The following is a 287,534-nucleotide window of genomic DNA, read 5'->3' as shown; positions in this document are numbered from 1 at the left end:
AGTATGATGATCGGCGCTGTCTTGGGCATAGGATATTTTAACAACTGCTTTAGCACAATTGTTAGGTAAAATAATTGCCACCTTGAGACGCGAAAGTTAACTACACTCGCTCAGCCGCGCGATGGTCCATGCCACCTCACTCCCCAGCCCTCGCCAGCCGCCGCGCCGCGCCGACCCGAGCCATGCCTCCGGGCTCGACCCTCACCGCTGCGCTGACGTCACAGGCGGCCCACATCACCTTCCAGCCACCGACCCAGACCGGTGTCATACGGTGTGGGTAGGCTGTGCCGCTTGACAAGTAAGTGAAGCGGCACAGTCTACCGGTACCAGGCGGCTGCTGCCAATGCTGAGCCATAGGAACCCGGTGGATAAAGAGTTGTAGAACATCAATCTGCCCCCGAGTGTACTGCTCCAGTTCCAGTGACCACTTCAGTATTCTCCTCCTTTGCACCAGGTCCAACTTCATCACTTGGGTCTTGACTTGCTCCCTCCTCTCTGTCAACATCAAACTGGTCAACCACCCTCAGCTTGGCTTCATTTATGTTCATTTCTGTTTCTATATCCAGTTGTTCTTGCTCCAGCAGCAGCTGTTCTTGTTTTTGCTTCAGATGCAGCCTTCTACTACTCATTGCAGCTCTTGCTTCCAGCTCTGCTCTGTCCTGCTGCATCTTGAGCTTCATGAGCACAACCTGTGTCTTTACTTCGCTGCCGGCACATGACTTGCTTGAACGTGATCCACCAGCGTCAGATCTTGCAGGAGTAGCATCATCTGCGGAGACTGAAGACAGGTGAGCCTCCACCTTGCCTTTCAGCTCATTCACTTCAGTGAGGTTCTTGTCATGATTCAGGTTTTCTCTCTCTTCACCTTCCATCAGGGAGCATATCACTTCATATGTTTGCACAAAATCAACATAATCATGCTTCCAGACATCAAAGTCCTTCCTGATCACTTGTGGCTTTTCTTCCTGCTCAACAGACTCCAACAGTAAGCTGCCACGTGATCTCAGCTTCTTCAATAACTGCTTGTACAGCTTTGACTTCTGAGCAGCCTGGTAGCATCTACCTTTCTCAGTTGTCCGCAGCTCCCTGCCCTTCGCAGACAACATCCTCTGTTCGTCACTCATTGTGGACCAGGCAAGGAATTGCTCAAGAAAAGATGGCACAGGATTTAGTTTCACTACTTAAATAAATGTAAGAGGTGCAAATAATAGTTTAAATACTGCAATAACAAAACAAAAATGAAGCACAAAACATTGTGACCCAAAACCAGTGTTAACACGTCAAGGTCAGACGTCCAGGTGCTGAGGCCAAAACTCAAGGTCAAAGTGACAAATACAGGTGTGTCTAGCTACAAACACCTCTACTAGTCAGCCATCATGCATGATACGACAGGGGGAATCCTACTAACAACCCTGCGTAACCACTGACTGCCCTAGAATCTACAACCAGTTGATATTCATTCAGTGCAACTGAAACTGTTAAAAGAAGAAAATAAAGACAATCTTTCAACTACAAAGTCTCTCAAAATCAGGACTAGATCCAAAAGTTTTACTGTAACGGCCATTCAAATCAATTTCTACAGATAAACCGCCATTCTACTAGGTGCCGCTATATTGTACGTAAAACCTGAAACAAACAATAGTATCAACAAAAAATAATACACATGGACACACGAACAACACAAAGACCAATCATTTCAAAGCATTGCATACATTAATCAATTATCAATGGACAATAATCTTACTTTTGTGGGATCTGACGTCCCAGTATCACAATCGTACGTGTCAATGGCCACGCTTCACCGCGTGCCACGCCCTGTTCAAGGTTCTATTAATTGGAGGCGGCAAATTGGGGAAAAGAAAACATCGCTGCCCAATGACCTCTGGGCGGCGGTTACAACTAGTGATGAAGCTGGAGTTCCAAATTACCATAAAGCTCGTTTTTTATCGCTAAGCTTTCCATGCGGCATCAGCATGCTGTCCGGGCTTCCGTGATTACGGCACGTGAGATGTTTTGTTGCGAGACGGTATCCAGTAACTGCAAGTGCACGTGCTAACTGATTAGTGCACTTAATATGAACTTCTCGCCCTTTTCTCGAAGACGAAAAAAATGTCACCTCACTCCAGTTACAGCTATGACAACATTTGACTGCAAGAGCTTCAACTTTGATCATGAATGGAAGTACTTACAGGTGTGATAAGTTTATGAGAAATATAACAAAACAACGGCTTTACAGCCTACGGAAGGCATACCTTATGTTCATAGATCACTCGGCGTTTTGTCACGGTAGGTATTATGCACCCTTCATTTCCGAATATAACGTCATAGCTCACAGCACCAAGCCAGTCCGTGTGACGCAGACTACAAAGTTACACCAAAGCACACACTACTTCATATCCCTGCCACAGCACCCCACACCACACCAGGCTCGACGCCGACACCGACAGGACTGCCGGTACCGACGGCCAACGATCCCCGCTCCCCGCTCCCCCGCCGGGGCGGCTGGTGCCGCGGCCCGGCCCCTGCTCCCCACCTGCCTGTATCGATTAGGGGGGAGGGCGGGGCGCTCCGTGCGGGAGCCAGGTGACTACACGAACTTCCGGAGTGATTGACGTTTAGCTGCCCGCTCCGAACGGTGCCTGCATGATCCATCGCCCCAGTAGAACCCAATGTCCAGTTTTGGACAGCTTCATTTATAGCGAATGGTGTTCCGGAAGTCGTTGTTAAATGGGCTATCAAAATATGTAAGTGTTTAATTCCTGAGCGAATCGTACCTAGTACCTATAGGTACACGTTACGAATAATATTTCTACAAAGCCATTCTAAGGGGTTCGCTCATGAAAAGCAAGGCGAACTGAAGAACAAAAGGCAGAAACTGAACAAGGATCTGATCTGGAGAGTGGAGAAAGATTCATCGAAAACTTGCATATTAATAACGTTTATTTGTCATAGCCATTACGTCAATAATTCACACACCTTGACACATTCACGATGCCTAGCACCTTTTATAGTTCTTGATCGACATCTTTACAGTTGCACGCACTTCAACATGACTGATACAATAACAAGTATGTAAGTAATTTCAAATTAAATCACATTCATCTAAAAATAACATCCGCGACATATTTTACGGCCAACACTCTAACACCCGATCATTACCATATACACCCTTCCATATTGCTATTGCAAACCAACATCCGAGTGTATATTATATTTGCTAACCCGCCTTTTTATAAATACTATACCAAATATTGCATGCAATCATCAGCTCATTAATCTCCCTCACTCTCCCGATCCTCGACATCCTCCAGTCGATCTAAGATATCTCGCAGCACCCTGAAAATGTCCCGCCTCGTGTCGTCAAGCTGGGCCAAAAGGCGATCCTCGTTATGTTCAAGCTGGTGCTCCAATGATTCAATGCTTTCTTGACATTCTTTGATGGAGTGCCTTACGGACTCAATAGCGTTCAGTATTTCATGCTGCTTGGCAGCCAGATGAGCGACATCAGGCGAGCCGTGATCATGATCTGTATGCTCATGAGCAGCCAGGATGGTATCTTTTGCGTGGTGAATTGTATCCTCTAGCTGACTCTGCCCTTCCTTCAGGTGTTTCAGGTCACTGCTAATACTTTCTTGACGGCTGACAATCATGTCCTTTGTGCTCTGTATCGCATTCAGAAGCTCTGACTGTCCTGATTCTAAGTTGTTGATGTCTCCTTCGACAGCATCGATCTTGGTTTCGAGAGCGTTCCTTCCCGCTGTTATGGTACCGATAATTTCAGGCTGACGACTCATGATGCTCTGAAGACTGCCTACGATGGTGCCCTGAGTGCCCGTTATCATATTCTTAGTGTCCTTGATCGCGTGCAAAATATCATGTTGGCCGTCCTCAAGGCTATCCAGACTATGTGCAATCCCAATCTGGCGCTCGACAATCATATCTTTTGTGTTGTCCACTGCTGCCAAGAGGCCGTTTTGCCTTGTCTGAATATCATCCAAGCTGTTGGTAATTGTCGACTGCCGTTCGACAATGGCACTCTCGGTTTCGGCCAGGTCGGTTGAGAGTTCCCTGATGTTCGACACGATCGTGCTGAGACCACTCTGAAGTCCATTGGCTTCACCTCCAATGGCGGTTTTGATCTCTTCGACACCCGTTTCCAGCCGGTTGACGCCCGTTGCAATATCACCCTGCCCACGGATGACTGCCTTCTCGACTCTGCCTAGCTCGGCGTTTAGCTCAGTGATGTCGTTGATGATGGTCCCCTGGCCGCTCGTGAGCATCGTCTTGGTGTCGGCCACGGCGTCCTTGAGCTCCTCTTGACTGGACTGGAGGCCGGTAACGCCCTGGGCGATGGAGGCCTGGCCGCTGAGCACCACGGACCTGACCTCCGACAGTGCCGCCTTGACGCTCTCCTGGTCGGTCTTGAGCCACTGGATGCTCTTGGCGGCGTCGCCCTGTGCCTTCAGCAGCGGATGCAGGTCACAGACGTCGGCTTTGCCGCCGCCGCAGCGACTGATGATGTCCTTCTGAAGCTGACTGCGCTGCTGGGCCAGCTCTATGCTCACGGCTGACAGCACGTTAGCCGTGCCCACTTGGATGTCCCCTGTCGTGGCACAGCTCAGCTGGCTGCCAAAGAAGTCACGCCCCTCGCGCTGTGTGGCTGACCCGTTGGTGGGGGCCGCCTCGGAGGTCACGTTGGCACTTGCAGCATCATGCGGCTGCTGTGGAGGGGCGGCGATGGCTGCTCCCGCGAGCTGAAAGGAATAACGGCGCGTTAGAGCACTGCTGCTGGCGTGCAAAAGAGCAATAACGATATCACAAAGCCGAGACACAAGCCTACTCTAATACATCACAATAATATACGGCAGAAAACAAACAACTGGGATAGGTTTATATTTATTAGCATTATAATATTGATACATAAATATGTTGATCAATGTAAGATATATTCATACAGGTTATCAATCGCCTATTTTGGTATTTGCGACGTTGAGGATAGTTTTATATGCAAGCGTTATACTAATCTATCCTAAAGAACTTACAATCACGCCAAGCAGGCCAATGAGCTTCATCTTGACTTTTGCCCTGCTGGCAATGTTCTGTCCTCTGCACCGCGTCCGTTCGCCTTTATACCTGCGCGGCTCTCGAGGCAGCCGGTGCCGATACAACTGCCCCAAACTTGTCTGACCACTCTTCCTACCGGTGACAAGAATAAGAGCGGAAGCACCGGTTTTCTAACGAGATTGTCACTGCCCACCGCAGAGATATTGGTGTGTACTTGTGTAGGCTATCATCAACGCCGTCTAATACCTACTGCACAGTGCACATTGCACCATCCAAGGGTATGTGTTATTATAATTAGTTCCAGAACGCGTGTGCTCCAGGAATGTTTACCGTACTTGAGTCAAACGGCTCATGCCGTCGCTGTCTTAACAATTTGCAGTCGCGAAAGTTGCCAAGATACGGATGAGGCGCAGGAAGCAGAATCTGCCCCCTTCCGTGTTTCGCTATTATCTTCCAAACGCGTCTGGCCAGCTACGTGTAACTTTCAGTAGCGGCCGCGGGGAGAATGAGGTAAGTAGAGCCGCCTTTCGTTTCTCGTAAGCTACATGCTAACTTAATGATCATTTTTCTGCGTTTACGGTTTGGACGGACAGAGAGGTCATTTGCGCACGTAATGGGCGGGGCAAGTTGAGACACGTCGTGGGCAATTTTCGCGGGCGTCGCGGGTAGGCCTCGACATGCTCGATAGCCGACATGTTCGATTGGTCGATCCGCAGCGTCACGCGTGAAGGGGGTGCGAGTAATTTAGGGGGAGATGTGTGAGGTTATTTATCTCGCGACTTGTTGTGCATTGAACGCGCCGCTGGGCGCGCCTCTGTGGGCGTGTCGCCCTGGGCCGCGGTCACGGGTCGGACCGGGCGGCGGCCGCCGGCCGTGGTCAGCGGGGACCGGACGGAGGTGTAGGAGAACGGCAATATACCACCTACGGATTTTCAACTTAACCCTATTCCTGGCGGGCTCCGCCGGGACAAGAAACTGGCGGGGGGGGGGCGATTCGGCCCCCCCTGAGATCTCGAGAACGAAGCAAGATAGCGACAAGCGGTAAACGGCATCGGATACGCATGGACAAGGTCTACAATTTTTACAAAGGTCATTTTCAGGTCAGGTCAAAGATGACGTCACAGGGGTCGAAAAAGTCAAAATGGCGGCGCTAGATATGGAGAGAGTTTTTCTCGAATAACTTTCGAATTAGTCAAGATAGGAACAAACTAAGGGCATCATCGTGATCCTCTCGTCAATCCGCATCGAATGATATATATGTTGACCTCGAAAGGTCAAGGTCAAAGGTTGACCTCAGGTCACGTGACCTCGAGGTCATCATGTATATCATTCGATGCGTCTTGACGAGCTGAACACAATGAGACCATCCACGCGTCTGTATCTTGTTCCTGTACGGAGTTATTGGCCAAAAACCTTTGGTGACCTTTGATGACGTCACATGACCTCACAGCTGCCCAACAGCAAAACAGACCTCAAGGTAGTGAAGGTTGATCGTATATGAAGTCATGTATGGTATATGGGGCCATTCCGACCCGTTTTAGTGGTAAAAACAGGGAGTTGATTTTTCCCCCATTGACTTATAATGGGGAGGTCGCGAAACTGACCTGACCTTAGGTCACCGATATCAAAATTCCGAGATATACAAATTGCACATACTGGTACCCTAACTAAAGCCTGAAGAGAAGAAATTGATCGGTCAAAAACTCTAGCTCTGGCGTGATTGCAAACTTTTCTGAGGTAGTGTCACCAAACCGCCTCTGGTGACCTGACCTGAGGTCAGATCAACTCAAAATTTTCAGACATGTTGCGTAGAAGCCTTTTAGGAAAAGTCAGAAAATTTGAGCTTCCTAGCTCAACGCGTTTGGGAGAAATAACCAAAAAACCTCAGGGGGGGGGGGGCTCCTGAGGCCCCCCCCCCGCCAGGAATAGGGTTAACACGGGGGCAGATGCATGCACCCACAATCCTGAATTATGCTCCCACAATGATGAAAATGCACCCACAAGTCTTAAACCCTCGCCGGCACAAGCCATTTTGCGTCCTTCGACGGCACAAGGGGGTGGGGGTACGACCCCCCTCGCGTTTGGCCCCTGATCGAGCTAGAGCTTCGCGGAAAAAAAGAGCGTGTTGCCCGTCACGAGAGGAAGCCGCTGATACCCAATTTTAAGGTCCTAGGTCATCGGGTGACCTTCCAGGTCAGGTCAATGACCCGAAAACCGGCAAAATCGGGACCTGTTAAAAAGTCGTAAAGTGTGGCTGCTATGTGGTATTCCGGGGTGCTGATCACGAATATCGTGTTAGTTTTGATCAGAGATGATGTCTTTAAGCATTTAGACCAGGTCGGGTCAGGTCAGGTCAGGTCAACCGGTAAGGGTTGTGACGGGTATTCGTAATACGTGTCAACCGCCTCTGACAGCTTCGTAACATGTTACGAAGGCACCAAAACTACTTCGTAAATGTTCAAATGGTTGCTAAATTCGAATTCAGCTCCAAAAACTAGCCTAGAAACATGTAAAACTCGAAAAAGTGAACCGAGGTCACCCGAGGTCACCAAAGGTCAATGACCCGACCAGACCTTCAGGTGACCTTGACACCCAGCCTAATGTATGGGAGCAACATCAACTCACATGTTTGAACGTTTGAAACCACGAAAAACTTGCAAACGCGCGGCTAATGCGAGCCGACATACGCCGAATCGCGATTCCGGCCAAACATGGTCTCGGAAAAGAGGTCACAGGTCAAAGGTCATTTGGGTCAGGGTCATGAAATTTTAAGGGTAGGTGTAACATTGATCCCTGTGCCGGCGAGGGTTAACAAGCGTCATTTCGAAAAAAAACGGCGCCCTTCGCATGTTCTAACGGCGTCCTCCTGACCGTCTCGCGTTCCTGGATAATATAGCGCGTTTAATCACTCGGCGCCCTTCTGGGAGAATGGCGCTCTTTTGACAGCACCGCGCCATTCTCATGGGCTAACGGCGCCCTCTTGGCCGTCTTGCGCCCTTAGGTCTCTTTCCACCGTGCATCCCTCGACTGTTCGGCGCCCTTCTGGCCTCTCAGCACCCCTGGACCACATAGCGTTTTCAATCACTCGGCGCCCATCTAGGAGAATGGCGCCCTTTTCATGGTCTCACGGCGCCGTCGTAACCGTCTGGCGCCCCTACATTTGGTGCCCCTCCTAAGAGTAATTTTTGTAATTACTCCTGTAAATGTGAGAGTAATTTTTGACTCTCGATACAACCCTTCTTCGACACCAAACTCGGATAAAATTCATCTGAAACTCTTCTTTGACTCTACTATGATTCCAAAAATATTATCTATACTCTTACATGAACCTTCCAATGTCCTTTAAAAACACCCTATAATTCTGAACACTCTTTCAAAGCTCCTCTGAATTCTTATAGAATTCTCTCAAAAATCTGCACCGATCCATAAGTTTTAAAAACTTTGCGACCGAATCTATCGTAACTACCGTTATACATATGGGCTAAGCACATTTTTCGTGATGACCTTTTATATTGTTAACGGTAGTGACGATTGTGTAAACCGATGTCTCAGAATCCCGATGATACCCACTGTAGTGTCTGGGCCGCCCGCCCGGCGGGGCGCTCGCGGCGGCACAGCATGCCACAGGGGCAGATTGACCAGCTGGGCGGCTGGGCGGTGGCTGGGCGGCGCCCGGGCGGGAGTCGCCGGCCGGGGGCTGACAGGCGCGGAGCGCGCTGTCCTGCATTTCTTATGTTATGTCCTTTTGTCTTTGAGTTTAATACCATCGTCTATGTGAGAAGACTGACTGTGAGTGGCGGACGAGGACGGCAGGACGACACTACACCACCTCGTCAAACCTCAACGTATACAAAATACAGCTGATGATTGTGATGCCAAGGCCATAAAAACAGGTGATGTGATGGATCCGAAAAGATTTACCGCCATCTGCCTAACGTGTATCAAACATTCGACCTGACGTGTATCAAACAACACCGGTGAATCGGCCATGGGTTTATAGTTCTTAGCAGCATTACACATTGAAAATTTATGATCATCCAGCATGTGACGATATTAGTTACCCTTATGAATATGTGCATAAAATGTGTTTCATCAGTCACTAACGTGGTCGACAATCGACCCATGTCTACTCTCATTGACCAGAAGGAACCATTGAAGGTTATTTAACATACATACGTACTGTTAGGTGAGCCCTCAGTATACGTGTTTGATCCAGTGCGGTAACCGGCCATTCGATACAACATGCAGTGATCTAGGAAAATCGGTATAAAATCAAAACTGTTTGGCCTTTTTCTGTTATTTCTTCACAGGTTGATGTGCTGTGGAACAATCGGTCATGCAGACTATTCATTCAACCATTTTGGAAACTATTTTCCCTCTTTTGATGCATTACGGTGTGTTTAATGCAGTGACGAGCCTGTCTCAAATAGCCCCACCAACTTTCAGCCTATATATTTTATGCCGCCAGAGTTAAACACAGCAACTTTATTTGAAAATTTAAACCGCGTCCCGTAGGGGGGCCTAAACGGCCCCCCTGTCCTTTTCCGTCGATATCTCCTACACGGCTGGAGATATCGCCACCAAACTTTCAGGACCACTCCGGCCATCAATTCTACACATTGTGACCAAAAATTTTTCCGGAGGCTATGATAGGTTGGCCAAAAATGACGTCAGAATGACGTCATGTTCCAACATTTTCGACCAAAAAAAAGACCTTCGCGAGAAGAGCTGTCAGGCCTACAGTGTTGAAGACACAGAAAAACCATCAAGACATAAAAGGTGTAAAATTGACAGCGCTACACAACTACTATCTCGGATTTTTGAAACTTTTGAGTTTTGACCCCAAAAATAAAAAAGCAATTTTTTTGGATATATTTGCCAAAAAATCCAAAATGTTTTTTGAGTTTCGAAAAAACCGGAATATATGTGATAGTATCTACCGTCTTCTATCTACATACCAAACTTCAGATCAATATCTTGTTATTTGGCCAAGGTATAGCGAAAAAAAAAACTGTTCAAAAATTGTGACGTCAAATTTTCAATTTTTGGCAATTCTAGACCACGTAGAGCAAAACAAAGACCGCCATTAGACTCCCCGTGACGAGCTGCATCGAATCGATACCAATATTATGCAAAAATATCAACTTTGAAATTTGTCCTAATTTGACCTGACCTTCACCTGACCTTCACCAAAACGTGACCTAAGCTGGCCCCAAAGGCTGCCTGACCCACATAACCCTCGCCGGCACAGGGGGGGGGGGTTGATGCAACCCCCCTAAGGTTTTTCGCGAATAACTCGCGTAAAAAGCGGCCGATCGCGACGAAACTTTCAGTACCCTCGCATTGATCAATTTTACACCTACCCTGAAAATTTCATGACCCTGACCCCAATGACCCCAATGACCTGCGACCTCTTTTCTGTGACCATGTTTGGCCGAAATCGCGGTTCGGCGCATGTCGGCTCGCATTAGCCGCGCGTTTGCAAGCTTTTCGTGGTTTTAAACGTTCAAACATGTGATTTGATGTTGCTCCCATACATTAGGGTGGGTATCAAGGTCACCTGAAGGTCAGGTCAGGTCATTGACCTTTGGTGACCTCGGGTGACCTCGGTTCACTTTTTCGAGTTTTACATGTTTCTAGGCTAGTTTTTGGAGCTGAATTCGAATTTAGCAACCATTTGAACATTTACGAAGTAGTTTTGGTGCCTTCGTAACATGTTACGAAGCTGTCAGAGACGGTTGACACGTATTACGAATACCCGTCAGACCCCTACCGGTTGACCTGACCTGACCTGACCCGACCTGGTCTAAATGCTTAAAGACATTGTAGGGGGGCCTCTCTCCTCATTCGTCCGGGGCTCTGTTGCTGTGTGGTTGAGTGCGGGTCGGCTCTGTGCGGACTCTGATCTCTGTCAGCCGCCATCGGTGAGGAGTGCATTTAGCGAGGCCATTTGAGGCAAGTCAGTCTTTGGCGAACACACAGGCACTGCATCATTGGGTTCCACCGCCACAAAAAAACACAGGGGGGCAGTTAAGCGTTTGTTCTGGATCCCTCGGGCATGGTCCATCCCTGAGGATAATAAAAGGGTGCTAGGTGGTCGAACTGATTAACCTAAGCGCAATTGCTCCCGCAGACACTCATCCAGTCTCACACACTTTCACTCATCTGACTCAAACTTGTCCGTATTGCCAAACTGCGACGTCTCGCTTCCCTCCCCCTTTTCCTATCCCTGCAGTCGATCCCACGTCCTAAATTACCTCGGCTCTGGAGTACCCTTGGAACCTTTGAACTTCCACTCTGCCTATCGGAGTTAATCGAAACACATCAATTAATTCTACACATTCCGCCTAATGGGCCCTTTCCACTCATCGATGGTCTACATTTGGGATCACAAAGCACGTCTTACTACGTATTATCTCGCGTCTTACTGCATCTCCCGACGACTTACGGCGTATAACTCGCGTCTTACAGCGTCCTTGCCCTATAACGACTAAGTGACGACTTACAGCGTATAATTCGCGTCTTACGGTATCGTCCCCCGATAACCGGCGTATACTCGCGACTTACGGTATCTCTATCCGATCACCTGCGGTTATTCGCGTCTTACCGCGTCCTTGCCCTATGATGACGACGTGACGACTTACAGCGTATATTTCGCGCCTTATTACGGCTGGCACCGCTTTATTGCGTATTCGCGACTTACGGCGCGTACCGTCCTGGAACCGGGACTAGCGTCTTACGGCGTAACTTTCCGAGGCACCTCGTATTAAACTGCCGTCGCAGCCTACCTAAATAAACAAATGCACAATGTCCCCCAAATTACCCGACTCACCGCGATGTGGATCCGTTCATCGACTAACTGCGGTCACTGGGTTACCATTGTATCGCATATAACGTTCTCTGCCGCTCTGCCGATGGCATCCACCCTGCCAGTGATGGATACGTCCGAGCTTGACGCAGGCCCTTCCTATATTTAAATTTTACCCGAACTCTACTGGAGTTATTCCCGAACCTATCGAGGTGTAAGTACCAGTGAGGGACCTATGTTCGCGACTTACGGTGTCTCCCCGATCACCTGCGTATCGCGTCTTACGGTGTCTCCCCGACCACCAGCGTATCGCGTCTTACGGCGTCTCCCCGACCGCCAGCGTATATCGCGCCTTACGGTGTCTCCCCGACCACCAGCGTATCGCGTCTTACGGTGTCTCCCCGACAACCAGCGTATATCGCGTCTTACGGTGTCTCCCCGACTACCAGCGTATATCGCGTCTTACAGTGCCGCCCTCCGGTCACAAGCGTATGTTCGCGCTTTACTGCGTGCTCCTAGGTGTCTTAGTGTCCCGTTTCCGTTTGCTCCCATGTAACTAGACTTGGACGTTTTTCAGGTCCCTTCTCCCCAATGATGCGTCCTTACCGGCAGAACTTAACGCGCAGGGGCGTGGTCGCATGCTCCTTCCTCTCTTCCGCCCGGGCTAAACACGTCCTATTATGTCGTACGTTCCATTTCTGTCAGGGGTCTCGTTTCTAATCTTAGGTTCCTGGTTATATGTGCGAGAATATCATGCCTACGCGGTGGGCGAATCGTGAATCCTCCAGCCTCCGAAACTTGTCTCCCGTTCCCGCCTGAGTGACTGTACGTACGTGTAGCTGCGTGTTCATCGTAAGGGTAAGAGAAAGAGAGAGAGAGAGAGAGAGAGAGAGAGAGAGAGAGAGAGAGAGAGAGAGAGAGAGAGAGAGAGAGAGAGACACAGATAGAGAAAAGAGAGAGAAAAGGGAGAAAGAGAGAGGAAGCGAGAGATAACGAAGGAGGAAGAGAGAGAGAGAGAGATAACGAAGGGGAGAGAGAGAGAGAGAGAGAGAGAGAGCGCGAGAGAGAAAGAGAAAGAGAGAGAGAGAGAGAGAGAGAGAGAGAGAGAGAGAGAGAGAGAGAGAGAGAGAGAGAGAGAGGGAGAGTGTAGAGGATCAAATCAGAACACTATTGGCAGCGGAGGAATAATCAGCGTCAGCGGTGCTTTACCGTGCACGGCCCCTCCTGGTGAACGTCACGAGTAAAGGCCCTTTGTTACGAATGGAACGGCCTCCAGCCCGATAGATATCTATTATGTTGTTCACTACGAAACCATTTCCGTCACACTACGAAACCATAATTATCATGCCGATACCGAATGAAATGCCTAATCACGAAATTACCGAAGCCACACAAAACAAGGATCACCAACCTTATGCCGAAATTGCTGCTAATTGACTTTAATGAGTTGCAATTACATCCCCAATATTCATCGAAGCAAAATCCTAACGATCGAGGGAACGCTGATTCAAAAGATAGAACCGTAGCGGGGCTTATAAAGTCCCTCCGCTAAAGGCTTTGGCCTGGAAAATAGTGATAATCGCAAGCATTTGCACTTAACAATTGATAAGCACCTTTGCCTACTACGTTGATTTCAATTTCACTGGACTTCACTTTTACGGCAACTCCGGTACGCAAAGTTTAACAATAAACCTGAATACAAGAAAAACTGGTTTTATTCAATCAATAGCACATTATCGAGTTTGCATATTTTTCCCAATTTACGTCTCGTTTTCATATCGACGATTTCCCAAAAAAAAAACTTAATTAATGACGCTCTAGCAATGTTACATAGCTGGTAGGTCTCGCCAGGAGATTAGCCCGCAAAACGATTCACGGCCGAGAACTGTCGAATGCCTTAGGGTGCCGGGTGATAAATCATGAAAAACTATCCTTGTTTACTGTGAAACTCAAATTTATGCACGGAGGTTTCGCGAAACCCAAATATAAGTTGATGGCCAGTCTTTCCCTTAGACTCGAGCTAATTCTCGTAATTGCAAACTCTAAGTGTTAGCGAAACCGGCTTCTGTTTCAATGACTTTCCATCATCACGTTACCCTGAGGCCATCGGTCATCTACACAAGCCGGGTTGACGGTGATCAGTTCTAAACAAGTGTTCTATTACTGAGATCCTTGTGGCCAAGAGCGGTCTAATTAGTTGTTGATCGGGTCGTGCTCAATTGAAGATATCACCAATTATTAGCTATGCAAAACCTGTCCGTATCTTTAATGTCCTAGATGGGAATTTATTGCCGGCTGCGAAATCAAGACATTCAGCATCCCCTTGTCTAAATGATTCTCTAAATGATACCTTCTGCCTATCATGGAGCGAAACCGGGAATAGAAGACTCTGTAAGTTATGTTACTTGACTATTAACCCCGTCGGCTTGTCTTAACGTCGATCAGGCATCTCACATACATATTCTCTACCTGTCAGTGTCTGAGCGTAATCGTGGTCGGCTCGGCCCCCTTGAAAGTGTCGTGTCTGTCCTGCAGACGGCACTACGGTCGCATGTCACGCCGGTAACCGAGGAGGGCTCGGCTTATCGTTTCTGATTCACTCCCTAGATGGCATAAGCGTTCACTCGCATGACAGGGCGGCGGACCGCCCAAGCGTCCCTCCCCCGGGTTAATTGCGCCGCTCGGCCCCACCGGCCGGGCTACCGGGCGGAGTCCCCGCCCCCTATTTGAGTCATCGACCCGTACGGACCAGGCGGAGCGGCAAGCATTCCTTGTGCTGAGATTATTATGGGCTGGAAAATGTGGACGGATGATAACCCGGTCAGTGCTGACCAGGCGACAATCGAACAGCTCCCGTGCGAGCGCTGCGTTGTCTAAGGCAGGATAATAACCCGGTCCGTTCTGACCAGACGACAATCAAACAGCTCCCGTTCGAGCGCTGCATTGTCTTAAGGCAGGATAATATCCCGGTCCGTTCTGACCGGGCGACAATCAAACAGCTCCCGTTCGAGCGCTGCAGTGTCTTAAGGCAGGATAATAACCCGGTCCGTTCTGACCGGGCGACAATCGAACAGCTCCCGTTCGAGCGCTGCAGTGTCTTAAGGCAGGATAATAACCCGGTCCGTTCTGACCGGGCGACAATCAAACAGCTCCCGTTCGAGCGCTGCATTGTCTTAAGGCAGGATCATAACCCGGTCCGTTCTGACCGAACGACAACAAACAGCTCCCGTTCGAGCGCTGCAGTGTCTTAAGGCAGGATAATAACCCGGTCCGTTCTGACCGGGCGACAATCGAACAGCTCCCGTTCGAGCGCTGCAGTGTCTTAAGGCAGGATAATAACCCGGTCCGTTCTGACCGGGCGACAATCAAACAGCTCCCGTTCGAGCGCTGCATTGTCTTAAGGCAGGATCATAACCCGGTCCGTTCTGACCGGACGACAATCAAACAGCTCCCGTTCGAGCGCTGCAGTGTCTTAAGGCAGGATCATAACCCGGTCCGTTCTGACCGGACGACAACAAACAGCTCCCGTTCGAGCGCTGCAGTGTCTTAAGGCAGGATAATAACCCGGTCCGTTCTGACCGGACGACAATCAAACAGCTCCCGTTCGAGCGCTGCAAGGTCTTAAGGCAGGATAATAACTCGGCCGCGAATTGGCCAGACGACGAGGATGTGGAATCAGTTCAGGTGCTTCGGGGTCAGCCTGGTCACTCCCGCGCTCTCCGAGATTAGTGTAGCTGGGCCCGTCCCTTACGCGGTACCTCTCCTCCCGAAAAAAAAACTGCGCCAATCACCGACGGCCGTGCCGGCTGACTCCGCCCATGTTAAGCGAGAGTGGACCCTACCTATCCTTGTACATTTGGAAGAGAACGCGAACAGACATAGATTTTAATGTACTTACGATAACTTCCAAAAAAAAAAAAAAACACGCTAAATCGAGGTAACTGTGACTCATCATTATCAAGTTTAAAAGTAACACCGAGGCAAATATCTATTTCACTCTCATTATTACGAGTTAGAGCTTTAACGACGGTCACTAGTACAACAACGACTCGGCGTGATACCTACTGCGTGCGTTTTCCCAGTGTTTGTGTTCCGCGAAGAAACGGCATGCTCACGGGTGAGAGCAGTGTGAAGGGTGATGTTTCGCTTGGTTTTTCAAGTATCGACGGCCAAAACGCTCTCGCTGGGTCTGCTCGTTCACCATTCCGTCCCTAATATCCCCAACAGATATGAGTACTTTTCCAAGATATATTCAATCAAACAAGAAGATATGAAACTCGCAATACAAAAGCAAATGATTAAAAAAAAGAACGGAAAAAACTAAATCGACCGGTAACCTAACAAGTTATTCACACAGTTTTGGGGCGGAGCGAGCCCCCAAGTGGCTACAAAATCTTTCCTGCACTCAAAATCATTGACCCCTTGTATCGGATGAAACCGCTTAGGCTTAAAATCTACCCCTCCCCACTAACTGAAAAACCGGAGTAGGCACACTTTAGATGCCTGATGCATAATTGATGCCCCCCCAAAAAAGGATAATCCTGAAGCGCAATTCAATGCCCACATATCCTGCCGGGCCTGAGAAGCCGGGCGGGCTCACCTCGCCCGCAAAAAAAAACAAAACATTTGACCCAACGTATTTACAATCTCGGATCGACGTATAGTTCGTCGAACATCGCCATTATCGCGCCACGGTATGATCTAGACCGGGTGGGCGATGTTGACTAAATAAACGTACTCCCTCCCCCGACCGGTAAATGTCTACTAAGGGTTGGACCATACCCGGGGTGGCACCCGCACAAACGGAACGACCAGTATAGATCATAATTGCAACTGGCGGCTAGGGGTGGATATGAGGCGTGGTTACATGGTGAAGGGAGATGCGTTCTGATGTGTCCGCTTCAGACTCACTTGCAACCGATGGTCGCCGAAGATACTGCTGCGAGGCGTAGCGTTGACTGGATCTCGGCTTCCGCGCGGTGCCGCCCGGAGGAGCACTGTTTGCGAGTGACGTCCGGAGGAGCAGTGTGAGGAGGGACGTCCGGAGTAACAGTGAGGGGGAGCGCCGTCTCTCCTCCCCTTTTTATGCTTTCCGTCCTTTCTCTCGATCTTTCGCCTTTCACCGACGCCATTTTGCTGGTTTCTCGCGATTTCGAGGGGCCTTGTGCTCAGATATTCTGTTCTTTGTGAATTTCCTTCGCTTGATTCTGGCCTTAGTTATACAAATTTCTTGTTCCATTTCACGAAAGTTGCAATTGCAAATCCTTTTCTGGAGGCGTTTGCTTGGTTTTGTAGGCGGATGACCTGACAGTATTGCTGTATCTGTGGTCTTCCCATTCTTTATCGGGTTTTTCTTGTGCTGTAATCCGTTAATTTTACTTCAGCTCGGATTGATTTTAAATTTGTCTTCACTTCTCATCTTTGCTTGTTTTGGCCTTCTCTTCAGAAACCGCTCCAGATTCCCTGATGAGAAAATTGCTGTTCTTTCGTGTCTCGGCATGGCGAAATCCAATATTTGCCTCATCTTCAATTTGACGCATAGTCAAGCTCCCTGGATGTTCATCTCTCACAGATGTTTTATCTTTGCTGGTTTAAACGGAAAACTGTTAGCGTGGCTATTCGTTCCGGCTTCTGAAGTGGATGATTTCGAGAAGTCCGGAATGCGGCCACTCGCTGGGTTTTACGTTCATCTTCTGGTAACTTGATCCATTCGGTAAACAGCAGGTCCTTGCAATTTACAAGTGACATGTTGCAGCACTGGGGTTGGGTGATTTTCTGCCGCGCAACGATTTCATCTCCAGTTCTCGATCCATTCCGTGAAAAGCCGGCCCTTCTGAATTTGTTTCAGCTGTGTAAAAAGATATGTTCCACGTTTATCTTCTGGTGACCTGACCCACTCTTTATATTCGGCGGATCCTTCCAATGTGCAATTAACCGGTTCCCTTTTTGCAGGTTGAGTGAATTTCTGCAGCGTCTTGGTTTCATTTCCGGTTAACTTTTCTTCAGATTTGGTGAGCTTTTGTGAGGACTCAACTTTTTGCGAATTCCTTCTCTGTTGATTTAGCTGTTTTGAGCTACACGGGCGATTTCTCTTCTTTTAGTAGTTCTTGATTGTGATTTCGCTATTTTGCATGTAATTTACTAAGCCGCTCATCAACTCAGACAATTTGGTTCCGTTCATACTACCACTCTTCCGCCGATGTTTTGCGTATTTTCTGTGTACTGCCGAGCCGGTATCATGAAACATCTTTTTTTCAGCCTGTTTGCCGGCGGTCGTGCAACCGGGTCAACTGTACATTGGGTCAACTGTACATTCATCTGTTCTTCCTTGCCGGTTGTCTTTCTTCCGTTGAGTTTATAAACATCCTGAACCAGAGAATAGTATACCGTTCTCATTTAGCTTCGGAGCTTTGGTTTGCAGCGCCGACAATTTCCCCGCATAGCTTTATGTCTTGCAATGATCCCTGTCTCCTCCTGATGGTTTTTCTATGCAAGGGTTGGATTTGATTGTGGGTTGTCGGGTATCTACGGATTCGCCTTCGAATGGTGGTTTCAGTCGTGCAATTGTCGTTGTTGATTTGGCCCGCTGATTGCTGTTGCAATGTGTTTGCTGCTCACTCTTCCCTTGTTTTCCCGTTTGGCATGCCACTTGCCTCCTTAATTACTGAAGCCGGAGGTGGGCCGCGCCATTTGTTGGCGTCCTCTTTCTAGTACGTGACTTCGGGAAGGTTTGGCCGATCCGCCTCTGCTACCGGGAGCATCCTGAATGGCTGTTAGTCCGGTTATGGATACTCGTTTCAGTCGTTACTGACGCCTCGGTCGCCTCTAATCTCCCGGCTGCGTTGTTGCGCGGCTCCATTTGCTGCGCCATTTTGGGGCGAAATGCCTCGCTGTTTCGCGCATAGCGTGGGAGAGGGAAAGGACGGTCGGGACAGGAACACCTGCTGCTGAGGAATGTGCGCCAGTGAACTCAGCCTGCGTTCAAAATTGTATGCATACTATGGTGAAAAAATGTAATCTCATTACATTTTCAGGCTGACTTTTCTAAGATCGCGACCCCGCGATCAAGACCGGTTACTTTGGTTGAGTGAGTGCCACCCCGCGGGCCCCCCTTTGGTAGTCATTTTACATGTTGGTCAACGCGCGAGCGTGCACAATCCTATTCTAAACATGGCAACACCTACCTTCATACACCCTTGCCCAACACCCTTACCCAGTGGCTGTCAGTTTCTCCTGCTGCCTGGTCCATCGTTCCGGCTCCCTGTCGTCGGAGGGCGTCCGCGAAGATCTGCTGCCTTCTCCGGCGTGGGCGTCGCCGAACGTCTGCTTTCTCGTCTGGCCCCTGGCCTTGTCCTCTGGGTGGTGGTTGGATGGGTCGGTCACCGAGGTTGGTGCTTCTTCGTTGGCGTTGGTCTGGTTCTCCTCGTCTTTCCTCCGTTCTATTGTTTCTGTTTCTCGGTGTCTGTCTGGATTGCCCTTCGGTGGTGTTTGGGCGGTGTTTGTTTGTTTCATGCTGGGTCCGGTGCGGTTTGTGTTCCTCCAGTCCTGGCAGTCATTGTCTGACGCGACGACGGTTGGAGGCTGGTCTCCAATCGTCCGTCTCCGCTCTTCTGTCTGAGTCGGGCAGTGTAGCTTGTCTTCGCCCGCTTGCCTTCACGTTTCGACTGGGTGTAGTTTGGGTTCTTTGATCGCCGTCTGTTCCTTCCTTTCCTCCTTTCTGTCGAGCTGTTCCTTTCTCTTGCTACTTCTTCCAGTCGCCCGCGGGCATTCCTCTCTCTCTCTCCTCGCTCGATCTTGGGTAGCGTCCCGGGTGTCCTTTCAAGCGGGCTTGTGCTCACACACCAGCCGGAGAGACATTCGTCGACCACTTGATCTGCATTTTCCAAGGATATTTCTCGGATCCTGACAGCTGGACGGATTGTCTCACCGCGTTGATCGTCATCCCGTGTCGTTGAATGTAGTCAAAGCCAATGGTACCAATGTGAAGCTGAGAGTGTCTTCGTACTCGACCGGTATTTTGTGTCCTGAAGGAGATTTTAGGATGACGTTGGTCGCTCCTCTCACCGCGAATCCACTGGCCGGCTGGTATCGCTCTGCGGGTTGCACGGGGCAGTGGTAGTTGGTTGTCGTAAGTAGTTGGTTGCGCCCGTGTTGTTTGCGTTGATAGCCTTCCGCCGCCCTATCTTGTCCGCTCCGGCGAGATTCTGTACCTTCTTGTTGCTCTCCCCTCCGGCATAGTCGTCTCTCGTATTCCTCGTCCTCCTCCTCCTCTTCGTCCTCCTCTTCTTCTTTGTCCTCTTCTTCATCCTCGTCCTCCTCTTCATCCTCGTCCTCCTCTTTCTAGTCCCTCTCGATCTGTCGGCGCTGGTTGCTAGGTAGTGGTTTCTATAGTCTGTTTTTATGCTGCTTCTGTCTGTAGTCTTCTTCATGCGGTTTTGACGGTTTATTCGTTGGTGTCCTCCTTTCCCATGGCGTCGTGAATTTCCAGGTAGACACTAGCTGTTCCATTAGCCCTTGGGTCGCGAAGCTTGGGTTACAGCATTTGTAGCAGCTTGGGATTCCTTCCTCTCGATGCCTCCTGCTCATCTGGGTTTTTACCGTCACTTGTTTTGCAATCATTCTTCTCTGGGTCCGTGAACATGCGCCTTTCTGCCGGGTTTATGTGATGCCATCGACTTGACTTGGCCCCACGTTGGGCGCGCCAGTCTGTAGGGGGGCCTCTCTCCTCATTCGTCCGGGGCTCTGTTGCTGTGTGGTTGAGTGCGGGTCGGCTCTGTGCGGACTCTGATCTCTGTCAGCCGCCATCGGTGAGGAGTGCATTTAGCGAGGCCATTTGAGGCAAGTCAGTCTTTGGCGAACACACAGGCACTGCATCATTGGGTTCCACCGCCACAAAAAAACACAGGGGGGCAGTTAAGCGTTTGTTCTGGATCCCTCGGGCATGGTCCATCCCTGAGGATAATAAAAGGGTGCTAGGTGGTCGAACTGATTAACCTAAGCGCAATTGCTCCCGCAGACACTCATCCAGTCTCACACACTTTCACTCATCTGACTCAAACTTGTCCGTATTGCCAAACTGCGACGTCTCGCTTCCCTCCCCCTTTTCCTATCCCTGCAGTCGATCCCACGTCCTAAATTACCTCGGCTCTGGAGTACCCTTGGAACCTTTGAACTTCCACTCTGCCTATCGGAGTTAATCGAAACACATCAATTAATTCTACACATTCCGCCTAATGGGCCCTTTCCACTCATCGATGGTCTACATTTGGGATCACAAAGCACGTCTTACTACGTATTATCTCGCGTCTTACTGCATCTCCCGACGACTTACGGCGTATAACTCGCGTCTTACAGCGTCCTTGCCCTATAACGACTAAGTGACGACTTACAGCGTATAATTCGCGTCTTACGGTATCGTCCCCCGATAACCGGCGTATACTCGCGACTTACGGTATCTCTATCCGATCACCTGCGGTTATTCGCGTCTTACCGCGTCCTTGCCCTATGATGACGACGTGACGACTTACAGCGTATATTTCGCGCCTTATTACGGCTGGCACCGCTTTATTGCGTATTCGCGACTTACGGCGCGTACCGTCCTGGAACCGGGACTAGCGTCTTACGGCGTAACTTTCCGAGGCACCTCGTATTAAACTGCCGTCGCAGCCTACCTAAATAAACAAATGCACAATGTCCCCCAAATTACCCGACTCACCGCGATGTGGATCCGTTCATCGACTAACTGCGGTCACTGGGTTACCATTGTATCGCATATAACGTTCTCTGCCGCTCTGCCGATGGCATCCACCCTGCCAGTGATGGATACGTCCGAGCTTGACGCAGGCCCTTCCTATATTTAAATTTTACCCGAACTCTACTGGAGTTATTCCCGAACCTATCGAGGTGTAAGTACCAGTGAGGGACCTATGTTCGCGACTTACGGTGTCTCCCCGATCACCTGCGTATCGCGTCTTACGGTGTCTCCCCGACCACCAGCGTATCGCGTCTTACGGCGTCTCCCCGACCGCCAGCGTATATCGCGCCTTACGGTGTCTCCCCGACTACCAGCGTATATCGCGTCTTACAGTGCCGCCCTCCGGTCACAAGCGTATGTTCGCGCTTTACTGCGTGCTCCTAGGTGTCTTAGTGTCCCGTTTCCGTTTGCTCCCATGTAACTAGACTTGGACGTTTTTCAGGTCCCTTCTCCCCAATGATGCGTCCTTACCGGCAGAACTTAACGCGCAGGGGCGTGGTCGCATGCTCCTTCCTCTCTTCCGCCCGGGCTAAACACGTCCTATTATGTCGTACGTTCCATTTCTGTCAGGGGTCTCGTTTCTAATCTTAGGTTCCTGGTTATATGTGCGAGAATATCATGCCTACGCGGTGGGCGAATCGTGAATCCTCCAGCCTCCGAAACTTGTCTCCCGTTCCCGCCTGAGTGACTGTACGTACGTGTAGCTGCGTGTTCATCGTAAGGGTAAGAGAAAGAGAGAGAGAGAGAGAGAGAGAGAGAGAGAGAGAGAGAGAGAGAGAGAGAGAGAGAGACACAGATAGAGAAAAGAGAGAGAAAAGGGAGAAAGAGAGAGGAAGCGAGAGATAACGAAGGAGGAAGAGAGAGAGAGAGAGAGATAACGAAGGGGAGAGAGAGAGAGAGAGAGAGAGAGAGAGAGAGAGCGCGAGAGAGAAAGAGAAAGAGAGAGAGAGAGAGAGAGAGAGAGAGAGAGAGAGAGAGAGAGAGAGAGAGAGAGAGAGAGAGAGGGAGAGTGTAGAGGATCAAATCAGAACACTATTGGCAGCGGAGGAATAATCAGCGTCAGCGGTGCTTTACCGTGCACGGCCCCTCCTGGTGAACGTCACGAGTAAAGGCCCTTTGTTACGAATGGAACGGCCTCCAGCCCGATAGATATCTATTATGTTGTTCACTACGAAACCATTTCCGTCACACTACGAAACCATAATTATCATGCCGATACCGAATGAAATGCCTAATCACGAAATTACCGAAGCCACACAAAACAAGGATCACCAACCTTATGCCGAAATTGCTGCTAATTGACTTTAATGAGTTGCAATTACATCCCCAATATTCATCGAAGCAAAATCCTAACGATCGAGGGAACGCTGATTCAAAAGATAGAACCGTAGCGGGGCTTATAAAGTCCCTCCGCTAAAGGCTTTGGCCTGGAAAATAGTGATAATCGCAAGCATTTGCACTTAACAATTGATAAGCACCTTTGCCTACTACGTTGATTTCAATTTCACTGGACTTCACTTTTACGGCAACTCCGGTACGCAAAGTTTAACAATAAACCTGAATACAAGAAAAACTGGTTTTATTCAATCAATAGCACATTATCGAGTTTGCATATTTTTCCCAATTTACGTCTCGTTTTCATATCGACGATTTCCCAAAAAAAAAACTTAATTAATGACGCTCTAGCAATGTTACATAGCTGGTAGGTCTCGCCAGGAGATTAGCCCGCAAAACGATTCACGGCCGAGAACTGTCGAATGCCTTAGGGTGCCGGGTGATAAATCATGAAAAACTATCCTTGTTTACTGTGAAACTCAAATTTATGCACGGAGGTTTCGCGAAACCCAAATATAAGTTGATGGCCAGTCTTTCCCTTAGACTCGAGCTAATTCTCGTAATTGCAAACTCTAAGTGTTAGCGAAACCGGCTTCTGTTTCAATGACTTTCCATCATCACGTTACCCTGAGGCCATCGGTCATCTACACAAGCCGGGTTGACGGTGATCAGTTCTAAACAAGTGTTCTATTACTGAGATCCTTGTGGCCAAGAGCGGTCTAATTAGTTGTTGATCGGGTCGTGCTCAATTGAAGATATCACCAATTATTAGCTATGCAAAACCTGTCCGTATCTTTAATGTCCTAGATGGGAATTTATTGCCGGCTGCGAAATCAAGACATTCAGCATCCCCTTGTCTAAATGATTCTCTAAATGATACCTTCTGCCTATCATGGAGCGAAACCGGGAATAGAAGACTCTGTAAGTTATGTTACTTGACTATTAACCCCGTCGGCTTGTCTTAACGTCGATCAGGCATCTCACATACATATTCTCTACCTGTCAGTGTCTGAGCGTAATCGTGGTCGGCTCGGCCCCCTTGAAAGTGTCGTGTCTGTCCTGCAGACGGCACTACGGTCGCATGTCACGCCGGTAACCGAGGAGGGCTCGGCTTATCGTTTCTGATTCACTCCCTAGATGGCATAAGCGTTCACTCGCATGACAGGGCGGCGGACCGCCCAAGCGTCCCTCCCCCGGGTTAATTGCGCCGCTCGGCCCCACCGGCCGGGCTACCGGGCGGAGTCCCCGCCCCCTATTTGAGTCATCGACCCGTACGGACCAGGCGGAGCGGCAAGCATTCCTTGTGCTGAGATTATTATGGGCTGGAAAATGTGGACGGATGATAACCCGGTCAGTGCTGACCAGGCGACAATCGAACAGCTCCCGTGCGAGCGCTGCGTTGTCTAAGGCAGGATAATAACCCGGTCCGTTCTGACCAGACGACAATCAAACAGCTCCCGTTCGAGCGCTGCATTGTCTTAAGGCAGGATAATATCCCGGTCCGTTCTGACCGGGCGACAATCAAACAGCTCCCGTTCGAGCGCTGCAGTGTCTTAAGGCAGGATAATAACCCGGTCCGTTCTGACCGGGCGACAATCGAACAGCTCCCGTTCGAGCGCTGCAGTGTCTTAAGGCAGGATAATAACCCGGTCCGTTCTGACCGGGCGACAATCAAACAGCTCCCGTTCGAGCGCTGCATTGTCTTAAGGCAGGATCATAACCCGGTCCGTTCTGACCGAACGACAACAAACAGCTCCCGTTCGAGCGCTGCAGTGTCTTAAGGCAGGATAATAACCCGGTCCGTTCTGACCGGGCGACAATCGAACAGCTCCCGTTCGAGCGCTGCAGTGTCTTAAGGCAGGATAATAACCCGGTCCGTTCTGACCGGGCGACAATCAAACAGCTCCCGTTCGAGCGCTGCATTGTCTTAAGGCAGGATCATAACCCGGTCCGTTCTGACCGGACGACAATCAAACAGCTCCCGTTCGAGCGCTGCAGTGTCTTAAGGCAGGATCATAACCCGGTCCGTTCTGACCGGACGACAACAAACAGCTCCCGTTCGAGCGCTGCAGTGTCTTAAGGCAGGATAATAACCCGGTCCGTTCTGACCGGACGACAATCAAACAGCTCCCGTTCGAGCGCTGCAAGGTCTTAAGGCAGGATAATAACTCGGCCGCGAATTGGCCAGACGACGAGGATGTGGAATCAGTTCAGGTGCTTCGGGGTCAGCCTGGTCACTCCCGCGCTCTCCGAGATTAGTGTAGCTGGGCCCGTCCCTTACGCGGTACCTCTCCTCCCGAAAAAAAAACTGCGCCAATCACCGACGGCCGTGCCGGCTGACTCCGCCCATGTTAAGCGAGAGTGGACCCTACCTATCCTTGTACATTTGGAAGAGAACGCGAACAGACATAGATTTTAATGTACTTACGATAACTTCCAAAAAAAAAAAAAACACGCTAAATCGAGGTAACTGTGACTCATCATTATCAAGTTTAAAAGTAACACCGAGGCAAATATCTATTTCACTCTCATTATTACGAGTTAGAGCTTTAACGACGGTCACTAGTACAACAACGACTCGGCGTGATACCTACTGCGTGCGTTTTCCCAGTGTTTGTGTTCCGCGAAGAAACGGCATGCTCACGGGTGAGAGCAGTGTGAAGGGTGATGTTTCGCTTGGTTTTTCAAGTATCGACGGCCAAAACGCTCTCGCTGGGTCTGCTCGTTCACCATTCCGTCCCTAATATCCCCAACAGATATGAGTACTTTTCCAAGATATATTCAATCAAACAAGAAGATATGAAACTCGCAATACAAAAGCAAATGATTAAAAAAAAGAACGGAAAAAACTAAATCGACCGGTAACCTAACAAGTTATTCACACAGTTTTGGGGCGGAGCGAGCCCCCAAGTGGCTACAAAATCTTTCCTGCACTCAAAATCATTGACCCCTTGTATCGGATGAAACCGCTTAGGCTTAAAATCTACCCCTCCCCACTAACTGAAAAACCGGAGTAGGCACACTTTAGATGCCTGATGCATAATTGATGCCCCCCCAAAAAAGGATAATCCTGAAGCGCAATTCAATGCCCACATATCCTGCCGGGCCTGAGAAGCCGGGCGGGCTCACCTCGCCCGCAAAAAAAAAACAAAACATTTGACCCAACGTATTTACAATCTCGGATCGACGTATAGTTCGTCGAACATCGCCATTATCGCGCCACGGTATGATCTAGACCGGGTGGGCGATGTTGACTAAATAAACGTACTCCCTCCCCCGACCGGTAAATGTCTACTAAGGGTTGGACCATACCCGGGGTGGCACCCGCACAAACGGAACGACCAGTATAGATCATAATTGCAACTGGCGGCTAGGGGTGGATATGAGGCGTGGTTACATGGTGAAGGGAGATGCGTTCTGATGTGTCCGCTTCAGACTCACTTGCAACCGATGGTCGCCGAAGATACTGCTGCGAGGCGTAGCGTTGACTGGATCTCGGCTTCCGCGCGGTGCCGCCCGGAGGAGCACTGTTTGCGAGTGACGTCCGGAGGAGCAGTGTGAGGAGGGACGTCCGGAGTAACAGTGAGGGGGAGCGCCGTCTCTCCTCCCCTTTTTATGCTTTCCGTCCTTTCTCTCGATCTTTCGCCTTTCACCGACGCCATTTTGCTGGTTTCTCGCGATTTCGAGGGGCCTTGTGCTCAGATATTCTGTTCTTTGTGAATTTCCTTCGCTTGATTCTGGCCTTAGTTATACAAATTTCTTGTTCCATTTCACGAAAGTTGCAATTGCAAATCCTTTTCTGGAGGCGTTTGCTTGGTTTTGTAGGCGGATGACCTGACAGTATTGCTGTATCTGTGGTCTTCCCATTCTTTATCGGGTTTTTCTTGTGCTGTAATCCGTTAATTTTACTTCAGCTCGGATTGATTTTAAATTTGTCTTCACTTCTCATCTTTGCTTGTTTTGGCCTTCTCTTCAGAAACCGCTCCAGATTCCCTGATGAGAAAATTGCTGTTCTTTCGTGTCTCGGCATGGCGAAATCCAATATTTGCCTCATCTTCAATTTGACGCATAGTCAAGCTCCCTGGATGTTCATCTCTCACAGATGTTTTATCTTTGCTGGTTTAAACGGAAAACTGTTAGCGTGGCTATTCGTTCCGGCTTCTGAAGTGGATGATTTCGAGAAGTCCGGAATGCGGCCACTCGCTGGGTTTTACGTTCATCTTCTGGTAACTTGATCCATTCGGTAAACAGCAGGTCCTTGCAATTTACAAGTGACATGTTGCAGCACTGGGGTTGGGTGATTTTCTGCCGCGCAACGATTTCATCTCCAGTTCTCGATCCATTCCGTGAAAAGCCGGCCCTTCTGAATTTGTTTCAGCTGTGTAAAAAGATATGTTCCACGTTTATCTTCTGGTGACCTGACCCACTCTTTATATTCGGCGGATCCTTCCAATGTGCAATTAACCGGTTCCCTTTTTGCAGGTTGAGTGAATTTCTGCAGCGTCTTGGTTTCATTTCCGGTTAACTTTTCTTCAGATTTGGTGAGCTTTTGTGAGGACTCAACTTTTTGCGAATTCCTTCTCTGTTGATTTAGCTGTTTTGAGCTACACGGGCGATTTCTCTTCTTTTAGTAGTTCTTGATTGTGATTTCGCTATTTTGCATGTAATTTACTAAGCCGCTCATCAACTCAGACAATTTGGTTCCGTTCATACTACCACTCTTCCGCCGATGTTTTGCGTATTTTCTGTGTACTGCCGAGCCGGTATCATGAAACATCTTTTTTTCAGCCTGTTTGCCGGCGGTCGTGCAACCGGGTCAACTGTACATTGGGTCAACTGTACATTCATCTGTTCTTCCTTGCCGGTTGTCTTTCTTCCGTTGAGTTTATAAACATCCTGAACCAGAGAATAGTATACCGTTCTCATTTAGCTTCGGAGCTTTGGTTTGCAGCGCCGACAATTTCCCCGCATAGCTTTATGTCTTGCAATGATCCCTGTCTCCTCCTGATGGTTTTTCTATGCAAGGGTTGGATTTGATTGTGGGTTGTCGGGTATCTACGGATTCGCCTTCGAATGGTGGTTTCAGTCGTGCAATTGTCGTTGTTGATTTGGCCCGCTGATTGCTGTTGCAATGTGTTTGCTGCTCACTCTTCCCTTGTTTTCCCGTTTGGCATGCCACTTGCCTCCTTAATTACTGAAGCCGGAGGTGGGCCGCGCCATTTGTTGGCGTCCTCTTTCTAGTACGTGACTTCGGGAAGGTTTGGCCGATCCGCCTCTGCTACCGGGAGCATCCTGAATGGCTGTTAGTCCGGTTATGGATACTCGTTTCAGTCGTTACTGACGCCTCGGTCGCCTCTAATCTCCCGGCTGCGTTGTTGCGCGGCTCCATTTGCTGCGCCATTTTGGGGCGAAATGCCTCGCTGTTTCGCGCATAGCGTGGGAGAGGGAAAGGACGGTCGGGACAGGAACACCTGCTGCTGAGGAATGTGCGCCAGTGAACTCAGCCTGCGTTCAAAATTGTATGCATACTATGGTGAAAAAATGTAATCTCATTACAACATCATCTCTGATCAAAACTAACACGATATTCGTGATCAGCACCCCGAAAAACCACATAGCAGCCACACTTTACGACTTTCTAACAGGTCCCGATTTTCCCGGTTTTCGGGTCATTGACCTGACCTGGAAGGTCACCCGATGACCTAGGACCTTCAAATTGGGTATCATCGGCTTCCTCTCGTGACGGGCAACACGCTCGTTTTTTCCGCGAAGCCCTAGCTCGATCAGGGGCCAAACGCGAGGGGGGGGTCGTACCCCCCCCCCCCTTGTGCCGTCGAAGGACTCAAAATGGCCTGTGCCGGCGAGGGATAATCGCATTTGTCATGTAAAATGAACCATAAAACATGTATCACACGACACTTTCAAATTGTGACCCTCAGGTGACCCCCAGTGACCTCTGTGACCTGACCTGGTATCAGTGACCTCAGATAGCGAAGTATGTGTTTGACGAACAATGTATGTACAGCCCACCGCAAAAGTAATGTGTGGTTTTACCAATCTCAACGGATGGCTTTGACTGGCGATTTTTTCATGCGGAGTGATAGAAAATAAGACGTCAATTGGTAAGGTTGCAGCTGCATGGTTAACGATACATGTAAGCTACATTCAAAGTTTCATTGTAGTCTGGCTAATCGTTCCTAAGCTTCAGAAGCAGAACATACCCATAACTGAAACCGCTCATTACTTCTGCTGAGGACTGTACACTCGAGGGCAGATTGATGTTCCACCACTCCCCACCCATCGGGCTCCCATGGCTCAGCACTGGCTGCTGCCAGTGGCAGCACTGGCAGCACTGGCACTGGCAGGCAGTGCTGAGCAGTGCTGAGGGCAGGCAACACTGGCAGCAGCCAGTGCTGAGCCATGGGGGCCCGATGGGTCGGGAGTGGTGGAACATCAATCTGCCCCCGAGTGTACCATCGATGGTTTTCAATAACTTACCAATTTACTCGATTTCACAACACATTTCTTGAAATGCCTGTGAACGGTGAAAATCCGACCTTTGACCTGACCTGTGACGTCATCGGTTTGACCTAGGTCAATGAAATTTGGTCACAAGGTAGTTCCCCGGTGGGGCTATCGAACGCCGTTTGAATTTTTAAAATCGGCCGGCAAATATCCGAGATCTAGGGGAGGGGGGCCGAAACGCCCCCCCCCCCACCTACGGGTGGTAGGGTCCGCCGATAGCCCTACGGGGCGCGGGATAACCCTCGCCGGCCGAGGGGGGACGGGTGCCGCCCCCCCCATAGGTTTTTTTCGCGATAGCTCCGAGCACCCTGGCGATAGAGAGCTGAAACTTGACATACCTGATCTTTTGACACCAACCGCATTTTTGGGTCAGGTCAGGTCACTGACCTATGACGTCATAAGTGAACCTCTGCACGGTCTTCAGATGTCGCATCGCAACTTCGCAACGCCCTCACTGCCACAGGAGCTTTCACAGGGAAATGAAACTTGCAGGATCTAGTATCCATTACGAGTCTCACAACTTGTATATCTTGGATTTTTCCTAAAGGTCATATGAGGTCAGGTCATCTTCGTGACCTCACCATAGGGTCAAGGGGGAAAAATAAGAACTGCTATTCTGGCGGCGGGAAAGATCTCCAAATATCTCAAGCACACAGCATCGTGATTTGATGCACTCCTTGCAAGGTTAGATGCGTCACTTTTGCAATGTCGACCTTGCGTGACGTCATTTATGACGTCATCAAGGTCATATTAGTTTTTCGTCAATAACTCCCGATCAAATTGAGTTAGCGAGTCGGGAAAGCCGCCAATGGACTCAGGAAGACCTGCCAAATCAAATGATATGCAACATGACATCTTTCGATCAACTTTGTGACCTGGGGGCGCTGACCTGACCTTGACCTGAGGTCAGCACCCTAAGTTGACCTGACCCAAACAAAAAGTATATCAGTCGACGCGCCTGGGCCAGGCGAACACGATGCTGCCAAAATCGCGGTTCTGCGGCCGTTTTTTTGTGAAGTTATTCAACAAAAACTGAAACGTACCATGAGGCACTTGACTTGACCTCAGAGGTCACCGGTTGACCTAGGACCTTAAAAATCGGGTACCAATCTCTGCGTCTCGTAACGACGCACACGCTCGTTTTTTTTTTTCGCGATGCGCCTGCTCCACGGCGAGGGGGGTCGTACCCGCCCCACCCCCTCGGCCGGCGCGTAGGTATGTAGAAAACCAATAGGTCCGGCGAAGGTTAACTACCGTTGACTTAGAAAGTCCTATAAAATCACATCATATTATAACAGCTCTAGCATATACCTATAGTAGTAGGTAATGCAATTTTTCAACAGACCGAAATGCTGTCCGACGAAAAAATGAAAAGTTTCATTATGAGGGTTATATAACTGTAGTTGAAAGAAATACTTTTTGCCAGAAGCATGGAAATTTAATTTCAAATCGCACGGCATTAAAAGAATTCTCCCTAGCTTGACCGATTTTCTTCAATTTCCTTGCAACTAAATCTGTCTCAAATAGCCCCACAATATGGGGCTATTTGAGACAGGCTAAAACTAAAAAAAAAGTTATTAATTGTTACTAGCTGAACCAAAATGAGCCTATATGAAAGCGGTTAGAGATGAAAGAACTACTTTTTTTGCAATTTACATGCTTTAAAGGAAGGGTGCCACCTTCCGAAATTTTTGTTCTATGAATCTATTTTACTTATTTGAATTTTAGACGTGGTTAGCGCGTCCACAATATACAAAAAACCGAAACATTGCATTTAATACATTGGCCAAAAAAAAAAGATCGTTGTTTATATCACCACTACAACTCAAGGTCGTTTGATGTGGCAGCTAGGACGGCTGGTATATCCTGTTGTCATGGCAACATATCATTCTGCCATTTGCATTGATGGCGCAACTGAGACAAAAAGATGAACAAATAAAAAGGAAGAAGATAACATGATTTGAACTAAGTTGTAGGTAACCAAGTAGGTAACTGTTGGCCATATTTGCCAACAGTTAAAGAACATCAAATAAGTCGAGTAAAGGTTTTTCCTTTACAATGCTTAAGAGATCTATGGAACCCTTCACCCTTCATGCAACTTACTAGAAAAACTTCCCAATTAAAATTTTAAAACTTAAGTGTATACCATAAAGAAAAAATATACCCTTTCAAAATGACAAAACATGCTTCAAAAGTATAACTTTTATACATACCTTTGCTGATTTCATGTTTTATAAAATACCCTTAACACGACGAGGAAATAGTGCTGAAGATTTTTGCCTGCCCGAATGCTGGCAGCAAAACTCGCAAATGATAACTTCACGTGCGGATTCAATGCTGACCGTCTCGAGCATAGGTAAGTGAAGCCGGTTTTTAGGTTCATGTGAGGCTAATCTTGTAAAAACTGCGTTGTGTCCAAAAGGTGGCACCCTTCCTTTAAGAAATATCAACCGTTTTGAAGGATAGGGGCCAAAAACTGTAAAATCCGTTTCAAATAGCCCGTCTTTACGTTACATCCGAATCGAAACCAGGGACGTTCCCCCCTCCGCGAATGTCCATGGCAGAGAAAGGCGTCCTCCTCCCCCTTCCACAAATCTCCTCAGGGTGGAAGAACGCCCTTCACCCGCAGGAAACGCCATCGCATTACATGCTTTTCATTTATTACAGGTTTGTAAATTACAATACAACATTATACAATACAATAAAGGAACGCTTTGAGCAGACACAACATACATAAAAGCGAACTTACCCAGGATTTCATCACCCCCTCCTTCCCCACAACAGCTCACCGCACTCTCTCGCCTACAACTGAATAAACAAATATGGCGGACGAATGTATAGTTACAAAATGGCTACCATATGCTGTCAGAGCTCCTTCAAGACTCGTCATGTGAATACCCGAAGGACTTGTGAAGAGTTGGCCGGATAGAAAGAGTTTAGCCAGAGTTACATCAGCACATTGAAAAAAATATTTCATAATCATCCAGCTGGAGTATAAGAAGAACACGGAAACAGGCACGGACGCCTCTCACAAAATTCTCACAAAAACCTTGGGAAGAATAATAAAAGATTACAACAAGTTTTTGCTGTGGACACGGTGAATAAGTAAGGAGTTGTCGACGCATCAACACACATCAAAGCTGGTAGAGAGTCAACTTTTCTCCCAGTGTAGGCAGACCTTGAATGGTTTCGAAGTTGATGGAATTTCGGTGGCTCCGACTCCGCGGTTCCGGCCTTAGGATCCATAATCGCCTTCCTCTGTAAGTTAAGTATAAGGTAAGGTAATAATTATGGTAAGTAAGGAAAGAACAAGTAAGTGTATAAGGTAAGTATAAGGTAAGAACTCCTCTCCAGAGCGTCTTACCCACCTCGTGAGGTAAGACACTCTTTTCCAACGAAGACACGTCTGTGTCGCTCACTACGTCGGTGATAATGCACAATTTCTACTGCACAAAGAAGGAGAAATAGTTTGTCTATTCTATTGCACACACATTTCATTGGTGGATGCAATTATGCAGAGAGTGTTTGCAATTTCTCTTAATGGGGGCGTTCTACCCCACTCTACCCTACTTATAAACATGATGATGATGGTAATGATAAATCATTGCGCGCAGATGCTCAACAGGCCTGCAGGTCGGACCCAGGATCCAATGCCGCTGAAGGTACCGCAACTTTCGTGTTGATCCGTCAAACGCGTTAGAGGATATTGCCGAAAAACGGGAGGGGGCCCGTAAAGCACCCCCAGTCATGCGCCGGTTAACCCCCGCCCGATTGCGCCTCACCGTCATTGTTCTCCAGTCGGTCCTCGATCCGACGCAACACTCGGAAAATGTCTCGTCTTGTGTCCTGCAGCCGGGAAGCAATGATTTCCTGATTACGCTCAAGATCATGAATCCTTGACTCGATGCTGTCCTGCTTTTCTGTGATGGACTGCCTTACAGATTCGATAGCTTGCAGTATTTCTGGTTTCGCGCCATCAGAAGAGCCATGGTCTTTATGTTCATGAGCAGCCAGAATGGCTTCTTTTGCGTGGTGAATAGTATGCTCTAGCTGACTCTGCCCATCCTTGAGGTGTTTCAGATCACTGCTTATGCTTCCTTGACGGCTGACAATGGTGTCTTTTGTGTCTTGTACCGCATTCAGAAGATCTGCCTGTCCTGATTCCAACTGGTTGATGTCGTTGCCTAGAGCATCGATCTTGGTATCGAGAGCGTTCCCTGTCGATGTCACCGTGCTGATGATTTCGGGCTGACGGCTCATGATGCTCTGGAGACTGCCGACGATGGTGCCCTGAGTGCCCGTTATCATATTCTTAGTGTCCTTGATCGCGTGCAAAATATCATGTTGACCATCGTCTACACCCTCAAAACTGTGCGCTATTTCAATCTGGCGCTCGACAATCATATCTTTTGTGTTGTCCACTGAAGCCAGGAGATTGTTCTGCTTGGTCTGAATATCATCCAGGCTGTTGGTGATTGTCGACTGCCGTTCAACGATGGCACTCTCGGTTTCGGCAAGGTCGGATGAGAGTTTCCTAATGCTCGACACGATTGTGCTGAGACCACTCTGAAGTCCATTGGCTTCACCTCCAATGGCGGTTTTGATCTCTTCGACACCCGTTTCCAGCCGGTTGACGCCCGTTGCAATATCACCCTGCCCACGGATGACTGCCTTCTCGACTCTGCCTAGCTCGGCGTTTAGCCCAGTGATGTCGTTGATGATGGTCCCCTGGCCGCTCGTGAGCATCGTCTTGGTGTCGGCCACGGCGTCCTTGAGCTCCTCTTGACTGGACTGGAGGCCGGTAACGCCCTGGGCGATGGAGGCCTGGCCGCTGAGCACCACGGACCTGACCTCCGACAGTGCCGCCTTGACGCTCTCCTGGTCGGTCTTGAGCCACTGGATGCTCTTAGCGGCGTCGCCCTGTGCCTTCAGCAGCGGATGCAGGTCACAGACGTCGGCTTTGCCGCCACCGCAGCGACTGATGACGTCCTTCTGAAGCTGACTGCGCTGCTGGGCCAGCTCTATGCTCACGGCCGACAGCACGTTAGCCGTGCCCACTTGGATGTCCCCTTTCGTGGCACAGCTCAGTTGGCTGCCAAAGAAGTCACGCCGACGCCCCTCGCGCTGTGTGGCTGACCCGTTGGTGGGGGCCGCCTCGGAGGTCACGTTGGCACTTGCAGCATCATGCGGCTGCTGTGGAGGGGCGGCGATGGCTGCTCCCGCGAGCTGAAAGGAATAACGGCGCGTTAGAGCACTGCTGCTGGCGAACAGAAGAGCAATAACGATATCACAAAGCCGAGCCATAAGCCAACTCTATATACTATAATAATAAATCTATATAACTCTATAATATAATACGATAACTCGTACATCACAATAATAAACGGCAGAAAACAAACAACTGGGATAGGTTTATATTTATCAGCATAATAATAGCCGTTTTCACGACGGGCTATCCGCCAATTAGTGCAACCCTACCTGATAGCTACTAAGAGACGCTCTGAACCTAATTTGACCAAATCTGCACCTAATCTGCACCAGACGTGCACCAAATGTGCACCAGATGGCCGTCGTGAAAACGGCTAATATTGATATATAATTATGTTGATCAATGTAAGATATATTTATACAGGTTAACAATCGCCTATTTTGGTAGATGCGACGTTGAGGATAGTTTTATATGCAAGCGTTATTCTAATCTATCCCAAAGATCTTACGATCACGCCAAGCAGGCCAGTGAGCTTCATCTTGACTTTTGCCCTGCTGGCAATGTTCTGTCCTCTGCAACGCGTCCGTTCGCCTTTATACCTGCGCGGCTCTCGAGGCAGCCGGTACCGATACAACTGCCCCAGACTCGTCTGACCACTCTTCCTACCGGTGACAAGAATAAGAGCGGAAGCACCGGTTTTCTAACGAGATTGCCACTGCCCACCGCAGAGACATTGGTGTGTAGGCTATCATCAACGCCGTCTAATAGGGACTGCACAGTGCACATTGCACCATCGAAGGGTATGTGATATTATAATTAGTTCAAGAACGCGTGTGCTCCAGGAATGTTTACCGTACTTGAGTCAAACGGCTCATGACGTCGCTGTCTTAAAGGGACCCTCCCACCTACAAAAAAGTAAATGAATTGGCATGAAAGTGATGTCGCTCGGTTCAGAAAGAGCAAAAATGAATATCTACCAAATTTCATCGAAAAATATTCACCGGTTTTCAAGATATTAGACTTTTACTTTTGTTTACTTTTTGGGATCTCCGCTGTTCCTAGCGACTTTATTTGAAAGTGCGGCATTTGTTGCGCGCAAAGCAGCATATACCACCGCGTGCTGCCAAACGTTTTAGTAAAAGATTTAAAAATCGTTAGATCTCCGCTGACGTCACAAATTCTAAGGGGGCATACCAATGCATTAGCCCCTTAGAATCCGGAAACTGCAAGTTTGAAATTCCATATCTCCGAATTAAAGCATTTTTCGATGTTGTGAATGCCCAAACCGGTATTTTCAGGCCATGGCCACCAATTTGGCTATCTCAACTCAAAACTAATGTTAAGGTGGGAGGGTCCCTTTAACAATTTGCAGTCGCGGAAGTTGCCAAGATACGGATGAGGCGCCGGAAGCAGAATCTGCCCCCTTTGTTTCGCTATTATCTTCCAAACGCGTCTGGCCAGCTACGTGTAACTTTCAGTACCTCATGGTGCATTAACCCGCGCCCCATTGGGGTCTGCCGAGCAACGCGCCCTGCTGGGGGGGGGGAAATTTGCCCCCCCCCCTCCCTAAGATCTCGAGAACCACGCAACCTAGCGACAAGCGGCAAACGGTGTTGGATAGCCCCATCAGGGAACTACCTTGTGACCAATTTTATTGACCTAGGTCAAACCAATGACGTCACAGGGCAGGTCAAAGGTCGAATTTTCACCAGACCTTTCACCAGACAGTTTACAGATATTTCAAGAAATGCGTTGTAAAATCGAGTAAAATGCATTTCAATGAAAATTATCGATGGGGAAATGTTCTTTAAACACATATTTTGCTATTTGAGGTCACTGATACCAGGTCAGATCACAGAGGTCAGGTCACTGAGGGTCACAATATGAAAATAGGTAAGTGATGCATTTTTATGGTCCATTTTATATGCCAAATACGATTATCAGGGTCAGGCAGCCTTTGGGGTCAGTTTAGCTTATGTTCTGATGAAGGTCAGGTCAAGGTCAGGTCAAGGTCAGGTCAAATTAGGTCAAATTTCAAAGTTGATATTTTGCATAAAATGGGTATCGATTCGATGCAGCTCGTCACGGGAAGTTCAATGGTGGTCTTTGTTTTGCGCTACGTGGTCTAGAATTGCTAAAGTTCAAAAATTTGACGTCATCAATTTTAAGCAGTTTTTTCGCTATAACTTGGGCAAAAAAGGATATATCGATCCAAAATTTAGTATGTATATAGAAGAGCGCAGGGACTATCACATATATTCCGGTTTTTTCGAAATTCGTAAAAATTTTTGAATTTTTTTTTTGAGTTTTTCTAAAAAAAAATCATTTTTTTGAATTTTTGAGGGCTAAAAACCCAAAATTTTGAAAATCCGAGAGTGCTAAAAATTTTGTGTGCTAAAAATTGAGTTCAAAAATTTGACGTCATCAATTTTAAGCAGTTTTTCGCTATAACTTGGGCAAAAAAGGATATATCGATCCAAAATTTGGTATGTATATAGAAGAGCGCAGGGACTATCACATATATTCCGGTTTTTCGAAATTCGTAAAAATTTTTGATTTTTTTTAGTTTTTCTAAAAAAAATCATTTTTTTTTTAATTTTTGAGGGCCCAAAATTTTGAAAATCCGAGATAGCAGTTTTGTAGTGCCACTTTTTGTCTACATGACCATATAAGGAAGTAGGAACTTTGAAATAGCTTGGTAACTCTAGATTTGGTGAGCGTTTAAAGATTGCATGTTTTTTGCTCATTTTTGCTCGAACATGACCTCAGTTTGACCTTAATAACTCCTGACCTAAGGTGACCTAAGACTTGAAATGTTGTGTGAAGGTGTCAAATTGATGCCCAGGAAGGTACTGAAAATTTCTCAGGAACAAGAGCTCAGGAACACGATGGTGCTATTTATATCGGTGTAACTATACGATGTCAAATACGTACTGACAAATTGATTTGAAAAAAAAATTATAATTGTGAATTTTTTGCAATAATGCGTATAACTTTGCAATTTTTGAAGATTATTAGCTAAAACTTGCTAGAGTAAGTCATAAGCATGTGTTCTATCATATATATTTCGCTTTTTTCGAAAAGTCAAAAAGTTTTTGAAAGAATATTAAAATATAGATTTTGAATTTTATTATATATAATTGTCAAAATTTTCAAAATTTTGAAAATCCGAGAAATCAGTTTGATAGCACCGTCTATTCTGAGTCCTTTCATGCAAAGAAATTGGATCTAGCTTTAAAACTGAGCTCTTGGGAGCGATTGCCGTGGTTCAATGTTTTGCGTCGAAATCGCCCGAACGTGACGTCACTCTGACGTCATTTCCGGCCGACCTATGGTAGCTACGAATTTCATATTTTGACACAAGGTGTCAAACTGATGCAGCCGAAGGTACTGAAAGATTGGCGTCGATACGTCAAGCGGTTTGGAAGTTATTGCAGAAAAACGGGAGGGGGGCTATGAATAGCCCCCCCCCCCAGTGGGGCGCGGGTTAAACCGCGAGTAAGTAGAACAAATCTTTTAACCCACGAATTGCTGAGGGGGAGGGCGTTAAACGCCCACACTTTTTTCGCCGCGCTATAGCATAAAAACGACGCGCCGCAGGCGCGCGAAAATTTGGGTACCTGCAGTAGCGGCGGAACACCTTCAAGTGAGGGGGGGGGGGCACTGCCGACTTTTGGTCCCATTCTTTCCATGCAACTAGCCCCTTAGTTAGCCCCTTCTTTCCATAGGGCTAATGTTAAAATGCCAAAATCAAAGGGGGCACGGTGCCCCGGTGCCCTCCCCGTTCCGCCGCCTATGGGTACCTGTAAGGTTTTGATTGAAGTTTATTGTGACAAAGTTTCAAAAAAAAAAAAATCGGTCGGAAAACTTTTGAGATATCGAGAGTTTAGTGACTTCATGATTTCTGAGTTTTCAACCAAAAACGGCATATGTTCAAAAAATCATATAAAATCACAGAATAAAGATACATACATGCCGTAAGGCCATCATACTGCCAATACCATGTACAATCAAATGGCTGTCTTCGATTTTATACCTATTATCGTTCCGCATTTTCCAAAATCTTGAACTGAATCTTGGCAATTTCTCTTGACTACTCCACAACCATGATACCTACATGCATTTCTTAAGTTGAACTTTTTTAACCAAAACCGTACACATATGATAAAATGAGTGTCACCTTCGTGTTTTACGCCCAAAGTTGCCCATAAAACATGTGTCACGGGCTGCGAATATCAGTTTTGATTTTCGGGGATATGTGTCTACCTGGTTGACCTGACCTTGACCCTGACCTATGCTTGACTGACCCCTACATGGAGCTGATGCTCTTGTAGGCCTTATATGAAGGCTTGTGCACCGTTTTGACAGAGTTTATGACGAGAGACACCCATTGCGAGGTTCTGAAGTCCATGCTACTGAAAGCCCGATTTGAGGTGTTTGACCTGACCTTGACCCGACCTGTGGCCTCAAAATTCAACTTTAAAGTACTCATCTGAAGCGTCTCGTCGCGTTCTTCCGTTTGCCGTCTCGTGCGGGTGCGTTTCGCTGCGCCCATATTGGCTCTCGAGTTATCGGCTGGGGGCGTTTAACGCCACCCCCCCCCCCATCAGCAAACGGGAGGTGGCAAAAGACCCCAGCAACTGCCGGGTTTAAAATATTTTTCTACCTATGGGCGGTTTAATAATTTTATCCCGTACCGCCGATATGGTTCGGGCGCTTAATCCAATTCCGGGCGGGCTCTGAAAGGTTCGATTCTGGGCGGGGGGGGGGGCTTTTCGGCCCCCCTTCAGATCTCAAAAACTACACATCGCAGCGACAAACGGCAAACGGCGTTTGATAGGTCGTTTAAAGAGCTACAACTTTTACATAAAACATTTTCAGTTCAGGTCAATATTGAGGTCACCAGAGGTCATCAACGATAAAATGTTTTGCAGTTAGTTACGTATATAACTTTTAAAACTAATAAACATAGAGAAATAAAATTAATACATTTTTTTGTTGCTCTCGTCGAGGCGATGCGAAATAAGCATGCGATGACCTTTACAGGTCAATTTGAAATTTGACCCGAGGTCAAGGTCAGGTCATTCATCAATGAGGCTGTGGGGTATGGTCATGCTGCATACCAAACGACGCGCCTAGACCAGGCGAGCAGTTTGGTACCACTTACAAGTCTTTAGCACCATCATGTCGTGATTTATTGACAGAAAAACGATTTATGACGTCACATGACCTCAGGTGACCTTTCCCGTTGCCCCTGTCAATTAGCGGCACTAGGATCATCACCGATGAGATAATCTTCCATAATACTGAAAGAATTGGGTGGTTTTGACTCGTTTACACGAAGCAGGAGGCGTTTCAATATTTTCTCATAGGCTTGCAATGTAAAGGTCACGAGTCTGGCATGACCTCAGGTCACAGATATAAAAATTCAGAGATACACAAATTGCACACACTGGTACCCTAACTAAAACCTGAAGAGAAGAAATTGGTTGGTCAAAAACTCTAGCTCTGGCGTGATTGCAAACTTTTCTGAGGTGGGTCACCAAACCGCCTCTGGTGACCTGACCTGAACTGACCCGGCAACTTTTTTTGTCAAAATGTGCGCAAGGAATGTTTAGAAAAAGTCACCGAGTATGAGCTTTCAGTCTTGCGGCGTTTGGCAATGGCACAAGAAAAGCCTGAAGGGGGGGGGGCCTTAAAGGCCCCCCGCCCGGAATAGGGTTAAAGGTAAAAAATACATATTATATAAAAAACGGCAAAACTCAGACTACACGAAATGTCTATTAGACGTTTAACAGCTTGTTAATCGTCTAGACGTTTAACAAATCAGTGAAACGACATCTGATGATTTACTCTCTTATCACGTGAAGCAATTGTTAACACTGTCTTCGGTGCGGGATGACACCTTATAGTTATATGAGTATGACACTACATGTATGTAATATAATTTCAAATTCCACCTTGCTTGGAAATAGTACTTTTTTCATATCATCTAATGCTTCTGTTGCAGGAACCCAGGACCACCAGCGGTGATCACACCACACGTTGCACTCTGTTACCCGTCCTCGTTTTGGGAGAAACTGCCACTCGACTGTTAACAGGCCTAATCCATCATATCCGTATTAGCAGAAGGAGCGTGTTACCGGCTGCGCACCGGCTTCCCGCTGCAAACCGGACTGGCGGGGACATTGAGACGTGACGGAGGTCGAGGAGAAGAAACATCACTCAATTGCGTCAGTGTCACGCGGCAGATCAGCCGCCATTGTTCGATTGAAGCCAGGGAGCCGTGGACACGTGTGCCACTTCTGAGCTCTGAGAAATAAATTCACTAGCGGACAGTTTCACCAATGTTCCACCCTACTTCTAAAATAGAATTTCCCGCTAGCCAGGAAGAGGAAATTGTGTTCAAGCTTTTTGTGTCTTGTATGCATAGATTGATGAAAGAGAATTACTCACCCTTCTCGCGATGGTAAGAGTTAGTTAGGTACTAAGAATATGATGACAGGCACCCGCGGCACCATTGCACCGTAGGCAGTCGTCAAACCACCGTATATCGTCAGCCGGAAGTTATCGGTACCGCGGAACATCGGCAAGGGACGCGCCTTGAAGGCAAGGTTGAGATGTTTTGGGCTCGAAGATGGGGAGGGTGGTGGATCCTAGTGATAGGGTGATTCTGTGCAATACTTGTGTTTATACATAACTAATATCGGCGACAAATACATCATTAACTCGAATGTTTCCCTGCAATGTGTAATATATAATACTGAACAGTGAACGAGGCCGGTGTAAATAAATTTTCAAGACCGAGGTTCTTACTGAATTTTTGAACGAGGCCGAAGGCCGAGTTCAAAAATCAGTAAGGACTGAGGTCTTGAAAATTCATCACCGGCCGAGTTTGGTATGTATTTTACTGTATGCCAACGATAAAATAATTGTCTGGACCGAAGCTCTTATGCGTGGTTCACACCGGATCCGTAATGACCGTTACGTGCCGTAATGAATACGTCGGCGATTAAATAATATCTTGAAAGTGGAGGGCACAATGCAACGCGCATGCGTAGTTCCATTTTTTGGCGACGTAACGCCGTATTCGTTACGGATTCGGTGTGCACCGGGAATTGCCATGTTGAGCGCCGTCCTTCGAATCAAGTGCGCCAAAACTATTTTGCTTATAAACAATCGAAAAATGGGCTAAAGCTAAGAGCTGTTTCTTAATATCGGCGCGTCAGAATTTTAATTGGTTTTGCTCTCTTCTTTTTAAATTTATTCCTATCACTTTTGCATAGTGGTTTATAATTGTATGGAGGCATATCATTGTTAATTAACTACAATTGTGGGCATGATACTATACAGAGAATCTTTTATCCTTTTTTTGCATAAACAAGAAAACATGCCCATGCTGGTCAACGCTGAAGTTCATTTTCTACACTCGTGAATTGCTGCTATCCATGGGCAAGATCAACGTACGCATCGTACAGTTTGCTCAATTGGCTTGCGAAGAGGCGGTGCAGTGTCCGTCCAAGCATCAAGTCTAGCAGGGGCAATATGGGCAGCGAAGTTGACTCAGAACTGCATAAAAGACGTGGCACGAGAATCTATGTATTGGAATTTATTTTGTGGACTTTGAACTTGACCTGTAACATACCTACATGATTAGGGCTAGGCTAGGCCTACGAAGGAAATGTTATCTTTAAATAAACGAGTGAAATGTAATTACGGAACATGAATTTTATGTACGTCACTCAAGAGATACAAAGTAGGTTGTGACATACTGAAGGCATACCTACATGAAATAATGCCTAAAAATCAGTCGGCGAGTTGATACGATTTTTTTTTCTCAAGTAGAAAGGTCCGCACTTGCACACGAGCAGACCGCTACCCGCTACCCAGACCAGCCCAATCAATCGCAACATGTGAGAAGGGGTGGGCACGTGCGCATGTGCCGACCAATACTCTTGCTGACTTTTGCAATCTGCATACTTTATATGCGTGGTGTCATTCAGCATACCAAAGTCCAAATGTGAGCGCTATCGGCCCAGCCAATCCCGAGATATGAAAAAGGGGTGCGCACGTGCGCACGTGCCGATCAATACCTTTGCCGACTGGTGAATTCTACATATTTAAGCATGTTATCATTCAGCTTACTTGATATAAGCACTTTCCGCCCAGCCGATCCCCAGATATGAAAAAGGGGTGCGCACGTGCGCACGTGCAGATCAATGCTTTTGCTGACCTGTGCAATCTGCAAATAAACTTGGTGTCATTCAGCATACTTAATATGAGCGCTATCGGCCCAGCCGATCCCAAGATGCCAAAAAGGGGTACGCACGCGCGCACGTGCAGATCAATGCCTTTGCCGATCTGTTCAATCTTCATATGTACATGGTGTCATTCAGCACACCAAATATGAACGCGATCGGCCCAGCCGATCCCCAGATATGAAAAAGGGGCACGCACGTGCGCACGTGCAGATCAATGCTTTTGTCAACCTGTGCAATTTACATATAAACATGATGTCATTCAGCATACCAAATATGGGCGCGATTGGCACTGCCAATCCCGAGATGTGAAAAAAGGGTGCGCACGTGCGCACGCGCTGAGGCAATTCGAAATCGTCCTAAAGTCACGGGATGTGTAGTGTGCACCCAGCCAAAACAACAAACAAATATTGAACCGTTTCTACTCAGCCGTTCCCGAGTTATGCTATGACGAGCTCTTTTGGAACCTCTCTCGTCGCACGTGACACGTGCTGTAACAGGCACTCATGAGTGATATCAATAGCACAGTTCAGGGTAGAAAGGATGCAGCCCCTCCCCAAAGAAGACCGCTCATCAAACAGTCAAACCGTTTTGGAGATACATGTCGATAAAAGTCATTACGGCGGCCGGTCGAGCCGAAAAGTTCAATTTTCCCAACTTCTGTTACGTTCCGTAACGAGTACGGTGGACGCTGCCAGTTTACGGCGACTGGTTGCCACATTTCAACTACGTCTACAAAAGTCACAATGCTTGGGGAATCTTGAGAAATCTCTAGCTCATTACGTCCGTAACGGTTACGGCGTCATTACGGATCCGGTGTGAACCACGCATTAGCCGTTTTTTGAACGAGGACATCCCAAAATGTTGACTTGGTAATTCGTTTTTGACCGTGGTCACCTTGCTTACACCCTGGCTTACACCAGTTATTACCACACCCCTAAGGCTAATGTATTTGAATAGGCCAGGCATACAGTAATGAAATGAAATGAGAAATGAAATGAGATGCAAAAAAAATGTGTTAAAAATGTGAAAAATGAAATGCAATTGACAATAATATCTTCTTCCTGGTTCTCTTCAAACGCATCTCTCATTGCAAAATAGTACCGAAGCAGAAAACACAAGCCGTGCCGACCCAAATATATTAGTGCAGAATACAATAAGGATACGTTTTACATAATATGAACGACGCGATAGGCCAGCGTTTGAGCTGAGTGGTTGCACCGAATACCGTCTCAGATGTACCCAAATTACATTGCATTTTTTCATTGCCTTTTTCATTGTCAGATGCCTTTTTATATTGGCCGCTGTGAACACACCTGAGCCGATAATCTGGGAAATACACATACACCTCACCGCAATAGGGCATCTCTTTCCAAGCGCTAATACTTGTGCCGCATATACAAGCTTTAATCACCGTCACAATAGGACACAGATGGGAAAAGACGGAGACGATAGACGTAAACGAAACAGGGAATGATACAGAGACGGCAGACGGATATAGAGCCTCCAAAGGCCGGGCACGACGGCTCCACTAGACACACAACGCCTGTACTAAGATCGACAGGGCTGGTGCTACGCGGTGGTCGAAAAGACGACTCTGGTGGCAGCGACGTGATGTCCTGTCTAATCGCGCTGCCGATAGATGTCAGCGCTTCACGACCAGTGTTACGCAAATTTGGAATAAAAGAATCGAGAGTGTTACTTCTTCCCAACGCCAGACCATTTTCCCCAAAAGCGCGAGGCTATGGCACGATGAGCAGATGCCATACCATTTCCACACAAGGCTTTAATTGCACAAGGAACAGCCTGACATCAGCCGACGTTTTCTGAATGAAGAAGTAGAACAATCAAAGAAACGTATGCCGTTCTTTCACCAAATCTTAAACGATAGTTGAAGATGAACGTTCTGAACCAAGAAGCGCCTACATTAAATAAAGATACTGATATTCCATATAATTCCAACCATACATCTACTCTACGAATCCTATAGTAAGAACCACTTCCATACGAGTAGTCTGATAATTAAGCAAGGAGGGCAGCTAGCTTCCACTTCGATGAGCCCGTTTTCTAGGCACCTACCGCAAGAATACGAACACAGCATGGGCAGGAGACTGCGCACAGTGCAGCCATATCATTCTCAGACCGAGGCGGCGGGCGGTGTTGGACGCTCAGTCGAACGAAATCAGCGCCGGGGCATCCGGGGCCGGCGCCGGTGGGCCCTGCTGAGGGCCCATCTGGCCCTGCTGGGGGCCCATCTGACCCTGCTGACCGTGCTGAGGGCCCATCTGACCGTGTTGACCCTGTTGGGGGCCCATCTGGCCCTGCTGAGGGCCCATATTCTGACCGTGCTGAGGAGGGCCCGCGGGTCCCGGGTGACCCCCCTGGCCCGGGATCTGGTTCAGCTGTCCCTGTGAGCCCATCTGGGACTGACCGGGCGCCTCCTGTCCCATCCCGCCGCTGGGCTCGCTGCTCGGACCGTATCCCTGCGGCGGCATACCTGGAAACGGGCACAGCACCGTCAGAAATGTCATCGGGCGGTTCAGTGTCGATGTCACCACAGAGTCCAGTAGCGAACGAACGAAAATGACCGGGCAAAAGTTCAAACGTAGAAATAAAAAAAAAAACTAAAACCTGCTGTCACGCTTGAATGCAAGGAATGCAAAACGTAAAAAAAAGACAGCGCATGCTTCCAAATAATCAATCAGTCATTATCATAAACCCAAATTAGTGACATGAGCTATCCGAATGTGGTCACTTTTCTCGCCATTCTCTCCACACCTCGCTCTTACTCACCATACTCGCCAGGCGGTCCGCCGGGCAGCGCTGCTCCCACTGCCTGCATGTTATAAGGCGAATAGCCGTGCGGCGGGCCCCCAGGCGGTCCGCCCATCGGCGGCCCGTAGCCGCGGCCACCGCCCGACGGCGGTCCGTAAGAGTCGCCAGGAGGGCCGTAAGAGTCGCCGGGAGGGCCGTAAGAGTCGGTAGGGGGTCCGTATGAGTCGGTGGGAGGTCCGTAGGAGTCCGGAGCGCCGTATCCTTCCGGGGGCGGGGCGCCGTAGCCTGCGCGACGGGGGAGGAAGTGCGTCAGAGATAAACGAGGGGTGACAGGTTAGACTACGAGCCCATAGCAGGACGAGTCTAAATGGTAAAAGGTGAGCACTTAATTTAGCAGCCTGATGCCAAATTTAGCTCAATAACAAAGATCATGCGTAAAATGCAAGCTGGTGGGATGAAAATCAGCTGATCTAATAGCAGAATCACAATGCACTTCAAATACTGAGGATTTTGTGAGCAATTATCGCCCTGTTCATTTCCTTCTACTGGCTTTGTCGTTACATACAAGGGCAAAAGACTAGCTCTGCAGCTTATTGAGCCACTTTCTGGATGCGAAACCCTCTCACCCCTCCCCACTGACCCTGCTGCTGGGGCGGCGGCGGCGGCTGCTGCGGCCCGGGCCCCCCGGGGTGCTGCCCAGCCCAGGGAGCCGACGGCGCCTGGTACTGCGGGTACGACCACATGTACTGCTGCTCCTGACGGCGGGCCATCTCTCGCTCCTGCTCCTGCATTCGCTGCAGCGCCAGCTGACGCTGATACTGGAGAGCGGAGACACGGCGGGTCAGGAACTGGGGTCACACAGCAGGACACAAGCAATGGAATATAAGAACATATTAACGATTGAGAGGAACCTCCAGGGACAAAGATTTTGGTCGGGTGGGGACTCTCAGGAAACTGACACACAGCGGCATCAAAGAACGATAGAACGGGCTGGGAAGCTGAGACAGAGGAGACAATGAAGATAGCGGATGGATTGGAGAGAAGAAGGAGGGATCAGAACACAGAGGACAGTGTACTGTAAAGAGATCAAGAATAGAATGAATGTTGGACGCACTATGACGGTGTAAGAAGATTCCCTTCCCATTCATCATCCTCACCTGCAGGTACTCCTGCTTCTTCTTCCTCATGATCTCCAGCTTCTGCATCATCTGCATCTGTCTGTGGCGCTGCGCCTCCTCGGCCTCTCGTCTGAGTCGCTCGCGGTGCTCCTCGCGGAGGGCGTCCAGCGCGGCGCGCGCGTCTCGCACCTGGGCCAGGTGGTCCTGCAGACCCTCGTAGTGCACTGTGAGTGGACAGGGGATGAGATAAAAAAGGTCAGCATTCAGCACGGACAATCATTTTGAACATCATTATGGAGACGACAAGAGTATCAACACACTGGGTGTATTGCATAATTTAATGAATATTGAACTGGTCATCAGAAGAACCAGAATGCCACTGTTCCATTGAATACAGTAGTGATGAAATAGAAACAGTCATAAGCACGTATGTTCGTCCTACATGAGTGAACGGAGGCATAAGCGTCATGTTTCCACACTGGCCGCGACACACCCAGCTCTCTTTCCACCGAACGCTCTAACCGACCCATCGCTCACCGGCCGCCTCCCATCGCTGAAATCCACCCATCGCTCTATTGTCCTCTTCCCTCCAACCACTCTCACCACCCTTCTCACCAACCGTCGCCCGTTTCTCACATCCCTCTCCCCGCTCTCACCCCGCTGGTCGTCCTGTAGCTGAATATTATGCAGCAGCTGCGAGTGCATAGCCGTGATGTTCATAAACAGTGTCTGCACCGATGAATCGTTGGCGATCGGTCGGCCGCGGGACGAGTTGGATTTCATCCGGTTGACGAAAATCTCCAGCTGGGAGCAGATGGTGGCGACGAACTGGTCCAACTGCTGGTCCGAGGCGCCGTTCTGGTACGTCTGAAGGAGTAGAGGAGCCAACAGGTCAGTGACAGGTTAAGAGAAGATATAAGGTGTGGGGCACGAAGTGTTGGGCGCATGGATGTTGCAGACCACACAGAAGAAACAACATCAAAGGAAATGATACACGGCTGTAGCGCAGATCACGCAGTAGACAGTTAGCATCGTGTTACAGCTAGTGTCAAAATACGGGTCAGTGATAACCAAATTATTCAAAGTCACGTTTCCTTCCCAATCAGTCAGCGTCCATGACCCGATGGTCTTCACATTCGATACATATGTACAGTATGAACACAACCGCTTAGGACCCATCTTCTCATCCCGTTCTCCATTTCCTCTCCCCAGCCCGTCCTCCCTCACCTCGTTGACCATTTTCGGCTCCGTCCCGCCGCTCTCCGCTGTGACGGTAGCCGGCGACTGGCTGCTCGTGCTGGCCGGTGCCGAGCTGGACACCGCGGCGGCGGCTGTGGACGGGGGCGGGGAGCGGGGCTCCTCCTGGCGTGCCTCCCAGTAGGAGCGGTTCAGGTAGCGCGCCAGCTCCGGGTCCGACTCGGGGTCGCGGTCCGAGCCGGCATCAGCGCGCTGGGGACAGATGGGCTGTCAGAGAATGGGATCAATAAAGAGGTCAGCGCGAGGAAAGAGAAGGACGTGCTAGCAGCAGCTGTTGGCTTGGACTGAGCTATCGGAAATGGAGTGAAGTATCAATAACAATAGATCAACAGTTGAGGCTCAATGTGCACCGAAATGACACAACACACATTGGCAAAAATGAGACCAACTTCCGACAAATAATATCTTCATCAAACATCACTAATTAAATTATTACATCAAAGTAATAGTTACCGCATGCAAAACAATAGAGCAAAAATACAGCTTCTATGAGCGAAATAACTCCCAACGCCGACTCACGGTCTCAAGTCCATAGCCTAAAACCGATAACCCACAAAGTCTAAAGCCCTTCCATCCCTTATTTTCCACACTCACCGTCACTACCCAGTCTGAAGACCTGAGCCCCCACCCGCCCACCTACCTTCATCGCCGACTTCAGCGAGCCACCACCACCACCGGACCCGGATCCAGTCCCAGAGCTGGTGGGGGCCGGGCTGCCGCCGTACGACCGCGAGCCGCGCGCCTTCTGCCGGGACAGAGACGGGAAGAGCGGTCACTGTAGTGTCGTACTGTGGGACTGGGTTGTTGTGTTACCACCGAGGCGTCGTACAATGTCGTGTCGGTGTCACTACGACCCGATGGGATGGGTCGCAGTATTACTGGAGGAATACTCTTATACGTCACCATAAGCGCATGAAGGCCAGTTACACACAGCATGGTCGTTACCGCCATTCTTTTTCGAGATCAAACGTCGTAGTCAATAGCAACTGAATAAAAACAAACCTGCTCGTGGCATTGTTAGAAAGCCATTAATAATGTGCTTGGGCAGTGACGAAGCCATTAACAATGTGCTCGGGCAGTGACGAATGACGACGATAAGCACACAATCACGACAGATTACCACAGGACAGTAATGGAACCGCGACCACAGGATGAGACAGCGGGCACGGCATAGTTGGACAGCGGTCACCGCACAATCACAGAAAAGGGACAACAGACTAGAGCACCTTCAAAAGGACAGGTCGGCGGTCACCACACATTATCACAAAATTTAGGTACACGTAAATAAAGTACACGTGGACATATTCAGACCATGGCATCCGAGATAAATTTAGCGGAGTTGCACGAAAGTTGAAATGAAATAGCCGTCTACCAGTACCAGTATGCCACAGCACCATTTTCGTCTCACCCCCTCACGCTGCCGGTCACAGATTCCCAACATCGCACTCCAGACACGCAGTTCACACCACACCAGCCCCGGCTCAGCGGCGGCCGGCCCGGAGCAGCGAGTTGGGACAGGTCTGATACCATGACTCAGCACTATGACTCATACACGCCCGGACGGGCAGAGCGTGGAGAAAATGACGCCGAACGGTGACGTCATCTGTGACGCAGTAAGTGGGACGCAGTTGAGACGGCGTGACATCGCGTATTGGAGCTTTGGCCGTACAGGTTTCGACGCTCACACAAAGTTACGGTCTTGACGTATTGCAGTTTGACCTGCTCAGCTGGGCTAGGTTTGATAAGTCGACTATCCAGCATTGTATTGCCACCTTTCTATGGTGTTTGTGTGCGTAGGGGGAGAGAGAGCGAGAGAGAGAGAGAGAGAGGGGGGGGAGGGGATGTCGTACCTCTCTGTCCTTGGCCTCTGCCTCCGACTGGGAAATGGCCAGCGCCAGAGCCAGCTCCTCCTCTTCTTTCAGCTCCTCCTCAGACTTCCGCGCCGGAGGGGCCTGTCGCAACGAACACACGTGAACAGGGGGAGCATAGTCACAGCGCTCACGGCTAAGAACTGACGGTCTTCCGACGCCCATGTGACGTAGAGAGACGCACGATGACAAGGATTATTGTTGCATCTAGTAATGCTAACGATACAAGGAACAAATAGTAAGAAAATTAACCTCACTCTCATTCTATCTAAAAGTAAATTCCGGATTCGAAATAAAACAAACTTTTTGAGTAAAACAAACTCTCAAAAAGTTTGTTTTATTTCGAATCCGGAATTTACTTTTAGATAGAATGAGAGTGAGGTTAATCTATATTACTATTTGTGGTGACGTAGTTTCTGTCTATTACGAAGGTCGCGACATGGTGCTACGTAGCGCGGGTTACAGGTCACACCGTTGCACCTACCGCGCTGAAGTTTGCGCAACTCATAGAACAAGGATGGACAACGTGCCTTTGATGGGTCTCAGCTCGATCGGATCGATAGCGAGCGCGTGGCGCGTGCCCAAAAAGTGCAAATTCGCGTCATAGACTTTACATGTATTAATCGGCTGGCAAAAACGGGCGAAAACAGCCAAATTTGCCCGACACGGATCCGGTCCCGGTGCAATATCTCGGTAACCGTGGGCCCGACCGGTACGGGGAAAACAGCATCGTGTAGAGAATCAAACGGGCTATCGAATGGTGTGCGGTGCAGGGGTTGGCACGCGCCACGTGCACCGGGAGGACACTTTCTTTTGAAAAATGGACGTTTTGGACGGATTTTGGAATTTATATTAATTTCAGGTGATCGTCAGACGGAATGAGTTGAAACAGCGCCTATTAGCAATAAAAATGTACCGTCTCTCATGGAAAAATTGTGAAAAGCTAATTGATCAAAAACAATGTGGAAAAAATCGCTGAATTAAATGGTATTTGTCCAAAATGTGCCACTAAATAATTACACGGATTTTGCTGCTTAACCCGCGCCCGGCTGGGGGTCCTGGATTTCCACGCCCTGCTGGGGGGGGGGGTGTCTGAACACCCCCCCTTCTAACTCGGCTCCTGGGCCACGTAGCGACACGCGGAAGGCGGCGTTCGAAAGAGCGTCAAAAATAATGAGGAAATCACTTCGGTCAATTTTTTGGTCAGGTCAAAGGTCAGGTCACCAGAGGTCATTGAAGGCAAAATTTCGCCGATTTCAAGGTCGAATGTCGACAATTTCCAAGAAGCCAACGCATAACTCGGGAACCAATAGAGCTACAGCGCTGCGGAAAAGCGCATTCGATAGCCCTATTAACGCCCTTTCTGAGTAATTTCCTCAGATTTGACCTAACGTCAACGGTTTTGCCTGCAGGGGGCAAAAACTGCAAAAATAGCCGATTTTTTCGGAAACAGTTTTTCTGCAATAACTTTTGACTCAAGCCTTGTACGAGCTTACTTTTACCGGCATCGTGTTCCTCTCGTCAAGACGCATCGAATGAACTATAACTTGACCTTGAAAGGTCAACTTGAAAATTTGACCTCAGGTCAAGGTCATGACCTGACCGGAAAGGGTCATGTTGCATATCAGTCGATCCGTATCGTCGAGCTGAACACATCTAAGGCGTTTTCATCGCTCTAGCATGCCTCTATCAAAAGTTATTTGCGAAAAACTGTTAGATACTATTCGTGACCTAAGATGACCTCAGGGCATAAACAGGGGTCACGGACACCATTTTCATGTTCAGTGTGTCTAAACCACTTGTAATTCAGTGTTTGGGAGTGTTTATAATGTCTTTCGTCCAAAAGAGGCGCATTTCAATTTTCTCCCATTGACTTATAATGGGGAGGTCGCAAAATTGACCTGACCTTAGGTCATCGATATCAAAATTCTGAGATATACATTTTGTACATGCTATTGCTCTTAGCAATCGCTGAAAGTTTCAAAGCGATCGGTCACTCGGTGTAGCTATGACAGACATTGAAACTTTTTATGAGGTGAGGTCACTTCAAGTGACCTGGTGACCTGACCTTGAATGACCTTGGTCTGAAATTTTCACAACATGTGTAGAATTGATGTATGATAAGGTATACCAAAAACGGCGGCGCTCCGCGCCGCCGTTTTTGAGATATTCGCGAAAAACCACAGGGGGGGGGGGTGTTCAAACACCCCCCCCCCCAGCAGGGCGCGGGTTAACCTGATACGTTTGACAATTGAAAATGCTATCATTGGAAAGAGCATTCAATTCTCTCCAAGATCCAATCATCACGTTTGCATGACAAGCAACAGTATTCTTAAAAATATAAATGTTTCAAACCTCTGCAAAACGATTTTTAGTGAAAATTATCTACGCCTTTAATTTGTCATAAAACTACGCGCCTAAATTATAAAGCACATTTGACAGATTCTGAAGTGGAAAGCATGCTTATCAGACACGGGCACCTCGATGCGGTGGATATTTTTTCCACAAACCAAAACGTTTAGCCGTCAAAAAGCAATCGACCGAAATGGATAGATAACCCAACCGACACAAGAACAACCGAACACCCGCCGATCGAAAATATCCCTTTTCGCGTTGCGGAGCACGCGGGTCACCCTAGTTTTCTTACTATTTGTTATAATGTCTCTCAAGTTAGCATTGAAACATATTCAAGATACAAGGAACCAATAAACAGTATCTTTATTCTTTATCTATACCCTCAAAAGCCGTATCATCTGTCAAACGTTCACCAATTGGAATCAAACATCTTCGCGTCATACAGCTGGTAAGAACAAACCGTAACTATTCCTGTATTTGTTAAAAAAAAAAAAATAGCCCGTACCGCATACGCTCGACCATAAAAATTGTCAGTCATATTTATACCACTCATCCATGATAACCATAATAAGACAGGACTCGCGTACCCACTATACACACCAGAGCAACCTTTAGGTACCGCGGTCTGCGTCTCCGTACCTGACTCTGTTTAGACAGCGGGCTGGCCAGGTACTCAGGAGGAAGGTCCGACTCAGTCGTGGACGAGGCGGCCGGCTTGTTCTTGGGCGATGGGCCGCCGCCACTGCCACCGCCCGGTCTGTGAAGGTATGCACAGGTCAGATTTAAGCGCAGGCATGGATAAAACACACATTCCTTCGTCCATGGCGCAGGGCTTAACTAGAGCGGCGGGTTACTCAGACACGTCTCCAGAGGCATTGCGTCACGTTACCCCTCTCAATTATTTTGTCGGCTTTCCCCGGGCACGGTGTCACACAATCTAGACTGACATGGTGGTACAACACAATCCCCGGGTACTATGTCGTATATGTAGACTCACAAATTCCAGTCAGTGGGAAGCCGAGGGAACAATACCAATCCTCGAAATTAACCGCAAAATAAGCCATCCACTCAGCATGACAAGTTTTCGCCAGCAAAGTAAGCAACACTAGCCATTCAAGCAAAGCGACTGAATTTATGATGACGCTAAGCGTGGATCATTCCTCTAAGCATTAGTTCCTGTCAACAATCAACACCCACCTGTTGATTTGCTCGAAACAAGAGTCGCAGACGCGAACCTCTCGCTCGATGCCGAACTTGGGAATGTTGGACGTCTTGGAGGAGCACTTGCTGCAGAACACTTGACCGCAGGCGCGGCAGTGATGCTGTCAGAGGAGAACACGAGAAAAGGGAAGGGTCAGAACGACAGAACAAGCTTCGGAGTAACGCTACGTAATGGGCCGACTACGAAACACGATTATGAAAAATACGATTTAATAACTCCAGCGATACAGTTCATCCACGTATGAAGCGCATCGTTACTTTGTAGCGTTATGACAGGATTGTTATGATGCAGATTTATCAGCCGATTTCCCGCTAACTCCGCACAGAATCGTCAGCCATTCCAGGACCACGGCCCTGGTGGCAGCAGCAGCAGATGTTTACCACTGGAGCGATCTACCAGCGACCCAACCTTCCAGTAAGTGTAAACCTACCCTGCTGGTGAACGTGGAGCTACCCTCTAGGTAAAATTAGACACCTACCTTCCTAGCGAGGGTTAACCTACCCTCCTGGTGAGGGTGGAGCTAACCTCTTGGTGAAGTTAGACACCTACCTTCCTGGTAAATGTGCTGAAGGGGTCGCGGCACCGGTGGCACACCTCCCCATCCGCCCACTCCGGTGCCGTTTCCGACGAAAACATGGCGTCCGACTCTCGCAGCGTGGGGAACTTGTACCCCTCGGCACGCATCACACGTACCGTGTCCTGAGGAGGGGGGGGGGGGGAGCACGGGTACCGTGAGAGTTAGAAATAATACGGTGCGGAGTTAGGTACGGTACGTATACAGTTCATAAAGTACGATAGGGAGTTGAGTACCGTACGTTGGAGCGTTGGATACAGTGCGATAGCGATTCAGATGAAGAATGGTGCGATACGGAACGTTTGGGAATGGTATATGGCACGGTGGGGAGACAGGGATATCGACCGCCACGATTCGCGGGTGCACTTATACAGGGTGTCCAGAAAAAAAGATACTACGGAAATTAAGTCGCATTCATTAACGCACGTGCCGATTTTGTTCCAAATTCATGTGCTTATAGTGCAAGATTTGGCAAAACTCATGAGCACTGTAATGCGTCGTTGGAAATTTGTCTGCTTGCCCTCCGAGATGGTCAACATGACCATCAGTCACCTGCAGACTGTGCTAGTGCTGGAGCTGATCCGCCGTAAGGCCGCTCACATTGAGTATCTGCTTTGAGGAGCTGCCGCAACTAACCAAAGAGTTTACATGCCATGTGGCACCTGCTGTCTGTTTTGCCATATTTTGGCGAATACAAGCATGTGTCATTTTAAAATGTAAGGTGCTTATTTTCGAAATTACAGCAAAAAATAATAGTATCCGTTTTTTCTGGACACCCTGTACATATCAATGTGACAGGCAGTCAAGTAAAAACATGAAACATGTGCTAGCATAGCCCTCAGATGAAACAATAACTAATCCCACATATACTGCAACTGTCAGACTGACTGAAAGATCCACTATATGTATTTGGCAACGGCCCCTTCCCCCAGTCACTGTCGCCGCCTCCCCCACGTCACCCACCAAGTTACGCGGCACTATCGGACGGGCCCCACCGCTCACGGGCAGACGGCCGCTCTGGTGACAGGCGGCCGCCTACACTGAAGCCCCGGCCGCGGTACTGTCGGCACTCGTCGGTCGGTGGGTCTCGGTCGGTCGGCCGCCCCACAATGCTCCCGCCTACCCCGCCTAAATCGATCGAGGACCGGCCCGGCACATGGGTGGTATCGCACGACCTCCCAACACGCCGCGCCGACGATCAAACCAAGTGCTGATAAATCAGTGCCCGGGCATTGCCTAATAGTATACCTAATGTGCTTTAGTTTGAAATGTTTTGCAACGAGTCTCCGAGCTAGTCTCAAGTGGACCGTGTTCGTCCTCTGTTTCGATAACACTAAAAAAAGAAGGCCTCCGTTCAGCTCGCCTGGTGGTACGCGTCGGCAGTCAGCTGGCTAGATCGGCAGACCGCCCGGGCGGTATCACCCCCCCCCCCCTCCTCCTCCCCCACTCAGCTGCTCTGAGGCTTCTCATATCGAGTGACAACAGTCTCTCATACCATCCCCAGTCGTAAACGATAGTTACGTTATCAAACGGCCATCGAATGGATAGGATCTTATTCTGGTACTACTACGATCCCATATTCGGGGTATGACTCATGAACAGTACTGAGTGCTGCCTCCGGAATGCACATACCCCGGCAAAGGTTTTATGCATACCGCAACGGAGCCTCAATGTGCTGTACCTGTACGTCACCCTCAACACTTCAACAGTCAACATTCTAGTTTGCCACCGCCATTGATAATAAAATGTCACCGCCATAAGATACATGATTGATCAGTAAAGTATATGCCACCGTCATTGATCGCTAACGGTCGATGGCCGTCTGCGACGGTCATCATCATCGGATGTCCGCTGAAGTAGGGAACAGACAAATACCAAAAACTAGCAGTTATTTACTGAGATGGTGGCTATGACTCGTGGGAGTACTGTCAGATTCTAACTGAGTAGCAGTAAAATATAGTTATGAGTCTATTCCGGTAAATACCGGCTCACAAAAAGCATTGGCTGGAGAACATTTGGCAAAGCTGAGGCTATCGTGTTGGGTTAGACGGTCTCATAGTCTCATAGTCAGTAGACGCGCATACGACGCCCGTCGCCCGACATTGGGGCCCGTCATATCCGCGGTAAATCCAGCATCAAATGAATAGCGAATCTGCACCGGTAGATCCCTGGCACGGCCTGTGCAAAAATGACAGACGAAGCTTGTAGAGGACGACCGGCCGCGTCTGAACGGCCCTGACTGGCAGACCCACCTGCACGGCGCGGTACTTTGGCGTCTGCCGGAAGGCGAACGCCCACGTCTGCAGCAGCTCGAGCAGCTTCTCCTTGACGATGTCTGGCGCCTTCACCACCAGCTCCCGCATCTCCTGCATGAAGCCCAGCTGGCCGATCTGCCGACAAGGAAGCACAAGGGTGCGTCAGAGTACGGCTCGGCACAATAATGCTGGTGTAAACTAACCACTGACGTGTTGAAAATCTGTCGTAATAGGGCACGATATAACGGAACAAACAAATGCACAAGCCTCTTATCATATTGATAAATCATCTTAAAGAATGGCTCTTCGACAAATTCAGCGATATTTATGGCGACAGCCGACAAGATCGCTTATTTCACTCAGAACTACTGTCAACAAGAGCCTATGCCGCCAGCACCGTCGCATGGCTCACCTCATCATGAACCGATGATCCACAGTTTTTCACCATAGCCTCGAGCACACACAGGGCGAGCACGGCCACGTGCGGATTCTCATGGTAGAGCCTCTTCTTGGTGGCGAGCACGGCGTACTTGGCCCTGGTGGGGTCGAACAGGTTAGATAATGAAGTGAAGGGGCCCAGGTCCCGTGACAGGCCAGCCTTCATAAAACATAAACCATCTGGTGTGTGCCAGTGGGCTTAGGTAACCAACTGCACCTTGAACTCGTCTGCTAGCTTAGGTGTGCACAATCATTTTTTCCATTCTCTCATTCATTCCTGGCATCGGGGAACAGATTGGTCATTAAAAACAAGTTGAACGGACCAGCTCCTCTCCATTATATTATCACTTCACTACTTTGTTCCTCCCTTTCCAAAAGTCTTTTATTCAGCTACCTACTGTTTCCGTAGGTTTTATTCAGTTTCCGTTATTCAAACTGGGGTGCCAAACTGCCGATGAGTTGGAAAAGCAATTAATTCAGAGCAATGGCTGTGGCAATGACATAACAGAGAAGTATCTTTTCAAATAATTGAACTAAAGTCACCTATCCGCACCAATAATGCTGACTTGCTATTGAGCAGCCCCACTCTGTGACTGTGGGATTCAGTGGCTATATCTAATAGAACTGCTGTCTCTGTGGGTTCAGTAGACAAATCGCTATCCAGTAGCTTCAGCTGGCTATTAACTGTCATGGTGTTCAGTTGGCTGCTGAGCTTAGTGGGTTTGATTGGTCATGGTAAGTGGACTCTGTAAACGTATCTGTGTATTCTCCAGATGTTCTCTGCAAGTTGCACTCCAGCCATGGCAACATGCTAGCCAGCATGTTCAGTCTACTTACTGGACATCACCCTGTCTGATGTGGTCACAGATGGCTAGGTTGGCTGACCAGTCAGGCTCCAGAAGCAGATGACTAGTGGCCTTCTCTGAAACAGATGACACACAGCTTGAATTATTTTGCCCTTGTTGCACCTAATTGAGTGGATAACTAATTTCAATTCCTTTTCTAATGAGCAGCCTTTTTAAATAGGTACCTACCTATATAAAAGCACCAATGAGCCAGATATTCAGGGCTCAGGAGTGGACTAAGGACCCATTTAATATATATCTAATAGGTTAAATTGTCTGTAGCTTATCTACTAGGACAGTTCCTTGTGGCTCAGCTAAGTGGAAATGGAGGCTGGCGCCCAATGTGCTTATGACTCAGTGGCAGTACAAGGTCTGGACAGCCACACTCTTGAGCTGGCAAGGAAGGCCAAAGGGTCATGGTCACCACACATAAATCTTTATTTGGCAAACTATGTACATATTTGGCCTTGTGGCCAAGACAGTACAGTGGCCAACTGGTAAGCCAGTGGCAAATAGGTTCAGGATCAGGATGCTGGATCGGGAAGCACAGGCCAGTTGGCCAGGTTGTTATCCTGTTAAATGGTGAGGAGTCCGATGACCCTCTGGCACAGTCCCAAGAGAAGTGTGCCACCATCTACCTGCAATACATCAAATTCATACAAAAAAAATCACACAGAGAACTTGTATGGGGTGCCAGATATGCCATCAACCAGCAAACCAATGACGCTCCTCAACAAATTAAGCCCGATTAAGCCCTCAGGCCGTCAATATTGTTGTTACATATCATTATGCAGGAATGAGCATGGGAGTTTCATTTAAATCACTTATTTCAAATGTTATATACTTAACCATGGCCTACTTAACCTACCGAGGAGTTTGTCGAATATCGAAGATGATGACCTAAGCATGGTTGATTCTTGAATGCCTTAAGTTGTAAAAATGCAATACAATGCAAAAGCTTTGATACTCGCGACTCAGGCAGCCAAATGGTTTCTTAGCGTAGCCTCACTGTCTCGGCGGCCTTGGTCTCGGCCACGTCGATGAAACTCAAAGCGGTAGCCGCTATTTCAATTCACGAATAATATCAATATAGACATGTAGGTAAACATTTGCGAATAAAAAACGCACACAGAGAAGATGTCAATATGGCAGCATTTGCATTGTCAATTTTGTAGACATATGAGACGGTTTTGTGACATATTCATCAAGTCCAGGAATTACTTTACTTGTATCGAATTAAATAGTTAGTTAGAGCTTCAGTTGATATTTTGTAAAAATATGTTACCTTTATTATGGTAAAGATTGATATTAGGACATATCACACGCTTCAAATAGTGCTTTGATTTGAAAAAAAAATGTAAAAGAACATATAAAAAATGACCAATGAAGGAATTATTGAAGAAAAACTTCAAAAGCATTCTCGTTTAACAGCTACCAAATGTAAACAAAAGAAAGTCAGTCAGCTGAATTACGCAATGGAAGGTGTTGTTCTGTGAGAAGATATGTGATAAACAATAGAATTTAGCACTTTGTAGTTGTCTCAGGCCGTGTGAGGTGCGCCTGCTCTTTCGTCATTTGCTGAATAATTTGCACGTCATCCAAACTTGACGCGAAAGGCAAACCATTTGATGTCTATTTTGATCTGCGTAGTGCGTCGTCATTTCAATCTGGCTGTGGTTTTTACTTTTAGTGATCCATTGCTGCAATTGAATAGCTCTCAATAAGTAAATACGAACATTTTGTTTCTTGAAAGTAAGAATAAGGCGGCAGAAATGAATCCTGGAAATGTTGGTGATGATCAGCCAACAGTCAGTGCCGGGGTGGCATCTGTTCGCTTCGTCAACTTCAATCAGGATTACAGGTAAGGTTTTACAGACTTTTCAACTGTCATTCATTTTTCAGTGTATTTTTGCCTCGTCTTCCCCCCCCCCCCCAGTGTGCCTTTGTTGGTAATTGACACCCTTGCTTAGATGATGACTGATAATTGGCATGATATCGAATCCTTTTCTGATTTCAGCTCATTGGCCGTTGGAACACATATGGGATATCGCCTGTTCACCATCAACAGCATAGACAAAATTGAGCAAATCTATGAAGTCGGTGAGTACTATGAGTTTGAGTGCATCCCCTCCTTTGCAGCAGTGAGCTTGTGAATCAGAATGGGTGCATCCGTGCATGAAACAATGATAAGTCATATGCTAGCAAATAGCAATATGTCAGTTGTGTTCTACAGACAGACTGCAGACAGCATACTTGTGCACCGAAGGGAGGCTGCAGTCTGCAGGCAACAGTGTTCTGCATACAGGCAACAGACAAAAGAGAACAGTGAACCACAGACAGACTACAGACAACAGTGTTACATGCAAACTAGAGTCAATATAGAACATACTTCCACTTCAGACAGGTCACAGCTGACACTCAAGCCAGTGTACTAGATCCAGATAAAGAGAGAGAGAACTATTGACAGACTGTAGAGTAATTGTAGACAACAGACAGTTGTGTGTATTGTGCTGAACAGACACCTATATGAAGAGGAAACCCTGGGCAACATCTGCTTGTCCTGTCTTAGCCCTTATTGCCAGAAATGGTCAATCTCTTTCCAGTGTTATGCTTTTATCATTGATTTTGTGTTAGCAAACCACACAAACACCACTTCCCTTTGTCCAAAGAGAAACCATACACTGCAGTGCTCTGCACTTTAATCTTATGCTACAGCCCTTATCAAGGCAGGTACCAAGTAAGCACTCAAGATTCTGAACTTTAAATTTCACCAAAGCTAAAGGTGTGATCTATTTGGCTGTTCAATGTTCCTGTGTTCAATTTTCAATCAGAAGCTGTAGGTACCACAAGAACAGTGCCACAGCTGCTGTGCAATATTGGTGTTTCAATGTCCCAAAGTAATCCATACGAAGTTTGTGTGCCATGCCATGCAGTCCATGCATCCATACATCACTGAGAGTTTGTGAATGGCTGAGTGTTCTGGCTGAGTGCTAAGGATTTATTTGACCAATTTTCAACTGAAACCAGTGTTAATGAAGTCCAACCGCCCAGAATCGGCGTTACAATCCATGGTGAAGTATTTAGGACGTCATATTGGCATTGCATAGCATAGGACAGTCAGCGATACTTTGTCTTACAGTGCGCCATCACGGCCACAGTGCCTGCCCTGCTCAGTCAGTTGGTATGCGAGCCATCATACGGTCACGTTTGTTCCGTTCGGCCAGTGAGGGTGCGATCCACCCGTTCCGAGCGGCGCTGCACGCTAGCACGTCGGGGCTACCGGATGTGTCTCTCTCACGCGGGGCGGGGTTGATGCGTGTCTATCTCGGTGGCCGCCGCTCCCTGCAACAAACTCGCAGCCGTACGTACACATACGGGCAGAATGACCTTGGTGTCGGCACGCCCTAAAACACTAATAACAGACGCGTATAAATACTTGTTATAGGTGGCAGGTATAACCACTCGCCAGTTACCTACCGTAAAAACAAATGCTGACAAACAAAGTCAGAGGTGGGCAACTGACAGACGCACAAACATTCATTTGGCTGGGGTGGTGTAACATCACCTCCGACGCTGGCTCATATCGATTGTGTGTAACTGTTCCCCCTCCCTGACAGGACGTCGCTCCCCCCTGTCAACGGGACTTGTGGGGTGGACTTGTGGGCACGGTCAAATGTCAATGGCCCTACCCTACCAACAGGTGCAGCTTGTATGTAAACAAATGATGACCTTACCAACAGTTCAACAGACGTTCCATGGTGAATGGTCGGACCAGCAGTCGGATGAACTGGTATGAACCGATCGACAAATGTAAATTTAGAGACGGACCTAGGTTCGGCATATGATCAGATGGGTAGTTCATGTTCCGAACAGGGTCATGTGGGCCTTGGATCATGAAGAACGTAAATAGTGCAGTGTCCGGCCGGCATTGATATGAACGAGCTACGGTCCGATGTATATTCATATGAACCCATCGGGAGTTCGCTGTAGTCTGCTGTCATGTCTGAGACCTCAGTCTGTCTGTTGATACCGTTTCCATACAAGCCAGGCGAGCGACAGATGAAGCTTGTTTAAAACAGCTTCTAGGCTCTTTCGCAGCTTTGTCGCCACTCTGTGATGAGTCATGGTGCGTCAGCGTAGAAAGACGACGTTCCGGAGGAGTTGTGATGAGAAGTGCGGCGAGGTAGGCGTGAATTAGTGAAGCGAAAGGTGCGAGGGACATGTCTAGGTTGGATTGTCAGTGGTTCATTTACTGCCTGAGTAGCCCATTTAACCGCACTTATTTACTTTAAACATTTGGGTGATTTGAGGTGATTAAGGTTCATCAGCCGCCTTTCTTTGTCTCCGTATCGTAACTGAGGTTGCCATGGTCTCAAAGGATGCCTAGCAGAAAAACTGTGCCTGAGCCCCGAGCTTGAACCCGATGATGATTAAATCTAACGCGTCCGGCTGTTGGGCGCGGCAGCTGCTTCTCCTCCCTACAAGGCCAGGAATTTACTGTCAGTTCTACGACCTTGGGCTTTCCGGTGATGTCCGGTAATCTACTGCGTTATTCGGTGGCTTCTTCTGTACCGCTTTGTGCGTAGTTTATGATGCGCACTAGCCCATAGTCATCGCCATTCGCCAAAAACAAAATTGATGTAGAATTCTGAGGCAGGTGCTAACTGCTAAGCCGATTCTGCATTGATTCGCTAATGAATTAAATCCATTACTCTCTTGATAAATTCCTGAACCCTTTGAACTGTCGTCGCACAATGTGCTGCGTGACAAGTTTGGAAGTCCACTTTTCCCTCAACGAACCCATTATCCCTCCACCGTCTTCCAATAATCGGAGCGCACTACGCCCCCGAGACAACGGTACAAGGTCGCTCTTGTCACTGGCCCGTTTCCTGAAACGGTCGCGGTCTAGTTTTGACCGGTCTTGGGAGGAGGGGAGGGTTTAGGGGAGGGGAGGCGTGTGCGTGGGGGAGTGACATCTCTGGTTGTCATACCGGTTATAACTGAACAAAAATTGAGCAGGTCGACAACGTATATGGCTGACAGTAGCCAGTTTTGCGTATTTTACCTGTTAAGTCGTAGGTGTGGAATACCTACTTGAATGAGTCAACTGGTTAGGCTAGCAGCTGTAGCCGAGGTTGGAAGGACTGTCATCCCTATTTATTTTCGAAAGGGCACGCGGTGGCGATCGCTATGCCTGAACTTAATTTGTCGAACGTGGATTGCCTGGCTGGTTTTGGTGGAGGACTAGCGTAGTGTGTCGTCGACGTCACTTCAGGCCATCTGAGGACATGACAATAGTATTACGTTTACGACTTGACGGCATACCAGAACTACTTCTCTGGAAAGCATTTGTCTTAGCCATACGATGTGACGAGCAATCGTCTTGATCCGCCTTTGCCTAGCAATCGCCAGTGAGGAACCGGCACCGACCCTGAGCCCAAGGATGGCTGAAATTGGCCCGTGTCCCGTGGCGGTCCTTTTTTGCACGAAGGTCTGCCTTCCTTGGTGATAAATCAAAGTTTCTCCCAGTGTGTGGGTGGGTTGTGTTTTTCTGGTGGTTTTTGCCTATCCCAATGCCGTTGGCACCGTTCGTGCCGCTGCTGCTGCGTTCCTTGTTGCCACCTGGTGTGGCGTTCGCCTCACGCTGTGATCTAGCTACCTTACGCCTTGGCCGACAAAGAAGCTCCTCTTGGGCGCTATCGCAGGCCGAATGCAATGATCGTGATTCGTGCAGATCAGCTGTGCTTCATGGTCATTTCTGAATTCTGGGCGACTCTGGGAGCTGATTGAGCGGTTACGCCGTTTCGGCCGCGTCTCGAACCGATGTTGTTACGCCAGCTGCAGAACGGGTTTGCCAGCTTTCTGACATTGATATTTGTATTGAGCAACTTTGGGTCAGATTTCAGACCGAAATGTCCATGATGCGCAATTCATTGCATTCATTGGAACATCGCTTCATTCATTTACGGTTGTTGCAGCGTTTCGGGAAGTTATTTTTTCGAATTTCATGACCATTTTGTCTTATTTTCGGGAGTACCGGAGTACCTGTATACATTGCAGCGTATCAAGACGGCAAAGCAATTGTGCTAATTACATAACCATGTGTTTCTGGCTAATGCTCTGAACTCTAGATGAATTGCGGCTGTATTTTCAGGTGTGTCGCGGTCTGCCACGCCGCTGCGCCGGCTAGTTTGGTTAATCGATCGGCCGGTCTCGCCACCACTCTGTTGCCGCATCGATCTTAGACGTTTCGAAGCCGGTGTCGACTGGATTTGGCGACCGCATAAGTCAGCCTTTGTTGCGTGGTAGCTGAGCAGATTATTGTGCGGACTTCAAGTTGGGAGCCGGGAGTTTCACTGCAGACCCCACGGCGCCAGTGGAGTTGGTGGTGGGGGGGGGGGGAGAAATCCCCCCTCCACAGGCTGGGGGATGAAAGTTAAGACAGATCTTATACTCTGCACTGGATATGGTGAACAAGTGGGACGAGTCTGGTAGACTCATTCCACTTCTCAACACTCTCAGCATCTTTTCTGAACACTGCACATGCCTGCCACACATTACATATTTGTGTAATTATATACACACATATGTATATTACATTTTGTTGCATCAGCCCCTGCACCGCTGCGACCAGTTCCCTACCCCTTACCCCTCTCCTCCACACCTGATTGGTGTCACTGTCGGTCAGCCTTATCACCTCCAATCACCCAACTCTATCAGTCCTGCTCTCCGGCCGGTACACAACCAGCTCTTGAGACTTGGGTGTGTTTGATAGAGCAGTAGCTGTCATCGATAGGCCAACACAGTCGGGCTCTATGGCAGTCTTTTTATCCCCCCTCCCACACACACACACATACACACCCTGAGGGATGCGGCAGTGAGTCTGACCTATCGTTCGCCCCCACCCTCTAACCGCCCGTCTCTCTCCCTCCCTCAGAGATCGGCGACGTGCTGATCGTAGAGCGTCTCTTCTCCAGCAGTCTGGTCACCCTGGTCACTCAGGCGCTGCCGCGCAGGCTCCAGGTTTGCCACTTCAAGAAGGGCACCAAAGTGTGCGAGTATGACTACACCAACACCATCGTGGCGGTACGACTCAATCGGGCGGTGAGTATCGGACGGGTGGGGTGCCGTGTGTGGAGACGTGAGGTGATGATCGCCGATAGCTGAGGTATCGTTCATCGGAGGGTATTACGGGATGATACAAAGCGGGGTATGACTAGCTTATGTGGGAAGGGTATAGAGCGCGAATATAAAGCAGTGGTGTGGTATAATGATGTGCACATTGATTTTGGTATTGAAACGAATAAGTCAATTCATCTCGTTGTATTTGCGTCGGCATTTGTATTTGCGCCTTTGTATCCATTACTTTCTTTATATATCGGAGCTATTTAAGTCTGGTTGACGAAAGGCGTCCACGCGATGTATAGAGTTGTCCGTTTAAATATATGTTAGTTTAAAATGCTCTGAAGAACTCTGCGTGATCAGCTCAGCAGAACTTTGCATGATGACGTTAAATGCAGTAGACCTGTCATCTGCTCTGTTCGTCTTGTCGCTGTCGTACTGTGAACTTCACCCACATAGGATAGGTCACGAATGGTGCATCTCTTTGTAGGATTGGTCACGAATGGCGCGTCTTTTTGTCACTACCATTCCTTCGAAGTGTTTTTAGCTTGATGCTCTGCGATGGACAATGCCGAGTTTTTGCCGCATTCTTTATGATGTGCCTGTAACACCTGTTTGTAATCATGACGCTGTTTCGGTTGGTGCTCACGTTGTCTGTTTTAGTTTTTCCTTACTTATCCACGATATTCTGTTCTTTGTATTGTTCGTTATTCGGAATATTATATGACACGGTACGTGTTTTGTAGGGCCATTTGCAAATGACTGACAGTTGCAACCCTGTGACGGACATCCTGTTCTCTACAGCGTCTGATGACGATCCTATCTCCCTCACAGTGCTAATTGACGGTGTCCTATCCCGTATTGAGCGTCGTCTACTGACTATGAGCTGTCCCGTATGCGACTTCTAATGGCGTCCTATCCGTTACAGCGTCTGGTGGTCTGCCTGGAGGAATCTCTCTACATCCACAACATCCGAGACATGAAGCTGATTCACACCATTCGCGATACGCCCGCCAACCCGCGCGGCGTGTGCGCGCTCAGTGTGAACAGCGACCTTAGCTACCTGGCCTACCCGGGCAGTGCCACCATCGGCGAACTGCAGGTGTTCGACGCGCTCAACCTGGTCAGTATGTTTGTGGGTGGGGAGGGGAGTGAAGGGACGGCATTCACCTGGCCAGGGATCTGGAGGGGCGCCTCTCCCCTGGACGAGAATTCGGAGGATGTTGACTTCAGACGGATGATGTCATGTCGGACAGGCAATGATGGACGACGGCTCTCGGGGAATTAGTATTATGGCTGAATAGCTACGTCCTACCTTAGTCAGTGATCACTTTCAGCATCGCCGAAAGTTCACTGCACAAAGATTACTACATAGAGTGTCATATCCCTAATCTAGCATCCCCCATGGATGATGACCCTGCATAACGTGAGCTCTTATAAGCCCTAATAGCCTCTTAGTTGCACTTCTGTAATCCCTATTGACCTCTCTACTCACTATGCCGTTTCAGCAAGCGAAGACGATGCTGCCGGCTCACGACTCGCCGGTAGCAGCCGTGGCGTTCAGCGTGGCGGGAACTCAGGTGGCGACTGCCTCGGAGAAGGGCACCGTCATCAGGGTGTTCAACATCAAGGACGGCTCCAAGGTGGGTCTGGAGGAGGGTCGGTGGGCTGGCTGGTTGATCGGTTGGTTGGGCAATGTGTTGGTCAGGGTTGGCAAGGGGTGGCAAAAACTGGTTTTTGCCAGTGGTTTTAACCGGTTTAAACCGGCTGGCAGAAACCCTGGTGGCAAAAACTGGCAAAAACTGGCAAAAACTCAGGTAGTCAAGACTTGCAACCTTTCTGGTTAGCAATTGATTTGAAATGTACAAATGCCTTTCTGGATGTTTAAGAGACGCGCTAACCATTCTGAAGTTTGCCCCATTAGCTACCCGGGCTGCAATGTCTATGCATGTCGGTAGACATCCGTCAGACAATGCATTTCCGAAGAATCTTGGCATTTCCATGCATCACGGTTAGGGTGCTGCCTACTGCAGGTGCACACGTGCACTGTGCAGGGGTCGCTTTCGACCAGATCTCGAGAATGGCTCTGCCGATTGCGCTCAAATTTGGAACACCGTTACAGACAGATTAGTATGGGTGTCGCAGATAAGTCAGTCGGGGTCAACTTTCTACGAGCGCACGTGTGGGACGACACTTCCAGTTATCAAGAACGGCTGCGTCGATTGAGCTCAAATTTGGTACTAATACCGTTAGGAACCAGTGAGTATGGGTGCCGTCACGTGCACAAATCAGTGGCAGGCATCCCTTCGCGCTTCTGCATGTGCAGTGCCAGTGCACTCTTGCACTGGCTCATTTGTCGCCCCAAAAAGACGTACTGGTTACTAATGGAAAGCGGGAAGCCCATGAAAATGTTTTTATTGTATGAAGAAACACTGGTCGAGTGGTCAATATGTCACTTCTTTTTGAAAGCATATAACTTTCACTGAATCCCCCTTAGAATGTTTCCAATTCATATGCATGTCTAGGCAAATCATTGTAATAGTTTTGAGTTTTTGCCAGTTTTTGCCACTTTTTGCCGGTTTAAACCGGTTTAAACCGGCAAATGGCATAAACTAGTTTTTGCCGGCAAAAATGCCAACCCTGGTGTTGGTCTGTCTGTGGGTGTGTGCAGGTTACTAACTGCTGCGAATATGTGATATGAAGTGTTTGATAAGGGTTTGATTATATTCGCATGTTGTAGCACCGCACTAGAAAATAAATTATGAGCTATTCTATTGCTTCTATGACTAATGTCTCACATTACTCAGGTGTGTTCCTAGATGTCACATAACATGTTCTTAGATCTCTGAGGTCTATCGAACGTTTCATTAAATATATTGGTGATATATTTTGAGTTGTGACCTGACCCTACCACCGATCTGACCCGACCTTTGCCCTGCCCCCTCTCTGCCCACAGGCGTACGAGCTGCGTCGCGGTCTTAAGCGGTGTGCCCAGATTTCCAGCATGTGTTTCTCGCCAGACGCCCAGTTCCTGGCACTGAGCAGTAACACGGAGACGATACACGTGTTCAGACTGACCGAGACCGTGGCGCAGCCGGCGTGAGTAGCTATGGGGGAATGCGCGGCTTCATCTGACATGACCCGACCCTGTCCAACCCGACACGTCAAACACTTCAGCATTTCTCTTTAATTATGTTCACTCATTTAATCCGCGCCGGGCCGGGGGTTTGAACACCCCCCTGCGGTTTTTCGCAAATATCTAAAAAAAACGGCGGCCGTTTTTGGCACACCTGTTCGTGCATCTTTTCCGCACATGTTGTGAAAATTTCAGACCCAGGTCGCCTTAGGTCAGGTCACCAGGTCACGCCAAGTGACCTCACCTTAGAAAAAGTAAGAATGCTCGTCATAGCTACACCGACTAAGCGATTGTTTTGAAACTTTCAGCGATTGATAAGAGCAGCATTATCTATAAAATGTATATCTCGGAATTTTGATATCGATGATCCAAGGTCAGGTCAATTTTGCGGCCTCTCCATATTATAAGTCAATGGGAGAAAATTGAAAAGCGTCCGTTTTGCACGAACGCTATTCTAGACACTCAAACATCGAGATGTAGGTAAAATTGACACACTGAAACGGAAAATGGCAACTGCGACCCCTCGTTATGCCCCCGAGGTCATCTCAAGTCATGAACAGAATCTAACAGTTTTTCGCTAATAACTTCTGATAGAGGTGTGCTAGAGCGATGAAAACACCTTAGATGTGTTCGGCTCGACGTTGCGGATCGACTGATATGCAACATGACCTTTTACGGTCAGGTCATGACCTTGACCTGGGGTCAAATTTTCAAGTTGACCTTCAAAGGTCAAATTATAGTTAATTCGACGCGTCTCGACGAGAGGAATACGATGCTGGCAAAAGTAATGTCATGGCTCTTTTGAGACAAAAGTTATTGCCGAAAAAACACTTCGTAAAAACTGCTATTTTTGGAGTTTTTGCCCTTTGGAGGCTAAACTGTGACCTGAGGTCAAATCTGAGAGCATGACTCAGAAAGGTCTGTAAAAGGGCTATCGAATGCGCTTTTCCGCGGCGCTGTAGCTCTATCGGTTCCCGAGATAGCCGTCGGCAGTATCCAAAATGTTGAAATAGTCAACATTTTACCTTTGGTGACCTCTGGTGACCTGACCTTTAACCTGACCCAAAAAATGACAAGTGTTTTCGTCCTTATTTTGGACGTTCTTTCGATTGCCGCTTACCGCGTGTCGCTACGTGGCCCAGGAGCCGACTGCCGAGTTAGAAGGGGGGTATGTTCAGACACCCCCACCCCCTCCGGCCCGGCGCGGAATCTCAGAGCACCGGCCCGGCGCGGGTTAATGAGTGAACCTCCACCTTTTGGTACGCATCCTTTGTGCTCTTTTGAGTATTCGCCCATTTTGCTCTCACCAGCTAGCCTTCCTCCGTTTCCATAAAGCACTTGTCTCTCCGACCGGCAGGGGCTTTCTCGGTCGTGTGGGCATTTGAGTGGGTCCCAGACTATTGTATTGCCTGCTCCAATAATAGCTGGCAGTGTGGGTTGGTAGGTTGGTGGAAGCTTTGTTTTCCTAGAGAAGTCCGGTAACTCGACAACAGAGCTCGACGCGTGGGTGGCTGGGTGATGGGTAGAAGGTGCGGGGGACGACCTGGTCAATACATAACCGTTTTGACAGCCCCTTCCGTGTGGGTGTAAGGGAAGAACTATTTGATGATGAACTATTTGTCAGTCCTACCTGTGTGTGTTCGATGGATTGTAGGTTACTGACTGCTCAATGTGGTACCTTGCCCGTCATCCGTAACAGCCTGTTCGTTTGTTCCTTGCGGACAGGCCACCCAAGACTGATGACGGCGGTGGCTGGATGGGCTATCTGAGCAAGGCGGTCACCGCGTCAGCCAGCTACCTGCCCTCGCAGGTCACAGAGGTCAGTCAGACGTCACACAGGGTCACTGAGGTCAGTTAGAGGTCACATAGGGTCACTGGGGTCAGTCAGAGGTCACACAGGGTCACTGGAGTCAGGCAGGTGACAGTGATAAATAGGCTATTGATGTCAGCCAGAGGGTATAGCAGACGACTGGACGTGATCACTTTATCCCTCAGATGCTGTTATAACTAAGCCACACGAGGTGATCAGAGACCATTCATATCATTCACTTAGTGATCATTCAACACTGGCTGAGAGGGTCTAATTAGTGCTCTTAGAAATTGGTCATTTGTCATGACAGCCTCATTAAAATGTCGGTAGTTAAGTTTGTTAATATGCTGTTAGCTGGACAGTGCTCTTCACGTTTATTGGTGTGTGGCGGAATTCCAGTTCCATGATTGTTTCGTACTGAGCCCCTCCGGCCGACTGTTGCAGGTGTTGAACCAGGGCCGGGCGTTCGCTACCGTTCACTTGCCGGTGCCCGGACTGAGGGGCGTCTGCGGACTGGTCACGTGAGTACTGTGCAAGGGAGGTGGACTGATCATTTGAGTATCGCCTGGGGTAGGAATGGTTATGTGAGTAACGCCCGAGAAGCGGTGATTGGTTTGCGTGAGTAACGTATGTGGGATGACATTTTGGTGACATGAGTGGTGACTTACGTCTTTAGGTTTATGGGAAACGCATGTGATTGGCATAACCGTGGCCATTGCCATTCTGACCAATCATCGCTCCATACGAGATAGTGGACACTCATATCGTACAACCATATCAGGAAAGTAATCTTTACGCCGCCCGCTCGCAGTATCAAGAAGCAGCTTCGCCTGCTGGTAGCGGCCGCTGACGGATACCTCTATGTCTACAACGTGGATACCAACGAGGGTGGCGACTGCAACCTCATCAAGCAGCACAGGTAGGTCGGCACTAGTTAGGGGCACCGACTCAGACGCAGGCTGTGCTTTGGACGCCCTGCAGGGAACCACGAAGGACGTATGAATTCATGAAAGATATTTCCGGAACACATGTTTGTACGACTTCGGTACTTCTCTGTAAGAACAGTTCTAATGCTCTAGCTATTGAATTTGATAACATTTTTTACTTTTTAAATTAATAATATGTTTCCTGTCCGTTATCCACTGTCCTCTGAGCTGTCTGTGTCACTGTCTTCTGTCCGCTGATCTGTCTATGACCGTGTTCCGCAGGCTGGACGGGCGTCTGGACAGCGATCTCGGGGAGCCGACAGGACCGGACGCCCGCCACAGCCCGTCGCCGGCCGAGCCGCCGCCCGGTGCGTACCCCGAAACACTGACGGGACTTGTGGGACGGGGTGGGACGGACCGGCTGCCCAGTAACTGGCGCAGGGTGGGACGGGACGCGGCCTCTGCCGTGTCCCGGCCCACCACCGGCGCCCACACGGGAGGGGTTGGGCGATACTGTCGACCTGTGACCCACCCCTATCCGGGGTCGGGGCCAGGACCGGCAACTCTGCTCGGTAGGGCAGAGATGGGATGTTAGCTAAGGGGTTAGTGATACTAATGTTGGGTTTGAGGTGTTTGATGAATATTGAAGTCGTCCTTTGTTTTTCTTGGTTTTGTTTTGTTCTTTATGCTTTGTCAGATTCTTTTCTGACATGTATTAATTAAGTTTGCCACGGCAGCTAACCCCAGAGGCCAGAGCCGTAGCTATATGTATTTTAGTTTTTACCGCACATTATACATATCATACATTTAGTATAACAGCATACATAGACAGCATGCATGCCCCGAGTCGTCCATGTCCTGTGTGTTGTAGAGCAGCTGCCGTAACGCCACTCAGTGCGCATGCGCCAACTGAAGCTGACTGCTTTGGCACCGCCATGCACCCCACACTTTATGCCTGCTTGTTTGCCAGTCTGATCTGATTGGGACTGTCGGATCCATTCTATCCGTATTCCAAGCTCTGAACGGATTCTGAAATTCTGAAAGTCAAAAATTATTGAAATGCTCAAGTCTCAATTAATGAAATAACCTAGACTTGGGTTATCGTATGATATAAAAACATTCAGCAGCTTCCCGCTTAATGTCTTAACTTCGTTCATTTTCTTTTCGCAAATTTGAGGTTGCGCTTTCTTGTCTTTTTGGTACAGTTGTTGCATTATTTTCATTTATCATCGTGCTATCATTTTTTTTCAACTGCATATATTGCCCTCATTGTTAGAGCAATAACAATGATGAGGTTTTAGCGGAAATTTAATGATCAGCAGTAAAACAGTCGAGTATTAGTCAACAGTTAGTCCCGTATTGAAGTAGAGCCGTACCACTGACTTTTTCAGCTCTTTCACTCCATCTGTAAACCTTTATCTATTTTGGTCCATATGACTTGACTGCTTTTCTCTATATCTGTCTATCTGAGACCGCTCAACTTCTGACCCTTTGCCCTAATTCTAAATCCTCAATCGGATGGGAAAGAACATAACACATCGCGTATTGGGCGACGAAGAAAAAACACTTCATACGAAGCGCTGCGATTTTATATATAAAAATTATTAAAGCAAAGTCCATCAAAAACAAGTTTCGAAACGATCACACATCTTTTAGGAAGTGATGAACCGGTTTTATGGTCCAGCCTTCATGGAACATCAGATGCAGAACGGTCTGGTCCATCCGTTCCTTTTTCAGAGTAGGGGTCTAGCAGGCGGCGGCTTTGTAAACGGGTCTTTCCAACGATTGTTTCGGAACCGTTCCTTTTCTAATGTAGGATCTGGTACAGCATGTGGGAAGTAGGATGCTGCGTAAAGTTTGCGTTTTTATCTCGAATTATCAGAGTCAGACGACTGGAAATACAGCTTGCTTTACTCCTAATGGAGAAGTTGACTGATCGGCTCGTCATGCAGCATTCTAAGATTTTTTTTTGTCAAGAATCAAGAGCATAGGTTTCGGAGTCAGACTCGTGAATCAGTCCGGAGCTGTATCAGAATTTGGGAGCTGCTTAGCCCACCAGATCCAAATTCATTGCGGCCCTCTTCCCCCTCTCTCAGCCTCTCTCCCTCTCTCCTTTCTCTCCCCTTCTCTGCTCTGTCTGGCCGGCGCCGCTGGCCGCCGCTCCGCGCTGACCTCGCCCTCTCCTGCAGGCTTGACCAATAGCTACGCGGGCGTGCTGCGCGGCCGCGCCTCTGACGACTCCATGACAGGTACTCCTGCCACCGGTAACTACCCGCTCTCGGCCGACCGCGGTTAGCAGGCCAGCCGGGCAGCCCGACGCCCCGGCCGCGCCCCGAACTAAGGGCGTGGCTGGGTGGCTGGAGAGGGAGGGTGGGTCGGTTAGAGCGCAGCCGGGGGAGGGTTTGGTTGTGTTTGATTTTATTTGTTTTTGTCATGAACTGTCACGTTTGCAGGTGCACGCACTTGGTTGTGGTTTGTATTCTTTTATCTTTATTCTTGCGCTCGTGTCTTCAGGTGTCTCGTGTGCGCACGATGTTACTGTTTGTCATTGTGTTGAGTCGTCCCTAGTAATCCCATGTGCAGCACCTGACGCATACCTCTGTCTGAGAGCTCACGCTAGTTTACTGGGCAGCCGTGTCCTGAGGCAGTACCGTTGCAGTGGCCCTAAGTCCGCTGGCAGCCCCCGCGTAACGCAGTTTCATCACAAAATAAAACCCTTTCTGGCCATTCATTGTTTCACTATCGTTACACCTTTCACATTGTCTTTCAATAAAATTGCAATCATGCGACGCACGCCAAAAAGCAATGACAAGCATTGAAAACTGTCGAAAATAGCAAGCATTGTGTTGCATTGGCTATCAATGTCTTCTGAGGCACAGCATTGGTGTGTCCCTGATAACCGAGCTCCTCAGTCAATCGCGTTCCCGCCTTGTCGCAAGTGCCTGTCACACACGCATACGGACGAGAGGTCTCCCTGTCTGTCTGCCTGCCTTTATGCCATCATCCTGTCGTCCGTCCTGTGTCCCACAATTACTGCAACCATTCCTTAATATTTGTGCGCGTACACCTGTCTCTTCTTCGTCTCTGTCTTGTTTGTCTGTCCTTCTGTGTGTCCGCCCATGCCGCCAATACCGTCTCTCCCACGTCTCTGTCTTGTCCGTCTGTGTCCGCCCACCCAACCATGCCGTCTCTCCCTCGTATCTGTATTGTCCGTCTGTGTCCGCCCACCTCACCATACCGTCTCTCCTCCGTCTCTGTCTTGTCCGTCTGTGTCCGCCCACCCCACCATACCGTCTCTCCCACGCCCCTGACCGCGCCCCGCCGGCCGCCGCAGAGTCGGAGAAGCGGACCGAGATGCGTACTGCCACAGAGACTCCGCCCACCGATGGACCGTACCAGCTTCACGACGAGGATGAGTTTCCGCCCATGGCGTAACGCATCGTGACGCCTCGTGATACGGCGTGACGCTCCGTGGAGCTCCGTGACGCTCCGTGGAGCTCCGTGACGCTCCGGGATTCGTCGTGACGAGACGGGCACGGCTTCTGAGAGTCACAGACGGCAGCTGCCGATGGGATGTCTGGAGTTTGGAGTCAAGAGATCCTGGCAGGTGACTCGGGAGTTTCCGAGGCAACGCTGTTGGTCTTCAGGGTCCACGTCTACTGGATTCTGAACTGTGTGATCTGGCCGTTCCCATCACGGGGGAAATAAGCTGCAGCGTATGAGAAGCACTGCTTGGCCAGACTGACGGACCATACCAAATTCACCCAAACTCTCAGACTCACGGGTCGCCCAACTTCAGATCTCCTCGGAGCAGAGACACCAACATGACAGCACTTTAGGGTGAACACTGAACAGTGGTGATTTAGCGACTGAAACTGATGGTGGGCTTATCTCTTGACTGCTGTCAAGTGGGACTGGTGTGGACTCGTGTAAACTGATGTGGATTGATGCAAATTACTGACATGCGTGTATGTAGAGTAGGGGATTGGGCCGATGTTTGACGTAACGTGTTCACTGTTCAGTGATGAGCTCGTTAAACGCTTTGACGTCCATTTTAGCGGCAGTCATGGCGGACGAAATGGAGCGTGTTATATAATACTGAACGAGGCCGGTGTAAATAAATTTTCAAGACCGAGGTCCTTACTGAATTTTTGAACGAGGCCGAAGGCCGAGTTCAAAAATCAGTAAGGACTGAGGTCTTGAAAATTTATCACCGGCCGAGTTTGGTATGTATTTTACTGTATGCCAACGATAAAATGATTGTCTAGACCGAAGCTCTTAGCCCTTTTTTGAACGAGGCCATCCCAAAATGTTGACTTGGTAATTCGTTTTTGACCGTGGTCACTTTGCTTACACCAGTTATTACCACACCCCTCAGGCTAATGTATTTGAATAGGCCAGGCATACAGTAATAATAAGTTTTCGAACGAGAGTATCGCATAAAAAGTGAATCTGAAAGCAGAAGGAATGATGAATGATAGTCATAGAGGACTTGAGTGGGAGCATCGACACATTTGCGGCTAGTATGTCAGCAGTGGTGCGTTTGCGGCAGGCACGCAATTCTTACCTCTTAGGCGGTGCGTAGTGTGTGGACGTACGTGTGTGGGGCTTGGTGCGGTGCGGTATGGGATGAATGACTGGGCTGGTTGGTACGCCCATCGCGACACGTCTGGGTATGGGGATGATGCAGTCAGCTACCGAAAAAGGGCGCAAGTCGTGACCTCGGGTGGCGTTGCATTCGGCGACATTGCCGTTAGCTGCAACAATGCTGTAGGTTAACTATTGCTGTGTTGCAGAGACCAGTGTCAATACTTGAGTCAGGTCTCCCTCATACAGGCTTTGCCTAAGCTCCCCGCTGCCTGCCCTCTCATGGACCGCAAAATAAGGCGACTATGGAAGCGCACATAGTCAATGAATGATCGTTTGTAGAGGAACTTGGGTTGGAGAGATGCGAGTCGGGTGGTATCAGTAGGTCATGTGTAGGGTCGGGTCTTGTGCTGCGGTGGAATTAGGTTGACGATGGGCGATATGCTAGAGCGAGACTGTGTCCAAGACTCAGTTGCTAGTCACTGGGTCCGTGGTTGGTTTCAAAGCGTTCTTAGGACGAAACTAGTGATTGTGATGGATGTAACAAGCAGCGCACCACTGCCCCTAAGAGAGATGACTGTCTAACGGATACATAGATATCCGCCTTCATGAAATGTGACGAAAGAAACCAGCAATCGAGACGACACCGCCAGCATGATAATCGAGATCGCGTTGAACGCTTTTACGTCTAGATGGAAGTAGCTAGCGAGTATAAATGCCTGTCTAAGTGTCGTGTGTGTGAAACTCTGTGCTTTCTGCGCCTCGAGCGCTGTGCGATGTGCGTTCATGTGATGTGTGCTACTGTGTCGTTTCATGCACGCTGCGTGCGGTCAGTTCGGCCAGGATCAAGCGCTGCCGATGCTGCGTGAACAGTGCCGGTTGCGGCCCCAGCTGAGGGTTCATGTGCACGCTGGTTGGTCAATACATGCCACACGATTGGTGAACCGCGGGGAGGAATGAAAGGGCTGAACACTGCCTTATATGACGGAAGGGGTGACATCGGACAAGCTGTTGTCCACCCGAATAGTTAGTTCCCTCCTAAGCATTATCTTCCACGAGTGTCATTGATGAGTGGGGGATTCGTAAATCCATACAGTCAATACGTGAGCCACGCGGGATTTTGATTGGTCGTCTTGTCTTTTACCGAAGAAAGGATTTCACTCGGGATGAGTTTCTCCAGGCAAGGCCTGGAATAATGTTGGCTTCACAACCGCGCGTGGGAAGTGAGCCCTAAGCGTCACAGATCAGTGACGAGCTCCACATAATTCATGACACATCCGTTCTTTAGATGACACGCACACATTTATTACGGCATGCATAGAACAGCACATACACCGCGACGACTTGTCGGCGCTGATGATTTTCTCCCGATAGCTAAACGGTCCACTATCACACGGGGAACGGGTCGGCGCCGGCCGCTCCTGCGCCGCGGTCCCGTGGCGTGAGATTTATGAAAGGGCAGTGCCTCGTACCGGCACAGCGATGATTTAGACATGCGTAACTGCATACGAAACTCTCAAAGCCTTGTGTACTTCACCGCCCAATGTATGGGTCAGCGTGAACCCTTACTCGATTCGCCTGAAGCCCCCGTTGTGGTCCGCCCAGTCACCCAGCCCATATTGCCTCGACTTCAGTCACCGGGGCCGCATCAAAACCAGCCTATAAAACGAAGCCAGCTGCTCAACGCCACTGCCGGCTGAGACTTTGTACCGCGGCCGCTCCGACACCCGAGATCTCTCACACACACTCGCCAGAAAACAGGGACAGAGAGGGAAGAGATGCCGCCGGGCTGGCGCGAGACAGGATGTTCGCTCACAGCCGCTTCAGCGTGCGCTTTGACTTGTCCTTGGGTCGGCGCTTGTCGGCGCCAGCAGCCGCGCCCGCCGGCCGCTCGGTGGCGTGCTTCTTGGCCATGGGCTCGCCTTCGTCGGCAGACTTGCTGCTGCGCGCCACCTGTGGAGAGAAGCGATAACTTCAGGTTCAGAAGAAGGCCACATTCCTCGAGAAAGCGCCCTCACGTCGTAACGGAGAAGGTTAGTTCATCAGTCATTAGAGCCCGACAAAGGGGAAAACCATCTCCCCAACATGGAAAACTCGAAAAGAGACCGAAGACGATCGTTTCCCTGATTCAACACAAATAACTAGCAGCAGCGAAACTTAGCGCCCGTTTGCCTACAAAACCACGAAACAAATCACAAAACCTCTTCCACCCCATCAGAGGGACACCCCACCAGCACTCTCTCTTCCACCTAGACCATCCACCTAAACTCACCTGGGCGTGGATCTCGGTCATCATTTTGGCCCGCTGACAGTAATCGTCGTACCGCTCCAGCAGCATCTTGCCGGCCTCCTCATTTAGCGCCGACTCCGGGTTGGGTACGATCAGCAGACACTTGATCGTCTGAGGTAGATAGAGAGCGTATGGGTGATGGTGAGAGGCGTAGGGTAGTGGGCGGACAAACTGACAGAAAGGTAAGACATTGCATGATGCTTGGCATAATGGCTGGTGGCAAATAATGCTGACTTAGGACAGTCATGACACTCAAACAGCGATAAACTATTGTTTGCACAAACTAGTTTTCAGTGCTTGGTTTGATCATGTTTAAAACAGCCAACGGATTACGTAAAAATTGTGCGATTACAATTATCAGTCTTTGTTTGTTGTTTGTTTGTTTGTTTGTTTGTTTGTTTGTTTGTTTGTTTGTTTGTCTGTTGGTTGGGGTTAGAGGCGCGCCGACTGCGAGGTCATTTTGCGCCCAAGCAGTCTTTATTTTGGAACTATAAACTCGCCGCAATTAGCTCCGGCGAGTTCATTGTCCTTATGCGGCACCCACACTAACTGAGCAGACGAACGATCAACCGACTAACGACTAACCAGCAGGAGGTGCTTGATGCCGAGATCGGCCTTCCAGTCCTTCTTCAGCGTGTTCACGCAGATCTCGCCGTTGGCCGCCACGTTCGGGTGGAAGATCCTCGTCATGAAGAAGCCCTTGGGCGGCGAGCGAGGAAAGTCCTTGCTGAGGGAGAGCTTCACACGGAACACACCTCCGGCGTATGGCGTGCCGGCTGTGGACGGGTGAAACGGGTCGTCATCATGGCGGAAAGACACAGAGTTCACCTTGGTTGGGTGAAATGGACTGATGTCATGAAAGCACATAGCTTCAGCAAACCATTACTGATTTTTTTTTTTTTGTAGCGAACACTCAACACAGGCTATACATAAATAGCAGTGCTCTACACTCTACAGACCAAATTAAACAATAAATTCAGAGCTCTGGATGAGCACAAGTGTCCTGTAGCTCAGTTGGTACAGCATTGGGCTCCCGATAGTGAGAGCCCGGATTCGAATTGCTCTGACACTCAATATCTCAGATTGCTGACGGGGATGATCTGCGGTTGGTGGGAGCAACCGCAGCTAGTTGAAGTCAATTAAGTCGGACAGGACGTGTGCGGCTTTGATGGGCATACTAAGCCTGCGTTCGGACGAGCCATTCTTCGCGTGTACTTTCCACACTATGAATTTCTCACGAAAACAGCCGATCGGGCATCGCGAAACACGAGGAATCCCGCGGAATCCCGCGAAACGGGCCTGCCAGAACGGCCGTTTTCGTGAGGAATTTCTCGGTGTGGAAATTCCTCGCGAAAAACGGTCCATCCAAACGCACGGTAAACGTTGTCATCGACTAAATTCTCCAGTTACCCGGAAATGCACGATCGGGAAGCAGGCCGGGTCAGTATCAGGGGGAGGCACTCGCCTTGGCCGTATATGGGCCAGAATGTCTAACGATTTCCGCCATGTTGTGTACCTATACCAAAGTCTTGAAAAGTTGATCACTGCAATCAAACTGCAAGCATGAAGCAGCAGCACTTTTGAGTAGTGTACCTCTCACTAAACTGCACCTCTGCTACCGTACATGCAATTTATATTTCTGGTATACACAACATGGCGGAAATCGATAGACAAAAACAAGTCACCAATGCTCCTTCCAGTATATATTAGAGTTCAGTGGTCAGTATCTACACAAGCTCTGCTTAGCGTGGGCTCCGGCCCCTGGCACCTTAGCCACTACACTGCCACTCTCTCCCACGGATTATGCTATAATATCACCCTCCCCTGCGGCCTGCAGTCTGCCACATCGCCCCTCTCCCCCCTGGCAATCTCACCGGGTCCATCAATGAGTGCTTCCACCTGTGTGACGTCCTGCTCACTGAACGTCACCCTGATCCCCTCCAGGGGGGCTGTCTGCAGACTGGCCAGCTCGCGGGCCACCAGACGGATCGTCTGGGGTGGCAGGTTCTCCACATTTGATGTCTGGTTGGGGAAGAGCGATAGGTCAATGAAGGCCATTGGTAATTGGGGTTGTAGTGAAGATAGGTAAGTGTTTATGAATACAGTGTTAAGTGTTATGTGCAGTATTACCAATGCAGTGTTAAGTGTTACCAATGCGGCCAATAAAGAACCTTCCATAAATACCTATGTTAATGTGCATGGCTACACAACAATTTGAATTCCTAATGTAAGCAGCTGCTAATGACACAAATGACTAATTAAAGCAGTTGCTAACGATGCAGTCAAGTCAGGGGGGTTGCTGCACGCCCTAACTCTTCAACAACAACAGCCAAGTCAGGCAAATTCAGTCGGGGAAACTATGGTAAAATCTGCTATTTTTAGCAGTCTGCTATTTTTAGCAGAAATCTGCTAAAAATGGGTACGCATGTGACGTCATCGTACCCAAATATAGCAGATTTGGGTACGGCCCCATACAAAAGCAGATCTGCACCCTAATTGAAGCAAATGCGCATCAAATGCCTGGCAGATTCATGATTAGAATAGTGCTGAGAATGTCCTCTGATATTTTTGTTCAGATCCGACTATTTTCAAATAATGAATTTGAAAATAGTCGGATCTGAACAAAAATAGCAGAGATCACTCTCAGCACTATTCTCATCATGAATCTGCCAGGCATTTGATGCACATTTGCTTCAATTAGGGTGCAGATCTGCTTTTGTATGGGGCCGTACCCAAATCTGCTATATTTGGGTACGATGACGTCACCTGCGTACCCATTTTTAGCAGATTTCTGCTAAAAATAGCAGACTGCTAAAAATAGCAGATTTTACCATAGTTTCCCCGACTGAATTCAAGTTTGTCTCTGAACTGCACGAGCTTCATCTGAATCTTGAGTATTAGTAAGTTGAGTAATCTTAACTTTGATGACTAGGTTCAAGTCTGCTGTGACTTGTGAGCAATTCGTCATGGAGGTTGGTGTCTGATATGTGATGAGTAGGTAATCCATTACCTATTTTACTTACAGTAGCCATTCTCCAAAACTCTGAATTTGTGTGGGTAGTCACAGTTCAAAATCCTGAAAAGCAGGGGTAAGCATCAAATATTATCTCATAGCAGCAAGCAAGTTTAACAAGCAGATATCCAAAAATTTGAATGATTTACAGTATGAACTGATATGCTACAATCCAGAGGGGTGTTCACGGGCACCGCACACTGCTGCGTGCGCTGTGTGCGGTGCGTCCAGCAGGCGTGGGGGTAGGGGATGGGTAGGCGGTTCTGACGTCACGGCTGCGTGCGGTGGACGGTCCGCTGTGGCCAGTCCCGACCGGCCACAGCGATCGCTGTGTGCGGTGACGGAAGGCTGACGTAGGGACGCAGTGGGCGGAGCTTGGAGGCTGTGTGCGGTCCGACCGCACACAGGGCCCGTGAACAGCCCTCCGGGTCAAGGTGTTGATGCTGCCTAGAACAAGAATTCAAGATCGACACAAATTCCAATCAAGCGATGAAAAACCTACGTATTTCAATATTCCATGCAATGGTCTGATCCCATCGAAATTCGATCGTATCGGTTCCTCTCACTTCTCAGTTCTCTTTTTTTACAAACACAACGGTTTGAAATTGAAATTTCGTTTTCGTCCGTTGTTGGGCCTTGCGTTGTTGTGTCCTTTTACGACGACCGTTTGCTTAGCACAAGGATGCGAAAATGGAGCCATGTTACAGAGACAAGAAATCATGCAAAATCGCTAGTAAAATGACGTAATTCATAGTATTTTACTCTATTGCCTTAAGCTTTTACATTTATTTTGTGAAAATAAATTCTCAAAAGTTGGAACTAATTCTAATTGTCATAATCTTTTGAAATAAACTAAAACTTACTCGTAAATTGCTAGGTAAGTCATAGCTGTGACATCGTACTTTTTGTCCATGCTTTTCATTCAAACTGGCCTTGATTCAAACGGTTTTTATTTTGAATTATGGTTTTTATCGGTTTATTTGACATTTATTTGATACAATTGGATACAACACAATTTTACCACATAGACCTGAACGATGAAAACACATGAATACGCAACCGAAACATAATTTTGAAGACAACCGACTTTTTGTAGTCATTAGTCAATAATGCGACGTTGAAATCACCGAAATCACAGCCTATCGAGTACAGTTGTTTTGTTCAAACCAATGTGTTCAAACAATCTGTAGGAATCTTGGTTTTAACAGGAATATTGAGTCAAACCAGTGCAAACAACACATAAAAATCTCGAATGAAATCTCATGACGTCATTTTTCTCCGCTGGCGTCAGAATAACTGATTATAGCTTCAACCAAGGCTTCAACTGCGTCCTTGATGGTTGCGTGATGAGTTGTTTTGATTGTTGCAGGATGGGAAGGAGGGAGCGGGACGCGTGAGAGTGTAATGCGCATTGGATGGTTGATTGCATTTTATTATATTTGAGTGGCAAACGTTTATTCGCTGTTACAACTCATCTGACCTCGAGAGTGTGGTGAGTAGAAACATCTTTCCGTCTGCGCGACAAATGTCGCAGCTGCTTCATAATAGGCATACGAGCTCCACCAAAAAATATGACAACAATTAACCTGTAGTTACTTATTCCTGTGATTATCCCAACCGAACACCGATCCAGAATCACACAGCTCAAAAACCTAACACCGAGGGGCTTACAGTTCTTAATTGCTGCCACATAGGGAGGGCTCAGGAGGGACGACGGTGAAAACAGGGCGCCTGGGGCGATTTGAACAAGGTTCGTGAAATTTACACGTGACGTTTACCATGTAGAAGGCCCCCGGAGGGGAGAAGTTCCAAATATCACGTGACTAAAATGCCCTCCGGCGCCCTGTTTTCACCGGCGTCCCTGACTCCCTCAGGGGACCAGGCTGCAAGTATGGCAATTTTGACGGATCTCATTGGTGCGGGCTTGCTCGACTGGTACGGATTTGGTGCGGTGTGGTGCGGATCTGGCTTGATGCGATGCTGATTTAGTGTAATGCGGTACGGAATTGGCTTAGTGACGGACATGACAGATCAGACCAGATTAATGAGGAAAATCGAAAAGAAAACATTGTTGGGGCGTCAACACATAATTCTGTATCCCCTTGGGTCTTAATGAGTGTGCAGTAGTCGGAATGGACTATGCCAGTGCTGGTGCTCCCATCAATCATGTGGGACGCTTGGAAGTTTGCATTGTTACAACATGAAACGCAGCGCTCGGCTCTGTAAGCCGCGAGGTGCTGGCGGTACCTAGACTGAGAGGGATGAGCATGGCTGATGTGAGGGATTCGAGGAGTGCAGGGCCGATGTGAGGGCTAAAAGATTACCGCTCCGCTGCTTCAAACCAGACTGGAAAAACACGTTATGCCGAATATGTCTGGCGTAGTGGCGGGATTGCACCGAAAATTTCAGCGCACGTCCGGTGTAGCTTCGCATGCGCCGAATTCAGCGCGTGGCGGCAGCTGAATTTTACGGCGCAGGGCGGCCGCATAATTTTTGGCGAAAACCCTAAACCCTGTGGCCGAACTTGGTCGGCACCGGGCACGCTGGTCAATCTAGCAGCAGATTCCCCCTGCGGGCGGCTCTGGACTTCGGGAGAGGTTTCGGGACGATAGGTACGTCCCCGCCCCGGTCATCGCGTGCTCGTACTGACGAACCGCCCCGAGTTTACTCAGCGGAGGAGCGGACGCCCAGGTGAGGCCTCAACCCTCGGCGTGGAAATAGGTATGGAAGACCTTGTTGAACATCACCAAGCGTCGTTAAGTAGTACTGCAGTGGGTTCCTGGCTCCTGCCCACTGCGGTATTGAGGGGAATGTGGAGCGCGTCCGCCCTGCCTTCAAACGCTGACCAAGGCGGTTCATTGTGCGGCCTCGCATCAATGGCGCGGCAACTGGTCCGAGTCACTATTAAAGCCACTTCTCGGGAGCACGCCGCCGCTCCCTATCCCCGGAGAGGACCGAGAGGATGCCGCTTCGGTGCACCAGATAAGGGTGGGCCACTGGGGCCGCTCGCTCCAGTACGTGCACCGAATCGGCTGCCTCCATTCCGTGGCGTTCCAGCAGTGCCCAGACAAGCGGTGCCCCGCAGCGCTCTGCGCCGTGTGCCGAGAAGAGGCTGATGTGCCGTAAGACGTGCTGCTCCGCTGCCCAGCCCTCGCTGGCTCCCGCCAGCCTCGAAAACGCCGCTCCACCGATTTTTGTGGCCCCGGAATTTCCAGCTCCGGCCTTGTTTCACGGCACGATGCTACAGTGCACTAAGCATATTGAGGTGTTGGGTTTCCATGGAAATAAAGAACTTATTCAGACGCTCAAACATGGGAGAGCGTCCAAGGCCCCGGAACGCTCTGTCTGGTTGTATTGACGGAGGCAGACAAGACAACTCCATAGCACACCGTGGCTATTCCGTGTCTTAACCCTCGCCCGTATAGGGGGGGGGGGGGGGTCGGACGGACCCCCCCCCCTCGGTTTTTCGCGAATAACTCGCGTAAAAAGCGGCTGATCGCGGAGAAACTTGCAGCGCCCTCGCGTTAATCAATTTTACACCTCTCTTTAAATTTCACAACCCTGATCCTAATGACCTTTGACATATGACCTACTTTTCGAGACTGTTTGGCCGGAATCGCGATTCGGCGTATGTCGGCTCGCATTAGCCGCGCGTTTGCAACCTTTTCGTGGATTCAAGCGTTCTAACATGGGATATGATGTCGCTCCCATGCATTAGGGTGGGTGTCAAGGTCACCTGAAGGTCAGGTCAGGTCATTGACCTTTGATGACGTCGGTTCACTTTCTCGAATTTTACATGTTTTTAAGCCGGTTTTTGGAGCTGAATTCGAATTTAGTAACCATTTGAACATTAAAGGGACCCTCCCACCTTCAAAAAAGTTAATGAATTGGCACGAAAGTGATGTCGCTCGGTTCAGAAAGAGCGAAAACGAATATCTACCAAATTTCATCGAAAAATATTCACCGGTTTTCAAGATATTAGACTTTTACTTTTGTTTACTTTTTGGGATCTCCGCTGTTCCTAGCGACTTTATTTGAAAGTGCGGCATTTGTTGCGCGCAAAGCAGCATATACCACCGCGTGCTACCAAACGTTTTAGTAAAAGATTTAAAAATCGTTAGATCTCCGCTGACGTCACAAATTCTAAGGGGGCATACCAATGCACTAGCCCCTTAGAATCCGAAAACTGCAAGTTTGAAATTCCATATCTCCGAATTAAAGCATTTGTCGATGTTGTGAGTGCCCAAACCGGTATTTGCAGGCCATGGCCACCAATTTGGCTATCTCAACTCAAAACTAATGTTAAGGTGGGAGTGTCCCTTTAACAAAGTAGTTTTGGTGCCTTCGTAATATGTTACGAAGCTGTCAGAGGAGGTTGACACCTACTACGAAAACCCGACAAAACCCCTACTGGTTGACCTAACCTGACCTGACCCGACCTGGCCTAAAAGCATGAAGACATCATCGGTGATCAAAACTAAAATGATATTCGTGATCAGCACCCTGAGAAACCCGGTAGCAGCCACACTTTACGACGTTTCGACAGGTCCCGATTTTCTCGACCTTTGGGTCATTGACCTGACCTGGAAAGTCAACCAATGACCTAGGACCATTAAATTGGTTATCATCGGCTTCCCCTCGTCGCGGGCAACACGCTCGTTTTTTCCGCGAAGCTCTAGCTTGATCCGTGGCGAAACGGTAAGGGGGTCCAACGCCCCATATACGTTTCGAGGCTGTTATTGATGACAAGCTCACACTGTTACAACACAAATCGCTCTGCCCGGGCGAGTGACCACAGTGTCGTCACCAGCGTCCGGCGCATCTGTGTGCTGGGCGCCCCGGCTGAGACCAGATTATTGGGTGAGAGGGATGGGCACGGCTGATGGGAGGAACTCGAGATGCGCACTGCTGATGGGAGGGCTTGAGGACAACTGCTCCGCCGCTTCAAGCAGTCAAATGAGGCATTGAGAACGATTTATCGGGTATGTTTGATGCAGCTAATAAGTTGCATCGAAAGAAGCTGAGGTTGTTGCATTATGCAGCATTAGTAAACGAGATGCGCTCCGGCCTCCGCTCATATGATGGTTTGGCGTTGTCGCTCGGTGGTAGGGCGAGATGTGCATCAAGCTGATCAAGTAGTCAATTCTGCTGCCAATGATTTCCCTATCAGATTTGTACGACACAGTTAATGAGCAAACGAGTGACGCCGAAAATGCATGCATGAGATAATTGATCCATATTTTGCCGTTCATTTTTTATAAGGGGCTATGTGCTTCGCAGGTGGAATTAGATGCTGAGCAGCCATGGAGAGACCCAAGTCAGCCAAGAAGCCCATGCCTGGAGATGAGTCCAAGATGAATGCCCAGCAGCTCAAAGAAATGGGCAATGCACTGTTTGCTTCAAGGATGTTCAATGATGCTGTGGCATGCTACAGTAAAGCAATTGTAAGTATTTAATTGTATAAATAAACCCATATTGTAATAATAAGAATAGCATCACTATTAAATGATCACGCAACTGCCAACTGATAGAAAAGTAAATAATAGCGTAGTATAAACATTAAGCAACATTCTATGAACAAATGACGAATCTGCCAGCTGTAACTGGTACCTATTACATTTCAGCACAATCTTACCACTGTCTCGTGCCCTCTGTCTCGTATTCCCAGATCAAGAACCCCAATGTGCCGCACTACTTCACGAACCGTGCGCTGTGCTACCTGAAGCTACAGAAGTGGGAGCTCGCGTGCGCCGACTGCCGACGCGCTCTTGACCCTTCGATGGACCCCAGCAATGTCAAGGGCCACTTCTTCCTGGGACAGGCACTGTTCGAGCTGAACTTGTACGACGAGTCCATCAAACATTTGCAGAGAGGTTGGTTGGCGTGTGGCACGGGTGGCTGGTGCTCTGGGGAGAATGACTGGGGAGAGGGGTCGCTGGAGGGGCGGAGCTGCCACGAGACAACAGTGTTGGCGGAGACAGTGCCTGCCGGCTAGTGACAGTGCCTGTGCTGGCTTAAATAAGTAACGGGAGTTTTGTGTTACTGGCTTATAAATCGTGTATCACAAGTTTTACGATATTTGTTCCATAGTGGCTATTCATGATTATCCTATCATCTGGTAGGTCCTGTGCCGGGGACCAATTACAATGTCTATGTCAGCCAAAATCCATCGTTCGTGCTGTGACCCACCCTGACCCGCTGTCATCAGCCCACGACCTGGCGCGGGAGCAGATGCAGTATTTCGGGGACGACATCGCTGGCCAGCTGCGACTGGTACGGAAGAAGCGCTGGAGCACGCAGGAGGAGCGACGGATAACGGAGGAGATCGAACTGCAGGTGGGTACAGCGGATACAGTCGGAAACGAGTGCATTAATGGCTGGTGCTGCCCTCCTAATACCGATTGTGGCTTACGCTGACGAATTATCGTAAACCTATTTTGAACGTGTGGCACGATGGGATTGTTAATTGGACGAAGCCTAAGATGAAATGCATGCTTGTATTTTTGTTCCAATAGACCTTTATATGAGGCTACCATTAATAACGTCTTTCTGAGAAAAATGATTTAATAACAGCCAGGGTTGTGCTTGACTCATTAGTCGAGTCAGAAATTTGACTCAACTCTGACTCAAATGAGTCAGATTTGAGTCGAGTCGGATAAAATGTTGAGCTGTTGAGTTGAGTCAGAGTTGAATCGGACAAAAATATTTAAGTGTTGAGTTGAGTCAGAGTTGAGTCAGTAAAATAATTTTTGACATTGAGTTGAGTCAAACATTTAGGGACATGAGTCAGCTGTCTCAACTTTCCAGAAACAATATATAGGGTAGGGTGGGGTAATTTGAACATGTGGGGCGATTTGAACATAGTGTGAATAACAGAAAATAACAGAAAATCCATAAGTGGCATGAAAATAAGACCAATGAGAGAAATTATCGCAATTAAAAGGGCTATCATATGAACGGGGTTTACAGTTTCAGGGAATGAAGATGTTGACGCACAGTGTAAAAAATCAATTTCGCAAGGAAAAACGCCTATCAACACGTCATTGCAACTTCATTGCAGCGCAAAATCTTGCATTGCTTGCGCCTAATACGCAACGGCTTTTGTTGTATAATGACCTAATCAGTGCCTTCAATCCAAGAAATTTGCTTTTTAACCCTGTTTTTTAAAATGGCAAAATAACTTTTAGCGTGGGGTAATTTGAACATAGTGTGAGAATTTCAATGAAGACAGGAATAGCTCCGAAAAAAACAACGCTCCCAGTTTTTTTTTTTTTGCCAATATTTTCGACCCAAGGCAGTAGCAGATAAGTGATGCCAGTTTTAGAAAATTTACTTCTAATATCCGTCTAATGTCCGGCATTTTTGTTGATTTTCCGTCCAAAAATGTTAAAGTCAACTATTTGTCCAAATATGTCCGAAAATTATGCGTCTGTTTTTTTAGCAGCTGCCGGTCGTTTTAAGTGCCTAAATTGCAACTGCGCGTGCTTTTGAGACTGCGAAAACAGAAATACGAGACACTTTCTATCGGCTCCTTTTATGGCGGCTCGAATGGAGCGTATCAATCCAGTATCGATCCGTGTCGATCCAGCTGTCGTACTGAACTTGCCATGTTCTGCACACTCAGGCTCCAGCATTCAGAATTGTGCTGACTTTCACTTAGGCTGGTGGAATAAGCTGCGGATTTGTCTTTTACGCGTCACAACCCTTCTTGAGAATTGTCATCACCGTTCTTGCGCTATCAGTTTGTACACTATAATAAAAAGAGGAGAGAGGGGTTGAGAGGAGGGCAACGTTCCCTGGCCAGGTGGCCTCTTTGTGTCAGCGAAGATGGTACAAAAGTCGTGCCATGGTGCCAGCGATAGCAGGAGGCAGGAGATTGAGAAAGTGAATAATTTAGGAATGAAACCAGCTTGTGTATACCGCCTTATCACTGTTCTTTATATGTAGATTGCATCATACCTATATGAAATGCAAAAGTGCTCAAATGTCCGGGCGTCGTTTGTATTTTAAACAGCGCCGGGCCGGTACTCGGCGACTTCCGCGCCGGGCCGGGGGTGTCTGAACCCACCCCCGTCTAAATCAGCTCCTGGGCCAAGTAGCGACTCGCAGTAAGCGTTATTCGAAAGAGCAAAAGAAATAATGAAGAAAACACATCAGTCATTTTTAGGTCAGGTCAAAGGTCAGGTCACCAGAGGTCATCAAAGGTCAAATTTTGTCAAATCAAAGGTCAAACGAAAGAGCAAAAAGTAAACCATATATTCTGAAGGTCATCCCAGTGCAGTCTGCATCCAGCTGTTCACGCCTGCCTCGTGCATAATCGCAAATCATAATCATGCGATCATCATCAGTCATCACCGTATAGCGAGTCAGCCCAGCACAGCTCCTCTCGTCTTCTACTCGTCTTCTGTGTCTTCGTCTTCACTATCACTGCTTCCCAGGGTAACGACGACGCGCTCCACCTCTTCGGCCACGTTCTCGTGCTGCCAGTAGCGCTCTTCGAGCACTTCCACGTGATCGCAGCACTTAGCCCATGCCGAGGGTGGGATGTGGGCCACCGCCTCTTCCACAAGCAGCTTGATGGCTCCCATGCTTCCGCTTCTGTTGCGTTGTCTCACATACGTTTTCAGTTGAGCCCATATCATTTCGATCGGGTTCAGGTCGCAACTGTAGGGTGCCAGCCTGACCACTGTGTGTCCTTTTTCTTTTGCCAGTTCATCCACATAGTACGTTTTTGGGGGAGCGTGCTTGTGAACCAGCTCCAGAAGCTCCACTTTGAGCATGTCGTCGGCATATGAAATGCCATTTTCTTCCAGCCATGCCTGGATCTCCCCTTTCTTGTTACTGGTCGTCGGGGTCTTGTTTTTAACCCGCGCGGGGCTGGGGGGGGGTAAATTTTACCCCCCCTCGCGAATTTTTGCGATATCTCAAAAACGGCGGCGCGCAGCGCCGCCAAACTTTCAGTACCTTTTCTTACATCAATTTGACACGTTCCCTGAAAATTTGAGCGAAATCCGTCGGAAAATTTTTGAGAAATTGACGTTTTAGTGACGTCATGTTCGCCATTTTCGCCTCAAAAACGGCAAAAGTTCAAACGCCGCTAACATCTTCATTTTTAAAGGAATCAAGACGTAACAAAAAAGGTTATACGTAATTTTACTTTGTCTATCAAATGGCTATCTCGGTTTTTTGAAAATTTTGGATTTTGGGCTAATTTTTTTCAAAAAACTGATTTTTTCGGGAAAATCATTATAAAATCCAACATTTTGAGTCTATCGAAAAAAACCGGAATATATGTCAGAGAAGTGGTCTATGTGCACCTACATACCAAATTTTAGAAGAATCGGTTCAAAAATGTGGGAGTTATTCAAAATTTTATGACGTCACGACACACAAAAATTTGGAAAAATGACTTTTTTGGAAGTTCTAGACCTCGTACGGAAACAAAAATAGCACCATTCGATTCGCCGTGAAAAACTGCATCAGATAGACACCTTTTTAGGCCTTAACAACCAACTTCAAAATTTGACCTCACTTGACCTGACCTTGACCTGACCTCGACCTGAAATTCATCCAGAGGTGGTCCATATCACTTATTGAGTGTGCCTATTGAATTCTATGAGTAAAATGACCCATAAAACATGTGTCGCACATGCCCTTTTCTATATTTTGTTTTTTGGTGACCTGACCTGACCTGACCTGACCTTGACCTTGACCTCTGAATGATATTGTATGCAACGAATATTGTCTTGGTAGCCTAAGAACACGTTTTGGGCGATCAGTCTCAGTCCATGACTCCATTCTTCGGCAACTACGGTGCAAGGCCGATACTGTAGAAACTTGCAATTTGTACCCTTGACCTGACCTTGACCTTGACCTCAAACTTTAAATTAAGTACATGTTTTTAGTAGTTCGTGATGAGAGCTTTCGATTGGCGTTTGAATTTTCCAAATCGGACCATTAGTTCGGGAGATAACAGGGGGGGGTAAAATTTACCCCCCCCCCCCCAGCCCCGCGCGTTCGGCTGGAGACCCCAGCCCCGCGCGGGTTAATCCGGCTGTGGTAGCTGGCGTTGTCCATGACGATAACGCTGTTAGCCGGGATGTTCTGGAGTAGGCTGGAGAACCATTCCTCGAAATGTTGCGCATTCATCGAGTCGTGGTAGTCGGTGCTCTTGCCGTCGGTCCAGGTGGTAAGCAAGGCATCACCGACAAATCCATCTCTGGATCCAGCATGGACAATGATCAGACGCTTGCCTTTGCCAACAACACTTCTTCTGCCACAAAACTCGCGATCATCCAGCCAGCCTTTTTGATCAAAATCAAACTGACTGAACCACGTTTCATCGAGATAGATGACTGCTCGGTCGGGCTCAGTATTGCGGATCCTGCGCATTTCTCTGAGGTAGCGGGCTCTTGCAGCCCGCACGTACGGGCGCTCCATCAGCAGCTTCCTGTAGTTTACCTTCCTGTAGCGGAAGCCGTTCTGGAGGAGGATCTTGCGCAGGGAGCTGCGACTGAAGGTTAAGTCCAGCTCACTTGTCACCTTCATCAGGATCGAGTTTAGGGTAACTCGCTCACCCTTTTCGTACATGCTGTGTATGGCTCGTTTTATGGCACACACGTCGAAATCGTCGATTTTCTGAACGACTCCCGTCCGTGGGGCTGACTTCATAGGAGACTTGAACTCGCCGACTTCCTTTTCTTTCATGATGTTGCGAACTGTCCGCTCGGAAACACCAGTCATCAGATTCACTCTCTCATACACTTTATTTGGGTGAACCAAACAATATGAACCGCATGGTTCTCCTGTTAAGGCCATGTTACTTTTCTCTTTTGAACAAAATTCAAAAACATTGAAAATCACCTCCTTGGTCTGGCGATCGATTGGGGAACATTTTAGCTTCGAAAAAGACATCTTTTCCTTCTTTTTAGTTCATGTCGAAGAAAAGTTACGGATGTGCAAAGTTTCAGGATTTGCAGGATTTCCATAGCATTTTTGCTTTCGCTCCTCGCGCACTTATCAGACAGGCGCTTTAAACGACCGGCAGCTGCTAAAAAAACAGACTATATATATCAACACTCAAAACCGTCATTTATATTGCCATCATGTAATTTTACCAGCCGAAAAGTGTTCATTATATTGAGAGCTTAACAAGCTTTCCATTCGCCAATCAATGCTATGCACGATTACTTTATAAAAAGCGCTGAAGTGTAGCAAGCCATCGTCCAATGTTGTCCAGGCTGCTACCTTTGTCCAACCAATTCCGAATTGGACATTGGACAAAATCAGAACTCCAAATGTCCAGGTTTCGATTGGCACCACTTTAACAGATGTAGTACGGTTGGGAGAGTTTTTATCGAACAAAAATGATAGACGTTCTGTTAATTGAAGAGGGGCGAATTCTGTCAACTGACCGGTGTGCAGCGTGCAGATATTGATACTCTGCAACTGTTATTTTTGCTGTTGTGTTGATTTTTCAAGTGAAGGTATGTTTAGAATTGTTCTGCCTATTTGTTTATGGGTCAAACAACATCGGTGCTGGCGAGACTATCGTTTTTATGACAGGTAAAGGCAGTATGTTCAAATTACCCCACGGTGGGGCAATTTGAACACACCGTGACTTGGTGGATAAGTGAGGCTATGCTATTCAAGGTATGCTCGGCTCGTCCAAAAATGAGGCTTGCATGGTGAAAGCAAGTGACACTTGCGCTACTGAAGCAGTTTTTCTTCATCCAGGGTTGAACTGGAATTTGGTAGAACGGAGAAGACGTAAAAATATGTTCAAATTACCCCACACTACCCTATACCACCCGCTTAACAACTTAGCCCTGACCCTGCTGCCGGATTTTTTTTTCACCTGCCCCCCCCCCCCCCGCTCAACAACTTTTTTATCTGAGTCAATTTTGAGTCAACTCACTTGACTCAACAAAAAATTTGAGTCAAGTTTGAGTCAACTCATATTTTCATTGAGCCGCTTGAGTCATGAGTCGAGTCAATGGAAAAAATCAGCTCCTTGTTTGAGTCAGAGTTGAGTCAGGGCTCTCTGAACTTGAATGATGAGTCGAGTCAGCAAATTTTGTTGAGTCGAGCACAACCCTGATAACAGCACAATTTATTACGTCCGTGTTCGGTAGCTTGTTCACATTTCGCATCTGTTGGGTCGAACCATAATCGCTTCCCGTGTAGGGAGGATTGGAGAAAGTTCAGAAGAAATGTATTTTAGGAGAACATAATACCACTAGGAGAATCTCGTATAAGGCTACAATCAAGATGCGATATCATATCGGTAAATTATTGCGCAGACAACCTCGTTCTCGTATGCTTCTCGTCGAACCTGCTGTGGTTTGAAGCTTGCAGCTCTCTGGCCGTACCAATCGATAGACGCCTGAAAACAGGGCAGTACAGTTAATGGGCAGACCGTGCCGGGCAGTAGGTCACGTTCTGCCGAGACTGGAGACTTGCCATCACCCGAGCTTGGACAGTTGGGGAGGGGAGGAATCGATTGGGCGGCGATCTACCGGGCTCACTGAAAATACACGTATCTAGTCCATCCTTTGCGCGATTGCATTGTTGTAGAGAGTAGTGTCCCGCATTCTCCCCTGATACCGCTGCCATTGTGAATTTGCAAGTGCGTCAATTCGTTATCTATCAATATGCAAAGCTATCAATGCCAGCGGTGTTATTTACGGATGCCGTAGGGTGTTATCTAATCTTTTGCATGTTCTAGGCCGATGACGAATGTTTGGTGGTCTTGCTTATCAAATGTCTCTTGTCATGCGCTTCAAGCCCGTCTAACTACTCTAGCGTTATCGCTATGGCATTGTAGCGTTATCGTCCAAGCATATCAGCGCCGTAACCCGGTGTACGTGCTGACACCGTAACCAGCTTCTCTAGGTTCTAACCCACATCAACAGCTTGGCCCGCATCTTGACTGCCCACTGGCTCTATATAAACCCGACTCTAACTGCCTCTTTGACTCTGCACTGTTTCTGTGTTAACCCAGCCCTAATTGCCTCTTTGGATGCCCAATGGATCTGCCCTAACCCAGTCCTAACTAGCCCTTCTCTATTTCAGAGTCACCTGAACCGGCTGTTGATCGAGGACAAGGATCGTCAGGTGGACACCCTCCTCTCTCAGCACGCGGCGGCCGGAGACAGTGCTGACAGTGAGGTGGAGTCCCGCGTCAGGCAGATCGAGGAGCGCTGTGACGAACGCATCGCCCAGCTCAACCAGCTCTTCGCTAAAGTGGACGATAACCGACGGGTGAGTAGAGAGGGGGGGGGTGGATGGAGGTCACAGGACGGTGGGAGAGGGAGGGAGGGAGGACAGTTATGGAATGGTGGCAGGGAATTCCGAGGAAGAGAGATGATAGTTGTACTATTGGACACTGCATAGGTATGAATAAGTCAGCACGAGATAAAACGAACGAAGATGATAAACTGACAAATGTTTATGTCGTCAAACATGTGTTACGATAAGTACAAAAATACTTTTATGGTGTGATGAACCGAATCGAAACCAGCCAACATCCTTGTCTCCTGTCATGTATAACGGAAAAACGTAACCCTACCGATATATCGCAGTGCGTGTGTGCTGTGCGACTCACAGTCGTTCTGTACATTTAATAGTGGACTGTCTTTGTGTTCGGACAGAAGCGAGACGTACCCGACTATCTGTGCGGTAAGATCAGTTTCGAGATTCTGCGGGACCCGGTCATCACACCGTCAGGCATCACCTACGACAGGAAGGACATCCAGGAGCACCTCTCGGTAGGTGGGCCGCTTCGGCTGGCTGCAGCTGATTGGGGAAGGACTTGGTAGCTGGGAGGGCAACGTGAAGCCCGGGTTCTTGAGAGATTGTGTTTAATTTCAGTCGTCTTGTACAAAATATGTTTTATTATGAATGCCGTAAGAAGACAAAGCACGGGCGCTTCGACTATTGAGCTAGAGTTTTCACGGAAGTTTGAGTCCGAAAAATTAATGGTCATGGTTCTATTTGTTTCCGCGTAATAGATTTCCGTAATGCTTATTCCTGGCTTCCTATTATTCACCAGATCGCAACCATTTCCGTCTCCAATTGTCCCTACTGATCATACGTGTTGCACCAAACCCTCTGACCGATTCACCTCTCCACAGCGGGTCGGCCACTTCGACCCCGTCACGCGGGCTGAGCTTACCGTCGACCAGCTGATCCCCAACCTGGCCATGAAGGAAGTGGTGGACACTTTCGTTCAAGAGAACGAGTGGGTGCACGATTTCTGAAGCGCTGCGCCCACCGGACTTACCTACTGAAACGATGTCGCGTCCGAACCACAGTAAGTCACTGGCTGACGAAATGTCCCGCTGTGCGCTGTTTTGACGTTAAAACGCCATGGGCGAGTGCATTAGTGCGGCGGTGGTGGCTTGGTACCTGCAGGAACTTGTATCTGCCATCGTGACTTTGATGGTGCCGCGTGTCGCCGTGGACGGAGAGATTCGCGTCGTTTGGCTCATGGACACAGTGATGTGTTCGGGTTGTCAGCGAGACACTGGACATGCCTCCCAACTGACAAGTCGCAAGGCGAACCTTTCTTGAAGACAGAATCAGATGTGCAGAGTGGTATGCAATACGACCGGGGCATTGGTTGATTCCGTCGCTAGCTGCCTGACGCCAGTGCTGGTCACTGCGGTATTGTCACCAGCGTGACTTCTTACCCGGTTGGTGGCGGCCTCTGGAAGACCGTGATCACAGGGCGAAGCTTGTGTACAGAGCCGATTCATCAGACTGCCTCAGGTGTGCGGACAATGGGAAATATGTTCGCCGTGGAGCTTGATAAGCAATACGTTTCCAGCCGGTTCTCTCGAAGGGTCGTCTCGAGAGAGTCGTTTTGAAATAGGCATAACCTCCGCCAGTGGTTTGATACTCGGCGGTTTCCAGTATCGTGGCGGGCGCTGATCGCTAGCGCGCTGCTAATGTTCATCACGCCAGAGCTCCTTGTGTTGAGTCGTTCCAAGGGAGGTGGCTATCGAGGCGCTACCCGATGTTGTGTTCTGTTCAAGTGCTGGAGACTCGAATGTCAGTGTATAAACAAGGACATGACAACGATGACAGGCCATAGAAAGGATGGTGGCCGTTGGCCGTTTACTTCGTTCCTTTGATTTTGAGGAGTCACTGCTAGGAGTCAGACGCAATATCAATCATTTGATTGTGGCCTGGAAATGTTTCACTCGATTCTGCCTGGGGCTTGCAACGTAATGGTCGCCTGCTGCATGTTTAGGTTATTGGCGTTTTTCTGGAAGGCGGACGAATCCGTGCTTTGTGTTCCAGTCCAATCACGTCTTGCGTTACGCACACAGTTGATTTACACACGTTTAGGTTTGGCTGTTTATGCTGCGCTGGATAAAACCGAGATTCCATTGGCTGGTGCTGATCTTGTCCGTTCGGTACGCTAAGACTCTGAGCAGGGGACCTTGCGTTGCTCTGTATTCTGTAGCAGGTGCAGTGCATGGTCGTCCGTATGTCGCTGAGAACTCGTTTAGTCTCATTGAGTTCACCTCATGTATATTCTCATTCAAACCGTTGTAATTTTGTGTTTGTACAGCAATGGAGAAAACGCTGGTGTCGCTGGAACTGCTTACCGCTGGGTAGGATCATGAACCGATTGATTACTTTGCGCTGATCCCAATGATTGAGTCTCGTCTGCCATGGACCGCTGGTTGAACCGTGTCGCAGTGCGATGACTACTTTGTATGTTCTGATTAAACGGTTGTGAATGTTGGGCGCCTGCGAGCGCCTGTAATGGCTGTTTGATGCGTTGGAGCGAGTGTAGCGCGGTGCTCGCCCAAGTCCGACCGGCAGAGGTCGGTGATTTGGTATCGGCCGTGAGGTGGCGCTATTAGCGGTCCGTCTAGTCAGCTGTGTGATTTGGGAACTGCCTATGGCCACGTTAGTGCTGGTGTCCCATAAACCCAAATTTTGGGGCAATCTGGGATCAGCCGTGATGAGAAACGTCCGCCTTTGTGACTTTGGGGCGCTGCGCTGCTTACATCACAGCGAGCCTTTGAAGCAGTCTGGATGGGCAAACAGCTTTGGCTGTATGTATGGCAAGGCAGTGTATGACGCGCTACGGATAGGTAAGATGCAAGGCGAGATTGTGTATGATGTGTCAGTGAATATGTTGGAAAGGTGCTTATTGCGATTGGGTCTTGTCTTACTGCCAGGTGCAGTTGGGTTTACCGAACGGATGCTCATTGTCGAATATGGCTGAAATAAACTATATCATCATCATACGAAGATCTGTGTGTGGTGAACACATAATGGCAATTTATACCAGCTGAATCGTATGCGCAAGTTATATTTATACGATATGACGGTGTTCGAGACGAAACCACCATGACATTTTTTCGCTGTTCTGTGACCATTTCGCCGAAGCTATCTATCAAAAACGACTCCGGTGCTCGGGTGGTAGGCATGATTTTAGCCCTCGCCCGTTTTGCAAGCCGCTAACGTATGGGGAGGGGGTCCGTTCGTTGGACTCCACCCCCCCCCCCCTTCTTGCCGTTCGGCTTTGATCCAGATAGAGCTTTGCAGGGAAAAACGAGCGTGCTGCCCGTGACGAGAGGAAGCCGATGGTGCCCAACTTTGAGTTCCTAGGTCATTGGTTGACCTTCCAGGTCAGGTCAATGTTCCAAAACTCGGGAAAAATTGGGACCAGCTAGAACTTCGTAAAGTGAGGTTGTTTTGAAGGTTTTCGGGGGTCCTGATTACGAATTTCACGTTATTTCTGATCAAAGCTGACTGTTCATGCATTTGGGGCTGGTGGGGTCAGGTCAGGTCAGGTCAACCAGTGGGTGTCCTGGCGGCTATCCATGATAGGTGTCAACCACCACTGACAGCTTCGTGACATACTACATAGGCATCAAAACTATTTCTCATTGTTTGTCTATTAGTGGTTTAGGGTGCGACGTGCCTATGAATGTTCAAATGGGTGCTGAATTCGAAATCAGTTCCAAGAACTACCCTAGTTACATGTAAAGCTAAAAAGCGCACGGGGGTCATCTAAGTTCAGTGACCTTGCCCTGACCCTCACTTGACCTCGGCAGCCACCAAAATGCATGAGGCAAACATGATTTTACATCATGAACGTTTACAACCACAAAAAGACTGGGAGCGCACGGATAATGTCGCTAACTAACGCCGTATCGCGAACTAGATTAACTCGACGGTACTGAAAGTTTCGGTGCGATCGGTTGCTTTTTGCGCGAGTTATTCGTGAAAAACCGAGGAGGGGGTCACAATTCGACATCCCCCCGCTATGAGTGCGAGAGTTAAGTTGGGTCTCTTCCAGTTTCAGATCCATTTCTGGTGACCATCGCAGTCTAAGTAGCCAACTCTATTCGCAGCTGTCAACGATAGACAACTCTCAACACGGCTCCAGTCCCAACCGCGGGTCTCGTTATGCACTAGCTCTCGCCCCAGCCCTCCCTGTCGCCAAAGCCCCGTCTCCAGTCCCAATTCCTCCTTCAACTGATACTGATAGCCTCCGTCCCGTCTCCAAATCCCGAGTCAGCCGCAGTCATAGGACTGGGGCTGGAGGCTGGATCTCTAGCCGTACCAATCTCAAATCCAGCTGCCCAGCTTCATCTCCAGCAGCTCCAACTCCAGCTCCAGCTCCGGCCTCAGTAGCCGGTAGCAGCCGCCAAAAGCCAGCTCCTATCCTAGCCTACATTGCTTAGAGTAGCCAGCTGCAACCCAATACACAGTCAGAAATCAGCTCCATACCAGCCGCCACCAGAAGCCAGCTTCATGCTAGCCGCCGTCAGAAGCCAGCTCCCTTCCCAGCTACCGTCAGAAGCCAGCTTCCTTCCCAGCTACCGTCAGAAGCCAGCTCCCTTCCCAGCTACCGTCAGAAGCCAGCTCCCTTCCCAGCTACCGTCAGAAGCCAGCTCCCTTACCAGCTACCGTCAGAAGTCAGCTCCCTTACCAGCTACCGTCAGAAGTCAGCTCCCTTCCCAGCTACCGTCAGAAGTCAGCTCCCTTCCCAGCTACCGCCAGAAGCCAGCTCCCACCCGCCGCCGGTGCGCCGAAGTCGGCAGCAGTAACGGACCCCGGTCGGCCGGCCGGTCGGTACGGCGCCCGTGCCGGTGCCGCACAGTCAGTCCGTCGACCCCCGCCGGCGGCGTTCCCAGCGCACGGCGTCAATTACGGCGCGCGGTGTGTCCAGCGCTCCGCACGACCGGCCACCGCTGGGGTCATTGGCCATCGTAGCCCGAGGGCAGTCGGTTCCGCGGCCTGGGAGGAGCAGAGACAGAGACGGAGGTAGTCGGTACACTGCGCAGTGCGCACAGCGCACCATGAAGTGCAATACGGGGAGAGATACGGGTCAAACTCACTACTTTTGTACATTCGAGCATTACGTACATTCGGCAGCCTTTCAGACGCAGCGTCCAGTGTCCACAATGCGAGCAGGGACAATTACGTCCTATTAGCGTTCCTGCGAAATCCACAATGCCCATGCGAAGTGCGATTCTTTCTAAAAAAAAAATCCAGTTAGAGCCAGTCTGCATTCCTAACTCGGCCGGTCTGTCGTGGATTCATGTCCAGCCTAGGGCCTAATTTGAGTTTGATATCCTTTCCGAGGCCTTTCGGAGTTCATCTTTAGCCTGGGGCCGCGCTGCTCTGAGGACCCTTCCTCCGCCATTAGAAAATCCAAGAACCATCTCCGCCCCGGGGACGGTCTTCCATTCACGCCATGCACATTGCACGCTACGCCATGCTCTGTGCAGAGTCGGCTTGTGCACCCTCCTGTGCACGCAGTGGTGACCGACGGCCGGCTACGCACTCGGCCCGTCTGTGCCCTGCGGCGGTGCCGTGAGTGGTGTCCGCGGCCCCGCGGCGCTACGGGGTGGTAATGGCGGGTGAGTGGCCGCTAGACGACCACGGAGATCGCACCATGGCACGTCCTTACCGGTCCGGTCCTACGGATCGTACGCATAACCCGACCATCCGCTGCCCACGACCTTTCTGTCTCTTTTCTGTTCCTTTTTACTTACCTACTTTATCCCCTGTCCTCCTCCTCCATTTCTCATTTTATCATCTTCTCTTCTCTTCCGTCTTACTTCTTTCAGGCCTAGATAAGAAACACCTCTTTATTGTGCGAAGTCATCGTCTCAGAAGATTACTTGCTGGTCCCGTTATAACAATTTCCCACAAACATTTAACCGTGACGAATGGTCTTCCTGCTCGCTCGTGTCTCTGTCGTTCTCTTTTGCTGTAAGGCACCATTCATACAGATTACCTACAGAACGCAGAACTCTGTCAGACAGCGTGCGAAAGCGATGGAGCGGGAACTACAGGAACACAGCTGCAGGTAGCGGAACGTGTGGTTACGGACGGTTTCTCTGACTTGGGATCCACCATTAGCTGGATGGCTCCCCAAAAGGATGCGTAGCACAGTGACAAAGCTTTTTTACAACTGTATTCCGTTAATGATCGTATATTGAAAAATGGTGTGTTTGTTCAATAAATATTGGTACCAATGTCACCTCAGTGTCAGCACACTAATGTAATGACGTCACAGATCTGAGCTCACGTCAACTAGAATTATATTTAGGTAAGGTAGCCCTTGCTTTCATTATTGCAGAAAGTGCTTTCGACAAGATGCGTGATACGGAATTAGTTACCTATGTTAGGCATGACACGACATTCATGTATTAAATTCAGACCGGTTTCGAATCACAAGATTCATCTTCAGTTTCTCACTTACCTTAATCTTCAGCACCCAAATATGAGGTTCACAAAAGAAACGGAAGCTAATAACAGTTTATCGTTCTTAGACGTTCAAGTGAAACGCGTAGGGTCCAGATTTGAGACATCAGTGTACAGAAAGCAGTCTTTCACTGGCCTCGCGACCAGTTTCTTTAGCTTCATCCCCATGATTGTGAAGAGAGCCATAGTGAATTCAGCGATTTACCGTGCCTTCAAAATAAGTTCAAACTACCTACTCTTCGACAGTGAAGTAAAGTTTTTAACGTCCTTTTTCTGCAACAATGGTTTTCCAAAACAATTTGTAGAACGAACTGTCGGCGACTTCCTGAAGAAGCGCTTTGAGGAAATAAAAAGCTCTGTCACTGTCAACAAACTCGAGAAATACTTAGTGCTCCCATACTTTGGGGAACAGTCCATTAAAATGCAAAAAGAAGTTCTAGAAGTTCTCAGCAAGTTTTACCCATATTTGAACCCAAAAATAGTATTGCGTAACAGATTAACCATAGGATCTATGTTTCGCTACAAGGATAGACTGCCCAAGTCGAGCATCTCTGGTGTGGTTTACAAATATAGTTGCGCCTCATGCCAGGCGTCATACGTTGGCTCCACTTACCAACGCTTGTACACCAGAGTAGCTCAGCACTTAGGCAAGTCACATCGTACAGGTCAACTACTGTCATCTCCCTCAGCATCATCCATCAGAGACCATGCCTTGTCATGTCAATCATCACTAGGGATAGACGACTTTCAAATTTTGAGTAGAAGCAGTACATTCCCTGATTTAAGAATTCTGAAATCGTTGTATATTCATCGTCTGAGGCCGCAAATCAACGACATGTCCTCGGCGTATCCACTACGTATCACTGCTTAACTGTGTACTTTTATGTAGCTGTTTCGTTGTGTACGTCATTGTACTTTTAAATGCATTAGGCAGTTTTCTAATTCGAAGCTGAACTCGAACTATTGCATGTGCGTGTGCGATATATTTTATGATCAAAAGTGTGTTTGAATATGTGTCCTGTATCAATTTGAAAAGAGTTTTGTCACTGAAGATGAATCTTGTGATTCGAAACCGGTCTGAATTTAATACATGAATGTCGTGTCATGCCTAACATTAAACTTTATATTACTTTTGATTCCATCAAAAGAAAGACTTTATGATATCATAGTTACCTATGTCTCTGGAACGGTACGTTGCACTTTACCACCTCAGGGCGTGGTCCCCCCCCCCCCCCCCTGCTCCGTTACTTTGCGCCTCTGCCACGCTCATGGGCGCGTCACGTACCTCACAGAACCACTCGGAGTGTGCACGCCGGAAGTGCGTCACGCCGCGTCACGTGCGGTGGTCACGGCACACGTCACGTCACGGCGCGGTCGCGGGCGGTGAACCTAACCGCGCTCACCAGTCTAGTGTCAGGCATAAGGCTTGGGATCGCATTCGCAAACACCTGTCTGGCAATGCACACTGCACAGTGACAATAAGGAAAATAGCGGTAGTCATTGGAGCCGGTCTGATGTTGAATTATGCTAATTTATGACCTGTGTGATTAGCCTGGTCGATAACCGTTTGCAAACCATGCTCACCATCCCGAGTCACCAAACTTGAGTCTTTTTCAACGGTAGGGTCACTGTGGGGAAAACGCACCCCGGCCCTGGGTTAAACGCCTCCCCTAAAAAAATCGTATTTCTTATCGACGGATACATATATGTAGGTGTTTTATCCTGTCTTTCAGAACAGTCAGCTGCTTGTTTACGTAGGTCTCTATTCCGGTTCTGCGTCTTGAGGAGCAGCGTGGGTAGGTGCTGATGTTGGTTTTGGGTGTTGTTTTTGTTGTTTTTACAGAAGATTCCTAATATTTTGATGCCCTCTTTATATCACAAAACTTGCTATTGTGCACATCACTAAAAACTGCGTTTTATTGTCATTCGGTTGAATTTATTATGCTGCGGCGTTAGTGGCGCGTTTTTTGTCAATATTCTGTTGACCGGAAATGGAGCGGATGGGGAAAGACGCCTACTCGATGCATGGGGCAAGACGCCCCCAGTTTTCTGAAAGGGGGGCGTTTTGCACGGTGGTGAGAGTGCAGGGTAGCGCCTTGTAGGTGGGTGCCGAAAAGACCTCTCCCTGTCCTTTTTTGCTGATATATCCTAAACGACTGCAGATATCGTCACCAAACTTTCAGGACTTCTCCGGGCATCCATTTTACACATTGCAACAAAATTTTATTCCAAAGGCTATGATAGGTTGACCACAAATGACGTCAGAATGACGTCAAGTTCTGCCATGTTCATCATGTTCTGTTGCTGGATGGGGTGGGGGCGATTTGCACATGGGTGTGGGCGTATTACCCAGGGTGTGGGGCAAAACGCCCTTTTGTAAGGGTATGCGAAAACCTTTTTGGGGGGGTTAAATACCACACGCAGGTGTCTTTTCTTGGTCTCAAAGCGTAGTAAAAAGAATGAGCTACATGATGGTGCCCAAAGGTTTGAGTAATCTGTGTTGGGTTGAGTGTCAGCAGGTTTCGCGCTTAATGGGGGCGTTTTTGACCTATTCACCCTATCTTTATTTTTTCGTGTTCAATGTTCATTCTCTTCACCTGTCGGACGTTGAGCGATTGTGCATCACACCAAGTAGCTATATGCTAATTAGCTGACTGATGTAACCAATAATTAACTGCTACTTTGATAGATAATTGTGATATATAATAATGAAGACACATGGACATTCGTCACGCACAAGCAGCTCTAACATCCCCTGCCAGATGTATTTCAAGCCCAATCGATCGGCATTGGGTCAGCCAGATTGTACTCTCTCGTCCGTACTCCGTGCGCTGTCTGGAGACTGCAAGGCTGCACACAAAACTAACGCCGAGAGACTGCATCGCAATGGCTTGACTTGGAGACTTTAACGCTGCACAGAAGAGTAGCACTACAGTGCTACCTTCCTGTGCGACGCTGCAGTTTTGATGTCGCCCGTGGTCAGGCAGGTACCTATACCTACCTATAGCTACGCGCAATTAGCCGTTTGAGGGTTTTGACATAAAGTGCACGGCATGTTGTTCAATTCGTAGCCAGCGACACTTGTCCATCGCTGAATAGCTTTATTGCGCGCAAACGCTACACAGTTGTGATTCAAAAGTGTCAGTAAGTAAAAAGAACCCGGGGCCATCCGGTGTACCAGTAAACTTTTTAATTTACCCTATTGTTATGCATCATTGTGTACATACATCAACAGTCATTTCTTATTGAAAATATAAATAACAGGAAATTATTTCGGCTAGATTTACGATTCAGCTTGAAATAGATAATCTTTTTACTTGGTTTCTTATTCGATAATCTGGTCCACTATCAACGCAGCTAACCCGCGCCCCACTGGGGTCTGTGTATAACACGCCCTACTGGGGGGGGGGCTATTCATAGCCCCCCCTCCTAACTCCGAAACTACTGGGCCGATCGTCAAAATTCAAACGGCGTCTGATAGCCCCGGAAAAACTGTCGAGCGAAACCTAATTTCATTGACCTCGAGGTCACCGATGACGTCACAGGTCAGGTCAAAGTAAAAATTATTAGCATTTTGGATTGTTCACATTTTGGGCTCTGGCCGCCGTCTTACAAGTCAGATCAGGCTCATTTTTGGTTTCCACACTCGTGAAGAGGTGCTCTAGATACTTTGAGGGTACCAAACTTGTACTTTGATTTTCAGGTCAGGGTCAGGTCATCACAGGTCACGAAAATATTATATCATGCGTCGGTCACGTGACACATGTTTTATGGTCCATTTAGGCCATAGATTTCGAATTTGATGTCGTCTGTGTCATTCGAGGTCATTTGGAGTCGAATTTCGCTTAGGTCAGGTCACTTTCAGGTCAAAAAAGGTCAAATTTTGAAGTTGACATTTTTCAACAAAAAAGGTGCCTAATGGATGCAGTTTGAGCTCAGGAACACGATGGTGCCATTTATATTGGTGTACGATGTCAAATACGTACTGAAAAATTGATTTGAAAAATTAATAATTGTGAATTTTTTGCAATAATGCGTATAACTTGGCCATTTTTGAAGATATTTAGCTAAGACTTGCTAGAGTTAGTCAACATCATGCGTTCTGTCACATATATTCCGGTTTTTTCGAAAAGTCAAAAACTTTTTGAAAAAATATAAAAATATAAATTTTGAATATTATTATATAAAATTTTCGAAATTTTCAAAATTTTGGAAATCCGAGATAGCAGTTTGATAGCGCAGTCAATTCTGAGTCCTTTCATACAAAGAAATTGGATCTAGCTTAAAAACTGAGCTCTTGGGAGCGATTGCCGTGGTTCAATGTTTTGCGTCGAAATCGGACGAACATGACGTCACTCTGACGTCATTTCCAGCCGACCTATGGTAGCTACGAAATTCAAATTTTGACACAAGGTGTCAAATAGATGCAGCCGAAGGTCCTGAAAGTTTGGCATCGATCCGTCAAGCGGTTTGGAAGTTATTGCAGAAAAACGGGAGGGGGGGCTATAAATAGCCCCCCCCAGTGGGGCGCGGGCTAAGTGGAATCGGACATAAATACCTGTTCTCACGACCTGACCACCGTGGCAGTCGGAGCATGACGCTCGGTTTTTCGCCTACCGTTTATGTTATTCACAGCCGCATTTACGATCCAGCCACCTGTTTGTTGTTGGTGTTATTGCTAGCGGAGGCACTTACTGACTTTTACAGCTTGATTGGTCGTAAACTGACCATCTTTCTTCTGACGCGTGTGCTTACATTGGTTAGACGTCTGAAGCTCCAGGACAATGCCCCTGTGTCGGTTACGTGACCCGTGACCTGCCGTCGCCCTTAGCCCACCCCATGTCACCGAGCAGTGGTGCTCGAGGCGAGTCACTCGGCATTTAACCGCCGTCCTTCGTAAACTGCTGGACCGCTGCACCGCCCGAGGCCTAGCCGGCGGCGGACTACACCCAGTGACGTCACTGACGCTATATAAAGGCGGCGCAGGTTGAACGAACGCCACAAGTGCTGGGTGCAGGAAGATCGCTGGGTGTTGATCGTTCACAGGTCGCGCATCACATATAGCAAGGTGGGTCACTAAACGTTTTTATCGTTTCGCGTGTCGGTTTTTTTTTTGCAGGAGAATAATTTTTTTACATTTTCATTCACCCGTCGTACGTCATTTATGACGTCTCTAACGGGCTAAATGCTGTAGGTGTAATTGTATAGTTGCATTGCCGTTCTACTTTTTAATTTTGTTTGTAGTTATTTACTTTACATGATGCATGGCTCTGTTTGCTTATCATGTTGCTATTTTTACATTATTAACTTTGTTCAAAATTCGCGCTGAATAACATCTAAACGAATCACACGATGCAAACCCATATCTGTTTAAATCTGTTTTGCTGTTTAAAAATGAATAAATAATATGAGTAAAAACCTAGTAATTAAAAGATAGTTATGTTATCATTCAATCTGCGCCACTATACCTACGTCAAGGCGGCGGTCCGATTGTAACACATCGTGTCGAGGGGGCGTTTTTGCATCCTCAATTCATATTGGCATCTGGGCCACATAGCGGCACATGGTAAGAGGCACTCGAAAAAGCGTAAAGAACATGAGGAATATACTTCGATCATTTAAGACAATTTTTTTAGGTCAGAACACCAGAGGTCATCAAACGTAAAATTTCCCGACTTCGACATTTAAACAAATGGACGCGTGGCTCGAGAACTACGCAATAAAGATGCAGAACCACAATGCTCATTTGAAAGCTACGTTCAAGTTATTTCGCTAAGGTGCCATCAGATTTAACCAGGAATATATGGTGAACTTCTTTGACTCCAGAGAGCATAAATTATGCAATATTATTACTATTTTTTCTCCAATATCTAACTTACGACTGAAAACAAAACACGGCCATTCGTACTTTCAACTGATTCGATCGGTAATCGGGATGTTGTTTCTCTTATCGAAATGGCCCAGATGAACTGTAGTTTTGACCCAAAATGTCACCTTTTAGCCTTCGCCGGCACAGGGAAGGGGGGAGGGGTTGATACAACCCCTCTAAGGTTGTTTCGCGAATAACTCGCGTAAAAAGCGGCAGATCACAACGAAACTTTCAGTACCCTCGCATTGATCAATTTTACACCAACCCTGAAAATTTCATGACCCTGACCTAAATGACCTTTGACCTGTGATCTCTTTTCCGAGACCATGTTTGGCCGGAATCGCGATTCGGCGTATGTCGGCTCGCATTAGCCGCGCGTTTGCAAGCTTTTCGTGGTTTCAAACGTTCAAACATGTGAGCTAATGTTGCTCCCATACATTAGGGTGAGTTTCAAGGTCACCTGAAGGTCAGGTCAGGTCATTGACCTTTGGTGACCTCGGGTGACCTCGGTTCACTTTTCCGAGTTTTACATGTTTCTAGGCTAGTTTTTGGAGCTGAATTCGAATTTAGCAACCATTTGAACATTTACGAAGTAGTTTTGGTGCCTTCGTAACATGTTCCGAAGCTGTCAGAGGCGGTTGACACGTATTACGAATACCCGTCACAGCCCCTACCGGTTGACCTGACCTGACCTGACCCGACCTGGTCTAAATGCCTAAAGACATCATCTCTGATCAAAACTAACACGATAATCGTGATCAGCACCCCGGAAAACCACATAACAGCCACACGTAACGACTTTCTAACAGGTCCCGATTTTCCCGCAAAATAGCCTGTGCCGGCGAGGGTTAGTTGACCTAAACTCATGACCTAACCGGAGAAGGGCATGCTGCATAACGGCCGACCTTTATCTTTGATTGGGGAAGCATCCAAGGCGCTTTATTCTGTCTCTTTCGCAAGTCATAAAAAATGTTATTGACTTCTTATGACCTTAGATGACCTCAAAGGTACAACGTGAGGTCACGCGTGCAAACTTACGCTTGCTCATTCAATATTCACTTGTTACAAAAAGTTTGTGTTGGGTATAACATTCCCCCAAGAGGCGCATTTCAATCTTCTCCCTTCGACGGTTCGCTGTGTCGTGAAAATAAGCGTCACAGTCGCGTGTCAATGTACCGCAAGCGTGAATGCACCCTTTATCTTAGCAAAGTTGCTGATGCGACCAGGTGGTGCAGTTAGTCAGGGTCCGATGGACGTGGGCTGATCCCTTCCCACGCCTCTGGGCAATCTGCAAGCATGCATATCTAACAGCTTCTCTGAGAGAGCAAGGAAGCTGTGCTGCGGTCATTGTCCTCTCATCTGCCGAGCGGCGGCGCCTCTGGGCAGATGCCGTGCAAATACGGCGTGATGTGGCGCTCTGCAGCATCATTCTCCAACAATAGAACGGTATTTGCTTATTCATTCTGTTTACTATGCGGTCGGCACCTGAAAGCCGGTTGCAAGAGTGGCAGCAGAGCAGTAAAGCAAGCATTGAGCCCTCGGTGAGCTATAAGCTGTCGAGCGATAATTTGTGCCAGCCTTTGATCATGCCCTACATATTTGCCCTCGGGAGCATCGAGTGAAATATTGGCCACGCTCCATGGTGCCCTGCAATGTTGCATGAAATAGGCATTACATTCTACCGAGGGTGGTATGTGAATGACGTCTTCCATATTGGCCAATTGACCGACTGCTGCAGGACAAATACCTGCCGCGGTGATTTAGCCTCATTAGAAACGGTTCGCCGTAGGAATTTGGTGAAAATAACCAGATAACCTGTGGTGCCAAATGTGATAATGAGAATCGAGCCGGAGAGTTTGGGGTGGTAGTCCATTTAACCGGGCGTCTCTACTTTTTGTCTGGTCAGAATAACGAAAGCCAATGGCACAACGTGTCCAATTAGCACTGATTACATGGATGCAGTTAAGAATTTCCTTCAACAGCCATTCTGTAAAATAACAATCAATAAGTCGATCAAGTGACGCTGCATTTGTCCCGAGAATATTGGAGCGCTCCACTTCTTATTGCCGTTTTTCTGGCGTTTTTAGTTGTGAATGCTCCTTATGCTCACGGTCCCGTGTTCCTGCCGCAGATGGTGACGAAGCTGATGCTGTTCGCCTGTCTGGTGGCTGCCGCACACAGCATGGCCCCGAGGAAACGCCAGAGGGCAGAGGTCATCGACGGACGGGTCGAGCTCGAGTACCAGGCGCGCATCACAGCCGTCAGGAAGGTCATCCGCGAGACCGTGAGTTCGAGACCCGCCGGCGACAGCTTTCGGTAGTCGGTAACGGTCGAAAATACATACTTAGGTAACGTTCGAAGAATGTGTACTTGCGGGCCCAGCTCTTAGGATGAGTATTGGGTCATAGTTATATCTAATTTGTTTGAGTTTGACTGATCATTTTTCGTAAAGGAAGCCGCAGATATCGTCTCTTATTGAGAGCAGCGTCGAACAATGCTGCACACAATGGAACCGTAAATATGTACATAAATACGATTCATTAAATTTAACTAGGAGTCGGTCACGTCTGTAAAAACATCACCAATTTTATCACCGTATCGTCACAAGCCTGTTTCCAAGACTATACAGTGCACAATCACCGCCCTAACCTGCCTTGAGTGCATGAGTGGAGCTTTTCCAGCGAAGTTGGTGGGCAAAGTCGTCAAACCTACAATACCCGATTGATAAGTCAAATAAGTTGCCACACTGAATCAATTTTTTACATCATAGAGACAAGCTTTTGCATTACACAAACATTTCAAACCTCCTGAGTACGAAAAAGGTTGATTTACAAAGCAACAAAGTCCTACAGATCAGCTAAACTTGGTGGAGCAAAACGCTTATTGGTGGGGCAAAATGGCATGTTGGTGGGATGAAGCTTCGCCCCTGATTGAGTGTGACGCCTTTCCGATCGCCCCGTCCCCCAGGAGTTTATCACCAAGACTCAGACCATCATCGACTCGCCGTACTGCGTCAGCTACTCCAAGGACCTGCCGGCCTGCACGCCCAGCGATCCGGAGCCCGTGCAGCCGACCAAGACTGTTAGGTGAGGGGCGCGGCTCGACCGGCGACGGGACAGATTGGAGTGACATGTCTTACTCATTTATCGTTTCATGTATACGTTTATGTATTTGATTTTTATTTTTATGCTTATTTGCCGTTCTAAATCCTCAACAAAGTTTCTTTTGTTATAAAGTTTTAAAAGTTTTGTTTTCAGGTGTGTAAGCAACTGTTAAACAAGCTAGTATTCAAACTGAGCATCATTCATATAGATCTGATAGTATTTGCGATTTTGTCCTCCAATTTATAGCGTTATCAGGCAATGCCAAGTCAATGAGGATGGTCACATGCTCACCCCGTGATAATGCTGCACTGACTACCGTTACGATACCGCCCTAACCGAAGTTGTCTCTGTCTCAGGCGGATGGCCAAGTCTCTGGCGCCGGAGCCGGCAGCCGTGGGCAGCGCGGCTCCCGAGCTGGTGTCCTCCCTCTCCGAAGCCGGCCAGCCTCAGATCATTGAGCTCTCCGGGGTCAACGAGGAGTGCATCAACCAGAATAGCGGCGTCACCTTCCTCACCACCATGCTGACGACGCAGACGGTGACGGTGACGCGCACCCGGCCAGGGGCGCAGACCGTCACTATCAGCATCGACGGCTGCCTGCCGTCACCGATGCCGTTCAACGCACCCACCTGCTAGCCTGCCACCTGGCGGCGATAGTATGAAGCAGTGCTTATATAGATGACGCGGCAGTCGCCTGAGTGGTGAAACGGTATGCGGTATCGTCATGGCGTTTCACTGAGGGTGACCTGCCAATCGCGTTTTCTAGCGAAAGCGATCAAGGGTTTGTTGGGTAATTAAATGTTTGCTGTTCGTTCAAACGGTCAGTATTGTAGATGGCATTACTGATGGCCAGCAACTCAGCTTCGCTCTTATATGGAGTGATAAATCGCTAATGACCATCACATTGATTCAAAGGCATTGTTTTCAGGTGTGAAACTCGTGTTTTACGTTTCATGGACGCATATTGTGACGCACTGGTCGGAAAATGATGTTTAAATGTGTGATTCACTGCAGACACATCCGCAATAAAACTTCATATGATAACGTATCTAAGACTTTGTGCTCGTTTCTCTTCGAGGCGTTTTTTTTTTAAAATAAATTACATGATATAATTTGTGCTCACGGGTATGTATTTAGATATTGCAGCTTTCAATAAGACATACTTATAGATTTAGTCTAAATGCAAACAATTTAACACTAACACAAGACGCTGCCCACATAGTATAGGTACGTTTTGCAACTCACGATACAACAGCATCGGATTTAACCGCAACACGCGAGCTTATTTGCGAGAAAGCAGTCAGTCTCTTGCGGTACCTATAGCGAGATTTCATGGCCCGAAGTGTGGTTTGATATCGTCTTGCGTTTTTAGAACGCCACTTCAGTTTGACATGCGATCTATGCCAGCACACACCCAGCACACATCCAGCACATACTTATTCAGCAAACATCAGCACTCAGCAGCACAAAAATCCACTACTCTGCAGCAGCGTACGGTAGATATCTCTGACTTCAACACACAACTAAGCTGCGAGTGGCCAATCGTGTGTGGCAGTCGCACAATTCATAACGTCACGTCATAATTTACGCCGCGATCAAGTAGCTCACAGTTACAGCTCGTTCATTAGGGTAAGTTACAAGCTGTGCTCGCTGCTGGTCATGATATAGTTATTTGTCATCGCCCAGCAAATTCCACTCATGATTCTGTCACAATGACAAATGACACGTCAAGTCACTCATACCTGTGCCACACTCACAGGCTCCTAGCTCCCACCCCGTGACTACTAACAGGCATTCACACTTCCACGACGCCTGAAACCCAATATTTAGACTTCAGCAATAAACTGGTCATTAGTAGCGAACATGATGCTCCCTGTTCAAAGTAATGTAACTTTCTTCCCCAACCGAGCGCTCGTCACAGCAGACGCGCCAAGCAATATGAACATATGAATTAGTCACACTTGCTTCTCCTCATAGTAGCAAAACGCCACTTTTACCAGCGCATCACCAAGTGTAACTCCACGCCATTCCGTTTGATGGCAATTGCTCGCTCAATGTCAGCGATCTTCCATTCCAGTTCAGTCTTCTGCAGACTTGTGAAGTAGCGTATGCACCGAGTTGGGTTCAGCGAGCGGTTAAAAAGTCACTACTACCGGCATTCAATACAGCTGCTGGTAAACATAGACACAACTGATGCAGCCACGATAACATAAGGGCATATTGTATCGCCGCTAATGGATTCTCCTTTGGTCTTGTGCAACCTACAGACAGACATTAGACCATCGTAGGTTTGTTTTATAAATATGGTCCTTCAAATAATAAATAATGCATACGATCCCAACAAATAAAGTAAAACACTTCAATAAAATAGCCACGACATAAGGCCATTACAGCCCATCAATTATGACATCAGACTATGTAGATTAATGCAATGACAACATAAAACAATATTGTTGAAAAATACATGTTCTAGTACACCCTTTACTACATCTATTCACTGCATGTATTCTGCACGCCTTGTTGATAATCAGCAGACAAACGCACCACCTCTCACTGCCCCTTCTCTATGCGGAAGCTCCTGCTGGCGTATTGTCGTGGGTCTATTGTCTCGAAGCGGTGTGCTCTCGGCCCCCTTTTGTTCTTTGAGCCACACCGCATCACGCTGGGCCGTCCCCGGACCTGGGGCATTTCCGCAGTCGTGTTTGGATCCGGATCCCTGTCTAACTTCGTATCTGGATCCGGATTCGGGTCCAGAATCTCGCCTGGATCCGTGTCTGAGGTCTACTCGGGTCCACGTATCCATTTTCGTGGTCCGCTAAGGACCCAACTCCAGATCCGTACCCGGATATGTCGGACTCATGTAATTACAGGTCCGGACTCGTGTCCTGAGCCCACTCTGGGGTTCGAGGGTTCACTCCGAGGTCCGTGGATCCACACTGGATCCGCGGATCCACATTCAGAGTCCAGGGTCTCCTCTGGGGCCCGAGGATCCACCCTGGCGCCTGTGGATCCACTCCGGGGTCCGGGGTCCACGCTGGGGTCTAGCTCTCCGGGTATTACGTTGCACAGGCACAGGCCGGCGAGTGCTCCGAGCGAGCCTCGACAAACTGTTTGACGTTGAAGGTGCCGCCGTTTGGATACAGTCGCCGGTGAAGCAGGTCCCTGACGAGAGAGGGACGCGGTCAGAGGTTAGAAGAGGGTGGATTTAGTCAACTTAGTCGACATTCAGTCACAATCAGTCGTGACTCATGAATGGAATCCAGTAAACAATTAGAGACGAGAAGGATTTTGACGCAAGTGTGAGCACTTGCGAATTACTCATTACATAGCAATGAAACGCGTTGTGAACGACCGTATACGGCGTTACGGTAAAATAAAGTCGAACATCCCGCATGAGTTATATTTTGACTTGCGCTGTTCTCACAATGCCTGTCACTAACCCATGGTTGTCGATTTGTATACCTTTGGGGGTGCTGCAGCACCCCCAATGCTCAAATGAGCACCCCCAATGGTTTTCCGGGCACCCCCAATGATTTTGTCCCTCAATAACTCCCACTAACTCTGCTTGAATTGTTCTGCAGTCCTTCACTACTAAAAATAAAACAATTACGCAATTTACAATGCATGAAATAAAGATGTAAAGAAAAGAAAAGTTAGATTTAAGAAGAAGGGCGAAAAAAGACGTTAAGTTGCAAAGACACTGGTGTGAGTCCGTCGTACACGGGTGTCGGACCCTTAGAGCTGCCGGCGCGTACCCTTTACAAGCCGGCAGGGGGCTCCAGAGACCGGCGACGGGCCCTCAGAGACCGGCAAAGGGCCATCAGAGGCCGGTGGTACCTTCAGAAACCCTGTGAGGTCGTTTTTAGAGACCGGAACGGACTCAGACCCCGATGGGGCCCTCAGAGTCGCCGGTGTGGGGCCTTCAAATGTCACCGGTGGCAGGGTAGCCGTCACATGCGCACTTGTGGAGCCTTCAGAAGCTACGATGTTGGGCCCTCAGAGCCGCCGATATAGGGCCTTAAGAGGCATTAGTGTGGGACCCTCAGATATGGCAATGTGGGCCCCTCGGACTGGAGGCGCCGGTGTGGGGGCTTCACAGTCGCCGGTGACGGCCCTCACAGGCGCCGTTGTGGGGGCTCTCAGAGACACTGGTTTAGGGCCATCACAGGCGCGCGTGGGGCGCTCAGAACTGCTGTTACGGAACGGACCCTTCATAGGCCGACAAGAAGATATCAAGAGGTCACCGGTGCCTTCAGGAGCCTTGTGGGTTTCTCAGAGACTGGCATGGTGCGCTCAGACGCCGCTGGGAGCCTCCGAGTCACCTGTGTGGGGCCGTCAGGGTCGCTGGTAACTGACAAAGGCCCTCAGAACCGCCCATGTAGGGTTTTTAAAGGCATTGTTGTAGGGCCTCAGAGTTAGGGGTGTGGGGCCCTCAGAGACGCCGGTGTGGCGCTCAGGGGCGCCGGTGAGGGCCCTCACAGTCGCCGTTATAGAGGCCCTCAGAGAAATGGGTGTCTGGGGCCATTACAGGAGGGTGTGCACTGTGCAACTCCTAGAGCTGGCCCCCTATAGGCCGGTTAAGACCCCCAGAGGCCGACAAGTGGCCCTCAGAGGCTGGCTTGGGGCCCTTTCTTAATGTTAGTTCTTGTGGGCCCATGAGGTGTTCTTACGAGCCCTGTGGGGCCCTTCTGAGTCCAAATATAGCCAACGTGGACCCTCAGCGGCCAATTGGCGCCGCAGGGCCCCTCATGCCCGAATAACCCGATGGGCCCCTGAATCTGATGGGGGGGGAGGGGGGAGCATGTGCCTAACGGGCCCACCTGGCTACGCCACTGAGGAAAATCGTAAACCCGTAAATATCGAAATGCGATCACCTGTCATTTTTTTCAGCGATTATTGTGATCGTCTGATTAACGCCAGAGCCTCGTAGCTATACCGTTGCCTCCCGCGCAATGTCCGCCCCTGCGGACCGCAGGGGCTGCTGCACCGGTGCTAATCGCGGTCATCGGTTTCTGTCACCTTATTACAGAGGTGCCGGGGCTGCTGCCGAGCTGCTGGCAAATGTACGAGTTTTTTCGGAAAGATGTTTATGTAATGAGGAAGCCAAGTACTAGGACGACCAGAATGATTTTGAAGAACGTTCAACCTTTGGGAAATATTAGTGGAAATCCCGGGATTATCAGTACCTTATGGGGATACCCATTACCCAACCGTGCCTTGTACGGTTGTGCCCCATGGCAAAGCTGCAACCTTTCACCCGGTGCAGGGGTTGAGCAGTGGCCAGTGAGCACCCCCAACCATTTTGAAAAATCGACGCCCCTGCTGACTAACCATTACCATTGATAATAAGTATTCAGTAAATAATGATAATCATTTGTGTTTACGGAGCAGAATCCCCGGCCTGACCTGGCTATGGCGCTGAAGGCGAGCTCCACGTTCATCCCCGTTTTGGCCGACGTCTCCATGAAGACGACGTTGAACTCTCGCGCCAGGCGCTCGCCGTCATCGGACTGAACGACTCGGTCCTCTGAGCGGTCACACTTGTTACCTGTGGGAGGGACACTGGTCACAATTGTTACCTGTGGGAGGGACAGTGGTCACAGTTGTTAACTATATGGAGACAAAGTGATCTCGTTTGCTAAAAATTGAGCATGAGCGTTCACATTTGTGGCCTACTGAGAAGGGCTCTGGTCACGTTTGTTATTTATATAAACAGAGCCATCACAATCGTTACCTGCAGAAAGAAACGTTAACGCATTTTACCCATTCTGGAATATCAAGTTCACTTTTACACGGCCTTTGGTAAAACTAATTTTAAATTCCATATTCATCCTCGCGGCTGAAATCAGTTACATGCTATTAGCATCGATTAAACATAATGAGTCATTCCAGGCGACATTTTTAGCACGACATAAATTAGGATCGTCCTAAATTGGTGTGTACTTACCCAGCAACATTATGACGACATTATCTTGGGCGTATTCTCTAATCTCAGCTAACCAGGCGCGCGTATTCTCGAAGCTTGTCTTGTTTGTGACGTCATAAAGAAGCAAAAGTGCTGTAAACAAAAACTAGTGTGAGCGAAACACTAAAGCAGTGCCCACTTTAGTCTTTAGTCACCAATGAACTGCAGCTTTTCCTTAACAAAAATAGTTAACCACTAGGGTTACCCGCGTGCTCCGCAACGCGAAGGGGGATTTTTTGACCCGTGGGTATTGGGTTGGTCTGTGTCGATTTGCTTGGTAGATATCCATTTCGTTCGATTGCTTTTTGACGGCCAAGCATTTTGTAAGAAAACAAAAAGATACATCGCATCGAGGTGCCCGTGTCGTATTATCATGCGTTCTACTTTAGAATGATTCGAAAACTGGCGTGAAGTCTTTTGAGGGCCATCAATGAATTTCGCTAAAAATGACAATGTAATGGTTTGGAACATTTACATTTTTATGGATACTGTTACTAATCATGCAAAAATGAAGAGTGAATATTGGACAGAATTGAATGCTCTATCCAATGGTACCATATTCAATTGCCAAAGGTATCAGGTTATGCAGCAAACCCCGTGTGATTAATAAAGTGGCACAAAATTGACAAACACCATTTTCTCCTGTGATTTGCACCACCTTGATTTGGATCAATCAGCTTTTCACAATTTTTATATGAGAGGCGGTACCTTTCTCTTGCAAATAGGCGTTGATTCAACTCGCTCCATTTAACGGTCACCTAAAAATAAATTTAATTCCAAAATCCCTCATAAACCGCAATTTTTCAAATAAAAGTGCCCTCTCCGGTGCACGTGGCGCGTGCTATCCTCTGCATTGCACACCATTCAATAGCCCGTTCAATTCTGTACACGATGCTGTTTTCCCCGTGCCGGTCGGACCCCTGGTCACCAAGATATTGCACGGGAACTGGACCCGTGTCGGCCAAAATTAGCCGTTTTCTCCCGATTTCGCACGCCGATTTATACATGTAAAGTCTATGACGCGAATTTGCACTTTTTGAGCACGCGCCACGCGCTCCCTATCAATCCGATCGAGCTGAGACCCCTCAAAGGCACGTCGCGCATCCTTGATCTATAAGTTGTGCAAATTTCACCGGGCTAGGTGCAACGGTCTGGCCTGTAGTCCACGCAAAGCACGACCAAGTCGGGACCTCGGTAACGGACAGACGCACCCTCCTCAAATAGTAATATAGAAAATAGAAGAATAGATTGCACATGCGTGGGCTCGAAACACCAACAACAAAAAGTCAATCACGTTGGATTAGTAGACAATCCACCGATCGATTAGAAGTTTATAATAATCGGGTAGGTGAATTAGCAGCTGTTGATTTCAGGATATCAAAACACAGGCTAAAGAACCAGTATAACGCCTTATGGGGCGACTAACGGAGCGAGCGAGAGGGTGGGCCTTGCACGTGCGAAATTTCGAGAGGGTACCTCCAACTGACTTGTGCACGGCACCCTACTAACCGGTCTCTAGCGATGTGCCAAATTTGAGCACAATCGGCCCAGCCGTTCTCGAGATCTGGAAGCGGCACCCTGCACGTGCGCACGTGCAAAATGGGTCCCAACTGACTTGTGCACGGCACCCTACTAACTGGTCCCTAACCGTGTACCAAATTTGAGCGCCATCGGTCCAGCCGTTCTCGAGATCTGGAAACGACCCCTGCACGTGCGCACGTGCAGCAGCACCCCAACCTTAACACATGCAGATGGATGATCTGATGGAGACCTAACTGTGTACCGAGTTTCAATTCAATCGGCCCAGCCGTTGTGCCGTTATTGAGGTTGCAATTTTGGGGGTTCTTAAAAAATGTCCAACTTTACCACGCGCCACGTGCGGTGGTTGGCAAGAACGCATGGTGGCCATCACACCACAGAACTTTTACGTCCAAGTGACATTCAGTAAAGAAGACCGCTTGTCAATCGGATGTCCCGTTCCTAAGATATTAGCTTTTGAAGAGCGTCCCCACGGCCGGCCGGCCGGCCGCTCATACTCAGGATTTTCCCTTAATTCAGTATGAGACTCCGCTCGCTTCGCTCGCTCCGTAACCAGAGTTCGATTTATGAAACGCTAGAACCTTTGTCTCAATCAGTGGCTCCGGGTGGATTGTATTGCGGGACAGTCTAGCTACCCGGCGATATCACGTACTGCGGCACAGCCTAACTCCCGGGCGGCAGCGTGTTTTCCACTGCGCGCCGCAACCGTCGGTAGTCTGTCTCATCTCTCTCAGTCTTTAGGACGATAGCTATGTTTGTGTGTACAGATCAAGTGTGGCGAGTCTGTAGACAAGTCTAATTCTCGCCGTGTCTGCCTAACTCTCACCGTGAGCGTCCCGGTAGTAGGCGTGTGTCACCGACCGGAACCTCTCCTGTCCAGCCGTGTCCCAGACCTGCAGCTTCACCTTGGCACCGTCCACCTCCACCACCTTGTTCTGTAACACATTCAACAGCAGGTCCTCCATTACACAGCTGTAGTGCACTGTGGGCTGTATCAGACAGTTACATTTACACTCCGACATGTAAGCACCAACCGACTCGGAATTGTACCGTCGCAGTGGCCTGAAACCGACAGGTAGTGAATTGTACACAACACTTGTGAATTTAGGTAACAAATTTATTTAGGGCGGTGGATGGCTTCTGGATAAAGTGTTAATTTGCACGTTAAAAGTCAAGTGTAAGACTCGATGCGATCAGGAATTAGGATAGCACACGTCATAAACCTCAGCACGAAGCGCAGTTATCTTTTATTGATTAAAAAAGCACAGTTAAAGAAGGCTTTATCTCCAAAAGCACAGCACAGTTTGTATCACCAGTATAACGCCTTATGGGGCGACTAACGGAGCGAGCGAGAGGGTGGGCCTTGCACGTGCGAAATTTCGAGGGGGTACCTCCAACTGACTTGTGCACGGCACCCTACTAACCGGTCTCTAGCGATGTGCCAAATTTGAGCACAATCGGCCCAGCCGTTCTCGAGATCTGGAAGCGGCACCCTGCACGTGCGCACGTGCAAAATGGGTCCCAACTGACTTGTGCACGGCACCCTACTAACTGGTCCTTAACCGTGTACCAAATTTGAGCGCCATCGGTCCAGCCGTTCTCGAGATCTGGAAACGACCCCTGCACGTGCGCACGTGCAGCAGCACCCCAACCTTAACACATGCAGATGAATTATCTGATGGAGACCTAACTGTGTACCGAGTTTCAATTCAATCGGCCCAGCCGTTGTGCCGTTATTGAGGTTGCAATTTTGGGGGTTCTTAAAAAATGTCCAACTTTACCACGCGCCACGTGCGGTAATTGGCAAGAACGCATGGTGGCCATCACACCACAGAACTTTTACGTCCAAGTGACATTCAGTAAAGAAGACCGCTTGTCAATCGGATGTCCCGTTCCTAAGATATTAGCTTTTGAAGAGCGTCCCCACGGCCGGCCGCTCATACTCAGAAATTTCCGTTAATCTAAGGAAAGACTCCGCTCGCTTCGCTCGCTCCGTAATAACAGCTGTTTATTATGCATAGTAATTGCCACTTGACAGAATAACCGAACTTAGAAAATACACTTTAGTAAAGACAGATACTTATAGGCGAGCCAATGAGAAACTTTTCCGCCATATATTATCTAGCTGTATCAGTCTGTATCAGAAGCTGGAGCCCATTCTCTCACAGACATCGTCCATGCACATACGGCAGCGTCTGTCTGTGTATTTTTAGCCCTACCGTGAGCGGCAAGACGCCGTATCAATCATCGCCTGAGGATTACGTCACTGGACCAAACACTTCTGTTGATGAGCGTTGTCATGGTAACGCCAGTATTTCGGTAATCTCGTGGGGCAGGCGCAGCAGCCGCGCCAGCCGCGTTTGGCGTCGCCGCCAGTCGTGACCACGGTGCTGTTCATGTCCAATAATTGGGCCCACGCCCCACCCCCACCCATACACGGCACGGCACATGGCCAGGGTACTTACATGGAGAGGGACGGACGGCAGACTGGCTCTCGATCAAGAGACGAGAGACGAGAGACGAGAGGAAGGGAGGAGGGGAGCACTTGTAAAAAGAGAATGATGTTGGCCAGTGCGCTGCGGCAAAGAGGCTGACTCAGGCCCGTTTGGCGCAGGAAGGATGAATGAGGGTTGAGGATAGCAAGCGGCCGTAACGTGTAACATGAGGGAGTTCACCTCTTGAAGTTGGATGGGGTTGTGCCGATTCAATATTTGACAGTTTTGATCGCGTAAACGTCGTTCATTGAAATCATTTAGCCGATAGATTGAACTGAAGCCTATCGGATCGGTATTCATTAAATACAGAATTGAGATGAGGTCAATGTCGGTACAATGAGTCATCTCAATAATTACTCAGGTCGAGGGCAGCGTTTGCATTAGATATCAGTAGCTTTCAGTCTTCTTAGTGCTTGTGCAAGGAGCATTTGTACATTAAAATACTTTGTGAATGACCTCTCCTTGAAATTGTATGTAGGATATATTTTACAAAAAGTCAAATACAGAAATGATAAATTTTCGAAATTTTTATTTGAATTTTGAATGTGATTTGACAAAGATCCGTGATCGAAAATTTATCATTTCTGTATTTGACTTTTTGTAAAATATATCCTACATACAATTTCAAGGAGAGGTCATTCACAAAGTATTTTAGATATCAGTAGCATGAAACATGTCAATGAATTGCCCTGACACATGAGGTATTGCACTACTAGATCAAATCGCTATCCGGGATGGCGTTGGACGTGTATTCCAGGAGTCGGGTGTCACATTTATCGCTCCACGAGCTCCTCACACTGAATTGAACGTCCTCCCACGGGGCAGCTCCGCCGACTCACGTCCCATCAGTTGAGAAATGAGACCCTCTCATCTCCAGCTGAGGCAGTTTGCCGTAACTGAACAGCCCATGAACGGACGCTACTTGGGAGCTATGAACTGGAGCGGAGGTCAGGTGGCGGACAGTCTCTTAGCAGCAAGTCGTTTCAACTTTCTGATGACTAATTTCTTTCTATCGTCTGTCATTCATGGGTGCAAAGGCAATGTCTCTCTATGCCGTGTTTGGCTAGTTTATTCCTTAATTTTTCTTAACCCTAGAACGCCTAGGGGGGGGTTGTATCAACCCCCCCCCCCCTGAGGTTTTTTCGAAGTGCACGCTAAACGGCTTGTCGTAGCGGGCTGAAATTTTCAATACCCTCTGGAGCAACCTTTGCGCATCTTTTGCCGAAAAAAAATTGATCGGGTCATGTCAGGTCACGGAGTTATGACGTCATAAGAGGTACAGCCTCCGGCCGACAGTTACCAAACGTGTGCGCCGAATCCCTAGGTTTTCTGCCGGTGATACCCACATTGTTTGATGGATCATGATGAAACTTCCCATGCATGTTGGGGCAAGCATTGGCTATCGTGTGGTGCAAGAAAATTGACCGGGTCAGGTCAGGTCACGGAGCTATGACGTCACAAGAGGAACAGCGTCCGGTACTATTTTTGAAAAGCGCCCGAACCACTATTTTGCTAATTCTTGTCACCTCAATGGGAATATGCAGCAATATTAGCTTCTATAGGGAGCAAATGGACCTCCCAAATCCAAAAATACAATCAGATTTCAAAAATTTAAATTTTGATTTTTCGAATTTCTGCCGCCGACTGTGACCTTGCCGACTTCCGGCGCTCCCAACGCGCCATTTTTAGAGCTAGGGAAACGAAATACATACCAAACGATAGAGAATTAATCAAGGAACACGATAGTGAAGGTTTCAAGTCGATATCTCCCACCGTTTTGCCGCAATCGCCGCGGAAAGTTGAAAAAAGTTTGATTTTTTCGGAAAATTTGACCTTTGACCGGTCATAAGTAGGTCAAATGTTGACCTAGGACCAAAAAATATACCACCAATCGCGAGATCTCGTTGAGAGCAATCCGTTGGTTTTTCCGCTAAGCTCTACGACCTTCCGTTTCGAAACGCCAGGGGGGGGGTCGTAACAACCCCCCCCCTGGTCGTTCGTGTTATGAGAAATGGCCTGGTCGTGCGAGGGTTAATGATTCTCTGCCGTCGGTTAATTTTTTTTGCGTGCATTCGGTGATAAATGGGCGATTCCTAACAGCTAAAACGGTTTGAGCAATATCGATGTTATGGTCAATAATTTAATAACAATGAGTTTTTAGATAAGAGGACTTGTAGTCTATTGATATCTTGTGGACATTGACTATATTTATACCTCGGACATTGACTATCTATTGCTCCAAAACGGTCACTCAATTCACTTCAGAGAAGTCCCGACATCCGACCAGACCAGCCTATAAAGCGACACACCCACGGAGACCAGAGAGCCCACTGCAGCCGGCAGCGTTCGCCGGGACTGGAAATGACAGAGTGCCCGACTTTCTCGTACGCCGTCCACGGAGAGTGCTCACATAAAGAATACTTGTCAGCCCAGCCGTTCACCGGCAGCCGCCTACTCCGAAGACTGAACAGTGTCGCTTTATTTGGACGGGGTACTGGAATAGCTGACCTTTAAGGCCTGGCTACACTATGCGTTTTCTGCGTGCGTTTTTGCAGGTTTGCGTGTTTTGCGTAATATCGTTTTAGGAAAAAAGTTATAAACAATATAATTTTTACTTTGGTTATATACAAAAGCTAATATAACTCTTATGTAACTAAAATTTAAGGTGAAAAACATCACAAAAACGTAATATCGTTCTTTTTTCTAGAACGACATCACGCAAAACACGCAAACACGCAAAAAACGCACGAAGAAAACGCATAGTGTAGCCAGGCCTTTAGTGCTGCGCTTCAAGATATTTGTTTTGCAGGTAATATAGGCCGTGCACTATGGCGCAGTAGGTACACACTACACTGCCTATCGGTAAAGCCTTACGATCATGGATGTGCGTTCTAGGAACAACCGATCCATTCTTAGCCGTGATTGATGCTGAATCGAGCACGATCATTCCCGGGCCAGGCTAAGCTCCTCCAGCGTTGATAGGGGCATGTATCATCGGGACGGTGTTATGTAACAAGGTGCTCATTATACTCGTGCTGTTGAAATGTTAGGTGTGTGCATTGTATGGCGCCATTCATCTATACAAATACATCGGTTGCTTGGTAGGCATATAACTGCAGAGCAGCCTATAGCTTCTGGTCTTCTGGCCGGCCTTCTGTTTGCTGAGCCATTTGGTCGTCGGCAGCGGTCGTCTGGGGGATATGTAAATACGCTTTTCCCATTCCTGGTCAAACTGTATCATCCGATATGTCCCTATTTCTTTGTTGTTGAGTTTCTCTGTTTCCAAAGGCATTTTTTCTAATCTGTTCATGATACGAAACTGCATTTGGCAACTAGCTACTGCATTTGTACTACTGCAAACTACTGCAAGCTGCATTAGCACATATACTGCAAACTGCACTGCACTGGTACATCCGGCTAACGTGAGCAACCAGCCAATAGTTGCATGAATAGAATGCCACGATTTTTGCGATTGCGTTGCAATCCAAAGTTAATTCATGCTTAACCCTCGCCGGACCTATTGGTTTTCTACATACGCGCCGGCCGAGGGGGGGGGGGGCGGGTACGACCCCCCCCTCGCCGTTTCGCCCCTGGTGGAGCTAGCGCGTCGCGGAAAAAACGAGCGTGTGCGCCGTTACGAGACGCAGAGATTGGTACCCGATTTTAAGGTCCTAGGTCAACCGGTGACCTCTGAGGTCAGGTCAAGTGCCCCAGGGTACGGTTCAGTTTTTGGTGAATAACTTCGCAAAAAACGGCCGCAGAGCGCCGATTTTGGCAGCATCGTGTTCGCCTCGCTCAGGCGCGTCGAATGATATACTTTTTGTCCGGGTCAGGTCAACTTGGGGTGTTGACCTCAGGTCAAGGTCAGGTCAGCACCCCCAGGTCACGAAGTTGGTTGAAAGAGGTCATGTCGCATATCATTCGATTCGGCAGGCCTTCCTGAGTCCATTGGTGCCTTTCCCGACTCGCTAGCTCAATTTGATCAAGAGTTATTGACGAAAAACTAATTTGACCTTGATGACGTCATAAATGACGTCACGCAAAGTCAACATTGCAAAAGTAACGCATCTAACCTTGCAAGGAGTGCATCAAATCACGATTCTGTGTGCTTGAGATAGTTGGAGATCGTTCCCGGCGCCAGAATAGCAGTTTGAATTTTTCCCCATTGACTTATAATGGTGAGGTCACGAAAATGACCTGACCTCATATGACCTTTAGGAAAAATCCGAGATATACAAGTTGTGGGACTCATAATGGATACTAGATCCTGCAAGTTTCATTTCCCTGTGACATCTCCTCTGGCAGTGAGGGCGTTGCGAAGTTGCGACATCTGAAGACCGTGCAGAGGTTCACTTATGACGTCATAGGTCAGTGACCTGACCTGACCCAAAAATGCGGTTGGTGTCAAAAGATCCGGCTTGGATCAAAGGTCAGGTATGCCAAGTTTCAGCTCTCTATCGCCAGCGTGTTCGGAGCTATCGCGAAAAAACCCTATGGGGGGGGCGGCACCCGCCCCCCCCCTCGGCCGGCGAGGGTTAACCCATGCCCGGCTGGGGGTCCTGGATTTCCACGCCCTGCTGGGGGGGGGGGGGGTGTTTGAACACCCCCCCCTTGTAACTCGGCTCCTGGGCCACGTAGCGATACGCGGAAGGCGGCGTTCGAAAGAGCGTCAAAAATAATGACGAAATCACTTCGGTCAATTTTTTGGTCAGGTCAAAGGTCAGGTCACCAGAGGTCATTGAAGGCAAAATTTCGCCGATTTCCAGGTCGAATGTCGAAAATTTCTAAGAAGCCAACGCATAACTCGAGAACCAATAGAGCTACAGCGCCGCGGTAAAGCGCATTCGATAGCCCTATTAAAGCCCTTTCTGAGTAATTCTCTCAGATTTGACCTAACGTCAACGGTTTTGCCTGCAGGGGGAAAAACTGCAAAAATAACCGATTTTTTTCGGAAACAGTTTTTCTGCAATAACTTTTGACCCAAGCCTTGTACGAGCTTACTTTTACCGGCATTGTGTTCCTCTCGTCAAGACGCATCGAATGAACTATAAGTTGACCTTGAAAGGTCAACTTGAAAATTTGACCTCAGGTCATTAGTTAATTGACGGAAAGGGTCATGTTGCATATCAGTCGATCCGTATCGTCGAGCTGAACACATCTAAGGCGTTTTCATCGCTCTAGCATGCCTCTATCAAAAGTCATTTGCGAAAAACTGTTAAATACCATTCGTGACCTAAGATGACCTCAGGGCATAAACAAGGGTCACGGACACCATTTTCATGTTCAGTGTGTCTAAACCACTTGTAATTCGGTGTTTGGGAGTGTTTATAATGTCTTTTGTCCAAAAGAGGCGCATTTCAATTTTCTCCCATTGACTTATAATGGCGAGGTCGCAAAATTGACCTGACCTTAGGTCATCGATATCAAAATTCTGAGATATTATATATATATAAATTCTGAGACGAGCTGGCTTTTATTGAGCTTTTGTCCGTCCGAAGGGTTGCGTGTATTTATATAGATTTATCTTATATTTATCCATGACTTCACCTGTAACCGGGTTTTATCTGTACCTGTTGGTGATGAGCAAATAAACATAAACATAAACATAAACATATACATTTTGTACATGCTATTGCTCTTAGCAATCGCTGAAAGTTTCAAAGCGATCGGTCACTCGGTGTAGCTATGACAGACATTGAAACTTTTTATGAGGTGAGGTCACTTCAAGTGACCTGGTGACCTGACCTTGAATGACCTTGGTCTGAAATTTTCACAAAATGTGTAGAATTGATGTATGATAAGGTGTACCAATAACGGCGGCGCTCCGCGACGCCGTTTTTGAGATATTCGCGAAAAACCACAAGGGGGGTGTTCAAACACCCCCCAGCAGGGCGCGGGTTAATCTAATACGCTAGGTGGAATAAGAATTGGTCGGGAAGCGCGGGCAAAGATGTGTGATGTGTGCTGTGTAACAGTAATGTGTTATGTGACAAGGATGTGTAATTGGGTAATGTGCTGTGTGTCATAAAATGGGCGAGCTATGTGCCTTCATGACGGCATTCGTCTAGTATTAGGTATACTTATCTGAACAATTGCGCTGGCTGCCGTTTACCTCTAGCCAGGTCCGCAAACAAAGCAATCAGCAGAGTGGTTTGCTAGTTGAGGTGAACACACAGGAGCACAACTTTACATCGGCACGAGCACGGCCACCGGCTTTGATGACGCCCTTTATAAAAAATGGAATAGTTTTAAGCATTGCTATGATTAAAAACGGCATCCTACAGTCAAGCAGCAGTTGGGTATCATTTCAAACCATCATGTAACCAATGATCTAAGAATTATAAAAAAGGTGTTAGTGAATCATCTCATTGAAAATAACATTGCGCTTTATGTTACTGCCCGTGATTTGTGCCTTCGACACAATAAGGTCTTCAACTGAATATCTGGACATGTAACAACTTCTAGCCTAGCGTGACTTACCCGATAATCTATGCCCACAGTGGAAATGTAGGTGCCACTGAGGAAGTGGCCGTCCTTAAATTTGATCATCATGCACGTTTTCCCGACGCCGGTGTCACCGAGGAGCATGACCTGTGCAGGGATGCAGCGGTGCAGCTCAGGTCAGTGACCGAGGGCGGGCTAAACATACACACAGATAGCAAAGCTAACAAACAAGGCGATCGATACACAACGAGGGCTGGCTCTGAGAAACGTGCGCCCAAATAGGCTTCATTTACGAGCACAGTGTGGGATGACATGCCGAGCTAAAAGCCGGAAATATATCCGTCTGTTTAAATATAGAAGCTTCAAAAATCTATGCATGCAGTGGCATTCAACGTAGCTAAAGACCGGATATATGCTTAAGCTTTTCTAATATACATATACTGCTAGGATTAGCCGATCGTGAAGCATTGGACTGAATCTAAGGGAAGATAATATTATTCATAAATGAGCGAGCGCACTGCGCAGCGAGCGACCGAGATTATTTATCTTTCTAGTTGAGGTTTATTTGCCATTGGGTCTACAGTGCAGGGATATTTCTATCTCGCACTTCTCTGAGATGCAAAGATAAGGTCTCGAGGGTTCATAGCCGAAAATCAAGAGTTCAAGTGATGATGGGTCAATAACTGAACCATTTTTAATGGTTGTTTGTGTATGAAACTTATGAAATAAAAACAAACTAATTTTAATCTGTTTTTACATAGATAAATACATTAGCTTGATTTGGGGCTCGAATGAGTGAGCGGAGGATGGCCAGCACGAGGAGGGAGGGAGGGGCAGATGGGTGGGAGGAGACCCGAGTCGTGGCGCGCGGTTGACGGCCCGGGTCCAGGGACGGGGAGGGGACCGGGCCGCGGCCGAGGCGAGATAAGGCACACACAGTACACACGGGGAGGGAGGGATCTGCCGCAAAATAGGTCAGGCAGTCCAAGACGCGAGCTCAGAGGCGGCGGACAGTGCAGAAGGGTGGAAACCAAGCGACAGGCTGTGGAAAATGGTCGTGATCTCGGAGGCAACGGACAGTCGAGAGAGTGGAAATCGAGCGAATGACTGTGTGATATGAGCGAGCAGTGGGCGAGGACGGGAGACAGGTTTGTGGCACGACAAGGTAGCTGGTGCTCAGCAGAGGGAGCACAAGGGAAACATACATGGCCGGTAAGTCAGGCTAGCGTGCTAGCGAGACTAGTGATAAGGGACCTGCATAGTTGACCCGCTCAAGAGTCAAACGAATGGAATATGCCGTGAACGAACCCATACCAGAGGGGTGGACCATTGTGCAGAGACGCACTTGGCAAGTGAGTGTACTTATATATGTATATGTTAACAGGAAAGCCGCAAGGCACATACGAGACTCTAGGCATCAGGAACATAACGAATCGGCTCGGCTGACATGACATGTGCAGCGATGATACGCACTCTGGCTGGCAGAGTGCGCCGGGGTAGAGCGAGCTCAGCTGGCTATGTGTGCCGAGTTGATCGTATTTTAAGTGTCGAGAGAGAGAGAGAGAGAGAGAGAGAGAGAGAGAGAGAGAGAGAGAGAGAGAGAGAGAGAGAGAGAGAGAGAGAGAGAGAGAGAGAGAGAGAGAGAGAGAGAGAGAGGGAGGGAGAGAAAACATAGTGGCCCTCGGCTGGTTGTGTTCGCCGGGGTAGGATCGCGATCGGCTGGCTAGGTGAGCCGAGTAGATCGACATGGTAAGTGTCATAGTGGCCCTCGGCTGGATGTGTGCGCTGGGGTAGATCCACCTGGGCTGGCAACGTGCGCCGAATAGATCAATCTAGTGTCACTCTGTCGTGCGGCAACGGCATCCCGGCTGGCTGTGGGCGCCGGGTGGTCCCACTCGGCTGGATGTGTGCGCCGAGTAGATCAATCTGGTAAGTGCCGCACTGTCGTGCGGCGATGGTATCCCGGCTAGCTGTGTGCGACGGGTGGTTCCGCTCGGCTGGATGTGTTCGCTGAGTGGTAAGTACTTCGTGGGTTTCCCGGCTAGCTGTGTGAGCCGGGTGGTCCCGCTCGGCTGGATGTGTTCGCTGAGTGGTTAGTTCTCGTGGGTATACCCCGGCTAGCTGCGTTCGCCGGGTGGTCCCGCTCGGCTGGATGTGTTCGCCGAGTAGTTAGATCTCGTGGGTATACCCCGGCTAGCTGTGTGCGCCGGGTGGTCCCGCTCGGCTGGATGTGTTCGCCGAGTGGTTAGATTTCGTGGGTTTCCCGGCTAGCTGTGTGCGCCGGGTGGTCCCGCTCGGCTGGATGTGTTCGCTGAGTGGTTAGTTCTCGTGGGTCTCCCGGCTGGATGTGTTCGCCGGGTGGTCCCGCTCGGCTGGATGTGTTCGCCGAGTGGGTTCATATCACGATCGATAACAAGACGTGGGCCGACGACGAGTGTGTCTATAGGACGGCATATATATGTACAGATTGGAAGTTCCTATTGGGGAGGGTGGGAGGGGACCATTTTCCACAGCCTGTCGCTTGGTTTCCACCCTTCTGCACTGTCCGCCGCCTCTGAGCTCGCGTCTTGGACTGCCTGACCTATTTTGCGGCAGATCCCTCCCTCCCCGTGTGTACTGTGTGTGCCTTATCTCGCCTCAATATAATATTTAATTAATTGGGAATAAACCTCAACATAGAAAGATATAGGATTCTTCATGGCTCACTCGTGGAAGATCGGATATCTTTTCCTCGCGTGTTACAGAAAAACCTCGCTCCTTCGTCGCTCGGTTTTTCAGCAACTCGCTTGGAAAAGATATCCTTATCTTCCACTTGGAACCATGAAGAATCCTCTATATTAATTATGGGAAGGGAAAAACTCAGTAAGAGCGGACCGACGACTGGTCTGTACATACATTAGCCCACACGAAACTGTTTTTGTCGGATGCCTTTGGACTGTTTGGTCAAATTAACCAAACTGAGCCTTTTTGATCTTTTTACTTCACCAATAATCGTGAAGGCCATCAAAATGTTTGAAAACTCATATAACACCTTTTTCGCAAAAGAGAGATTCGTGCAATTTGGTCTATACTCCTATCATCTAGGTCTGCAGTATTCTCATAGTCTGTAGCCTGCCGTCTTTTAGACTTAAGTCTATGTATGACCGGCCAAGCACCGGCCAATGTAGCATGTCATTATCCAGTCACGGCTGTTCTAGCGTGGAGAAGGAGAACCACCCCCGCTATCCCGTATACCTTGACTGTTACGTCGCGCTGCGCTCCGTTCAGTGTTGGCGGCAGCGACTGCGGCTGAGCGGTCACCGCGGGCACCTCTGGTCGGGAGGTAAACCCGGCGTAACTGGCTCGACCGTGCCGTCTTCCCTCGGGGACCCATCGGCTGCGCGCCGGAGGCTCTTCGGAGAGAGTGCGGAGGAAGCGCCGCTGCATGCCGCTCTCTTCCTCTCTCCAGGGCAGGTGGCAGTCAGGTGGCAGTCAGGTGGCAGTTAGTTGGCAGTCAGGTGCCAGTTAGTTGACAGTTGAAGGCAGGCAGTTGGTTTGGATTTAGTGGGCCAGTCATCCAAAAATTGCAGTTTGTTAGCAAGATGCTGGAAGATGTTACACGGAGTCATGCAGAGATCATGCAAACCAGGGGCGCCGCCACGGATTTTTGACTGGGGGGGACGGACTGACCGACTGAAAACCCAAAAGTAGACATTCTTTCCGTGGCTTTTTCGGTCGTATGCATTCAACGTTTAAAGCAAATATGCCACTTTCAACATAGGGTTTTGAACTGAAGTAACAGTTTTGTAGCTTGAGCTGAGACGAGAACAAATCAGGAGCTTTTATGGCCCAACGATCACCCTAGCCAAATATATCGGTATCGATTTTAGGTTTGAAGACTGAAGTCATTCCCATAGATTACACTTTATCATTCTCTTACCGAGGAATCCATTCCCTTACGGAAAAATGCTAGCCAATCTGAATCAGCATTCAGCTGGTTTGAACTACGTACCTACTATGCTTGGTCAACGCGTAATCAGCTTCCGCTGCAATATAGGTAAGTAGCCTCTACGAAAGATGGAAAATAGTGATGTAAAGATAAATATAAAATCCTTTTGCAAATATTCATTATTTCCTGACCAATTTAAGTTTAAAAACTCATAAAACTGTGGCAAAACAACTGGTTTAAGGAAAGTGTTTAGGTACATAGATGTCGATTTCTACCGAGTTGGGGGTGCCCGGGCGCAGCAAATCCGCTGCCGCCCTAGCGGTGACCTTGACCCGCGCGGTCTGTTGAGGCTCCAAAGCCAAGCCGGCCGAGCCGGCGGGAAATTCGGAGAGCTCGGGCACCCCCGACTTGGCGGAAATGGACACCCATGTTTAGGTATTTCCTTGAAGTAATGACTATAGACCGCATTCCCACCGAGGTACCTACCTATATACACATTTGATGTCCGATTCAGTTTGACACGGCAAAGTCTCGTGTTCTATCACGGTATAATTGCTGATGTATGCCACTAATATGATCGATAATGCATATTGCATAGGTAATGCATATTGCATACCCGCGTGGGGGAGGGGGCGTTGTATAGTCACAAATCTCTGTTTTTCGTTTGTGCACGAATCGGCGCGAAGCGCCGCGAAAATTGGCAAAAAAACATTAGGCAAAACTGCTTTAAAATACGAATTTTGCAGCCCGTGTAACAAGCTTGAAACCAGAAAACCTTAGGTCAGGAAAACCAAGTCAAGTAGTCAAGTCGCCTCAAAGTTTTGTGGTCCTGTCAACCGTATAGCTTATTTCTTAGAAGCTGGAAATTTAGTGTACCTAGCGTGACTGCAGAAGTGTGGGGTCGGAGCCGGAATCAGTCGGAGTTGACTGTTTTGGCCAGTTTTGGCCAGAGTCGGAGTTGAAGTCTTCGAAAATGTTCGGATTTTGACTTTGAGGTCGGATTGGTGTAAAGTCATGCGCTTGGCTGGTTAGACGAAATAGGTATATTAGGCCCGTGTTCGGCCAGTCGTGTTAAACGACACACGTTGATCACGATATCGAAAATCGGCAGTTCCGTGATGACAGGTCGGATAAGAGCTGGAGATTTTGTTGGCCGAGGTGGCAGGGGTCAGATCAATGCATGTTGGCCCACACCCCATATACTGAGTATCTAAACCTCCTGGACCCTCTCAGATTCGGCACCGGCCGTTCCATCTCTTCCATCCCCAGGACAGTCAAATCCTTCTCCATGCCTGAACCCCCTGCTCCGGGCTGGACGGGCAACTCTATCCCATGCGGGAATGGCTCCACTGGAGCTATAGTCCTCTGCCGGGTGCAGTGAGTGCCAGTGGCTGGGCTGCCTGTTCAATTGGTCGGGTTCATCCCAAGTGGCTCACTGGGGTGGCTGCCCCGACCAATGTCTCCCACTAATTCTTTCATACTTGCGGCTCTGAAATGGTCTCATTGGACCGAAGGACCTAATCAAATTTCGAGTAGGATAACAACCAGTAAAACGCCTTTTGGGGCGACCAACGGAGCGAGCGAGAGGGTGGGGTGGGCCTTGCACGTGCGAAATTGCGAGGGGATACCTCCAACTAACTTGTGCACTGCACCCTTCTAACCGGTCCCTAACGATGTGCCAAATTTGAGCGCAATCGGCCTAGCCGTTCTCGAGATCTGGAATCGACCCCTGCATGTGCGCACGTGCAGCAGCACCCCAACTGTGGCACATGGATATGCATTGCCTAGTGGGTATACCTACCTACATGCCAGCTTCCAGCGCAATCGGCCCAGTAGTTGCCGAGATATTGAAATTGTTACAAAACTGACACCTCTTCGTTTTTCACGTGGCACGTGCATATGGGGTCACTCACATGCATCGGGAATAGTCCGATGCTCGTCAGAAGGAATGAATCTAGTGCTACCCTACAAAAATCACCGCATGTAAATCGGTCAAGTGGTTGCTGAGATATAAGCCTAGCAAAAGCGTGACCACGGCATACTCAGAAATTTCCGTTAACCTACGAAAGACTACGCTCGCTTCGCTCGCTCCGTAATGAGTTTGGGGGGGACGTCCCCCTTCCATTCTGAGAGTGGGGGGGACGCGTCCCCCCCGTCCCCCCCGGTGGCGGCGCCCATGATGCAAACAACGACAAACGGTCAGAGGCATTCACGAGCTGAACAGAATGTTATGTTACATGCAAACAGACGTCAGCGAAACAGCTTTGATGAATTTTCAACGATAGATAAAGTAGCTATTGATCTAGTTTCCATCAGCATGTGATTGCTTTCATTTGTTTATAGGGTTAGATATGCAGCAGTGCTTCTGCATTTTGCCAAAGTCGAAACAGAGCCTGAACCAGAGGTTCTGTGCCTAAGGAAAACTGCATGACTGAATAGAATAAAACGACGATATCTCACACGTACCAAAACACGTTGACCTATATGGCCTTGCGTTGGCCATGTGCGACGTGCGTCTCCATCTCTAGACCTCCGCAATACTGTCTCCTACACGGCGACAGCCCGTCTCAGAGTTTTGACACCAAACACCTGGGCGTCGGTGAAACGTGCTGACGTGTTGACGTGATCAGAGCTGACGTGCCGACGTGCTGACGTTACGTCGGCCGTGCCGTGCAGGGAGTGTCAAACCCGGGGCGATAATAGACGTGTTATTCGGATACTGGGCGGGGACGAGGTAGGGGAGGCGTGGCGAGGGAGTCGTGATTGAAGCAATAGAGCCAAAATCCGGAGCTCGAAGTGATTTACAGAGACGCAAGGATAGTGACACCCTACCCTACTTCATTTCAGTTTATTCAGGCTTAGTAACTAAGTTATACCTTAGTAGGGAGGGTGGAGATAAATTTTCAGTCGGTACTCATTTTACCTGTAGATAAACCTGTACCTACCTGTAGACCTGTAGACCTTTAGACCTGTCGACGGTATATTTGCCTGTACGTACGTGCATAGGTATACGTCTTATGCGGTATGTCCTTAAGCTGAATGACACATTTCGACTGAATAAACAGATTTCCTGGGAAATTCTACGTAGCTCGACAAAAGGAGATCGCGAAGTAACGAGTGATTCTGACATGGCAACTATTTATGCAGGCGCAACATCGGCATGACATCAATCCTGCGCGACATGTCTGCACTCTCATGAAAACCTGTTCACCAACACTCAGGGTCAAGGTTTGCAGAAAACTTTGTCAGAAATTTTCTTGGCAGGCCTACCACAGTGTCCACTATACATCCAATGTAACCACGCTTTTTGAATGGCGTGAAACGTTTTTTTTTTTTAGCATGATTATGATTGCAATGATTGCAATCATACCACGCATGATTGCAATGCGCACCATATCCCCTGTGTGTAATCTGTACTTTGCAGGACGCTGACGTTCCACCGACGCTGATGACACAGACGTCGGCGCTGATGTTTCGACATCGTCCGGAGACGCTGATGTCCGCTGACGCTGTCGCAGGGCTGATGTTCATAGTCTCAGACCCCCTCAGGGTTCCCTAGGGACGACACAAGTGTTTGTGTGTTTTGCGGACGCCGCTCAGCACATATCGATCGAGATCTGCCGCCGGACCATCAGGGGAAGGCAGCCGGGCGTTCTGAGCCGGCTGAGACGGTCCCGTTCACAAGACCCGTCCGGAGTGGAGAAAAGTTCCCGTCACCAGGCTTGTCCAGAGTAGACAGTGGGACCTGTCCACTAGACTCGCTCAGTGGACATAAAGTTCCGTTTACCCCGAATACAGAGTAGACTCCTCTCGTGGAGGCCCTATCTACTAGACTTGTCCAGACTGCGGCAATAAGGCTCCGTTCACTCGACTCGTTAAAGACAAGGGTCCCGTTCACCGCAACTTGTCCACAGGCCCGATCTTCCCGAGTCGTCAGGAGTGGACATGAGGCTCCGTCCACTGCATCGTCAGTGTCCACAGTCAGAAACCGTCCACCAGAGTGGACAGACTGCCCGAGCCCGTCCACCATAGTATTTACTGCCAGTTTTCGTCCACTGAACTGTGAGGCATATTGATTCTTGTGTGTATGATAACTATGTATGTAATACGGTGAACCTGATGTCTAAAGATATTCGTTTGCATCACTGCCATGATGAGGCAGTGATAAGGATGAGAACAACAAACAGCTACGCCATAACTGTTTGAGGTAGAGGTGAGCGCATGATACGATCCCTGAGCTAGCAAGGTTGTTCAATAGCTGTGATGCCTACAGAGCTGTTCCATATTAAGCGAGTTCGTTTGCCTACTCACTCCTGAGAATGCAAACATCGACGGAAATTACTTAGAAATGCTGATGACGCTACACCATCATCAAACTAAATAAGCCTGATGTAAAAAAGTAATATAACGTCAGTGTACACACTGCACAGCCACACATACATCACAAAGGTCAGCTTTGTCGCACACGAGTTCGCCCTGCCGTTAATTGCGCGGCAGAGCCGTCCATAAATAGGGAGTCTGCAGGTATCACGGCTTCCTCTCGACCACTCAGCTTAATGAGCTGTCTTCCCGTGGTTCCGGCAGACAGGAATTTACCGACCCGGAGGCGTAACGCTCAGCGTGCTGTAGCTACCGATCGAGTGGTAGAACTGGGTCACACGGAACCCATCGGAGAAATAGGTATAAGAGTTATAGGAGTGGGCACTGGCCTAGAGATGAAAACGAACCCAGGGCCAGAGGACTGAAGTGAGAGCGAATTAGAAGAGAACAGAACAGAAAAGCCTTGCATGACTATAGATACATACGAGTACTTCCTGCCGGGATTGGCAGTAAGGAATGGTATGTGAAGGCGGGGCTCAGCCTCACACCACTCCTTCCACCCACTGACTGTGACAGGATGTGGTGGCTCGAGCTGCTATCGCCCCTTCCCATCCGGAGTGGAGGTGGGACCGGACCGGAGTGGGGGGGGGGGGGTAGCAGACGGTGGCGATATCAGTGGTTTTGACCAGTACACCAGGAGGATTCGACCAGTATGAGCTTCACTTCCAGACGACCCGCGGCGGTGTAACAGCGGTGGTCCTGGAGACCTTGTTCAGGCCCCGTCATAATATCTGCGTAGAAAACTGTAGGCATGGTCAGTGCTAGACGGTCTCAGCAGCAGAGATCAATATCTGAGGCTAGAGTAGATATCGACTACTGGAATGAAGTGTATGGTATGAAGTGCCGCAAAATGGCCGAAGTATCGAAATCTGACTAGTGCTGGACAGTGGTGACAGAGGCAGTGAACATTGGCGCCGGCCGCCGGGCGATAGCAACAGAAGCTGGAAGGGGGCGCGGACAAGGAAACCGATCAAGGCTGGTGTTGTGCAATGGCGGCATAACTGCTAGGAGGGTGGGAACTAAGTGTCAGACAGTGGTAGCTGAGGTTTTAAACTCACTGCCGACATGTCGCTGAGCAAACCGGCGCTGCTTGCTGAAAGTTGCGGTTCATCCCACCATCTAATACCCGATACCCTGCTAGTTACAGAAGAACTCATTGAACATAGTAGCGCCGTCTGGCAAGGGTATCTAGCTATAAGTGAAGTTGCTGACGCCCTCCGATGGTTGCCATGGCAACCTGTGCTATCAGCACTACAGGATGTCAGAAAGACCGCCGCTGCCTCCCGGTGTCAACATTGTCAGCCTCGCCGCCCTCTGAGGATGACTTATTTCAACAGATCGGGAAGTGGCGCAGAAGGTCTCTCAGACTGTAACATGAAAGAAAAAGGTACGTCCGATTTCGATATCATGTACGAATTCGACGGCCCCTTCCGTTGGGCGGCGCAAGGAACTGCTAAGCAGCCAGCCAACATCAGCCCGCAGTCTGCGCCCCAGCTGTGGGCACGGCCGACCAGCAACGCCGGCTTCGTGACGCTGCACTGGGTGCCAACATCAGCATGCGAACACGAAGAGCCGGTCGAGGCGCTACCCGCTGACTCTGTACGACGTCTGATGAGAGACCATTGCCGAGTGATGTTCACCTGCCGACCCGAGACCCCTGGCCCAGCAGTCAACGTCCATCGTCCAGCAGACAACACGGAGGGCGGTGTGGATCATGTTCCCTGCATCCGTGCCTCTGGATGGTGGCCCGATAAACAAGAGTTCATCCAACAACTTCGCAAGGCCGACTTCCCTCCAGCGACGGCGCAAGACGACATGTGTCGGTTCGGAGTACACCTGGTTCCGACCGGTCTACCGGGTAGCGACACTGAGCTGGTTGAGTGGAGGATATCTTTCTCCAGAGCGGAGGTAGTCGCCGTCCGTCTTCTCAGTCCAGTGCAACGGGCCACCATCAAGGCGCTGAAGAAAATGAAAAAGATGGCAAAGAAGATAGGCATCATGAATGCTGACAAGCTGAAATCTTATTTCATCAAGACAACGGTGCTTTGGCTGGCACAAGACACACCCAAAGAATCGTGGACGGGTGTGACTGACGGCATCCAACGAGCTTTGGACCGTCTAGAAGAACACTTCAAAGCCGGCCATCTGCCATGTTTCTTTTGGCGCAACCTCAACGTTATGGGAAGTCTTAGCCTGCAACAACGGCAGGATGTCAGCAACGCTATTTGCCAGATGAGGACCCACGCCAACTACCTTCTCATGGCCTGCTGCCAAGAGGATGATATCGCTGTGCTCCTTGGCGAAGACACAGAAGAGCATATCCCAGAGCGTGAAGTCCGACTCCGTCTGGGTCGTCTGCTGGTGACGAAAGCGGTGTTGAAAGGCATGCTGCATGGCGCCGACAGCGAGTTCTGGAACGTTTGGGGGAGGTTGTACATACCTGGCATGCTATACACTAGGCAGCAACAGCTACTTTGGTGGAACTACCACCATTTCTCGGCCTGGAACCAACGACAGTGTCGCCTGCTCATGGCCTGGTCAGTGATCGACCCTGCCGATCTGACTGAGGCAGAACAACAGACTCTGCCGAATGGAGATGAGGGTCTTACAACTCTGGACGTGACGCCACTGGTGGCGATCCTCACGACAAAAGACGTGAGAACCATTCTGGGCGACCCGGTCGCAGTGGCTACGTGGTGTCACCAGCAGCTACAACGGCCGCCGGCGGAGCGGCCGGCCGGCCTGACCGCGGAACTGGACACGCTGCAGGGCCGGGCTGAGCTGCTGCTGCGGCCACAACTGCTGCGACAGGCTGTCAGTGAAACCGTACCGATGCTGTTCGCTGTGTGGGACACTTTGGAGCAAGCTCAAAAAGCACAAGCGTATCGCAACTACAACGGTCCTCTCCCCAGCTATACTGAGCGAAGAGACGTGCTCGAACGGCTGGCGATCCCCAGTATGATTGAAATTCAGTTCGGCGTCTTCCTACCTGAGCTGGATTCTGCGACGGTCACCGCTACAGCTCAGCTCTGCCGTAAACGGGTAGAACGCCTTTTGTCGGGTGACCGGTTTCGAACGGCGTACGACGCGGCCCGCACGAGATGGCCAGACCGCTGGGAGCTGGTACAATACCTCTCGGTCAAGGAATCGGCCTACATCGGCCTTTACATGGCCTAAAGTGGCCTGCTGATATAAGAAGGGTGAACTGAGCCTCGCAAGTAGAGAACAGCATCTCAATTAGATTAGCACCTCAGCATATACATATAAGGGCAACGGTGCAACGGTAAAGAAACAAGTTCCGCTTCTCATCGAGAAGTAAGGACAAGTTGGCATTGGTTGTGGACGTCACCGCGGGTCGACGCGAGCGCTGTGAGTGCCTACGTTGCGTAGACGCAATGAAGGGTGTAAATAGATTGATAAATAGCCGAGAGGTGCTGCGCGGGCGCCAAAAAGCAAAATTTGCTCTTCTTGACGCATGACTTATTTGATGTAAATACGTATGTGAGCTGAACAGTTATAAAGGAAATACCTAGCCAGGCCTAGAATCTTTTGCACGGAAAACACAATTTGAAAAAGAAAATTGAGCTGTGAACTACTGGTATAACACAAAATCTACCGGAAGGAGACTTGATTTTAATTTGTTTTATTAATCCTAACTTAGTAACATTAATGTTCTGCTTCCTTCGTTGAAAAAAATTTGGTAGGAAATTTACTTTTTAGTCTCTAAGGCCTCTGGTTCTAAAATCGTCGGCAGAAAGCCTAGGCTGCAGTGCATCATGTTGTTCGGTGCCACGGACGGTAACTGACAAGGGAGGACCGCTCAGAGTATATACTCGTAGAACAACGGGTACACCAACGACGCGAAAAGTGCCCATTTTACCTGGATAAGTTACATGGTAGGTGATATATTTTTGGAATATGGAAAAAAAGAGCATTCCATTCTGACGAGTAAAGCCAATTTCATAAAGCAGTTATTTTTAAAATATATGTACCAGAAATAACATACTAACCATAGTTTAAAACTTAGTCTAAAGAAAGATTCTTACAGATAGGGTAAGGTGCCTAATTAGCGACCCTTTCCTATTTGCGACCTACTTCTCTACAGAAAAGCTGGCATGAGAAATCGGGGTAAAAACAATGTCAGAAGGTCTACCATACTTTGGTTATCAAACTAAATTCTTTTCCGGTTGTCGGTGCATCTGGTGGAACATTTTAGGGGAGTTTAAGTAAAAATGGCCAGTTTCTTATCCAAAACGTGTGTATTTGGACCCTGTCTGATGAAAAGCGATGCACATTAAGATGATGCACCTTTTTTATTCTGAATCGATAATCCTTTTTCAATTGATTGCCGTTTTACCGTAGTGAATAGCGTAACTGTGCACTGCATGGTGGTCAACTGTGTTTCCTATATTTCCTATAGGAATATTTCCTATAGTTCTGTGTTACCCATATTTCCTATTTGCGCCCGACATGGTCGCAAATAGCTCAAGAAGGGAAAAGAAAGGGAAAAGACAGAAATGAAAATGAGGTGTTGCTGAAGCTTGCGATGTATGGCGGGTGATGCCAATTGTCGTCACCGACTGCAGGGGTGCCGAATCCAGGGCGGGCCTCGAGTATCATGCGAGATAGCCCACAACATTTGGGTTTTCGCCTTATTTTCGCCTTTGGTGCATCACCTAATCAGTTTTCACCTTCATAAAGGTGTTTGATAAACGGTCGTGTTCCAATGGTTGAGTGCCTTGTGTATAGGTTGCCTTTTTGGAATCATATTTCAACTTTTCGGGCGTCGCATTTTTTGCCATTTTTATTATGGAAAACCCATAGACCTATTAGCGACCCTCCCCGGTCGCTAATCGGGACGAGTTCCCTATTAGCGTTTTTTGCAATGGTTTGCCTGAATGCTCACTACAAATAAATTAGTGGATATTGGGGCAGAAAATGATGAAATGAAAATGAAAAATAGGCTTTAATAGAAAAATGAACGATCTCTGCGAAAATCAAACCAGTAATACAGTGGCACCCATAGAGCGTGAGCAATGACGCCTCAAATTAAGGGGGTCGCTAATTAGGCGCCTTACCCTAAGGTTGGGACACCAGTCACGTGACCCTTTTTCCTGCTTTTCCCAACCATTCTCACGATTTTCATAAGCCTTGATTTATCCTTTTAAACATTTTGCGCAGAGGCGTTTGCAGTTAATTTATTTACAAAAAATAATTCAATGATATTTGAAATCAACAAACACATTTACTCGCAATCTCAAACAAAAGTTGAATTTATTCGCGTTTCATTAGATTAATCAGCTGGCAACCATCATCCATCGTCCTCGATGTAGTCGAACTTGGCGCACTCGGATAGTGTTCGAAGTTTGTGACGCTTACTAGTTGCTATGGCGACCGGACAGTACCTACGCTTTTCATTCGTCAACAAGTGCTCGCGGTCACGTTTTTGAACACAGTCTTTATGCGTCAGTTTGTGTGACGCGTCATATCTGAAACATATTTCGTGAGGCTCCAAAACCATTAAATTCATCTCCTTCAAAAGAGGTGTTTTGTATTATTTTCGATATCTTTTTTGGGCTTAATTGCTAGCTCCATTCATCATATCTTGCGTGAGGATAGTCATCACTCGGGGACCAGTCGTTGAAAGCAAGCAACAACGACGAGGAGAAGGTCTTATAAAAAGTCGCAGCGATTGCATTGAGCATTAACCCGCGAGTTGCTGGGGGGGGGGGGCGTTAAACGCCCCCACTTTTTTCGCCGGGCCATAGCATAAAAATGGCGCGCCGCAGGCGCGCCAAATTTTGGGTACCTGTAGGGAATTGATTGAAGTTTATTGTGACAAAGTTTCAAAAAAAATCGGTCGGAAAATTTTTGAGATATCGAGGTTTTAGTGACGTCATGATTTCTGATTTTTCGACCAAAAACGGCATATGTTCAAAAAATCATATAAAATCACAGAATAGACATACAGACATGCCATAAACGCCATTAGAATGCCAATACCATGAACAATCAAATGGCTATCTTCGATTATTGATTATCGTTCCGCATTTTCCAAAATCTTGAACTGAATCTTGACAATTTCTCGTGACTACTTCACGACCATGATACATGAATTTCTTAAATTGAACTTTTTGAGCCAAACACGTACACATATGATAAAATGAATGTCACCATCGTGTTCTGCGGCCCAAATTACCCATGAAACATGTGTCATAAGCTGCGAATATCAGTTTTGATCTTCGGGGATATGTGCCTAGCCGGTTGACCTGACCTTGACCCTGACCTATGCTTTACTGACCCCTATATGGAACTGACACTCTTGTAGGCCTTATATGATGGATTGTGCACCGTTTTGACAGAGTTTCTGACGAGAAGCGCCCATTGCGAAGTCCTGAAGTCCATGCTACTGAAAGCCCGATTTCAGGTGTTTGACCTGACCTTGACCCGACCTGTGACCTCAAAATTCAACTTTAAGGTACTCATCTGAAGCGTCTCGTCGCGTTCTTTTGTTTGCCGCCTCGTGCGTTTCGCTGCGCCTATTGGTTCTCGAGTTATCGGCTGGAGGCGTTTAACGCCCCCCCCCCCCCAGCAAACGGTGGGTGGCGAAATACCCCAGCAACTGCCGGGGACGAAAATATTTCTACCCCCCACCGCCTCAGGCGATCACGTGCTGTCACCCACCTGGTCTAAAGTTAGTTGAAAAGCGTATAGTTGATACTAAGATAGAAGGAATCAATGGAAGGCAGAAATGGCGCAGCTGTTTCATTTTTAAAATGTGTTCGCAAGCAGGATTTACGTGATGCTAGCGACATCTATCAATGTAATCGGGGACGCTGATTGGCTGATGGAGTCCGTGAGCAGTATCGCTAATTTACGCTAGTACAGGGTTGAGGCAATGTGCGCATGCGCAGGAACTTGTGCTCTCATGGAGGGGCTTTTGGTACGTCGGGCAGCGCCCAATGCTTTTTGGACCTGTTATGGCCTCCGCATCGAAAAACGCACGCTAAATAAAAAGGTTGTAGAGGAAGCTTGTGGCTACCTTTCCCCACAATAACATTGGCACTTTATCCTTTAGCTTACGTGTGGGGCTCGCTTGAAAAAGGTCGATTTAACATGGAAACCCTATGGAGTAGTAGTTTTTGAGCGCCCATTTGGCCTAATGCTACCAACTGTTACTGTCTACCCCTGGGACGTCACTACTTAGGGACCCGGGAAAATCGCGTGCCATTCAAAATTTGAGGTTCGTCCAGCTTTTTCTAATCAGCTCTGATCGCGGGAACTTTTGAGAGGTGAATCCGTGGTGTCATTGGCAACCAGTCTTGAGCTTGGCGAAACACTATCGCACACAGAAACCTGCCCAAAGCACTTGCACGCCACCTACTTCTTTATATACATATACATAAACTTCTGTACAGAGGTCTATGACATATATAAAATCAAATGAAAATGGTGTGTGGTCTAATGGCGCCAGGAATTCAGAGATCACTGGCGCATTGCAAACGAAAAATAAATAGGCTCACAGTGACGGGGGTGCCTTAGGGGGTGCGATTGTTAGCTGACTGATTTACGTAGGTACCCTCCCTTCTCCCTTCCTCGTCCATTGCCTTCCCAAGACCCGACCTCCCTTCCCCGCTTCCTATCCCCCCTTCCGTCTCTTTCGTCCACTTTTCCTCCTTCCAGTACTGATATCGCGAACTGCACTCAACTATTTTTGGCGTGCATATTGTAGGTATACGAGGGGGTATCGAAAAGTTCTGATCATCACCATGAATTAGATGTGATAGAAATTTGAACTTTTTACATGATGCTCATTACTCCTTTACAAGTCACCACACACGACTGCAAACTTATTGCGTCGTTTCTTGAGCTGCCTCAGGCGGTCATTGTAGGACCTTCGCACTGTCCCGTAAATCACTGCTGCACCTCATCAATGACGTCATTTCTGTCCTTAAATCACCGGCCATACTGTGGATTCTTCATCTCCCGTAACAATCAAGAGTCAGTTAATACCCAGTCAGGTGAATTTCTTAGATGCGTTAGGATCAGGGGGAGGCACTCGCCTTGGCCGTATATGGGCCAGAATTGGGCCAGAATGTCTAACGATTTCCGCCATGTTGTGTATACCAAAGTCTTGAAAAGTTGATCACTGCAATCAAACTGCAAGCATGAAGCAGCAGCACTTTTGAGTAGTGTACCTCTCACTAAACTGCACCTCTGCTACCGTACATGCAATTTATATTTCTGGTATACACAACATGGCGGAAATCGATAGACAAAAACAAGTCACCAATGCTCCTTCCAGTATATATTAGAGTTCAGTGGTTAGGATTTAATGTCCACATCATGTTGTTTCTTCAATCGCAGCTCAGGACGAATGGGCGGGGGCGCTGTCGGTGCGGATAACACATCTTTCTTGTTTTTTTTTGCGGCGATTCTGCTTGAGGCCATCTCGCAACTTCTTCAAAAGTGTGCAGTAGTGCTTGCTTATTATTATCCGACCATCATCAAGACAGTCGGTAATGACTATTCTACGCCAGATCCAGAACACTGATAGCATTGACCTTCCATATCGGCCTCTGCATCTTCGCCTTTTAAGAAGGACAGATGTGCCGTGCTTAAACTTCTTGATCATCTTTTTGTCTCTGGATCATACACATAGACCCAGCATTCGTCACAAGTCACCAAATGATCGAAGATGTCTTCAATTTCCTAAAAAAGGCCTAGTTTCCGTTTCGAAAGGCCAAGACGCATTTTTCTCTTGAACAAAGTAGACACATGAACTTCTAAGCGGGCTGACTCCTTTATCGTCTGTAGTTCTTCGCTGATAATATTTTCAGGCACTGCCAGCATAGAGACCTTTCTGTTGCACAATCATCTGAAAGGCCACACGACGATCTGTAAGGATGAGGTCCTCCACTTCCTTCACAGTCACCACCTTGTCAGTCACTGGTAGTCACTCACTTTTTGACTCCCCTGCAAGGGCCATGCAACCAAGTTGAAAATTATTTCCTCATTTTCGGTAAGTGCATGAGATGGGCTTTCCTCGCCATAAACTAATTTCACGTTCTTGATGTATTTTCTCAGTGTGATACCGTTTCAAATGCATTAATTGAATGACGGTTCGGTCCTCAATGGGCCCAGTACTCATCTTTTTTACTTCTAAGTCTCCCCTACATAAGATAAAACCACTTCTCATGATTCTCTTGGCGGGAGCATTGTTCTTAAGAACCAAATAAAATACCCACCAAAAATCATCAAAATCGGTCTATATTTTCTATGTGATGATCAGAACTTTTCGATACCCCCTCGTATTGCCAGCTCCCAGTGCGCCTATCTACCTCAATATCCGGGCAGAATCTACCTCAGTATCCGGGCAGAATGACCTCAATATACGGACAGAACCCACCGCAGTATCCGGGCAGACTTACCTCAGTATCCGAACGGGACTGCTGTCTGCTGATATACCTACCTACACTGTGACATGACAATGTCTATCTGTTTTGTGAACAAGGGAGCAGGCGTCAGCCGTTGCTGTTAAAATTTTATGCTTAACCCGCGCCCTGATGGGGTCGGCCGAGCAACGCGGTCTGATGGGGGGGGGGGGGGCCATTTTGGCCCCCCCCCCTAAGATCTCGAGAACCACGCAACATAGCGACAAGCGGTAAACGGCGTTGGATAGCCCCAACGGGGAACTACCTTGTGACCCAATTTCATTGATCTTGGTCAAACCGATGACGTCACAGGTCAGGTCAAAGGTCGAATTTTCACCGTTTACAGGCATTTCAAGAAATGCGTTGTAAAATCGAGTAAAATGCATTTCATTGAAAATCATCGATGGGGAAATGTTCTTCAAACACATATTTTGCTATTTAAGGTCACTGATACCAGGTCAGGCCACAGAGGTCAGGTCACTGGGGGGTCACAATATGAAAGTGTCGTGTGATACATGTTTTATGGTCCATTTTACATGACAAATGCGATAATGTGGGTCAGGCAGACTTTTGGGCCAGCCTAAGTCACGTTTTTGTCAAGGTCAGGTCAAGGTCAGGTCAAGGTCAGGTCAAATTAGGTCAACTTTCAAAATTCATATTTTTGCATACAATGGGTATCGATTCGATGCAGCTCGTCACGGGGAGTTCAATGGTGGTCTCCGTTTTGCGCTACGAGGTCTAGAATTGCTAAAAATTGAGTTCAAAAATTTGACGTCATCAATTTTTAACAGTTTTTTCGCTATAACTTGGCCAAAAAAAGAGGTATCGATCTAAAATTTAATATGTATATCGAAGAGCGCAGGGACTATCACATATATTCCGTTTTTTTTTCGAAATTCGGAAAATTTTTGGATTTTTTTTGAGTTTTTCTAAAAAAATCATTTTTTTTATTTTTGGGGGTCAAAATCCGAAAAATTCGAAAATCCGAGATAGCAGTTTTGTAGCGCCGTCTTTTCTCTACACAACCACATAAAGAACTTTAAAATTGCTTGTTAACCCTATTAGTGGCATGGGGGGTTGTTTTTATCCACCCCTCAGGTTTTTCGGGAATATCTCCGAAACCGCTGAAGCTACGATGCTGAAATTTTCTGACTTTTCCTAAAACTAAATTGGGCACATTCCCTGAAAATTTCAAGTTCATAACTTTACCAGGGGCGGCTCCAGAGCACTGGGAATTGGGGGGTCCTATTCGTGAAGCGAGTCATTTGGGCGAAGATCACGATGCTGCACCAGTTTTACGAACAGTGAATGAAAGGTATCATGTGATAACATATACAAAGTTATTGTGCATCCTCTTTTGACACGTTTTTGCTATAATAGGCGGATCCAGGCGTCCAAAAAGGGGGGTTATTTTTTACCTCCCAACATAGGTGCCCTGACACCGCCTATGCATGACCAATACAATTTTAGTCGTTCTCTCATAAGAAAATTGTAACATAACAAGACCATTGCCACCCTTTTTAGAAACAGTACCAACAAAAACCTTATTTACTATACTTTTTGTGTACCCCCAATCTCAATGATCTGTATCCGCCTATGATTTTTGAAAATGCATATTTTTAGGATCCATGTGAATTCCCGGTTCATTCTCTATCGATCGGCAAAAGTTGCGTTAAGATTGGTTCAGAAACCTGGCCGTGATAAACAGTCTAAAATGTATCTGCAATTTGCCCTTTTTTACCCCCCTCTACCCCCCTATTGACATTTTTTAATTTTAATTTTTTTAGAAATGTAGATCTCGTTGAGCCAAATCGAATGCCGTTTGAATTTTGAAAATCGGCCCGTTAGATCTCGAGATATCAAGGGGGGGGGTCGTAAACAGCCCCCCCCCCTGCCACTAATATGGGGTAGCCAGGAGCCTGCCACTAATAGGGTTAACTGTAGAATTGGTGAGCGTTTCAAGATGTCATGTTTTTTGCTCATTTTTACTCGAACATGACCTCAGTTTGACCTCAATAACTCCTGACTTGAGGTGACCTGTGACTTGAAATTTTGTGTGAAGGTGTCAAATTGATGCCCGGTAAGGTACCCAAAATTTAGCGGCGCTGCGCGCCGCCGTTTTTTTCGCTATTTAAGAAAAACCACAGGGGGGGGGGCCAAAATGGCCCCCCCATCAGGGCGCGGGTTAAAAAATGTTTGTATAACCATATGTTTACAAGTTAAACCAAGGACCGTCATGCAAACGGCTGATATTTTCCTTATTTATCTTATTTACTGTAAATCAGCCTGATGCCACCCCGGCTAAGAGAGGAGTAATAAATAAATATCCGCAATATTTTCGGGCATCAAACTTGCGCGCAGGAGGCAATTTTAATCAATAGCATGAAGAAAGGTTTGAGAACGAATGCTCTTATAAAGCACTAAAATTTGGCGGAAACATACCCAAAAACTAAAATGGGGTAGGTATAGGTAAGTACCTAGTTGTAACTGTATGTTAGACAATCATTGCACTACCAGCTTATGCCTTGTTCACTCACACAAATCAGACCGCCTCATTTCTTATTTCAGCCTCATTCTCCAACAGCCCGTTGATCTCTGCAGCCAGTCGCGCTGTTGTGACCGCCGCCTACCTGTTTTTCCGCCGGCCTGTCGGTCGGGGGCGTGGACGCACCGACGCGCCGCGCGCGTCTCGCGATCGATGTCAGTCGACGCTCCAAACCGGCGCCTTACATCGGGACCGACGTTGCTTGGCGCGTCAGGTCACGCGCTGTGGACTGCGGTGACCGGGCGCTACGGACAGGGGTGGGACAGCGAACGGGATGGGACAGTTCACTAGGCTGCTTACCGAGGGTTGTGAAATTCCAGACAAGATACCTTGCGGGATAAGACAGATCAGATGTTCCGGACTTGATGCAGTGTGTTCGTTTCAGCCGGGACAGGGCACGAAATACTGCCAACAAGGCGCTCTCTACACAACGGCTGCCACGAAACGCAAGCCGAGTACTTCATGAAGGAAGGCAAAGATGATGCCCGGAAAAAAACTCTGTGTTGTTTTTCTTCAGGCTGATCGCGCACTAGTTGCCGTGTGCTAGAAGTTTCTTCGATATCCCGGTTCATCCGGTATCGGATATCGGTTAGCCGATATTCCGGTTTTCACTCGATGAGATACGTTCGCCGTCGATTTATGGCCGCAATGTATGCTAGCCGTTGACACGATACGCGGTCTCCGATTATCCACAGATTGTTGGCTTCAGATAGGAATGTGGCAGTACCGTAAACAGCTGAGATTGGTTCTTCCCGTCGACTGTGCCACGCTCAACTGAGCTCTTGTCAAAGTCCCGTAAAGCCGTCTACTCTTACAAATAGGCTTCAGGCTCTTCAGACAGCAATCTTACCCAAATCTGGGACTACTCACGCCACTGTCATTTACTACTCACTATTCAGTACTCACGCTGCAGTTGATAGGGTCGAGCTCAATAAGCCGCAATTTTTATCGCAACTCTTTGTTGTAAGCAATCTTCATAACAGAATATTAAAGTGCTGAGTCTCAAAGCATCATCTACAGTGCACCGTTTCGTCACTGGCCCTTATCCTCACTTCTCCATTATCACTTACTCTTCATCACATCTTCATCTCATTCACCAATTACTCATGGCACTCTCACGAAACGCTCACTCACGACTCTCTGGGGAGACTGTCACCGTCGCCTCTTGCGCACCTCACGGCCCGCGGCCCGCACACTGCCCGGCCCGGCCCCGGCCCGGCAGGTGACACCGGCACCGCCCAAAGGTGCGGGCGCTCTGGCAGAGGCGGCGACAGGCACCGGAACAGGGGGGGGGGGGGGTCCGACGGCAGGCAGACACCGCTTCTGAGATGTCATATTTGTCTGACGCTTATTCTATTCAGTGACAAGTTTATGTCTAAGCCATGGTTATATGTGCAAAATTGAAGATACCATTTGTTATCCCTTGTTCCATCAGAGCACGCCTATAAATCCACTTCATGTCCTTTCTCTCACCCTCGCCTCCCTATGTTCCCAGCCTGGCCACGCCTCTGATTATGGCCCACATGTTTGCAGTTGGCTCCGCTCGCTTCCCGTCGGCGCCGTTACGAGAACAGGCGATTGGCCGCGGAGGGAAATATCAGTTGATCTGTGTGTCGTTCGCGGCATCGTTCCGTCAATGCACACTGATAATGGGATAATGCACGGATAATAATGGCAGGTCGGCGTGGTGTGATTTCAGTCGAACGTTATCACATGCAAGATTGTAAAAATAGTCGGCTGTTACAATCAAAATGTTTACGTAATTTAAACGACATATAACCGATATGGTATTACAAAGCGATTATATGAAAGCTGATGGATTGGAAAACATAACATACGCTTACCTGTAGATAATTGGCAAAAATAAAAAGGAAGAATATGTACTTACAGTACTTGTATGGGGAGCCCCATGTTAAAAGCGTGAGTCGAATTCTACTTGTTTATTTTACGCAATGGCTAACATATTTAATTATATTTCCACTCTATTGTTTTTGGAAAAATAGGAACGCTTTATGAAACCAACCGACAAGTTACATACATGGCTTCATCGGAGCAATCACCAAGATTCGTGCAATCGGCGAAATGGCTGACAGGACCATATCGGTTTGGCATAAAATATTTCCTGCGTAGGCAGTTCGTTTTCAGCTCCCTTTTACTGCCACGCCCATTGGCATGTCGTTTTCCCGTGGGGACGCTACTCGGCAGGTCAGCCGGTCCCCAATTGGTAGTAAAGTCCTGCTGAAAAGTCGGACAAAGTTCGCCAACTCCACCGGGATACATGTAACGTCTCCTTTATGGAGCTGGCGTAAGTTTGGATCAGGGCCCTTGATATGTGATGTCATAGTTCACTTAATTATTCTGGCTTTCCGATAGATCAATTATTAATCCCCCACCCTTTATTTTTGCATACCTACCAGTGATGTAAATATCAGTCCTTCATCAAATTACATACAACTCCGGGCCCTGCCATCTGATCATAGCCTATTGCGTTCTAATTTCTATTTATAGCTGCAGCATCGGTACCAAACTGAGACAATATGTCCGTTTTAGCTGAATTAATTATTCATTCCTCGATCTGGATGTTACATTGATTGTCAATTACGTTACAGCTTGTAATGTCTCTCGGAAAGCCGGTTCTAGGTATTATCACAGGAAAGTGAGGAGAGTTTAATATCAAACTCGGCCACTTTATGTGCAGATTAACTGCTTAGAATGCAGAAGACGATGTGGTCCTTTCTGCCCCTCCCCTTCCGCATCAGGGCGTGGGTTTGATCGTTTGTAACAAATGCAGAACAGGGTGTGACGAAACATCATCAGGTATCCAGCCAGACTCAAAGAATAATGGACAAGTCGGCAATCGGTCCATAGAATGAGTGTTGCGGTCAATAATTGGCGGGTGGTGGTGGCTCTGCATCTTGTATTACGACACTCTGACACGGAATCCATTTAGCGGGTCTGTTTGCTGTCGACATTGAATGAAGCATGATACATCGGAAGGGGATGCCTAGGCAAATGAAATTGGGGTTGTTTCACAAACAATAATTGTTTCACTTAATTAGTCAGAATTGCTGACGAATATGCGGTGCATGTTTGCTCAAACGGTTCATCTACTTCCCAAGCAATGGATATGTCGCTGAGCTAGTGGTCGGTGGATGTCAAGGAAAACTTCTCAACCAGGTGCGTAGGATGCGGCAAAAAAAGTTTCCTTATCAAATGTGATACACGGGAATAGCTTCGTCGCTTACACGTAGAGTGAAATAACGTGTAGCTGTCGTGTAAAGTGATGATAATCCAGACTAAGCTGATATATTGAAATAACAAATGAAAAAAATAAATAACTGAGATGAAATAGGGCTTCGGTTCCTGGAGAATGTCTGCGTCCCCGCTACCGTATTGAGGTTTTATCACTTCAATACGAAAGTTCTTCCATTGACGGGATGTGAAAGAGTTTCGGTTTCCGGAAAATGCGTAAGCAAATTGTACGTTTCGACTTACCATAAAACCAATCCCGACGGTGGCGGCGAAACCTTCCTGGGTGAACTTGCCGGTGTCGAACTGGACCAGCAGTGAGGTCTTGCCGACTCCACTGTCCCCCACCAGAATCGTCTGTCGAACGCAAGAACGGGTGGAGGGAATGAGTGGTCATAAGTCAAATACCACCAGGTTCATGCAATCATCACTATGATAGGCACTCGATACCTATGGGTCCTGATTCATAGATTCGGAAGTCGCAAACTGATTCATATTCGAAGTGAAAGTTACAACTTTTTGTACTATGTAAACCTATGGGTATATAACTTGTGAGTATATAACATCAATATTTAGTTGATATCATTTCATAGGCTTATTTTCAGTTAATAACAATACTGGCGGGAGCAGAGTAAATGCGCATGACAAACTTCTTACAATGCTGGCTGCTGCAGAGCGAATAAGAAAATCCGTTTGCCATGCCTAGCCAATGTAGTCTAAAACCATCAATTCTCAAAGACGTTGGAATTTTATTCATTGCCATGAAATGTTCACAATGAATGCACGATCATTTCTGATCTGGAATTCCGACAAACGAGCGCTGCTGACGTCACCAGCGTCACTCTAATGACGCTGCCGCCCTATTGACTTCATCAGCCGCACCGAGCAGGGCCGTCTCCGTGTGATCAGAATCTCACCTGGGACCGTGCATAACTAGGGGCAAAGGTCATCTGCTCCGACCTCCCCGGAGGATGCCAATACGTGACCAACTGAAAGGTCATCTAATGTGAGATCCGGTGGTGTTGCGCGTGCTTCTTGCACTACGACTGGAAGCACGTGCAGGCAGGCGCAGACGTAAGAGGCTGATCTTGGTTGTGATGTCACGAAAGTCTTTTTAAAGTCTGGCAAGGATGTTTGGCCTGCTCTTGCTTTCTGTTCCTTTGGCGCCGAAAAGGGCATCATGAATTGGGCCCGTTGCCTCAAATAATTGTCCCCTGTTTACTAATGACTCACAATTGTGGAACTGATTGACAGGAACTTAGGAAGATATCATATATGTGGATAAACAAGTATATCTGTTGATTGACAACAACATTCCATGACGAGTTCAGGATACTTTTATATGGTCTCACCGCCAGCCCGTGGGGTAGAGTTAGACGGATGCCGTGACCGAGAGCATGCTTTTCACTGTTCAGGGTACCTATATTGAGTCTAAATTCAGCTATAGCATGAGCCGACGAGAATAGGTGGGAGCTGTGTCAATATCGACAGCCCAGCAATATCACCGCCAGCCCGTGGGGTAGAGTTAGACGGATGCCGTGACCGAGAGCATGCTATTCACTGTTCAGGGTACCTATATTGAGTCTAAATTCAGCTATAGCATGAGCCGACGAGAATAGGTGGGAGCTGTGTCAATATCGACAGCGTCAAGACGGTGTCATCTCACTCAGCGACGCAGCGCGGAAAACTGAGGCCTGAAGTCAGATCACGCAGCGGCCAGCAGATGAACACCGAACTGCAACTAGCTTGTTCTTCGTTATTCAGAGAAAAGAGAAGGGTCGCTAATAGGAACATTTACCCTACTGCTGGTTCCCTTTTAAGTGCCCCTTCTAAGCATCGGTGTGACTTGCAGCTACTTTTACTTTAGTGCCTTCTTGTGTTGTCCGTGTGACCTTTGCCTGACCTCCTTTTAGGCATCAGTATGGGTCACGCTGACCTCTGTAAGGGCGTGGGCATGACCTCCGCTGACCTATTTACGGAGTGGACATCAGTATGACCCTCGCAGCGTCCGAGCCCAAGCTCATTGGACGTACCGCCGGATTTGACCGCGCTTAGGGGCTTAGCCTGTCTGTGGCGGCCATATTTCGCAGCCGATCCTGCCTGTCCGCTTTGGAAGGCAATGAGGCCGCAGCGTAGCGCCCCGTGACGGGGCGTAATCACTCCTCAAAAAATGGGCTGGAAATAACTTTCTCCGGGGGCGGCATTAAATGCCAAGGGAAGGGCGGCACTTATGTTTCGGGAGCCAGAGGTGAGTACTTGAGGGCATTTACAGTGTCGCTGTTGTGTGTCAAATTCTTACGGTTTGTGAAATACGAACAATAATCAGCAGTCAACTGACTACACGTTATAAGGGGCAGCCGCAGAGAACACGCCACAGCTCTGGTGTTCGAGATATTGGTAGGTACTTTATGCGGTAGATATGCATGCGTAAGATGGGTGGTCAGCCCGCTGCTAGCAGTTTGACTTTGCTACTACGCACCGGATTGATAAATGATAGGCGCACTCTTCAATAGTTCACTTCATTCAGGTGAGTTCAATTGCAATGGGATCTGACCATGGGCGTCGAAAGCGGGGGGGGGGGGGCTCAGCGGTCTCTAAGGGCCCTTACCGGCCTCAGGGCCCTTACCGGCCAGAGCGTCCTAACCAGCTTGAGGGGCCTTACCGGTCCATTAGGGGCCAGCCCTAGGGGCCCCAGGCCACACCCGTCTGTGACGGTCCCACACCAATTTCTTTGAGGGCCCCGTAATGGCGACTGATAGCCCTCACCGGCGCCTCTGAGGGTCTAAACAGGTCCCGAAGATCCCCCACACGGGCACGAGGGGCCCTGTGGCGCCAATTGGCCGTTGAGGGTTTACTGACCATATTTCTGGTCATATTTCGACTCAGAAGTGCCCCACAGGGCTCGTAAGGACATCCCATGGGCCCCTGAGTAGCCACACTAAGTTCTCCATAAAGGCCCTACGCCAGCTTCTGAGTGTCCCTTGCTGGCTTCTGAGGGCCCTTACCGGCCTATTACGGGCCACCTCTAGTGGCCTCGAACCCGCCTGTGATACCCCACACACAAATTTCTGAGGGCCCCATAACGGCGACTCTGAGAGCCCTCACCGGCGCCTATGAGGTCCCAAACCGGCGTATCTGAGGGTCCCCCCCCAACTCTGACGGCCTACACCAGTATCTCTAAAGGCCCTGTATCGGCGGTCCTGAGGGCCCCACACCAGTGGCTCTGACGGCCTCACACTGGTGACTCGGAGGGTACCAGCAGCGTCTGAGAAAACCATGCCGGTGTTTAAGGACCCCACAGGGCTCCTCAAGGCACCACCGACTTCTGAAATCCCCTTGTCGGCTTATGAAGGGTCCACAACAGCAGCTCGCGCCTCTGATGACCCTGTGTCTCTGAGGGACTCCACATTGGCGCCTGTGAAGGGCTTCACCGGCGACTGTGCTGGTCCTACACCGGCGCTTCTGAGTGCTCCCACACTGCCACCTCTGAGGGCCCATACCAGTGCTTCTGAGGTCCCCACGCTGGCACTCCTGAGGGCCCCACACCGTGCCTCTTTAGGACCTTTATCAGCGGCTCTGAGGACCCAACAAACATCGGCGCCTCTGAGGGCCCCACACCAGCGCATCTGACGGCCACCCACCGGTGACTTTTGAGTGCCCTACATCGGCGACTCTGAGGGCCCCACCGGCGTCTGAAAGTATTGTGCCGGTCTCTAAGGACCCCACAGAGCTTCTGAAGGTATCGCCGCCCGCCGGCCTATGAGAGCCCTTTGCTGGCCTGAGGGCCCCTTGCTGGTCTCTGAGAGCCCCCTGCCGGCTTGTAAGGGGTTCAGACCAGCAGCTCTAGCCTCTATGGGCCCCACATTCGTCTGTGACGGCCCCACACCAGTGTCTCTGAGGGCCCACAACGGCGCCTGTCAGGAACCTCACTGGCGTCTCTCAGGGCCTCACACTAGCACTTCTGAGGGTCCACACCGGCACCTCTTTGGCCTCAGTCAGCAATAATACCTCTGAGGACCCCACAATAATGCTACCGAACCGGTCCTACCGAAGGCACCACTTAACCCGTATTGGGGGAGGGGGTCGAACGGACCCCCCCCCCATGGTTTTTCGCGAATAAATCACGTAAAAAGCGGCGGATCGCGACGAAACTGTCAGTACTCTCGCGTTAATCAATTTTACACCTACCCTGAAAATTTCATGACCCTGACCCTAATGATCTTTGACCTGTGACCTACTTTTCGAGACCATGTTTGGCCGGAATCGCGATTCGGCTGATGTCGGCTCGCATTAGCCGCGCGTTTGCAGTCTTTTCGTGGTTTCAAGCTTTCAAACATGGGATATGATGTTGCTCCCATGCATTACGGTGGGTGTCAAGGTCACCGGAAGGTTAGGTCAGGTCATTGACCTTTGATGACCTCGGTTCACTTTTTCGAGTTTTACATGTTTCTAGGCTAGTTTTTTTAGCTGAATTCGAATTTAGCAACCATTTGAACATTTACGAAGTAGTTGTGGTGCCTTCGTAACATGCTACGAAGCTGTCAGAGGCGGTTGCCACCTACTACGAATACCCGGCAAAACCCTTACTGGTTGACCTGACCTGACCTGACTCGACCTGGCCTAAATGCATTAAGAGATCATCTATGATCATAACTAACATGATATTCGTAATCAGCACCCTAAAAACCCCATAGTAACCACGTTTTACGACGTTCTAACTGGTCCCGATTTTCCCGACTTTTGGGTCATTGACCTGACCTGGAAGGTCAACCGATGATCTAGGACCTTAAAATTGGGTATCATCGGCTTCCTCTCGTCACGGGCAACACGCTCGTTTTTTCCGCGAAGCTCTAGGTCGATCAGGGGCGAAACGGCAAGGGGGGCCAACGAACCCCCCCCCCTTATACGTTCGTGGCTGGAAAAACACCAATACGGGCGAGGGTTAAGTCCTTTATCACCTCGCTAGACGCTAAGCTTCAATCCCATACCGGCCTTCGGAAGGCACCACGCCAGTGCACTCACTGCCCCACACGGGCAACTGTAAAGGCTTCACACTGACCTCTCTTGAGTCTCACACCGGTGCCTTCCTCTGAGGGTCCCATATCGGCTCATTGCCCACGGCCCGGCCACTCACCGGTGATGCTGAGAGTCCTCACCGGTGACTCTGAGGGTCCTACACTGAAGACTCTGGAAGCCCCCACCAGCTTCTAAGAGCACCACGCGACGCCGGCCTCTGAGGGTATCACGCCAAAACCTCAACGGATCACACACCCGCCTGTGAGAGCACCACGCCGACGCCTCTGAGAACCTCAAAGGGCTTGACCAGTGCATCTCTGAGGGCGTAACACTGGCATTTTAACCCTAGAACGCCTAGGGGGGGGGGGGGTTGTATCAACCCCCCCCCCCCCTGAGGTTTTTTTCGAAGTGCACGCTAAACGGCTTGTCGTAGCGGGCTGAAATTTTCAATACCCTCTGGGGCAACCTTTGCGCATCTTTTGCCGAAAAAAATTGATCGGGTCATGTCAGGTCACGGAGTTATGACGTCATAAGAGGTACAGCCTCCGGCCGACAGTTACCAAACGTGTGCGCCGAATCCCTAGGTTTTCTGCCGGTGATACCCACATTGTTTGATGGATCATGATGAAACTTCCCATACATGTTGGGGCAAGCATTGGCTATCGTGTGATGCAAGAAAATTGACCGGGTCAGGTCAGGTCACGGAGTTATGACGTCATAAGAGGTACAGCCTCCGGCCGGATTTTCACGAAGTGTGTACCGAGTCCCGAGGTTTTCTGCTGATGCTATCCACATTGTTTGATGGATCGTCATGAAACTTCCCATGCATGTTGGGGCAAGTATTGGCCATCGTGTGGTGCAAGAAACTTGACCGGGTCAGGTCAGGTCACGGAGTTATGACGTCATATGTGGTACAGCGTACGCCGCCATTTCTGAGAAGTGAGTGTCTGATAAATGCGCCCCCAGCTTTTTTACGATTGCATGTGGAGTAGTGCATGTATGCTAATAGAACTTTCCAGACATGTTGGGACATCTATTGACTAACTTTTGAAATAAACAAAATGGCCGGGTCATGTCAGATTAGAGAGGTATGACGTCATGAGTGGTCCAACATCCCGTACGGTTATGTGCAGCCGTAAATTATTTGTTTTACAACGATTATATGAGCAATTATCGTTTGCTGTGAATTGATTGTTGGAAGTTGGAAATACACTTTTCTGAGTCGTTACCTACAGTATTTATAGCGGAGCAGTGGTCAACAGCCGACGAATCGGGACAAACACCGGAGGGTGATGTGACACCATATCACTCATCAGCAATAGGCCTCTTACTTTTATAGGGTAAATACACCAAAAACACCATATATGATGCAGAATTGAGTGGGGAATACGTTGTTGAAGGTTTGAAGTTAATATCTCTCACCGTTTTGCCGCAATCGTTGCGCAAAGTTGAAAAAGTTTGATTTTTTCGGAAAATTTGACCTTTGACCGGTCATAAGTAGGTCAAATGTTGACCTAGGACAAAAAAATATACCACCAATCGCGAGATCTCGTTGAGAGCAATCCGTTGGTTTTTTCCGCTAAGCTCTACGACCTTCCGTTTCGAAACGCCAGGGGGGGGGGTCGTAACAACCCCCCCCCCCCCTAGTCGTTCGTGTTATGAGAAATGGCCTGGTCGTGCGAGGGTTAAGGCACCACGCTGGTCTTTGGGTGCCCAACGCACAGGCCTTCTGAAAGCAGTACGCAACTTTTAAGCAGCCACGCTTAACTCTCAGAGCCCCACACCGGCCTCTGATGGCCCCTAAGCTTTCGAGCCTGCCTAAAGAGGACCCATTCCAGGCGTGAGCCTGCAGGACGGGATCCAGCCAAAGACCTCACCCACTCAAGGGCCCCACAGTAGACCGAGGACTCTTTCAAGTGCTCAGCTTTACTCTTGAGTCTTGCTGCGCGCTCAGGGCACTACTCGTTGGCTCGGAATGTTTACATCAAGCAATCACACAGGGCCATTTCGCGACTTCGATGGTTGTTTGCGATCAGAGCGTCTCACCAAATATGGGCTGAATTCGCATAGGCGAATCCCTTAGACTTATCGAGCCCAAAATGTAACACTTTGTGTTGGGCAGCATACAGAGCCCGCCAAAACGTGCGCACGTCCTTCATTTGCGCACGTTAAGAGTAGCAACCAAACTGTGATACCTTGCCATGGAATTATGAATCCCCCGGTCCGCACGATGTTCATTGTTCACCTATCGGAGACGTTTCAGCACAATTCGCCAAGTCAATGCGTAGTTATTATATGTAAACAGCAGCAATTTAAGCACCCCTGACTGAGCTATCGCAAATATTCGCCAGGGTTAGGGGCGAAAAACGTCCCCCCCGGGCCAGCGAGGGCTAGCATTCCGGGGAGAGGTGGCACAGCGCCTGACGAGAGCAGCACAGACGGCGATGGAGCGTTATAGGGAGGGGCGAATCATTAAACGTTTTGACGCATTCTGGGAAGGGGAGGCGCGTAAGGGCAGAAAGGCGTCTGGGGAGGGGCGGCACGTAGCGGCGGCAAGGTGCCTTGGGAGGGTGGCGCCGACTGCGATAGAGCATTGTGGGGAGTGGCGGCTTGTTGAGGGCGGTGGGGTGTTGTGGCGAGGGGCGGCACATAGTGGGCGCCAAGATACTCTGGGGAGGGCGGCAAGGCGTTTATGGAGGGCGGCACAGACGGTGGTAAAGCGTTGTGGGGAGGGGCGGCACATTGGGGGCGGCGGGGTTTGTGGTGAGGGGCGGCACATAGAGGGCGCCAAGGCACTTCGGGGGGTGGGGGCACATATGACGATAGAGCATTGGGGGGGGGGGGGCTTATTGAGGGCGGCGGGATGTTGTGGCGAGGGCAGCACATAGAGAGCGCCGAGGTACTCTGGGGAGGGCGGCACAGACGGCGATGAGCTATATGCGGAGGGGCGGCACATTGAGTGCGGCGGTGTTCTGTGAGGGGCGGCACATAGAGAGCTCCGAGGAACTTGAGGGGAAGTCGGTGTGGAGGGGCGGAAGGACATCTGGGAGGGGCGGCATGCAGAGGGCACCTAGTTATTTTAGTGAGGAGCGGCACGTTGAGGTCAGGCGTATGGTGGACCGAGCAGTGCCGTTTTTTGTTCTTGGTTTGTCCGCGAGTCCCGCAATTGCAGACTTCCTCTACCGGGGGCGGCATTTCAGCATCCCAAAAATGGGCTGGAATTTCCAGCGTTCCAGCGCGGTGGTTACGCCCATGGCCCCGTCTCAGCTATCGCGGCCAGCTCATTCGTGAGGTTTGTGAGAAACGGAAACTGCCAATCTGGCCCACATTGTATCCTGGAGGGATCCTAAATGTCAGCCGCACCGCCCAATGACGGCTCCCGCGGATCCAAATTTCATCTCATCAGTCATCTGATATTTTCCCTGAGGCGCTATGTCTGGTCAGATTTCTAGTGCTATCACAATGATTTGGGGATATAATTACCTACAGATGGTACATTTTCATGATTTGCAGTGCTACTTGCAGTCTTCTTGGAATTGTGCAGCTAAAAGTGGTGCGAATTACAGCTCTGTACCGTATTTGATGGTTTTCCAGCACTCTAGGTTCTGGGAATGGAATGGCTCAGGTGACGAAAATAACGCAATTAATTTTCGCCTGCCTTGACGGGTGAAAGACATCTGTTGTACCTCTGGAATTCAGCCTCTTAGGGTGCAATGCAATTTCACAAACTTCGTTTTCTGGAGACGTTAATTGAATTACAAAAAGAACGGTCCATGGTTTCTTCGATTGGCGTCAACTGACATTGAAAAGATTACGGAGCATCATTTTCGAATGACTTACAAGAGTATCTAATCTTGGAAAATGCAATTCTCGGTCATGGATAGCCCTAGTACCAACCTATGAATTCGGATGAGTTATAGATAGTAATGCATCTTATATTTGCCAATCATTTTAAGCAAAGATAGGGATTGGATAAACGTGCAAGCTGGCTTCAATAGCCACTCATGTCATGATAAATAGACCTCAGTGTTCATTTTTTTTTAAACAAATATTCCTGTATGCACATAAAAAGTCTACATGCTAATTAGATGGATTATTATTATTTTTCGTGCTGTATCTTTCCGTGCTTCAATTCCGAGCGTCCTCTCATTCATCACTCAAAGCCTGGTTGCTGGTAAGCATTGGAGAACTGGATTAGAACTCAGAGTTGCATTGAGATTCGATCAGTTGAGCCCCCTGACCCCGTCTCCTGGCGCGGTCCCCCCCCCCCCCCCACCGTCTCGTCACTCCCAGTTGAACCGCCTCAGGCGCCAACCGGTCGGGGTCAAGGTCAAGGTCAAAAGGTCAGCGGCGCGGTGACGCCAGGAGCTACTCGACAGGGGGCACTTACGGGTGATGAACGTCAGCCTCGCGGCAGTCCATCGATTCAGCTGGTCGGCCCTCCATATTGCCACTTGCCGACTCAATCTTTCCCTAATCCCTCTCTGTCTCTGTCTCTGTCTCTGTCTCTGTCTCTCTCTCTCTCTCTCTCTCTCTCTCTCTCTCTCTCTCTCTCTCTCTCTCTCTCTCTCTCTCTCTCTCTCTCTTTTCCTCTATTTCTCTCTTTCCCAATGCCTCATATTGTTTCTGCAACAACACGCTGTCAGTTGTCACGTTTCGTAAAATGTTTGGGTGTTTGGAATGTTCGGGAATGGTCTGGCGAGGCGCGAGCAGCAAAATCAAATTTTTCTGCTGTTTGGCGAAATCACGCGTGTCTGGCCTCAAATTTGTTTCGACCACAGATGCCTGTTTGGTACTTTTTCACATAATTTTCACCACTTATTCGGCATTCCTGTCGCAAGCATGATTAACTAACTAGACTGTCGCCACTGTCATATATTCCCATATTGCTCAGCGCCTGGCATACCTGTCATGCCTCTCCATATTCTCTAACGCCTGACAGCTTGGCCATATTGTCTGCTGAACCCCCCAGGGTGTTGGGGGAGGGGAGGGGCGGCACCAAGACAGGCGACATACCGCGCCCTCATCTGCGGCGAGGCTGGCACAGCACATCGATCGCCTCAGGACACAGTCGCGGCGTCTGTCCCCAGACCCTCGGGAGGGGGGGGGGGGGGCTCTGATGCAACAGATGGCCTGGGTGGGAAGAGGGAGGAGGAGGGGGAGGGGGAGGGCTGCCGGCGGCGATGCCTATTTTGGGCGCATGCAATGAACCGTGAGCAATGATGAAGGGCCGAAAAAGACTGAGCTGTGATTTCTGTCATTCATATCAATGTCATGTTTTGATTTGAGCCGTCAGTCATCACTCACTATTCGTGTTTGCATGAAAGTTCTAACGAGGTGGATGCTGTTCGTTCATGTTGAAATATTTTGTTAGATTTTGAAGTAAGTTCTAATCTCCCAAGGTGCCTATATCTAATTCTATTTCAGTAAGTAGTGTCACCGATTGTACAACAGCCAATCACATGCCATGGGTGATTTTACAAGTACGACTGATGGTTCAAGGCTGATCATAGGTACTTTCAGCTGCAGCCTACAATGTGTGTTATTAGGTATATCGCGTTTCTATACAAAACTAAGGTTAATAGTCACCATCTACTGCCTCTGTAGATGGGATTCACGATCGAAGCAGTGCCCCGCCCGAACTAGTTTCGTATGCATTATGCAACACGTGCAGACTACCGCCCCCTCAACCATTCAGTCAATGGGATCAAAGCCGGGCTCTGTCGCTAATGAGGGCGATATTGTCGGTCCAATAACGTCCGATAACCCACGTCCAATGACATATCTCAGATGAAGGGAAAGAGCATGCGTTAGCCATGAATGGGTGAGAAACTTCGGCTTAATTCAGTCGTAATATTGCGAGCAGGAGATGACTGCAAATTGCGGCAATCAACGAGTTGGACGTAATTTCCGTGTAGCGTAATGATACCGCGGAAGGCGAGACTGCCTCATCCATATCAATGATAAGGTGCCGAGAGTTCCGAGCAGCTAATTATTAAACCCAAGAGAAGGAATCATAAAAGCTTACAATCATAATAACCTGGCAGATGGCTCCAAGAATACGATTTACCCTCCTGTAACGGGCTGTACGGACCGCAATTAGACTGTACCGCCGAGCTCTCATGCCGTGCGGCACAGACGGCGGTACAATTCCGCGGGCGATACCCCATATAGTTATCTACCAATATGAAGTCTACAGCCTCTCATCAGGCAGAAAATCCTTGATCCATCCACCAGCGTTAGCAATTTTATGATTCGAGGTCCCTCTCCCTGACAGGATGGCCCCACTGGCCATCCCTAGCACGAGTCGTCGCCACATAGTAACACCGTTGAACGTCGTTATTAGCAGGTAGGTTCACGGGAAGAACAAACTATACCTATAGATCGCCCCGACAAGTCCCAGCCTGTGAGTGGACCAGCCATACTGTATCCTGTATCCAGTTGCAAGAATGCAGCGTTCAAAGTCCCTCTTGTGTGTGGTCCCCTGCAAGTAAGGCCGGAAATGTTGACTACAAGCATGAGTCAAAGGTGGAGCTTTGTGCCGAGTTGGGAGGGCCCGAGCTCTCCAAATTCGACGCCGGCTTGGCTTTGGAGCCGCAACAGACCGCGGAGGTCAAGGTCACCGCTAGGGCGGCGGCGGATTTGCTGCACCCGGGGCCTCCCAGCTCCGCACAAAGTTCCACCCGTGGCATGGGTATTGGTTTGAGTTTCGCCGCCCGCTCGCCCAGGTCACTGACCTTGTGGATGACATCCTCGACCTCCGAGCCGACGCTGATCCTCACGCCGGTAGGGCGCGTCTTGCCGTCGTGGCCGCCGCTGCTAGTGCCGCTGCTAGTCCTCTCCGATCGGCTCTGCGCGCTGCTAGCGCCGCCCGGCGGTGACCCGACGCACTGCTCCGGCTCGAACACGTCATCGTCCAACAGCGAATCTTCGGTCTCTATGCGCCGCGTCATCGCAGCGCTCTGTGCTGATTGGTCGGCCGGGATCGCGGCTGCGATGTGATTGGTTGCTGACTGTTTTACCCTTATTTTGATTGGTTCAAAACTGATTGGTAGTGATTTGATTAGAAGGCTCACACAGCGCAAAGAATAGGAAAAAGAAACTGCCGAGGTCAAGAGCGCTCGACCACACCCTAGATTGCAAATCTACCGATGCATGATCTTTTCAGAGTTCGCGTAGTTTTGCGACGATTGAATAAGCCGGTTACGTACCCAAACTCACGGTTCAATCTTACCACATGTCCGTCAATAACACACTCGCCAGTTCCCTGATTTGCACCGTCAGAGTTTGACAGCCAGTGACGACGGTCTATGATGGACAACTGACGCCACACTGACGTTGAGTGATGGCAGTGACGCGACGTCACAGGTCCGGTCACCGAACGCAACTGGTACCGTCGTCGTCGGCGGCGGCGGCCGGCGCGTGCGCGCAGTGGACGGGCGGCCCGTCCGTCGGACAGAGTTTCAATCGATGGCACGGCCTTTGGCAAACTTTGTACGAGACGCAGAGATAGCCTGTTGGGGGTGGACCGAGCTGCAGCCAGCCGTATTGAGGGAGGAAGAAATTATCTAACGTACGACTTTATGGTCTCTTGGAGACGGGACGTCTCAGCGGCCCTATTAATGGCTAGCCAACCAGCTCATAGTCTATGGAAGACCGTAGCCCGCATGAGAAGGCTCATAGGTATTATGATATTTTCTGTTCAGGATAGGAGTAAAAGTAACTTTTAGGCGTGGGGCGTCTATTACTGACATGCCTTCCCTTAGTCCTAATGCTAAGTACGTGCGTATTGGGCTCTACTGTTAACGCCAGACCCCTTGAGACCCTAATTTTTCGCGATTACTTTTAAATGCGTGAAGGAATTTCAACCAAGCTCAGGACATGGCCGTTTCAAGACAGGCCGAAACTTTTACAATTTAGATATTTTATCGCCATTTCAATATTTCAGGCACTTGTCATTGACTCGTAATGTTAACTGTTTTTCCATCCTGGATAGAGGCTTTCTACGTCATATGACAATAGGCTCCGCCCACGACTGCGGCATTGACCCGTGCCCATCAGCGACCTCTGTACAAGCGACACCCCTGCCATCTGTGAAGGACTATGAATTTCGCTGACGCTTCACGTGCTATGAGTCAATTGCAGCAGACGGTCAAGTAAATGTTAGGCTCTTGTTGACTCTTGTATATAGGACCAAGAGGACCATCACTCCTCAACCTACTACTCAGTCGTGCTTCGAACAAACGTTAACGATTCCTAACAAATACGATTTTCGATGTAGGGTATCTGTTTGAAATACGAGCGAGCCGTATGATGTGAAGCTCAGGCAATTAACTTATTATTGCGTTGTTCGATGGTTGCATAGCGATGTACAAATCGGCAGCTACTTGGTGACATCCGACATCCCATTATCGCATTATCTGCAACGCCATAGGCTTTAAATACAGGTGAATATTTCCTAACCTTATGTCAGTTATATGCCATCTGCCCGTCATATGCAGCTTATATAAAAAAAAATATCAGCGAACATATCAACATTGTAGAAGCAATGCGCATTGAGCATTTATGACTCCTTAGTCATCATGTCGCTCTCTGGGCACTGTCAGCCAAGACGCTACGCACAACTCCGCCGGCTTTCGGCACCGCTCGACCGTCGCCCGTCCCCGCTCCCCGCCACAGCGAGAGTGACCGCGCGCCGGCCCGAAACCGCCGCAGGCCAAGACCACAGAGGCTTAGCTGTGACGTCATAACGTATCACAGACTGACTGGTGGTAGCCTCTACACACCGGATGAAAATCTTGCTCGAAATTTAACATTACGAGTCAATGACAAGTGCCTGAAATATTGAAATGGCGATAAAATATCTAAATTGTATAAGTTTCGGCCTGTCTTGAAACGGCCATGTCCTGAGCTTGTTTGAAATTCCTTCACGCATTTAAAAGTAATCGCGAAAAATTAGGGTCTCAAGGGGTCTGGCGTTAACAGTAGGGTATGTTATAAGTAGTGGTGTCAATAACGGAAAAACGGAATACCGATACCAAACCAAATATCAACCAAAACCGTGGGGAAATACCGAAACCAAACCAACTTGGGAAAATGAGGAAAATACCAACTTTTTACCGATTTCTTAGCCTCTTATACATTAGTGAGGGTTCATGATACCAACAAAATACCAAACACATTACGATTGAAATACCAAATACCAAGTTGGTATCGGTTTGGTATCGGTATACCAAAAAGTTGGTATCCGATTGACATCTCTAGTTATAAGTGATGACGGAAAAAGCAAACTGGCACTAACGTGCGGCATGCAATTGTAACGGATTGCAAGGGCCAATTGGATTCGAAATCCGTTCTATCCGCGGGACAGGGTTTCCGGTTTGCATGATGGAAGTCGTAGGATTGGTATGATGCCACTAGCCGTTTTAACGACTGCCATCTGGTACACATTTGGTGCACATTTGGTGCAGACTAGGTGCAGATTTGGTCAAATTAGGTTCAGTGTATCTCTTAGAAGCTATCGGCTAGGGTTGCACTAATTGCTTATATGCCTCCTTTGTCATATTATCAGAGAGTATCATCGATTAAAACACTTGAAATAAGTTCATAAAAGCCGTTTTCACGACGGAACTTTCGCAGAGGAACTTATTTGATACCTAAAAAGTACCTACTCTTTGAGGCCTTAACATCCCTCAAACTGAAATATTTTATGTTCAAAATAATTTTAGAAGTTTAAATCCGGGCATTCTTTGCCCTCAAATCACTTATTTATTTACAAACACAGCAATTTTCGGTTCTAATAGCCCACCTTTCGACTATGAGGTATCAAATCAGCGTGGCAACTTGCTCCCTCGGGTATCTAATTCCGGAATTCTTAAAAACAGGAAAGTATATATCGAGTTCTCTTTCATACCTATTCAGTTATGTTTTAATGGTGATTAAAATATGGCAAATTTTTTAATTACATTTCATATAAGAAAACACGCAAAACAATGAAACAAAAATAACTACGGCAGATAATTACCTTCAGGTATCTAATTCCGACCAATCAGCACCTCAGTAGGATATGACGTCATACAAGAATGGTGGTGAAGGCCGTTTGCAGTCCCGGCCGGTAGGTCACGTGACCGCCGGGCGCCTCGGGTCACGCGGCGGTCGGGAGTCGGACGCGGGGCGTGGTCGCGGTCGGACGCGCGGGGCATCATGCTTTGCTTTGCTTGCTTTGTCAACTTCATATAACTTACTATCGCATTCGTGTGAAAGCCAAACACTGCTTAGTGCCCTTAGAAATTGAGTTTTGGAAAGCTCAAGTCCCTATAGCTCCTCAGGTCGACAACAGTTGAAGCCTCATCTGAACCCATGTGAAAAAAAAACGAGGGTAAGGAACCTTGTGTTGCTTTTTCTTTTACCGTCATAATTATCTCAAACCATCACAATTTTGAGTTGCCACATTGTCTGCTTCACTACATTCGTGTAAAACTTGGGTGAAGGCTGGTGGCTCAAAGAAAGGTGAAGATATTTCTTTAAGTGCCTAATCCGTGAAATATCCCGGCTTTACAAATCTACACTTTTCATTTTCTCCACGATACATTTTTTTAAAATTGTTTAAATTTAATCTACATTTGTTAAAATCGGGGCTTTGGTTTTGTGTAAACTAGATCATAAAGTTTACTATAGTTTTGTGTAACCTGATGGCTGAAGAAAATATTAATTTTGCTAAAAGATGTGCGGAAATTTGTTGCTTTCCAAATCAAATTACTCATACCTATATTTCATTCAAAATTAGGAGGCATTATTACTGTTTTTTCTTGTAACATGAACTGAGTTTGGGTACGGTGCTCCGGAAACGTTGTGGAACTTTAAGCTAGCTAGAGCAGTTTCCATAAAAATTGTTTAGATAGTTGACATGGCTTGTTGACAACTCTTTTGCTGTTTCTAAAAAAGTGGAAAAAAATATTTTCCTGCATTAAGCACACAAGGCATGTTATTCTCATAAGCTATCGAATGTGCGTGTGTTTTTTTAAGCTGTTTTTTTAAGCTTTTAAGCTGTAACTTCAGTTACTTCACTTTAGAACATATTGCCCAGAATGCGTCACTGATCATGAGCTGGTAGGTATATCATATCATATGTAGCAAATACATAAATGAGAATAGTGTGTCATGAATTTTTGTGCATGCTTCTGGATCATCTGTAATTACATCAAAGGCTCGGCTCAAGAGTGTCCTGCCGACCAGCTTATGCCCAACCCTTTCTGTCCGCAGAACGTCGCCTGCGACTCCCGCACGCCGTTTGCCCCGGCCGTCCGTACTGGTCTTCGCGCTGCGAGCCGCGCTGGAGTTCGCGGCGGCGTCGTGGAGCTCCCATCGGGACGGCGTGTGATGCCCGCGTCGAGCTTATAAGCCGTGAGCTTCGATTGGCGGCTCACGCGGTCACCAGCTGTATGTACAGCCTCGGCCCCGACGACCCCGCTAATGGCCGAGACCGGCATACCCCCGGCATGGGTCCGCTGTCCGGCGCAGCGCTGGCCGCCCGCATGCTACTTTTGGCTGTATCGCTGCCCAGCGGGAGCGCGCTCCACGCTGCGGAAGAGGTACACGTTGCGACCCGACTGAGGACCGCAACCAGATGGTGACACGTCGGCCTCTGCGCCCTGGCCGGGGCAGGCGTGACCGACGTCACAGTGGAGGAACGCCCAAACAAGACCAGCCCACCGTCGGAGCAGCATGGAAATATCATGTTCTGCCTGGACGTCGGACCCGGCGGCCGCAGTGCACCTGCACACGTGCGGAGAGGGGCGCTGGAGGCTACTCTGGAGCTTCTGCCATTCCGCGGCGCGACTGCTGGCAAAACGGCGGCGATTGAGGCGGTTGGGAACAGCTGCAGCAATGGTGATGGCGGTGATGGCGACATGGCGGTTTGGGACTTCATCTCAGCGCGGCCGCCGCCCAGGCGCCGCTGCGCCCGGCTGCTCAGCCACCTACCGGATGGCGGGTGGCCCTTACGGCCCTCACGCCCGTTCGGTCTGCGGCCACGTTGTGGGGTGGCGGTCGCGGGGTTAGCGGCGTTGGACTTCGTCCTTTATCCAGACTGCACCGTACCATCTGAACGGATGGATCTGCCAAGAAAGATGACATCCAAGGCGGCTATGAGGCGATCACAAAGCTTCACCAAGAGCTTCTCCTTCATGGAGCCGGCCGGCCGTTAAGTCGCAACACCGGCTGCCGAGTGCCAACAGCTGCGTGCGCTGGCGCCGACGCGTTGTGGGCCGCGCTGCTGACGCCCAAGCTGCGATATCAACCATCTATGAATAAGTGGCAGCGGTGGCGGCTTGTCAGTTGTTAACGTGCCTTAACAGACGTTGCGAATAGCCCGCGTTGGAATCGCATGGTTGGCAACACAACGCAAGTAAAAATGGGCTTCCTTGATGAACCTACTTTTTAAGCATTGTAGCCTTTGTAATTTTGGATGTTTTGCTGTAGATATTATTTTCTACATATATACTATATAGGCACTCACGTGCTTTAAATCGCGCAATGCAATTGAACCATGGTAAAGACAATGATAAATGAACTGAGAGCTGACATGCCCCATGCTTTGTGTGTGTATGTGTGTGTGTTTTTTATGTTGTTTTTTTTGGCGAGTCGATAAAAGTGGTTTTGGACACTGGATGAGTTTTTAGGGGTGTGGTGAGGGGGGATGTAATTCCACAGACCTTCTGTCAGATTCACTAATGCAGTAGGTCTGTGCGGTGTTTAGTTATCGGAGCATTCTTTGAAAGTCGTGAATAGGGCCACCGAGTACCTAAAGCCGTGATATTCCCCCACAAAAACTTCTTTTAAATAACCGGGATAGGTACATGAGCAGAGTAAATGCTATTACGAACGCCTATCACAATGCTGAGCGAAGGAAAATCCATAGATGGAGAATTGTGCCGCGTTACGGGTGCTCGGGCGCAGCCAATCCAGCGTTACCCCAGCGGTGACCTTGACCCGCATCGTCTGTCTCGGCTCCAAAGCCAAACCGGCGTGGAATTGGGAGCGCTCGAGCACTCATGGTCCAGCGCAATTCTCCACCTGAATCCATTCCTGATACACATTTGCTTGCTCATAGTCATGTAACCCCGGTAAATTCATCTAACTTTCATATTGGTCGCTCCATAGACAGATGGCCACAGATATCAACTTAAAAGGCCATTGTTGCATTCATTTAGTGGAGATCATTAAAGAGCCGTGATAGGCCACCAGTCGCGTGACATCATACGTGTAACAACCAATAACGTCGGCCTGCAAAACCCAATGGAAGCGGCTAGCAGCGTGCAATAAAACAGGGCGCTGCTTTCTAAATGTCTGTCGTGAGCCATAAATGAATATATCTTTTGTAGTGTGGCAACTCAGTATCTTTTTTTAACTATTGTACTAGTATTTACTAATTTCATAATTTTGTAATTGTGCTTACGCTTTATGTTGATGTTAGTGATAAATCCTTAGATAAAGTAAATCGATGTGATATTTAATAGAAAAATAGCAAACTAACGCGCCATTCATTCGAAAGCTGGTAAACCTACTAAAAAGAACTACTAAAATTCCTGAGGAACCAAAGGATTATATTGGTATCAAATAGATGCCTGCTATTCCGTCGTGAAAACGGCCAAAATGAATATATTTGCTGTAAAAGAGATTAAGTGCAGATTTGGTCAAATTAGGTGCATTCGCCGGATAGCCCGTCGTGAAAACAGCTAATATAAATTATATTATACCTATTGTACAATTTCATACAAGACTTGTAGCAAATACCAGCGTCCAGTCTTTGCAATTTGCTTGCGAAGCTTTTCTCATGAAAATCTCATCGGGCCTATGCCTACGAACCATGGTCCAGGAGGAACCCTTTGTCAAATGTCAGAGTCGTCCCTGTTTTGGACTTATCATCCACGGTGACGGTACAAATCATAAAGACAACCGGTGGAACCTTTGAGAGTCAAATCCCCTAACGTGCTAGATCTCTTTTTTGTCTCCGGGAACCCGCGCGGGGCTGGGGGGGGTAAATTTTACCCCCCGCCTCGCGAATTTTTGTAATATCTCAAAAACGGCGGCGCGCAGCGCCGCCAAACTTTCAGTACCTTTTCTTACATAAATTTGACACGTTCCCTGAAAATTTGAGCGAAATCCTTCGGATTTTTTTTTGGAGAAAATGACGTTTTAGTGACGTCATGTTCGCCATTTTCGCCTCAAAAACGGCAAAATTTCAAACGCTGCTAACATCTTCATTTTTAAGGGAATCAAAACGTAACAAAAAAGGTTAAACATGATTCTACTTTGTCTATCAAATTGCTATCTCGGTTTTTGAAAATCTTTGATTTTGGCCCGAATTTAAAAAACTGGCTTTTTTTGGAAAATAATTATAGAATCCAAAATTTTGCGTGTATCGAAAAAACCGGAGTATATGTCAGAGAAGTGGTCCATGTGCACCTACATACCAATTTTTAGAAGAATCGGTTCAAAAATGTGGGAGTTATTCAAAATTTTATGACGTCACGACAAACAATTTTTTTGAAAAATGATTTTTTTTGGAAGTTCTAGACCTACCTCGTACGGAAACAAAAATAGCACCATTCGATTCGCCGTGAAAAACCGCATCAGACACCTTTTTAGGCCTTAACAACCAATTTCAAAATTTGACCTCACTTGACCTGACCTTGACCTGACCTCGACCTGAAATTCATCCAGATGTGGTCCATATCACCTATTGAGTGTGCCTATTGAATTCTATGAATAAAATGACCCATAAAACATGTGTCGCACATGCCCTTTTCTATATTTTGTTTTTGGTGACCTGACCTGACCTGACCTGACCTTGACCTTGACCTCTGAATGATATTGTATGCAACGAATATTGTCCTGGTAGCCTAAGAACACGTTTTGGGCAATCAGTCTCAGTCCATGACTCCATTCTTCGGCAACTACGGTGCAAGGCCGATACTGTAGAAACTTGCAATTTGTACCCTTGACCTGACCTTGAACTTGACCTCAAACTTTAAATTAAGTACATGTTTTTAGTTGTTCGTGATGAGATCTTTCGATTGGCGTTTGAATTTTCCAAATCGGACCATTAGCTCGGGAGATAACAGGGGGGTAAAATTTACCCCCCCCCCCCCCCAGCCCCGTACGTACGGCTGGAGACCCCAGCCCCCGCGTGGGTTAACGTGTCAGCACGGGGGGGGGGGGATTTGGTCAAATGACTCCCGCAGTGGCCGAAATCGACGAAGATTTGCGTTTTTCCAAGATGAAATGCATAGGCGGCGGAACGGGGAGGGCACCGGGGCACCGTACCCCCCTTTAATTTTGGCATTTTAACATAAGCCCTATGGGCGTTGCATGGAAAGAATGGGATCAAAAGTCGGCAGTGCCCCCCCCCCCGTAATTGAAGGTGTTCCGCCGCTACTGATGAAATGAAAACTAAGCAGCCTTCATAAGAAAAAGTTTATTTTAAACGGTACAGCAATGAGTTAGGAATCGAAATCCGATGATTTTTTTGAATTAGGAGGATTTTTTAGGGGTAGGAATTTTTTTTAGCGATGCAACTCATTTTTAATGAGTTGCATCGAATCGATAACCATTTTATTCAAAAATATCAACTTTGAAATTTGACCTTATTTGACCTGACCTTGACCTGACCTTGACCTGACCTTCACCGGAACATAATCTAAACTGACCCCAAAGGCTGCCTGACCCACATAGTCGTATTTGGCATATAAAATGGACCATAAAACATGCATCACATGATATTTTCATATTGTGACCCTCAGTGACCTGACCTCTGTGACCTGACCTGGTATCAGTGACCTCAACTAGCAAAATATGTGTTAGACGAAAATTTCCCCATCGATGATTTTCAATGAAATGCAGTTAACCCGGCCGGGCCCGGGGGGTAATCCCAACCACCGCAGCCCGGGGGGCGTTTTTCGCCCCCCCCCCCCCCCCTGTCTAACTCCGTAAATAAGGGAGCTAAGGAAACAAAAGCGATACCAAACGAAAGGTCCTTACGAGACGATTCTAAAGCACCTAAAATTTTTGACCTCAGGTCAATTTTCAAGGTCAGAGGCTAAGGTCAAAGGCAAAAACCTGCACATGTGTAGTGATCTCAAAGTAAGCCTTCTAGAGGACGGCAGGCTGCATCAAACCGGCAAAATTGGGTGTCAAACGAAAGAAGAGAATCTGAGGATTCCGAAAATGTGCTCAAAATTAAAGGTCAAGGTCAAGGTCACGCTCAAAATTGACCTCAAACTTGGCATTTTTTCGCACATCTTGCGTGCTAACTTCCAAGATGTTTTGAAATGTTTTGAGGCTTATCAGTTCCCTATTTGTGGTTCATCTTACGATACAAGGCTGCTCAAAAGTCAAGGTCACAGAAGAGTATCCCTGCTAGAGGCTATTTCACTAATTCAAGTTAGTAATAATAAACAAGACAATTTTGCCATCCAGAAGCTCTAAATGAAGGCTTAGAGGAAAATAGATGCCAGATTCGTGATCAGCGGGTACACATCCATCATAAACGATCTTTCATGTGTCAAGGTCAACCAGAGGTCATTCGAGGTCACATGAGGTCAACATAAAACTTGACCTTTTCCGAACAAAATATATATCATTCGACGCGGCTTGATAAGGCGAATGCGATGGTCCCAGCTAACAATTTGCCGTTGTTACAACGTCGTTTAAACGTTGTCAACTGGTTACCACAACGTCCCGATTTATCGTTGTGACAACGTAATTTTGTAGACTCCAGACAACGGCGTGACAACGTCATCCGACCATGCATTTGAATGTCATCACAACGTTTCTGTAACGTGACCGTGACGTCCCAAAATTGTTCTTACAACGTCCCGCCAACGTTATGAAATGTTTTCTGTAACGTACCAACAGTGTTTCTGGAACGTTGTCACCACGTTTCCGCAACGTGACTACAAGGAGTATAGAACGCTTTGGCAACGTCTCTGCGACGTTTTTATCACGTGCGCACCACGTTGTCGCTACTTCGTATTGCCGTCCCTGCGACCCTGAGTAAACGTCCTAAACATTTTCGCAACGCCCTCTCAACGTGTTCGCAACATACTCAGAATGTGTTTCCGACGCTCTCTTCCCGTTCTCTAGACTTGTAAAAAAGGCATGTAAGAAGTGTATATTTCAATACATCATACAGGTCAATTTACAAAAAAAAAAAAAACGACGGCGGCGGCATCGGTGATGGGGCATGGGGCCCAGGGGCGACCCCATGGGGGCGTGGGACGGAATTGGGTTCTACCGGGTCTGACGCTAGCCGCTAGCACGCCAGAACTGGTGGAAGTTCACATCTTCACTAACCCTCGCTGGGAGGATCACTCGGCGGACCGTTAGGCACCGGCTCATTTGCGGCCTCGATGTCCCTAGGCAGCTGGCAGTGCCCGACTAGACGGTCGATGCGCACCCCCCGTTCCGGTCGCAGCTTCCGGACAGCCACTTCGCTACCGCATTGCCGACAGTAGGCCTGCCACAAGGCGCGCTGACGAGTTGCAGGACGTCTGCGGGAAGACATGAGGGAAAATCAGACATTCAATTCATGAAAAAATCACAAAAATACCTGCACCACTTTCCGTAACAGTGAGACAGGCTAGATCAAACATGTCAACACCTTAGAGGCTAGAGCTACAATGAACTATAGCCTAGACCGCACGATATTACAAGGCGCAATCTTGCAAATGCTAATTATGTCAATGTCAAATGTCAAATTAATCGTAAATGGTACTTTAACTTACCAGTCAAAGCAACAATCGCATCAAACGCAGACAACTGGCGCTATCTTTCATCTTCCAGCTATCTCAGCCGCGCCCGCCGCCGGCCCTCACCGCTCGCTCGCGCCGCGTAGACTGCGGCTCGGCCGGCTGGCTCTGAACGCCGGCCGGTGACACTGACGTCACGGCCCCTCAGGCGAGGTCAGGGCGCGAGCCACCGTTCGCCTGAGTGGCGGCCCGCGTGGCTTGCTGGCAGCCGCGGATAACAGCCGCGTTTACATAGGGATAGTTGCAAGCCTCTAGCTCCGCCTGTGATGTTGCAAAACATGCCAATGACGCTTTGCAATTTACACATGTTATATATATATATATATATATATATATATATATATATATATATATACAGGGTGTTTCACAATAAATGTTACTTTTGAATAGCTTAAATGAAGATCTTACTTGTTCGTAAGCGCGTAAATTTTATATGCATTTTGCTGCAAATTTGTAGCGGTTTCTAGTCCTTACATTTTTTTCTACAAACCGTCAACGGCTCCATCAGTATGGACGTGCAATGCCAACACCGTCAAAACGGGTCAATTCGCCGTGTACAGATGATGAGGCGGTATGGGTGGTCATGCATTACGGCGCTTTGCGGAGTCTGACCGCAGTGCGACGGAGTTTCGGTAGCCATTTAAAAGGAGGAAGGATATTCCGTCAAAAATGTCTTTCAAACGGGTAGTAGAAAGGTTCCAGAAGACTGGAAACACGAGACCAGCCCCGACTCCTGGCCGGACGGCGATCCCAGAGAATCTGGTTGAAAAAGTCAGACGGAAGGGTGGCATAGTGGAGAACCCGTGAAGGGTGCTGAACTGAAAGTTATATGTTCATCAGTCCTACTGTTCTGCTGTCTCATGTGGTAATACTCATGAGCCATATTGTAATACATGTCACTGAAACATCGTCGTTTGAAAAGCAACATTCATTGTGAAGGACCCTGAAGCTTAACAGCGAATTGACCTGTTTTGATGGTGTGGACATTGCACGTACATAAAGAATGCAGTTGATGATTCGTCATAGTTTTTGTAAGGATAAAAAACCCGAAAGAAATTGCAACAAAATGAATATGGAATTTATGGGCATACGAATAGCTGAGGTCATTTTAAAAGCTTATCAAAAGTAACGTTTATTGTGAAACACCCTGTATGTATATATGTATATATATATATATATATATATATATATATATATATATATATATATGTATGTATATATGTATAATGTATATATGTATATATATATATATATATATATATATATATATATATATATATATATATATATATATATATATATATATATATTAGAGAGAGATAGAGAGAGAAAGGTATCAGAATTTACTGGTAAAAACACCGCTAATTATTCAGTACCTATAATGTCAAGGTTGTGAAAAACCGTTTTAACAACGTGTTGGCGACCACCAGCTGACAACGTGAACAGTCCAAGTGTTAAAATATGTGAAATTTAACGATGAAAACTGAATATGCGCATTGAAAGTCAAAGGAAATGCATTATATGGCCATATATGTCACCATGCATTATCAAAATATAATGCTGCAAGTGCGCGGTTGCTGCAACGTACCAATAAAACGTTGTCACGACGTTTTACCACGACTTTCGGACCAAACCATGGCTTCACAACGTTCAGAACGTTGCTACAACGTAATTAAAACGTAATTTCGCAACTTACCGAAACACGACGTTGTGACAACGTTGTAGTAACGTTTCCTGTTAGCTGGGGTACCACTGCCATAGCTCTAGGACCATTTTTGTCGAAGTTATTTGCGAAAAACTAAAACCACATTTCGGGGTCGTTGACCTGACCTCTGACCTCAGGTCACCAAAACTATTTTTCTATTTTTCTCTAGGTCAAACGCTACACAACCGTGCTCATTATTTGTCTTTATCTCTAAAACTCTATTTTTAGCAGCTATTTGAAGTTTGCGTCTGTGACGCCGAAGTTTGCCGTGCAGGGGTCTAGAAAAATGGACCTTGTGACTTCATCAAGGGGGCTAGGTCCAACTTTTTTACTTCAGAAGATGTCAAATTGATAGGAGAAAATGTACTGAAAGTTTCGCTTTCCTATCCCTAAGCGTTCGGGAGCTATCGCAAATATTCGCCAGGGGGGGGGGGCGAAAAACGCCCCCCCCGGGCCCGCGAGGGTTAAATCAATTTTACAACGCATTTCTTGAAATGCCTGTAAACGGTGAAAAATCGACATTTGACCTGACCTGTGACGTCATCGGTTTGACCTAGGTCAACCAAATTGGGTCACAAGGTAGTTAGTTCTATGATGGAGCTATCCAACACCGTTTGCCGCTTGTCGCTATGTTGCGTGGTTTTCGAGATGTTAGGGGAGGGGGGAATTCCCCCCCCCCCCCCAGCAGGGCGCGTTGCTCCGCAGACCCCAGCGGGGCGCGGGTTAATATGGTGGGTTCTTTCGTAATGTTAATAAATGCTATTAAGGTAAACAATATTGTAAGTTGACCATAGCACGACATTTCCATTCTATTTTATCCCGTTCGCTCTAGCCCCTCTCGCCTGCCGCCCCCCCCCCCCCCAACACCACTACCACTACCACCAAACCGGCTGAGTTGGCTGAGGCGAGCGCCTCCCCTCCCTTCATGCCAAACAGAGCCTGGCTGTCGTGACCTCTGGCCTCACCGCCCTAAGGCTCGCCCGCTGTCCAAGGACGCCCTGCGCGGGCCGCAGTGATAGCCTCTGCCGAGTCCCGCCTCTATCCACCGTTCACCACGCGCTGGATTCATTCATGCCTCTGTGATTCATCGTCCTACTCGTCGGGTGGCGCCACTGTAGTCATAGGCGACTGCAGGGAAGCCGCGGTCAGAATGCCCCAAACGGCGAATTTTGAGGTTTTCTTTTAATTTCTCCGAAACTAGCCGGCATACGATCAAACCTTTTTCCATGATCATGAAAGGGAGGTATACGAATAAATTGGTTACATCTTCAAGCCTACAAAGCTGAAGACGAAAAAGATATAGCCGGAAAGGCAAAACCTACGCTTAAAACCCGCGAGACCTGTACCTATGCCCCCATCCGCGGCGTCCAACTGACATCCTTTTTGGATCAGACAGTGCGTTTCAGTGGCCGCCGGGTGACCCGGAGGGGGGGGACCCCTTCCCCCATCGCGCCGGGATGTTCAGTTCCGCTTCGTCCCAGAGGGACAGCCGAGCTAAGCTCTCCACCGCTCATAGGCGGCAGAACGGGAAGGGCACCGGACTGGGGCACCGGGCCCCCCTTTGATTTTGGCATTTTAACATTAGCCCTATGGGCGCTGCATGGAAAGATTAGAATGGGATCAAAAGTCGGCAGTGCCCCCCCCCCCCCTTAATTGAAGGTGTTCCGCCGCTACTGCCACCGCTTCGGTGCATATCAACGGCAGCCCCCTATTTTTTCCTTTCCTCCTTAGTCATCACATATGGTCATGACGTAGTCTCATCTCAGGGATCGCCAGGGCAGCAACCGGAGCGCAGACGGTGTTTCACTGGACGCTGCTACACCGCTGCTATCGCATTTCAAGAGCTGATGTCACAGATTGTGGCAGTGATAGGAGTTTGCTGACGTCTCCATGGAAGCCCAATTTGACACGTGTGATAGCAGCGTGCTGCTATCGGCCGTGAAACAGGTGGAACAGGGCCCCAATATAATATAACCGTATCGTAGTAAAACTGTATTGTAGTAAAAATATTTGGCGCAGAATACTTCATGTGATATCTGGCAGCATTTGGCAGTGAAACGAATTTGATACAAAATAAAGCGAAGCTTGCGCACAGTTTGTCTCAAACTAAGGGTATCTATATAACTGAGAAAACTGTAGACCTACTGTTAACGCCAGACCCCTTGAGACCCTAATTTTTCGCGATTACTTTTAAATGCGTGAAGGAATTTCAAACAAGCTCAGGACATGGCCGTTTCAAGACAGGCCGAAACTTATACAATTTAGATATTTTATCGCCATTTCAATATTTCAGGCACTTGTCATTGACTCGTAATGTTAAATTTCGAGCAAGATTTTCATCCGGTGTGTAGAGGCTATCACCAGTCAGTCTGTGATACGTTATGACGTCACAGCAGCTAAGCCCCGCCTCTGTGGTCTTGGCCTGCGGCGGTTTCGGGCCGGCGCGCGGTCACTCTCGCTGTGGCGGGGAGCGGGGACGGGCGACGGTCGAGCGGTGCCGAAAGCCGGCGGAGTTGTGCGTAGCGTCTTGGCTGACAGTGCCCAGAGAGCGACATGATGACTAAGGAGTCATAAATGCTCAATGCGCATTGCTTCTACAATGCTGATATGTTCGCTGATATTTTTTTTTATATAAGCTGCATATGACGGGCAGATGGCATATAACTGACATAAGGTTAGGAAATATTCACCTGTATTTAAAGCCTATGGCGTTGCAGATAATGCGATAATGGGATGTCGGATGTCACCAAGTAGCTGCCGATTTGTACATCGCTATGCAACCATCGAACAACGCAATAATAAGTTAATTGCCTGAGCTTCACATCATACGGCTCGCTCGTATTTCAAACAGATACCCTACATCGAAAATCGTATTTGTTAGGAATCGTTAACGTTTGTTCGAAGCACGACTGAGTAGTAGGTTGAGGAGTGATGGTCCTCTTGGTCCTATATACAAGAGTCAACAAGAGCCTAACATTTACTTGACCGTCTGCTGCAATTGACTCATAGCACGTGAAGCGTCAGCGAAATTCATAGTCCTTCACAGATGGCAGGGGTGTCGCTTGTACAGAGGTCGCTGATGGGCACGGGTCAATGCCGCAGTCGTGGGCGGAGCCTAATGTCATATGACGTGGAAAGCCTCTATCCAGGATGGAAAAACAGTTAACATTACGAGTCAATGACAAGTGCCTGAAATATTGAAATGGCGATAAAATATCTAAATTGTAAAAGTTTCGGCCTGTCTTGAAACGGCCATGTCCTGAGCTTGGTTGAAATTCCTTCACGCATTTAAAAGTAATCGCGAAAAATTAGGGTCTCAAGGGGTCTGGCGTTAACAGTAATTACGTCAACAGTCTTATAATAAGAAAATGAACTCCACCTCATTTACTATTTTTTTGCAAGTATTGCCATCTTGTTACAAAAAATATCATCAGAAAGATCATTTAGAAGTAAAATTATTGAAATTCGCGTCATTTAAGTTCATTAGCTTTGAGCTTTCGCTGTTACTTTGGTGACGTCACAAAACTCAATTATCTACGTAATCACTACTCCTTGAACGATACGTTATATGGCCTTGGATACGTTTCTGTAGATTTGAGACTGCGGTGGGGGGCAAAGGCTCATTTCCGTTCAATTTTAATTCATAGGTGAGACCTGTCTATAGCAAGGCCCTATATACCAGGTAGGGTCGTCCGGCGATTCTACCTGATCGTGACGTCAACTCGTGACGTCATCTGGGGGCAAGTCTTGAAGTCCCGTTTAAGTCCTATGCAAATGGGCGATTTTTGATGCGCTGTAGAACAAACTCTGCTAAAGCTAGCACAAAACAAAGTGCGTCATCGGAAAGCTAAGACATTTTTCTTCGAATTATCTAAGAAGCATTTTTCACTAAACCCATTAGTTTTTCCAAAAATGCGTAAAAAAGCCCCCATGCCTCCGCAGCCTCCCTTCCGCCGGCCGTCACGCCGCCGCGGTAGTGTAGTGGTTAGGATGCTTGCGCCGTAATCCAAAGATCGTGCGTTCGAAACTGGGCGCGGGTCGTACTTAAATCGAAATTGCAAGCAAAATATGTGTTTTTTCTTGATACATCACTTATATTTCAGCTAACCGTTCATAAAACTATCGATAACAATTGACTGAAACCCAAAATATAGAATTCATTCTAATAAAACAAATTCAAATATGGCGGCCGTTGCGCCAGGCTCCGCCCCCGACTCCGCCCCTTCGTGTGACGTCATCTGTGCACTTGGACACACAGGGAGATAGGGGACGACATGGGCCTGGTCTATAGATTGAGATGGCTTTGGGTGAGACGAGAGCTGTGCATTTATTTTGCAAGGAAGAGCTGATTTAGCTCACAGGGAATACGACTAAAAGTCTGCAGGAGTGCAAGCTCAGCAACTGGTTTTCTTGATCTGAGTGCGTTGTTGATGCGTGCCACGATGAATGATCCACTATCCCAATCCAGGGCTTCAGCTGGTGACCCAGTGCGCTACACTATGCTACGGTATTGGGTTAAAAAAATCAACAAAGGCAGACACTCTCAATGCTGGAGAGTCTGAGTTTGTTCATGCTTCTGTGGGGAGCCTAAACCGTCACAAGTGATAAGTGATGCATATTGCACATAGCGCGCTGAAGTGTTGTGCCGTGAAAAATGGCCTAGATTGTTGTTGTTTTTAGTACAATTTAGGGTGTGTTGATAGTCAACCCAGATCATCATACTAATTCAGGGCCCTGTTTCACCGGTGATAGCAGCACGCTACTATCAAATTGCGCGAGCTGACGTAATGTGGTGACGCCACAGTAATGACGTTTCGTGTAATCCGTGAGCTTTTTCATACCTACGTTTGGAACAGAGTTGCTGTGTCGTTGAATGCGTTTGATTTGTTCGTACGGCCGTGAAGATGTTAGCAGCAATATTTGATGACATCACACAGTTTGACGACGCCATGGTTTTATTGATGTTTCCATGGAAACCCAATTTGACACGTGTGATAGCAGCGTGCTGCTATCACCGCTGAAACAGGGCCCAGGAGCCAATGGAGTTAATGAGCAGCACCAGCTAGGATGAGAAATGACTAATGAGCTATGGTCTTCATTTAGTGGACCGCAAATCTGCCTGCTGTCACAAACAAGACCTGCACTGTACTGACAGCACTAAATAAGACCTATGATCTTTGGCACAAAAGACTGAGTAGGTATTTCAGTCGGGGAAACTATGGTAAAATCTGCTATTTTTAGCAGTCTGCTATTTTTAGCAGAAATCTGCTAAAAATGGGTACGCATGTGACGTCATCGTACCCAAATATAGCAGATTTGGGTACGGCCCCATACAAAAGCAGATCTGCACCCTAATTGAAGCAAATGCGCATCAAATGCCTGGCAGATTCATGATGAGAATAGTGCTGAGAGTGTTCTCTGCTATTTTTGTTCAGATCCGACTTTTTTCAAATTCATTATTTAAAAATAGTCGGATCTGAACAAAAATATCAGAGGACATTCTCAGCACTATTCTAATCATGAATCTGCCAGGCATTTGATGCGCATTTGCTTCAATTAGGGTGCAGATCTGCTTTTGTCGGGGGCCGTACCCAAATCTGCTATATTTGGGTACGATGACGTCACATGCGTACCCATTTTTAGCAGATTTCTGCTAAAAATAGCAGACTGCTAAAAATAGCAGATTTTACCATAGTTTCCCCGACTGATTTGCACTTTTGGTGAGAAAAACTTCGATAAATGTTGATTATTCCCTGCCAATTAACAAGTGGCCATGCCCACTTAGTCTCCCTTGCCTGTGATCTTTGATAGGTACCGATATGCCGATCACCTGCCTAGCAGTTCATCATATTGTCATGTTGACTTCACACAAAATCTGCACATCATTTTGAACCAGCTGGCTGCCTCCTCACTGACAAGATTTCATTGAGTCTGCCTGCTGCCATATGCTTTGCAAACTGGCCAGATCACAATAAAAAAGTTGCTGCTGTGTCATGTGTGCCTCAGTGGTCAGTCTTGTACAGTCAAGCTTGTTGGTTGTTGTACTGTGGTCTGTGGGATACTTAGGTTTTTATTTTGTAGATCGTTGTTTGTTCTTCCAGGCCAACTTCTCTGGATTTTTTAGTTTTTTTTTGCTTTGAAATCTGAAATGTAGTGCACTAAAGCTTTGTTTGTTTACAGTTCTGGATTTAATATTCAGAATTATTGAATGAGCTATCACCTTTATATTTTTTTCTTTGAGCTCTAAACCTACTAAATAGTCAAATTTTGTGTTGGTGGTTGCCTTGTTAGCCTTGTTATAGTTCGTTTTTTTTTTCAAAAGGACGCTGGCCCCAAGTATGTTTTTCGAACAAGCACGTGTTTTAGCGAGCAAAACGAGCAAAAACTGAACCTGAGAAAATCGAACGTCGACTAATTTTAACATGTGATTTCTTCCCGATAATTTCCATATGGGCGTTTTGGAAGCAGAAATGAGAACAGCGGTGACGTCATGCTGTCGAACATGTATTTCAATGTAACTTATGACTATCATGGACGGAACCGCTCACTCGATTATAAGCTCGGCAACAGTGAAAAACTAAGTTTCACCCAAATTCGTTGACACTTGTCTCACTGCACGGGCATTTGGGTGCCTGCTGCCACCAGTGACGTCATCATAGTATGTTCATTTTTAAGAAACAATTTCCAGCTACTTACCGTGCAAAATTTGAAATCGATTATTTTTTCGGTAAGAAATTCTTGGCCAGACACTGAAGCTGCCAAAACTCACGTGAGAGCTTCGATATTGAACTTTGAGCCAGCGTCCTTTTGAAAAAAAACGAACTATAGGTAATCTTTGACTAATAAAAGCACCTGTCACCATCCTCTAAATGTCATAATTGCACCATATTTGAATTTTGAAGTGCGAGGGCATTTTAAAACTTTTTGTGCAACCTTGCTTCCATCTCCTCTATTTTGCCCACTCATGCTTCAACTGTCTATTTTTCTCACAATTCACTCTTATTCCTAGTTCCCACATCTTTGATTTGCTCTTATCCTCACCTTTTTCTCCTCTTTCCCTATTTATCTTCTAGTATCTCTTCTTTTCATCTTCCTCCATTGCTCTATATCTGTAGGTATATATCTTCCTTTTGTCATGCCTTTTGTCACTCATAGTCATGACCTATGTGCATATGGTTCCAGAAATACTGTTAGGGTAACTTGATGTTACACTCATTAATGCTGCCACTGAAATTGATGTTCTACAAGGTCAATGTGCTTTGATTAGGTATTTTGTGTTTTGGTTTTAGCACTGCTAGTAGTGCTGCTGACTTCATGGGGCTGTGCTTTCATTGTGGCCTTTCAGGCAAGCTTTTGTTCAGCAGGATATGTGTGTGATGGGAGGGGTAGCATAATGTTTTCTGTTCTCCATGTTACCATGTACCATTGTTGTTTTGTTGTGTAGAGCTCTGTCTTAACTTTTTTGTAGGGCAGGTTGATGCATCTCCATCACTCCTATTTTTGTATTTCCCTCATTGCATTATTTTGCCTTGGTTTTTGTTTTGTCTTACACATTGCATATGCTCAACTGTAACCTATGGCCCAGCTCCTAATTTACAGAAGCTGATGTGTATTTTTACCCTTTTCCAGGTATGCACTAAAACAAGATGTGGGTAAAGCCACAAGAAGTGCTGATTGCCAATGCCCTATGGTAAGTAATGCAAGAAGATATATTTTATACACTGCAGTGTTGAGAGTCAGGCTGCCCTTTGGTGACTTGGTCAAGGGGTTTTCACATTATACCTATCAGATAGATGCATAATAATGGCCTCTATCAGCCAGTCACCATTTTCTGATTTCTTTTTCTGGAAAACTTGGGGAAGTTGGGTCCTCAAACACTGATTTGTTAGACCTCTATAGTAATTTTGACTCAGTAGAGCCTCTGACTGATAAACCTCCTCTCTGTGCGCAGGGTGGTGGAGCGCTCCAACCAGTACTTTGTACTGCAGAAGAGGAAGGGCCACGGCACGCGCGGCCTCTCGTCACTGCTCGTGGGCACGCTGGATTCAGTGTTTGACACCCGGCCGCCGCCGTACAGGATCCTGCATCAGACGCCGAGCTCCGAGATCAGCTACCGTGAGTACGAGGGGGTATCGAAAAGTTCTGATCATCACATAGAAGATATAGACCGATTTTGATGATTTTTGGTTGGAATTTTATTTGGTTCTCAAGAACAATGTTCCCGCAAAGAAAATCCTGAAAAGTGGTTTTATCTTATGTAGGAGAGACTAAGAAGTAAAAAAGATGAGTATTGGGCCTATTGAGGACCGAACCGTCATCCAACTGATGCATTTGAAACGGTATCACACTGAGAAAATACATCAAGAACGTGAAATTAGTTTATGGCTAGGAAAGCCCATCTCATGCACTTACCGAAAATGAAGAAATAATTTTCAACTTGGTTGCATGGCTCTTGCAGGGGAGTCAAGAAGTGAGTGACTACCAGTAACTGACAAGGTGATGACTGTGAAGAAAGTGGAGGACCTCATCCTTACAGATCGTTGTGTTACCTTTCAGATGATTGTGCAACAGAAAGGTCATGATGCTGGCAGTGCCTGAAAATATTATCAGCGTAGAACTACAGACGATAAAGGAATCAGCCCGCTTAGAAGTTCGTGTGTCTTCTTTGTTCAAGAGAAAAATGCGTCTTGGCCTTTCGAAACGAAAACTAGACTTTTTTTAGGAAATTGAAGACATCTTCGATCGTTTGATGACTTGTGACGAATGCTGGGTCTATGTGTATGATCCAGAGACAAAAAGATGATCAAAGAAGTTGAAGCACGGCACATCTGTCCTTCTTAAAGGCGAAGATGCAGAAGCCGATATGGAAGGTCAATGCTATCAGTGTTCTGGATCTGGCGTAGGATAGTCATTACCGACTGTCTTGATGATGGTCGGATAATGATTAGCAAGCACTACTGCACACTTTTGAAGAAGTTGCGATATGGCCTCGAGCAGAATCGCCGCAAAAAAAGCCCAAGAAAGGTGTTTTATCCTCACCGACAGCACCCCCGCCCATTCGTCCTGAGCTGCGATTGAAGAAACTATATGATATGGACATTAAATCCTACCGCATCTAGCAAAATCACCTGACCGGGTATTAACTGACTCTTGATTGTTACGGGAGATGAAGAATCCACAGTATGGCCGGTGATTTAAGGACAGAAATGACGTCATCGATGAGGTGGAGCAGTGATTTACGGGACAGTGCGAAGGTCCTACAATGACCGCCTGAGGCAGCTCAAAAAACGATGCAATAAGTTTGCGGTCGTGTGTGGTGACTTGTGAACGAGTAACGAACATCATGTAAAAAAATCAAATTTCTATCGCATCTAATTCATGGTGATGATCAGAACTTTTCGATACCCCCTCGTACATTGACGGCACTCAGCCCGCCCCACAGCTGACGCCGAGTTCGGAAATCAGCTACCGTGAGCACATACATGGGCGGTGGGCGGATCTCACACCAGACAGAACTGGGATACTGTAACTATATATACAGATGGCTCTCATCCTGGCTCATGACATCGCTGGCACCTGCTAAGTAGTAACACAGCCAACGTTACAGAGACGCCGGACTGCGCGGCGTGCCGCTGCAGTCCGCGAATCAAGCCGTCCCATGCACGGCTGGTCCACTCGAGATCGCCAGGCCTCTGTTAGGCACGTGCCTTACTGCCGAACCGTGTCCCACACTGGTAATGGGAGGGGGCGGGGTTCGGCGGACTGGTGTAAAATCCGGGAGGGCCGGCTGGAAGGACGTACAGGCTGCAGCTCTACTGCTGTTCCAAAGTTAAAAAAACTAAAAACAAGAAAAAATTGGGAAGCAATTTGAAAGACCCACTTTGGGAGTCCCATGCATAATAAAGTGCAGTTTGTATTGCATTGTTTGGCACGACCGGTAATCTATATGCTAATGGTCTCAGGTTGTTTGCATTAGCGATGTCGCCTATGCATAGTCTGTGGTCTCTGGGGATTATTTCGTCGATTCGTGCCGCCTCATCTGCACACACGACTGCACCGTGTCGACGTTTCTGCAGCGGTGACGGCTGACTCAGGCTCAGCTGACGCGTGTCTGGCGGTGACGTCACGGCTCGTGTACGCGCACTGCGCAGACCCCCCCCCCCCCCCCCTGGGAGTCTCACAGCGCCGGCGGAAACCTATGTGCACTGAGTCGCATGGTCGGTCCGTAATATGCACGGTGAATGACTGCAGCTGATGTACCTACTACGGTTTTGTATGGTGTGAGTATGGTCTGCTCGGCCTGCCTCACAACCATGCCCAATGCCTGCAGCGCATTGGAATGTTTTAGTGCCCGGAATACGTCAATTTCAGTACTTGAGAGCGTCTCTCTTTACTGTGTTTATAGTAAAATCGTACATTGTTCGACCTTCCCCGTCACTCACTGCCAACTGTCCCGAACGCAGTCCGCGCGTACCTCAGTGACCTGACCATGACATGTTGTGACGATTTGTGACCCCTTGTGATCTAATATTGCCTTCCCACCCCTCAATGACCTGCACTAATCGTCACCTTTCCTTCCCTTGCCCTGACCCCGCCTCCCCCGCTCGTTCCGGCAGTGGTGGCCATCTCAGTGACGTCATCGGAGATATTCTCCGACTGGGCCTGGCTGGAGTCGCACCTGCTGCCGATTGTGGCAGCGTTTGACTCGGATGATGACGTCATGGAGTTCGTCAAGTGTAAAATGGAGAGCCTGGTGGCGCAGCGCAGTCAACCCACGGACGGTGAGTTGTCTGAGGGGGAGGGGGAGGTGGGGGTGAGGGGGGGAGGCGAGGGGGAGGGGGGACGGAGGGATATTATGCCGTGAATTCATGCACAAAGTTCGTTGTTTTTTGTTTTGTTACCAGAAACTGGTTTGTGGTGGGTCTGTGGTGTGTTTATTTCAAATTCACGTCCGCCAGTTCTCAATGTTCTTGCTTGTGTTTGTTTATGAGCTGACTTGTAGCATCCTTTATACACTGGCACATACAGGCAGCGCCATAGGACGTGGGCTCCGCCGTCAGTCTACTGCCGAATGGTATGCTGCTTAGCGCACTTCATATGATATCGGATGCCGGTCTTGTCTTTTGCTTTGCTCTTAGTCGATAGCAGATTCGTCCTATTTCCATTCATACGTATCTCCATTTTATTTTCAAATTATTCCGTATTATTTCGTTTCTTAGTTTAGTTTTACCGCGGGCTTTGGCTGCCTTTTTTGACAATGATTAACCCTTATGTGGAGTCCCCCAAGGCTCTATAATCGGTCCCATCCTCTTCCTCATCCTTATCAACGACCTACCATCTTTCCTGCCCCATGGTAGACTAGTATCCTACGCAGATGATACCCAAATCCTAGACTCAGCACCTAACAATCCTGACGAACTCCAAGCGCTGAGGTATCGAGCCGAAAATAACGTTGAATGTCTTCAGCAATGGTTTAGTAGAAACAGTCTGAAAATGAACGCAAGCAAAACTTCTTTCATTATCATTGGCACAGTAAATGCAGTTGAAAAAGCATCATCCTTCACGATTCGGATAAATAACGAAGAAATCCGGCCACAAAAACATCTAAAAATCCTGGGCGTTGAATTCGATCAGACCCTCACCTGGGAGCGCCACATATCCTCAGTCGCCCGGCGTACCAACGCAATAATCATATCTCTTTTCAAAATCCGATCTCACCTCTCAAATGACATCCTCAAAATTCTTGTACAGACCCACGTCCTCCCTCACCTTCAGTATTGCTTGTCAGTATGGGGTGGGGCGACACGCACCCGCCTGAACCGACTGCAGTAGGTCATAAATTTTGCCGCCCGACTGGTATCTGGTTTACGCCGAGGCGACCATATATCCCCGCCCTCGCGACGCTTGGGTGGCCCGATATCGACACGCTAGTGATGCGTCGCGACGCGATAAATATCTACCGCGCTCTACATGACCCCGCAGCCCCCCAGCCGCTCAAAGCCATGGCGCGCCCTCGCCAAACAGTGTGTTCGCGTCGAACGCGAGCCACCGCCGCCGGCGCTGCGGTACTCGCGCCCCCTCGCCTCCAGCTAACGACCGCGCGGCGACTTTTTCCTTACCGAGCCGCCGTGTCATGGAATAAACTTTCGCGTGTGACTACACTTTCCACGTCACGTCGCCAGCTCATGACCAGGCTGGAACAGTGACAAATACCCTCCTTATCTGCTTGTTTTCAACTCTGTTACTTTCATTACATGTACGTGTGTTTGCAAATGTATGTTGTGCTGTCAATGCATCGCCATGTTAACTGGGCTCGTAATAGCCACCTGTGGAGAGTTTCCAGTATAAATACAAATACAAATACATTATGTCGGAACGATCCACTGGATGATCACGCACTAATAGATCCTCTGCCTGTCCATTGACTCCCAGTATTTGTATGGACCGTTTCCGGTATTCTTGCCGTAATTCGTTATTTAACAACGGCGTAGTTTTGTTTTTCTTTCTGTTACGCTTCGGGTGACCGATAAGAGCTCTCGGACTCTGTCCATCCACATACCATCCTGGAATGGCACAATCTCTTCTCGGATATCGAAGTCTTGGCTAGTTGCTGATAGTCACTTATTTTGTTGTCAGTTTTCTGACGGAAAGCCACCTGCCTGGCGGTGCCTTAGCTCACGGTGCGCGCTGACGCGTCTCCTGTCGTCGGTGTAACGCTTTTGTGCGTGCATCGATGGTGCATCCCTTCCAGTGGTCGCCTTATCAGCCAACCTGGGCTGATTTTCATCTCTTGATACGGAGCATTGGTCTGGGATGATGGACCTGTTGAAGGTCACGACGGATCAGCTGTTGAAATAGTCTGCAGGGTCGGTAGACTCAAGTCTGAACGCCACCGAAGAGCTTGTTCTGCTTGTAAGCGGCGGGAAGTCACTTGTGAGTTTGAGAGCAGATATCTCCAACAGTCAACTTTCTGGAACATCGGGAACGTGTCGTGTGCCCCATCCGAGCTCGAACATTGGTGCTGGACTGGGACAGAATATCTGCACTGAGACTACGACTGCGTGAGCCGGCACTGCGCAGCTACGGGACTGTACCAGCTGCACTGCCGCCTGTAGCTGAGCCAGCGTTACGAATTACGACCTCCCTCTCCAACCATTCCACCATGCACCGCGCCGTGTGGGGCTCGGTGTGCCACAACCCTGTCAGAGCTGTGACCAGTGTCACTCACCTCGCCACGGCCCTGTTCACAGACAACGAGACGGGCGCGTTCAAATCGACCACGGAGAAATTCCGGCGGCTGTTCAACGCACCCGCGGAGGAGAAACTGGTCAACCACTATTCGTGCAGGTGAGCACTGAGCATGCCCTGGTTGGGGCTGATGGGGACAGTGGTTACTGACTATGGGTGAGCATATGATATCTACTACATGGCTGGTTGCTGTCCTGTTGGGATCAGAAACATTGTTCCACATGACTTGGTAGTGTCGCCCTCACACCCGCTGTTTCGCAGTGTTCCGTGACCCCCCCCCCCCCCCCCTCCTCTCCCCCTGTTGTGTGTAACTTTCAGCCTCTATTATCGACCCCGCCCCATGATTGCCCTTTAGTAATCGTCACCATCACTTACAGCTACTGGAAGGGTGTCCCCACGAGTCCCCACCAGTTTGGCTCAGTAACAGTCGCTGTATCATAGGGCTTGGTAGTTGCGCAACATGTGTTTAGCGTTCAGCGTCCATTGTCGACTCTATCCTACCTACCACCACCTTTAGTTTGGTTCTATACTTTATCAACTTGTAGTAATGCTGACCTTATAACCGTCAGCTACTGGAAGGGCGTGCCGCGCCAGGGCTGGCTGTACCTCAGCATCTCCCACCTGAGCTTCTACTCGTTCATCCTGGGCCGAGAGGTCAAGGTGCGACTGCGATGGACCGACATCGTCAGCATCGACAAGTCCAACTCGCTCATATTCCCAGACAGCATCAAAATATCCACACGGCAAAAGAGCGTGAGTAACACTGATGACCTTCGCAGGGTGGTGAGTTAGGCTGGTGCGTGCCGGCTTATGTTAATATTTATTGCCTTTATGAGCATTTATTATCATCCTTATTACATAGAATATGGTTGATATTGCAACGCAAGGCTTATTGCCGCAAGATCAGCTGTGCCATAGCGGAAGTAATTGTTGCGTAGCCGTTGATCTATAACTAAGTCCAGTTAAATTTCGCTGGTTTGTTGTTCATATCGTTTGAGATGTTTTCCTTCGTCGACATCGCTACCATTCTTGTTTGTTCACCCCTGTCGGCTGTCTTCCACAGTATTACTTCTCCATGTTCCTGCACAAGAAGGAGACGTACGAGCTGATCGAGCAGCTGGCCAACATCGCCATGCGCCAGCTGATGCGGGAAGAGGGCTTCAGTGAGGACCCCGAGCTCATCAACAAGATCAGGTCAGACACAGCGTTTATTGATACCACCATCAACGTTACAATCAACCAGTCCGGCTTGAATGAATTGTCACAGTGACATATATGGGTTTTCGAGTAACCCAGCCGCACACGCCTGCGCTTCTCTCACTTCCTATCATGCTTTTTATTTTTACTCTTTTTTTGCCGGATGTTAAAGAACCGCTGACTGGCCTACTTCTAGTATTTCTTACCCCTTTCGCTGCGTGTGTACGCATCCCTCTTTTTTCTTCTTCATCCATTATTTTCCGACTGTTTGTCAGGCATGTCGTGTTTTGCATCAGTCCCTCTTTGCTTAGTTTTTACTTATCCACCCTATTTTCCCTCTCCCTCAGCCGGAACGTGTCACGGAAGACGCCCGGTCTGAAGCGGGACCTGGACGCCCGCGCGCAGAGCGAGGCGTACCGCAGTAACTTCCGACTGCCGGGCGGCGAGAAACTGGATGGGCGCGCCGACTGTACCCTATGGACACCCTACAACAAACAGCACGTCTGGGGGACGCTGTACATCAGCGCCAACTTTGTCTGCTTCGAGAGCAGGGTAAGAGAGGAGAGAATTATGGAGAGAAGACAGTGGAGAGACCTGATGTGGGAATTGAGTTGGCCATGGGAATGAGAACGGGTATATCTGTAGAATGGGAAGGAATGATAAAGATGGGAGGAGGGAGGTAGTGCTATTGTGGTCAGTCTGTGGTCAGTCTGATCACAAACTAGCTCAAAAGAATGCGTACTGGTCATGAAGCTCAGCTTGCACCTGATGGCTCCAACGTAAACAGCGAAGATGTTACTCGGGTGGCATCAAGATAAAAATAAGAGATCCTAGGGACATGGAGATTATGCGGGGGTCGTGTGTGTGGAGGTTCTCTTGATGGCCGTAGTAGTCAGGGGTGGAGAGTTTGCACGAAAATGGGCTCTGAGGCAACTTTGGTAGATGAAGGCAGTATCTCGCGTCATTTCAACGGAAATAAATGGGTGCGCGATTCTGAAAGACATTTGCTGCTGCAGTAGCGATTATGATGGATCGGGGAATCGCATGACATTGACATTGATGGAAGTTGTATTAGAATGCTTTCTAACGGTTGCAATGTCGTCTGGCGGCGGTGGTCGCTGGTGTAGAGCGCGCTTCCGGCGCCGGTGCCCTCTCGCCGGTCGGTGCGACACAAACCGCGACAGTCGCGCTACGGCCAGTGTCCACACTGGTATGAGCCAGAGTGGGGCGGCGGGACCGGCGGTCTGGGCCGGCCTCAGCCGCCGGCCGGCCGCGCCACCGCCGCGGTACGTGCTGCATGACGGGACCGACTGCTGTGAGCGGGGACTGGACGCTGTTTGAACGAATGGGACTGATCAACGCTGGGCTGATGGCTGCGCCTTGTCCTAGCTCATATATAACCGAGGCATCAAAGCGACAACACAAGTAACACTCATACACCTTACCAGACTTCTCTAAATAAATAGAGAAGTCTGTGACCTTACCCATCGGGAAATTACTGAGCTTTTGGGGATACCGGCTTGCATTCAGCGCTTTGTAAAGTGACGTCAATGTCATTTAGAATATGGTACTCGCCTTCTGTCGGATCAAAACCGATAATGGCTGGTGTTTGCATGGGAGTCATGAACAGCGTCCAGCCTGGTCGACGAATCAGAACGCGAGAGAGACGGGTGCATGCTAGGGTAGACGAATGCGGACCGCCTGTTCCCTCTGGGTAGGTTTTCTTCCTGGGCATGACCTACTTAGATGCTTGTTGTTTGATGGAGGTGTTGAATATGTATACCTTGGGATATCTTGGGACAAAGCATGATTTCGTGCGAAACATTTACATGGGAATTTGGAATGGAATCAGACTGAGGGTGACATTTGGCTGCGTGAATAAACTGCGAGAAGCCAGGTGCAGCTGCATTGAGGGAACCAACAGATGCAGCAAGCGGCAGTAACTTTTGTAATGGCCCATACACCAATGGCTGAATTATTTATGATGCTAAGAGCGCGGGGATTGATCCTCAGATTGCTTTGTGGGCGGTTACGAGACAGTCATTCGTGTGGATTGCCAGTGTGATGGTTTATCATCTTGAATTAGTCTACATGGATGTTACGTTCTGGCGTTTTGGGGAGTGACTCAGAATGGTTGTGTTGCAGTTGCTTTCATAGACGTTTATAGTTGGCAAGTTGATATGTAGTTTTTTCGTCTTTGAAGCAGGAACCGCAGTGTGGTATTGCGTTCCCGTTACCACTTTGTACTACTGCAGACTGTGGTTCATGCTATGTAGTGTTAGGGGTCCAGGGTCCTAGTGGTAACCATTTCTGGGTGATCGTGCGCCTCATGCACTTCTTGTTGGCGGGAACTTGGAGATGTATGGTTTTCCATTCATGTGTGGATATCAGTGTCTGTCACTGATGTTAACCCGCGCCCCGCTGGGGGGGGGGGGGGGCAGAATCTGCCCCCCCCCTCCCGTTTTTCGCCAATAACTTCTAAACGCGCTACGCCAGCGACGTCAAACTTTCAGTACCTTATCATGCATCAATTTGACACGTTCTCTGAAAATTTGAGCGAAATCCCTCGGAAAATTGACGTTTTAGTGACGTCATGTTCGCCATTTTCGCCTAAAAAACGGCAAAATTTCAAACGCCGCTAACATCTTCATTTTTAAAGGAATCAAGACGTAACAAAAAAGGTTATACGTGATTCTACTTTGTCTATCAAATGGCTATCTCGGTTTTTTGACATTTTTGGATTTTGGGCCACATTTTTTCAAAAAACTGACTTTTTTGGGAAAATATTTATAAAATCCAAAATTTTGAGTATATCGAAAAAACCGGAATATATGTCAAAGAAGTGGTCTATGTGCACCTACATACCAATTTTTAGAAGAATCGGTTCAAAAATGTGGGAGTTATTCAAAATTTTATGACGTCACGACACACAAAAATTTTGAAAAAATGATTTTTTTTTGGAAGTTGTAGACCTCGTACGGACACAAAAATAGCACCATTCGATTCGTCGTGAAAAACTGCATCAGATAGACACATTTTTAGGCCTTAACAACCAACTTCAAAATTTGACCTCACTTGACCTGACCTTGACCTGACCTCGACCTGAAATTCATCCAGAGGTGGTCCATATCACTTATTGAGTGTGCCTATTGAATTCTATGAGTAAAATGACCCATACAACATGTGTCGCACATGCCCTTTTCTATATGTTGTTTTTGGTGACCTGACCTGACCTGACCTGACCTTGACCTTGACCTTTGAATGACATTGTATGCAACGAATATTGTCTTGGTAGTCTAAGAACACGTTTTGGGCAATCAGTCTCAGTCCATTCTTCGGCAACTACGGTGCAAGGCCGATACTGTAGAAACTTGCATTTTGTACCCTTGACATGACCTTGACCTGACCTCTGACCTACTTAAAGGGACAGTATCACCATTTTGATGAAATTTGACATTGCATAGGCCCCACCTTTCTGGTCCGGGAACTGAAGACCGATCCTCGAAGCTCCACACCGTTATCCCGCTATCGCCGCTGAAAGTACGAAAGGTGTACTACACTTTGAATCGTGCTTCACTATCTTCACTGTTTAAATGTCTGCGCCGTTTTGAATTGACCGCCAGTAATAAAACTTTTACCCTGGTCATTTCATCAAATTTTATAAAGCCAAAACGTTTTTCGCACTTATTCATCACCGTTAAATTCATTAAATAGTCGTAGGCAATTTCCGCTGTTTCCTTCGGATTCTAGCGGCCCAACAAAGGAATTCCTCCAGCTTGAATCACAATCACCCTCCAATGTATGACGTATATGTATGACGTCATCTGATCAGTCTCGATCTCAACGACAACTCAATTGGAAGAGCGGCCGCGTAAGCGTAGCGTCAATAATGTATTATCTGCGCCAGTTCTGTAGTAATTTCGCAGGCTTCCAAAGTGGCGGCCATGCTTGTAGTGGTGGTTCGCTCATGAAAATGACTCGCTCATGAAAAAATATTTTTTCACCGAGTTCGGTCCTCAAACTATGTTTTTCTGATTCAGAAAAATAAGAAATGCTAGTAAAAAAAAAATCAGCTCCATACATTGATTTTTTTTCGATGATACTGTAAAAAAATTTGGGCTCTTAAGATCCGCCTTGTTGAGTGCTTTCGATTGCCGTTTTCCCCGTCTTTCTACGACCATCGGTTCGGAAGTTAGACAGGGGGGGGCAGAATCTGCCCCCCCCCCCCCAGCAGGGCGCGTATGGCTGAATAGCCCAGCGGGTCGCGGGTTAAAGCGCTCCTTTGTAGTCAATAGGTTAGGGCATCTCGCTGATGATGTACGCGTGTGTGCCTCATGCGGCATATCTCCGTTCCAGGTGCGGGGTCTGGTGTCTCTCATCATCCCCCTGCGGGAGGTATCGATGGCAGAGCGGGCAGACTCTCCCGGCTGCACTCAGGACCTCTCGCAGGCGCTCTGCATCTCCATGAAGAGGCGGCAGAGCTTCCTATTCGCTCGCGTGGCCGACCGTGATTTTGTGCTGGAGCGCATTGCAGAGTTCCTGGCTAAGCTGACCTGCAGCACAGCGTGAGTCCGGGCTAGGTGGAGACGAGAGAGGATATTCGGCAGAAATTGACAGACTTTTTGCGTCTAAGATCATTCATTGAGTTTGAGATGTACAAGACTTTCATCATGTTACCTAGCCTTGCTGAAGACATTTAACCCGCGCCCCGTTGGGCTCTGCCGAGCAACGCGCCCCGTTGGGGGGGGGGGGGGGCCATTTTGGCCCCCCCTAAGATCTCGAGAACCACGCAACCTAGCGACAAGCGGCAAACGGTGTTGGATAGCCCTATCAGGGAACTACCTTGTGACCCAATTTTATTGACCTAGGTCAAACCGATGACGTCACAGGTCAGGTCAAAGGTCCAATTTTCACCGTTTACAGGCATTTCAAGAAATGCGTTGTAAAATCGAGTAAAATGCATTTCATTGAAAATCATCGATGGGGAAATGTTCTTCAAACACATATTTTGCTATTTGAGGTCACTGATACCAGGTCAGGTTACAGAGGTCAGGTCACTGGGGGGTCACAATATGAAAATGTCGTGTGATACATGTTTTATGGCCCATTTTACATGACAAATGCGATTATGTGGGTCAGGCAGCCTTTGGGGCCAGCTTAGGTCACGTTTTGGTCAATGTCAGGTCAAGGTCAGGTCAAGGTCAGGTCAAATTAGGTCAAATTTCAAAGTTAATATTTTTGCATAAAATGGGTATCGAATCGATGCAGCTCGTCACGGGGAGTTCAATGGTGGTCTTTGTTTTGCCGTACGTGGTCTAGAATCGCTCAAAATTGAGTTCAAAAATTTGCCGTCATCATTTTTGAACAGTTTTTTTCGCTATAACTTGGCCAAAAAACGAGATATCGATCTGAAATTTGGTATGTATATAGAAAAGCGCAGGGACTATCACATATATTCCGGTTTTTTCGAAATTCGGAAAAATTTTGGATTTTTTTAAAGTTTTTCTTAAAAAATCAATTTTTAGAATTTTTTGGGGTCAAAAACCCAAAATTTTGAAAATCCGAGATAGCAGTTTTGTAGCGCCGCTTTTTGTCTACTAGACCATATAAAGAACTTTGAAATTGCTTGATTACTGTAGATTTGGTGAGCGTTTCAAGGTTGCATGTTTTTTGCTCATTTTTGCTCGAACATGACCTCAGTTTGACCTCAATAACTCCTGACCTAAGGTGACCTAAGACTTGAAATTTGGTGTGAAGGTGTCAAATTGATGCCCGGGAAGGTACTGAAAATTTGGCGGCGCTGCGCGCCGCCGTTTTCTTGCTATTTAGGAAAAACCACAGGGGGGGGGGGGGCAAAATGGCCCCCCCCAACGGGGCGAGGGTTAACAGATTAACAGTATCTTCAACGGGCGTCGACATTTAGTCCAGTGCGAACTGGCCGGCTTTGGAGATGTACCGTTGCATGATTTTTCATTTCAAATTGGCATGTAAATTGTAACTCTAGTTTACACATTGATCAGATATTTTAGCTTGTGAGTGTATCATCAGCATCTACCCTGAATTCAATATTACCCTCAGCCATATGTTGTTCAGAAGATGTTAATAGTTTTAGCCAGTGGTGTTTCCTTTTTTCTGTGTGATTCACGCCACGTTTTCTTACGTTCGCAGTGTGTCGTCCTCGGACCGAGTGAGCATACACAGCGTCTCGTCCAACAGCTCCGGCTTCATCCTGGTCGACTCAGACTCCAGCAAGGCCGGCCCAGGTCAGTGGGAGGGCTGGGGAGACGGTGACGGGATCTCAGGGCTCAGGGCCCGTGTGTGGTAGTAATACAGGCGCTTTCGCTGGCTCTGACGGAATGAGAAAGACTAAATATGACAGTGACCAGGGCTGCGGAGTCGGAGTCGGAGTCTGAGTCGGAGTCGGTCGGAGTCGACAGTTGTGACCGGAGTCGGAGTCGGAGTCGGAGTCGATTTTAGAAACCCGAGCCGGAGTCGGAGTCGGAGTCACCGAAAATCTGTCGACTCCGCAGCCCTGCTAGGTCTGCGGAGTCGGAGTCGGGAGTTGGAGTCGGTCGGAGTCGACAATTCTGCCCGGAGTCGGAGTCGGAGTCGGAGCTGGTTTTTGAAAGCCGGAGTCGGAGTCGGAGTCGCCGAAAATCCATCGACTCCGCAGCCCTGACAGTGACTTTTGGTAGCTCTCGGCTGGAAGTCGGTCTGTCCAAGGTGTCTGTGCAGGTTTTACTCCTGCAGTCTGATGTGATCACCTTTTCATCCTTGTGTGCCCTTAGCGGACATTGCTAACTGAGCCTACCACTGTGTGTACATGGTGCCTACACTGTGCCCTCGTCTAGCAGCAGGGACTAACATCTGCCTCTGTGTGCCCTCTCAGGGAGCAGCGCCGATCACTGGGAGCTGCAGCCGCCGCTGATGTACCAGTTCCCGAGCCCCACCACGCCAGAGACCACCGGCCGGCAACTCAAAAAGGAGGTACGGGCGGCGATCAGGTGAACCCTGGCTCTTCCACGATAGGTACTTCTCGATGGGTTGATATCCATGGAGTGTGGAATAGTTTTCACTCGCCACAGCTTGAAGCCCGCCCCAACCACTTAATTCCACATCATCGTGTAGCAATGTCCGCGTAGTATCCATGGCAGTATCCACCTCGGGCGCAGACTGACGCTCCCGCCACACACACTGCACAACTTAACCCGCGCATGACTGGGGGGGGGGGGGGCTCTACAGAGCCCCCCTCCCGTTTTTCAGCAATATTTTCTAAACCGTTTGACGGATCAACACGAAACTTGCGGTACCCTCAGAGGCATCAATTTGACACCTTGTGTTAAAATTTCAACTTTCTAGCTACCATAGTTTGGCCGGAAATGACGTCAGAGTGACGTCATGTCGGCCGATTTTCATGCAAGATACTGAATTACGGCAAACGCTCTCAAGAGCTCAGTTTTAACACGCGCAGTGGAAGGGGGGGGGGGGCGGATTTCGCCCACCCCTCCTGTTTTTCGCCAATAACTCGCGCCGCAAGCATAATATCAATGTGAAATTTTGGCTACCTGTCCAGAATTGAATTGCGGATCTTCTCGTGCAAGAAGTAAGAAAATCGGTTCACAACTTTTCTAGTAATAGCGGTGTAAAGTCAAACATCCTGCCGCCGCGGCGGCGCGGCGGCCGGCGCTAGCCGTTACGCGCCGCCTGAATTGTAGACTGTGCCGGGGCGGGACGGTTCCGTCTTTACATCGCGCTCCTTACCGCTGATTATATTAGATTCGCGTCAAATTCGGTGAGAAGACTGAGAAATGTACAGGCAATCATATCGTCAAAGAATTTTGAAAATCGGCCGGTAACAACTTGAGTTATGAGTGTGTAAACACAAAATTGTGATTGCCGCGTTTCCCGCGTCGGCCGATGCCGCTTCAGCCGGCAACATCTTACCCTTAGCAGGCTTCTAACTGCCATATTTATTGTTGGATTATCTAGAAATTCACCATACATACTCACAAATGTTTGCTCTTTCGTATAGTGAAAGATTTAAAAAAATCGGCCGGTAACTTTTTGAGTTATCGGCGTGTAAACGCATAAAAGTCGCTAATATGGCCGATTTGACCACATTTGACCTCATTTGACCTTGAAGATATTGACCTAGGGTCATGAAATTCACACACAACAGAGTTCCCCATGGCCCCCACCTACCCTCCAAATTTCGTCTTTCTAGCTCCAGTGGGAGCTGAGATCTTAGGGAGGGGGGGGGGCGACATCCGCCCCCCCCTTCCACTGGGCGTAGTACTCGCAACCCTTCCACTGCGCGTGTTAAAGCTAGATCCATTTTCTTTGCATGAGTGGACTACAAATACACGTAGCTATCAAACTGCTATCTCGAATTTTCGAAATTTTGAAAATTTTGAAAAATATGTATTTACAATTACAAAAAATATATTTTTTGATTTTTTCAAAAAGTTTTTGGCTTTTCGCAAAAACCGGAATTAATGTGATAGAACACACACTGATGAACTACCTTTGCAAGTTTTAGCCCAATGTCTTCAAAAATAGCCAAGTTATTCGCATTATTGTCCAAATTTTACAATTTTATGTTTTTCAAATCCATTTTTCAGTACGTTTTTGACGTCGTACAGCAATATAAATGGCACCTTGGTGTTCCTGAGCTCAAACTGCATCTGATAGGTACCTTTTTTGTTGAAAAATTTCATTTTCAAAATTTGACCTTTTCTGACCTGAAAGTGACCTGACCTCCGGTAAATTCAGCTGACAATGACCTCAAATGACACAGACGACACTATTTTCGAAATCTACGAGTAAAATGGACCATAAAACATGCGTCACGTGACCGATACATGATATACAATTTTCGTGACCTAGGATGACCTGGCCTTGACCTTAAAAATTCGAAGTAAAAGTTCGGTACCCTCAGGGTATCTAAGGCATCCGTCAAGGAGTGCGTAAACCAAAAATGAGCCTGATCGGACCGGCGGTCCGGCTGTCAGAGCCTAAATTGTGAACTAGCAAAAATGTCGATAATTTTTACTTTGACCTGACCTGTGACGTCATCGGTGACCTCGAGGTCAATAAAAATAGGTTTCGCTCGACAGTTTTTCCAGGGCTATCAGACGCCGTTTGAATTTTCACGATCGGCCCAGTAGTTTCGGAGATAGGAGGGGGGCTCTGGAGAGCCCCCCCCCCCAGTCACTCGCGTTATGGAAAATACCCCAGTCATGCGCGGGTTAATATGACTCTGTTAGACCTTATAAACTGAATGTGACACTGCAATAATAGGCCTCATGTGTCCGATGTGACTCGGCGTGACCCCTGCAACTCCGCCAACCTTCTCGTGACCGCGCTGCTCCCGTCTACCACTCTTCAGGAGATGTGGGAGCACCATTTTGATGAGTACGGCCGCGGCCAGACCATGTACCGTACCTCTGCCACCGGGCTGCTGGTCCTGAAGGGCATACCGGCCACACTGAGGGCAGAACTGTGGATGGTGTTCTCAGGTGAGAGCGGGAAACACGAGTGACCGCAGTGAGACTCCGAGCGAGCGATCACAGAATCCTGAGTGACCAGCTGATAAGGCCCCGAGATACCGGAAGGAGACAGTGAGCGGAATGGTCACTCAGTGGTCGGAATAGCTAGTTTAGTGACCAGGATTTATGGGCACTAATTGTGACAAGAGTGGGACCCGTGGGCTGATGTCGGCTGAGTTGTTAGATAGAGCGAACCATTTATGCAGTGGGCCTTACGGGCATGGAAGGGGTTCTTATATCGAGATTCTGCATCAGCTGCCGTAATTATAGTCTCATTATTGTACAAGTGTTTATTAAATTATTATTAAATAATTTAATAAACTTATCTCATTAATAAACTTATCTCTCATTATTAAATTTGTACGAATATTAGACATACATATATTGTAGATAATCCTTGGGGATGTTGCATTATTGGGAGTTGGGACCATTTCCCTGCCATTACTGTCCTCTACCGGCCATTGTCTGTACTTCTTTTCCCAGGTGCCGGCCACGAGATGGCCACCCACCCGGGCTACTACGTGCAGCTGGCCCAGCGGGCGAGCTCTGGCCGTGTGCCGGGCGCAGACGAGATCGAGAGGGACCTGCACCGCTCGCTGCCTGAGCATCCCGCCTTCCAGGCGTCGGCCGGTATTGACGCGCTGCGCCGAGTACTGAGCGCCTACGCCCTGAGGAACCCGAACATTGGTGAGCGGAGGGGGAGGGATGAGGGCTGAGGATGGAGTGGGACACGGGGGAGGCTTAGGATCAGGGAGACAGACTGGTGGGTAGGGACATATTCTGGGGGAGGGGATAAGCAATGCTGCTTGTTGAGAGGATGGAACTCCTCTCAAGGATATAGCTGGGTTCGGGTTAAATGGGAGAACAGATTATGGAGAGAGGTAAGAGGCTCAACTGTATCATTGTTGTCATTGCTATGGGTAGGCTTTTGTCCCGGTAACCGGTGTCTGGGAGCCGTTTGTGACACTCCACCTGTGTGTGTGTGTGTGTGTTTTTTTTTTTTTTTTTTGGCAGGGTACTGCCAGGCGATGAATATCGTGGCGTCTGTGATGCTGCTCTACTGCTCCGAGGAGCAGACCTTCTGGCTTCTGGTGGCCATTTGTGAGCGACTGCTGCCCGATTACTACAACACAAAGGTGGGATTTGTGGTAGTTGGTCAATGAAAGGACCTACTCGTGATGGAAGCGACAAACCTGAAACCACTCTACCCTTGCGTAATAGTTATTTTATAATTTAGTCGTCTGTGTATGGGTTACTTGCAGCTGTTCAGTGAGCAGCTTCCCGTGGCGATCAACTAACGTTTGTTTATATTTTTCTCGTGTGTGTCTCATGTCGCTGTAATAGCCACACTGGATAAATGCACGATTTGACGTTTTATTTGTCGTCGTGGGAATGCTGACAGACCTGATCCACCTCCTCCTAAGTGGCGCCTCCTCCGCCAGGTGAAGACAGTACACTAGGCTGTATCAGTTAGTTATATGGGTGCTGATCGAGCCCTTTATCTCTTCCTCCAGGTGGTCGGAGCTCTGGTGGACCAGGGTGTGCTGGAGGACCTGATCTCTGTCGAGCTGCCCGACCTCCACTCCAAACTGGAGAGTCTTGGCGTCATCAGCATGATCTCACTGTCGTGGTTTCTCACCATTTTTCTCAGGTCAGTTCCCACAGTCATATTGTTAGGCATTTTGATACATAAAGGGACTGTCCCACCTTTGCATTAGTTCTGAGTTGAGATAGCCAAGTTGGCGGCCAGGTTCAGAAACCGCTATATATCCTGGTCGCAATATCCTCAGTTTCGTGGTGTTAAAGAAAATTCGTTCCCTTCATTTGAAAAGTGGGCCTTAGCTAAGGCCCTATCTCTTAACTATTAACGGCCATTTGATGACGTCATTACTCATTTGCCTTTTGAACGCCTGTCACACATTCAAGTGAAGTATCACTTGATTTACGAATAAGCCAATCAGAGACACTTGTTATTGTATGAGCCGCGTCATATTTGAGAGCAAATACATTTGCTGCCAAATTTCCCCTGACATTGACATGAAGTAAATCCTTCATTACGTCACAGATTTGATATAAATGACGTCACGATGAAATATGAAAGTCGCAATATCTCAAAAAGTATACGATGAAAACGCGTAAAAACTTGCAGAATTCGTCAAAATATCATGAGTAACATTTCCGAACCCTAAACGGTACTTTTTTGAAGGTGGGATAGTCCCTTTAATTGAATTTAGTTTTAAGCAACTATTGTTCGCTAGGTAATTTTTAGCTCTGCAACACTCATGCTTAAGACGTTTGTTTCACTGCCTTCGATTATGTTTTGCACACTTTCTGTAGCTTGACAGAGTCAGTAGATTAATCGTCTTTGAATATCGCACTCACTATTGTTTTACGGCATGGTCGAATACCACCATTCCAGTATTTGGTTTACATAATATCTGGTAGTCTGACAGTGAGCCAAACTGTTGCAACGGTGCCATACTGTCTCCAGCGTACACAGCACTGCCCTTGTTACCCTCCATAATCGATAAAGATGGTCACTCGATCGGCCCCATGGCCCAAACCTTTCAGTAGTCATTATGCTACCTGAATCAGCGGTGTAATATCATCGTTAAATGTAGTGCAAGGGTGCCGTGTATGCATGTCTATGGATCCCCATCGGCCCATCGTGATAATAAATACGGTGTCTTAGTTTTAAAATATTCAAACCACGAATTTCTACAACATATTGTGTGCTATATAGGGCCTGTGCATTAAATACTAAAGCCATGTTAGGTACTGCATAGTGCATGAGTTCGAGGTGATTACTTGAAGCGGGGAGGGATGGACGTTTGCTGGTTGTGTACAGTTACATAACGTGTATTCTGTTCGCGTATAAGTGCTCTACTTCCCAACTTCAAGCTCCTGCCCGGCTCAACCAGTCCCTCGTCTGGCCTGTGAACTGCAGCTCAGGCTATATAACAGTGTTTCGATATGCTCTTCATCTTCAAATTATCAGTCTGTCTAATTTCGTTCGAATCACTCGATGTGTTCAACCCGTTACCCTGTTCGATCTCATTGTCTGATACCTGTCAGACTGTGTGTTCAAACACGTGAGCTCCGGCCCCGTCCCCCTACCATTGCATTGCTTGGCCGCCTGTTAGGTGATGGGTTCAACTCTTACTCACTTTCCTCTTCTCCCCTTCCACCAGTGTAATGCCTGTTACAGCTCATAAGCTCATAAGTTGTGAGTTTAACTCCGGTCTCCCTTTCCCCCAGTGTAATGCCATTCGAGTCAGCTGTGAACGTGATGGACTGTTTTCTGTATGACGGCGCGCGCACCAACTTCATGGTAGCGCTGGCGGTGCTCGACGCCAACCGCGAGACGCTCGAAGGTCAGTCAGGTCACAGAGATCACGGCAGATAGGCTGGTTACAAACCAACCGAGAGACGCTCGAAGGTCAGTCAGGTCACAGAGGTCATGGTAGATAGGCTGGTTACAAAATACAGGGTCTTATGTGCCGGATGATGATGCCTTGCGGGGTTGTGAGTAGGCCAGCGGAAGCAACGCGATCGGCTTGGTCACTTTTCGCTGAAAACATTTTTCCATGTAGTACCATGTTACTTATGTACATTCCGTGCTCTTTCTCGTAACACTCTAGCATAACACCGTGCTCTGAAGTTGTCTCGTGACAGTCCTCGAATTAACCACTGACATAGCGTCGCCAGCCTGTCATGATGACGTGCTTCCCCTGATGACGTGCTGACGCCCGATGACGCGTTTCCAGACTGCCGCGATGACGGCGAGGCGATGACGGTGCTGTGCCGGTACCTGGAGGCGGTCACCAACTCGGACATTCCGGTGAGGGTCGGACAGTCCGTCTTCTACACGTGCTACAAGCCGGAGGACGTCAAAAACATGGTGAGGCGAGCCGGTGCGCTGCCGCACGCTGTATATACTGGCGCTATAATACAACGATATAGCACGCTGACGCTACTATACACTATAGCGCGGTGTGGGAATAATGTTCGTTGCGTCGGGTATATTGGGTATGATCTGACGCCAGGGTTTATAATATGGGAATGCGGATGATACTGGCGTAAATATCACAAAATGTAGGAATGAGATGCATTGCTAGAGTCGAATGCTTTACTACGAGTGCCTCTTAAATGCTTATAAAAAAGCGTTGTCAGGGCCCGCAAAATGCCTTACTTGAGTGGCATGCATTTTTAGGTTATCTTTAGATGATTAGCGTTAGATGCGAGACATGTATGATATTTGCGGTTAGGGGTGAAGCTGATAAATGGCGAGTCAGTGGATAATTCTTGATAATTTTATTTTGTACGAAAATACACGCGACTTAGCGACGGGAGTGTGCATGGGGGGAAGGGTATGGGTCTGGTACTTTGAGTCTGCCCCTCCTGACTTAAGACTTTTTCAACTACTTGAGTCTGCCCCTCCTGACTTAAGACTTTTTCAACTAAAAGGCTCATACATTCTTGAGGAAATGCAACATTAATCGTTTGGCGCTGCCTGAAAAAGTACTGTAATATATTTTAGCGGTTCTTGCTCAGGAAATAAATGGTGTAACTTACAATTCAGGCATGCATTATTTGGCAGGCTGCATGATTATGAAATGCGTGATGGTTTCGGTGCATGCTTTTCTGCAATGAATTGTTTTGGCCTTGTTTTCTTCAAACGCTGAAATGCTGGACTTTGATAAGGGGTTCGATGGCCATGGCTTTCGTGAAAGTGATTAACCACAAAAGAGATTGATATTGTTGTTAATTTAACCCGCGCACCAACCCGGGGGGGGGGGGGGGGCGGTTGACCGCCCCCACCCTGAGTTTTTTTTCGCGAATAGCGCAAAAACCGGCGAAATTTGGTATGACTTTTCCCTCACCAATTTTACACGTGGTGTGCAAGTTTGAACCTCCTATCTTTCAAGGTCAGGCAGGTCACCAGGTCACTTCGAATGACCCAACCTCAAGTCACGTTTTTGCAACTTTGTCACCGTGTCAGAGCTACAGTAGATGACGGAGGCCTTTGAAAGTCGCAGGATATAACGAGGTCATTAGTAGCTACAATTGTATGTCTCGGAATTTTGATATTGATGACCTAAGGTCAGGTCAATTTCTTGACCTCCCCATTATAAGTCAATGGGGAAAAATCAACTCCCTGTTTTTCCACAAAAAACGCGTCGGAATGGCCCAATATACCATGAATGACCTTATTTACGATCAACCTTGACTACCTTGAGGCTTTTTTGTTCTTGGGCAACTGTAAGGTCATGTGACGTCATCAAGGGTCAATACAGTTTTTTTTTGCGAATAACTCCTCACAGGAACGAGATACAGCCGCGCGGATGGTCTCATCGTGTTCAGCTCGCCAAGGCGCATCGAATGATATACATTTTGACCTTGAGGTCACGTGATCTGAGGTCAACCTTTGACCTTGACCTTTCGAGGTCAGCACCTATATGATTCGATGTGGATTGACGAGAGGATCACGATGGTGCCCTTAGTTTGTTCCTAGCTTGGCTACTTCGAAAGTTATTCGAGAAAAACTCTCCTCATATCTAGCGCCGCCATTTGGACTTTTTTGACCCCTGTCACGTCATCTTTGACCTGATCTGAAAATGATCTCCGTAAAAACTGTAGACCTTGTCCGTGCGTTCGTACCCCATGCCGTTTACCGCTTGTCTCTATCTTGCTTCGTTCTCGAGATCTCAGGGGGTCAACCCCTCCCCCGTCGGTTCTAAGTCGGCGCAGACTCCCGTCGGTGCGCGGGTTAATAGACTTTTTCATCAAGCTTGTATATTTTTGAAATCGAAATTGAAATCGAACTTGTTTATTTTCGACCTCGCGTAACAAATGTGATTTTTACCTGATGTGCATTATATCTGTTTAATATAATGCACATCAGGTAAAAATCTTTTACTCGCTTATGACCTGGCGTGACCCCTTTCCGTTGCAGGACACCAGTATAGACGTGTCCGTACTGATTCACGAGGCCTATTCAAACTTTGGCAAGCTCACCAATAGCGCTATCGAGCGGCTCAGGCTCAAACACCGACTCAAGGTAAGATCAGAGGTGCTTAGTAGCTCCTGGTCACCCACCGACTCGGTGAATTTGTTATGCCGTTGAGCGACTTATACTTAGTTGCCTTGATACCCGCAGTGGTTGGTTTAACATTTAATGGGCTGTCGCTGCACCTTTGCTCATCGATGGGATTGCTGGTAACCGTGGTTACTGCTGTGATCTGTCTTCTGATGGCTCTGCTGATGAATATTTATTTCAGTCCATCAGTTGGCTTTATGACGGGGGAAGTGTGCTTCCCCGTCTTCATTAAGTTGTCAGTCAGTTTATAATTGTACCGTATTTTTTACGTCATCGGTTATGTATATTACATATGCCTCTGATCTCCAGGTGATCCAGACTATCGAGGACACCACGATGAACTCCATGATCCGCTGCGTGGAGGCCGAGCGGTTCTTCACCCAGGACGAACTCAAGGTCAGCGCGGGCGGCGGATACCCGCTCAGTGCGTTAGCGGTTTATCGATTATTTGTAAAATGTTTATTATTGTTTATTGTTTATTGAACACTTAAGAACTCATCCATACAACATGGCTATTCTTGAGTTCGTGTCATAGGATGTGAAAAAGTAAATACAAGGGGATGGTGACGCAATCAAGCACACAGAAAAAACATACATAGCCCACAAGCACGCATACTTTCTAAAATTGGCCCAGACGCCGTTTCACATTCCTTTTAAAAGCGCCCGGTGGTTGCTCCCTGACAGCGAGAGGCAGGGCATTGAAAGCCGACACAGCACGGTACAAAAATCTCCTTCGGCCGGACTCGGATCTTATCCGTGGAAGAGCGAGGCCTGCGTCCTGCCGTGTGTTGCGCTCTCTCCCCTCTCCTACTGTGGAGAGCTGCTCGGCGATATCCTGAGGAGCGCCGGTCACCAACATGCGCTTGAGTAGGCACAGAGTGTGGTAGGTCACCAGTTCACGAGCCGGGAGCCAGGTGAGAGTTCTGAGTGCGTCACTCACGCAGTCATGCTTGCGCCGCCCCGTGATAACTCGTGCACCGAAGTTAATTACCTTTTGAATACGAGACATGTTTTTGGCGACCGCAGTACCATAGACACTGATACAATATCTCACGGTTGACAGAACCAATGCGTTGACAATAGTGATGAGAGTCTCTTTCGGTAGTCTATATCTGGCATGACTTAACAGTGTGGCCAAATTGGCAATGTTGTGGGGAAATCCTCCCCTAATGAAAAGGATAATGACATCCTAAAAATTGGGAAAAAGACATCCTCACGACTTTTTCACTTAAATATATCATACTGTTCTGCAAGCATCAATGTGTTTGGCAAGTTCTTGCTAGGTCATAAAATACCTCTGTCTCAATGAGCGCCAATTTGAATTAGGCATATACAATGTTAAGCAATATTCATATTCTTATGTTCTGGCAATATTGATATAAAATATAGGTTGAGGTATGTATGAAGCAACTGCAAGACGTATGGAAGAAGACAAATGCAAGACCGAGACAGCATGGCATTAGCAGTTGAAATCAGCATGCTGATGCTGCATGGATGTGATTGTGACAAAATAAAAACTGCATTATATTCCAGTGTCTTGACTTTTGGAGCTGAGTTTGTACCTACCAAACAACATGCACAGGTTTGGTAAGGAAATCACAAATTGAATTGTACAAACAACTAGGCTATTTCAATTTCAATTTCAATCGATGCTCACCCAGCGCAGATACAGCATATCGCCTTGGACCAGACTCGGATTAATATACCTACAATAGTTATCAATTGATCGCAAAGAATAAAAGCAAAACTAAGCTCAAACACAACCACTGAAAATCAGGATAAGCACAAACCCCTCGGACACAACACCAATGCATCCACAGCGTCCACAACACAAGCAGTCGTTCGAGATTCAAGGCCATCAAAGACACAATAATCCCCTGTTGACTCTTCATACATCATGCACCACCGCCCTGGCGTGCTTTGTTTAGCCTGTGACGTCACCGGTGGCCAAAAAGGAAGTCGTTATCGGGAAGTCAAAATCCCGAAGGAAGTCGTTATTTTCCCCCTAACAACCCCTAACTTATAATGACGACAGCACCGCTAGTCGACCAAACCAAGACGAGAAAATGAGATAATGCGAAAGAAAATGAAATAATACATTGCATACGCGGTCATTTTCTTGGAAAATTTGCGAAATGCTTGTTTTTGAGCCCAGTAAACTTTCGTCATTTTCATGCGAAAAATCCGCTGATTTTGCGGAAAAAATGGCTTCTGAAGAAATGAAATTGTTAATTCCCAGGCTCATTTTACGAGCTAAATGTTATACAAAGTGAAAGAAAATTGATGAATTATGCCCACCTATGCATCAAAACTGATATTAAGCCCACAATACTCTATTTTGACATGTTCAAATATAATGACATCCTTCGCCTGTTTTGGCGAAATTCTACCCCTAACAACCCCTAACTTCAACTCTTCGCCAAACTGTGAAAAACCATTTTTATGATTTGGTATTCACATATATCATGCTCCATTGATTTCCCTACAATATTATCATCATTTTACCGGCTGTATTGTCTTAATTTTCACGTTTGGCTGGCTTTCGTGAGCCGCTGTTTTAGGGATGTCGGAAGTTTTTCTGCCGAAAATCTCTGAAATCGTGTGACGTAATACGGAGGCCGCGAAGTTCGACAGGTGCGTCGAGGTTGATAATCTTGTACAATATTTTGTAGACGAGGAAAACCGAAACATTTGCTCCATACAAACGATTCGAGAAATTAAGTTGAATAGACAAGCGGTGTTGTGTTGTGTTGTGGCCTTGTTGCCTTATTTCAGTATTTGATAGAAGCGTAATAGAACTGATAGCAATACTTGCAAGCTATTAGTCAATAAGGTTCAGGGACCTAAGACCTTGATCCTGGAAAGATCTCGATTAAAGTTGGGATGATGTTGGTCTATGCATGCACGTTTGTTATTTGTAGGTGGAGAGCGTAGACTGAGATTGCTTTGGAGAAGCATGGAACAGGAACACAGCCTCAGGTAAGAACGTTTCTCAGCATTTCGAGCCTTTAGCTCTTGCCATCATCAGGAATCCGCAACCGAACCTGGATGTTGAGCTCATTCACAAATATATAAGGCATCAGTTAAAATTTCATTTGTGTGCATCTGTTATTTTTCCTGATTTGATACATTCATATACTTCAAAAATACATATTACCTAAAAACACCAACAATCAGAACTCAGAAGAAATTTCCAGTGATGTTGGCTGGTTCCGTTAAGTTAATTATTAATATTTGGGATTAGCACCTCAGCAATGACATTGTCATTGCTAGTAAAAACCCTCTAGTTTCAAAGATTTTTCATTACCAGTTACCACCCATCTACTCTGTGCATTCTGACTGAAAGAAATGTAGGCATCTGGCCAGATTCTTACAGATTGCTATATATATTTATATATATATATATATATATATATATATATATATATATATATATATATATATATATGTGTGTGTGTGTTAGGTATCTGGTATGATAAAATTTGGTTTATGTGTAGATAGGTTGTGGGCCGTAGGTTGTAGGTAATAGGTTTTGAGTTGGGACAGCCAGGTTGAAAGTTTTAGGTTGGTAGGTAGCTAGGTAAGGTTAGATCAGGTTAGGTTATGTTCAAAATATTCACTGGACTTCATATTCACATTTACTAAAGATTTCTTATATTGAGGGGTGATCTGTTAATATTGGACATTTGATGAAATGTTAATGTGAAGGCAGATGTGATGGGTATGCAGATTTCATTACATCAATCATTGCTTTAGTGTGTGAAAAATCTTTATGAAGAAAATGCATTCTGGCATTTGCAAACACCATTTGAACTATGATGATGTATTGAACTGCTTCATTCTGAAGCCTGATCTGATTCAGATGGGAAGTAGGTACCTAATCATTTCAGGGATTTGGAGCTGTGTGTAAATTTAAAGCGATCTACATTTCTAATTCAACATAACTAGGCACTTATTCATTGCAAAACACTACTTATAATTGCAGTGGTACCTAGGTGAGGGGTGTTTTAATTTATGAGGAAAATACTGAGCAATATACATTATGAAATCTTTTCAACTTCACAACAACTGCATAGTACATTATGGCGACATCTATTGAGTAGGTTATGGTGTTTACAGAGCCACCTACTGGCAGACGTCCAAAACGAAACAACCAAGACGCACCGTGCACTATGCGTTCAGACTCATAATCGAACTGGTTGATGAATTGGCCCCAGTCAGTCATACCACCATTCGTGACTCGTGTGACTGATTTGTGAACCGGCTCCTTACCTGCAAAGCATGACTATCTCGATGAGATGTCGGCGTGAATGCACTCAACTAGACGCTGGTGTGTTGTACAGCACAGCTGATCCACTGTCGTGTGGTACGATTTTTTTGTGCCCAACCAACATGGTATCGTGAACTTCGGTGTGAGACTGAGCACATACCCTGTTGTGCTAGGAAAAGGAAATGATAGGGTGAACTATGAGACCCACAACAGGTTGAGCAGGGAATAAATCGCCGTGTTTTTTCCTTCAAACTCCATATCTGTTCTCCCGTAAATTTCCGACAGGTTGAAAAAAGCTTTAGAAAATACAGTGACTCGGTTTTCTGAAGTTTGTCTGTCTCAGCAGATCAAGCAATGTCAGCACAAGCTCACATGCTTGATACTTGATCAGGATCGAATAATTGATTAGACTTTTTAAATGGGATTTTTCGTGCTTCCGGGCAATTCACGGGAAGAAGATCAGGGTTTGGAAAAAACGCGTCGAAATGACCGGCTATGGTGTTTTCCCCTAAAAAAGTGTGATAGGCTGGTAAATATTTTATGACCTATTCAGTAATAGCTCTAGGTCTTGCTAGATGTAGGTGTGTTTTTCCAGCTCTGTTAGCTCTGTTAGAGTCCGTCGGGCTGGTGCGGACTCATCACCTTAGTTGGTGCAGCTCGTCGACATATGTTGTCTCGTCTGGATATGGATTTGCGATCTGGCCAGCGATATAACGGTGACAAAATGTGCTCATCTCATCCGTTCGACCAACTCTTCTAGTTCAGTGTTACCCAGCCCAAAAAAGATCGGCGATATGGACGTTTCGGTACCTTATTGCATTTTATTTTCCCCTCAGTTGCCGTTACTACACACAATAATGAGTAAATTCATCGCACACATTGAACCCAAGATCACAGTTGCGGTTGGATTCTGGGATATGCACTAGGACATTAATGTCGAGGATGACATCGGGAGTTGTACTGGCCACTGGCCATATCGGTCAACATTTTATATTAGAGATAACTTTTCTTAGTTCTCATAATCGATGCAATTCTGATTCTTATACTGATGCAATGTTGATACAATAACTGATTCAGAAATGGTCGTATAGTCGATTAATTCGATTGATTCGAGAGTAACCTATTAAACACAGCACTATGCATTTACATTTTATAAAACGTGAATAGGTATGCAGTATGCGCAGCTGTATCTTCGGGGAGCAGACGTCGGTGTCCGAGGTCATCTGGCAGTAGGGATCTTGATGGATTCGTAGGCTCACGATGATGACAGGAGTGCTTGGAAATTTGAAGGCTCGTGATCTTCTTTCAGGAATGGATGAGGAATATGCCTGGAATAGAGTAAGGAGAATCAGCATCGGGAAGGTGGTGGTTGGCAAATGACCAGTGGCCGTTGAAGTTGTTCCTATTAAACGATTGTCTGAAAAAGGATTGCTATTTCTACATATGTATCACTGAAGTGCTTTCTTCAAAGATACATCAGTGCTGAATGTTAGTAAGGCCATTTCCCATCTTTTCTATGAAAATTAGAACTTAAAAAAAATCAGTAGACCATTTTTCAAAAAAATAGTTACATCCTCTGGCGGCTTTTTTTTCTACATCCTCCCCCAAACGCAAAATGGATTTGGCCACACTGCATGACTAAGACCTATAAGAAGACCAGTGCATCGTCCGACAAGCTGATCTAACTATATGGTACTCGTAAGACAGCGTGCGGTCCATCACCACGCCCAAGTTTTTGACGCGATCACTCTCGTGGATGGTACTGCCGCTCACGGTAAGGGTAACAGGCGGAACACCTCGTAACATTTGGCGCGTACCCAAAACTATAAGCTGCGTCTTGCTGGAGTTCAGTTTCAAGGAATTTTGCATAAACCAGCGATGCAGGGTGTTTAGTGCATACTCCATGCGATGAACCAGTGATGCGATGTCACTTTTTCTGCCCGTAACGAGGAGCTGAGTATCATCAGCGTATTGAACGATGGTCACCTCGCTCTCTACGTACAAACTGATGTCGTTCGAATACACGGTGTACAACAAAGGTCCGAGCGAGGTACCTTGGTACACTCCAATCGGGTTTCTCATCGGTTTGGAGGTCACCTGTTCGTTCTGTGGCGAGCTCATCCGAACGTATTGACAATGATCCGAAAGGTAACTTTGGAACCACTCAGTGTTCACTCCATAAAGTTCAAGTTTTTGAAGCAGTTTGGCGTGATTCACAACATCAAAACATTTACTCAGGTCTTACAAGACAAGAAGACAGATATGACCCTGATCCATGGCCTGATGGATGCGATCGGTAATTTGAATAAGTGCCGTTTCGGTAGAGGGGAGCATTCATTCTGGCCAGGGTTCATAATGTCCAGGGTACGCTATGCCCAGTGTCAAAATGGCCAGTGCCTTGAATGGGCCAGAGTTCATAATGTCCAGGGATTGCATGGTCCAAATGTGGCCAACTGGCTGCAGATAGGGTATATTCAAAGAGGCCAGGGTTCATAATGTCCAGGGCACGATGTGTCCAGTGTTCAAAATGGCCAGGGTTCATAATGTCCAGGACACGATGGGTCCAGTATTCGAAATGGCCAGGGTTCATAATGTCCAGGGCACGATGTGTCGAGTGTTCAAAATGGCCAGTGCCTTGAATGGGCCAGAGTTCATAATGTCCAGGGATTACATAGTCACTGAAAGTGACGTCATTATGTAAAAAACACGGAATCAGCTCAATGCAAAGCAGTGCAGTGCCGAAGGCAATGCCTTAGGAGAGATTACAGGCAATAGTAAATCAAATATTTTTAGGTTAAGTGGTTATGTATATGGCTTCAGGCCGAAGGCCTGAAGCCTGATGCATAGCCACTTAACCTAAAAATATTTGATTTACTATTGCTTGCAATCTATTCATGCGAGAAACTATTTCCTTATCCCTGGTAGGCAAACATCATTACCTTAGGTTAGGTTAGGTTAGGTTAGGTTAGGTTAGGTTAGGTTAGGTTAGGTTAGATTAGGTTAGGTTAGGTTAGGTTAGGTTAGGTTAGGTTAGGTTAGGTTTGGTTGGGTTGGGTTGACTATGTAATCCCTGGACACTATGAACTCTGGCCCATTCAAGGCACTGGCCATTTTGAACACTGGACACATCGTGCCCTGGACATTATGAACCCTGGCCATTTCGAACACTGGACACATCGTGCCCGGGACATTATGAACCCTGGCCATTTTGAACACTGGACGCATCGTGCCCTGGACATTATGAACCCTGGCCTCTTTGAATTTACCCTATCTGCAGCCAGTTGGCCACTTTTGGACCATGTAATCCCTGGACAATGTGAACACTGGCCAATTCAAGGCACTGGCCAATTCGAGCACTGGACACATTGTGCCCTGGACATTATGAACCCTGGCCTAAATAATACGCACCCTTCGGTAGAATAGTTTCGGCGAAAGCCATGTTGGGCGGAAGCAAGAAGGCAGTTGTTGACGAAGAAAGAGTACAACTGTTCGTGAACTAGCCGTTCTATGATCTTTGAGAGACAGGGCACAAGCGATATAGGGGGAAAACAAGATGGGTCGGTGAGAGCACCGACTGACTTGTAAATGGGCTGTATCACGGAGAGCTTCCACGGCGTAGGTACTGTACTGGTGACCAAACTAGTGTTAATTACGCAAAGAATCACATGTGCTATCGCGTCAAAGCAGGATTTCAAAAACTTCATCGTAATCCCGTCTGCATCACACGCCCCGCTGCCGTTCATGCACAGTACCGTAGCACGCAACTCTCCCATAGTGACAGGTCTCACACGGAACTGAGCGGTGGAGACACGGGGGAGTCGAACAGGCAGCTCACGGAAATCGGGGGGACGCGCGACAGTAACAGATTGGGCCGTTTTCACACCGATCTCCGTAAAAAACGCATTCAAGGCGTCAGGGGCCACATCCGGTAGTTTGTGGCCGGCGGCCTTTCCGCTTCTAATGCCCCGCACGCAACGGAACATGGCCGATCGTCCCGCCTCAGAGATCCGGCGTCTGACGTCCTCCCTCGAGTCGCGCTGGATCGCCGCACGCGCCTGGCGGTTCAGTTCGCGGTGCGCCGTCTCGTCTCCCTGGCGTAGCGCAGCCCGCCGGCGGGCCATGATACGGCGGGTTCCGTCTGACACGGGCGGCGCGTCCGGGTTCCTGATTCTGAAGCGGCGAAGGGGCGCGTGGACCTCGAGTGTGCGCAGTAGACAATGTATGAAATAGTCATGCTGACGAGCGACATCGTCAGTGTCAAACACGGGCTACCAATCAACCGCACACAGATCGGTCCTCAGGGCATCGTAGTCAATCTGTCGCCAGCTACGCCTACTCGTAGACATTGGAGTAGGGCGACATCTGCTGTACTGAAACAACGCGCGAGTAAACATGTGCGGACTGAAATCACAGTGCTTGACACCGTGGCGAGTTACAGCGGTTCCTCTGTTAGTAATAACCACGTCGAGGATAGACCCAGATCTGGGAAATGTAGCAGACGAGATGACTTGCTTAAGGTCGTACTTTTCTATCAGCCGGGACAGCTGCGCACCACTGGTGCCAGCTTGCACGTGCCGCATATCACAGTTCATGTCACCAGCCAAAATCACAGATCCGCGATGGCGTGATAGGAAGTGTTCGATCTGGGCGTCAAAATCATCAAGATCGGCGGTCAGCTGGGCTCCGGTGCCGGACGGCGGCCGGTACAGGGAACAGATAAGATTTTTTTTTTGTTTTGTTGGGTTAGGCCCTTTCGGTCTGACAAGACCATTGCAGAGCCGGAAGGATGATAGGAATTAGGGGGAGACATTGGTCTGGGCAGACACCCTAGAGAGTCGCCGGGGCTGAGCCCGTCCAAATGGACAGGCCGACCAGCCCCCCAAGCACTCTCTGCACCCGGCTACGGGGTGCGCTCCCTCGGGAGCAGCGGAGCCGCTCCAAGGGAGCAGCCCGCATGAGATAAAGGTGCCTGTCCAGCCCGGAGTGCGGTTGAGGCGTGGAGGAGAAGTATTTCTGTATCCTGAGGATAGAAGCACGGAACGGTGAACAGATAAGAATGTTTCTATTACGCCCCACCTGCACCTGAACCCAGAGCGACTCGAGTTTGGATGACGCAGAAGGGGCCGCGGGTTTTGGCAGTACGTTCAGTTGATATCCATCCCGTGCTAGCACTGCCACTCCACCGTAGCCGCGTCCGTCCCCTCTGTCCGCTCTCGCCAGCTGGTAGCCGGGAAAAACAATCAGCCGGCTCGGCACGGACGGTCGGAGCCAAGTCTCTGACAGGACGATTATGTTATGTCAGAGCCGGTACTGGACAGCTCGTGGCAGAGTGGCAGAACCTTCGGTAGCAGAGACTGGACATTCACATGTTAACCCAACACATCGCAGTAGAATGTTTACCTCAGAGTCGCTTGTAAAGCAAATGCGTTTTGCAAAAAATTGTGACGGATTATCCCTACATGAAGTGTTTTAATGCGGATTTGTTTATGAATTTCCGATAGTGTTCGGTGATAAACTTCCCTGTATGGCGAATGGTGTTTACGCATGAAGTTTCGTCCCGGCTATCGTTTCAGCCTGTTTTTCTAGACATTAGGCTCGTTATAAAGTCATTACCCGTACTCTACACCGCTCTGCAATCACGTCGGTGCAACGAGTCGTATTTTTGCTACCATTCCAATAAGTGACAGGGTTCGGTCGTGCATACATGATGGTAAACAGAGTAATATTCGACCCGGTTATAGCACTCACAATCGTATTATAGCTCGACCGTGTGTTGGGACGTATTGCCCAGCGCCGAGGAGGTTATGACGGCTGGATTTGTTTTCGACAGGACCTGTTCCTCTACATCAAGGAGGAGTACCTAACGGTACAGTCCTATGGACGCGGCGGGGCTCCGGACCCTAGCGAAAAGCCCGACAGCACGCCCCATCACTACCAACTATACAAGGTAACTGCAAGCAAGCTGCAAGAACGTGTGGGGGGGTGTACTGTTCACTATCCAACATGTTTACAAGGAAACCACGAATGTGCCATAAACTCGATTGACACTTCTACTGTGAAAGGCTAAAATCAATTCACGCATTGATTATATCATAATTTTATTTTCCCGCAGGGCACATAATACAAGTTTTCAAAGATTTTAACGAAATAAATGTTCCCCACACTTTAAGGTCCCAGATGAAACGAAGCCTGATGAGGAAATGCTGTGGATTTTACAATGGACCAAGTGATAGTGTTTGTGGAGACAGCGCTCAAAGCTGTGATCGATCGTAACCAGACTAGACCGATCAGACTCTGACGGCTGACCCCAACCTCCCCCTCATTCTGTATCCAGGTGGACTACCCGCTGTTCCACACGCTCTTCCACAAGCTGTCCAACTGGAGCGGAGGCACGATGGCAGACTACATCGCCTCCCGGGCCTTCAAGGTGGGTAATGTTTTATACGCCCGGACTGTTGTTGTTTTCCCCTCTGGCTCTTGAGCGGCATTGGAGGGACCTCAACGATATCGGGCTGGGCCTGGCTTACAAGGTGACCTGCTCACATAAGTCAGAGTCGGACGATTGAGGCATGGATGCTTCTCTAATGCAAAGGGATGTCAATAGGCGATGTGAATTTCGGAGCTTCAATAGATGTTCAGGGGAGTGGTCTACGCTTAAAAGCAGCGCTGTTGACTGGCTAATGCTAGTGAATGAGGCGGATTGTTGGCGGCGGCTGTATACGCGCAAAACTTTTTATTGCTAACGACGTGCCTTCCCGAACAAGTTCAAATCAAACAGAAGTAATAATAACCATACCCACTTGCAGACAGACTGGGTTATGTTGACTCAACCCAACTATCTGAAAACAAAGTTTGCGAGTACGCTAGGTCCCAGCCCTGTCCACTTTCTTCGCTGAAAGGCGCCTGGTCGTTGTGGCGGGCGGGCTGTATATGGCCCTGTTGCGCCAGTTTCAGGACGATAGTGCGTTCCACTGGTTGTAATCTAAAGTGCTGTTGTGTAAATGTCCATACAATGGCTGGACTTTGATTTACATCGAGGAGCGCTGGGTCCGGGAAAGTCGCTGGTTGAGTGGTCTAGGTAGCATTGATACTTAAGGCGTCGATGGTATATGGATTAACAGAAGCGCTTCGCGTCGTATGACATTTGCTCCTACTGTATAGTGTGACATTTACTCCTACCGTGTAGTCACTGTGACGTCGGTGTTATTAATGCATTAAACTGTCAATTATTTCATCGGCTTACGCGTGGCTTCATTGACTATTTCATTATTTGGCATGATTATGAGTAAATACGGTGTTCAACACTAGCCTCGCGTACCCAAAAAAAAAAAACTGTCCTAGTGGTGCGCGGATTTTATGAAATAGACCTCATTTGGCACGCACTTCATCGATGTGGAATGACCAACAGCTTTCAGTTTAGGTACTTTATGATTGGGTATCTTGATGGAATCAAAGGCACTGAACCACAGACTACAATCGCATATTGCAACTCGAGCCACTTTGTGCAACCAACCAACCAACGCAATTATGTATTGTGCACTGTTACGGTATTTTGTTATTTCCATGCATACATTATGTTCCGTTGGCCGAAATGTAGGGTTAAAGGTTGTGTGCCAGCTTTCCTGGACCGTATGGAGTTAATGGCCCAGATAAGGAGAACAGGATTTTTAGAACTTATCCATACCTTCAAAACTCATGGAAACGTCTTAAATTCTTCAAATTTTGAGTACCCCAGTGCGAAATTCGCCCCGACGGGTTGTCGGTCGTACCCCAACCACATTTCACACCACTATGAACAATAAATGCACACACTGAAATCGCTATTACCGATATGCTCATCCAATCAAGTTTCGATAAACCCGTTCATCATCATCTCCTGCGGTTTCGAACACGCCTGTTAGGTGGTGCGGTAGACCGCGCCCAAAGCCAGGGCCCCGGTAACGTGAGGTAGCCGAGTCGGGGCAGCGTGCGCTGACCCAAGCCGGGGCCGCGCGTCCTCCCGGTGTCATGTGATAGCCCGGGGCTGCCCTCGGGGATGCGGTAGACCGCGCCCAAAGCTGCGGCCCCGGCTTGGGTCAGCGCACGCTGCCCCGACTCGGCTACCTCACGTTACCGGGGCCCTGGCTTTGGGAGCGGCTTCTGCTCATACTTTGTGGTGCGGTGGTGGTGCGTCGGGCCGTGCGCTCTGACTTCGGCCAAGAAAAATGCGTCAGCTGATCATTGTCATTTCTGCCACTTGCGTGTGAAGAAATGGGGTCATAACTTAAGAGACGGCTTTTTCATATCAATTATTTTACATAAAATCATATTTCAAACCATAAATAATGTTCGACAGCCAAATAAAAGAAACAATACCAATACAGGCTTACAGTTTAAGGCTCGACATTGTGTTGTCTACGATTAGACAGCTGATAACTCATTCCCGTACGTCGTAACTCTATAATGACCTTTGCTTATTGTCACATGTGCGCCGCATTCGCGATTGTTGCCGACGCCTGTTTGCGGGTCAGCCCACTACAGTTGTTATACATATCGAAAAACCGATAAACTTTTAGGCGAAAAAGGCACTATTCCAGGCCCATTTTTGATTTTCTTTGCGATATTAAGTAAAAACAGAAGCTTCTTATCCTAGGAAAAATAAAATGGGAAATCTTTCAAAGGTGGCACACTACCTTTAAAACTTTAAAGATCAATATGCTTTGGTGATTGGTCTTTGTATCAGCAACTTTCCTTTTATAGTCATTTGTAGCAGTGTTCTGTTGCCCTAACTTTATCATCAAGTGTTCGTTTGTTGATTTATTCAGTGACGTGTGTTATATTATACCAGTAAAACGCCTTTTGGGCGAAGAACGAGCGAGCGAGATAGTGAGCCCTGCACGTGCAGAAGGGCGAGAGGGTACTTCCAACGGACTTGTGCAAAGCACCCTTCTAACCGGTCGCTAGCGGTGTGCCAAATTTGAACGCAATCGGCCCAGCCGTTCCTGAGATCTGGAAGCGGCATTCTGCACGTGCGCACGTGCAAACGGGGTCCAAAATGACTTTTGCACGGCACCCTACTAACCGGTCCCCAACCGTGTACCAAATTTGAGCGCAATCGGCCCAGCCGTTCTCGAGATCTGGAAGCGCCCCCTGCACGTGCGCACGTGCGGTAGCACCCTAACCGCAACACATGGGAATGCATTGCCTGGTGGGTGCCTACCTGTATGCCAAGTTTCAGCGAAATCGCCCCAGTAATTACCGAGTTACTGAAATGGGAACAAATTTGGCACCTCTTCTTTTTGTATTTTGCACGTGCAGTGGGGGTCACTCACATAGATCAAGAGTATCCGACCTTTGGTAGAAGGGATGCGGCTACCCTATAAAAAGCAAGACAATCGCTCAAGCCGCTGCTGAGATATGGGCCTCTCAAAATCACTATTTTTGCAAAAGTGCTTGAACACCCTTGACTTTTCACGTGGCACGTGCCACGACGGTCACTGAGATGGATCAAAAGTAGTCAATTACGGGGTAGAAGGGATGGAGCTACCCAGCAAAAAAGACCGCAGGCCAATCGGTCCAGCGGTTGCTGAGATATAAGCCTCTCAAAAGCGTTACAGGCCGGACCGGGCCGGGCCGGGCCGCTCATACTGAGATTTTTTCCGTTATATAGAAAAGACTTCGCTTCGCTCGCTGCGCTCGCTCGCTCGTAATTACTGATTCCGAGTCTGACTCTGTCATTGTACTACAGGGTGTCCCATAAGTTCCTTCTCACCTAAATTTTTCTTTTAGAGGCTCTCTTATTTAAAGCCACGCTTAATTTATTTTGTAACTGAGCTTTTGGGGTTGCCATGGCAACTGTGAATGTGCTCCACGGTAACTAATTCGTCTAGATAAAATATTTTTGCCAGAGAGTTCACTTCCTGTGGAGACCGCTTACGCCGCAACATAGAGGTCTCCGATACGGGAACGTCTCGGTATTTAGTCCGCACTGGGCCATTCACGACGGTTGAGGGTGATTGAGGCCATCCAGTATGTAGCCAATGTCTGTCGCTAACTGGACGCACAGTCAACAAGTGACGCCGATGATTTGTCGGGAGTCAATCGCTGCAAGTTTATGCTCTTTTTTGTCAGCTTTCACGAGTGAGCCATGTGGCCAAAACTGTGTGGCGCCAAAATGGCCGTCAAAAAGGTCTTAGCGTTAGAAAGTTGGTAAACAGGCTTTTCAGGATGCATTGCCAGCTGTCTAAGAGTATCATTTCGGGGTACCTAACTCAAGGTGACTTAAGCTCTACTTACCGGAGGGCTCAAAACAGTCAAAAACGTCTTAAAATGGCCAAACATGCGTTTCGTTATGCCTGAGGCTAAAAAAACTGGAGGGCCGATGACATCAATGTGGTCATCTGGGCTACCTAGTCCGTGCTCGAGATAAAACACCGGTCCAAACCCCAAAACGGTCCCATATGGGCGACGGAAAAAGCTTTTATGTCATCCCGCTTTATTCCTATGCAAAAGGCCAGGGTCACGGTAATGTGGGGTAATATGCGTCCAGACACTGATCACGTTGCGATTGATACTCCAGAAACAGTCTTGGACGCAGAATGCTTCTCCAAGAAGATCTAGTAGGAGTTTCAGCTTTCTAGCTTAACTTGAACCGCAAGTATGACCACATTTTTTTAGGAGAAAATGGCATCCGGGAGGTCGTAGGCCCATCTTCAAGCAAGACAGTGCATCAGTGCACAGGTCAAGCAAAGTTTAGAAGCAGTGCCAGGAGACTGTGATAGGCGTGTGTGGTAAGATCACATCCCAGCCAACTCATCGGATCCCAATTTCATAAAAATGTGTTGGGAATATTGAAATCGAGGCTCATCGAAGCGAAGCGGTGTTCCAGCATTGAGGAGCTCACGGCGCATGCCAAGTCAGTCTGGGCTAACTTCAAGCCTGCTATGCTGCCAAGCATGCCGGTTGGCATGTCGCAGCATGTATTCATGTGTTTGCCTATGAAATGGGGAGCACATTGAGGGGTTATAAACATATCAAAACGCAATGTACTCTGTTTTACATGCAAATATAAGGTGAGAACGAACTTATGGGACACCCTGTAAGTCCAGGTACACATTCCTTCATAAGGATCGACACCGACAGGGGCAGGAAAGCCCGCACGTGTCTATGCCAAATTCACCACCATTTTATTGGCAATGTCAGTGCGACACAATCGTCTGTCTGCTTCTATCTGTGTATCTGGGACTTATAATTGTATGTGTCATGCATTATTGCCTTGTGTGTGGGTCTGCTGCTGGGGTCTTTATGTTGTCCTGTATGGGACTGCATACCTATGCGTTCTGTATCAGTATGTGTACGCTCGTGTGCCAACCTCTCCCCCCGCGCCTGCAGCTGATGGACAGCAGCGGCGAGGGTCAGCTGGACCTGCGGCAGCTCTCCTGGCTACTGGGTCTGCTGACCCGCAGCGACCTGCCCACCCGACTGCGGCTCTTCTACTGTCTCCACCTGCCGCCGCTGCTCGACCAGTTCGAGATGGACTCGCCCCTCTCCGGTGAGGCGCTGGCGAGAGGACCAGGGAGCTGCGCAGGGCAGGGTTACTTTACCGTCATTCATTCATTACATCATTATCATTCATTATCACAGAGTTACTTTAGTCAGCTGCACAGTTCTTCCTCGGTTTTCGCTTTAACTGTCATACTTCTACGAGTATGACAGTTTTCGCTCCAACACCGTATTATTGAAATAACGTCCTTCTACATTCATTCCCTGCAGACAACACTGAGGTAGCCTCGGAGGCGTGCGAGTACTTTGACGCTCTGAGCGCACCGGAGCCGGCCTCTCTGAGCCTGTCGGAGCTGCGAGAGCTACTGCTGGCAGACGGACACCGGTCTCGAACCGTCAGTGGCACCAGCTTTACCTCTGGTGAGCAGGGGAAAGGAGAGAGAGAGAGAGAGAGAGAGAGAGAGAGAGAGAGAGAGAGAGAGAGAGAGAGAGAGGGAAAAGGAAGAGGGATGGGATAAGGAAAGGCAAAGGAAGGGAGACTTGAGACAAGAGGCTGGATGGGAAGGGAGACATGGGACGAGGGACGGGATAGGGGAGGCACGAAGGCATGGGACGATGGGAAGCGATGGGACGGAGAATGACTGGTAACGAACGGAGTTGGCTACCCGTCTTGTGGTGGGCACAAGACGGCGGAGGGAGGCAAGAGACGGAGATCAAAGGCCCGATACAGAATGAGAGGGTTAGATTTATAGGCCGAGACGGAACGGAATCGCCGGCATTCAAGGTTCGTGGAGCTGGTATCATGATGCATCATGACTCATGAGACCGGCTTAGTAGAAGCAATGCAAAGACTCATTCAAAGGTAGGCATATGAAACCCTCCCCACACACCCAATATTACTTGGTACGCCCGCTGAGGTGAAAAAGTGCCACCTCTTCGGACTTGGTTGCAGGAAACGTGTGATTTCAGTAAAATACATTTGAATACATACATTTTCCCTCGGACGTAGTTGCAGGAAACCCATTAAATATTCAGTACAAATGGCCTTAAATCATACTGTTACCTAGCGTTTGTTTATACTGTAACGGAGCAGCACACTGTGGTCCATTTTTCGCTGCTATTAGTGGATCGTACGTCGTGCAATGGCCTTTGCCTTTAACCGCACTGCACTGGACTCCAAATTGTGGCATGGCCAAGGCAACAGTCATATCTTTGAATATGTTATTTCCTCTGTTAATTACAGTTCATTACATAGCTTTAGAGTCCAAAGGGATCATTTATTTTGTTGATTTATACGTCTGCTCTTTAGGCTTCAACTGTACGCCGTAAATGCTCCTGTATGTTTAGTCAAACCTTAGCTTTGGTCAAAAACATCGGTGGATTTTGGCGTTTATTGCAGAAGAGCTCTGTGTTTATTTTAGTATATTTATAAATTTATCCACAAACGCATGCCAGGATGGATGGAAATGTAATGCGAAAACTCCTCAAAACACGCTAAAGATGCTCCGCAAAACTGTGTTTCCGTGAAACTGTGAAAACTGTGTTCCGAAAACTGTGAAAAAAGTGTCGAACCCGAATAGATAAGGCCGCACACAAGAAACAAACAAGAAATATGCGATGAAACCATTGACACCATTCAGGCCAGCTTTGGTATCACTGACTCGAACTGCACTGCTTCATTTGGCTGATTTCGTGGTCATCACTGTCTCATATTGCTCCCCATTCCCCAGGAGTCAGCGGTGCCGGTACGGAGGAGGGGCCCCGGGTGCCGCTGATGAACCAGAAGCAATTCATCTACATGTGGCGCACCCTGTACGACATGTTCAGCGAGGAGCAGTCTCAGCCGGAGATATTCCACGCCATAGCGCATGTTGGTGAGTGGATTTACTGGCGTATGTAGTCGTTTTCACACTGTCGGCATCACTGTCATCACCAGTCATTGGGTGCTGTCACGGACGTGTCATTACTGTCCTGGCCATGGGTGTCACTGTTAGGGCGGTCAGCGTGTTGTAATGGCTTCCCTGTCAGTCCAAATAACTAGCATGAGTCCTGTGTGCGAGGAAGCCACCTTGCTTCGCGCTATCATTAACCCTAAATCGCTTCCAGCCCTCCCCATGCCCGCTAGGTCCTTGTGAATACATTACCTCGGCCTTGGGTGCAGGAAGAGTATGATAGCGGCAGGTAGTCTTGAATGTCAACTCTGTATAAGTTATGGCTTGTTTACGATCAGGTATCGCCGTCCCAGTCTCTTCAGTGTTGTCTGACACTTATTTGCAGGCTGAAATAAATGGGAGACCATTTCGACGCCATTTTCAAATGTCATGGCAGTGCTTCATTAATGTACCGAGGAAGTGTTGTGGCGTAGCTGATGTGCATTTATCATGTTGCCTTGAGTATTTTTGAGGGAGTATACATACGAGTGCTCGACTTACTCTTTGGCTTACTATCAAAACCAAAAGCACTATGTTGTAGATTTTAAGGACTGTCGTTTATAAATTTATGTTGATTTTGACGGTAACACAACTGACAAGTGATTTTGGCGTAACCACGTTTGGAAGTTCGCGTATGTACAGTTTCAGCAATATATAAACATGAATATTGAATATTTTTGTACGCATATTTCCGGCGTACCGAAATCTGCTACCGATCAACTTAATTTTCTTTGCAAAACACTGAAACAAAACCCCATTTGAAATGGCCTTTCCTTTTGAAGGTACGCTGCTGCTGCAGATAGGGGAGGTCGGTAAGAAGTTCCAGCGGGAGCGGTCGGCGTCATCAATCGCCGCTGCCGCCGCCTCCGCCGACTCCGCTTCAGGCGTCTCAGCGGCCGACACTGACGCTACCACCGGTGCTGCCACTGCGAGCACTGTTAGTGGCGGTGCGGCGGCCCGACCAGAGTCGACGCCAGAGGTGAGAGTCTAACCCACAAACCTATAGTGGCATCTGCTGCACCCATATACTTGTATTGACTCATGATATCGCTCGTATTCTGTTGTCGCTCACTTTTTCTACCAAGTCAGTACTGCTGTCTTGCTGAAAGGTATTCTAATCTAGTATTGTATCATACAGAAGATGAGAAGTGAGCTGAAACATGTATCGTGTCGAAGTGTGCAGAGCTCTGCACCTAAATTCCAGTAAACAATTAGGTAGCGGTCTATCATCGAACCGATCTATAGGGCCGCCGAGACACTGTTGTGACCGTGTGTTACCGTTCGCCGCCAGGCTGTGCCCGTGGCCGGCGTTACAGACATGTCACTACTCTCGGAGGCGCTGTCGGAGTCGACAGGCGACGAGCGCCGGTCGGAGGACTCCTCCGACCGTCCTCCTCCTCCCAACTCCGTCCTGGAGGACCAGGAGGAGGCCACCGAGCCTCCGGAGGCTCCCACCGACGCCGACTGGGCCGTCTCGCTCGAGCAGTTTGTTGCATCAGTGGTTACAGAGCCAATGCTAGTGGCTTTCTTCGAGAAACGCTCCGACGTGAAGGCTGCGGTGATGAGTCTGCGTAGTGTACGACTGAACCGGCAGACGTCTCTCAGTTTTGGTACGTCGCCAAACGAGGCGAGTGGGCTACTCTGAGGGTTAGATCTGCAGTGAGCGAGCGAAGTCAACGTGCGTCGGAAGTGGCTAATGAATTATACCTGCTCGGTACGGTGTCTTGTGAGGACTACCAGCCGGGATCGGTCGTCTCTTGATAGCCACTACTCGGCCAGTACAGGACTCGACTGATGCTCGAGGCTGGTTTGGACTCGCCTGTTAGCTTTCCTCAAAGCAGCCGGTAAGCCGTGACAAGCACAAACCACGACCTATATACGTAACAACCAGCTCCGTACGGGGAGGGGTCGTGTAGGGCTTTGTGGAGACCCGCATAGCATTGAACGGGGAGTGTATGCCTATCGTGTGTTTTTGTTGTAAATGAGGCACAACGGGGACCTATTTATCGTATCTACCTACGGTCTATCAACGTACACGAGGGGTCGGTCCTGCATTCCAGTGTGTTTGTGCCAATTGGCGGCTGCGCTTCTGGCTGCGTATTGTTTCGATGTGCACACACAACTACATGCTGCGCGTGCAGCGCAGCGTTTGGGGTCGAGCTGGGGGTTCAGTCGCGGCTTTAAGCACTGTTTTACATTGAGCGCAGGCTTGGAAGGTTTATCGGAGCGCGTGGCAAGGTACTACTAAGGCTGTGTGTAGATGCGAATTTTACGTAGCGGGGTTGCGTTGTGCCTTCTCTATCTAAGACGCGTCTGTGTGCTGTCGTGCGACGGACGTGGTGGGAACAGTAAGACCTGCTGCCGAATTTCGGCCGTTATGGTACGGGGCTTTGAACGAAATGCTCGATCGAACGATCGCTCTGCATTGCGGAGAGGCTATGTTTTAAATCACGTCAGTCTGCCGCGGGGGTGTTTGTATTAAATACAGTCTGTCAACTACTGCTGGAAGTCGATGTACCCCGCGCTGGTTTCGGCTCTATCGTCCGCTTTGTGCCTGTAACAACGCTTCGCTCTCGTCCAGACGAACTCCGAACCATGGTTGTGAGCTTTACCAGTGCTGTTTGTTAAATCAGGATTATGTGCGAGAGATCTTATATAACGCCACCGATACACCCGATTCGGGCGACGCTTGAAGCGGTGTCAAATATTACTGTGGTGCTGCTGTTTCTTCCTTGGTCTGCCTGCGGTCGGTCTGGTCTCGTGGTCGGGTCTGGTGGTCTTGTTTGCCAGAGGTCTGGGTCTGTGTAGGACCACTGTGAGCCGCCTGCCTAAGGCGGCTGGGCTGGACCGTCAGTTGGGTTCACATCTTGCAAGGGACTCCGCTGTGCCAACGGGCATACCTTGTTACTGGCTCAACTCTCTATGTATGTGTGTTTGTGGGAGGGTTCAACCGCGACCGTGTCTGCGTGTTTGTATGAACGTGTGTGTGTCTGCGCTCGCGAGTCGCGTGTGTACGTTTCGGCAGCGGTGCCAAAGTTGAATTACTGGCGAGGGTGTTTTATTTGTTTAACGCTGAACAGTGCAGTTTAGTGTCCGTTTGGCGCGCCTGGTCCGGTGCTACGTCTTATGGCCTGTAATAAATATTATGTATACCTACTTGAGAAACATTTGTGATACAGTGGTATCGGAGCAAGGAACAGCTCAGTGGCGTATATTTTGTGAATAGATTCCATTGGCTAGATTCCATATCACTACACATAAAAACGTTACCTTAGGCGAGCTGATTGACAGGTAGTTATTGAACAATTGAATTGAAGGTAGACAGTTGAAACGACGTGACACCCAATCCTACAGAAGTGTATTGATTTTAAATGATAATTCAATTTGGCATAAAGACCTGTTGTAGGTTATTACGCTGTAATGTTTTAGTATGTCTTGTACCCTTTTATTGATGTCTTCACTCAATGAATTAGATGTAGGTACGGTTTACTGAGACGCCATCAAACTTCGCATGTCTCCCACGATTGCTAAGACCGCTCTAGCTGCACTGTCGACCTCCTCGACGCAGCAAGACGGCAGCTGTGCGCTGCAGGACGACCACAGGTTGGTGACCATGTAATATTTTAACAGGATTTATTTGGCGCCGAACAAGATACATTTACACAACAAAGGTGAAACATTAAGCATCCAGGCTTTTACGCGTTGAACGTTAAAACGGAGGCAAAATTACAAGTTTCTTTTCCTTTCGTACGGTCAAAAATGTGCACACGCCGATTTTTGGAATTAAAGCGCAAATGAAATAACACACCAACACTAACACTGATATGTCACCCAACCTTGCCAGAGGCGTGCGTATTTAGTTCAGCGTTTGTAGCGCAACAACCGCAAATAAAATACACAGGTCTTTTGACGCGTGCCCTCTTCTCTCCAGCTCCCGGCTTCAGCGGCATCTCGGGACATCGGAGATGTAGTCGCAGCTATTGATTTGGTCATTCCACACGAGAGGCGACGAGCAAGACATGGACACGGGCTTGCCGTTGGAACATTGGTAGTACTTAGTGCAGTCGGTTTCGTCGATCATAAACTCAACTCCTTCTGAACATACGACTGAAAAAAGGACGGCGTCATCAGAAAACAGTCTCCACAATCGCTCATTCATAGACCGGGGTATAGGTACCTATGTACAGAGGTCTATGCCTCAATATATCGGTTGATGATTTTGCTCAAACCACAACGCACTGCGGGTAGTTGTTTTGCTCACATTTACTCTTATTTTCTATTTTACATCTGTTACCTTTACTGGCACTCACTACCTACCCTCTCTCATATTTCATACTCGAACTATACCTAACACCTAGCCCGGTTATGAAACGTGCGGAGCAAAAGCGCTGACTTACCCGTCTTGCTGGGCTTTGTTGTGGTCTTGGTGGGTGCCTTAGTAGCAGCGGACGTGGTCTTGGATGTTGTCTTAGTGGTAGATGACGTTGTGGTCGAAGATGTCATCTTGGCAGCAGTTGTCGTTGTGGTAGAGGCTGGCGCCCTAGCAGCCGGTGACGTTGTGGTCGACGTTGCTGACTTAGTAGCGGTAGACGTAGTTGTAGATGGAGTCCTGATAGTGGATGATGTCGTGGATGGTGACTTAGTAGCACTAGACGTTGATGGAGTCCTGATAGTGGATGATGTCGTTGCTGGTGACTTAGTCGCAGAAGACGTTGCTGACGTCGATTGTTGCGTTGAAGATGTTTGTCGAGTTGTAAACAGTTGCTTTCGTTCGGTGGTTGTGGACGAACTCACCGAAGATGACGTTTCAGCGGCTGTTGAGAGAGAGAGAGAGAGAGAGAGAGAGAGAGAGAGAGAGAGAGAGAGAGAGAGAGAGAGAGAGAGAGAGAGACAGAGAGACAGAGACAGAGACAGAGACAGAGACAGAGACAGAGAGAGAGACAGAGAGAGAGAGAGAGAGAGAGAGAGAGAGAGACAGAGAGAGAGAGAGAGACAGAGAGAGAGAGAGAGAGAGAGAGAGAGAGAGAGAGAGAGAGAGAGAGAGAGAGAGAGAGACAGACAGACAGACAGACAGACAGACAGACAGACAGACAGACAGACAGACAGACAGACAGACAGACAGACAGACAGACAGACAGACAGACAGACAGACAGACAGACAGACAGACAGACAGACAGAGAGAGAGAGAGAGAGAGAGAGAGAGAGAGAGAGAGAGAGAGAGAGAGAGAAAGAGAGAGGAGAGAGAGAGAGAGGAGAGAGAGAGAGAGACAGACAGAGACAGAGACAGAGACAGAGACAGAGAGACAGAGAGAGAGAGAGAAAGAGAGAGGAGAGAGAGAGAGGAGAGAGAGAGAGAGAGAGAGAGAGAGAGAGAGAGAGAGAGAGAGAGAGAGAGAGAGAGAGAGAGAGAGAGAGAGAGAGAGAGAGAGAGAGAGAGAGAGAAAAGGATCCATGGCGCATTTGTTGGAGGATGGAATTGGAGAGGCATAGTGTCAATAAATTACAGGAAATAGGGAAGTTATCCACAGCACCTAAATTGTGTTCCTAGTCGTTTCAATATCGGTCAATTAGCGATTTTGACCGTTTAAACGGCCCATATATTGATCGAAGGGCATTCGTTCCGCCGACACCGCTTTGCCGATTTACACCCCAGCCTATAATAAGGGCAAACCACAATTTATACCTATATGCCATGGATGAGATAACACATGAGATAATAATATTATCTCATCCACGCCATATGCCTCAGCAGTTCAGGGTAAGTTTGTACCACACTTACTCGTCTGGCTGGACTTCGCCGCGGGGGTGGTCGATGACCTATCAGAAGTGGTCGATGACCTCTCAGCAGTGGTTGATGATGTCGTTTGTTGTGATGACGATTCCGACTTTGTGGTGGATATGGCCGTTTCAGTGGTTGAAGAATTTGTTCCTGAAAGTGTTGTTTTAGAAGTTGATGAAAATAAGTATCATTCTAAACATGTATAGGTACCAAGCACATGTCGTCAGTCGTGCAAACATCTTGGTGTTATTTTCTATAGTGTCTGTTGAGCTATAAAATGGTTGAAAATGGACTTTCTCCACAAAGTTCGTTAGTTCGTTGAAGCTTTTGATGTGCATTTACATTTCTGCATCAGCAACCCTGCGTATCATCTCTTCATTCGATCTTCTGAAATCGTTCATTTAATAAGATTGGTATAACATTCTTTGGAATTAAAAAAGTAGATGCACCCCCTCGCTATCTCTTCTTCTCGTATCGCTTTATCGCTCCTCTTCTCCTCCCCTCCCTCCCTCTCTCCTTACCACACTCTGATTTACTGGTCGGCGCCAGTCCCTCGGGACAGGAGCAGGTGTTTGACTGGCACGTGGCCACCCCCGAGGTCAGAAAGCTGCACTCGCGGTCATCGGCACACCAGTCGCCCAGGTACGCTGAAACGCACAGACACTATTTAGTGTTCAATTTCGAGACAAACGTTCAAGAAATAATAATCGAAACCGGAGTAAACACATCGATTATGTTCATAGCGTGCATCCTATTGATTTGACTAAGTGTCACATTATAAAAAGCACATCTATGGTAAATACGGACAGACAGCGATAAGCAGTATGGAGGAATAGTGTGTCCTGCGTGAGTAATCGAGTGCATGACGAGTGCTAATCTGCTCCACACTTGCCGAGCGTCCAGTGAAAGCTCGCTAGCTTTTTACCGACCATCGTACTGTGTATGATAGTTCTAGCTAGCCCGCGCCCCGTAGGGGGGGGGGCCGAAACGGCCCCCTGTCTTTTTCGGTCGATATCTCCTAAACGGCTGGAGATATCGCCACCAAACTTTCAGGGCCCCTTTGGGCATCAATTTTACACATTGTGACCAAAAAAATTTCCAGAGGCTATGATAGGTTGGCCACAAATGACGTCAGAGTGACGTCATGTTCTGTCATTTTCGACCGAAAAAAGACCTTCGCGAGAAGACCTGTCAGGCCTACAGCTTTGAAGATACAGAAAAATGATCAAGGCATAAAAGGTGTAAAATTGACAGGGCTACAAAACCGCGATCTCGGATTTTTAAAATTTTTGAGTTTTGACCCCCAAAAATCAAAAAAGCATTTTTTTATATATTAGCCAAAAAATCCAAAAAAATTTTTGAGTTTCGAAAAAAACGGAATATATGTGATAGTACCTACCGTCTTCTATCTACATACTAAATTTCAGATCGATACCTCGTTTTTTGGCCAAGTTATAGCGAAAAAACTGTTCAAAAATGATGACGTCAAATTTTCAAACTCAATTTTTGGCAATTCTAGACCTCGTAGAGCAAAACAAAGACCACCATTAGACTCCTCGTGACGAGCTGCATCGAATTGATACCCATTTTATGCAAAAATATCAACTTTGAAATTTGACCTAATTTGACCTGACCTTGACCTGACCTTCACCAAAACGTGACATAGGCTGGCCCCAAAGGCTGCCTAACCCACATAATCGCATTTGTCATGTAAAATGGACCATACAACATGCATCACACGACACTTTCATATTGTGACCCCCGGTGACCTGACCTCGCTGTAACCTGACCTGGTATCAGTGACCTCAGATAGCAAAGTATGTGTTTGACGAACAATGTACCATCGATGGTTTTCAATAAATTACCAATTTACTCGATTTCACAACACATTTCTTGAAATGCCTGTGAACGGTGAAAATCTGACCTTTGACCTGACCTGTGACGTGATCGGTTTGACCTAGGTCAATGAAATTTGGTCACAAGGTAGTTCCCGGGTGGGGCTATCGAACGCCGTTTGAATTTTGAAAATCGGCCGGTAACTTTCCGAGATCTAAGGGGGGGGGGCCGAACGGGGCGCGGGTTAACGTTCTTAAAGCTTTCCACAACAAACGAGGCTAGCATTGCTCAGTGTAACTAATAGATAAAAAAGTAGTGAAGACGGGCATTCATCCACACTCATACAAGAAAGCAAACATTTATCGTATTACAGCCATCACCGGGCAGCCGCGCCACGCCACTCAGTCACCACGCTCCACCTAATCCCCAGCCAGGTCACACCTAAATTTCCGGCAACAAGTCCAACACTCAACAGGCCGCTGCCGTGCAACGGTAAAAACGATTACCTAGGGTCAGCGGTCATTACCTCAGGCCAGAGGTCACCCAAACGTAAACGGTTTTGCCTTTGTAAGTACATATGTACGGCAGGTCGGGCCAGACCAGGGTCCAATCTCACCAAACGCCGTGAATGCGCATTTACGGCATTTGGTAACGTTAATGAGCATTCAACATTTATTCATTCATTCATTAAGGCAACATTCATAATCATCGACACCAATAAAGACATTGGACGAGATTAGATGGATGTAGGTACATACTACATAAAAAGAATACATTTCATATTATTGCCGGTAACTCCGGCCAGTGCTACCGAATCCTATTCACGGCACTGGTAAGATTGGGCCCTGGGCTGAATCTTACCAATGCCGGTCGGCAAGTCACCAAGTCCACTGAAATTCAGGTCATGCGTGAAATGCTGTTGGCCACACACCGTCCTATACAGCGGCGGGGAGCGGCGGGCCCACCCCGCCACAAAGGTCGGTCGCTCACTTCTCGGCACTCACGAAAAAAAAACAGATTCCTTAACATTGGAAAACATATTCTCAATGCTAGGATAATAAACAAAACGAAGCTGGCTAGCTTTTTAGGCCCACCGCGTCGCTATACCTTGTGCTGTACGCCGTACGTCACGTCGAAACTAAGTTGTAGGATCTCAGAACAGGTTACAGAAAGTCTGATCATAGCTACCGAATTCCGTACCGGCATTTGTTCAGACCCTCTCTTACCGATTGCCCTCAATTGTAACGGTAACTGGTCAGTCTTTTTTCCTTACCGATTGTTTATTTGCAGATGCCTAAAGCAATACAATGTAGAGGAACACACAGCCCCAGTCTTAGCTAACGCCTGCGTTTAGCTGTCATAGTCCCTCAACTCTCTCTCTCTTACCACGGTCCACGAATGCCTTCCGGTAGCCACCTTTCCGTGCTTCTATCCTCAGAATACAGAAATCCTCCTCCTCCACGCCGCAACCCCACTCCGGGCTGGACAGGCACCTTTATCTCATGCGGGCTGCTCCCTTGGAGCGGCACCGCAGCTCCCGAGGGAGCGCACCCCGTAGCCGGGTGCAGAGAGTGCTTGGGGGCTGGTCGGCCTGTCCATTTGGACGGGCTCAGCCCCGGCGACTCTCTAGGGTGTCTGCCCAGACCAATGTCTCCCCCTAATTCCTATCATCCTTCCGGCTCTGCAGTGGTTTTGTCAGACCGAAAGGGCCTAACCCAACAAAACAAAACAAACAAACAAAAATCCGGTAGCCGTTCAGCCCCTATCTTATCGAGCGTCTCCCAACAGCTGTCTTATCTCTCTATTCTTTCTTACCGAGTGCCTCCCGGTCTTTGTTCATACCCCTCCCTTACCGAACGTCTGTCGATATATTCACCCAGTTCCGTCCTTACCTAATGCCTCCCGATACCGGACGCGGCTCGCCAGCGCCGCCGGCCTCTGGCTGTTCCTGTTTCCACGCACATTCAGCTGGGTGCAGCTCTGTCCATCAGGATCGTATAGCCAGCTGAGACAGTCGTTCTCGGTGAGACAGGAGATATGGCAGTGACCTGCGTGGAAACAAAACGATAGGTTGTGACTACAATGACAATTGTGATCGTCGGTTGGACGGAAAGCAATTATTCGTACAAATTCCATGCTCAATTTTCACTTACCTATTCACCATGATTATTTTGCACACAAGATTGGACAAGCTCATATTTATCAATTTGGAACGGTGGCCACTTTCAAAACGCTGTCGATAAGGAAGTCCCAGGAGCTCCATGGACTTTCTTATCGACTGCCTACGAAATATGTAGCCCGATCCCCTCAGTTGGTACGGCCCCCTGGTCGCCTGTCACTCACACTCAGTCTCGCTGGTTTGCTGGAGTACCTCCTCCGGCGGCACCTCGCCCTCCGTGAAGCCCCAGCTGGCAGAGTGGACTATGAACGCTGACGGCGGCAGCGTGAGCTCGGCCGCCGCTCCGAGCAGCCAGAGGGCGGCCACCAGCGCCGCCACCCTCTCCATCGCTGTCGACGGGCCGACGACGGAGGCGACAGTGGCCGTCGGCGGAGGCGCGACTCACCACCGACCTAGGCTCCGCCCCCGCCTCAGGAAAGTTTCCGAGAGACAGTATCAACAGAGAAGCAGGGGTACTTTGCCTTAGCGAGGAAAAGGCATTCATATTTCGCGCCGTTGCGGGGGGAATGTTTTGGCGCTACATTTACTGAATATTCTCTTTACTATCAGCCTAAAAAGGCGGCACATGCGACATGCCACACAATACATCGTCGTTTTCGAAAATTCAGTTAAACCAACAAAATGAGTTTTCATATTTCAGCCACGAAGGGCTGAAATATTTTCAGAAAATGCCTAGGTATAGGGACTATTTCGACATTAACCCGCGCCCCGCTGGGCTATTCAGCCATGCGCGCCCTGCTGGGGGGGGGGGGCAGATTCTGCCCCCCCCCTGTCTAACTTCCGAACCGGTGGTCGTAGAAAGACGGGGAAAACGGCAATCGAAAGCTCTCAACAAGGCGGATCTTAAGAGCACAATTTGTTTTGCTTAAGTGGGTCAGAGGTCAGGTCAAGGGTACAAAATGCAAGTTTCTACAGTATCGGCCTTGCACCGTAGTTGCCGAAGAATGGACTGAGACTGATTGCCCAAAACGTGTTCTAAGACTACCAAGACAATATCTGTTGCATACAATGTCATTCAAAGGTCAAGGTCAAGGTCAGGTCAGGTCAGGTCAGGTCAGGTCACCAAAAACAAAATATAGAAAAGGGCATATGTGCGACACATGTTTTATGGGTCATTTTACTCATAGAATTCAATAGGCACACTCAATAAGTGATATGGACCACCTCTGGATGAATTTCAGGTCGAGGTCAGGTCAACGTCAGGTCAAGTGAAGTCAAATTTTGAAGTTGGTTGTTAAGGCCTAAAAAGGTGTCTATCTGATGCAGTTTTTCACGGCAAATCGAATGGTGCTATTTTTGTTTCCGTACGAGGACTAGAACTTCCAAAAAAAAAATCATTTTCATTTTTTTTTGTGTGTCGTGACGTCATACAATTTTGAATAACTCCCACATTTTTGAACCGATTCTTCTAAAAATTGGTATGTAGGTGCACATAGACCACTTCTCTGACATTTATTCCGGTTTTTTCGATACACTCAAAATTTTGGATTTTATAATCATTTTCCCAAAAAAGTCAGTTTTTTTAAAAAAAATGGGCCAAAATCCAAAATTTTCAAAAAACTGAGACAGCCATTTGATAGAAAAAGTAGCATCACGTATAACCTTTTTTTTTTTGTTACGTCTTGATTCCTTTAAAAATGAAGATGTTAGCTGCGTTTGAAATTTTGCCGTTTTTGAGGCGAAAATGGTGAACATGACGTCACTAAAACGTCAATTTCTCAAAAAAATTCCGACGGTTTTCGCTCACATTTTCAAGGAACGTGTCACATTGATGTATGATAAGGTACTGAAAGTTTGACGACGCTGTCGTAACGAGTTTAGAAGTTATTAGCGAAAAACGGGAGGGGAGCAGATTCTGCCCCCCCCCCCCCCCCAGCGGGGCGCGGGTTAATATTTGACGCGAAGACATGGTAGAGAGTTAAAACATACTTTGGAGGTGCAGCTCGCTGCTCAGTTGAACGATACGGAACGGCTTGTATGCATCATGAACTTTTCTTGTCTTTAATGCTTACATGCATTATGACCTTTTTGGTCGGGTACAGGTCATGATGGGCCTTGACATTTAGGGTAAGGTGCCTAATTAGCGACCCCCTTTATTTGAACCGTCACTGCTCACGCTCTTTTGCGACCATGTCGGGTGCAAATAGAAAATGTGGGTTGCGATACATTTTTAACCACCTTGCAGTGCAAAGGCGATTCACTACGGGAAAACGACAATCAATTGAAAAAGGATTGTCGATTCAGAATAAAAAAGGTGCATTATCATCGCTTTTCAGCAGATAGGGTCCAAACACATACGTTTTGGATAAGAAACTGGTCATTTTTATCCAAACTCTACTAGAACGTCCCACCAGGAGCATCGACAACCGGAAAAGAATTTAGTTTGATAACCAAAGTATGGCAGACCTTTTGGCATTGTTTTCACCCCGATTTCTCTTGCCAGGTTTTCTGTAGAGAGGTAGGTCGCAAATAGGAAAGGGTCGCTAATTAGGCACCTTACTCTAGTCATCTTTAAAGCTGAGATCAAATCATAGTTGCTTCGACGCGTCTTGGCGGGGGAAACACGATGTTGGAAAAATTGATGTCACATACGATACGTGTCCAGCTTCAGAAAAACACGCTCAATAAAATCTCAATAAAAACGTCTGTTTGATGGTTTTTGCCTCCTGATTTTGTAGGCTAAACTATTGACCTTAGGCCAAATCTGAAGGCACAAAAAACAAAAGAGCTATCGAATGTTTTTCCGCGATGTTCTAGGGTTCAATATGAAGAATTGACCACCGCACTATAGGTAGGTACGTTCAGGTATTAACCGAATCTAAATCACCACGGAGACTGCAGACTGCTTTTTTCATTTTAGGCACCACACACCCCTCGTTTGTAGGCATCATACAATTGACATTCGTTAGCGCTTGTTACCATGTAACGCGAGTCGGGGCTTTCTGCAGGTCAGCTCAGCAGTGCAATGCAGTGACTGGGTCAGTAGCGTCACCTATGTCCACCCGGCTTGGCCGTAGCGGCCGTAGTCTGTGGCACGCCCGGTAGGCCGTGCTGCAATCCATGTTAGGTACCAGCCGAAACCGCATGAAGGTAGGCATCGTTATTTGCTAATGCTGGTAGGCTTACCAAACAGTAGCAGCGGAACACCTTCAATTAAGGGGGCACTGCCGACTTTTGGTCCCATTCTTTCCATGCAACGCCAATAGGGCTATTAACCCGCGCCCTGCTGGGGGGGGGGGGTGTTTGAACACCCCCCTTGTGGTTTTTCGCGAATATCTCAAAAACGGCGGCGCGGAGCGCCGCCGTTTTTGGTACACCTTATCATACATCAATTCTACACATGTTGTGAAAATTTCAGACCAAGATCATTCAAGGTCAGGTCACCAGGTCACTTGAAGTGACCTCACCTCATAAAAAGTTTCAATGTCTGTCATAGCTACACCGAGTGACCGATCGCTTTGAAACTTTCAGCGATTGCTAAGAGCTATAGCATGTACAAAATGTTTATCTCAGAGTTTTGATATCGATGACCTAAGGTCAGGTCAATTTTGCGACCTCCCCATTATAAGTCAATGGGAGAAAATTGAAATGCGCCTCTTTTGGACAAAAAACATTATAAACACTCCCAAACACCGAATTACAAGTGGTTTAGACAAACTGAACATGAAAATGGTGTCCGTGACCCTTGTTTATGCCCTGAGGTCATCTTAGGTCAGGAATGGTATCTAACAGTTTTTTGCAAATAACTTTTGATAGAGGCATGCTAGAGCGATGAAAACGCCTTAGATGTGTTCAGCTCGACGATACGGATCGACTGATATGCAACATGACCCTTTCCGGTCAGGTCATGACCTTGGCCTGAGGTCAAATTTTCAAGTTGACCTTTCAAGGTCAACTTATAGTTCATTCGATGCGTCTTGACGAGAGGAACACAATGCCGGTAAAAGTAAGCTCGTACAAGGCTTGGGTCAAAAGTTATTGCAGAAAAACTGTTTCCGAAAAAATCAGCTATTTTTGCAGTTTTTGCCCCCTGCAGGCAAAACCGTTGACGTTAGGTCAAATCTGAGAGAATTGCTCAGAAAGGGCTTTAATAGGGCTATCGAATGCGCTTTTCCGCGGCGCTGTAGCTCTATTGGTTCTCGAGTTATGCGTTGGCTTCTTGGAAATTTTTGACATTCGACCTGGAAATCGGCGAAATTTTGCCTTCAATGACCTCTGGTGACCTGACCTTTGACCTGACCAAAAAATTTACCGAAGTGATTTCGTCATTATTTTTGACGCTCTTTCGAACGCCGCCTTCCACGTATCGCTACGTGGCCCAGGAGCCGAGTTACAAGGGGGGGTGTTCAAACACCCCCCCCCCCCAGCAGGGCGTGGAAATCCAGGACCCCCAGCCGGGCGCGGGTTAAAATGCCAAAATCAAAGGGGGGCACGGTGCCCCGGTGCCCTCCCCGTTCCGCCGCCTATGTTACCAAATGTAGGTAGGTACATGTGCTATAAAATTACAGACAAAAGTAGGAGCATTGGATAAACATGGGATAAACGCACGGCCACGAATCTACATATGCATGCGAGCGAATCGAGCGGAGTCTTTCCTTAGAATCTTAGATTAACGGAAATTTCTGAGTATGAGCGGCCGGCCGGCCGGCCGGCCGTTGTCACGATTTTGCGACGCTTATATCTCAGCAACCACTTTACCGATTTACAAGCGATAATTTTTGTAGGGTAGCTTCATTCCTTCTACCAAGTAATGGACTATTACCGATGCATGTGGGTGACCCCTTATGCACGTGCCACGTGCAAAACGAAGAGGTGTCACTTTTGTAATTGTTGCAATATCTCGGTAACTACTTGGCCGATTGCGCTGAAAGTTGGCATGTAGGTACGCACTACGCACCCACTAGACAATGCATATCCATGTGCCAGAGTTGGGGTGCTGCTGCACGTGCGCACGTGCAGGGGTCGATTCCAGATCTCGAGAACGGCTGGACCGATGGCGCTCAAATTTGGTACATAGTTAGGGACCGGTTAGAAGGGTGCCGTGCAAAAGTCAGTTGGACTTGAGACCCATTTTGCACGTGCGCACGTGCAGGGTGCCGCTTCCAGATCTCGAGAACGGCTGGGCCGATTGTGCTCAAATTTGGCACATCGTTAGAGACCGGTTAGTAGGGTGCCGTGCACAAGTCAGCTGGAAGTACCCCGGTTCTGCGACACCTGAGCGAGCGTCATTTTAGCGAACGACATTTGAGCGAAGCCTTTTCAGCGATTATCAATTTAAGCGATTGACTTTTTCAGCGATTGTCTAGTCGGCGAATTCGATCACAGCGATTATCAACTTAAGCGAGGACCAGAATCAGCGAAACCAGATTGAGCGAATATATGGAGGTCAATGGGGGACCAATTGAGCGAACACAGTTACAGCGAAACCGAACGCGATGGAAGTCAATCATTTGCTACTTTTCGGGAATTCTTGCCCTTGGAATACCCGCTTGGTATGTGCTTCAAGCTGCGCGCGGCAAATTAAAAATTTTCTTTTAAGCTTGGAAACCACAAAAATATCTGGCCTCATTCTGCAACTTTGATCTGGAAATGTGGAACGTGAGAGATAGGACGATGGAAGGAATGCCAAGGACCATTAATAAACTCGAGGGATGGCACAGGGGGATCCAGTCTATGTTTCAGGGACCTCACCCAAATATCTGGAAATTCGTACGGTGCTTGGGGCAAGATCAAATTTTACAACATGGGGAACTGATCCAAATTCAAGCGGGGGAATTTCGCGAAAAATAGCACAAGCGATATGAATCTCTGAACAAACGTTTGGTCATCGCTATTGGCAAACAGCAGGGGTGGGGGGTGAAATCGAACCGCTGTAATTTTTGAGAAATGTGGCATTAAATTTGGAGCTTACTGTCTGAACTTTGAACGTGACATCCGCCATCCAGTTCCGGATAACCATGAAAAGTTCCGGAAACATTCGTTGTTCGATTGTTCGAACGCTCGCAAAAGAAAAAAAATACTCCGTTACGGGACGATGAAGTGTTTCGCTGAAATGACAGTCGCTCAAACTGTAGTCGACGAAAAAGATGTCGCTTAAACATAGCTTTCGCTTAAATTGATAGTCGCTATATTTGATAGTCGCTCAATTTGATATTCGCTAAGTTGCCAGTCGCTGAAAATGGTTCGCTCAAATGACGTTCGCTCAAATGACACTCGCTAAAGTCGCTCGCACCGAAGTACCCCCTCGAAATTTCGCACGTGCAAGGCTCACCCTCTCGCTCGCTCCGTTAGTCGCCCCAAAAGGCGTTATACTGGTTGTATAAAGGGATAGCGGACAATAGTATAATAGCTTTCGTATTGCTTACCTATATTTTGCAGGGGACCGGAGGAACGAGTACCGAATGCCGCGTTTTACAGGAACACAGGTATGTACGAGCAACGGAATAACAATTTTGAGAAGCGTTGTCCATCATTGCGTACTCGTATAAACATCGGTGATCGGACACAAAAACATATCACGGACAAAAACATATCACGGACGGACCATGATAAAAAATGCATTCATTGACTGTTATAGCACGTCATAAAAAGTAATGTCAGCACGTCGGGAAGTCACGTAAAAAGTACGTCACGTCACGGACGAAAGTGTACTAAAGAGTGTCGTAAAAGCGTTCACCTAAAGCTGGACTTGTAGCTGCGACCAATTTATCTGAACAGTGCATTTCAGGCGGAGTTACCATAATACCATAGCCTTGCTTCAGACCAAATTTCATATGCACTCGAACCGTTTACTAGTGTAGAACTAGATAGTGCAGACAGGGACGCGAACATAGACGGACGATAGCAGAGACATATGTAGAGAAAAAAGGGAAAAGAGATCGATCGAGTGGTATACGAAGTAGCAGCCACCAGGTCCCAGGACGTCCGTTGCAGTATACCTCTTCTATGACTGCATGCTAAGAGAGAGAAAAAAAAACTTAACTTCCAGTTCACCCTGAGCGTTATGATTAGAGCTAGGCATGTCTCTATTGAGTATAGTCGACTACAGAATGATGCTCCACTCCTCAGAAGCTACGGAGCGCTAAGTTGTGCCGTTGATCACGCAATTAACCCGCGCCCCACTGGGGTCTGCGTATAACACGCCCTACTGGGGGGGGGGGGGCTATTCATAGCCCCCCTCCTAACTCCGAAACTACTGGGCCGATCGTCAAAATTCAAACGGCGTCTGATAGCCCCGGAAAAACTGTCGAACAAAACCTAATTTCATTGACCTCAAGGTCACCGATGACGTCACAGGTCAGGTCAAAGTAAAAATTATTAGCATTTTGGCTTCTTCACGTTTTGGGCTCTGGCCGCCGTCTTACAAGTCAGATCAGGCTCATTTTTTGTTCACACACTCGTGAACAGATGCTCTAGATACTCTGAGGGTACCAAACTTGTACTTTGATTTTCAGGTCAAGGTCAGGTCATCACAGGTCACGAAAATATTATATCATCCGTCGGTCACGTGACACATGTTTTATGGTCCATTTAGGCCAAAAATTTCGAATTTGATGTCGTCTGTGTCATTCGAGGTCATTTTGAGTCAAATTTAGCTTAGGTAAGGTCACTTTCAGGTCAAAAAAGGTCAAATTTTGAAGTTAAAATTTTTTCAACGAAAAAGGTGTCTATTGGATGCAGTTTGAGATCAGGAACACGATGGTGCTATTAATGTTGACGTACGATGTCAAATTCGTGCTGAAAAATTGATTTGAAAAATTAATAATGGTTAGTTTTTCGCAATAATGCGTATGACTTGGCCATTTTTGAAGATATTTAGCTAAAACTTGCTAGAGTTAGTCATAATAATGCGTACTATCACATATATTCCGGTTTTTTCTAAAAGTCAAAAAGATTTTGAAAAAAAAATATAAAAATATAAATTTTGAATTTTATTATATGAAATTTTCGAAATTTTCAAAATTTCGAAAATCCGAGATAGCGGTTTGATAGCGCAGTCTATTCTGAGTCCTCTCATGCAAAGAAATTGGATCTAGCTTAAAAACTGAGCTCTTGGGAGCGATTGCCGTGGTTCAATGTTTTGCGTCGAAATCGGCCGAACATGACGTCACTCTGACGCCATTTCCGGCCGACCTATGGTAGGTACGAAGTTCAAATTTCGACACAAGGTGTCAAATTGATGCAGCCGAAGGTACTGAAAGTTTGGCGTCGATACGTCAAGCGGTTTGGAAGTTATTGCAGAAAAACGGGAGGGGGGGCTATAAATAGCCCCCCCCCCCCAGTGGGGCGCGGGTTAAGCGTGTCGATTGTGAGCATTGGGACAAAGCTATAATTTGTGAACTTAGCCCGTGTGATGCGGCACAGCCTACCACTCCAGGCAAATAATTGCCTGTGAAAAGTGGAACATCATTCTGTAGTCGACTATACATATTATCTAGCGCTTACAGTTGCTGTAAGTAGGTGCTTTTAAGTTTTTATTGCGGGAAGATAAATCCAGTGCATAAGAAGGAGTTTGCTTTTTCGCTAAAAAAAAATAAACGCTGCTTCCCAGTCAACATAGAAAATGTTTTATTTGATTAATTAAAAGAACGGTTAAACCTCGGATGATATAACCATCCACACACTACAATTCTGGTGGCGCTGGACAATGTAGGAATGATTTGCTATGATTTGCTACAGTTGTTTTTGTTATCTTTGTTCTGTTATTCGCTGCGTTCACTTTTGTTTGACCACTAGAATAACGTAACTGCGCGGCAATGCCATTTTAATGCCAACGTTGTGACGCTTTAACCCGGCGGCCGCTGGGCCTCCGCGCCACCCGCTCGCGCTGGCCGCTTGGGGGGGGGGCATATAGTTGCCCCCCTTTACTTCTGCGACGATATCGTCGCAACGCGAAGAGATAGAGAAGCGAAACTTTGCATACATCTTTCTGAACACCTAGCCGAGGTTGTGTCCAAATTTGGTGTCGCTCCCATTTGAAATGACGTCATAGTGACGTCAGAAGTCAAATTATAGATTTGCGACTCTCAGTTTCCTTACGATATATCCGATGCATAAGACCGAATATAAAGGACCGATTATTGATCAGAAACTAGTTGGAAGTCTACTTAAATGTTTTAGGATGACAGCAGGTGCTGTCTAGTTCATTTACAGTTGAGTTTCATGCTCAGCGACATCAGAAACGGTCCATATCGGAAAACGACAAAACTTTATAACGTCACTGTGATGTCACCTTAAGTGCTACAACCACCAAACTTTCCTCAAACATTGCCGAGTTATTCATTTGAAGCTATGCCAAGTTTCACGTTCGCAGCTCATCACGTTTCGGAGATATTCTACAAAAGGTAAAGGGGGGAACTTTATGCCCCCCCCCCCCCAGCGGCTAGTGGGTTAAAAAGCTGACTTCAAAACTGTCAGACCACACAAAGGCCATGGCGCAAGCTGCTTCGCCACATGCAGCATACCCGTAAAACTTAAAATCGAAATCGGATGTCATAATAATTCAACACGTCGTTATTTTGAGGACGGGAGTTTGGGTCCGCCTTTGACCTGGAGTGCAGCAGCGTTGTGCGGGTGTCCGCCGACTCGGTTATGGCTGCACCAAATAAAACTGTCGAGCTCACGGGTGGAGCTTCTATTAGATCAATCAAAGATCAAAATAGATCGTGACAGACCGCCTTTTGAGCTTGCGTCCCACTAGGCCCATCGCTATTCAGGATCGCATATACCCACACAGCTATTCACCCGCTTCCCGTGTAATTGCATGCCATAATATATGAAATATTACTAACGAGCAGCAGTTAAACTTCACAGCTGAAATGTAATGAAAATTAGTTCAGAAATGCTGACGGCCTTTGACACGTGTTTGATGTTATCGGCTTTAAACGGGCGCACTTAGCTTGACCTCTCTAGGATAGCGAATGCCTACATGCTCTTATGAAAATTGAGTTCAACAGAAACACTCAGATTGCATGTTTACTGGCGGTTGCTTTCCAAGGCTGTGGATCTCGCTCGGTATATGCTTCAAACCAGAAGAGAGACATGAATGCTCATAATCTGTATGCTTTGCCGCGATGACGCTATATATTTGTTTCTAAAATGTGTGGTGGTAGAAAATGGCCATCGCTAATGAGACATTGATGCTTTCATTTCGGCGCAGCGAGCCAGCGATGGTTATTTAGCTTTCGAAATGCTCGACTCCACTTCAAGTTCGGTACAACCCGTGGATTGCTTACTGAGCTCGCACTGGTACAAAACAAAGTAAATAAAAGGCACATATTATACATTGAATGGGTTATTAGTTATGACCAATCCTTTGCCCTGTCTTGTCAAAGATATTCAATAAACGGCTACTATTTGAACACGAGTGTCACCAGATGAACGGTACGTTACGTGCAGTCTTTGGACCTAATTACCATACATACCTACTTCACTCCTGAGTCTTTCAAAGCGAAGCAGCAGTCTTGAGTGGTAACAACAATCATAATGAAAGTGCAGGAAATCAAGTAGAGTGGAACAGGGGCAAACGTTAAATGGGACGGTGTTCTATGCAAAATTCATAAATATGACCCTGTGGTGATCTGGCATCTAGTTAGGAGCGATCAGGTCTGACGTGGTATCTAATTACATACTTACATACAGGGTGTTTCACAATAAACGTTACTTTTGATAAGCTTTTAAAATGACCTCAGCTATTCGTATGCCCATAAATTCCATATTCATTTTGTTGCAAATTCTTTCGGGTTTTTTATCCTTACAAAAACTATGACGAATCATCAACTGCATTCTTTATGTACGTGCAATGTCCACACCATTAAAACAGGTCAATTCGCTGTTACGCTTCAGGGTCCTTCACAATGAATGTTGCTTTTCAAACGACGATGTTTCAGTGACATGTATTACAATATGGCTCATGAGTATTACCTCATGAGACAGCAGAACAGTAGGACTGATGAACATATAACTTTCAGTTCAGCACCCTTCACGGGTTCTCCACTATGCCACCCTTCCGTCTGACTTTTTCAACCAGATTCTCTGGGATCGCCGTCCGGCCAGGAGTCGGGCTGGTCTCGTGTTTCCAGTCTTCTGGAACCTTTCTACTACCCGTTTGAAAGACATTTTTGACGGAATATCCTTCCTCCTTTTAAATGGCTACCGAAACTCCGTCGCACTGCGGTCAGACTCCGCAAAGCGCCGTAATGCATGACCACCCATACCGCCTCATCATCTGTACACGGCGAATTGACCCGTTTTGACGGTGTTGGCATTGCACGTCCATACTGATGGAACCGTTGACGGTTTGTAAAAAAAAATGTAAGGACTAAAAACCGCTACAAATTTGCAGCAAAATGCATATAAAATTTACGCGCTTACGAACAAGTAAGATCTTCATTTAAGCTATTCAAAAGTAACATTTATTGTAGGAGGGATCATGTAGGTACTAACTAATAGTCCACTAATTGCAACTAAATCTGCTGTCCGTTTTTCGGTTAATAGCATTAACAGCTGCGGTGCGCCCAACATGTTTGAGGACGTCCCCTGTTACATTTCTGCAGCAGTACCTAGGTAGGTAGGTTTAAAATGTCAATGTCCGGTCACATCAACCCAGCGAGGAGAGAAGGTAAGTTTGGACTGGTTCGGACAGGAAGGATTGTTTTTCATGTTTCTCATTTCATTTACTTATTTATTTGATCAAATTAGTGTTTTAGATTAATTTCCCTGCAAATGAGTAATATAACTAATGTTTGTGGTTGAGTAATGCGATAGGTCAAAACAAGCATTTTTAATCATTTGATCCTTAACCCAAAAACCAATAACTAAAGAAAGACGCAAACGATTTGCGCAAAAGTGACTGGATAATAAAGAAGACACGCTGGATGCAGCGCCTTCAATTAAAAAGCAGGCCGAAGTCATTATTCACAGCACCCTCAAATATTGGCCACCATCCAGTTGCAATACAACCGCGTTCTATAATAAGTTGAAATATATTTTTGTCTTTTATCAGAGATGGTAGGCTGATGTTGCAATGTCATCTGCCGCACGTATATCATATAATATAAATATAACCATGTCGGGATCATGTATCGTCAAACATAGTACCTAAATGTAGACAATTTCTTTTTTATTTATACCATTCGGTCATAATTCAAGCAGTACAACATCTGATGAGTTATTCAGAGCAGAGTACCTACATGTCAGATTAGTGGTAAGCGCTCATGAATGCCTACACTAATTAAACAAAGCCAAGTTTATGCGTCGGGGTCATCCATGATCCAATGTTATCCGAGGTCATCTGTAGTGATCATCGAGGTCATCTGTAACGGAAATTTCTGAGTATGAGCGGCCCACCGGCCGACCGGCCGGCTGCGCGGACGCTTTTGCGAGGCTTATCTTTATTTGGTCAAATCTTTAGGGGAGAGCGGGGCCAGTTGAACCACTTTTTATATACTGACATGCACAGCGAGATCTAGTTGTCATATCGAAAAATGCACAATGCCATGAAAAAATATGCTCTTTTGGCTTTATTTTAAGATATGTAAAATTATGTTTCAAACATATTTTGCTGCCAAACGCATGCTTATAAAACAGCTCTACGCCCGTTTCAAATGACCCCGATGCGAGGGTCAAATGAACCAGCCCATGGGGTCAATTGCACCTATCCTTAACAATGGGATGTTTTCCTCTTTAAGGCCACTTTCTTAAGGAGATATTTTGTCCGGTTTACTTTTCCAAATGCTACATTCAATAGGTCGTTGGAAAGCTAAAAGTGCAAAGTTCCTCATAATAGGTGACATAAAGTACATAGACTATGGTAAAATGGGCGGATGAGAAAAATGAGAAATATCTCAGGCTATAGTGTGCTTTCAAGCAAAAGGCTGGAGAAAAAGGGGTCAAAAATTGAGCTCTATTAAACTACTATTTCAGTTTAAAAGCTCATTTCAAAGGTGGACTATTTCCTTTAATGTTTACAGCCCCTGAACAATAACCATTGCAAAGGTCACCGGGGTCCATTGAAACGGCCTGTGGCCCTGTTTCAACTGACCCTCAGAGAAGCGTTTCAATTGACCCCATCCGCTCAGGCCATCTCGCACGCGCCGTAAAGCACATGTCAAACGAGCTGGAGGGACGGCATCATGCTGAATGAAGGGCCAAATAAGGTGTTATTCCGGAGCCAGGAGTTCTTCTTTCAGCAAACAAAGGTATATGAGATGTCACAAAAATATTCATAAAAACGATTTCTCCCAAACGCCCCTGAAAAACACAAAAACAAGTGTCAAATCAAAATTACCCTCCGTTTGCCGCCCAAACGCCGTTTACAAAGGAAGTGGTCGAGCGGGGATGCGCAGTGGTGTCGGCAACGCCATATGTTGCATACTGTTGAAAATAAAGCCATGTTTCATCTGACCCCGTGTTTCAACTGGCCCCGCTCTCCCCTATTTGGCCTTTTTCCGAACAAAAAGATCGTGCCTTTGTCTCACGAGACTTCACGAGAGCTTTATTTTCGACAGATCAAAGAATGTTTCGACATCCCTCCATAATATTCCGCGACAATATCCGGGACCGAACGCAAATGATGCTTGGGAGGAACAGTCGTCACATACTGTACTGACATCATATCTTTTCTAATCCGTCCCCTACCACGCACGTGTCTCCGGTCGTAATCACAAGGTATGAACTGCTGGCCACCAACCTTGTGTTGAAGTTGCCCCGAGAAACAAGCGTCGTTTTGGAGCCGGAGGCGGGGATCGGTGAGCCGCGCCTCCGTCGTCGGCCACTGTCGCCTCCGTCGTCGGCCCGTCGACAGCGATGGAGAGGGTGGCGGCGCTGGTGGAGAGGGTGGCGGCGCTGGTGGCCGCAATCTGGCTGCTCGGAGCGGCGGCCGAGCTCACGCTGCCGCCGTCAGCGTTCATGGTGCACTCTGCCAGCTGGGGCTTCACGGAGGGCGAGGTGCCGCCGGAGGAGGTGCTCCAGAGCTTCAGCGGAAACACAGAGTGTGAGTGACTAGCGGCAGCGTGATTGCCATCATCTTTTGACCTATTCGCAATGGCGCCAAAACAAGAACCTACCTAAAGTGGTGTTAATATCTTCACTAAATCATGCCGATTTTCTGAAATGGAAAAACTAGACAAAGGATATGCAAATAAATGACTAAACTCATCCAATGAAGATATAACGCATGTTCTTATAATGTATCTTTATGAAAATAATCATTAGTAAGGTGGCATCTGTGAGTGGTAGGTATTGAAAAAACGAAACCACAAAAGAATCATGGGCAAACACTTTTATGATCTTTGACTCCCATTTGAATTTTCGCGAAATATGACCTCGGACGAAGGAGTTTCGGTTAACCGGCGCCGGGCCGGGGGGGGGGGGGGATTGAACACCCCCCCTGCGGTTTTTCGCAGATATCTCAAAAGGCGGTGCAGAGCGCCACCGTTTTGGCACACCTGTTCGTGCATCTTTTCCGCACATGTTGTGAAAATTTCAGACCCAGGTCGCCTTAGGTCAGGTTACCAGGTCACGTCAAGTGACCTCACTTCAGAAAAAAATAAGAATGCTCGTCATAGCTACACCGATTGATCGATTGCCTTGAAACTTTCTGCGATTGATTAGAGCAACATTATCTATAAAATGTTTATCTCGGAATTTTGATATCAGTGACCTAAGGTCAGGTCAAATTTGCGGCCTCTCCATTATACCTAAGTCAATGGGAGAAAATTGAGAAGCATCTGTTTTGCACGAACGCTATTCTAGACACTCTCAAACATCGAAATGTAGGTAAAATTGACACACTGAACCGGAAAATGGCAACTGTGACCCCTCGTTATGTCCCCGAGGTCATCTCAGGTCACGAACAGAATCTAACAGTTTTTCGCTAATAACTTCTGATAGAGGCGTGCTTGAGCGCTGAAAACGCCTTAGATGTGCTTGGCTCGACGCTGCGAATCGACTGATATGCAACATGACCTTTTCCGGTCAGGTCATGACCTTGACCTGAGGTCAAATTTTCAAGTTGACCTTTCAAGGTCAAATTATAGTTCATTCGACGCGTCTCGACGAGAGGAACACGATGCTGGCAAAAGTAATGTCATGGCTCTTTTGAGTCAAAAGTTATTGCCGAAAAAACGCTTTTCGTAAAAACGGCTATTTTTTAGTTTTTGCCCTCTGGAGGCTAAACCGTTGACCTAAGGTCAAATCTGAGAACATTGCTCAGAAAGGTCTGTAAAAGGGCTATCGAATGCGCTTTTCCGCGGCGCTGTAGCTCTATCGGTTCCCGAGATAGCCGTTGGCAGTTTCCAAAATGTTGAAATAGTCAACATTTTACCTTTGGTGACCTCTGGTGACCTGACCTTTGACCTGACCCAAAAAATGACTGAAGTGTTTTCGTCCTTATTTTGGACGTTCTTTCGATTGCCGCTTACCGCGTGTCGCTACGTGGCCCAGGAGCCGAGTTAGAAGGGGGGTGTTCAGACCCCCCGGCTTGGCGCGGAATCTCAGAGCACCGGCCCGGCGCGGGTTAATAAGTTCCACACTATTATATACCTTAGCGTCCAAAACATTCCCACCTATGGCATCCAAAAAATTCGGTCGAATACCTACGCAATCGGCAATATCATTTGTGAGCGAATATCTGCATTATTTTATCGTGTTGGCTGTTGCATTGTATTTCACTTCATCTAAATTCCATCGCATTTATTTAATTGCTGACCTGTAGGTCCATATACGGCTCTCTAGGGCATTATAGTTGTTTACTTTTCATGCACAACAGCTCACAAATGATTGTTTAAATGGTCACTTGGGCCCCCATAATCCATATGCCATAATGCCATTCGCTAAATAAAGCCTTTCTTGACCTCTCGTGACATCATATTTGACATTAGTGAAAAATGCCCTAGCTGAGTAGGCATTTTCAATGGAACTTCTTGCGAGTTACGTTTGTTACTTTCGCTAAATTTGTATTTGTAAGTCATTAAGATATGGGGGCCATTGCCAATCCGGTAGATCTATTCTAATCTTGCTCCAACACTGAAAGTTTTCAAAAGAAGAGTGTCCATAATGATTTTCTGATTGAATAGGAGTTCCTATGGTGTGATCGACCCGACCCGACCTGTTGTGCACGATTGTGATTTGTTGTTTCCCGTAGGTATACGATATATTTTGGTGATTACACCTTTGGAGCAAAACAGCGAATGCTTCGCTTCGTTCAGAGATTTACGGCTAATGGTATGCAGATTATCTACTTTAAGTTTACTTATAAATTGGACAGGACTTTGACATGCACGTGAGCCATTAGGTCTATTTTAATTTTTATTTTACTGGCCTTAATTCTGAAATTAATTGTGATGAAATAAATTGTGAAAGAATGTTTCAAAGTGGATCGCGTGGCGGTACCCCCGTAATAGTGCAGGCAAGCAGGTTTAGTTACCATGCTCGGGTAGATAAAATATAAATAAGTAAACGACTTCATGGGCATAGAGTGGGCCCATTTGTTCATGCCACATCCGTGGCCTATCAAGCACGGTAAATGTATCACAAAAGTCACTGTGAACCTGCACGCTTTCTCCCTACACGGTATTTACTCCTTGTCCGTTGCAGAAACCAATTCCGCCGCGTGTTCCTTTTTCAGGCTGGTGTCAGCACTCCTGTCTTTCGGAGCCGGAGTGTCTCAGCTGGTACTTCGAGGCTGACGTCGGCTCCTGTACCCACCTCAAGGTGCGGGGGAACACCGACAGTCTGCGGCCGGCCACGGCCAGCGCCGTCTTCTACCGACAGGCTCTGGGTGAGACAATTTGAGGGTCCAAGTAAACAAGGCAGACTGTGTGAGGGTATCTGAAAAACAACTGTGTATTCTGCAAGTAGCATAGCTATAGGGCTCATAGCATAAACACGTAAAAGACTATTACCTACTTCCGGCAGTCATTTTTCTTGTTTTTACTTTCTTCGTCATTTTCACTAAGACCTTTCTCTGTGATAAAATTCCAATTACCTAAAAGGTTAAAAATTAAGCCACCGGTTGGCGGTTAGTGTCCCAGCTTTCCATTATATATGCGACTGTGCGACATTTCATTTTCATACAGCTAAGCCTCCAGAGGCAATTCCAACCTGTCATGCGCTTCACTGGAACAGTAGTTAAGCCGGGGCTCGTTCTGTAATTGTGTGCACGTCCCATATTTTCAGCGTACCTGGGCGACTGGTGTGCCGATGACCGCGAGTGCAGCGTTCTGACGTCGGGTGTGGCCACGTGTCAGTCAAACACCTGCTCCTGTCCGGTGGGACTGGCACCGATCAACAAAACAACGTGTGGTGAGACAAGACCTACTGACATGGTGCATTGATTATGTGTCGGTTAGGTGGTGTCGTTCTTGTCTTAAAGTCTGCGTGTAATTTGGGTTTACGTGTTGTCTAAGCTTATTCAGTCGTTGGGTCAGATCAATTTCCACGAGTTGACATGCTGCGCCTGCACCAGCGATGATTTTATGCTCGAAATTTTCCCGCAGGAGCAGCACCAACAACTGTAGCCGCCCCGACCACCACTACTATGGCAGCGATGACGGGCGGAGACGCACCGACATCCTCGACCGCACCTCCTCCGGCAGCGTCATCCACTGCGTCAACAGCACCGACAACGACAACGTCCACAACGACTCCGTCCACAACGACCGGTAGGTCACTATGATCACAGAACCATCGACTGGGTCATCCAGTCTGTGCCAGAAAGCTCTATGAATGGTTCTCATTAATGTACTCTACTGTTCCAACCCAGTTAATTGCCGTAATGCTATAAGGTGCTACTGATGTCACATCAAGCCGTTCTCAATAGCCATTCATTCACTGACTTATCCTCGACGATTTCAGAGTCATGTGTCGAAGGCCAATACTACCCGGATGAGACAGACTGCCATGGCTACTACATGTGCTACAACGGTGCTCTGAACTTTCAAAGCTGCGGTCAGCTGGCATGGGATCAGAGCATCCGCTCGTGCAACTTGGTGGCTGCAGTGGTCGGGTGTGTGTAGCCAGCGTCGCCGCCGAATTTAGCAATAGGACTACCATCAGTCATTCGTCAATATTGCTATAGACGAAGAAAGCCTTAATGGGTTCCGACATTGACCGGCGTATTGTAAGGGGGTGAGCCGGATATAAGACATCGGGTGAAGCATGCCTCCCCATGTCTGTATTTCTGAGATTTGTAAGTTATATATTTTTTTTAGCCTGGAGGGCGATACATTGCAAAGGAAGTTCTGACGAAGCCTGATGAACGCGATCACAAACGTACCATATTCTTAAAAATCGCTCATCGGAAATCCCTTCGCCTCTTTGAATGCACTCCTTGGTGCAAGGCCATATAACCTTGGTGGCACATATACGGCCTTGGGTGGCACTGCGGAAACAGGATTGTCTACTAATGCATACGCAAACATAATACATTACAAGCTGATGCCTCTCCACATGTCCTCAAGTGAAATAACCAATTTGTGAGAATCGGTTTCCATACGACTAAATACTAGTTGTTGTTGGAAGTAATGCAATCTTGATACCATTTATGCTCTATAAAGTCACTGCATGGCACCACCATAAGGATTATAATAGGTTTCACTGAAGTAGGCTGATATTATCATAGGCGGCGGAACGCGGAGGGCACCGGGGCACCGTGCCCCTCTTTGATTTTGGCATTTTAACCCTCGCATGTGTAGGGGGGGGGGGGTCGGATGGACACCCCATGGTTTTTCGCGAATAACTCGCGTAAAAAGCGGCCGATCGCGACGAAAATTTCAGTACCCTCGCATTGATCAATTCTACACCTACCCTGAAAATTTCATGACCCTGACCCAAATGAACTTTGACCTGTGACCTCTTTTCCGAGACCATGTTTGGCCGGAATCGCGATTTCGCGTATGTCGGCTCGCATTAGCCGCGCGTTTGCAAGCTTTTCGTGGTTTCAAACGTTCAAACATGTGATTTGATGTTGCTCCCATGCATTAGGGTGGGTGTCAAGGTCACCTGAAGGTCAGGTCAGGTCATTGACCTTTGGTGACCTCGGTTCACTTTTTCGAGTTTTACATGTTTCTAGGCTAGTTTTTGGAGCTGAATTCGAATTTAGCAACCATTTGAACATTTACGAAGCAGTTTTGGTGACTTCGTAACATGTTACGAAGCTATCAGAGGCGGTTGACACGTACTACGAATACCCGTCACGACGCCTACTGGTTGACCTGACCTGACTCGACCTGGTCTAAATGCTTAAAGACATCAACTGTGATCAAAACTAACACGATATTCGTGATCAGTACCCCGAAAAACCTCTTAGCAGCCACACTTTACGACTTTCTAACAGGTCCCGATTTTCCCGACTTTGGGTCATTGACCTGACCTGGAAGGTCAACCAATCGCCTAGGACCTTAACCCTCGCCGGCCGAGGGGGGGGGGCGGGTGCCGCCCCCCATAGGGTTTTTTCGCGATAGCTCCGAACACGCTGGCGATAGAGAGCTGAAACTTGGCATACCTGACCTTTGATCCAAGCCGGATCTTTTGACACCAACCGCATTTTTGGGTCAGGTCAGGTCACTGACTTATGACGTCATAAGTGAACCTCTGCACGGTCTTCAGATGTCGCAACTTCGCAACGCCCTCACTGCCAGAGTAGATGTCACAGGGAAATGAAACTTGCAGGATCTAGTATCCATTATGAGTCCCACAACTTGTATATCTCGGATTTTTCCTAAAGGTCATATGAGGTCAGGTCATTTTCGTGACCTCACCATTATAAGTCAATGGGGAAAAATGAAAACTGCTATTCTGGCGCCGGGAACGATCTCCAACTATCTCAAGCACACAGAATCGTGATTTGATGCACTCCTTGCAAGGTTAGATACGTCACTTTTGCAATGTTGACCTTGCGTGACGTCATTTATGACGTCATCAAGGTCATATTAGTTTTTCGTCAATAACTCTTGATCAAATTGAGCTAGCGAGTCGGGAAAGCCTCCATTGCACTCAGGAAGGCCTGCCGAATCGAATGATATGCGACATGACCTCTTTCGACCAACTTCGTGACCTGGGGGTGCTGACCTGACCTTGACCTGAGGTCAACACCCCCAAGTTGACCTGACCCGGACAAAAAGTATATCATTCGACGCGCCTGAGCGAGCGAACACGATGCTGCCAAAATCGGCGCTCTGCGGCCGTTTTTTGCGAAGTTATTCACCAAAAACTGAACCGTACCTTGGGGCACTTGACCTGACCTCAGAGGTCACCGGTTGACCTAGGACCTTAAAATCGGGAACCAATCTCTGCGTCTCGTAACGGCGCACACGCTCGTTTTTTCCGCGACGCGCTAGCTCCACCAGGGGCGAAACGGCGAGGGGGGTCGTACCCGCCCCCCCCCCCCCCCTCGGCCGGCGCGTATGTAGAAAACCAATAGGTCCGGCGAGGGTTAAAATTGGGTATCATCGGCTTCCTCTCGTCACGGGCAACACGCGCGTTTTTTTCCGCGAAGCTCTAGCTCGATCAGGGGCCAAACGGCAAGGGGGACCCCCTCCCCCTACACATTAGAAGCTGGCAAACGCCGCACACATGCGAGGGTTAACATTAGCCCTATGGGCGTTGCATGGAAAGGATGGGACCAAAAGTCGGCAGTGCCCCCCCCCCCCTTAATTGAAGTTGTTCCGCCGCTACTGGATATTATCACATCGTTTGTCGTAGTAGCCATTAGTGGTCTGTTATACATTCCGTCCTCTATTGTCCATGCAATTTTGTTAGACAATGAATGCCATGCATCATGCATGGATATTTAATATTATGTGCATGCATGCATATATGAATATATGCATAGATATTGGATATTGAATATACCACCGCGACGAGGCTGTCGAATGTCGATAGGCGCTTGATTACGACGTGAATATATGAATGCTGCCCACGGCTTCCTCACATGTAACCGATATTGTTAATAATTGAAGTCATTTGATTCTCATGCCTATTTGTGGGCGGAGTCTTCTCATCACAGCTACGTTATGAATGTTCAGGTTCGAGCATGACCTTGTTTTTCTATTTGCAGGATTACAAATACATTCTTCCGTTGGATTGTTATCTTTGATTTTTCATGGATATACTGCTTTATTATGGTAAATTATGGAGATCAGTTGTGTTCCCGTCAGATAACCACCTCGCAACGCACTACTAGCAGTAACTGTAGCACGCTGCTACAGCACAACATGTCTGGTGAACTAGAACGGAATTTTGTTGACCTCGGTTTGGTTGTTGGACAGTTAGCAACTAGCATTATTGCAATGAGCAATAACCGGTGGGTCCGTGCAGACAGAGAGGGCAAGGTACATTTGTGTAGACTTGGACTAACTGGGCTAAAAATCCTTTTGTCGAATATCCGATAATACAGACCATGGAAGCTAAGGAATCACGCCGGAACTTTCTGACATTGCCTGGTTTGCCTAACCTTTCATCATCTAACTGACAGAACGTCTAAAAGCCAGCCGCGCACTTATGTAACGAGTTTCCACCCCATTTTACGGTAATGCCTTCTCACAATTTCGGAATTGAGCACACGACGCGGTCGTCCGTTGGTTGAGCAGTAAATTGTACTCTTGCGAATTGGTTGGTTGGATTCTTCGTCACGCCGTTCATCGTAACCAAGGATATAGGTAAGGAATGCCAGAGTCCGATGGTCAATAGTGCGGGGTGACAGGGAGTTGTTTACATTATTCAATAAATGAAGTAAAAGCAAACGACACGGTGTGACAAGGCACAACAAGTTTTCATGCCCATTTGAAAGAAGGTAGAACTAGATTTGAGAACGGCTTTGCCTCCGGGCCCGGGCGTTATCGCATACAGATTGTTCTCGCGATTACAACGTCTTCGCGATACCAATAGGTAACGAATACTTCGTCGGTAATTATTTTTGACTACCTTGCAACACCACCGAAACTGGACTGAAGAATGTGTGAATCCCATTCCCAGCTGGGTACTTACCTACAGGGACACAGCCACTGTCAGTAAGCCTTTTACAAGATAAACCTGCTCTTTATCGCCGCTAGCGTTGCCCCTTTTCAAGCACAAATGCGGATGACCACGTATGTACTATTGGGCGCAGAATCCGCGCTCATACCCGGGACCGAGGAGGGGCAGGCCTGGTGTATCAGAGAGTGTACCGATTAGTGTAATGCGGAACAGTGTCCTTTGAGGGTCACGCGATGACATGACCTGGCTGTTTCTGCTCCGAGTGGGGAGGAAAGCCGAGGAAGGGGAGCCATTCAGTATGCAGCCGCAGCCCGCGTGGAGTCTGTGCGGCTAGACGTGAGCGCGATGGCACATCTCAGTGATTTTGACAAATGACAAGGGAAGGCTCGTCTTGCTTTTTCATCGAGGTCACTCTGCCAAGCAGGCGGCAGAGATTCTCGGTGTTGCTCTAACAACTGCAAGACGGTGGATACACCGTTATGAGCAGGAAGGGGAAAGTGTTTTGGAAGCGCGTTATGACAAGTGTGGAAGAAAACGAAAGACCACGGAAGCGGAAGACTGGCGTATGTTGGAGTTTCGTATTATTCTAGCGGCGTTTGAACTTGCACGTATCTGACAGTCATTTTACGACATAGAGAATGTCACGACTTCTGACACTCATACACGAGGCCGGTTTTGACAAAAACATGAAAACTATGTGATTTCAGATGCCCCAAACATTTCTTTGGTTGGCCATATCGCGATTTACTCGGTTTGGTTAACCCGCGCCCCAGTGGCGGTCTCAGCCAACTTCGCCCTAGTGGGGGGGGGGGGGCATATGTTACCACCCACCTCTAACTCAAAAACTAAGAGGGCTAGAAAGACGCGGTAGAAAGCAGTCGATAGCTCTCAATGCATACGTTTGAAAGTATTTCGGTCATTTTTCATCTTAGAGCAATATTGGGGTCACTGGAGGTCATCAAAGGTCAAAATTTGCCAAATGTCATTATATTTCTCAGAAAACATGCATTTATCTCATGAACTATGATAGCTAGAAAAACGCATGGAAAAGCAATCGATAGCTTTTGAACTCTTCTTTTGATAAGGTCATTATCAAAATTGACCTTAGGTCGACGGTTTAGACTCCAGAGGGCAAAAACTCCAAAAATAGCTGTTTTTACGAAATGTGTTTTTCGACAATAACTTTTGACTAAAAAAAGCCACAACATTTTTATTGCCAGAATCGTGTTCCTCTCGCCAAGACGCGTCGAATGAACTATAATTTGACCTTGAAAGGTCAACTTGAAAATTTGACCTCAGGTCAAGGTCATGACCTGACCGGAAAAGGTCATGTTGCATATCATTCGATGCGTCTCAACGAGACAAACACAATGAGACCATCCCCAGCGTCCTATCTTTTTCCAATCCAGAGTTATTGGCAAAAATCTGTTTGTAGCCTCAAATGACCTCGGATGACCTTTTTAGAGGCTATCAGCAAAAACGACACCTTGGTCGTCACGGGTGGTCCAAATCATTGTGATTCTGAAATATTTGGACTGTTCCTATGCGTACACACGGATCTAGAGGCATTTTCATTTTTCTCCATTGACTTATAATGGTAAGGTCACGCCACTGACCTGACCTTAGGTCACGGATATAAAAAATCCGAGATAAACAAATTGTAGGCGCCTTTAACATCATGCAATCCACCAAGTTTAAAACTTTTCTGACAAACACTGCAGGCTGGACATGATTGCAAACTTTTTTTGAGACTTGGTCAGTTAACTTGACCTGGTGACCTGACCTGACATGACCTGGGGTCAAAAATTTCACACATTGTCCAAAATTGATGTACAAAAAGCTACCCCAAGCGGCGCGGCGCTACGCGCCGCGGTTTCTTATTTACACGCAAAAAAAACGCGACAGGGTGGTAACATATGCCCCCCCCCCCCACTGGGGCGAAGGTTAACTTGACTTTTCGGTATTTATGGCCACTCGTGAACCCCATTTGCATCACTGTGGGATGGAAAGAGTGGCCAGATGGACATCGGTTTGCATGCCAACAGGACTTGCCCGCCTGGCTTTCCCTCCAGGAAGAGCCAAAAGTCACTTATGAAAAACTTCCTCAACCTCACCGGACCGAACATTTGGCCTCCTAACTCTAAAGACTGCAATCCTATAAATCACTGCTTACGGGCGTAGCTGAGGAAAACACCAACGATGCCTTTTGTGACATCAAAGTCAAACTCGCAGGAAGGGTGAAGATGGTGTCCTCATTTCTCAAGTCTTTCTAGAGACCATGTGAAGACACTTTCTGCAGGTCCAGTGGCTCACTGGAGGTTTTGTATGTAAGAGTGATAGGGATAAGTTTTTTGAATGCGTTGAAGACTACGTTAACTGAGCTATTGTCTGCAGTTTAAACTTAGAATGGTAGTAATCTATCGGTTAATTTCCGAGATGTTGAGCATTTTCAACAGATTTGCAGATTTGCTGTAGTTCCACATTCATCGCGAACACCTTGTAGTTCTCTTTTTTTATTTCCCGTAGTTCTTATGTGCGATTCTTTCACACATGATTGGTATAACGGAATAAATTCCATCAGCGCGACCCACATACATTTTTAGATAACCCGAATATGCATACCTACAAAAAGACAAAAAAAAATCAAACGACTTTCAATATAAAGCGATTTTAGGATACACTCCCTCGAATATCCCCACTGTCTAAATTTCATCACCCTACGGTATGTAGGTTTCATTTTTGTCATTTGTTTGAGTTTGGGGCATTTCGGCCGAAGGGCAGGTATGATATACATAAGCACACACTGCAGCCTGCAGGTCAGCCGTGCAGTGACGGTGTCAGCAGCGTCACCTATATAGCCACCAGGCCCGGTCGTAGTGGCCCTAGTGTCTGGTACGCCCGGTAGGCCGAGCTGCGATCATAGTTGGTATATACCGACCGAGGACGCATAAAGGTAGTTTCTTTTTCCTCACCTTTTCTGGATCAATGGCAAATTAAGCAGCTTCGTCATATGCGGCTTGCGGCAGGCGGTGAAACCTCCCGGCCACATTCCGCGCGGTGGGGGGAGGGGTATTTCCCCCCCCCCCCCTCGTATCTGCGAAACTACTGGACGGATCCGTAAAACCAAACGGCGTTCGATAGCCCTATCAAATTTTCCTGAAGAAATCCAATTTCATTGACCTGGGTGTCACCGATGACGTCACAGGTCAGGTCAAAGATAAAATGTTTCGCCGTCCACGGGTCCACTATGGAATGCGCTATAACATCGAGTAAAACGCATTTTGTCGAATATCAGCGATAGGGCGTAAGCTGCCTAGTACATTTGTTGCTATTGGAGATCACTGATAATACCAGGTCACTGATCAGGTCACAGTTCAGGTCACCAAGGGTCAGCACATGAACCCAACTTTACTAAGGTTGTGCGATGCATGTTTCATGGCCAATTTTTCATTTCCAGCTGAATGGTGCTGGTCATAAGACCATCAGGTACGGTTTAGGTCACTTTCTAGTGGACGTAAGGTCAATGACAGGTCAAAAAGGTCAAATTTCAAAGCTGATAATTTTGCATAAAATGGATATGGATTCAATGCAACTCGTCACGGCAAGTCTAATGATGGTCTTTGTTTTGCGGTACGTGGTCTAAATTTGCTATAAATTGAGTTTAAAAATTTGACGTCATAATTTCGAACAGTTTTTTTCGCTTTAACTTGGCAAAAAAGACGTATCGATCTCAAATTTGGTATGTGGATATAAGGTGGTAGGGACTATCACACATGTTCCGTTTTTTTTTTAATTCAATTTTTTTTTTGGCTATTGTATCCAAAAACAACTTTTTTATTTTTGGGGTCAAAATCCCACAATTCTAAAAATCCGAGACCGGAGACAGCAGTTTTATAGCCCTGTTAATTCTACACCTTTTATGTCCAAAACCTTTTTCTCCATCTCTAAAGCTGTAGGCCTGACAGCTCTCCCCGCAAAACCTTTTTTGGGTCGAAAATGGAAGAAGTGCAGTCATTCCGACGTCAGTAGCGGCCAACCTACCATAGCCCCTGAAAAAGTTTTGGTCACAATGTGTAAAAGTTATTCCTACATGGGAGGGTACGGAAAGTGTGTTGACTATCGGCGCAGCGGTGCTGCAGATATATTGAGAAAACTAAAGGGGGGAAATGCCCCCTCCCCACCGCCTGGAAGGGTAAGGCATAACATCGAACTTGACTCTAATGGCGTTTACGGCATGTCTGTATATCTATTCTGTGATTTTATGATTTTTTGAACATATGCCGTTTTTGGTCGAAAACTCAGAAATCATGACGTCACTAAAACCTCGATATCTCAAAAAAAAAATCCGACCGATTTTTTTGAAACTTTGTCACAATAAACTTTATTCAATTTTCTACAGGGTTTTTGTGCTATGGCCCGGCGAAAAAAGTGGGGGCGTTTAACGCCCCCCCCCCCAGCAACTCGCGGGTTAAGGATGGCAACCACAAGAAACCTGAAAATTATAGGCCAATTTCATTAACATGCATCTGTTGCAAAATGATGGAACGGATATTGGTCGCATCTATTGTGACACACTTAGAAGATGCTGGGCTGCTAAACAGAGTATCAGCACGGATTCAGGAGGCGATTGTCCTGCGAAACACAACTAATTATGCTATGTCAGGACTTGTTGGCATCCATTGATAAAAGAAAATGCATAGATTTGGCATTTATCGATTTTAGTAAAGCTTTTGATGAGGTCCCGCATTACCTTCTGATAAATAAGCTTAAAACATATAACTTAGATAAAAAGGTATTGGGATGGATCAGATCTTTCCTAAAGGATCGAACCCAGAGGGTTGTAAATGATAATTGCTTTTCTGAACCCATTAAAGTAACGTCGAGTGTACCGTCGTTCAAAATGTTGTGTTCAAAATTATTAAATTATGTTCAAAATGTTCAACGGTGAGCTATCGCAGTTATCCACAGAACTCAACAGCATCATATGCCAGCCCTCTTATGTTGGTAGGCATGATCATGAGAAAAAGATTAGAAGGGTTCAGTCTAGACTTCTCCCTTACCATCATTCATTCTTCCCTAAGACGATTAGGGAATGGAACAGACTCCCACGTAGTGTGGTTGAAGTCAATTGTTTCAAAGATTTTCAGGAACTTTTAAAGAATTGACTGGCTAAGCATTCCAAGATGTACGAAATATGAAATTATTGTGTTACCGTGATGTGACAATGTGTGTGATATCTGTGAATGTGTATGTATAGCATGCTATTTTCATGTGCGACGACGTATAGGGTAGGGTGGTTTAATTTGAATGGGGTGGGATGATTTGAGCATGGTTGGTCCGGATGGGATTGTGGGAGAGGTGCTGGACCGCAAGTCTGGGCCCGATTGCGATAATTTTCGCCAGGGAATGACGACCATTTCCGTAACTGGCTTTGGTTGAAGCCTAGCAGTTTTCCCGTAGTTTCATTTGGGCCAACTGTTATCGAATTGCCCCACCCTGTTCAAGTTTTTCCACCCTGCCTTACATATGCTGTAGATAGAATATCGATAGTTAGGTACTACCATCACCAGGGCTTTACAGCATTTGTGATGTCTGAACTAATATACGATACGATAATATATGATGGATTGTGCACCGTTTTGACAGAGTTTATGACGAGAGGCGCCCATTGCGAAGTCCTGAAGTCCATGCTACTGAAAGCCCGATTTCAGGTGTTTGACCTGACCTTGACCGGACCTGTGACCTTAAATTCAACTTTAAAGTACTCATTTGAAGCGTCCCGTCGCGTTCTTTCGTGGGTCTTTCGTTTGCCGCCTGGTGCGTTTCGCTGCGCCTATTGGTTTTCGAGTTATCGGCTGCTGGGGTATTTCGCCACCCACCGTTTGCCGGGGGGGGGGGGGGGGGCGTTAAACGCCCCTAGCCGATAACTCGAGAACCAATAGGCGCAGCGAAACGCACGAGGCGGCAAACGAAAGAACGCGACGAGACGCTTCAGACGAGTACTTTAAAGTTGAGTTTTAACCCGCGCCCTGGTGGGGTCTGTTTATAACGCGACCTGGTGGGGGGGGGGGGGGGCGATTTTTTGCTTCCCCTCGTATCTCCGAAACCACTGGACGGATCCGCAAAATTCAAACGGCGTTCGATAGCCCTGTCAAATTTGTCGGGGGAAACCAAATTTCATTGACCTCGGGGTCACCGATGACGTCACAGGTCAGGTCAAAGATGAAATGTTTCACCGTTCACGGGCCTTCTAGGAAATGCGCTATAACACCGAAGAAAACGCATTTTGTCGAGAATCAGCGATAGGGCGTCAGTTGACTAGTACATATGTTGTTAAAAGAGGTCACTGACAATACCAGGTCAGGTCACAGGTCAGGTCACCAGGGGTCACAGGTCAGGTCACATGAACCTAACTTTAGGTACTAAGGTTGTGCGATGCATGTTTTATGGCCAATTTTTCATTTCCAACTCAATGGTGTTGGTTATAAGACTACCAGGTACGGCTTAGGTCACTTTCTGGTGAAGGTCAGGTCAAGGTCAGGTCAAAAAAGGTCAAATTTTAAAGTTGATTGTTTTGCATAAAATGGGCATTGATTCGATGCAGCTCGTCACGGGGAGTCTAATGGTGGTCTTTGTTTTGCGCTACGGGGTCTGGAATTGCTAAAAATTGAGTTTGAAAATTTGAGGTCATCAATTTTGAACAGTTTTTTCGCTATAACTTCGCCAAAAAAAGAGGTATCAATCTGAAATTTGGTATGGGGATAGAAGGCGGTTAGAACTATCACATATGTTCCGGTTTTTGCGAAATTCAAAAAACTTTTTGAATTTTCCGGCTATTATATTCAAAAAATCTATTTTTTGATTTTCGGGGGTCAAAATCCAAAAATTTCAAAAATCCGAGATAGCAGTTTTGTAGCCCTGTTAATTCTACAGCTTTTATGCTTGTATCGTTTTTCTGTATTTGCAAAGCTATAGTCCTGGCAGCTCTTCCCGCGAAACCCTTTTTTGGTTCGAAAACGGCAGAACATGACGTCACTCTGACGTCATTTCCGGCCAACCTATCATAGCCTTTGGAAAAATTTTTGATCACAATGTGTAAAATTGACGTCCGGGAGGGCACTGAAAGTTTGGTGACGATCGGCGCAGCGGTTCTGGAGATATATCGAAAAGTCTGGAGGGCTGGGCAAAAAATAGCCCCCCCCCCCCCACCAGGGCGCGGGTTAAGGTCACAGGTCGGGTCAAGGTCAGGTCAAACACCTGAAATCGGGCTTTCAGTAGCATGGACTTCAGGACTTCGCAATGGGCGCCTCCCGTCATAAACTCTGTCAAAACGGTGCACAATCCATCATATAAGGCCTACAAGAGTGTCAGCTCCATGTAGGGGTCAGTCAAGCATAGGTCAGGGTCAAGGTCAGGTCAACCGGGCAGGCACATATCCCCGAAAATCAAAACTGATATTCGCAGCCTGCGACACATGTTTTATGGGTAATTTGGGGCGTAGAACACGATGGTGGCATTCATTTTATCATATGTGTACGTGTTTGGCTAAAAAAAAGTTCAATTTAAGAAATACATGTATCATGGTCGTGAAGTAGTCACGAGAAATTGCCAAGATTCAGTTCAAGATTTTGGAAAATGCCGAACGATAATCAATAATCGAAGATAGCCATTTGATTGTTCATGGTATTGGCAGTCTGTACCGGGACGGCTGGGACCACTTCTGCGCCTGCCATCTGTCGGGCAGTGTTTGGAACTACAGCGGGCGCTGGCCGGCCGGGCCGCGCGGCGCCGTTACCGGGCTATGAAGGCGAATGAAGTGGTGTAAAACCAGACGAATTTTACGCTTGTGTTTACGAGCATTTAGCGGTGCTCTTGCCTCTATAGCGCGAGCCGTCCTCCGCAAGAAAAAAGACTTAAGCCAAAAATGAGGAAAGTCGAAGATGAGGAGAAAATGGGGGAACTTGGCAATGAAATGTTGTGAATTAAGTGTGAAAAAGAACCGAAGAATATAAAGCTAAGATTTGCATTTATGATTCATGATTGATTTAAGATTTGTGAGACCTACTACGGTAAGATCAATGACTAAGGTAAATGACTAAATATACACAACGCGAGACTATATTATCACGAAACCATTTGGTACCAGTGACCCAGATGCGGGGTTCAATATTTAGTTAATATTGAGTTCAAATTAACGTAAGAGTCATTAACGTAATAGCGCACAATGAATGCTGATACTTCCCGAAGAAAGAAGAGAGTCCGCCAAGGACATCGAGCCTACTGCCAGAGAATTATTGATGATATCGATGGCCTTTTAAGTGAGGCGTCGCTGGACAGGGACACCCTGCTCGTCAAGGCAGCCAGTTTAGAGCAACAGAGAGAAAAAATCAAGACGTTGGACGACGAGATCGAGGGGTTGGCAGCTGAAGATGATTTAATTGAAGAGATCCAAGACGCTGGCGAGTGTATAGCACGATACGACTTTGTGCTGCTGCAAGTTAAAAAAGCATGCGAACCCAGTTTCGATAGCAGCCCCCAGCCGCCTACGAACACCAACCCCAACAAAGAAACCCAACCTCGCCAGCTAAGTAATTTGCCAAAGCTGGAGCTTCCAACATTCTCGGGTGATGTCATGGATTTCTACACCTTCTGGGACCTTTTTAAATCTGCTGTCCACGACAGACACGACATAACCAACGCAGAGAAGTTCCAGTACTTGAGAGCACAACTAAAAGGAGCGGCATTGAAGACCATAACCGGGCTCAGAGTGGCAGCAGACAACTATCCTGTGGCAGTAGATATTCTTCTGGAAAAATATGGAAACACAGACGTCATCATTGATGCCCACATGCTAGCCTTTGTGGACCTGAAGTGCGGTGCCTACTCATGCTGCGATCTCGAAGAATTCCGCACTGAGCTGGAGGCTCATGTTAGAGAACTGGAGGCTCTGGAAGTCCATGCCAGCGAATATGAAAGGATGCTGTGTCCAGTCATGATGGAGAAACTGCCGGTAAAAGCAAAGGAGAATCTCGTTCGTTACCTAGGACGAAAAACAATGGTGCTGGACGACTTGAGAAAATTCTTATCGGATGAAGTTAAAACGTTGAAAGCATCTGAGACGAGAGGAAGACGACCGCCAAGAGCTGGAGCTCCCCAAAGACGAGCAGCAACATATCAGGCGAGAGGAGCAGAGCTGTTGTGTGCTGTATGTGGTGGCCAGCATACTCATGAGAAGTGTCAGACGTTCCATGCCATGAACTTACCTCAGAGACTGGCCGTCTGCAGAGAAAAAGGTCTCTGTTACCGGTGTTTAGGACAACGGCACATGTCTCGAGCTTGCACCGCATCTAAGAACTGCGAAGTGGGCGACTGCAGAGGAAACCACCACTCTTTGTTGCACGCAACTTACCGAGACACCACCAAGCAAGAAGAAGCGATCGATCCTGTCATCAACTCTCCCCAGCGAGGAGCCGGGCCCAGGGAAACTTCCCACAGCAATCGAGCCCTGGCAACATCATCCCCGACGCAGTCCGTGGTTTTCCAGACAGTGCCAGTGGTGCTGCAAGCAGGAAAGCACAGCCTGGTGGTAAATGCATTGCTTGACCCATGCTCGGATGCATCATACGTGAGTGAAGCAGCGGCCGCTGAAATTGGTGTGACTGGTGAGGAGTGCGTGCTCAACCTGACGACCGTTCGTGGTCAGGAGCCAGTGAACATGAAGAAGACGAATGTGTCCATACAAGGCACCGATGGCCGGTTCAAAGCAGACATAACCGCACTCATTACGAAAGATCTGGCAAGCACGTCTGAAGTCTTTGATTGGGCAGCTCTAAAAACGAAGTGGCCTCACCTGAGCGATATAAGTTTCCCAAATGTGTCCAGAAGGCAGGGTGTGGACATGCTAATAGGAGTCAGTCCGCAAACTCTGAGTCTGTTCGTTCCAGAAGAAACGAGGAAAGGTAGAGATGGCGAACCAGCAGCTCTAAAGACGCCTCTCGGTTGGGTGGCGTTCGGACCGATGAGACATGCAGAAGAAAATGGCAACAACATCTCCAACTTCGCTCGCACACTAAGGACGAAAGCTGCACAGCTGGACAAAGAAGACATCATTCAGGCATTTGACAAAATGTCAGATATAGACTGGATGGGTGACAACAACGAAGACGGCACGCCGACATCACACGAAGATAGGATGGCAGAAGAAAGGGCAGCTGCCAGTCTGCAGTTTTCCGACGGACGCTACCAGATCGGAGTACCGTGGAGAAGAGGGAGGCCAGCTCTGCACTGCAACTATGAAACAGCCGCCTCGCGGCTTGAGAAAACCGAAAACTCGCTGAAGAAAAAGGGTGGTGACCTTGCCGAAAGATATAACCAAATACTTGAGGACTATGAGAGAAAGGGCTACATGAAGAAATACAGTTACGAAGAGTGGATGGCTGGCGGCGGCGGCGGTTGGTTTCTGCCTCACTTTCCAGTAGTGAGAGAAGATAAATCAACCACGAAACTCCGTATCGTCTATGACGCGGCTGCGACGAACCAGGGGAAAAGTCTGAACTCAGAGATATATCCAGGACCCTCTCTGTACACGGACCTCACAGAGATCCTGCTACGCTTCAGGCAACATTCGGTGGCTCTTGTAGGAGACGTAGCTGAAATGTTTCTGCAAGTAGAGCTCCCGCCCGAAGATCGTCAGTACCACCGCGTCCTGTGGAGAAACTTCGACGTCAGCCGGCATCCAGACATCTTCGAAGCACAACGCTGGCTGTTCGGGAACGCGGCGGCCCCGTTCTGCACCCAGTACGTCATGAGAGAGCACGCGAAGAAAAATGAAGAACAGTACCCGATCGCCTCCCGAGTGATCTTGGACAACGTATATATGGATGATGCATTGGCGTCATTCACAGACGAAGATATCGCTTTGGAAGCGCAGCGCGAACTCAATGAACTCATGCAAGGTGCCGGAATGACGATGAGAAAGTGGCTGACAAATAGTAAGTCCGTACTCAAAGCCATCCCAGAGGACCAGAGAGCACCTGGTGCCCACGTACACCTCCAACAGGACGAGCTACCTAGCGTCAAGACGCTGGGTGTTGTGTGGAATGCTGAGTCAGATGTGTTCTCCGTCAGTGTAGCGGACGATACACAACCGAACCAGATGTGCTCCAAACGATCATGTCTGAAGAAGCTCGCCTCAGTTTTCGATCCCCTCGGATTTTTGGTGCCATTTGTCATAGTCGCAAAGATTCTTTTTCAGTCAACATGGGATCTGAAGCTGACGTGGGATGAAGAGATCACCGGTACAATGCGGCGTCAGTGGATGAACTGGTGTAAAAACCTCATGCACCTCAGTCTGGCGTGCATGCCAAGATGTTTGCACGACGCTGGACCCGGTAGTCCGGTGAAAGAAAGTCGACTTCACGTCTTCACGGATGCTTCAGAGAAAGCCTATGGAGCTGTGTGTTACATGGTCACGACGACGAAGAACCAGATTATTTCCAGACTTGTCATGGCAAAAGCAAGGGTAGCTCCGCGGAAGAAAACGCAAACCATTCCTCGACTTGAGCTGATTGGCGCGGTTATGGGCCTTCGGCTGGCTAAAAAGACATGTAAAGCTCTGGAGATACCTCTGAAGAACGTCACCTTTTGGACCGACTCAACGGACGTCCTGTGCTGGATAAGCAACGAAACCAGAAGATTTAAGACTTTCGTGGCGAACCGTATTGCTGAGATCCGGAGCGACACGGATGCGTCCCAGTGGCGACACGTGCCTGGAGCATCCAATCCTGCTGACCTGGCATCCAGAGGGTGCACAGCGGACGTGCTGATGTCCGAAGCAGTGTGGTGGGAGGGCCCGGCCTTCCTTATCACTGGAGACTGGCCGCCCCAGCCAGTCCTCGCGAGAATGGACTTCGATAGTTCTGAGTTCTGTTCTGAGCGTCAGCAGCAAAAGACACTCGCCTCAAGCAGCTCAATACCAGGCTCGCTGGATCGATTGCGCCCAGAACGATATTCCAGCTGGACAAGACTGGTCAGAGTGACAGCATGGATCCAAAGATTCATTCAAAATCTAAGAGAAAGGGTGAAAAAAGGAAAGGATCGGCACAAGTTCGAAGCAGAAAAACAGTGCAGGCCGAAGAAGAACAACAGAAAACGTGGAGGACAAAGCAGTCTTTCCAGCACGTTCGAGCTGACTGTTGAAGAAGTGACCGCAGCTGAAGTATTTTGGGTGCGTTTAGCACAGACAGATGCTTTCGAGGATGAACGTCGCTGGCTCGAAATCCACAGGAACGAAGAAACCACGCAAGGGCGCGCTAAGAAGCGGCGAGATGGAAGAGGAAAAGAAAGCCGCCTACAAAGATTCCCAGCCAGCCTTCCCAAATGGGGCCCATATGGGCTGAAAGTGGGGCATCTGGGCTTAAGTGGGCATGGGCTACATGTGGGCTATTATCTGGGCTAAATCTGGGTCCCATATGGGCTGAACCCCAGCAAACATGCCCACATGGGTCCCATATGGGGTGAACATAGGCCAGATGGGCCCACGTGGGACATGGGCTACAGATGGGCTACCCATATGGGCCCCATATGGGATAAAAATGGGCCAGGTGGGCCAAACGCATGTGGGCTGGAGATGGGCATCCCATGTGGGTCCCATATGGGGTGAACATGGGCCAGATGGGCCCACGTGGGACATGGGCTACAGATGGGCTACCCATATGGGCCCCATATGGGATAAAAATGGGCCAGGTGGGCCAAACGCATGTGGGCTGGAGATGTGCATCCCATGTGGGTCCCATATGGGGTGAACATGGGCCAGATGGGCCTACGTGGGACATGGGCTACAGATGGGCTACCCATATGGGCCCCATATGGGATAAAAATGGGCCAGGTGGGCCAAACGCATGTGGGCTGGAGATGGGCATCCCATGTGGGTCCCATATGGGGTGAACATGGGCCAGATGGGCTCACGTGGGACATGGGCTACAGATGGGCTACCCATATGGGCCCCATATGGGATAAAAATGGGCCAGGTGGGCCAAACGCATGTGGGCTGAAGATGGGCATCCCATGTGGGTCCCATATAGGGTGAACATGGGCCAGATGGGCCCACGTGGGACATGGGCTACAGATGGGCTACCCATATGGGCCCCATATGGGATAAAAATGGGCCTGGTGGGTCACACGCATGTGGGCTGGAGATGGGCATCCCATGTGGGTCCCATATGGGGTGAACATGGGCCAGATGGGCCCACGTTGGACATGGGCTACAGATGGGCTACCCATATGGGCCCCATATGGGATAAAAATGGGCCAGGTGGGCCAAACGCATGTGGGCTGGAGATGGGCATCCCATGTGGGTCCCATATGGGGTGAACATGGGCCAGATGGGCCCATAAATGGGCCAGGTGGGCCAAACGCATGTGGGCTGGAGAAGGGCATGCCATGTGGGTCCCAGATGGGCCCACGTGGGACATGGGCTACAGATGGGCTACCCATATGGGCCCCATAAGGGATAAAAATGGGCCAGGTGGGCCAGACGCATGTGGGCTGGAGATGGGCGTTCCATGTGGGTCCCATATGGGGTGAACATGGGCCAGATGGGCCCACGTGGGACATGGGCTACAGATGGGCTACCCATATGGGTCCCATATGGGATAAAAATGGGCCAGGTGGGCCAAACGCATGTGGGCTGGAGATGGGCATCCCATGTTGGTGCCATATGGGGTGAACATGGGCCAGATGGGCTCACGTGGGACATGGGCTACAGATGGGCTACCCATATGGGCCCCATATGGGATAAAAATGGGCCAGGTGGGCCACACGCATGTTGGCTGAAGATTGGCATCCCATGTGGGTCCCATATGGGGTGAACATGGGCCAGATGGGCCCACGTTGGACATGGGCTACAGATGGGCTACCCATATGGGCCCCATATGGGATAAAAATGGGCCAGGTGGGCCAAACGCATGTGGGCTGGAGATGGGCATCCCATGTGGGTCCCATATGGGGTGAACATGGGCCAGATGGGCTCACGTGGGACATGGGCTACAGATGGGCTACCCATATGGGCCCCATATGGGATAAAAATGGGCCAGGTGGGCCAAACGCATGTGGGCTGAAGATGGGCATCCCATGTGGGTCCCATATAGGGTGAACATGGGCCAGATGGGCCCACGTGGGACATGGGCTACAGATGGGCTACCCATATGGGCCCCATATGGGATAAAAATGGGCCTGGTGGGCCACACGCATGTGGGCTGGAGATGGGCATCCCATGTGGGTCCCATATGGGGTGAACATGGGCCAGATGGGCCCACGTTGGACATGGGCTACAGATGGGCTACCCATATGGGCCCCATATGGGATAAAAATGGGCCAGGTGGGCCAAACGCATGTGGGCTGGAGATGGGCATCCCATGTGGGTCCCATATGGGGTGAACATGGGCCAGATGGGCCCATAAATGGGCCAGGTGGGCCAAACGCATGTGGACTGGAGATGGGCATCCCATGTGGGTCCCAGATGGGCCCACGTGGGACATGGGCTACAGATATGGGCCCCATATGGGATAAAAATGGGCCAGGTGGGCCAAACCCATGTGGGCTGGAGATGGGCATCCCATGTGGGTCCCATATGGGGTGAACATGGGCCAGATGGGCCCACGTTGGACATGGGCTACAGATGGGCTACCCATATGGGCCCCATATGGGATAAAAATGGGCTAAGTGGGCCAAACGCATGTGGGCTGGAGATGGGCATCCCATGTGGGTCCCATATGGATCACCCATGTGGGCCCCATTTAAGTTACTCCAAGAGCATAAAAGCAAAAAAGGTGGCTGTTGTTCATGTGAATTTTGGACTCCAAGTATATCAAGTTCATACATGATGCCATATGGGGTCAATGTAGGCTGGCCCATATGGGTCCCATGTGGGCGCCGCGTGGGTCTCATATGGGGCCTACGTGGGCTGGCCCATATGGATCCCACGTGTCACCCACTGCCATTCCCATGTGGGGCCCATATGTAAGAGATGGGGGGCCCATGTGTGCCCCATATGGGAACCATGTGGGCATGTTTGCTGGGATACGAACATTTCCTTTACTACAAAATTTTGGTAACTGACCCGACACCTATCTGGGCTGGATGCGGGCAGCATGTGGGCAAACTGGACACCAACAAGCTGGGCACACCCAGCCGGGGCCCACATGGGGCCCAGCCGCCCACATGGGCAAAATTTACTACAAAACTTTGTTAACTGACCCGACACCTATCTGGGCTGGATGCGGGCAGCATGTGGGCAGACTGGGCACCAACAAGCTGGGCACACCCATCCGGGGCCCACATGGGGCCCAAATGGGCAAACTTTACTACAAAACTTTGTTAACTGACCCGACACCTATCTGGGCTGGATGCGGGCAGCATGTTGGCAGACTGGGCACCAACAAGCTGGGCACACCCATCCGGGACCCACATGGGGCCCAAATGGGCAAACGCCCAGCCAGCATGCCCATGTGGGCCCCACATGGGCAGTTGATTGGCATGGTGGGCTAGGTGGGCCATGGGCTAGAGATGGGCAAATATGTGGGCTGCATGTGGGCCCTACATGGGCTGCCCACATATTTTTTGGCAGGCATAATGCTTGATAATAAGATTGCTTGCACCATGTACGAGGGCATATCCAGGAATTTTGGTGAACACAGGCATTCACGCGGTGTTCCTGTATGGTGGGCTTAACATGGGCACTGCGTGGGCAGCCCATGTAGTGGGGTGTAGGTGGGCTGGATGTGGGCAGCCCATTATTTATTTTTTCACTGTCCAATGTGTATGATATTACAAGAAACAAGAACTCGCTGTTTAGTGTCATGCCTCCAAAATGCACTTCGACGTCGTGAGGAAGTCGCATAGTTGATGTTTGTGAGAACAGCTACGGCTGATATTGGATAGTCAATGTTGTGATTGTGTCGTATGATTGTGTCGCCTGAGCCCGCCCCTGCGCGGGCGACCCGCCGGCGGAGCTCGGCCCACCGGACGGGGCCTGGGGCCGCCTCTGCATCGCCCGGGGCGGTGACTGGCCGACCGGCCGGTCGGCTGTCGGGGCTGCGGCGTCTGGGCGGGCGAGTTGGCGTTCAGACTCTGAGTGGTGTGCGTGTCCAATAAAGCCTTAATTCGGGCGGAACCGACACATGGCGCGGTCGGTATTAGCTCGAACCCGCCCATAGTGAGTACAAAGTGCGATGAACGAAAGTGAAAGGAAGCAGGAATGCGTAGCCGTGGCGGCCGCGCCGCAACCACGACCGCGTTCGAGTCTCGTCGGAGAGGCGCGCCCGCAGCGACGCCAGCTGTATCGCTAGTTGGTCGAGTCGCAGCTGTGACATCAGGACGTAGTCGTCCCATCTCTCCTTCCAGAGGTAGAAGGCGTCACTGCGGTCGGTGGAGATGTCCAGTCGGTCGGGCCGGATCGGCTGCAGGCTCGTCATACCACAGCGATTACGAAGGACTGTTCTAGAAGCCCTCCACGCCAGCCACCTGGGGAAGGAGAATACGAAGGCCCGCGCGAGACAGATCGTCTACTGGCCCGGGATCTACCGGGATGTGGAAAATGTCACCCGCTGCTGTACCATCTGCCAGAGAGATCTTCTACCCGCTCAGCAGCAAGAGACCATGATGAGGAGACCGCCAGCGGAAAGGCCGTTCGAACTACACATCGACTTTGCCGATCACGCCGGCAGGAAGTACCTCGTGGCAGTGGACAGATACTCCGGGTGGCTGTTTGTCGCCGACCTCGGTGTAAGCGCCCCCGCTTACACCGGTCCGAAGGACGATGGCAGGCGTCATGACGAGCGCACTCGCTACGCGACTAAGCGTAAATGGACGGCACGGGAAAAGGGCTTTCGGCGGTACCCGGCTTTTTGATGTCGTGTTCAGTAAGTAATGGTTTTATCTCTTTATTTAATTGCCCAACTCCCTTGGACACCTGATAGCGGATGTCAGAATAACAGCAGCACTCCCATTCATATGCTATTTCAGGTGTCGTCAATTACTGTCCGATTAGCGAATTCCAAGCAGCCGACTTGTAAAGCACTAATGTCCTTCGTGTCCATCATAATCGGACCTTGTTTGTTTATTCTGCATCAGATTATTTCCTGCAAAAAAAAAAATAATATTTAACGTTCATTTCTCAATTACCTATTCAAGTCAAATCAGATAATGTTACTTTTAAAGCAGAATCATGGTAGAACACAGCAGGGGCAATAAACAATTCGCTTATGTGTCTGCACATTTTACATTGCTGGTGCTTATTTTACAGGAGCCGTGCGGCGGAACGGGCTTACCCAGGACACCAACAACGGCCAGCTGGAGGTGGCGCCACGAAAGTGGTTTACGGGTGCCAGGAACCGCGACGGAGGCCGCCAGGAGAGGAGACCAGCTGGAGTTTAAGCGGAGGAGCAGATGAGAGAAGAAGTCTAGAGATGAGCAGAAGAGAGAAGAGAGTTTAAACAGCATTTTTGTGTTTATCGTTAATATAAATATTGATCACTGACAGTTTGTTTTGTTGCGGTGGCGAACGTTCAGCAATGATCAGCGGGAGTGATTCAAATTGCAGACATCGATTATATTATAATCATATTGAAATTAATTGTAGGTTCTGGTGGGAACTAAGATGGGCTTTGGTGAATATTTATCAATTAATGCGAACGATGCTAGGGAGGTGTGAGCCAGCATGGGGCCCACCTAGGGCCCACATCTGCTGGCCCACGTGGGCCCCATATGGCACCCATCTTGAGCCCATGTGGGCCAGCCAAGGTGGGCCCCATATGGTACCCATCTTGAGCCCATGTGGGCCAGCCCAGGTGGGCCCCATATGGTACCCACCTTGAGCCCACGTGGGCCAGCCCAGGTGGGCCCCACCATTTACCCAGGGACAAATTTATGTGGGCCCCACATGGGCTGCCCACATGGGTCCCACCAAGTAACCCACCTGGGCCCCATGTGGGCCAAGGTAATAATGTTGGCTGGGTATGGGTCCCAGCTGGGTCCCATTTCGAACCCACATGGGCTCCATGTGGGATTTTTCGCTTATACCCATGTGGGTCCCGGCTGGGAAAGCCCATATGGGACCCATATGGGACCCGGCTGGGCCCCATATGGGTCCCATGTTGAACCTACATGGGCCCCATGTGGGATTTTTCGCTTATACCCATGTGGGTCCCGGCTGGGAAAGCCCATGTGGGACCCATATGTGCCCCGGCTGGGCCCCATATGGGTCCCATTTCGAACCCACATGGGCCCCATGTGGGATTTTTCGCTTATACCCATGTGGGTCTCGGCTGGGAAAGCCCATGTGGGACCCATATGTGCCCCGGCTGGGCCCAATATGGGTCCCATTTCGAACCCACATGGGCCCCATGTGGGATTTTTCGCTTATACCAATGTGGGTCCCGGCTGGGAAAGCCCATGTGGGACCCATATGTGCTCCGGCTGGGCCCCATATGGGTCCCATTTCGAGTCCACATGGGCCCCATGTGGGATTTTTCGCTTATACCCATGTGGGTCCCGGCTGGGAAAGCCCATGTGGGACCATATGTGCCCCGGCTGGGCCCCATATGGGTCCAATTTCGAACCCACATGGGCCCCATGTGGGATTTTTTAATTATACCCATGTGGGTCCCGGCTGGGAAAGCCCATGTGGGACCCATATGTGCCCCGGCTGGGCCCCATATGGGGCCCATCTGGGCTGCCCATATGGGACCCAGTTGGACGCCCATGACAAACCCATCTGGGCCCCAAGTGGGCAGCCCAGATGGGCCCCAGTTTGCTGCCCACTTGGGGCCCATATGGGCCCCATTTGGGAAGGCTGGCTGGGATTGAACCCGGCCATAGACGAAAATGGTCTCATACGAGTGGGAGGCAGAATAGGCCATGCAGATCTACCGTACAACACAAGACATCCCTACGTTCTCCCGAAGAGGCATGCAGTGTCTGCGCTCATCGTGCGACATATCCACGATAAGTTCGACCACGAGCTCGGGGTAGAACACAATCTGGCCGAGCTGAGGCAGACATTTTGGTTGGTCAGCGCAAGAGAAGAAATCAAGAGATGCATTCGGACGTGTCCTGAGTGCAAACGAAGGCGCGAGAAGACTGGAGCGCAAATAATGGCCCCGATGAAAAAAGAGCAGCTGAAGCCGACGTACAGAGCATTTTCCCACTGCGGTGTAGACTTCGCTGGGCCAGTGGAAACAAAAAACGAAAGAGGAAGAGTGAAGACAAAGCGATACATCTGTCTTTTCACCTGCTTTCAAACTAGAGCAGTGCATTTGGAAATGGCGTATGGTTTAGACACCGACTCGTTTTTGTGCACCTTGGACAGATTCACCTCAAGAAGGGGTGTTCCTGAGGACATCTGGAGTGACAATGGCCGGAACTTTGTCAGTGCCGAAAAAGAGCTGAAGAAAACGTCAGATGCTCTGGACAGGCGTAAAATCCACAAGCAAGGAGTCACGAGAGGTATCCGCTGGCACTTCAATCCTCCCGCTGCGCCTCATTTTGGAGGAGTTTATGAATCCCTCATCAAGTCCGTGAAACGTGCTATGTACAGCACTCTGCGGACCACAAGCATCACCGATGAAGAGCTACAGTCCGCCTTATGTCGCGCTGAGGCTCTTCTGAACTCGCGTCCGCTGACTCCGCTGTCAGCCGACCCGACTGATCAGCCGCCTCTGACTCCTGCACACTTCTTGGTGGGACATATTCAGCTGCAAGCGGATACCGGGCTCGAGGGCGCGAGAGGTCACTTGAAGAGGTGGCGTCTGGTTCAACAGTTGGTCGCAGCGTTTTGGAAAAGATGGCAACGAGAATATGTGCTTTCGCTACAAGCTCGTACAAAGTGGAGGACGTCCCATGAAGACCTGGCAGTAGGGGACGTGGTACTGATGGCAGAGTCATCGGTCACCAGGGGTCAGTGGCCGCTGGCCAGAGTGATCAAGGTGCACCCTGGAGCTGATGGACATGTGAGGGTGGTAGATGTCCAATGCAAAGGGAAGGTCTACACAAGACCCGTGGTGAAGCTGGTGCATCTAGAATCTGCCCCGGCGTAAGGCTGCCCGTGAAACGGACGGCTTAAACATACTGTGGCGTCGACACTATCGAACTGCAATGCGGTGTGATCGAGTGAACTTGCAACTGTGCCTATTCATTGTGTATATTGACCTTCATGGTGCAGAAGGTCAAGGTGGGGGAGAATGTTTACGAGCATTTAGCGGTGCTCTTGCCTCTATAGCGCGAGCCGTCCTCCGCAAGAAAAAAGACTTAAGCCAAAAATGAGGAAAGTCGAAGATGAGGAGAAAATGGGGGAACTTGGCAATGAAATGTTGTGAATTAAGTGTGAAAAAGAACCGAAGAATATAAAGCTAAGATTTGCATTTATGATTCATGATTGATTTAAGATTTGTGAGACCTACTACGGTAAGATCAATGACTAAGGTAAATGACTAAATATACACAACGCGAGACTATATTATCACGAAACCAGCTTGTAAAGCAAAAAACGAAAAATGTACACTCGCCACAGTGTTAAGCAAAGTACTGGGAACAATATGGATATAATTAAAAGCTAGTACGATGCGAACTGTTGGTTCCCTAGAGCAGTATTTACATACTTGTATGAGATAGGACTTTAACATTACGGGAGCTTCTAAACTGCGCTCGCAAAGTACCTACTTGATTGTAAATATTTTCATTTAGAGGCAAAAATCTAAAAATGTACAGTCAGAGCGTTGTTCCCAATGCTTCTAGGTACACAATGAGCATTAATTTAGCTCGAAATGTCATCACACATTGGTTCCCAGTCCAGTTTAAAACGACACTTTGTGCCGCAGAGCCTATCTCTTCCAATGGATGGCGGCTGGGTGGCGGTTGTAGTGGTGGACAAGACAATTCTTGAGTGAAATGAAATCATTTGCTTTCAAAGAAGAATTTTGAAGAACTTGCAATAATTGACAAATGATCGTTAATTACAGTGTTTAATTTCAAGTTCATGGCAAATGAAAATATTTTAAACAATGCTAGTGAACCCCAGTACCGCCGCGCGAGAAAGCAAGTACTCGACGCACGGTCTGCCCGCCACTTCTGAAAATGGTTCGCGGCCGGCCGGCCGCGACCCGACACGAGCTTCACTTGAATTCCGTCTCTTTGGATGGGTGCCGGGTTCTGCTTGTGACACGAGGTCCAGCTGCGCTGCGAGTTTCTGCCGACTCGAATGAGCGTACACCATGAATAAAGCTGTCGAGCTCACGGGTGGACTTTTGATCTACACTGTGCCTACTGATGAGTTTCCATGTCCTGCTGGGGTGGGGAGCGTTTTCACGCCCCCTGTCTAGCTCGGTTCTTGGGCCACGTAGCGACACGCGGTAAGCGGCACTCGAAAGAGCGTCAAAAATAGGTAATGACGAAAATATTTTTGCCAATGTTTTAGGTAATGTCAAAAGTCAGACTGTCAGAGGTCATCAAAGATCAAATTTTGCATATTTCAACAATTTTGAAACCTCAACGGCACGCATAACTCGGAAACTAACAGAGATGCGTCACCGCGTAAAAACACATTTGACAGGGGCGTCGACACCGGTCCGACTTTTCCGACTAGTAGGACCACTTTTTCGACTAGGCGGTGCCCTGCTGTGGCTCGCGGGGGCCCCTGCTGCAGACCGCGGGGGCCCTACTGCGGCTCGGGGGGCCCTGCTAGAGACCGCGGGGGCCCTGCTGCGCCTCGACACCTGGGGGCCCCCACCGGTGGGGGCCCCCCGAGAAAAAGTCGGACCAGTTTTCCTTACGCGTCGACGCCCCTGACATTTGATAGCTCTTTCAATGGCCTTTCTGGATGTTGCTTCTTAGATCTGCAACCAGGTGAATGGTCATAGGTGGGCAAGTCCGTTAAATCGTTAATCCGTTAATTAACGGAACTAAATTTTGGGTTAACGATTAACGGACTCGCTAATTTTTTCCACGTGTAACGGACCGTTTTAGTTCCGTTACTTTTCGGCTCCGTTAATCGTTAAAATTTAGTCCGTTAATCCGTTAATCGTTACTTTTATTTCGAAGCAAAAAGTTTACTGTAAAGTTACTGGTGTGTATGAAACCTTCATGCGGCGAAGTTTTTCCTTTCTGAATCTGGCAGCATTTGATTTATTTATATTATTGACATATTATATTATTGACAAATTGTGATGCACACGCCTGTCATTGGAACGCTGCCTAGCCTGGCTGAGAGGCGGAGAGAAAGGATAGAGCTGTTTGTCAGGCGAGCTGAATCGTCGGTAACTCAGGTTGAAATCGGTCGCAACTCGCATCACACATATCATCATCATGTATTATATTTATAAATAGGTATATCTTATCCATGCCGTCACCGAGCAGGCGCAGTTGTTGGCAGGTCTTCGAGAGCAGAACCGCGCTACGACAAGTGAGTGGCGCCTAGCCGTTAGCGTAGGGTGGTCGAGTTGTCCTCAGAAAAATGCACAAGCATTTTCATATTGTTTATTACCGAGTAAAATGTTAACGATTAACGGACTAAAGTAACTTCCGTTACTTTTGTTGTGAATTAACGGATTATCGTTTAACGGAACTAACTTTTTAGTTAACGGATTAAAGGGACTATCCCACCTTTAACATGGGGTTTGAGTTGAGATAGCCAAGTTTGCGGCGAGGTTCAGAAACCACTATCTATCTAGGTTGCAACCCCCGCGGCCTCTTGGTGTTGAAGAAATTCGTTCCCTTCATTTGAAAATGGGCCTTGCGCAAGGCCCTATCTTCAACATGGAGCGACCGTTAGTGTGACGTCACCTCGTTTAGTCATTCTGATTTAAATGGGTTTGTTCGTTGAAAAATCGCTTAAAACTTGGTCTGAACTTTGTTGTGGTGCCTACAGAGTAAAAAGAATCAGCTTTCTGACAGTAATGTGGCCTGGGGAAGGAGGTAATTTTGGGCTGTGACGTCACATATTTGAAAGTTTGTGTTTGGAATATGGGAAGCCTAAGATGTTTAATGAAAAATAAATGCCAGAACCGTGTTCCTGGTCATCCAATCTATAAAGTCGGGCACAATTTAACTGGTTTTAACAACATTTTAGAAGGTGGGATAGTCCCTTTAACGATTAACGAAACTAACTTTTGATTAACGATGCCCACCTATGTCAATGGTTTAGCTTAGTTCCCAGGGGGAACAGAATAACAATAACAACATTTGCGATTTTGATATAATAGCTTTTAACCCGCACCCTGGTGGGAAGGGGGCTATTTTTGCCCCCCCCCCCCCCTAGACTCTTCAATATATCTCCAGAACCGCTGCGCCGATCGTCACCAAGCTTTCAGCACCCTCTCGGGCATCCATTTTACACATTGCGAGTTGCGACCAAAAATTGTTCCAAAGGCTATGATAGGTTGGCCGCAAATGACGTCAGAGTGACGTCATATTCTGCCATTTTCGACCCAAAAAAGGGTTTCGCGGGAAGAGCTGTCAGGCCTATAGCTTTGAAGATACAGAAAAACGTTAACCCGCGCACCGAGGGGGGGGGGGGCGGTTATCCGCTCCCCCTGAGGTTTTTCGGCGGGAAAATTTGATATGGCTATTCTCTCATCAATTTTACACATAATGTGCAGGTTTGAACCTCCTAGTCCTAACTTTTAAGGGCAGGTCACCAGTTCACTTTGAATGACCCAACCTCAAGTCACTTTTTTGCAACTTTGTCACCGTGTCAGAGCTACAGTAGATGACGGAGGCCTTTGAAAGTCGCAGAATGTTATTAGGTCATTGGTAGCTACAATTTTTATATCTCGGAATTTTGATATCGATGACCTAAGGTCAGGTCAATTTCTCGACCATTATAAGTCAATGGGGGAAAAATAAGCTCCCTGTTTTTTCCACTAAAACGCGTCAGAATGGCCCCATATGCCATACATGACTTAATATACGATCAACCTTCACTACTTGAGGCCTGTTTTGCTGTTGGGCAGCTCTAAGGTCATGTGACGTCATTAAAGGTCACCAAAGTTTTTTTTTTGCCAATAACTCCTTACAGGAACATGATACAGCCGCGCGGATGGTCTCATTGTGTTCAGCTCGTCAAGGCGCATCAAATGATATACATGATGACCTCGAGATCACGTGACCTGAGGTCAACCTTTGACCTTGACATTTCCAGGTCAACATATACATATATGTATATTGAGTAGGAAAAACGTACAGCACATGGGTGGACGCGTTTCGTCAGAGACTTTTTCAACACCCGAATGTCGACAAAACAATACGAACACACAAGAACAAAGCTAGCAAGCACAGTTTCATACCTGTTGATATATCGCGTGTACATATTATGAGAATGTGCCTAAATGCAAATACACCTCCAATACTGCGCGTCAGTTAATTGGCAAAGAAAGAGAGAACACATATATAAGACAATTCATGTTGACAGTATCTGTTTTTCTATTTAACATTTATTTTATATTCTGAGTACAATATACGGCCGCAGATTTTGCCCATTTTATAAACCCAACCCGTGTATTGATCGTTTCGTTCGTTGCAATGTATGCCGCTTCCGTCGCCTTTCTACTCCCATTGCTTTTGCACTTCGCTATCACTCTCACCCCTCCCCAATTCGGTAAATGATTCGTCGAGTGAGCATGAAGCACGAATGCACTGTGTTCCATGTCGTTTCTTACATCTAACTTACTATTTGAGGAGGGTGCGTCTGTCCGTTACCGAGGTCCCGACTTGGTGCTACGTAGCGCGGGTTACAGATCACACCGTTGCACCTACCGCGCTGAAATTTGCGCAAGTTATAGAACAAGGATGGACAACGTGCCTTTGAGCGGTCTCGGCTCGATCGGATCGATAGCGAGCGCGTGGCGCGTGCCCAAAAAGTGCAAATTCGCGTCATAGACTTTACATGTATAAATCGGCTGGCAAAAACGGGCGAAAATGGCTAAATTTGCCCGACACGGGTCCGTTCCCCGTGCAATATCTCGGTAGCCGTGCGACCGATCGGCACGGGGAAAACAGCATCGTGTAGAGAATCGAACGGGCAATCGAATAGTGTGCGGTGCAGGGGTGGCACGCGCCACGTGCAAGTGTGAGGGCAATTTCATTTCAAAAAGTGCCATTTTGAACGGATTTTGGAATTTATATTAATTTCAGGTGATCGTCAGACGGAATGAGTTAAAACAGCGCCTATTAGCAATAAAAATGTACCGTCTCTCATGGAAAAATTGTGAAAAGCTAATTGATCAAAAACAATGTGGAAAAAATCGCTGAATTAAATGGTATTTGTCCAAAATGTGCCACTAAAAAGTTACACGGGATTTGCTGCTTAACCTGATACGCTTGACAATTGAAAATGCTATCATTAGAAAGAGCATTCAATTCTCTCCAAGATCCAATCATCACGTTTGCATGACAAGCAACAGTATTCTTAAAAATATAAATGTTTTAAACCTCTGCAAAACGATTTTTAGCGAAAATTATCTACGCCTTTCATTTGTCCTAAAACTACGCACCTCAATTATAAAGCACATTTGACAGATTCTGAAGTGGAAAGCATGCTTATCAGACACGGGCACCTCGATGCGGTGGATATTTTTTCCACAAACCAAAACGTTTAGCCGTCAAAAGCAATCGACCGAAATGGATATATAACCCAACCGACACAAGAACAACCGAACACCCGCCGATCGAAAATATCCCTTTTCGCGTTGCGGAGCGCGCGGGTCACCCTAGTCTCTCCTATGTTCCTTTAATCTTTTGTCCATGCCTCTGCCTGTTTCACCTATGTATGACTTTTCACAATGCCCACAGGGTAGGTACCTGATATACAACGCTAAGATCTACATTCTTACTTATTTTCTTTTGCGTGATCTCTCCTATTTTTCTGCCAGAAGTCAATGCGACTTTGACGCCTGTCGTTTCAAGTTCTTTTGCGATGTTTTCGGCTGCTTTTGAGTTCGGTAATGAAATATATCTTATGTCGTTCTTTCGTTTCGCTTCAGCTTTTGCTCTGTTTCGAATGTTCAACGCTTTTTCTTGAGACGAATGAGATAGCCTTTGGGATATTTAAGCTTCATGAAACTGGAAAAAAATGTGCTCAATTTCTTCAGCAAGATACTCCTCACTACAAATACAAAAAGCCCTTAAGAAAAAGCCCAAGACCACCCCACTTTTAACCCGCGCCCCGTTGGGCTCTGCCGAGCGACGCGCCCCGTTGGGGGGAGGGGCCAATTTGGCCCCCCCCCCTAAGATCTCGAGAACCACGCAACCTAGCGACAAGCGGCAAACGGTGTTGGATAGCCCTATCAGGGAACTACCTTGTGACCCAATTTTGCTGACCTAGGTCAAACCGATGACGTCACAGGTCAGGTCAAAGGTCGAATTTTCACCGTTTACAGGCATTTCAAGAAATGCGTTGTAAAATGGAGTAAAATGCATTTCATTGAAAATCATCGATGGGGAAATGTTCTTCAAACACATATTTTGCTATTTGAGGTCACTGATACCACGTCAGGTCACAGAGGTCAGGTCACTGGGGGGGGGGGGTCACAATATGAAAGTGTCGTGTGATACATGTTTTATGGTCCATTTTACATGACAAATGCGATCATGTGGGTCAAGCAGACTTTTGGGCCAGCTTAGGTCACGTTTTGGTCAAGGTCAAGGTCAGGTCAAGGTCAGGTCAAATTGGGTCAAATTTTAAAGTTGATATTTTTGCATACAATGGGTATCAATTCGATGCAGCTCGGCACGGGGAGTTCAATGATGGTCTTTGTTTTGGCCTACGTGGTCTAGAATCGCTAAAAATTGAGTTCAAAAATTTGACATCATTTTTGAACAGTTTTTTCGCTATAACTTGGCAAAAAAACGAGATATCGATCTGAAATCTGGTATGTATATAGAAAAGCACAAGTACTATCATATAAATTCCGTTTTTTCGAAATTCGTTTTTTTGGGATTTTTTGAGTTTTTCTAGAAAAAAATCTATTTTTTGAATTTTTGGGGGTCAAAAACCCAAAATTTTGAAAATCCGAGATAGCAGTTTTGTAGCGTTGCTTTTTGTCTACTAGACCATATAAAGAAGTTTGAAATTGCTTGGTAACTGTAGATTTGGTGAGCGTTTCAAGATTGCATGTTTTTTGCTCATTTTTGCTCGAACATGACCTGAGTTTGACCTCAATAACTCCTGACCTTAGGTGACCTAAGACTTGAAATTTGGTGTGAAGGTGTCAAATTGATGACCGGAAATTGTAGCGCGTGTTCTTGCTATTCAGGAAAAACCACAGGGGGGGGGGCAAATTGCCCCCCCCCCAACGGGGCGAGGGTTAACCCTCGCCCGCACATGCCATTTTCCCATCCTAGAACGCACATGGGGGGGGGGGGGTTGCCACCCCCCGCGCCATTTCGTTCCTGTTGGAGATAGAGCTTAGCGGTAAAGACCATATATACGCGTTTTTCGGGCTTAGCCTAACCAAATAAAACACCGTTTAATTTACCCTAACGAAACTTAAGCTAACATTTTTGATCGTTTAATTGCAAGTTAGCCTAAATCTGGTTTATGCTGATATGAAGGGAATATGAAGGAGCCGTTGAAGCAGAGCCAGAAAACTTCGCCACGGTTATCATGCGACCAGCTGAGCTTTCCGCAGATTGGGAGACACTGCTACGGAGTTGAAGAGGCTAGTCCACGGGCGTAATTCTTTTTTCCAATCAAAGGAAGGCGCTATACGGAGTATATCCCAGTGCGTCATTGTCAAGTGACTTACAACACCTTTATCCGGCCAGCTGTCTGCGAGGTGTAGTGGTTGGTTAGTGCACTCGCCCCGTGTTCAGAGGACCGAAGGTTCGAATCCCGCCGGCGGCTGAATTTTTTAGCGCGTTGTAGGTTTGTAGGCTGTAGGTTAGATCAAGTTAGGTTAGGTTAGGTTGTTAGTTTTTGTTTGGTTTGGTTACAAAGAAGCATCTTCAGGTAAAGTGCCTACCTTTGGTTGGAAAAAAGAAACACGCAGTCCATGGATGGCTCACGCCGCGCTACATTTATGAACAGGCATTAGTGACGCAGTTCGGAGTCCACGGGTCCGGCACTAACATCAAATTCGGTTGATACGTTCAGAGCATATTCCTGCAGGAATATTCACTGCGGACGGTAAATTTCCCGAAAATGGCCGTTCGGAGTCGTTCCCGGATGTAATAGGTGTTCTCTATGTGATGCCACAATGCGTGCGTGGTCCTCGGCATCAGTATTTCGGCTCGTGGGTCGTTCACATAAATCTGAGCGAATGAGGGTGGCTGGTCTCCGTTGGCTTCGAGTGGTTCAAGTCGGTGCCGCAGTCCGCACCACATGTACACGGCACGTACCCGCCGGTGCCAGCAGGCTGTGGCACCCGCCACGGCTCACGCGCAGACATCGACGACAGGGCCAGCGCCGAGTTCAGACTTCAGATGCCTGGAAAACTGACGGAAGGTACGCGCTTCCACACCGTCGCCAGCCCAAAGATGGCGCAGCACAGGTGGCGGGGCCGGCACGGGGTCAAGGAGGACCTCCTTCACCCCACCCACCCCACAGCAGAAGGTGGCACGTTCACCCAACCACCGTAAGGCCTCACGCGCTACGCCAGCCTGCAGCCGCTCCCCTAGCATCATAGCATTAGTTTGCACTAGAACATACAGGGTGTAACGAAATTATCCGGACATCTATTTTTTCGCCATATCTGCTCGCACAGTTTCTTGTTTAATGTGGAAGCTGGAAAATTGGATGAATGCATATTATCACAGACGGTGTCTCGGTCCAAACTGTATTCGAGCCGGCCAGGTAGCTCCCGGGTCACAGAGGCAACGCCACCACGGTTCACATACGAGTGTCATGAGCGCATGTCACGATCGCAAGTACGCGTGCACCGGCGCGGCGGCCGCCAGCTCAGCTCCATGACACTCCTCCACCCCGAATACTTGCACAGCATGGACAAACAAATAAATATGCACCTCACAGAACAAATAACAACTGAAACAAAACGCCTACTCATAGCTCGCCACGTATCGGTCTGGGGGCTGCAGGGTGGACCGGTCTCTCAGCCGGTACCGCGGCGCGCTGGGAGAGGGTGCGGACGGCGGGACGGTGGTCACATCCGGCGCGGGCACCGCTCCGGTCAGCCCGGGCGGCGCCGGAACAGGCGGCCGGCCAGGAGCAGGCGCTCGATCAGGAGCCGGCAGCCGGTCGGGAGTGGTGGCCAGTTGTCCGGGAACGGGAGCATGCCGTGCAGATGCAGCGGCGCTCTCCGTGACCGGATCAGGAGCAGGTATCGGTGTCACTCTGGAACGGAGAGGATCGTTAGCGACATGCGGAACAGCTGAATATCGCTCACGAACCTGGTCGGCGTGCCGCACAATCACCCTTCCGTCATTTAGCTCCACAGTGACCTTAACTCTCTACGAACACTACACGACCGGGCGCCCACCGACAACGCTCCAATCCCTGCAATCTATCGACAGCAGGCACATACACAGGGTCACCCGGGTTCAGACATCGTTCACGGGCATTTCGATCACGGTACGTCTTTTGAGCCTCCTGCTGTCTCCGTATACGCTCCTGCCTATCTGGTAGCACACCATCTATGTAAATGAGTGCGTGGCACACGACCCAGAAATAATTCGGCGGGCGTACATGAGGTCGTAGTATGCGGTGTTGTGCGGTACCTAAACAGAAATCGAGAGACCTTGGTCTCAATGGACCCCGAGATCTGTTTGTACAGCCCGTTTTTGAAGCTTTGCACGCTTCTTTCGGCTAAGCCGTTTGATTTGGGTGATAGGCTGGGTGTCGTTAAGTGCCTGATCCCATTTACACTGCAAAACGTTTTGAATTGCTGTGATACAAAACACTGGGCGTAGTCTGTCACTAGCACTGTTGGCACTCCCCAGCACGCAAACGACGCTCGTAATTTTTCAATCGTGATCAGTGAGTCGGAGGAACGAGTTGGGTAGACGTCCATCCATTTGGAGTGGGCGTCGACTATCACCAGAAACATCTATCCGTTAGCCGAGCAATAGTCTACATGGACTCGCTGCCGGGTCGAGTCGGCCACTGCCAAGGATGCAGTGGAGCGTCAGGGGCCCTGCCCTTCAGTTCCTGACACTTCACACAACACTTCACGATATCACGAATGTCGTCACCGATTTTTGGCCACCAAACACACATTTTAGCCAACATTTTGGTTCTACACTCGCCAGCATGACCTTCATGTAATAACTTTAACATGGCACCCCGTCCCTGCGGCGGGACTCGTGACCCCCACAAAACACAGCCATCCTGCACACTCAGTTTACCTATACGGGACCTGTACGGCTGAAAACCAGGGCTGAGGGAAACACTATTGACATCCGGCCAGCCATCTCAGACATATCGATGTACCGCTGACAACACGGGATCCAGAGCGGTCCACCGCTGTATCTGGGACACATTCACTGGGGATGAGTCGATGAACTCAAGTAAATGGACAGTCTCAGCCGGAATTGGAACGCTCGAACAAGCCTTCTCGCACGAAGGCAGCCTGCTAAGCGCGTCACAGTGGCCTTGCTTAGATCCCGGTCGGTACTCAAGGTGGTAATCGTAGGCCCCAAGCATCAGAGCCCAGCGGACCATCCTAGGTGACGCCATCACGGGCAAAGGTTTCTGCTCTCCTATGAGGCCTATGAGAGGCTTATGATCTGACTGTATAGTGAAAGTTCGCCCCGCTAGGTAATAGTGAAATTTCTTAACGCCGGTCACTACAGCTTATGCCTCTTTATCAGTCTGTGAGTATCTAGTTTCGGTGTCATTCAACGTGCGCGAATAGTAGGCCACAGGTCGCTCGCCCTGTGATGTCCGCTGACTCAACACACAGCCAATGCCGACCGGTCCCGCGTCACAGGCGAGAACCACCGGAAGGGCGGGATCAAAATGGGCTAGTACAGGAGGGCTAACTAGCATCTCTTTGGCTTTCCGAAAAGCAGACTTCTCTGCCTCAGCCCACTGCCAGGGCTGATCTGCCTTTAGAAGACGATAGAGCGGAGCCAAGACACTCGCCAGGTTCTCAAGGAATTTCCCATAGTAGTTGATTACTAGCCACTTACGCAGTTCCTTACCATCCCGCGGTTCCGGGGCACGGACAATCGTGGCCGTTTTCTCGTCGGTGGTCTCCACACCACGGCTGCTTATCTTAAGCCCCAGATAGGTCACGCTGCTGACGCTGAAGCTACACTTGGCCTTGTTGAGCCTAAAACCCGCTTCCTCCAGCCGTCTAAGAACCTGCCGGAGGGCCTCGTCATGCGCAGCGGCATCGACACCCGCGACTACAATGTCGTCCAAGAAGACCCCAACGCCAGAGATACCAGCCAGGACAGTTTCAGACGTCCGCTGGAACAGCGACACTGCACTCGAATAGGCGAAGGTCAACCGAAGGGGTCGAAGAAGATCCCTCGGGGTGTTTACCGTGAAATACTCGCGGGCCTTTTCATCTAGCGGAAGCTGATTATACGCGTTTTTCAAGTCGATCTTTGAAAATATGGTACATCCCGACAGTTTTGAGTACAGTTCCTCCACACGCGGCAAGGGATACTGCTCTGCCTTAGCAGCCCTGTTGACGGTCAAGCGGTAGTCCCCACACACCCGTATTGACTGACCCCCAGCCTTGGGACAACCACCAAGGGAGCCACCCATTTGCTGTGCCGTACCTGTTCCCAGAGTCCGCCACGGATCTGGTCCTCCAGCTCGGTGTCCACAGCTTCCCTGAAGGCCAGCGGTACGGTGCGAGGCTTGAAGAAACGAGGCTGGACGTCCGGGTCTACGTCGATGCCGACTTCCCCGCCTCGATAGCAGCCCAGCTCCTCCTTGAAACGTCAGCGAACTCGTCCAGGATGGGCTGCACACGGGTCTCCGCAGTCACTCAACAGATGGAGGGCCAGTCGAGCCTGATGTGTCCCAGCCAGTTCCTGCCGAACAGCCAGGGCCCGCCACCTTCGACTACGATGAGAGGTAGTCGCTGAGCCTGTCCGCCGTACTGAACGTTCACTGCAGCCTGCCCCATGACTGGCAGCTGCTCACCGCTGTAGGTCTTCAGCTTCACCGAACACGGTTCCAGCTTCGGCCCTCCACAGGGCCAGAGCTGCCGAAACCCGGCGTCAGAGCAGACCGACAGAGTCGCCCCGGTGTCCAGCTCCATCTCGACCTTCTGACCGTCGAGCGGTACCGGCACCATCAGCGGCGGTCGCCTGACAACGAGGCCGGTCAGGACGGTGAAAATGCTGTATGTACACCTCCTCACCGGTCCCGGGACTAGAACTCCTCGGTTGCATAGTGCCGTCCTCTCTGCTACCCTCCTGCGCGTCCGACCCTTGTAACGCGTCGCCATCAGTCGAGACATGGCGGAGGTACTCGGACGTGACCCCTGAGGCCACAGCTGTAGCACACCTTATCGATGAACGGGCACTTGGCCGGCTGATGATACCTCAGGCACCTAAAACAGCTCGCCGCCGTGCTGTCACCTGGCCCGGGCGTCGTCCTGTCACGCTGAGAGCGCAGCCGACCACCAGCTCTGGAGTCCGCTGCGCCGCCACCGCCGTCCCTGTTACCGGCAGGAGCTCTGGCAGCACCGGCACCCCTAGAACTGCTACGCAGCCGCAGCGGACCCCGGGCACCAGTCAGCCGATGAACGGAGGCTCCATCTGCTCGCTGCTCAGCACCGCCGCTGAGCTCAGCCGCACTCGCTGCCGCCGACTCGTGTGCCTGAGCCAGCTGCTCCGCCGACTGGAGCGTCAGCCCCGGCTCACTGAGAAGCAAGGTTGCAGCAACTCGTTCCGTATGCCACAGACCAAACGGTCACGCAGCATTTCATTAAGGACATTAGGTGCGAACGAACAGTCTTTAGCCAGCTTACGAAGCCGCGCTAGAAAATTAGCAACTGTCTCACCGTCATTCCTGGAGCACGAATGAAACCGGAATCTGGCCACTATTTCAGATTTATCCGGCTCGAAGTGACTTTGCAAAACGCTGACCAGCTGATCGTATGTTTTCTGCCTTACAGTGGCTGGAGCAATAAGATCTTCCAGCAGACCGAACGTTTTTGCGCCGATCGCACAAAGCAGCACGGCCCGCTTCTTTGCTTCTTGATCACTCCCGATATCTTGCGCCACAAAGTACTGATTTAACCGCCGCGTATAAGCACCGAAGCACTCAACGTCCGCATCGAACTCGGGCGCCCTGCCCGCCATCGCCGCGTATTCGAGCCGGCCAGGTAGCCCCCGGGTCACAGAGGGGGCATTCCACGTCAAATCGAACAAAAATCGGCTGTTTTGCACCTTACCATCAGCGATTTCATTATAAATTTGTGAGCGAGTTCCTGTGTCGCCCCGGACATTACATCGATGTTTTTTGCACATTCTGACCACAGGTCTTCTAAATATAGGGCATCAAATTTTTACAAAATGTTGCATCTTTATATTTTTGAACGATCATAACTTTGGTTGTACTTGTTTGATTTGAATGAAATAAACCTTACTGTTTAGGTAATTTCTTAACCATTTGTTTATATTTGCATCTGCTTAAATATATGACCTTGAAATTTGCTTAACTCTGTTCTTAAGCACAAAAATTAAAATAGCAAAAAACACGTCACCTTCGATTTGGCTCATTTTCATACATTTTATTGCCTACCATCTTCTTAACAACCTGTGAAAAAATTAGAGTGGGCCATTCATAAGTTTTGAAGAAAATGGCACATATGCAAACGTATGTTAGCACGCGCAGTGGAGGGGGAAGAGCGAATTTCGCCCCAACCCTCCTGTTTTTCGCCAATATCTCATAATATTAATGCAAAATTAATTATGGCTACTTGTCCAGAATTGAATTGCACATCTCATCGTGCAAGCAATAAGAAAATCGGTTCACAACTGTTCTAGTAATAGCGGTGTAAAGTGAACATCCTGTCGCCGCGGCGACGCGGCGACTCGGCAGCCGGCGCCGACCGGCGCTACGCGCCGCCTGAATTGTAGACTGTGCCGGGACGGAACGGAACTATTCCGTCTTTACATCGCGCTCCTTACCGCTGATTACGTTCGATTCGCGTCAAATTTTGTGAGAAGACTAAGAAATGTACAGGCAATCTTATGGTGAAAGAATTTTGAAAATCAGTTGGTAAACAATTGAAATATGAACGTG

The 287,534-nt window shown here is 48.1% G+C and overlaps 10 protein-coding genes and 2 long non-coding RNA genes across 29 annotated transcripts in view; 5 read left to right on the top strand and 7 right to left on the bottom strand.

Moving 5' to 3' along the window:
- Positions 1-2,446, bottom strand: part of LOC122380033 (serologically defined colon cancer antigen 8 homolog) — a 17,129-nt gene extending 14,683 nt beyond the window's left edge. Inside the window, exon 1 of the mRNA XM_043362769.1 lies at positions 2,253-2,446. The gene's annotated coding sequence lies outside the window, so the exon portion shown is untranslated. The remainder of the gene's footprint in view (positions 1-2,252) is intronic.
- A 475-nt stretch (positions 2,447-2,921) lies between these two features.
- On the bottom strand, positions 2,922-5,112 carry LOC122380035 (paramyosin-like). The gene is made up of 2 exons (XM_043362775.1): positions 5,043-5,112; positions 2,922-4,754 (listed from the first exon to the last, which is right to left on the bottom strand). The coding sequence occupies exons 1-2, from the start codon at positions 5,070-5,072 to the stop codon at positions 3,273-3,275; spliced, it is 1,512 nt and encodes a 503-aa protein (XP_043218710.1). The 5' UTR covers positions 5,073-5,112; the 3' UTR covers positions 2,922-3,272.
- Positions 5,113-32,138: 27,026 nt separating this feature from the next.
- On the bottom strand, positions 32,139-35,262 carry LOC122380036. Of its 2 annotated transcripts, XM_043362778.1 has the most exons (3): positions 35,204-35,262; positions 33,269-34,712; positions 32,139-32,744 (listed from the first exon to the last, which is right to left on the bottom strand). In XM_043362778.1, exons 1-3 carry the CDS (start codon positions 35,231-35,233, stop codon positions 32,722-32,724), a joined length of 1,497 nt encoding a protein of 498 aa, XP_043218713.1. In that variant the 5' UTR covers positions 35,234-35,262; the 3' UTR covers positions 32,139-32,721. The 2 variants fall into 2 exon arrangements, with proteins under 2 accessions (XP_043218713.1, XP_043218712.1); XM_043362777.1 differs by having other exon boundaries at positions 32,139-34,712.
- Positions 35,263-44,076: 8,814 nt separating this feature from the next.
- LOC122380023 (hepatocyte growth factor-regulated tyrosine kinase substrate-like) lies at positions 44,077-58,835 on the bottom strand. Of its 2 annotated transcripts, XM_043362756.1 has the most exons (16): positions 58,529-58,813; positions 57,653-57,737; positions 56,790-56,913; positions 56,375-56,512; positions 54,098-54,247; positions 53,524-53,648; positions 52,966-53,083; positions 49,954-50,055; positions 48,744-48,848; positions 48,074-48,295; positions 47,503-47,713; positions 46,886-47,070; positions 46,369-46,546; positions 45,747-46,013; positions 45,261-45,450; positions 44,077-45,221 (listed from the first exon to the last, which is right to left on the bottom strand). In XM_043362756.1, exons 1-16 carry the CDS (start codon positions 58,566-58,568, stop codon positions 45,122-45,124), a joined length of 2,340 nt encoding a protein of 779 aa, XP_043218691.1. In that variant the 5' UTR covers positions 58,569-58,813; the 3' UTR covers positions 44,077-45,121. The 2 variants fall into 2 exon arrangements, with proteins under 2 accessions (XP_043218691.1, XP_043218690.1); XM_043362755.1 differs by having other exon boundaries at positions 44,077-45,450; positions 58,529-58,835.
- Positions 58,836-59,117: 282 nt separating this feature from the next.
- LOC122380034 (WD repeat domain phosphoinositide-interacting protein 2-like) lies at positions 59,118-76,185 on the top strand. Of its 3 annotated transcripts, XM_043362772.1 has the most exons (13): positions 59,132-59,142; positions 59,311-59,521; positions 59,678-59,760; positions 64,598-64,764; positions 65,711-65,905; positions 66,291-66,425; positions 67,739-67,881; positions 69,644-69,737; positions 70,173-70,249; positions 70,540-70,647; positions 70,937-71,022; positions 72,844-72,918; positions 73,989-76,185. In XM_043362772.1, the coding sequence occupies exons 2-13, from the start codon at positions 59,433-59,435 to the stop codon at positions 74,087-74,089; spliced, it is 1,353 nt and encodes a 450-aa protein (XP_043218707.1). In that variant the 5' UTR covers positions 59,132-59,142; positions 59,311-59,432; the 3' UTR covers positions 74,090-76,185. The 3 variants fall into 3 exon arrangements, with proteins under 3 accessions (XP_043218708.1, XP_043218709.1, XP_043218707.1); XM_043362773.1 differs by having other exon boundaries at positions 59,118-59,521; positions 72,844-72,903; XM_043362774.1 differs by lacking the exon at positions 72,844-72,918 and having other exon boundaries at positions 59,118-59,521.
- Positions 76,186-76,521: 336 nt separating this feature from the next.
- On the bottom strand, positions 76,522-81,284 carry LOC122380072 (ubiquitin-conjugating enzyme E2 S-like). Of its 2 annotated transcripts, none has more exons than XM_043362868.1 (6): positions 81,047-81,284; positions 80,555-80,607; positions 79,406-79,553; positions 78,117-78,307; positions 77,514-77,642; positions 76,522-77,194 (listed from the first exon to the last, which is right to left on the bottom strand). In XM_043362868.1, exons 2-6 carry the CDS (start codon positions 80,561-80,563, stop codon positions 77,054-77,056), a joined length of 618 nt encoding a protein of 205 aa, XP_043218803.1. In that variant the 5' UTR covers positions 80,564-80,607; positions 81,047-81,284; the 3' UTR covers positions 76,522-77,053. The 2 variants fall into 2 exon arrangements, with proteins under 2 accessions (XP_043218803.1, XP_043218804.1); XM_043362869.1 differs by lacking the exon at positions 81,047-81,284 and adding an exon at positions 80,813-80,900.
- Positions 81,285-81,692: 408 nt separating this feature from the next.
- Positions 81,693-96,816, top strand: LOC122380071 (E3 ubiquitin-protein ligase CHIP-like). Of its 3 annotated transcripts, none has more exons than XM_043362864.1 (7): positions 81,693-82,036; positions 85,825-85,988; positions 86,213-86,417; positions 86,753-86,880; positions 93,619-93,807; positions 94,197-94,313; positions 94,680-96,816. In XM_043362864.1, the coding sequence occupies exons 2-7, from the start codon at positions 85,848-85,850 to the stop codon at positions 94,803-94,805; spliced, it is 906 nt and encodes a 301-aa protein (XP_043218799.1). In that variant the 5' UTR covers positions 81,693-82,036; positions 85,825-85,847; the 3' UTR covers positions 94,806-96,816. The 3 variants fall into 3 exon arrangements, with proteins under 3 accessions (XP_043218799.1, XP_043218800.1, XP_043218801.1); XM_043362865.1 differs by lacking the exon at positions 81,693-82,036 and adding an exon at positions 82,116-82,132; XM_043362866.1 differs by lacking the exon at positions 81,693-82,036 and adding an exon at positions 85,468-85,526.
- Positions 96,817-104,990: 8,174 nt separating this feature from the next.
- LOC122380070 lies at positions 104,991-110,311 on the top strand. The gene is made up of 4 exons (XM_043362863.1): positions 104,991-105,358; positions 108,291-108,443; positions 109,127-109,245; positions 109,620-110,311. Exons 2-4 carry the CDS (start codon positions 108,291-108,293, stop codon positions 109,897-109,899), a joined length of 552 nt encoding a protein of 183 aa, XP_043218798.1. The 5' UTR covers positions 104,991-105,358; the 3' UTR covers positions 109,900-110,311.
- Positions 110,312-111,775: 1,464 nt separating this feature from the next.
- LOC122380068 (ras-related protein Rab-37-like) lies at positions 111,776-161,647 on the bottom strand. Of its 3 annotated transcripts, none has more exons than XM_043362862.1 (7): positions 160,996-161,232; positions 149,489-149,599; positions 125,743-125,853; positions 117,594-117,702; positions 115,211-115,321; positions 114,670-114,811; positions 111,776-112,425 (listed from the first exon to the last, which is right to left on the bottom strand). In XM_043362862.1, exons 1-7 carry the CDS (start codon positions 161,209-161,211, stop codon positions 112,320-112,322), a joined length of 906 nt encoding a protein of 301 aa, XP_043218797.1. In that variant the 5' UTR covers positions 161,212-161,232; the 3' UTR covers positions 111,776-112,319. The 3 variants fall into 3 exon arrangements, with proteins under 3 accessions (XP_043218797.1, XP_043218796.1, XP_043218795.1); XM_043362861.1 differs by lacking the exons at positions 149,489-149,599; positions 160,996-161,232 and adding exons at positions 128,941-129,290; positions 146,900-147,170; XM_043362860.1 differs by lacking the exon at positions 125,743-125,853 and having other exon boundaries at positions 160,996-161,647.
- On the top strand, positions 126,682-224,704 carry LOC122380066 (TBC1 domain family member 9-like). 9 transcript variants are annotated; one of them, XM_043362852.1, is made up of 27 exons: positions 126,682-126,918; positions 181,403-181,463; positions 181,725-181,872; positions 183,228-183,243; positions 184,390-184,554; positions 187,024-187,120; positions 187,591-187,774; positions 188,085-188,215; positions 188,566-188,770; positions 192,575-192,783; positions 194,387-194,481; positions 195,108-195,205; positions 197,607-197,736; positions 198,250-198,453; positions 198,781-198,902; positions 199,281-199,417; positions 201,025-201,140; positions 201,534-201,667; positions 203,723-203,827; positions 204,176-204,262; positions 213,967-214,083; positions 214,471-214,563; positions 219,507-219,666; positions 219,888-220,037; positions 221,348-221,491; positions 222,331-222,527; positions 222,840-224,704. In XM_043362852.1, exons 2-27 carry the CDS (start codon positions 181,420-181,422, stop codon positions 223,191-223,193), a joined length of 3,642 nt encoding a protein of 1,213 aa, XP_043218787.1. In that variant the 5' UTR covers positions 126,682-126,918; positions 181,403-181,419; the 3' UTR covers positions 223,194-224,704. The 9 variants fall into 9 exon arrangements, with proteins under 9 accessions (XP_043218787.1, XP_043218786.1, XP_043218788.1 ...); XM_043362851.1 differs by lacking the exon at positions 183,228-183,243 and having other exon boundaries at positions 181,725-181,888; XM_043362853.1 differs by lacking the exons at positions 126,682-126,918; positions 183,228-183,243 and adding an exon at positions 177,356-177,420 and having other exon boundaries at positions 181,725-181,888.
- A 462-nt stretch (positions 224,705-225,166) lies between these two features.
- Positions 225,167-226,325, bottom strand: LOC122380065. Its single transcript, XR_006256275.1, has 2 exons — positions 225,946-226,325; positions 225,167-225,655 (listed from the first exon to the last, which is right to left on the bottom strand). It is a non-coding gene; the product is annotated as an uncharacterized LOC122380065 (long non-coding RNA).
- A 42,427-nt stretch (positions 226,326-268,752) lies between these two features.
- Positions 268,753-270,854, top strand: LOC122380064. Its single transcript, XR_006256274.1, has 2 exons — positions 268,753-270,237; positions 270,621-270,854. It is a non-coding gene; the product is annotated as an uncharacterized LOC122380064 (long non-coding RNA).
- Positions 270,855-287,534: the final 16,680 nt, after the last annotated feature.

Source organism: Amphibalanus amphitrite, unplaced genomic scaffold, assembly GCF_019059575.1.
Source record: "Amphibalanus amphitrite isolate SeventyFive unplaced genomic scaffold, NRLGWU_Aamphi_draft 000090F_arrow, whole genome shotgun sequence".
Taxonomy (NCBI): domain Eukaryota; kingdom Metazoa; phylum Arthropoda; class Thecostraca; order Balanomorpha; family Balanidae; genus Amphibalanus; species Amphibalanus amphitrite.
This window is presented reverse-complemented; position numbering and strand designations above follow the sequence as displayed.

Excerpts from the sequence above, each read along its gene's own strand:
- LOC122380034 (XM_043362772.1), top strand. The coding sequence starts at position 59,433 with ATGAATCCTGGAAATGTTGGTGATGATCAGCCAACAGTCAGTGCCGGG. Across the intron at positions 66,426-67,738 it reads ACATCAAGGACGGCTCCAAG|GCGTACGAGCTGCGTCGCGG; the intron begins GTGGGTCTGGAG and ends CTCTGCCCACAG. Across the intron at positions 72,919-73,988 it reads GACAGGTACTCCTGCCACCG|AGTCGGAGAAGCGGACCGAG; the intron begins GTAACTACCCGC and ends CGGCCGCCGCAG.
- LOC122380023 (XM_043362755.1), bottom strand. The coding sequence starts at position 58,568 with ATGCTTAGGTCATCATCTTCGATATTCGACAAACTCCTCG. Across the intron at positions 57,738-58,528 it reads GATATTCGACAAACTCCTCG|AGAAGGCCACTAGTCATCTG; the intron begins GTAGGTTAAGTA and ends CATCTGTTTCAG. Across the intron at positions 56,513-56,789 it reads GATCATCGGTTCATGATGAG|ATCGGCCAGCTGGGCTTCAT; the intron begins GTGAGCCATGCG and ends CCTTGTCGGCAG.
- LOC122380036 (XM_043362777.1), bottom strand. The coding sequence starts at position 35,233 with ATGAAGCTCACTGGCCTGCTTGGCGTGATC. Across the intron at positions 34,713-35,203 it reads CTGGCCTGCTTGGCGTGATC|CTCGCGGGAGCAGCCATCGC; the intron begins GTAAGATCTTTG and ends TATTCCTTTCAG.
- LOC122380068 (XM_043362862.1), bottom strand. The coding sequence starts at position 161,211 with ATGACGCGGCGCATAGAGACCGAAGATTCGCTGTTGGACGATGACGTG. Across the intron at positions 115,322-117,593 it reads CTACTACCGGGACGCTCACG|CACTTTTGCTTCTTTATGAC; the intron begins GTGAGAGTTAGG and ends TTTTGTTTACAG. Across the intron at positions 114,812-115,210 it reads TGTCGTCATAATGTTGCTGG|GTAACAAGTGTGACCGCTCA; the intron begins GTAAGTACACAC and ends TCCCTCCCACAG.
- LOC122380035 (XM_043362775.1), bottom strand. The coding sequence starts at position 5,072 with ATGAAGCTCATTGGCCTGCTTGGCGTGATT. Across the intron at positions 4,755-5,042 it reads TTGGCCTGCTTGGCGTGATT|CTCGCGGGAGCAGCCATCGC; the intron begins GTAAGTTCTTTA and ends TATTCCTTTCAG.
- LOC122380071 (XM_043362864.1), top strand. The coding sequence starts at position 85,848 with ATGGAGAGACCCAAGTCAGCCAAGAAGCCCATGCCTGGAGATGAGTCC. Across the intron at positions 85,989-86,212 it reads CATGCTACAGTAAAGCAATT|ATCAAGAACCCCAATGTGCC; the intron begins GTAAGTATTTAA and ends TCGTATTCCCAG. Across the intron at positions 94,314-94,679 it reads ACATCCAGGAGCACCTCTCG|CGGGTCGGCCACTTCGACCC; the intron begins GTAGGTGGGCCG and ends ACCTCTCCACAG.
- LOC122380070 (XM_043362863.1), top strand. The coding sequence starts at position 108,291 with ATGGTGACGAAGCTGATGCTGTTCGCCTGTCTGGTGGCTGCCGCACAC. Across the intron at positions 108,444-109,126 it reads GGAAGGTCATCCGCGAGACC|GAGTTTATCACCAAGACTCA; the intron begins GTGAGTTCGAGA and ends CCCGTCCCCCAG. Across the intron at positions 109,246-109,619 it reads CAGCCGACCAAGACTGTTAG|GCGGATGGCCAAGTCTCTGG; the intron begins GTGAGGGGCGCG and ends TCTCTGTCTCAG.
- LOC122380066 (XM_043362852.1), top strand. The coding sequence starts at position 181,420 with ATGTGGGTAAAGCCACAAGAAGTGCTGATTGCCAATGCCCTATG. Across the intron at positions 187,775-188,084 it reads TATCCACACGGCAAAAGAGC|TATTACTTCTCCATGTTCCT; the intron begins GTGAGTAACACT and ends TGTCTTCCACAG. Across the intron at positions 192,784-194,386 it reads AAGCTGACCTGCAGCACAGC|TGTGTCGTCCTCGGACCGAG; the intron begins GTGAGTCCGGGC and ends TTACGTTCGCAG.
- LOC122380072 (XM_043362868.1), bottom strand. Across the intron at positions 78,308-79,405 it reads AGCACTCATTGATGGACCCG|CCGGCACGCCATACGCCGGA; the intron begins GTGAGATTGCCA and ends ACCCGTCCACAG. Across the intron at positions 77,643-78,116 it reads GCATCAAGCACCTCCTGCTG|ACGATCAAGTGTCTGCTGAT; the intron begins GTTAGTCGTTAG and ends TATCTACCTCAG.